General features: G+C 38.8%; 14 protein-coding genes and 1 long non-coding RNA gene across 22 annotated transcripts; 5 read left to right on the forward strand and 10 right to left on the reverse strand.

The window, feature by feature from the left end:
* The first annotated feature begins 439 nt into the window (after positions 1–439).
* Positions 440–15,767, forward strand: znf292a (zinc finger protein 292a). Its single transcript, XM_084742430.1, has 8 exons — positions 440–601; positions 2,992–3,146; positions 4,468–4,546; positions 4,882–5,017; positions 5,862–6,064; positions 7,520–7,656; positions 8,933–9,074; positions 9,201–15,767. Exons 1-8 carry the CDS (start codon positions 452–454, stop codon positions 15,327–15,329), a joined length of 7,131 nt encoding a protein of 2,376 aa, XP_084598556.1. The 5' UTR covers positions 440–451; the 3' UTR covers positions 15,330–15,767.
* A 574-nt stretch (positions 15,768–16,341) lies between these two features.
* On the forward strand, positions 16,342–26,440 carry orc3 (origin recognition complex, subunit 3). Of its 2 annotated transcripts, none has more exons than XM_084743004.1 (20): positions 16,342–16,895; positions 17,045–17,096; positions 17,201–17,298; positions 18,009–18,147; positions 18,392–18,496; positions 18,594–18,760; positions 18,859–18,995; positions 19,230–19,389; positions 21,211–21,324; positions 21,416–21,549; positions 21,672–21,735; positions 21,837–21,953; positions 22,060–22,139; positions 23,258–23,391; positions 23,539–23,630; positions 23,721–23,818; positions 23,914–24,055; positions 25,638–25,754; positions 25,973–26,052; positions 26,196–26,440. In XM_084743004.1, the coding sequence occupies exons 1-20, from the start codon at positions 16,872–16,874 to the stop codon at positions 26,299–26,301; spliced, it is 2,160 nt and encodes a 719-aa protein (XP_084599130.1). In that variant the 5' UTR covers positions 16,342–16,871; the 3' UTR covers positions 26,302–26,440. The 2 variants fall into 2 exon arrangements, with proteins under 2 accessions (XP_084599130.1, XP_084599129.1); XM_084743003.1 differs by having other exon boundaries at positions 16,344–16,895; positions 23,536–23,630.
* A 1,789-nt stretch (positions 26,441–28,229) lies between these two features.
* Positions 28,230–32,431, reverse strand: LOC146310807 (akirin-2-like). Of its 2 annotated transcripts, none has more exons than XM_084742327.1 (6): positions 32,265–32,431; positions 31,741–31,920; positions 31,394–31,537; positions 31,141–31,290; positions 29,043–29,114; positions 28,230–28,880 (listed from the first exon to the last, which is right to left on the reverse strand). In XM_084742327.1, exons 2-6 carry the CDS (start codon positions 31,916–31,918, stop codon positions 28,870–28,872), a joined length of 555 nt encoding a protein of 184 aa, XP_084598453.1. In that variant the 5' UTR covers positions 31,919–31,920; positions 32,265–32,431; the 3' UTR covers positions 28,230–28,869. The 2 variants fall into 2 exon arrangements, with proteins under 2 accessions (XP_084598453.1, XP_084598452.1); XM_084742326.1 differs by having other exon boundaries at positions 32,261–32,428.
* Positions 32,432–35,802: 3,371 nt separating this feature from the next.
* Positions 35,803–40,569, reverse strand: LOC146310808 (cannabinoid receptor type 1B-like). Its single transcript, XM_084743153.1, has 2 exons — positions 40,089–40,569; positions 35,803–37,665 (listed from the first exon to the last, which is right to left on the reverse strand). Exon 2 carries the CDS (start codon positions 37,587–37,589, stop codon positions 36,165–36,167), a length of 1,425 nt encoding a protein of 474 aa, XP_084599279.1. The 5' UTR covers positions 37,590–37,665; positions 40,089–40,569; the 3' UTR covers positions 35,803–36,164.
* Positions 40,570–74,596: 34,027 nt separating this feature from the next.
* Positions 74,597–79,965, forward strand: LOC146310809 (peptidase M20 domain-containing protein 2-like). The gene is made up of 7 exons (XM_084742063.1): positions 74,597–75,085; positions 76,264–76,412; positions 76,509–76,651; positions 77,383–77,537; positions 78,595–78,721; positions 78,864–78,971; positions 79,143–79,965. The coding sequence occupies exons 1-7, from the start codon at positions 74,684–74,686 to the stop codon at positions 79,316–79,318; spliced, it is 1,260 nt and encodes a 419-aa protein (XP_084598189.1). The 5' UTR covers positions 74,597–74,683; the 3' UTR covers positions 79,319–79,965.
* Positions 79,966–81,264: 1,299 nt separating this feature from the next.
* On the reverse strand, positions 81,265–107,314 carry LOC146310810 (gamma-aminobutyric acid receptor subunit rho-1-like). 2 transcript variants are annotated; one of them, XM_084742062.1, is made up of 10 exons: positions 107,174–107,314; positions 96,059–96,109; positions 95,819–95,925; positions 93,350–93,417; positions 91,322–91,545; positions 89,482–89,564; positions 87,405–87,545; positions 86,759–86,911; positions 85,993–86,189; positions 81,265–83,710 (listed from the first exon to the last, which is right to left on the reverse strand). In XM_084742062.1, the coding sequence occupies exons 2-10, from the start codon at positions 96,106–96,108 to the stop codon at positions 83,408–83,410; spliced, it is 1,326 nt and encodes a 441-aa protein (XP_084598188.1). In that variant the 5' UTR covers position 96,109; positions 107,174–107,314; the 3' UTR covers positions 81,265–83,407. The 2 variants fall into 2 exon arrangements, with proteins under 2 accessions (XP_084598188.1, XP_084598187.1); XM_084742061.1 differs by lacking the exon at positions 107,174–107,314 and adding an exon at positions 103,087–103,525.
* A 389-nt stretch (positions 107,315–107,703) lies between these two features.
* Positions 107,704–125,633, forward strand: tonsl (tonsoku-like, DNA repair protein). The gene is made up of 28 exons (XM_084742841.1): positions 107,704–108,061; positions 108,170–108,265; positions 109,489–109,631; positions 109,749–109,932; positions 110,060–110,189; positions 110,986–111,157; positions 111,252–111,366; positions 111,476–111,627; positions 111,724–111,876; positions 112,589–112,714; positions 113,114–113,312; positions 113,397–113,452; positions 113,545–113,634; positions 113,976–114,048; positions 114,151–114,314; positions 115,800–115,923; positions 116,022–116,263; positions 117,486–117,975; positions 118,055–118,257; positions 119,158–119,264; positions 119,769–119,925; positions 120,012–120,090; positions 120,188–120,495; positions 121,832–122,003; positions 122,987–123,162; positions 123,282–123,355; positions 123,646–123,779; positions 125,083–125,633. The coding sequence occupies exons 1-28, from the start codon at positions 108,037–108,039 to the stop codon at positions 125,280–125,282; spliced, it is 4,344 nt and encodes a 1,447-aa protein (XP_084598967.1). The 5' UTR covers positions 107,704–108,036; the 3' UTR covers positions 125,283–125,633.
* A 2,992-nt stretch (positions 125,634–128,625) lies between these two features.
* LOC146310812 (antimicrobial peptide NK-lysin-like) lies at positions 128,626–130,649 on the reverse strand. Its single transcript, XM_084742138.1, has 5 exons — positions 130,496–130,649; positions 130,321–130,406; positions 129,467–129,544; positions 129,235–129,389; positions 128,626–128,977 (listed from the first exon to the last, which is right to left on the reverse strand). The coding sequence occupies exons 1-5, from the start codon at positions 130,542–130,544 to the stop codon at positions 128,902–128,904; spliced, it is 444 nt and encodes a 147-aa protein (XP_084598264.1). The 5' UTR covers positions 130,545–130,649; the 3' UTR covers positions 128,626–128,901.
* A 2,083-nt stretch (positions 130,650–132,732) lies between these two features.
* gnly (granulysin) lies at positions 132,733–134,368 on the reverse strand. The gene is made up of 2 exons (XM_084742139.1): positions 134,166–134,368; positions 132,733–133,023 (listed from the first exon to the last, which is right to left on the reverse strand). The coding sequence occupies exons 1-2, from the start codon at positions 134,328–134,330 to the stop codon at positions 132,835–132,837; spliced, it is 354 nt and encodes a 117-aa protein (XP_084598265.1). The 5' UTR covers positions 134,331–134,368; the 3' UTR covers positions 132,733–132,834.
* Positions 134,369–135,779: 1,411 nt separating this feature from the next.
* LOC146310814 (uncharacterized) lies at positions 135,780–136,937 on the reverse strand. The gene is made up of 3 exons (XR_014772326.1): positions 136,495–136,937; positions 136,242–136,325; positions 135,780–136,076 (listed from the first exon to the last, which is right to left on the reverse strand). It is a non-coding gene; the product is annotated as an uncharacterized LOC146310814 (long non-coding RNA).
* Positions 136,938–144,702: 7,765 nt separating this feature from the next.
* On the reverse strand, positions 144,703–192,236 carry stac (SH3 and cysteine rich domain). Its single transcript, XM_084742876.1, has 12 exons — positions 191,664–192,236; positions 189,776–189,808; positions 185,942–186,275; positions 173,587–173,720; positions 165,506–165,587; positions 164,189–164,295; positions 161,912–161,993; positions 160,868–160,935; positions 156,601–156,698; positions 151,095–151,146; positions 150,249–150,386; positions 144,703–145,421 (listed from the first exon to the last, which is right to left on the reverse strand). Exons 1-12 carry the CDS (start codon positions 191,775–191,777, stop codon positions 145,323–145,325), a joined length of 1,341 nt encoding a protein of 446 aa, XP_084599002.1. The 5' UTR covers positions 191,778–192,236; the 3' UTR covers positions 144,703–145,322.
* Positions 192,237–216,050: 23,814 nt separating this feature from the next.
* Positions 216,051–223,872, reverse strand: mtfr1l (mitochondrial fission regulator 1-like). Of its 2 annotated transcripts, none has more exons than XM_084742697.1 (8): positions 223,715–223,872; positions 222,000–222,162; positions 221,719–221,805; positions 221,507–221,616; positions 220,484–220,695; positions 218,535–218,919; positions 217,170–217,331; positions 216,051–217,033 (listed from the first exon to the last, which is right to left on the reverse strand). In XM_084742697.1, exons 2-7 carry the CDS (start codon positions 222,012–222,014, stop codon positions 217,214–217,216), a joined length of 927 nt encoding a protein of 308 aa, XP_084598823.1. In that variant the 5' UTR covers positions 222,015–222,162; positions 223,715–223,872; the 3' UTR covers positions 216,051–217,033; positions 217,170–217,213. The 2 variants fall into 2 exon arrangements, with proteins under 2 accessions (XP_084598823.1, XP_084598822.1); XM_084742696.1 differs by having other exon boundaries at positions 221,719–221,826.
* A 1,443-nt stretch (positions 223,873–225,315) lies between these two features.
* On the forward strand, positions 225,316–247,013 carry LOC146310817 (nuclear receptor coactivator 7). The gene is made up of 16 exons (XM_084742694.1): positions 225,316–225,465; positions 227,546–227,774; positions 230,252–230,448; positions 230,699–230,778; positions 233,184–233,330; positions 234,264–234,446; positions 236,593–236,724; positions 236,813–236,997; positions 237,096–237,475; positions 237,567–237,726; positions 240,920–241,127; positions 241,242–241,358; positions 243,003–243,155; positions 243,752–243,847; positions 244,123–244,196; positions 245,147–247,013. Exons 2-16 carry the CDS (start codon positions 227,671–227,673, stop codon positions 245,280–245,282), a joined length of 2,352 nt encoding a protein of 783 aa, XP_084598820.1. The 5' UTR covers positions 225,316–225,465; positions 227,546–227,670; the 3' UTR covers positions 245,283–247,013.
* A 142-nt stretch (positions 247,014–247,155) lies between these two features.
* selenon (selenoprotein N) lies at positions 247,156–257,551 on the reverse strand. Its single transcript, XM_084742695.1, has 12 exons — positions 257,061–257,551; positions 254,859–254,976; positions 254,586–254,716; positions 253,481–253,693; positions 253,259–253,383; positions 251,637–251,774; positions 251,469–251,550; positions 250,295–250,483; positions 250,107–250,212; positions 249,379–249,491; positions 249,164–249,265; positions 247,156–248,827 (listed from the first exon to the last, which is right to left on the reverse strand). The coding sequence occupies exons 1-12, from the start codon at positions 257,247–257,249 to the stop codon at positions 248,660–248,662; spliced, it is 1,674 nt and encodes a 557-aa protein (XP_084598821.1). The 5' UTR covers positions 257,250–257,551; the 3' UTR covers positions 247,156–248,659.
* A 2,382-nt stretch (positions 257,552–259,933) lies between these two features.
* Positions 259,934–262,957, reverse strand: znf593 (zinc finger protein 593). 4 transcript variants are annotated; one of them, XM_084741932.1, is made up of 4 exons: positions 262,890–262,957; positions 262,360–262,558; positions 260,773–260,835; positions 259,934–260,342 (listed from the first exon to the last, which is right to left on the reverse strand). In XM_084741932.1, the coding sequence occupies exons 2-4, from the start codon at positions 262,548–262,550 to the stop codon at positions 260,216–260,218; spliced, it is 381 nt and encodes a 126-aa protein (XP_084598058.1). In that variant the 5' UTR covers positions 262,551–262,558; positions 262,890–262,957; the 3' UTR covers positions 259,934–260,215. The 4 variants fall into 4 exon arrangements, with proteins under 4 accessions (XP_084598058.1, XP_084598057.1, XP_084598060.1 ...); XM_084741931.1 differs by having other exon boundaries at positions 262,360–262,582; positions 262,890–262,946; XM_084741934.1 differs by lacking the exon at positions 262,890–262,957 and adding an exon at positions 262,702–262,867.
* Between the last annotated feature and the right edge of the window lie 6,398 nt (positions 262,958–269,355).

Raw genomic sequence — 269,355 nt, forward strand, 5'->3', positions numbered from 1 at the left:
TGGCCTACTGATGCTCACTGCCTGGAGGTCAGGGCTGACCTGCAGTGTCTGTCTGTGCATGGATGGTATGAAGCCATGGTGTGTTCAGGGGACGTCCAGTCATCCTGATATTAGCTCATGAGCACACACTTCACGTCCAGCCTGTGTGTGTGTGTGTGTGTGTGTGTGTGTGTGTGTGTGTGTGTGTGTGTGTGTGTGTGTGTGTGTGTGTGTGTGTGGAGATTGCGATTTTGTGTCACTGTAAGGTCATGGATGCTTTGTTGACATCAGTGTGTGTGTGTGTGTGTGTGTATGTATGTATGTGTGGGGCACACGGTGTGCTGCTGGCTCTCTCTCTCTCCCTCTCTCTCTGTCTCTCTCTCCTCTCCCTTCCCCCCTCCCCAGCGTGCGCGTGCGTGTGCGGCTCTGGCAGCGTAACATCTGTGCGTACGCGGTCGTGATTGTTGTGAAGATGGCGGAGGGGGAGACAGAGAAGGAATATGACACACGGAAAGCCATCGAGGAGCTCCGAGAGCGCTTCCAGGGTCTGACCACAGCTTTGAAGGAGAGCTCGGAGACTCCGCCGGAGGCCTCGCTGCATTTCTGCCAGGAGTTTTGTCAGGTTAGCGCGCTGTGCTGCTGCTCATCCCGGCTGGGCAGCAGCCTGCAGCCCCTCTGGCTTCTTCCTGGCCGAGGATGCGCGTCTACGTCTGCTGCTACAACAATGTAGCTAAGAGGCTAGCTGCCGAGCTAGCTGCCTGCGCTTCAAGATGGGGAAAAAACCTCTTGCGTGGTTTTCAGCCTCTCTCTCATTGATGTTTGCGTGTGGTTTGAACTTATGTGCAAAGTGTGACTCTCCACGCGTTGAGCAGTCAAACAGTGTGTGTGCACTGTGCGTGTATTACTCGTATTTTCCAGGCCAGAGAGCTAACAGCAGATGGATGTTGCTAGCTGGTATGCAGGGTCCCCCTGTCCTGTGCAGTGGTCATGCTGTGCAAAAAATGGGTAGCTACGTTAGCGAGATTTTACGGGGCGATTGCATTGATTTGCACTAAATTATATGCTTATATCCCACACAGAAAACCCTATTCACGCGTTATAACAGTGCATCTCTATGCTTGTTTAAGTTTTAGCTAAAAAAAAGGGGGCTACTTTTGTGAAGCTGCTTTTTTTTTATCGTACGGAGAGATCAATGATTTTTCCAAGGTGCTGCTAGCCCAGGCCTTGTGCACTAATTAATCCAGCTAACCACATCAGCGGAGATGTTTATTACAGTCATATAACCTCGCCATCATAAGATGTTAAACTGATGTTAATGTTACAGCAGCCGATCAGCCTGCAGCTGGCTGTGAGACACACTGATTTAAAAAGGGAAAGTGTGGCAGTGGTCTGGTCACTGACTCCATTACACATCCTCCTCCTCATTAATTTACCCTGACCACGTAAATACCAGGCGAAGGTCTGCGTTTACCTGATATCTCTCTGATATACTGCAAGGATTACAGCTATTGCACCAAAATAATGCGAGATTATTACTTTGTGTTAGTCCCGCATTAACAGGCAGGGAGGAATTCATTCAAAGTAGAAGTTATGTGAGGGAAAAAAAGGGGGCGAGCCTCCGACTGTATGCTGTAACCTTAGTTGTGTGCAGTGAAGTCATGATGGAGATTTATCTCGTAAGAGTACAATAACAAAGTCATTCAGTGTGAAATGGATCTGCATGGATATTGTGTGCCAGAGAAGTGGAGGGACTTTTTAAGAGTTTGAGCTGAGTGAAAGAAAAAAGGGGAGGATAAAAAGAAGAGCCTTTTTTTTTCTCGCAGAGCTAACAAAACTTTGGTGCTTTGTTTAGTGTCCACATTTTGATTTAATTATGCTCTGTATTTAGTAACAGTAAATACTGATTTAATTAATTTTTCACCCTTGATGGTTTGCGAGAGTATGGCTGAGGCTTTTTTTTTTTTTTAAAAAAACAAAGTGATCCATAAAGCTTAAAGTTTTACTATTTAGCTACTTAATCTCTGTATCCAACCCTAGTACAGCTTAGTCCAGAGGAATTACATCTTTTTTAAACTCACTGAACATTAGGAATATTTCATGATAAACCTCTGTAAAATTCCAGATGACTGTTTTATCATATTACTGTTTCAACTTTTAATTACCATTAAAAAAGTGTTCAATTGTCAGGCACAACAGCAACATGGGGGGGTTGCATCAGTGAAAACATTAACATTATCAAGGGCATGATGCCACTTCAGATCATTGAAGTTTTTAATTTATAAGTTGGTGAAATGATTTCAGTGTGTCCATCAGTACTTTTTGAACATTTTAACAATACTTTGGTCACTATACTCATGACACGACATTTTCTTTTTCTTTTTTTTTTCCAGTTTTAAAGGTTTTATTTTGATACTGTCAGCCTCCACGATTATGAGTCCTACATTTTGTCTTTTTCTACTTGCTTGGCTCATTTATATACTGATAAAGGGACATAGTGAATCATAATTTGCCTGTATGTAATTACACCTACACAGCTGTTTTGGTACACTAAGCTAAAGAGAGTGTAAATAAATAGGACAAATGAGCAAAATAGGGCTTGAACCAACTTCTCCGTTCTTGATTAATACGTCAGCTAGTTTTGAGTCTATAGAATATCAAAAATAGTGAAAAACAATTTCCCAGTGTCAAATTAGTGGTTTTACCCAGACAGTTGCACAACACTGAATTTCAATTTACAATGACATAAAAGAGAGAAAAGTAGCAAATCCTTACATCTGAAAAGCGGGAAGTAGAGAATATCCAGCATTTTTGCTGCTGAATTAATGACGTTAGATTAATTGTTGTAGTTGTAAATAAAGGTATTAGAGGTTTATACATGCTGTGTTTGTTTTTTACACTTGTCCACACCAGCCAGTCATTCTTCAGCATCAGCTTTAGTTGAATTTCTACTACTACTTGATAAAGGATGTCTATTCATTCATATTGTAACTTAAGTATTTTTCTGTCTTCCAGGTCCTTGTGGAACATGCTGGCCGTTGGAAAACTGACGAGGATCCACTGCCTTTGTTGGAGGTCTACACTGTGGCCATCCTCAGCTTTGCTAAGGCTGCCTCCTGTCTCTCCTCCGAATGTGAAAACGTGCCACTCCTACTTGAAAAGTTAGCACTGTGAGTAGAAACTCTGACACAGTTGTCACTCCAAAGAAATGTCTCAAACCCCTGCATTATTTTTTTCATTATTCTTTCACAGGCTTAGAAAGTCTGAAATCCAGTAATCTGAATTTTAGGGCTCAAGTTGTCTTGGATAAAATTTTGACAGATTTAAAAAAAAATGCTTACTTCTGAACAAGACTATATCTCCTATGGGCTAATAGCAGCTAAAAAACTTGCACTTTAAATTCTGGAAAAAAGTCCTCCATTGAAGCTGTGCATCGTAGAACTAACTAATACATGATACCTCGAGAGGATGAGGTTTATCTTGCTTTATTCTCTGGTACTGCCTAAAATTATGGTGTTGTTGAGTACACAAGTCTATGCACCAATCCAATACTACGTAATCTATTAAACCTGAAACAGGACCCTGCAACTTCCCAGCAGCATCCACTGCACCTTTTCCCTTATTTTAATGTATCGATATTGGATCAGTACTCAGTTTTAGCAGATATGCAAACTTAAGGTATCGATAACGGTATTAGGAAGGAAAAAAAGGGACATCCCTAGTTTACTTTTTCCTTTCTTTTCCTTTTCTTTCCCTCTTATTTTATGTTGTTTGTGAAATATTGTAAAAAAAAAAAAAGAAGTAGTTTCCTGTTCTGTAGAAACATGAAACTTTTTGCACAAATGCGTCCAATAAAAATATTTGAAACATTAGTTTGCTTTGCAGCTGTGGTTTTGTAATTGGCTGACAGTGATCTCTTTAGATATTACATGAAAGATGCACAATATTTGACAATAAGAATAAAACAAAACACATCCAAATCCCAAAGGAAATTTAAGTATGAAAAGTCTGCAAACAGCATTCAGCTATTCGCACAATGTGCTGTTGAAGTAGTTGTGGAGGCAAAGTCCTTGAGGCTGTAATACAGAATAGAAATGTAGGCTACCTCTTGGGGAGTTTGACATATTTGGGATGAGCTACAGAGTTTACTGTGCACACGGAGGTGCAGTGCATACACAACATGAAGGCAGTCAGAGGCGGCTATTAATAATGTGAAGGATGCAACTGAATTAATTATTGATTGCAATTACTTATCTGGCTACTCTGGGTGTTTTTGTAACATGAAAACAACAGTGTCTGTTCAATAACACTTATACTTATTTTGATCCATGCAACTTAAGTGTCTCACTGCTACTGATTTACACCCCCATATCCTGTTTGTCATCTTTATTATATTTACAAAATGCCAAATCTGACTTTGTGAATAAAGTGTGTGTGTGCACATCCTTGACCTAAATATGATGTTAACAAACAGCTTTGTTGGATTTGCAGGAGCTGTGCGGAGCTGCTGCTCTTACTGCCCCAGCATGTCCCTGGTGCCTTATGGGAGGAGTTTCAGTCCTCCATGAAGGTCAGTATCCTCAGGGCTGTTAGAAGACTTTCTCTGAGGCTTATCTTCATACCGATAAGGAATGAAATGTTGTTTAGTAATTAGAATGCATTTGGTTTGGCTCATCATCGAACAGTTATAAAAACAAATGGGCCGAACGTTTGGATCTGTGGTTTTATTTTGTGAAACGTTCTGCTTGGGGCTGCTTTTGACAAAATGTCAACAGTTGAATGATGACAGAAATTCACTACAGTAACACTGTAATAACAATTGCTTTAGTCTCTAGACTGTCTAACATTTACAGTGTGACTCACTGAGGTTTTATTTACTACATATTTATTTATCTTCTGTTGCAGTTGGCACACAGCCTTTTGCAAGAAAGTGGGAGCACACAGCTCTGCCTGCTCTCAGTCCTGGCGCAGCAGGAGGGCGTCTGGTCAAACACCACACTAAGCAGCATCCTGTCCAATCAAAACCCTCAAACTGAGCAAGGTTAGTTCTGCTAACAATTTTTTTTTTTTTACTTTTTTGATGGCTTTATTTTATTTTTGCAATAAAACAAGCAAACACACAATATACATAAAACACCTTGTACCATAAACAAATTAACAAAAAAAGACAGGAGATTTATATACAGAACTCACCAGAACAATCCAAAACTGCCGGTCATCAACAAAACTGGCAAAACTCGAAAACTCAAAACGTTAGAGAGAGCCTAATCTATTTAAGTTATACGTCTAATGGTTTATATTGGCTTTGCCATGTTATATAGTGTGCTAGGTCTACTTACAGTCAGATGACACACTTTGAAGCACGAAACTTTTTAATTTGTCATCCCTCTGTACAGTTTTATCAGGAAACATCATTTTGTTGTTTATAGTAGAATAATGTCTGATTTAATGTGATGAAGAAGTGAAATGGTTATTTTGTTTGTAATTTATCACAGTTGTAGGGTGTTGAAAAAGCTTGAAAATGCACCTTGACAAAGGTTAGGCGTCTTGTATTCAGGATAGGGCAGAGTTTGCACAGAATAAAGATACAATGAAGCAGCAGCTCTCATAAGTTGTGCAGTTAGGTTTCATCAAGCGATGCCAAAAATGGCTTCCACACCTTCTGGAAATAGTTTTGTGAATTCCATTTGTTAAAACAAATCTGTTCCTTCTCAGTAATAGAAAGCATTTCATTGAGCCACCTCAATAAACCACCGTTGAAACACAGGGACACAAGAAATTATAATTGTTTAATGTGTGCATTATGCTTGTCTCTCATCTGCCGTTTCTTATTGTTTCTCTGTCTTTTCCTTTTTTTTCTTTTTTTTTAACTATTTGTTTCTTAGTTCACGAGTTTCTTGAGATGGAAGGTCCCACGCTTCTGAACATGAGAATAAAGCACCTCATCAAAGTGGACAGTGTTGACAAAGCTGCTATCCTGGCAAAGCTGTGCTCAGAGTATCCGGGATATGAAGGAAAAGGAAACTTTAAACAAACCTACTTGGTTTGCATCTGCATGGGAAAAAGTCAGGAGCAGCTAATGGAAGAGGTAAGAAATGACACACAAAGTCATTACATTTAAGACTTGATCAAGTACTGCATCAAAGTTATATGTCTAAAACAGCAAGCAGAAAATTGAGGAAATAAGTTTGAAGGTTTTTTGTATAAAGCAGATGACTAAAAATGGACTGATATTTTTCAAAAATAAATTGAATTTGAATTTGGTAACAAACAGGGGTGCAATGTAGCCATATGCAAATCATGCACACATCTGGAGCTGTCAAAAATAGAGTGAATTCAGTATTGACTGAGGAATTAGGCTGTATAATCCAAGAAATGCTCCATTTTACACCTGGGCAACATAACAAAAGTGGTGCAGATGGAAGATTATTACCTGATCAAAATTCTACTTCCAGCTGGCAGGAAATAAACAAAAAACTCTAACCCCTTTGACTAGGAAGCAAACATCAAGTCAGCAACACGCTCTCGTGACGACAGTGTCGATGCCACACTGACGCGTCTGTCTATGTAGGCTCTGTATTGTCCGCGCATTTCAAAGCGTCCACCAGTGAATGAGCTGCTAAAGTTTCTGTGCAGTCTGCAGTTTTCCTTCAATTTGTGTGAATATTTCTGATCTATTTTTCCATCATCACGATGCATAAACACTGCAGTGTATCTGAGTGCAGTGGTTGTGGATGAGCAAAGGAGAGAAAGGAAAAAAGAGCACTCAGAGAAGACAGGTGTTGCTGATCAGAGCAGAGGAATTAAAGCTTAGCAGTGAAGTTGTGTAGTTGCAGTAATTGTATAATTTGCCCATGAAAAGTTCAAGAATTTCCTGTGTCCAGCTGCTGGGAATAAACGGGAGCTGCTCTCTGGATGCTCCACCTGGGGTATAATATGTGGATAAAATACGTTTTCAGTGCCTTTTTACTTGGCACCAGCCTCACATTTATGCACATATTGTTGAAAAAAATGGACTTGAAGTCTGAATAAACACTTCAGGTTACATTTACACCCATCACACTCAACTGGGATGAGACATGCACAGGGCTGGTGGAGACAGCTGCAGAGATTAAAATCATAGCGTTTCTGTTGTGTGAAATATACAAGTGAAAAACGTGTTTGACTCACTTGCAATCATGACAGGGGGTAAGAGTGAAAGAGAATTTGTTTAATAGAAAATGGAGAAAATGGATTACATTTAGAATAAAATAAATTGGCACTGTACAACAATAGTGGAAATTACTCTATTAAAACAAACAAATAATATAATAAGCTTTATTACTAGTTGTAAACTGTTGTTGTTGCTGTTGAGAAAAAATGGGCTCTGCTGTTGTATGCGTATTATGTTTTTGGTTTACTTGTTCATGTACAAAGATGATAAAAACTAAAGTGATTAAAAAAGAAATTAAATCTAACAAGCAAAATCCATTAATCACTCAGCACTTGGATTTCATTTAAATTGACTGTTTCTTTGATTATCTCTTTCTCCTCCTCCCATTAGATTGCGTCAATAGACTGTAAAGATGCTCTTGAGATGATCTGCAACTTGGAGTCGGAGGGAGATGAGAAAGGAGCTCTCTGCTTATGTTCTGCCTTTCTCAAGCGACAGCTCCTCCAAGGAGATGTTTATTGTGCCTGGTGAGTGTTGCTGTTTGTTTCAAATAAATACACTTTGAACACTTACGACATTACCCTCAGGAATACAGCGGTCATGGAACAGATTTATTATGCAATTGACTTTTCTCCAACCTGAAGCAATTTCTGTAATAAACATGTGCAGAAAGACTGTTGAGCAGTGTTGCAGATGCTGACTCTGTGTCTTTGAAGGTCCATGTGTCTTAATAGATTAATACTTGAGGGACGATAGGCCAGCTGTGAATGAATGAGGAAGAATATTAACGACTTACTGTCTTTAATCCCTGAGTGCTTGGAAACAGCAACAGTCTTGTTAAAACTGTGCAAGACACTTTCAGATTTGTGGTTATCTGTAATCTTAATATATGTATATGTATGGAACACTAGCAGAACATACAGAAATAACAAAGTGAAAGCACACGGTACAACAAATGTTACAAACGACATTCTTCAAAAAAGCACCTAGTTTATAACTGATTGTAACACCAAAATAATTTATACAATGGATGGGTGGTTTAGATAATATGTTAGCGGACACTTTTCTCTATAATTCATTATGCTTACATTAAAACAAAACATGATATTTATCTTCCACACCAGGGATTTACAAACTGGGGAACGGTGACCAACAGGTGTCTTTCAGAGGGCCTGTAGGGGGTCCCCAGCAAAAGGAGCAACAGAATATTTAAACTTTTATAACAATTTTTCTTGAAAAAACAAGAGAAGAAACAGGTTTGGCTGGTTTTGACTGATCGTGTGATCATAGTTTAATCATTTATTGATTATGAAAGCTTTTTTTCACATTTAAAAATACAAAAAGAACTCCTGGTCTGCATCTGTCATGAGGTTTCTTGACTTGAAAGAATTTAGAAACCCCTGTCCAAGACAAGTTGCAAATCTTGTGGTTTCTATCCAGCCTTTAAAATCCTTCGCTCTAAATTTACAGACAGCCTGTTCAAGCGATTCAAATAAAGCTATAAATCAACAGTCAGTTTTTTGATTTGCCAACTATTATAATAATTTATTTAGGATTGTTTAGGTCATTTTGAAAGCAAAAATAGCAATTTGATGGTTGCAAGTTCTGGGATGTGAGAATTAGGTGCTTCTCCATGTGTCCTATTAGAGTAAGTTGACTAGTTTTGTTGGACCAATAGTCCAAAGACCCCAAAATAGACATATGATGGTGTCACCTTGGGATCTAGGAGATTTTGATGGGTATTTTCATTGTTTTCAAATGTTTTTTTTTTTAACAGTTGTGTTTGTTTGTGATGTTTTCCAGGGAACTCACACTGTTCTGGAGTAAGCTACTCATGCGTTTAGAGTCGTCAGCTGAAGCATTTCTGGGACACAGCAAAGAGATGGCTCTTCTCTGCAGAAGCGTCTGTCATATTCTGTTTCTGATCAAAGTAATCCAAAACGAGGTAAGAAAAATGGTCCACAAATTTGTGGCTGATAGCAGAACCATTACTCATGACCATTCACACCAACATTGACTCAGAGGATACTGCATCTGTTAAAGTGACTTTGTTATTTTTTCATGTCCATAGGTTGGTGAGGTGGGGCTTCCAGTGTGCGTGGAGATGTGCATTCAAGCTCTAAAAATGACCTCCAGTGACCACAAGGACAGCAAGTCTACCATCTGCAAGACAATTTCTTGCCTCTTGCCAACCGATCTAGAGGTCAAACGTGCATGCCAGCTGACCGAGTTCCTCCTCCAGCCTACCATTGACTCGTATTATGCTGTGGAGTCACTGTACAACGAACCTGACCAAAAGCCTGAGGAGGACGGGAGTCTACCAGTGCCCAATTCTTTACGCTGCGAGTTACTGCTGGCCTTGAAGACACAGTGGCCTTTTGATCCAGAGTTCTGGGACTGGAAAACACTGAAACGCAACTGCTTGGCACTGATGGGCGACGAGGCAGCTATTGTGTCATCTATTGACACACTCAACGACACAGACGAGCAGGAGGTGGAAAGTGCACTTGGCAAACACCCTGAATACAGAGACCTGGAGGACTTTCTGTTAACCACTACAAATGAACTCAATGAAATCACAGATGAAAGAGAGAAAAACAGGGAGGCTAAAAAACTTCGGGAGCAGGGTTTCGTGTCCGCTCGGTTCAGAAATTGGCGAGCTTACATGCAGTATTGTGTCTTGTGTGACAAAGAGTTCTTAGGTCACAGAATTGTTCGTCACGCGCAGAAGCATTTCAAAGACGGAGTGTATCTTTGTCCAATTTGTGCTGACAGTTTTGAAAGTAGGGAGATTTTAGAGCCACATGTAGCATCACATGTAAAGCAATCTTGCAAAGAGCGACTAGCTGCAATGAAAGCTGCTAGGAAGGTAACCAAACCACCTCAATCCCCTAAAAGTCCATCAAAAAATTCAAAAGTTGCCACCAAGATGAACATTAGTCCTGTTATGATTGAATCTCAAATTGGTGACCAATTGGCATCTCCTCTTAAGATAGGACAAACTACGTCTGACACACACATAAGTCAGGACTGTTTCTGTCCCGTCAAAAACTGTTCCAAGGCTTTCAAGTTTTTCCGCAATCTTATGGCACATGTCAGATCTCACAAGGATGATGAAGAGGCCATGAGGTTTTTGGAAATACAAAAACAGAAAGTGGTGTGCCAGTATTGCAGACGGCAGTTTGTTAATGTCAGACATCTTAATGATCACTTGCAGATGCACTGTGGCAGCAAACCGTACATCTGCATACAGTTGGATTGCAAGGCAAACTTTAACTCCAACTCAGAGCTTCTCATGCATAGAAAAACACATCCTGAATTCAAGGCCCAGTGCATGTTCCCTAACTGCGGCCAAGTTTTTAGCGAGGCCTACCTGTTGTACGATCACGAGGCTCAGCATTACCTTACGTACACCTGCCAAACAGATAATTGTGGCAAAATATTCTACTCACAGTCACAATTTGTGTCTCACCAAGAGAATCATAGTTCAAATGAGGCAGTAAACAACTTGCCCGTCACAAATCAAAACCCCCCTGTCACTCCAAAAGTACAATCACCACTCGAGAGCACCCCGAGCAAAGAAAACTCTTCAGCCATTAGCTTTGAAGGTATTAATCCAGAGGCATACATGAAGGAGGCGTCTAAGGCAAACACGTCTCCATGCACAGTACCAGAGGCTGCTAAAGAAGTTGCTCCTGTGCGAGTCAAACACTCAATTGAAAGCATGCTGAATTCTGGGGCAGATCATGAATTACAAGAACCAGAGAAATGCTACACTCCTATGACAAACCCCACTCCAGGACCAGCTGATGTGGGACCAGCTCCTGAGGCGGCTCATGCGCCCCCAAATGTGGCAGGGCAAAGTGAGATGCCACCAGTATATCCTGCTGCGCCCAGTGTCACAAATCCTGTGGCAAGTCAACAAGGAGACGGGCTTAATATTGTCCAAGGCAGTGAGGTTCCAAAAGCAGTTCCACAAATAATTAATCCAAGTCAAATTAAGACAGAAATTCCTTATGCTATGCAAGGATATCCTTCTGGCACACCCGCTGCAACTGCTGGCAATGAGGAGAATCTGCATTGCTGCCCATATAGTGACTGTACAAGAGCGTACAGTACAAACAAAAGTCTGTCAAGGCATGTCAAGAAGCAACACCCTGAGATATTTGAAGACTGGAAATTGGCAAAGAAGTATAACAAAGTGGCCAAAATTACAGCAAAAAAGGCACCAAGGGGACCAGCTTCACCTAATCAGTCCCCAAACCTTGGGAACAGACCGCCAAATCGGCCTGGAGTACTATGCAACAAACCTGGGGTGCAGCAAATGGATTACCCAGTGGGATGCTCAACCTCACCTGCCCAGTGTTATCCTGGATCAATGGAGCCCGTGCCTATCACGCCAATGGTGAACCCCACAGTGTACCCGTCATGGGGTAGCCCAAATAATCCTAGCGGAATGATGCAGTCCGATATGTCCCAGTCGTGGTCCTCACCTCCCATGAATAACTGCTATCCAGATGCCTTCAACGTGAATGAGTACCCCTCTCGGAGCTATCCCCAATGGCAAGGAGACCCTTATCAAACCACAGCGTCTCTACCGTCTGATAGAGATAATTCAATGGCAGCTATGCATGGTCCCACTACGTCACATGCTCCTTCAGATTCAAGTCTGATGTCCCAGTACGTGTCCAGTTCTCTGATGCTTGACAATGGAGGGCAAATACATAATGGAGGTCATCAGTATGGACTAATGCCTCCGGAGGGCAGTGGAGATGTGAGAAAAGGCAGCGCAAGTATGACAAGCCAGTTGGATAATGGAAACAGTATCTCAACAATTGACAGCCTCCCTGAAGGAAGTTACCACACTCCATATGCTCAGAGTGAGAACTCGTGTCATACTCACTGCTCGTCAGTTGATATCCCCATGAAATGTCTGACCCCAGAGGCCCAAATTTCATTAAAACCTACAAATGAAACTGTTAAAACAGAGAGTGTGTCTACTCCTGGTTATGAACCGATGGACAACTCCGTGGATGTTATACTCAGTCCACAATCAGATTTCCCATACGAAGACGAGTGTCCTAATGCTGACTGTGAGGCCACCCCCTCAGATGAAAAGGGCAGTGACCCTGACGTGCTGAAAGCAAGACGCAGCAGGTTGAGCAAGCGAACCAAATGGCCAGCCATCATTAAGGATGGCAAGGTCATCTGCAGGAGATGCTTCAGAGAGTTCACAAGCACCAAGTCTCTTGGGGGTCACTTGTCTAAACGCTCACAGTGTAGACCAGTAGATGAAATTGACCTAACGGCTGATCTGCCAACATCTTTTCTTGATTTCCTCAATGACCCTCATGTCCCTGACACCAACGGAGCAATATTCAACATGTCAAATGGTGATTTCTCACAGGAATCTTGTAGCTTGACCACTTTGACCTCACCCATGGTGTTTAAACAAGAGCCCCAGAATACAAACATAATGGACTATTCAAATTCCTTATGTGTTTCCCCCGAAAACCAGCAAGAAAAGGCAGTAGAGTTGGCTAATCCGGCCCTCTCCGTACCCTATCAAGAGGATCATTTGATGGAAATTTCACATGCCTTTCAAAGGCTGGATTTGATTGAGGCAGCACAAGAGAAAATGCGGAGTGCTATGTTGCTAGAGCAAAATGTCAGCCATTGTGATACAGCCCCTGTAACTGAAAAAAGCAAAATGCTGAGCAAAAGTGATAGCGACAGGCCCACTGAAAAGGTACCCAAACCTTTTAAATGTGACCAGGATGACTGTGAGTTCTCATTCATGACAAAAGAGGCGTTGTTCAAACACTTGAGCAGAATGCATGATTACTCTAATGAGATGATAGAAGAGCTAAAAAGAACCCCATCAAAACTGTCTCCTTATCCTTGTCAGATTTGCCCCAAAACATTCACAAGAACGACAGGCTTGAGAATCCACTATGAGAAAGTCCATCGATTGTCAAAGACAGAGATGCAGAAACTAAGGATCAGTGCTCGCAACAGGCGCGCGTTTAGGCTTAACAAAGATAATACGTTAAATAGCCGTGCAACCACTGATGCCAACAGCAGTCACACAACACAGTCTGCAGGAATATTAGCTGCTATAAAACAAGAACCGCTTGACATTGCAATTGTGCCTCAAACAGACAATGAGAACAATCCAGAAGTTACTCATATCTCACCAGGAGATGCAGTTACACAGGGATTCAGTCCTGAGATATCAACTGTTACACAACTACCACCACCTCCTAACTATTTAACTGATAGACCGTTTGGTGAGGTGGCACCAGCAGCTCATGAAAAAACCCCAGAAAGACCTAAAGTGGCTGTTGTAAACAAGAGTCCAGAGGAGAAACGGAAACCCAGTTTAAAAGATAAGCTCAGTCCGGTTGGCAAAGCAAAGGCGCATAAAGGAAGAGCAGATGCATCATTAAGTAAAAAAGTAAAAGAGCCAAAGTCCAGCCCTCCTACTGCATCTCCTTTGTCCTCCCCTGAGAAACCCAGCAGCTCCAAAAACACACCAAACAAGGATGAACCCCAGAGGAAAGAGAAAAATCTGAAAAGGTTGAGCCTCAAAATGTGTGATGCAGACAATGCCTACAGTCCATATAGACCATATCGCTGTGTTCATGAAGGATGCACTGCCGCATTCACCATCCAGCAGAATCTGATTCTTCACTACAGGGCCATGCATCAGGCATCTCTGCCCCCCAGCAAACCTGAAACTGACACTGAAAAGACTAGTGTTAAACCTGCATCAGAGAGCAAACAGAGCATAAGCAAAGACAATGAAGTCAGGTGTCAAGTGAAAGACTGTTCAAGAGTGTTCATGGGAATCACAAGGTTAGTGCAGCATTACCTCTTACTTCACAAATTCACGCGTGATAAGGCCACCTCCATGATGGCCAGCATGACCATAGGGACTTTTAACTGTGACCGGCCAGAGTGTGCGCTCCCCTTCAGCTCTGTGGAAAAGTACATTGAGCACATTAAGAATTTCCATAAGGAAATTGCCATCTCTGAGAGCGGCTCAGTTGATCCAACTTTCAGGTGCGAGTACGAGGGATGCGACCGAGTTTACACTACAAAATCAAACCTCCTCCGTCACCTGATCAAAAAGCATGATTATGTTTATGATCCTAAAAAGAGTGACGGAAGAAGGACTAAATCAGTAGGCCTCTTCCCGGGTGTTAACAACGGGAAAGAGAATGTGGAAAGTAAATTCAAAATGAAGAAGAAAAACACTAAAAAGAAAGATGGCAAGTCCATTGAGCACTGGACAAGTTTTGGAAAACCTACACTAAAATCCCATGAGGAGGCATCCGCCATGTGCACCAAGAAGTCCGCCCTGCAGTACCCATGCATGATCATAGGCTGTGATGCAGTGGAGCGGGCTGAAAGAAGTATATTTAAGCATTACACCACTCATGGCCTCACAGAAAGATATATTGAAGACCAGAGGAGCCAGTTCATTTTCTGCAAAAAGTACTCACGTGCCAGATTTAAGGATTCAAACAAAGCAGAGGGTGCATCAAGCTCATCTGAGGAAACAGAAGCAGAAGACAGCGAAAAACCCAGTGACCAGAAAACAGACGAGTCGGTGGATAGAATAGGCCAAGAAGACAGCAAGCTGTCCAACGACGATAGTGCAGAATCTCAAGCTTCCACTGGGACAGAGGGAGCAATTAAAAGAGGCCGTCCCAGGAAACCTGCACAACCTACACCAGCTTGTCCAGAGAGGATGCAGACCCTTAGAAACCGAACGACTGTTAACAGTTCAAGAGAGAACTCAAATCCTGGTACCCCTACAGCCCAAGAACAACGTGACGACGGGGTTACACCAGGGTCTTTCAAGCCGTTGGGACTTGAGGACTCTTTTCTTAAGTTCTTGGAAACCTCAGAGTCAACAACACAAACTTCCAAACGCAAATTAAATGACAAATCTAGTGCTGAACTGCCGTCCAAAAGACAACAAACTCAAAAACACAAATACACAAGGAAAAGTAGAATAACAGGCTGTCAAAATCTTGTAGACTTCAGAAATCCCCTTAATCTTACATCAGTGAGCAATGTCAAAATTGTCATGGATAAAAGATTTTCAGACGGTGCTGATCTTTTACTAAAGCAGCTACAAGACATGAAGCCCATAGTCATAATAAAAAAATGGATTTATAGCGGATCATAGCCCGACATTTTGTTTTCAACTCGATCTCACTCAGGATTTGAGAAGTTATGCTGCAGAAATGATTTGTTTGTTACGCATCAATTTCCAACTGAAAACAGTCATGGTCACAGTTAACGATGAAATGGCCTATTTTGTACTTAATGAAAAAAATGTCTTGGATGATTTTAAGTATGTATGTTAGTTATAATAACCAGGTAATCTAATAGGGCATAGATTTTAGAAACATGTTTGTATTTATGCTTAGTACTGAAGATGTTTTTTTTTTTTTTTTGCTAAATGGAGACTTTTAAAGAAAAACAATGTTTTTATATATCCCTATGGGATTTCAAGTTCTGTTTGTATTTATTTCATCCTTTTTCAACACTAGTAGACCTATCTGTAATATTTACATGTCTTCCACAAAGTGTTCAATAAAATGTTACTGGTTCCTTTTGTAAAGTGCTGTCTGTATTGCAGTGTTTTTTTCTGATATCTACTAAACACATTACAGAGTTTAGTTTGCAGTAAAGTTGCATACACTGTCCTAGTGTAACATGATGCAGTTACAAATAATGATGCACACATTTTGAAATATGTTTATGACACTTTTATGAAGTATGACCATTGATATTTATATAGGTGATGTAGCTTCATGAACCATTGGAACCTTTCCTGCACAGTGTTCAAACATCCTTTATTTGTATCTGCGAATAAACTAAATATATACAAATAAACATCAGTTACATGCTGACATAAAGGTTCAAAGCTAATACAAATACTTACTTCAGCTATTACTTAAAGTATTACTGATGTATAATCATCACTGTATAATTAGTATTAGAGAGCGTCATTCTTACATACTTGCTGTCTATGAATATTAAACAGTAACAGGAAACAGACTTGGAACCAAGGGGAGGGGTCTTGTCTAGAAGAGAATCCGCGATTTGAGAAACTCTCGTGAGATTTGCACACGTTGTTACTTAACTGTGCATGTAGTACAACTAAATATGTTTGAACATGTGACAGCGCTTCGGTTAAGGGTATGTCAGGATCAAAAACCCTTCGTAAAAGTAAGGGATGGATCATGGTTCGGATTAAAATGATCACTCTCGCGAGATCTTTTGCGGGTCTGGGGTTCCCTTCTTGACACGACGGCGGGGAGGCCACAACAGGGAAAGCAGGAATGCTTTAAACCGGTTGGGGGTGTTCAAGATCAGCAATGTTTTTTTTAAAAAAATCCACCGCAGTGAAAAGCAGGGAGAGGAGTAAACTGACGTTGTAAACTTTAACATGTGGATTTTCTTATTTGATTTTAACAGCGAATGCATTTTATCATACCCAGTAGCTTAAAACTTTTACCGAGAGATAAAAACACCCGCGGAACCGTTTATTGACTGAACACATCCTGTTCCGTAAACGTCACACTGGCGGGAAGTAGTAGCTACTTCGTAAGGCACACCACAGGAAGCATTTTAAACTATTATTTTACCTTTAAACGGTCAGCGGTTCACTGAGTGAACTATCCTGAATATAACACAGGCGTTATATGTAGCTACTGCTGAGATGTCTACTTCATCTGTGTCAAAGGTAACGTGATATTCTGATGTTTTGTTGTATATTTAACGTCACTCCTCATAAACCTCATGAAACAACATGGCCACATCAAAGTTCACTCTCTTTGTTTATGTTTACAGTTCATAAGCACTATTAGTAACGTGTTACCGTTGGTATTTCAGGGCTGCTTTGTTTTCAAGCCAAATGTTAAGAAGAAGAAGACAGTCAGTTTGGGTGAGTTAATGTTCAGAGGAGTATTTTTACTGAGCTGTAAGTGAACTGTCAGGTGACTGGAGACGTCCTCAGTTATATTCACGTTGATCATCATTTCTCCACAGAGGATCATTTCACCCAGGGCTGTGAAGGTGCTGAGAACAGTGAAGTACGATTTAAACTTTGTCAGGATTTATGGGACAACATTAAAACAAACACAGAGGTAAGAACAGATATTTAACACGTTGTCATGGTACAATCTTACACATTAGAAGCATTAAACTGAATATATATTTAAAATGTTTTGTAGCTTTGCATGGCCCATCAGTGGTGTCTCAACAGTAAGTGTATATTACAAAACCAAAGCAGTGTTTTACAATGTCACAAAAACGTGATATCACAGTGCATGATTTTGAACAAAATAGTCTGAAGGACTGTTTGATTTGTGATAAAGTTGGGGATTGTTCATTTTTCATCAGAGGGATCAGAGTGGCTGGGTTGTCATATTGTTTTTTTAATCTTCACCCTCCCCCGAACTACAAATATTTTTCCTTGAGCCTCCCTGAGTGATTGGGGGAAAATGTATGATGCTCCCTCCGCCATAAATAACCATGTTTTGTTCACACCGAAGATGGGTAGTATTGGGGAAAACAAAAAACAAAGAGCAAAGAATTACCTAAAGTTGTTTATCCCTCCCCTATTGCTAATGTAAAAAACACAAGTTGCTCCCCAGTGCTTAAAAAAAAATACCTGATGTACCTCCCTAGTTTTGCACTGCCCCCTCTCACAATTTTGTTATAATCCTTGAAACTGCTGATTAAACTGCTGGTAAACAATAACTTTAAAATATTAGCTGTAAACAGCATCTCATACACAATATTTTGATTTGTTTAATGAGAAAAAGTTTAACAAATGTGTTCTGTTTCCTGTCAGATTTTACAGGATGAACTCAACAGGAAAATCTTGGACAGCTTGCTGGACTTCACAAGGAAGTGCTCTTCCACTCGTCAACACAGCGACTGGGCATCACAGATGAGGGCCAGTGAGATCCCCACAGCAGCTCTCGTGCTCGGTATGTTGATGACAAGGCAGAAACAACTTAACTTGAATGCTGACGTTTGTGTAGTCTGGCAGCAGGGATTTTGTGATATTGTTTATTTGTCCTGTCAGACCGAGTGTATCATCGTTTAGAATTGGAATTGCATAGGTGTATTAATTGAGATCCAGATTATTTTTTTATTTTTTTTTTATGGTCACTTGTGCAGCCCTAATAGAAATGAAGCCTAATCTGACATCGTGTCATACATCCTCCACAGGTGTGAATGTCCCGGACCATGATATGACCTTCCAGAGTCTCTCTGAGTTGCTGCAGCAGTCTGTCACTCCTCATGTGGCGTCTGTACAGGCCAAAGAGTGTGGAGGTAACAGACTCCTTGCATTGCCTTTGATTTCGAACACCTGAAGAATTTTGACTTTTTGTATCTTAGAGTTGTAATGGTGGTGGCTTTATCTTTTCAGTGTTGAAGCATCTGATGAAGAGGGTCCTGGAGAGGCTGATGGGCACTGTTGTGACTGTGGATGATGAGGAAGAGGAGGAGGCTGAGCAGACCAGTTCCACTCAGCTCCATAAGAGTGTGCACTGCTCTCTCAGTACACTCTGTGATTGGTACAATACTAAAACAAAGGTGGGACCATGAAGCTCAGCTAGTGTGCATGATTTTACATCTACAATTATGTGCATAAAAAGTGTTTGAAAAGCAACTGTTTCCCTCTAATATTTCAGAAATCCAGCACCAGTACTCCTGGTAAAAAGCGTAGTTCTCCTGCCAGAGATGAGCCACAGCCTCCCATTGTTGTTATTTTCAAAGACTTGGAGGCTTTCAACCCGAGAGTTCTTCAGGACTTTATACTCATCTGCAGGTAACTGTTTCCATGTTATTTTATTTTATTGCATCAGCCTCCTCCTGTTTATAGAACTACAAAGGAATGATCGTCATTTGTAAAGACCTGAAACAACCTCTTTCCCATACACAGTTCATCCATCACCTTGTTGAGAATATATTTGATCTAAACAGTTAAATTATTGATAAAGTTGTCAGTTTTCAATCATTTTTGTGAGTAGAAATGTTAAAACAGTGTTTCTCTGGTCCACAGCCGGTATATTGAACGTCTCCCGCTGATGTTCATCTTTGGTATCGCCACATCACCCAGCACCATCCAGCACATGCTGCCCCACTCTGTGTCCTCCCTGCTGTGTATAGAGCTCTTCCAGTCTCTGTCCTGCACACAGCACCTGGCCACAGTCATAGACAAGGTAGTTTCACTCTCACATACAGGACAGTGCAGAAGAAGTGCGTCTGAAGTTCAAGGAATATAAAGGACGGTCACATCATGTCTTGGTTAAGCTAATGGCATGTTGTTTCTGAGAGCATGTTTGTCTTTTTAAAAATACTTTATTGCATTTTTATAATTGTGGTTCATATGTACAGTACTTATATATTCTATAGTAAAAAAAGTGATCACATATTTGATCGATTTATTCCACTATTTCATTACAGTTCTTCCCATTTTATAAAATGCCATTTAAATTTGACTTCTAGTTGTTAAATATATGTGGAGTAGGTTTGTAGTTGTTTGTTTTCATAATAGCTTATAATTAGTTTCGGTTTTTAGTAATTGGCAGATAAAGATGAGTGATCACCGTTATTTCCCACCACAGCTTCTCCAGCAGTCTGGTTTTATGGATATTGTGTGTTATGTATCTTTATCTTAATGAACTTATTGGATGCGACATTTTCTTGTTTACCTCCTACACATACGATTCTAGTCATAAACCCGGACATACTGGAGGTACTCATGCAGATTCAGCATTGCAAAATGCTGGGTATGACAAACTGACAATCTGTATTTTAAAATGTCACATTTTAAGTTTTTCTTACTTAGGTGTTTTGAAAACTCTAATTGTTTTCCTGATTTACTTCATGAAGCACAAAATTCACATCTTTGCTGATGTTCTGCATTCTTAAGATTTTATTTGAAGATTTAAAAACTGTTAAGCAGCTAAATTCAAAACAATGCCGTCTTTATGTATAGATGTAGGGCTCTATGTTACACCTGGCGAACAGTGCAGCACAACTGTCACTGCTAGTTTCCGACTGACACGGTTGTGATTAAAGTCAATGTCACCGTATTTTTTTGCTATTTAAAAGGTGCATTATTCAGATACTAGGATGCACCTATGTAGGCGGCTTCTAAATGTCTTAACACTCTGCTTGTTACACACATATGGACACGCAGCACTTATCTGTGCATTAACTTATTGGGAGAAAGTGGAGACAGGAGCTACGCTGGGCAGGGACCACATACCTGTCCCTCAGCAAAGACAAATGCTGCTATAAACTTTGCTTATCCTGCCAGGCTGTTGCAGACATCTGTAATCTCTTGTGGGATGATTTGAAGACTAATGCCAGCTGTCCATATGCACTCCCAGTTGCTGTCATAGTCACTGCAGCGCAGCATTTCTTTGCAAGTGGGTCAGTCCAGCATCCCCTGAGTTTGCACACAAGCCGATCTGTTTCCTCAACAGAAAACCGTTCACTTCTCCCACTCGCCAATTGTGCTATTTAAATAGCAGTGTGCCAGGTGCAGGTGCACCTGGCTTTTAAAGGGAATAGGAGATGAGACTGATTGGATTAATATATGTTATGTTCAAAACACACCTATGATTAATTAAGAGACTAAATACAGCACCTTTGTGCCCTACTTTGCACCCAGATTATTGGCCGTTTATCTTGCACAAATGGAGTTGGACCCGCGCTAAATGCACTTGTGCCATGCACATTGGACCAATCACTATAGGTAGTTTAAATAGGGCCCATAGACATAACAACATAGTCACCTGTAGCATGTACTGTAATCCTTAACAGTAGTCATATTAACTTCAGGCTGTGTTGAGGGGCTTCAACACTATTATATTTTTTGTGACTGAACTTTGAAATTTAATTGGAATTTATTGTGTAATTTAAAAAAATGGAGATAAGAAATGTGTTTTATTTTCTTCACTACACTACTGTGTCGGCTTTAAAATAAAGCCCCATGAAATTAATTAGATTTTTTGTCTTGTGTGTGTTTCCAGCTGATCCTGACGCCTAAGTTCCCTTTTAAGCTGAACGGTAAAGTGATGCAGGTGTTGATCAGCGTCTTCCTCTACCATGATTTCTCAGTGAGAAACTTCATCAAGGGCATTCAGGTACAGAGAAGCTTTTAAACACTTTATCCACTGTGTGTCTCTTTGTCTTCAGATATGTGGTAAACAAACTCTGTGCTTTGTCTGGCTGCAGCTGGCCCTGCTGGAGCACTTTCACTCTCAGCCTCTCAGTGTACTCTGCTGTAAGAAGAAGGAGGCTCTGCTCAACGTGATGCAGCTCAGTCACAGTGACTTGGAGACGATCAGGCATCTGCCGTCCTTCAAGAGGTACACAGACAAACCGTTTCTTTATCACACTGGCAAACAAAACAAGAAACTGTGTGAATAGACCATTAATTTGATTTCTACCAGTAACTTAAATCAAGTCTAACCTGTGTTTTTTTTCTCAGGTATGTAGAGAAGCAAGAATCTCAGGAACAAGTGAAGCTAATGACAGACGACGCTCATTTAAAGGTACATTCTCTGTTTTATTTCTACACCTCAGGCATTAGCCAACAATGAGTGCACATACCTGGACAGAATCTAAGGCTTTAGGGTTTGTTTTCTGATTTTAGGAGGTGTGCCAGAAGCTGATAAAAGACCTTCACAAATACCACAAGAACTATTATCCTGTCCTGAGGTGTCTCCACACCCTGACCTCGTCTTTACCTCGGTACCCCCTCGGAAAACAGGCAAGAAGTGATGCATTTTATTTGTACAAAATAAAAGTTGAGCAAACTTTGAAGTAACAGTCTCTCAACTGGCACAATATAACCCTGAATTATCTGTGTGTTTCAGATCAGAGAGCTTCATTTAATATGTCTGGAGAAGAATGTTTGGGAGAACGAGGATTACCAAACAGCCATGAAGCTTGTCAAGTACGTCTAGATACATACAGACGTTCTTCAGTTTTTATTGTGCTTCTGTCATTTGAAACTCTTCATATGAGAGGCCGTACAAAATAACATTTAGAACTATACATTTGTAATAAGCACAATAATTTGTAATAAAATTTACAGTACACAGAGGAGCATAATGTCTTACCAACGGAGGAACGTAAAACAGCATTAATTTAAAGCAGGACTTTTACATTTAACTGAATGTAAGTCGCATTCAAATAAGTTCACACAATGCTGATTAAGGCTATTATCACCAGGTAAATCTTTCTGTATTTCACAGTATACCAGAAAGTCTGGTGTTTGGGCGACGTCCCCGAGGTGAAGCAGTTAGCAAACCAAGCTATGGAATAAGCATCAACAGTGTTCATGTATTTACTCTCACTGCCAGAAAACAGAGACAAAATTATAAAATTATTAATAAATAAAAAGAAAGGGTCTGTCTGTCTTTATTTATTTATTTTCATTAAAAGGGAAGCCGAAATTACATAGACTGTTTCAGTTAACTGAAAAAGTTTGAGGCTGACTAAACACGTCTGAAGCCAACATGAACATATGATTTCAGGACAAAGACTAAATGTTAAAATGTCAGAGAAAGTTAATGCTGATTTTCTGTTTCTACAATCAAATGCGACTAAAGAGTAAGTGGAAAACTAGTAGTGAAAATGTTTGTATTCATATTTGTTTGTTATTATAGTTTCTGGTCTGGTTGAAGTAAAGTCTGGATATTTAACCTGTATGTCAACAAGAGGTACCAAAAAATGGACGACATCATCGTCTTAAAATATTGAAGTGCTATTCTTTTAAGTATGTACTTCAGCCAACTTTTTTTCTTTTTTTTTTAAACACATTTTACCACCAGATGGTGACATATCCAAGGGTATTTAGAGAATTATTGCCTCCTGGTGGCCATATAGGCATGAATACACAGTGAAATAGTGCTGTGCTTTGTTGTTTGACACCGTTTTGGTTGTTGTGCAGGAGCTCCTCTGAAGAAACCAGACTTCAGTCCAACAACAACTATCCGGTCTAAAGTTACTGCAACCACTTTTTGTCCCACTGTACCATTCAGTTGTAAATCTCCTGTGGTTTCCCTGCAGGATGTTGGCTAAAGATGAGCTGATCACTTTGCTGCAGAGGTGTGTGGAGATTCTGCAGTCTGTCAAGTCAAAGAAGATGAAAAACGCTCGTGTTCAGCTGGAAGAACTGCTTGCCAGATTCAAGCAGTTGGACAGTAAGTTGTTGAAATTCTTTAATAGATTCTTACTTTCCCACATTTCGCCCTGGGATTGTCTTATTTCTCAAATATTAATTGCTGTAGGTGGAATAGGCAGTGGAAAGGAAAAAAAACTTTTGTCTTTTTCATCTTTCTTTGCAGCAGTAGTAGCTGAAGCTCCCCCCTGTGTGGAAGACAGTCTCACTTCTCCAGTGAAGAATCTTCAAAAGAAGACAGATCTGTTCCAGCTGCAGAAGGTTTTTGTGGGTTTATGAATGTTTTATGAAGAGCATTATCGCAGCGTTTCTTCGATTCATAAATTGTCTATTTTTTCTCATGCACTCTAGACGCTGCTGGAGATGAATGAGTCTCGGAGAGCCAAGAAACTGAGTCCGTTTGAGGTTCTGCGAAATGAAGCTCTCGACTTTATCGACAGTTTAGTGAAGTAAGACAAGTTGCCTTCTTGTTCTAATGAAAGCGGAGTGCACATAAATATGGAATTAATTGTTCTCGTACCAACACCTCTCCTCTTCCACCCAGGAGTCACCTGTCCCCCCCTGAGTCTCAGACACTGTATGAAGTTTGTTACTACAGCTCTTCTGCCACTGTGAGACGCCACCTGAACGCAACACCTCGTACCTCCATCCAGGCTGCTCTCAGCAGTCCCTACTATTATCTTAAGGTACATCTGCCTCATATAATCAAGAGTGTAACTGTGTTAACGTGAGGGGAAACTGAAAGCAGTAGCTCTTGTTACACAGAGATCACCTAATACTCCTGCAATGAAGGCTCGTTTCACTGCTGCCTTGGCTCTTTTTTTTTTAACAATGAACCAAAAAACGCCGCCACAAAGCCGCTCCAGTGTGTTTTTAGATAATATGCTGGCGTTTTGGCATGACATAACAAAACAGCGCACCGGTCAACAAGTGATTCTGCTTGTCTTCTCTTTTCTGATCACACATTCGTTCATTCATTCATTCAACCTTTATTTACAAAACGGAAAAAAAAGAAAGGTAGTTAGAAAATAAGACAGACAATAAGAACTCAACAACAATTGGTTAAGATAATTCCTAGTTAAAGCATGTACATGTAAGAACATTAACATTGTTTCTAAAATAACCCAAAGTTATCACAGTCTTAAGGTTTAAAGTGCTTTTGTAAGTTATTCTATAAGAACCTAAAAGCAGTCTCAGCAGTCCTGAGAGCAGGTTTGACGCTTTGTAGATAAGTAAATACCAATGTTGGTCTCGTCTCACAGAGAGACAGTCAGCAAACTGTTTTTAAACAGAATTACAATGATTGGTACTGCAGGAGTCGCCGGTATATTGCATCCAGGGGCTTAAGGGTGGTAACAGCAGCATGTCTATAAATTATATCACCACAATCCAAAAAAGGGAGTAATACAGATTCACTTTTTCTACTGAACATTGGGAAGCAAGATTTGTTTCTGTAGAGAAAGTTTCATCAGCAGTTGTTTAACCAGATTGTTAACATGAACTTTGTACGTGAATTTATCATCAATCCAGATGTTCAGATATTTACTGTGTGGGACTCTTTTGATAGCTGCACCTGATAAAGTGTTGATGTGACATATACTGTAATTGATTTTCTTAGCTCTAGTGAATACCGTGTATTTTGTTTAATCTGCATTTAACATGACTTTGTGATCAATGAGTGCCTCCTGAAGAATATTAAATGAAAATTGCAGATGGAGCTGATAACCTCATGAATTTATATTATAAATATATATTTATTTCCTGTCCCGTTCTGCCAGTCTACCGTCTTTCGCACATGTCAATTTGGCGCTGTTACTACCGCTGCTGGCGGATCAGAGGCAGAACAACAATGCCCCCAACTGCATGTCCATGATTTTTATACATAGTGGTGAGGTGGAATAACGCCTGCTTTGAACAGGCTGTCTAAGAGGGGCTACCAAAAGCATATATAGTGATGTTTTAACAATGCTATCATCTTAAATCCTTAGAAAAGCCTGTGAGACATTGAACAAGGTTGTACAAAGTTTTAAACATTTGGAAGATACTTAAATTTAATCATTATGTTTTGAAGGTGAGGAACACGCTTGAAATTTAATATATTAACTTGCAATTGCATTTATAGTAACAATGATGATAAAGGCTTTGCAAGTGAGGAAGTTTTTATTTTAGGTTCCTTGACATTTGAATTACTCTTAAAAAGCTGCATGAACTTTGGTTGAAAACTCTATAATGTGTGAGATGACCTTTTCCCTCTGACTCTTCCTGTAGAACGAGAGCCTGAAGACGGAGGATGGGACCGTTTCTAACTCCGCTCCTGATATCTGCATCGCGTATAAACTCCACCTGGAGTGCGGCAGGCTGATTAACCTCTACGACTGGCTGGAAGTGAGTTTATGAACCGAATAAATGTGGTATTAGTGATGCATGGCACCTTTCACCTTTTCCCTACAAACCTTGATGGCTGGAGAGTTTGTTTTTCATTCTTCACAGGAGGCTTTATTGATTCTAAGGATCAATGTGTCACATTGTTGATCCGAAAAGTCAAATACTGGCCCAGAGTGGACTGGAAACTGACATGAATGAAAACCCGTGTTTGTTTTCAGGCTTACGCCACTGTGGTTTCTGCTGCTGAGGGGAACAATCCAGACTCTGACAATTTTGGGAAAGTGGATGAAGTCAAACAGTATCCTTCTGAAATGTGTTTCCCATCATGCTTTTCCACAGTTTTAATACTTGCTTTGTGTTGATACTCGTCACATTTAATTGTAGATGAGGTGGTTGGGGTGTTGATTTTTAACCTTTGTGGTTCCTCAACTTGTTCTTCAGTGCCCGTTTCATCCGAGCCGTGTCAGAGCTCGAATTTCTGGGCTTCATCAAGTCCACCAAGCAGAAGACCGACCATGTGGCTCGACTTACCTGGGGAGGCTGCTGACCCAAACAGTCAAAAAAACAAAACAAAACAAAAAAAAGCCTGCACACTTTCTTCATTTGAGCTCTTATCAAATTTCACTTGGATTTATATTTAGTACTGTATTTTTCCCTCTAATAAAATGTGAGTAGTGTCTGTTTAATCCATTTTGTTGCTCAACTGAAGGCACAGCTGAAAGACAGACGCACAGTATACAGTTAATTTTAAGACAAACCAATACAAGATAAACAAAGCAATGCGGGTGCTCTAAAATGTAAATAAAAATAGTAACATATTTAGGTTTCATTACTATTCTTTCTTATAACCAGTACAATACAGTCACATTTTTCTTCATAAAATGCAATGAATAAGATGACAGGTGTGGACAAGCTTTGCAAGAGGCAGTTGTTCACCAAAGTACCATCTTTAAAGAAAACTCTGTGACCTTGACAACTTTTTACATGAAAGGATCAGGATTTCTTGGTGTAATTTACCTCATAGTCAATTATATCAGTTTATTTAAAGGATAGTTCACCCCTAAATCAAAAGCTGTTATTTTTTGTCTTACCTGTAGTGCTATTTATCCATCTTGATAGTTTTGGGGTTACAGAGTTTTGGAAATATCCACCTTATAGATGTCTGCCTTCTCTTTAACATAATAGAACTAGATGACACTCAGCTTGTGGTTCTCAGATTTGAAACATTCAACAACGATGTCTCTTAACAGAAATCATGACTCAGTTACTACAGATCATCCACAGACCTTGCTGTGAACAGTTTCATGTAGGAACTATTTTCTTTCTATCAAATTACACCCACCAACTGTATCACTGTGCAGAAGGAAGCGTACATGTACTGGGTCTTCCATTACCCATACTACCATGCTATTCAGTATGTCAGAAAAAGATTTAGTATGCCCTAGTACTTAGTATGTCAAATGCAGTATGCCAGAAATACCAGGATGTTTTACTGCATCCAGTCACATTTTGCCATATGAAAGCCTGCAGGCTTTTTTTTGGCTATTTTGACCCTCAGTCCTTTGTGATAGGTGTATGAGAAGAGGGTCAAAATTTAAGGTGACGTCTTATGAGGAAGAAGTAGTATGCATACTGCATGCAACAGTAAGGACAACTGCAGTATTTACTAAATGTAAAAGAGAAAATATTAAATTTGGAATGCAGGGTTGCTCATGGAAGGAAGGCCATGAATAGATGCATCCTAGTAAACAGGTGGACGATTTTCCAGTCATGGAATATGAGAGAAAAAGTAAAATGTCCTTGAAAATTATTTACTGTAGCTGAGAATGAAATACCAGGCTATCAACCAACGTTCAAAAGGTAGTTTATTGGGAGTGCTTTGAATAGACTGCTTTTGGTTATGTTGTGGAAATGCTTGTCATTATTTTATGATCAGGTTGTCAGAATTTCTCAGCATGTAAGAGATGATTTCAGAGAGAGGTTACAGCCCGTCTTAAATCAGACTTCCAGAGGAACATACTGGTGTATTGCGCGATCTCTGTCTCACTCCAGCTAGATCGCCACTGTAAAAGTCCTGGAAAATGAGCTTTAGAAAAGAGTGGGAACCCTGCCTTCTGCACAGTGATACGGTAGAAAGGAAACAGTTCCCACATGAAACTACACACAACAAGTTCTGTGGATTATCTTGAGTACCTGGGTCATTACTTATGGAAAGAGTCACTGCTGTTGAGTTTTTTCCAAATGTTTTTTCAGAGCTTTAAATGCCACAAGTACAGTGTTAATTCATTATACTGGAGAGAAGTCATATCTCTACGGCTGATATCTTCAAAACTCTGCGACTCACACCAAAACTATGTTGACGGATAAATAGCTTTACATGTAAGAGGAAAAATATGTATTTTTCATTATGGGATAAACCATCTCTTTGAACACACATCTACCATAAAAATGTCATAACATGCATCAAAGCAAGTCTCAAGTCTTAAAAGAATTTTATTGTTTTGTCCAATAAGTACATTGGTTTCAAATTGATACCAGCAAAACAAAAGTCAAAATAAATAAAACACTGGTAGGGAGAACAAAAAAAAAAAAAAAGAAATAAAAATCAAATTAGCCCACTTAATGCTCAATTTAAAAAGCAATGAACAGAGAACAAACTGCAAACATATTCTCTCTCTGTTCAGCTGTGTTTCTTCCTCTTCTTCTCAGATTGACCAGCAAACCTTTAAGTAAAACTCTGCACTGCTTCATCATATTTACACATAACAAACAAGAAAACAAGTGACAAAGCCTGGAATGCTGGGAATCATTACAAAAGTGAGATAACTGTAGATACACGTACAGCAGGAGGAACATAGGCCACTGGTAGAGATAGGGTCCATTAATTTACATCAGGAAGCACCTAGTTGCTTACAACAGAGTGGTAACAACTGACAACAGCTCCATATAAACCTTTTGCCCAAAGACAGAAATATGGCACAGTAAGAAAAGTTTCATTTGAACTAGCTAAACTGAATCTCTTACAATGATGAGCTCTTTTTTTCTTCTTTCTTCAGATATCGAATGATAGCTTGCAGCAAGAGAAGGCCGTCTTGCAAAGATTTCTGTGCCACACTCAGGAAACATCTGGAGAAGAGGGAGATGAAATAAAATACAGAAACCAGACTTGTTACTTTAAACTTCAAAGGCGGAGCTCAAACCAAAGATCCAAGACTTTCTCACATACAGAATGCCAGAGAAGAAAGAGGAATGTGGACCATGATTTTAGATGAAATGAAAAGTACTCACAGCTTGCAGGTTGCTCCCCGAATCGTCGCATTAACTGATCGTGTGTGAACTTCACAAAGGTGTCGTACTGTTCTGAAATTTACACAACAGGGAAGCAGTGTGAATTAATGTTGAGCCTCAAGGATAATGTGCATTACTGGAACAGGTCTTCTATCTTGTCATTTCTCTGTGGCACAGATCACAAACTTGACAAAATATTATTTACTGTAGTCAGGAATCAGTGTTAGAAGTTTGCATGCACATCCAAACCAAAGAGGGTAGATGGTGAACCGAAAATGATCCAATATTGAAATAAGCTGCTCACACACTGCAAGTCTCCATGTCCTTTTGCACCAAGGTGACGTTTCAAGCACAACCGCTGATGACCGGCTCTGATGAAGAGCATTTGTGGTCGAAACATCACCTTGCTGTAATAAATAAGTGGAGCCCAGCAGTTTCTGAATTGTTTGTTTGAGGAATCAATCTATATTGATTTATTACATGCATACTTGTCTGTAAGCTGTAGCTCCCTTAAATGCAATTTATTGACACATCCACAACTAAGATTTTGAGCTTATGTTGTTCTTCAGTCTTCTATTATTCCAGCACTTGCTTTAAATGGTATTTGGATGTGCATGATTATTATGCATTGTTCAACAAATCAATCTAATCCTATATTCAAAGCCATCTTTGTGAAGTAAATAACAGCATAATTTCAGCACTGCTCAGTGCAAAAAGTTCTGCTGAATTATTTTACCACGACATAGAATCAGACTGATGAATATCAGTGCTGAAAAACTTGGCAATCAATTGGCTTATCAACAATTCCAATAATCATTAAACTCGTTTACGAGAAACATGTCAAACATTTGCCTGTTTGCTTGCAATTAAATGATGAATTTAGTATATGCAGTGTTTCCTCAGTAATGTTTTGTAGAAGCAGTAATGTGTGTGGCTGGGTATTGTTTATAAAGTTATGGTACCAGCACCCTTAAAGTCATCCCAATACAAATATACCCATTTTCCACACACATGTGCTGGCTTGACTTTTATTATAAAGCAGCAAAAATCAGGAAGTGTGTTTTTATCTACAGTAACAGTAATCAGAGACTCAGTTAGAAGCTACAAAAGTACTGAGAGCTGAACACAGACTTTAAAAGAACATCTTTCTCTCTGATCTCCTGCAAACACTTGTTTGAAGGAGAGAGAGAGAAGGAGGTCCTCATGGTTGGCCACGGTGGGTGAGACGTCACTGCAATCTGCTTGGAGGCAGGGGGGCTCACTTTGGCCCTTTTCTGGAGATGTTTTATCTTGGGTGTGACTCTGGCACAGCTCAGCACATTTTAAATGATAATGGAAAGCCAAACAAGTGCTGGACTCAGCGAAGCCAAATGAGCCAGTGGATAACTCCCAATAGAGTATTAACTTGATACCTTTATTTTCTACTTCATCTGATACCCATCATGTGGATGGTAGCATTCTTGAAATAATCCTTTCACATTAATGCATAGTATAGTATTATATCCATACTTTATGAGGTTTTGGTGGCATCTCGCCACACTAAACGACCAATTCCATCAAATACACGGCACCAACTTCACACCACTACAGGCTGTATGTGTTGTAGCTGCTGCAGCTGTGAACCAGTCACACCTTGCATTAAACTGAACAGAGCTCGCAGTGACAAGCAAAACCATACAAATAGTCTTTTTTCCCCTGTATTTGGGTACAAAATTGGTGATTTGCAGGTATTCTTTGACTAGAAAAGTTTGTTTAAAATGTTCAATTTCCCATTTTATCTACCTGTGTTGATAATATTCCTACTGCTGTGGTCCATCACTCCTGAATGTATATGTGGGAAACACTGATATTGCTTTGTTATCTAATCAGAATGAAACAACTATCATAGTGTAATCAATTGACAACATTGATCAGCACACTTGTTAATCATCTACTGGCAAGAAAAACAAACCTTTGCTGGTTCAAATGTGGAGATATGGTGTTTTTCTTCTGTATTATATCATTGTAACTTGAATATCTTGGGGTTGTGAGCTGTTGAGTGATTTGTGTTGTTCTGAGTCATAGCGCCCCATCTTGTCCTTGCTCAATGTGTACCAACCTGCCAGTTTTGAAGTCATGGTCTCCTCATATTCCTCCCGCACCTTCTCTTCCCTTTCTTTCAACAAGCGTTCACAGATCATCCCAACTTGTCTGAGAGTGAATAATGGCTGTTCTTTTCTAGTGGGAGAGACACCTCCGGAGGACGTTCCTACAGAAACCAGACAAAAACCTAAGAATCATGGCATATTACTGATTCTGTCACAGTATTTCTGGAGCAGTCTCTCCTGTAGGCAGCGTGTTACTCAACTAACCTGGCATGCTGGAAACATTCATTGTAGACGACTGGGACGGGGACTCTGGAGAATAGCAGCACTCTGACTGGTGGTAGCCTCCATCTAGATGCTTCCTCTTTTGAATGCGTTTGTACTCCTGCTTGATGCTGTTGAGGATTTGTTCTGTTGGGACAAAAGGAAACCAAAAACAGGATAGAAAGAGGCTGATCAGTGAAGACAAAAACTGCTAACATGTTAGGGACTCCACAATTAAACTTTATCACTGATAAGCATGTTGGTTTTATGGTTCAACGTGTTGCTAATGCTTCTCAAGCCCCATGGCTGTTCACCAACAGGCCAACTTCACCGATATTAGTAACATTTACCTGCACTAAGTGTTGAAGACGACTCTCCAAATGGCGAGGGCTCCATGCTAAGATACTTCCTAGGGGATGAGGAGGAGGACGTGGGGGACACGGGGATGCATCTTCGTCTTTTAGGGGACGTAGGACTCATGAGCGGATCGAAATCCATGGTCCTCTTCAGGGTGGCTCCACACGCCATGACTTCAGTTTGATAAAAGGAGAGGAGGGGGATGCAAAATACCGAAACAAGACAAAAAATGATGCGATAACACCAGTTAGTTAAGATAACAGATAACCATGGCTTTTCTTCAACACGACGTGCTAATTACAGAGTGAATAGTTCCAATAAATCCAGCTTCCTTCGGTGTGGGATACATGCTGAAGATACTGCGCAGCTGAGGCTTTAAATATTTGCTAGCAAGCTAACGTTAGCTGCGCTTGCTAGCTAATAATCAAAAAGAAAACAAAGCTAACGTTAGCTTAGGCTGTCATTGGCAGAACAGTGCGTTCTGGTGAACATTCAAATAAAACTGTTTCTTACCTACTGGGAGAAAAGTTGTTCTGTCCGAATTAAGTTGAACAATTCGTGTTGTTCTAAAAGTTGCTTCCCAAAAGTTGAAGTGACGATCCGCCGGCTGCGGGCCAACTGTCTGCTCTCAGACAGTCAGAGGGGCTAGCTAACAGCTAACGCAACTTAGCTGCTTGTTTTTGATACGAGACTGTCGGCTTCTCCGGCTCCTGACGTCACGTGTGAAACACGATGCGATGCATTCTGGGTCATGTAGTGAAACAGTAAAGGACAACAATTAAAAGGTTGATTTCGTCCTAATTAGAGCTTAAATAGATTGATCAATCATAAATATATTTTTTAAAGTTTAATCTGGTTACATTACGCCCTCAGTGTAGTATTAGAATAACTACAACTCAATTCATCAGTATGATCAGTCTATGAGAAATAAGACAATAGATGGATGATGTGTCTTTTATGTCCACAGGAGGGCGGTGTTACCCAAAAAACAGAGAGTTGACTTCACTTTGCGAAGTAGTGGCTTCCAAACACAGTAGCAATATATTTATTTGTCTGTATTTAAAAACATAAATATGTTTATTCTTTAATGTTTTTCTCAAATTTGTGCTTTTTTGTTGTGAAAATTATTTTCATCTCCTAGAGGCACAGTGTGTAAGATTTTTAGAGGATCCATTGGCAGAATATGGCAGAAACAGAAATAAGAATTACTGTGTTTTCCTTACCCTAAAACAGTGGTTCTCAAAGTGTGGTGTGGACCCCACTGGTGGGCCATCCACAGCAGATGGGACGTGGGTGACCAGAGGAAAAACACTGAGTGAAACTAAGATGAGTGAATACAATTATTATAGGGAAAACAAACAAACAAGAGTTTGCTGATGCTGTTGTGCTGACTTTTACTTTTGTGTTTGTTTTTTAAGTGTTCCCCAAAGCCTAAGATGATGTCCTCAGATGTCTTATTTTGTCAACAACCCTAAGATTTTCAGTGCACTGTCAGAGAGGAGTAGAGAAACCAGGAAATATAATTTCAGAAGCTGGAATAAGAGACTTTTTTTTCTTGATGACTAGATGACTAAATGACTAAAACCAATTAAACAATTCAGAAACAAATCAGAATAGTTGCCAATCAATTTGATAGTTTATAACTAATTGACTATTTGATTAATCATTGCAGCTCTATTAACATTAATGTTAATGTTAGATGTTAGAAATATATATGGGTGTGAACTTTTTTCAGCTTCCGAAGATGGGCATGCCAGAAAAAGTTTTAGAACCACTGCCTTAGAATGAACCATTTATATCTACAGAGGTCACAGGTCCTCCTCTGTCCACCATGTTGTTCCCCCATGCAGCCCAGAACAGACAAACCACTGGATCTGGAGAAGGTGTTTTGCATTTTTTGCAGGTTTCATAGCCACTGTAGATTCTCTGACACTCTTGGAGACTTTGACAGTTGACAAAAGCAGTCAGAAAAACTGCTCTCTGATTAAACTGATCATTATTCATGTCCACATTCAAGCTTTAGCCTGTGGCCAAGGGTCACAGGAAGACTTAGCTTCAGGCTAACAAGCCAAAAACAGTCAGGCTCATGGCTATGAACACACTCACACATATTTTTTAACACTGAAAAGAGTCTGTATCTCATTTGTAAATTAGCCGCAGGTGGTGACGTGATTTGCTTGGATTTCATTCATTTTATTGAAAAAAAAAAAGATACCAGATATATTGACAAAATTATGATAAAAATAGACAAATTTCATATCTTTATTGAACTCATGTCCTTTCTTACACACACTGTTATGGGACACATTGGCACAATGGATGCTTCACAAGTGTAGCTTCTCACCAAATGCTGTAACTGTTTCATAAGCACACGTGTTATAAGCAGCTATGATACATTCCCAAAATCACTACAGACTAAAGTTTTGATTTGATCAAAAAGCTGTCCAGATTTCGAAGTTTGACTCGCCATGTCTTGCTCTGTAAAGTACATGTTGTAAAAAAATACAATAAATAAAGTAGAATAACATTTAAATGCCAAATTTCACCATATCATGGTCTTACAAAAGCATTTCAAATCACTGATGGGATGCTGATTTTACTTACAAGCAGAGTGCTGTCTTTCAAAACTGACAAGTTGCATGAAGGTAGACACAGTTTCACCTTGCAGTACTGCCACAATATTGCTATGATGTCATGTGGAAAAAGAGAAAGAACAAAAAGAAACACCTTATTTTTCTACCTTAAAGGACCAGTATGTAATGAGGATTTATTGACAGAACATGTCAGAAATGGAATGTTTTAATTAATGTATAATCATCTGAAGATCAGTGTCACTGCGTCTTCCTTATGTTAGAACGAGCCCTTTATATCTACAGAGGGCGTAGGTCCTCTTCCATGGAGTTTGCCATGTTGTACCGCCATGTTTCTACAGCAGCCCAGAACAGACAAGCAAACCACTGGCTCTACAGCTAACTTTTTGTGCAAGTTTTACAGCCACTGTAAGTTCTCCTACATGCTTAGAAGGGAAGGGTGAGGGGAGTTGTTTGCAATTTGCAAGCTCACCATGAGATCCCAGTGAGCACCCATCGGGATTTCAACGTGGATTTCTGGTTAAAAACTATATTAGATATTAAATCTGAAGGTCTAAGATTTTTCAACCTGCTAAAATGTGGTTACAACATCAACATGTCACAAACTATGATTTTTAAAATCATTTTCCTAAGTTGTTCAGTTGTAGGTTTAAAGAGATGTTACTGCCTAGAGTGAAGGTATTTCTCTAAAGTCATATTTCACTGGTAGGTGTAATCTGGTGTAAACAAAGGCATTATTTCAACACATTTAATGTGTCATAGAAAATATGAACTATGGAAGCTTCCAGGACATCGTAAAGGGAGAAATTCTTAATGTAAAATAAGAAATTGCACTTACTGCTGTAGAATAATGTGCAATGCAAAGTACTTATTACAGCTTCGACTCCTCTGAAGGTATATGCAACAGGACATGATGCAAATTTTCTTTAACCAGTAATTAAAAATGCCAACAGCCTATTAATCAATTAATTCTTTATAATTCGTAAGATACAAAACATATTTCATATTTCTCATTCTTTCTCATTTTAAGCATAAGTTTAAGTTTTAAGTATTCAACATATGGCTCCACCAGACAAAACAATGTCAAATAAGGCACAATTACTGCCATTTCTAGGCTACTGAATAATTATAAATTAATATTTTTTAAATAATTTAATCAATTAATACTTAATCATTAACATCCGTAAAAAGAGTTATGATGTGGTGGCTCAATGGGTTAAACACAGGGTTTTGATCTGAGAGACTGGTGTCCTGTCTGAGCCCTTTTTTTTTCTGGTTTTCAACCAAGAAATTAGACTTCAAAATGTGACATCATAGTAAGGATCTAAACTGATAAGTGACTATTAAGTTAACAAAAGAAGATTCACTATTATTCTGACCGTCTTCTCCGCAGTGACTGCAGTCGTTTTTTAAACAGAAAAGTGCTCACTGGGATGCCTCTAAATCCTCCGCACTGGTCCTTTAACTGTATGCACATTCAAACTACAGCAAAGATCACAGAGCACAGTGTTGTAATGGTTTTTGCAAGAAAAAAAATGCCCTTGAGCTGAGTGGTTCTTATGAATGCGACTATTATTTACTGAAACCATCTCTCAGCAACAGTCGAGAGAACATGATCGTCATCACACTCCACCATACAGTACAGTTGGATATAATCATATATCAATAGTACAGATTTCAGCTTTAAAGCAACAAAAACTTGTTTTTTAAGTTGTGTATCTCAGTCATTTTTTTGGCACATTTCACAGTAAAACAGAGCAGAGTGCACGAGGAGGGTCGGGGCTATTCTACAATATCTTCACAGTTGTTTCACAGCAGCTCGTCTCTCAGACCGGCTCAGCAGTTGACGACTCAGTCGCTCCAGAAACGGTAACCTGGGCGACTTTCATGCGAGTCTTTCCACAGACAGCTCCATCTTTCCCCGCCCCGCCCGCTGTGCCTCTCACGCTCCTGCTGTTCCAGTCACTCTCAGCGCTGTTGTCCAGAGTCTGCGTTGCTCCCCGGCACATATGGCAGATGTTGACGAAGGCCCGGCGCAGGTCCTTGCTCCTCATGGCGTAGATCACAGGGTTGACGGTGGAGTTGAGCAGGCAGAGCATGCTGCAGAAGGCGAAGATCGTCTTGATGAAGTCGTTCACCTTCCCGAAGAGGTCGTAAACCATGATGGCGAGCAGCGGGCCCCAGCAGATGATGAGGGCCACCAGGATGAGAACCAGGGTTTTAGCCAGACGGAGGTCCATGCGGGCCTGCTCGGGCCTCACCGTCTGCACTTTGGTCCCCTCTGCGGTGTAGACGATCACACTCCGCTGGGAGGTACGGCTCAGCATGCGAACGGCGTGGTTATGGGACTTCCAAAGGATGAACATGTAGGCGTAGATGATGAAGAGGAGCAGGATACTCGTCATGCCAATCCAGAACATCAGGTAGTTCTGGTCGATCAGAGGGAAAATGTCTGAGCAGACGGAGTTGAGACGCTTGCAGTTCCAGCCGAGCAGTGGCAGCAGTGAGAAGACGATGGAGATGGTCCACATCACGCTGAAGGCGATCACCGCTTTAGTTTTCGTGACGATGCGTTTGTACGCCATGGGCCTGTGGATGGAGATGTAGCGGTCGATCGCCGTGAGGAACAGGCTGCCAACAGAGGCGGTGAAGGAGGCGATGACCCCGGCCAGCTTGAAGAGGAAGATGTTGGGGCTGTCCTTCCTGTGGAGGACGTGGAAATCCAGGAAGCTGTAGACGAAAATGATGCTGCCGATCAGATCGGCCACCGCCAGGCTGCCGATGAAGTGGTAGGAGGGGCGTGATCGAAGCGTTTGTGAGTGTAGGATCACACACAGCACTATAAGGTTCTCCAGCACTGTAAACGTCCCCAAGGTGAGTGCCAAGATGGCGACGGCGAGCTGCTGACCCGGAGTAAGGATCATAAAACACTCCATGTTGTCCACGAGGTCCTCGCACTGTGCCGCCCCGCCGCTCTCCACAGAGGTGCCATTCAGCAGAAAGTCCGATACGTTGGTGGGGAAGATTGGCGAGAGGCCGCCATAGATGACCTCCTTGTTTCCAGGGACAAGTCCGTGAAAGGAGTTACTGACGGCGGCAGCATGCGGTTTCTCAAAATGGTATCGGTTTTTGATCAGAGTTGAGTCGACGGAAGGGTCGTCATAGCTGGCGTCGTTGGAGCCGAGATACTGGATACCTGTCGTTAGTGTGCTTATTGTGGTGCCCGCTATCCTGTGCAAAGCCAACTTCATGGCTGGTTTGTAGCAGTGGAGACGCTCAGTGGAGAGGAGTGTGGTGTAGCAGCATTAGACCCACGCAAACAGACATCTATGAAGAAGAAAAAAATAAATAAATAAATCATCTTACGTTTAATTACTGAAATATCTGAATACATGAAGTAGCATCGGCGTGTATTAATAATTAATATCAGAGCATGATCAAAACTGGATTTAAGATAAGATTAATGACCAAGGAAGTTCTTTTGCTAGAGATTTATCCAAAATTACAGTAACATAAGAATAATAACAATGGAATATCAAATAAAGAGGAAATGTAAAATATAAAGTGTGTAAGCTTAAGTACAAAAGTAAATGACAATAGAAAAGTAGTATTGGCAGTGACATTGAAAGTAATTAAAAGTTATATTGCACTTCATAATGAACATAAAATTGCATATAATATTTAATGTAATACTGTACATGATAATAATTATGGAAGTAATTTTACACATGATTATGAACTTAATATTGTTCATGATATTGAGAAGCAATATTGCACCTGACGTTGAAAAAGGAATAATTCGGGGCCAATGCTGATAATTATGTTAAGGAGTAAATATTTCCAAAATTGGTATATCAGCTGATATTGCAGTGATACCTCAAATGTGGTTATCAAACACCTGTGACGACGAAGATGTTTCTGTATAGCAGAAATATATATGTTTTCTGTATAGCTGACCATTGCTATGGACACAGTTCTGATCATAGGGTCGACGAATAAAAGCTTTCTTAAATCAATAAAATGATTTTTAAATCAATAAAAATCATTTTCGGATTAATATGTTGTGTCAAAGTGATGATATTTTGGTAAGTAGCAGTGTAATAAGAATGTGAGCAAGTCATTATTGTGAAATAAACCACTTCAAGATGATTCATGATTCATGTCGGTTTATTTCGCAATTCTGACCTTCTCACTGTACATTATGCCTTACTTATTGCATGGCTTTGTTAAATGTCCATTTCTGATTGGTCCATTACAATTCAATAATTTTAAAAATAATATTTTGTGTACATAATGTACAGTGAGCGGGTCATTATTACAAAATAAACCCTTTCTGGGTGGTTCCACTCCTGTACCACCCTATCAGGATTTATTTTGCAATGATTAATCACTTGATTAGTCATTAATGATTAAATTAATGTCCAGCTATTTTGACAATTGCTTAATCTTTTTAAATATTTCCTTGATAAAAAAGTGTCCAAATCTCTCATTTCAGCTTAGATATAAATGACTATCTTCTTGTTTCTTAAGTCCTCTATGACAGTAAACTGTGAATATATTTAGTTTGTGGACAAAACAAGACATCTGGGGACGTCATCTTGGGCTTTGGGAAACAGTGATCAACATTTTTCACCAATGATCAACAGATTAATTAATAAAGAACATAGTCATTAGTTGCAGCCCTACTGTACATTATCCCTTACGTAATGGATACAGGATATTTTACAATTTAACAATAAACTTTATTGTCCAAACTGACATCTGGGGACTGAAACGGTAAACTTTCACTGGTATATTTTTAATAATTATAAATAACTATGAGTAAAAAAAACCACACAAATAGAACAAAATGCGAATATTAAACTTGATTAAAGAAAAATGATCGAATATACATAAAATATTGCTAATAAAACTTGAAAAATAAAATTAAAAAAACCCCAGAAAAATCTGCATATCTTATCTTCTGCCCAAAAAAAAAAAAGTTGCCATATCGGCAGATATCAGACAACATACACACTGATAGCGATAAAGATAAATAGAACTGTAATAGGTCAATATCAGCCGCCAGTATTACCTGACCGATATATCTGTCTGTCTCTAATTAATATGTGAAATTAATGCTGTTGCTGGGAAATATTTGGGGGTAGCGTGTGTGTGTGTGTGTGTGTGTGTGTGTGTGTGTGTGTGTGTGTGTGTGTGTGTGTGTGTGTGTATCTATCCTCCAGCTGACTCCACAGCAGATGCATCCCAGACAATAGTGGGAAACTGAACAGTTGATGACAAACCTGTGCAGCCTCGGGGGAAATCATTGCATTAAGTATGTAGGACAACCAGGCTTTCTTATTAATTAAAGCAGGTCATTAAGCATTAAGCTGTCTTTTTTTCCTCAATAATCATTGGATTAATTAGGCATCGAGGGAGAAACGAGATAAAGAGTGCACAACATGTCTGTCCAATGAGGCATTTTACACCTTTTTGATGGCAGTAATGATGATATAAATGAGTAACAGTCAGGTTTACATGAAGGTTTTGGAGTAAGACATTTTGTTTTCTGACAATTAAACATGACTTGACCCGTTGCGAATTAGATAACTTTTAATTTGAAAGAACAAAAATTCCCTGGATCAAAGCAATGTCAATATATCGGACACTAACACACAAGAGAACACATTAACAAAAAAAAAGAAACAAAACAGAATTAAAACTATCGCAAAATATTAGAAACAATAATAAAAGCGTACAAGACTTACCTTGATTTTCTGAGCGCAAACATCTTGCCTCGATCCATGCCGGAAAAAAAACCCAACAACAATATTTCACCTGAACTGGGAGTAAACCAGTCTGTTGTTGTTGTTGCTTTCACTCTCTTCACCAACAGTTTAAAGTAACTCCATAAAGCAGAGCTGTGAGCCGGTGTGAAATGATAGTTGTTGTTGTTGTTGTGATGATGATGATGATGGTGATGATGATGATGTTTGCCGGGGGAATGATGGTGTGTTGACTCCCCTGATACACACTGTCAGATACAGTAAAGGCAGACAGACACATGCAGCCGGTGCACACTGTGACTGTTGGAGAGTATTTGTGCGGGCGGGCGGTTATAAGGCTGCTGGGTTTTGTGCGCCTGCTGGTCACGTGGTCTGAGGTGTTTGAGCGCAGTAGGAAGCGCGTCCCTGAGCATCATCCACACCTATTTATACAGGAGCAGACAACAGCTGCTGCTGCTACTGCTGCTGCTGCAGGCAACACAGGAAAAGCCCTAACCCATGTGTTGATTGCTTTTAATTCCTCATTATACAGCGTCCCAGTAATAATAATTATGATTGAAGCAATATTTTTTGTTTTATTTTATTTTTTATTTTTTGAAATGCATAAATAAATAAATAAATAAAAGCAGATCTAAATAATTAAATACATAAATAAATGCTAAATACATCTTAGTAATGGAAAAAGCCATATTTGTGTTTTTACACGTAGTTAGTTAGTTAGTTAGTTAGTTAGTTAGTTAGTTAGTTAGTTAGATTATGTCTTTTTTTTTTATCCCTCGCTGATTTAAGTACAATATGTAGAAACATCAGTTTGGTAACCCTGGTAACTGGGTTTTGTTTGTTTGTTTGTTTCTTTCTTTCTTTCTTTCTATCTTTCATCTTCTTTTTTTCTTTTTTTTCCCCACACCAAATAGGGAAACTGTCCACAATACAGGACCTTGAAACAATAAATAATACCGGAATGTGCTCTGAAATGTAGTTGTAATCCTCTCTACAATACACACATAGTATAATAGAATAAAAACAATGACTTAGAACAAAGTGTGTCTGCATAAAAATAACACTAAAGGAAAGGATCAAGGGAAAAAACTACTTAAAATGAAGATATATAGTAATAGAGATACACATACACACAGAAATACTGTATGTTCAATATGCCTTGTTTTATATGTTGCTGTGTATGAACAAATATCTATAAATTTAATCTGCAGTCAGAGAAATGTCGACTATGTTATCTTACACAGCCATATTATTAATGTTTTGGGTCAAAGAAATTTAGTTTTATTTCAGCAATCAATCAGTTTAATCCAAATGATTTTTATTAGCCAAGTATGTGTACAGATACATGGAATTTGACTCGTTTCTTTTTTTCTTTTTCTTTTTTTTGCATTTCTCGCAGTGTAGTTACACAGGAAGAAACACACTACCGAAGAACAAGGATGAGAAAGACCTGAGGAGGAGAACTCACATTAATCAACATTTCTGTAAAAAAAGTCTTTTGTTGAGATGTTCCAAAACCAGTGAAGTGACAGATTAATAAATACAGTGAAACGCACTGTTAGATCTCTTATAAACTGTTTCATAAGGCGCCATGAAAAGTACTGTCAAAACTAATCACAGAGATTTAAAATTTGTTGTATTTAACAACTTTTCACAGCTGGGTTCTCTGATACCCCAAACAGAACTAATGTGTAATTTTGTATAACAGTTAAAATCATATTCATAAGTGATTTGTACAAAATTAAAAACTAAGTAATTAAATATCATTATGGTAAACTGGTGACTCGTTCATGGTGTGCTCCGCCTCTTACCCAGTGTCAGCTGGAAAACGCTCCAGCACCCCATGACCCCGCAGAAGATAAGCGGCTATAGATAAGTGACAGATGGATGGATATGATAAACAATATTAAGTATATTTTTGAACTGTAAAACTAAAAAATTATTATGATAATCATGCAAAACAACAATCACCTTTTGGAGAGTGATGGAAAGAAGGGCTGCACAGTTAACCGGAATATTATCGAAATCGCAATATGGCCAAGTGCAATATTCAAATCGCAGAGCCGGATCACTATTTTCTGAGGAAAAATGTGTGATGCAGAGATGACCTGAAAAAAAATGACCATTCCGGCAAATGGTATTGCAATCGCAGTTTCAGTCAAAATAATCGCAGTGTGACTTTTTTTACCATGTCATGTGGCCCTGGTGGAAAATAAGTAAATACATTTACTCAAGTACTGTACATGAGTGTAAATTTGAGGTACTTGTAGGCTACTCAAACATCAAACAAACTGCACACTTCAATGTATTTTTGAGCCATAAACTGAATGATAAGACTGTACCGCAACGAAACACATCAATGCTGGTATTAATATTGATATTTCTGACCAAATTTATAAAAATCTGCATTTAATTGGTTTAAAAAGGGGTAAACACGACATCTAACACATCTTCTAAATCATCCTGAAACTTGCAAGGCCAATGATGAAATCACTTTGATCGTTTGGGATTAATCCATGAAATTAATATGAAAAGAAATGGACGTCAACACCCTGTAATCAGAAGCGAGTGGCCCAGTTCACTGAGCAACTCTTCCCTCACACATGCATACAGTAATAATCCACTAATACGAAACATAACTTAACACATAACAACCATTGTCATAAAATGGCATCTTCCATATAACACACTCAAATACAGATCACTCCCACACAGAGGTGGTTGATCCTCCACCCTCTCTCCCACACCACAAAGTAAAGACACAGGCATAAAACATAACATACCTCTCATGTTCTGGGTTATTTTCTCCAAAGCAGCACATGAACTAACCTCATTAATCCACTGAATAATATCAGGGGGATCCTCATGGGTGCACTAAGATGTGATGCATTTTTTGGCAGCTGTAATAGCACAGCTACCAAAACCCTTTACTCTTTCAGAGGGAAGATTCAAATCTCGATCTCAATCCATCACAGGGGCAGGGAGGGGATGAATCCATCATAGAGCAGCTCTGCTCTCAGCTGTAAATTATGCTATAAGTATGTAATTTGTAGATGCAGAGCTCACATCTGTTATTAATGCAAACTCTCTGTGATTGCCCATTAATCTCACTCCAGTGTTCATCTGTGATCTCAGGAGTTTCAGGACAATTTCCCATTTCTTTTTTTAGTGTTATTATATTAGCCTTTCAATATTTAGATAGTAAATTTGTTTGGATTGTCTTGGAGCAACAAAGACTCCAGTGGGGAGTATGTGGGTCTATCCAGCAGAGGTGGGAGGTAACAAAGTACTCTGTTGTACTTAAGCAGTTTCAGCTATCTGTACTTTACTTGAGTATTTACTTTTTTGACAACTATTTACCTTTACTCCCTACATTTTAACACAAACATCTGTACTTCAGTTTTAATGTATTTGAAAGGAATGAATGATTATTTTTTATTTTGTGTCATTGTACACCACCTAAGACTCTCAACAAGACAGCAAGACAAACAACGTAAAAGATGTAACAAGACAAAAACAATGTAAGAAGAAAAGATGTCAAAGTCATGTAATGAGACAACAAAATACATAACAAAACAAAAAAGACGTAACAAAACAAACATGACGTAAAAAAGACATATCAAGACGAAAGAGACACCAAAATGTAACTTAACAAAAAAGACATAACAAAACAAAAATTATGTAAAAGACATAATAAAACAAAAAAGAAGTTAAAACGCATCAAGACAAAAAATGTAACAAGACAAAACAGACAGAGAGGGACTCGTCTGTGGAGAGAAGGTTCAGTTAACTTTGCACAGAAACAAATGGTGGAAATGTCTGTCTGCAACTTTTTATTTTTGTTAGAGTACATCTTAGAACCTGTACTTTTTCACTATTACTTTATCTGCACCTCCACTTGAATAAAGGTGGTGAGTACTTTTTCCACCAGGGAGCCTCCCCACTTGTAACACAGTATTTTTACATTGTGGATATGCTAGTTTTACTTCAGTAAAACATCTGAATACTTCTTCCACCACTGCTTTTGGAATATGAATGCAACAGTAACCTCATGCTGATAGTGAAATAAAAAAAGACACCATATGGTGTAATTTCATTGCAATTTTAAAGTCATAGAGCCACTAAAAGTCCATTCTGAATATCCTCCACTATTTATCTATTTATTTACTGCAGTTGGGGGTCACATGCACACACTATTTAGAGTCCTTTTCCTGTCCTGCGCAGCTGCGCAATTATTTCCACTATGCACTCCCAGCAGAGCTATCTCCCAAATTACATGTATCTTGTTGTGGAAAATACATGACATTTGGCGATGCAACATCATGAGAAAACAATGAAAGGCATTGCACATGCCAGTGCCTCCAGTTTTGGCAGAACAGAAGAGGCTGAGGAGTCATCCAACTAATTACTGAACACTTGTTATGCTGCGCTTGAAGCAGATTCAAGCAGCCATTGATCACTTGTGTGGTAGAGAAGAATATCCAATATGTACGTTTTTATGAAGATAGTGCACACAGATGGACAGTAATGTATAATTAATTCAGATATATGTAAAGTGAACTTCTGTTTCATTCACTCTTTGATGTTTTGCTTTTGATCAGGATGAAGTTTTGCTGTGCTTTTGGGCTTGAAAGCAGCATCTATCATCTCTCAAAGCAAGGGGGGCAGAGCAATCAACAATCCACATCCATCATAATAATTATCATCAATATTTCAGTGTCATTCTCACCAAAGCACCCGCAAGAGAGACAAAGCTGTCTGCAATGACAAAAGGCATCTATACGACTGTAACAGCCACTTGTCAATTTTTCTAAATCCTCTTCCACCATGTGGGCCGTGCAGTTATGGGAGGCTGCTGCTTTTGTTTCACGCCCATCTGTCTTTTGGTGGCTGAATTTTGCAAGTGATTTACAGTGATTGATTTTTCTGTTTTTTGTTTTTTTAACAGGATTCCTCATGAAAAAGCACCATAATGCATCTCATTTAATATCGATCCTTCTCCGTTTACAGTCGGTTGCTATTTGAGTTGCTGCCTACATTATGAAATCATTACTTTCAGTCCACACAGGCTGCAAACCCTCCAAAATAGACACGTTCAATCACATAAAAGTGTGAATTAAAGTATATTTTTATGCCATTCTGAGGAAGAAGTGACTTATTTTGTGAAATCAGAAAGCAAGAAGCATTTTGGCGATCAAAATGTAGTCGTCACACACACAGCACGTTGCAAGACGAGACTCTAAAACGCAGGCTGTCTGTCCCTGATGTGTTTGTGTCGAGAGGTTGGAAGATGGGAGAGAGTGGGAAGGGAGGGAGGGAGGGATGGAGGAAAAGATGCATAAATAGAGAAGGGGAGGAGGTTGTGGCTGAACACTGACAGCTCTTAACAGTTTCCTAATCTGCCACTTCTAAATTCTGTTCCTCCCCAGCTGGAGACACTTCATGTTGTAGCCAAGGTGGCACAGCAGAATGCGACCGAGCTCAATCCAAATCAGTGCAGCAATGAGGAAAAAAAGCCCCAAATATAATGTTCTCATGTGCATCATCACCTATCATCAGTCATCAGCCGCCTGCATCCTCATTAGTCACTTCATCAAACAATTAGATGTGTCAACCTGGCTTCATTAAGCGAATCAAAGGTGTTTGTTGATCCGTTTCCTAAAGATGTTTAATTTAACAAACCGTTCCACACCCAGGAAACATCATCAGAGCGATAAACAGGCAGAGAAGTTAAGTGCGGAAGTTCCCCCCGTCACATTCCTCTCCTGCAATCGGATTCTCAGGACAGATCTTCCTCGCGGGGAGTAACAGCACAGCAGCGAGGATGAAAAAGTTGTGACTTGACACCTTCTGTGACTAAGTTTCCTTCTGGATACAAAAAGAGATTGACTGGCTTGATCAAAAAAAACACCAAAAAAAAAAAGAAAAGAAAAAAATACCAGTATAAAAGGACAGATGATTCATTTTCTCAGCATATTAAATAAATAAGATGAGTAATGTACACTCAGTAATAATATAAATGCAACCCTTTTGTTTTTGCTCCCATTTTTCATGAGTTGAAGTAAAACATTTTGTTCATCAGTTTGTTCAAATGTGAAGATAATCCATTCACCTGACAGATGTGGCCTGCAGAGATGCTGATTAAACAGCATGATTACTGCACAGTTGTGCCTTCGACTGGTCACAATAAAATGTGCAGTTTTATCTTGAAATGAATATGGCTATTTCAGCACCTATCAGTGTATCAAAGTAATTTATTATCCTCATACAACACAGGGTTATGTAACAAAACGAGAGCTGTAGTTCCTTTATGCTACACACACATACAATACAGATAATCAATTAAAATCAGAAAAGAATAGGAAACTAAAACTTTTTTAGCAGCAACAAGATGATGATGACACTGTAGGTGACATTCTTGTCCATCAGCTGTGACTGTTTTTGCATGAAGCATCATTGATGTAAAAACACAGAGTCCTCCTCCCCTCATCCTGCTGGAGTTTTGCATGTTGCATGTGTCCTCCTGAATGTACACTATCATACGCCTGACACCGCAGCATACTGCATGTGTGACTCTCTTTGGCTCAATAAATCCTCTTGAAACAGAACTGGTCTGGGCTGTTGTGGAGCAGGTCTCTGTGAGATGTGAGTGCAACAGTCCTTGGTTTCCCGTTGCTTGTCCAGCCTGAGTCCCATTTTGTCTGTTTCATTTTCATGACTGGACATTGTCCAGGAGCAGCTTTAAGTCCAAGCTGGGTTAGCATGGCTCTTGTCCCAGCTCACCTCCACTCCTTCTGGGGTGGTCAGACGGTGCGTCCAGCCGATCTGGCTGGGTGTTGAAAGAGTCTGTGAGCATTGTTGATCGTCTCAGAGTCTGCTGCTCTTTAATCCAAAGCCCACGCTTTCTTTTCCACTGCCCATGAGTGTATTTCTGTCATAGGCGATATGTGTTTCACCAATAAAGCCAAAATAAAAGTTTAAAGGAGAAAAGTAGTAAGTTGGAAGGAGCTACCAGCTGCAGCATCTACATGTACAGCCATTGCTATAGAAAAGATACAAAAATGTCTTTCTTTCAACATTAAACTGCACGTTTGCAATAATCCTGCTGTTTAATCAGCATCTCTATATGCCACACCTGTCAGGTGGATGGATTAGTTTGGCAAAGGAAAAGTGTTTTTGTGAACAAAATTGAGTGCATAGAAAAAGGCTTAGATTTTTCACTTCAACAAATAAGAGAGAGAGAGAGTGAGTGTAATTCAGTGCATTGCTGTTCTATCTGATAAACAATTTAAATAAGTTGAGTGCATGAATTTCTGTTGCAAAAATAGTGTTTTTTGCTTCAGAACAGACAAACTGAATAACAGCGTAATGGTCAGTGGGTAGAGTCCCCTTCATGCACCATTTAGTCCTATAAAGACCTTTTTTATCTCAGCAGAACACAGTGGTAATCACAAAGACTTAGCGGGTGGTTCAGTGAATGCTCACTTGTGCAAAAGCTATGCAAATGAACGCTACAGGCACAGATGAATTACTCAGGCAGCAGTGCAGAGCTTCAAATCACAGCTCAGTGGAACTGTTTCTCTTGGTGTTATTCCTTGTGGTTCTCAGGTGATACGGTACCTACAGCAGTGGCCCCGTGGCCTCTGAGGAAACTGCAACCCAGTGATAATCTGGAAACACCTTGCAGTGCCAGTCGCTGATTCAGAGCCAGATGCACCCAGCTGCAGAGCTACAGAGACTGACGAGAACCTCAAATGGACCTGACTGCCATGCGACCAACAGTCACCTGTAATCACATGGTCTTTTTCTGACAGGATGAAGGGGAGTTGTGAAAATAAATTTATTTTTAGCTGTTCGCCCCCTTTTACACACGTCTTACTTCGTGCTAACACAGTGTTTGCAGAACTGCAACTTTTGAGTTGTGTAAAAAGTATTCAAACCTGGAATAACTGAGACTTTCATATGGAGCCCAGGAGTGTCCATAGAGAGAAAATAAATCATACTAAAGCCATGTTTTGCTACACTGCTGGAAATGTGTACGCACAAGTTATGATTTGTTTCCGCATTTTGATTAATTGGTGCACACGAGATAAGCCTTGTTTATCAGAGCGTTGAGTAATGGGAAAAGTTAATTCTGAGCAATTATGAGTTAACAGTTTGAGTCAAGCATAGAGGCTGGATTATGTGTTAGTTTTTTTTATGTGATTAGTCTGTAAAACAAAAAGCCAGTGGAGGTACTGATAAAGTGGAGCGTGAGCTGTAGTTTCCATATTAAACGTATCGTCGTCTTCGGCCGTTGCAGTCCCTCCTGCCTGGCTTACTGCTACTCCTCGTCTGCGGCCGCTCTTCACTGCTGGACTGTGTCTGCAGAGAGGGCTGCTGCTTTATCTCGTGTTGTATCTCCTGCACAAAATGAATCAAAATGTGGGACTGAATTGTATCTTATGCACATGCAATAATGATCAATGTAGTAAAACGTGACCTTAATATAGTTGTTTCTCTCTCTGTTTCTCTCAAGTTGTGAACACAGCATTAACATATAAGTTGATATAGCGAACTTGTTTGTCGTTCAGACCCAACAATATGTAAGTTGACTGAACAGTATTTTTTTTTAGCTAGCTACACCTGCAACGCTAAATTCATGCATTCCTTTGTATTTAGTGTGCAGTATATTTCCATTATATACTCTATCATGCATAACAGTGAACAGCTGTATCCAGTTCAGGGGATGAGTCCTTCAAAATCCATATTGATAATCTGAATATGTTGTAATTTTGTTTTCTTTTGTCTGAGGGTAATTTCCTCGTAAAAACTTGCCCTTTTTTTGGCTTGATGGGCTCATTTGAAGCTCCTGAATGCACATTTGATGGTGTTCATGGTTTGAATAAACAACTTGAACATAAAGAGTTTTATAATAAACAGTTTGATCACAATAACAGTGTCAGTTACTCTGACATGGCGGTCTGGTTTGTAAGATTTACATGGATTTATTGGCATAATATAGCAGAAACAGAAGATAACATTCATAGTATGTTTTCATTAGTGTGTAATCACCTGAAAATAAGAATTGTTGTATTTTGTTACCTTTGAATGAGCTGTTTATGTCTACAGAATAGGTCCTTTGTGTTCGAGGCCAATGGCAATATTTCTACCGTAGCCCAGAACAAACATAGCAATTACTTAAAAACATGCATGAAATTGAGAACTTATTTTTTAGGTCAAGTCAGTGCATTCTTTTATAGAGCGTTAGGGTGCACTCTGCAGAATAACAATAAATAACTGTCAGACGTTAGTGGATTTTTACAAGAACTCAAACATTATACTCTCACAACAATAATAAAGAAGAAAGAGAAGAAGAGGAGGAAGAAGAAGAATGACAAATCTAATGAGGAATAAATACAGCACTTGAGTACACGCATGTTGTGACTTTCCACCAGTGTTGCTTGTAAAAGTATCACAGCTTGAGCTCGATTCCTACATAGCTTTTCCATGAAAACATTTCGTACCCAACACAGCACTTACCCATTCTCATTCTGCTCACTGCATCATGTTTATTCTCCCATTACCGACAAATGCATCCTGCAAACAATTTCAAAGTGCTCTCACATCCCGGAAGAATTTCTTTCATCACGGAGATATTTTGTGTCTCAGCTTTTAGTTTTATCACAAGATGAAGTGACTCCACCACAAATGAGCTGACATTACAGAACAAACAGCTTAAAATTGGTTTGAGATGTGTTTTCTCGCTTTTATTGCCCATAGCTGTAATGTCAGTAACAAGTTCGTATATTGTATCTTTCAGTGCAGTGAGAGGAATTTAAATAACACAGAAAGTTAACATAGCAACATATAAAAATTGTCAAAAACTGTTCAAAATATGCTCCTGCACTGGGGCAAATATGCATTTGCTTGTATATCACAGGGAAAATGAACTAATTTGAGTCTAATACACAGTGTCAATCAGTCTAAAATGCATTTGTGGTGAGCAGTTAAGAGCTGTTTGAATCTTTCTTAATGGATGTTGGCAAGTGTTTTGCCATCAATTGCACATGAAGCATTAGTAGTGACTGTTGTGGGATGTGTGTGAACTCATCAGCATTAAAAGAACAAAACCAAAATTGACTAATGAAAAGAAAAAAGGCGCCATCTGATGCTGATAAAAGTTTTTCATTTTTCCTTTTAATATTTGGCATTTTCCCTCGAACGTTCTATTAATTCCTCCCCACTTTCATGCATAAAAATGTGTCTGGCAAATAGATAAATTCGGATTTATTGTGCACTCAATTATGTGGAAACTCTTTAATGTAATAATCTGAGTATTTCATTCAAGCACAGTCCAATGAGTAATACAATAAGCTACAGGGGGTCCAATAAAGTCTGCAGGTCATGATGATAATATCACATTTACAGCATGCCGTGGCCTTGTTAATGAAAGGTTGAGGGCAAAGATGAACATGTGGCAGATGACATTTCAACTCCCCTTGGTTTGTTTAAATGACATTTCAACCACTGTGATCTTCCAAAATCAGGCTACTGTAATTTTGAGCAGGTCAGGAGAGTACCTGCTAGACCATCACAAATCCACCACAACAGGGCTGCACTGATGAATTGTTTTTCTCATTTTGTAGGCAGCGTGTAAATTATGAGCTTTGCTATCTTCAAACCAGAGTAAACATCTGTAAATGTAAAGAAATGGACTGAGAACATAGCATAGATTATAATTTTAGGTAGTGCTTTATTTTACTCATCCTTTATTTCCTAAACATTTCCTAAAATGTCTTGGAAAAGTTTAATGGGAGGAATTATTAAATGTGGTGCTAATTATTTATAAAATTTAGAAACAACTTGGTAGTTGTTATTATAGTTCAGTTACTTGTGTTGATTTGTGGCCTGGGAACAGAAGAACAGGGGTGGTGCAGAAGATCTCAGGCGGTCAGGAAAAATGCTGAGTCACAGTGGAAGAAGGAAAGGAGGACGACCAGACGGCAGAGCAGCTTTGGAGGATGTACAGGAGGCCGACGATGTAGGCGGGACCACTCTGGGAGCTGCTGATGAAGACTGGGTGGGCCAGAGACGTAGGCGGAACCACTCAGGGCTTGAGGCTGCTGAAGCTGCTGGAGGTTAGCATGCTCAAGGCTACCTGACTGCAGGCTACCAGAGTGGATTCTAGCCTGCTCCAGGCCAGCAGACTGGAGTTTTGCTCACTGAAAGCTAGCCGACTGGAGGCTAGCTAACTGGACACTGGTTGACTGGAGACTAGCATGCTCAAGACTAACTGATTGGAGGTTTAACTTGAACCAGGGTGTGTTTGATTTGCTGTATCTTAGTTCATTGCAGTTGCCTGATATCAGACAGTTGTCAACCCATTGTACTCCATTTACATTCTCAGTCAGACATTGCCTCCACTCCAAACAATTTCCATGGCGGAGGGGAATTCAATTTTTTCTTACTCACTCACTAGAGAAAGTATCTGCCCGAATCGTATGTCTGTTTTTTTTGTTGACACTGATGTGTAGCCATTTCCAACATACTGACTTTCATTTATCACTTCATTTATATTTCATTTGTATACATCACATTACAGCAGGTTCCTGTTCTGCAGAACATAAAAGACAAAATCACAAAACAGAGACAGTCATCAGAAAGACATTCAGAGAGGAGAGGATATTATGGATTAAATCATTGGTTGTAAGTGTGTCCTTCCATCAGACAGTGTTTATATGCCTGTTTGAAATGTGTTACAGAAGTTTTTGCTCTAACATAATATGGGATCTCTCTCTCTGACCACAGCTGTTTGTGTACGCTGGTACTGGGATAAGTGCATGTGAGACTGATCTACTGATGCGTCCCCGTCTGATGTTGTGTCTTTGAAGTAGAGCCGTGAGTGTTGGAGACCCGTTATTGTTTTGGATCTGATAATAAAATTTAATAGCTTGATTATTTGTGTAGTTCTGATAAGTCATAGCCTGGTGCGGTGGTGAGTCCAAGGGGGAAGTTTGCTGTGAGCTCTGTTGTACAATCTTGCTATTGGTTTGATAATTTCCTTTGTGGTGAGGGACCAGATTGAGAGACAGAATATTGTTGAAATGATTGTTGTGTGTAGATACTATATGGATGAGATATGGTCTGATTTTATTAAAGCAAAGTAAAAACAAACTACGATATTGAGAAATATTGAAAACCATCTTAAACAGTTTTGATAGCAACATATATGCTGTTTTTAGCATTTGCCATTGTTGCCATTACTCCTCCTTTGGAGTAATAAGGAGCTTGACAATGGTGTTAGTCCCGCCCTTGATGCTGATTAAACCAATCATTTTTCAGCTGTCATCATGCCAGATGACATCATGACCAGGATTAGAAGGGTTGCTTTAAAAATCTATTCTGGTACAGTTACTAATTACCTGTTAAAAATGTAATCCAAGTACCACAGTATTTAAGTACTGTATCTTGAATACTTTCTGTTATGTTTGGATTACTTCAATGTAAAATATGGTGAAACTGTTTAGCCTAATATAATGATTTCAGGGCTGCAACTATGATTATTTTCACCATTGATTAATTGGTCAGTTATTTTCTCAATTAACTGATGAGTTGTTTGGTCCATAAAATGTCAAAAAATGGTGCAAAATGTTGATTAGAGTCCAAGATGATGTCCTCAAATGTCTTGTTTTGTCCACAATTCAAAAATATCAGATTACTGTTAGAGAGGAGTGAAGAAAACCAGAAAATATTCATACAATACGCATTTAAAAAAGCTGAAATAAGGGAATTTTGACTTGTTTTTAATTTAAAAATGAATCAACATGATTAATTGATTATCAGAATAAATGCAGATTCATTTAATAGTTGATTAAGAATAGCTGTGTACTATTTAATGCTGGAAATATCGATTTAAAGACAAAAAAGCATTTTTTCATTGGAGGCCATGATAATGAATTGACAGCTGTGTGTGCACTGCACATGGTACTATATCGTTCTTTTAAAATTGTAATCCAACAAATAATCCCCATTTTTACTAAGTGTATCTGTAATCTGATTACCTTTTTTCATCTGTGACTGTAATGGTGTACATTTACCTTTTGTGCATCCAGATTGCATAATCCCATTACATGTAATCTGTTACTCCCCAAGCCTGATCATGACTCGGTGGAGTGGGCCGATTAAAAAGACTCGACCCAGGCAGTTACTGCTGCATCACAGGTGTAGCTGACACATGCAGAACTTTAATTTTGCTGATTGTTTATTGTGACATTAAAGATAAACATTTTGTCATATTCACACACTCCGGTGTGTTACTTGGACATGAGTTGATAATGTCCAAACTTTGATATCTGTTGTACCATCAGCAAACTGTCAGTAAAGAAGCAGATTCTGAAAAGCCCTTGCACACGAAGACAGATTTGATTATAATCCCTGTCAGGTAGAGCTCATATCTCCTCCTCCTACAGCAATCACAGCCATCTGGGCTGGAAAATAGATTGATGGCTGCTGAGCATAAACAGCCCTGCTGGCAACCAGCCATCAGCCATCATGCTGAACTTGGCGAATACAGAAGATTCCTTCACTTTATACCTATAAACCCCCCGCTTGTTATCACATCACAGCTTGTGGCCTAATTGACTTCAGGCCTACACGTATGTGGACCAAACTTTGAATCATCTGTGGTAATGACGCAGCACTATATTACAGAACAAGTATATGATACAAAGTAAAGAAACTCCTGTAGAAGTTTTAGAAATCATGCTTAACTTTTGCTGTTCAAGTATTCCTCTCTAGTTCTGTGAGATTCAAATGGAATAAATATTTTTCAGGCTGCCTTAAAATCTCATTTTTTCTTTCATTTCGCTGCCTCTATCACTATATGTAATAACAGTGAAGCCCTGCAGACAACTAGCACAATTATCAGTCTCATTTCTGACTTGCTCAAACTGAGAAGATTGCTAAAGCTGCACCATGTCTTTGTTAGCAATTCAGGTGCATCACCATGGAGACTCCTCTGCAACACAACTGCACAAGGTCACCTGGCTTACACCACTGTGCTTCTGTGTGTTTAACTCTGCAGAGACTCTGAGACGGCACAAAAGAAGTAATCCACAGTTGGTTTGACGGTGGTGTGCTCGAAAGGCAGTGGACGAACACGTCGTGTTCAGTTTCTGTTATTATTTGGGCCCATCAACACGTCAGGATTGCTGTCATCCTTCAAGCTGGATTGCTTTTTCTTTGCTTATTGATGCTGCTGTGTGCCAGTTGGTCTGTCATCAACACGCCCTCCCCTACCGTCCCTCGACATTGTGCAGAGACTATTACTGATAAAATCATTCCTAATCTCCATGGTTACCACCAGTAATGATTGATTGTCGTGGGTTTATTGTGCATTTTTATAAGCAGGTTCACCTCCATTGATCTTGAGTTATTTGTTTGCAACATGTTATTGTATTTCTGTCAGTGGCTCCTTTATTGGCTCTCCAGAGCTTGAATTTTTTTTTTAGGGATACATGAGAGTGACAGACTAAATTGTTAAACTCACAGCTCAAGGTCATGTTGACTTGCTGCTTTAAAAACTGGCTTACACAGAAATTTTCCCAGTAAGCTAGTGTGAACATCTTTGATCAACACTAGGTTATGGCGACCAGACATCCCTGATAAATAGTAACAAATATCCTTAAAACTCTATGTTGTCCTTGTTTTCATCACAATTTAAATAATTGTTAGAATATTATACTTGTTTTCAGCACACACATAGATTCTTATCATATGCTGTCCCACTCATTATCACCTAACCCAAAACAAACAATGCCCCACATGCTTGAGTTCAACACTGATTTGTCTGTATACGTGTCAATCATTAATCAGGCTGTTGTTAGCCTGAGTCATATTTAAGTGTCATAGGCGATGATGGTTACAGCTCATCCTGACAGAACCTGTCACGATGCTAACAGTTAGCTGTCATGCAAAAGAGAGAGTCTGTCTTTTCTAAAGAGCTCCAGGAGGCTTAAGGTCATGTACGCCCCCTTAATATATGAAAATAGTTTGTTTAAAACAATATAACTGTCACTGCCCACATACTTTCATGTGTCCTGTACGTCAGCATGGATGTTAATCAATACATCCCCCAGCGGGCGCTGCTCAGAGTCACAAGTTTCAGACAACAACAAACATGGTGACACTGGAGGAGGTTGTAATTATGTACCTCTTGAGAAAGAGTTGAAAGCAGAGTCAGCGTGGTGGCGTGATGGCAGAGGTCTGTGCGTCCATCCAGACATGTAGACTGAGAATTCTTTTCACCAACTAATTAAAGACGAATGTCATCTCCTTTTTTTTTTTTTTAACTTAATTTGATTTTTCAACAGCCCGTAGTTAAACAAAGGAGCATACTGTACACATGTGCATTAAGTTCAAATAGTTGGTCACAGTTAAAGTCATTGTATAATAACGTTTTTCAAAAAAGAAAGTCAAAGAAAGAAGAGTCAACAACAACTGAAATACCGTAACAACAAGAGAAAAAAAGATAAAACTGTAATTAAAAACCTCTTCCTGGTGTCCTGTGGTCGAGTGTCGCTTGAACTATTGGCTTACACTGCTACATTGTCCCCATTTTTACTAGTAATATTGCTCCTTCTCATTGATGTCGGTAAACTTTCAGAAAATAGAAAAAGAGACAAAATAAATATATGCAGAGTTTGGACAGATAGCTCTCTCCGAATCTGTATCCCTATCAACTGTTTAGCATAAATGAGTCTTTGCTCCTTTAATATACATGGCAGAGAAAATGCTGCATTCATGGCATCTTTGGTGTTGAATGGTGTGCTTGATACATGCAATGTAATTAAATAATTGTCCCCCATCCTGGTGAAAACATCCACTGTATGGTGTGTGGATAAATGCATACATGTGCATACGCAGGGTACCAGTTTGGGGGTTTATACAGGGTTGGCCGCTGTTTTACTGCAGTCCAGCTAAACATGGTTATAAATCTGGAGCAGTAAATAAATAAATGGTGACATTCTACATTCTGTTACTGTCAACAAACATCAGCACCTTTCCTGTTTGTGGCTCTCATACTCCTTTGCTTCCTACTCAAGACAAAAATCTTTAAAAATGAACATATACTTTAATATTTAAAGTTGAGTGTTTCCCAAAGCCCAAGACGGCGCCCTAAAATGTCTTGTTTTTTCCACAACCCCAAAATATTCAATTTACTGTCCTAGAGTAGTAAAAACAAAAAATCACATTTAAGAAGCTGAAATCAGTGAATTTTCTACTCTTTCTCACGGTCTACTACAATCTTTGATTTCTTAAACGAGCATTCGATCAAATAATTATGTGCAATGTAAACAGTTGGTCATAGTGACAAATCCACAAAGAATTCAACTCTGTGGTCGTGTTTTAGCATCTTTAAGCTCATTGTTCTGGTTTCTGCACCCCAATTTTACAGTTTTGGTTCACTCTCTCCATTTTAAGCTACAGCAGACAGCTGTTTTCCTCAAAAACCCACTGTACGCTACCTCCTCAGCACCAACAGGCAGATAGACAAAGTAAGACAAAACAAGCGACTAGCTGGTGAATGTACCACAGCAATTATGAGCTAAACAGCCAGATATTTTTCTCATAATGACCAAAACAGAGGATTAAAAACAAACAAAGGCATGGATTCAAATATTGCTCCATGCCTCATTGATAAAATACATTTGCCCATATCAACCTGATATGATGATGATATGTCAACGTTTCTGAGCAAATCAGAAACTCACTTACAAAGACAGACAGGACAAGATGTAAGGTTTAAAAAGGCAAAGGCTTTACTTGTAAAACAGTCAGTCATACACAGGATGTCAATCCAACACAAACAAACAAATCCAGACAGAGAGCAGGCAAAAAACCATGGAGACTAAAACTGCAGCAAATGTTGGAAAGTGATGAACACCCGAGGACAAACAAAGACAATCTGGCGAGGAACAGAGAATATTTATATATGGGGTTGACTAGGGGCAAAATCAGGGGCAGGTGAGGTGGCACAAGTATGGTAAATCAGGACTGGGAAAAAAGGAAACAGGACAGAAGAGAAAAAAATATAGCAGGTCAAAAAAGACTTAAAGACATGTTAATGGCAGCAATTAAGAGAAACAGTGCAAACAGGAGTTAATCGTGTATTTGTTGGGGACCATTTTCAGCTGCAGATTTGGTGCTCTGGTGAGTATTTATGGTGTTAGAAGTTGTTTGTGGAACTCAGCCAAAATAAACTACAGTACCCATGTTCATCATGATGAAGGAACCTGGCACCCAGTGCAGCAGTGTGGCTCATTTTTTGTGTTTTTAATTGTTTTTGGCCAAACATGGAGCTCTATGGCACAGAGGAATAAGCCAAAGCCTGATTTAGCTTATTCCTCAGTGCCACAGAGCTGCACTGTTGGCCAAAACAGACAATACTTGTTAGCAGCATCAATTCATTATTGGTTTAGTTGGTCTTTTCATGGCATCAAGTCACAAAATAACCGCAGGTTCTCTGGTTTGCTTCCATTCTCTTTTCAGAATATGAGCTCTGTTAGGAGACAGATCAGTTTTTGGGTTCATCCAGGTTCAACCCCCAACAGTCTCCCCCAAATAATGTTCATGGATGAGGTCAAAGGTCATGACCAGCAGAGTCAGGAGTTCATTGTTAAGTTGTGATTGATTAATGATGTGTCACGCAGCAACACCTGTTCCTACAAGGAAATCAGCATTTTATCTGTTTTGGTTTTTGAATATCTTCAAATTCAGATTCACTGAGTGTGAGGCTTTCTGTGCATCTCACAGTCTGCTGTGCCAACAGTGTGTGTGTGTGTGTGTGTGTGTGTGTGTGTGTGTTGATGTGCGAGAGAGTGTTAGTGTGAGGAGGTCTGTGGCATCAGAGAAGGTGTCTAAATTATTTCTTTGATGTATGAGCTCAGGGAGCTTGGGACAGACAGTCTAATATTACATTATTAAAGCCGACAGGTTTTGGTAGAAAAAGGAATTCGTGTGAAGTCTTAATGTGAGCTATAAACGTATTAGAAATGATTTGTTTTTCATCTCATCTGTGAGGTGTCATTACTGTCCACAACAGCCATCTGGTTCCGTTTTAGAATGAGAACGTTAACACCGTCCACAAAACAGAGATTAAAGTGTGTCTTTTAATTTTCATAGAACAGAGGCGGAATAATTTTATCTACAACAAAGCTTCGAAGGTTCCCAGCCCTACACTCCAAGAAATAAAGGTGCTAACTACAACCACAAAGGGTTCTTTGGCTTTTATAAAGGTTCCACTTGGAATCCTTTAAGAGAGTTCTACCTGGAATCCAACATCAAGGGTAGAACCATCTGTGAAAGGTTTCATCCACTCTTCTGTCATGTAATGGTTCCACCCAGAACCCTCTGTGGGGGGTTCTATCCAGAACCTTTCCACCTTCAAAGGGTGATAACAAGAACCCACTCAGGGGGTTCTACCAAGAACCTTTCTATTATCCAAGGTTTTTATCTAGGACACACTGGGTTTTATCTAGAACACACATGCAGAGGGTTCTATAGAGAACCTTTTCATATACCAAGGGTTTTTATCTAGAACAAACACAAGGGGTTCTGACAAGAACCCTTTTATATCATAGAGGTTTTATCCAGAACCCAGTCAGGGGGTTCTACCAATATTTTTAATATTCAAAGGGTTTTTTGTGGAGCCCATCAAAGGGGTTCAACCAAAAACCTTTTTATATTTCAAGTGTTTTATCCAGAATCCACTCAAGGGGTCCTACCAAGAACCTTTTCATATTCTAACAGTTTGATGAAGAACCACAAAGGGTGTTGTAACGAGAACCCTTTTATATTATGATACGAAGAACTCTTTCTGCGAAGTCTTACAAAGAACCCTTAACAAATTCTTTCTTCAAAACGGGGTTCTTCAGAGGTAAATGGTTCTGGGAACAACCTCAGCCTTTCAGGAAGAACCCTCTTGGAAGCCTTATTTCTCAGAGTGTAGTCTCATCTTTTCAGTTCTGCGTTTGTGTGTCTTCACATTGTGCTCCTGCTAACATCTACAGTACATCTATTTGTATGAAAATTGAATTTTATTCATTCCCAGAGAGTTTTTTTTTGTGTTTGCAGAATACAAACCTACAGGGATGGTAACAGCATGACCTCCAAAGGAGGACACCTATCCTTCAGTCCTGAAAACAGCCATAGTGATGTTGAAAAGATAGATACAGGGGGTGGGGGGTGGGAACAGAGCAGCAGGCGAGGTTGGAAGTGAATAAAAGCTGAGTTTGAAAGTATCACCATTTTGTTCTGTTTGTGTCTCTTTTGTTTTGAAAGCTGTTTTACCTTGAAGCAGAAAGCAAACAAGAAAAGTGAGGCAGCGCTGTGCTCCTGAAAATGCAAAAATGCAGGTAATTGAACAGAAAAACAAGACAAAACAAGCAACTCAAGGCTGCTCATTCCACATAACAGCACACAGAACATGATTTATCTACGAGTCGTAACAGTCTCAGAGGGAGATGTTCATCCTGAGAGAGGGGCTCGACTGCTGGATCATTAAAATCAAAAAGGTTCATCTCCTCCGGAGCATGAATGTGTTCTGTAAATGGCAATCTGTTATTTTGTGTGAGATGCAACGTAGATGTGTTTACAGAAGGTGGGACAAGAGGAAAGGTAATGCAGTGTCAGCATCAGTAAAGTAAAGGGTTCATACCCTGGAGACCTTGAATGTGTTTGATAAGTCTTATGTTGATATTCCCTCTATAGGTTGATTTCTTGTGTACAAATCTGACCGCTCTCACTCCCAGTGCATCAAAAACAGCAGCTTGATCAGTCCAGCTTTGCACCGTCCGCACCTGCAAAACTGAGTACTGGAGCTGACCCACGACTATCTCCAAGTCAGTCAAATCCACACCTGGTTTCCATTACTATAAATTTTGGCGCAGCACCTGTGATCCCACGGCCGTCGATGTGTTTCCATAGTGTTGACGTGCCGAGCTTGCGGCTATCAAAATCTAATACCTTTTGGCACTTTTTACAGACAGTAAATCCATTGACAATGTCATTCTCACAGTCTTTCCAAACATCCGACGTGGCCTTTGATGATGATGTATTGTCTACAATTTGATGTCCTCCACTCACTATCTTTGCCTTTATGTCATCACCGTCAAATCAAACGGGGACGTGGGGTCAAAGGTTGTGTCGCAGGCTTTCACAATAAAATCCTGGTGGCTGATTAGACTTCTTAGTAGATTTAAATGTCCAAAATACAAGACAGAGTTATTGTACTGTATGTGTCATATTATTGTTGACATCTGCTGTCAGCTCATAATTAGTTCATTTTTACCTGTGCCTGCAGGCAGGAATTGATATGAATATATTTTTTACCTGTTTTTTGCAGGTTACCCAGTGGGAGTGAGAGTAGTTTTATTAAGGACAAATTGAATGTTCGATTTTGAAACCTAATGGTGTCATTTGTGTAAAGTCAAACACCATCATGTCACCAAATACACTATGATTCACCTTCTCAGGATTTTGAATAGCCACACAAATTTGATGGAAATCTGGCTTTAGTTTTTAAGATAGCTGCCACCAACCAAAGTTTTCGTGGGGAAATGTAACCTCGCAGCTGGATCACAGGATTAGAACCAGAATCAGCTTTTTTTGGCCAAGTGCATGTACACACACAAAGAATTTAACTTTAACTAAAGAGTACTGTAAAGGAAATAGATAAAGATGAAGTGTATGTGTAAGCAGTATGTGCCTGTCTTTTTACAGTTTTATATAGATGGCAGGAGTTATACTGACAGTGACAGCGCACGATTTCAGTGCTAAAAACAGGACTATAAAATCTATAATGAAAGTAAGAGGATGTTTTTGTGTTAGAGGGTTATTGTCACTGCATGAGTGATTCAACTCTTCATCATGACGTGACGGCATGTGGGAAGGGACTGTTCTTTTGTCTGACTGTGTTGGCATACAGTGTGAATTGTAATTATTTAGGTTGCTAAAATAATGGCAAGTCATTCTTTCATTCTTTCATATTCACAAATATCCATAACAGGTTTATGTGAATCTGACAAGTAGTAATGCAAGACTTCTGAAAATAGTGTACATATAACAAATACTGATGGTCCAGACTCCGATTGTCTACATGTACACAGAAAAATAAGTTTGGGCGCGTGCTCTACCAGCTGAGCTACAGAGGCCAAGCATAAGTACAAATACTGGTGTAAAAAAAGACTAAAAAAAGAAGAAGTAATGATCCAACTTCTTTATTCAAGGAAAAGTGAAAAGTGCAGGCTCTAAAATGTACTCAAAGCCAAAAAGTAAAAAGTAGTTTTCTGAAGGACATTTCTGTGCAAAGCTAACTGAAGCTCACCTTTTCTCCACAGTCGAGTCTCCCTCTTTGTCTGTTTCGTCTTTCACATAATTTTTATCTTGTTACATCTTGTCACATCTTTTATCCTGTTTTTGTCTTTTTATGTCTTTTACATAATTTTTGTCTTATTATGTATTATTACGTTCTCTTCGTCCTGTTACATTTTTCACGTCATTTTTGTCTGATGATGTATTGTTTTCATCTAATGTCTTTTACGTTGTTTTTGTCTTATTGCTTCTCTTTACATCATTTTCATCTTGTAAGTCTTTTTACATTGTTTTTTGAATTAACACTAAAGTAACAAGCCTGTTTTGAAAATGTAAGGAGCAGAAAGTACAGATATTTGTGTGAAAAATTTACTGAAGTACAGTGACAAAATATTTGTGCTTAGTTACTTCCCATCTCTAGAAAACTACTGAGACAATGCTACAAAATACTACTAGAAAAAAACAGACATAACTTAAATACAACTGAATTTAATAGAAAGGCCCAACATCAAACATCTGTTGATCAAAAAATAGATAGAAAACTGAAGGTCTTCTCTTTTTAAATCAAGCTGTTATTATAACTATTTTTTGGAGGCATAATCAGCAGTTACCCAGAAGCAGGAAACATTTTTCACAATATGCTGCACATCTGACGCTGCTGCTTCCCATTTTAATCAGTCTGCAAGCAGCATCCTGCGGTGAGTGTCCCTGTCTTCACATCCTGTACGATGATTGTCTGATTGTTTAAGGCTGAGTCTATAATCAAACGGCTGTTGAGTGAGTCTCAGTTTAAATTACGGCTGCTGTAACTTGTATTTAAATCATAATTTCATTCAATTTCATTACATTGTCAAACAGTTAATTTGTCACGGCTGTAACAGTACTATTAACAATTTGAAGTTATTGTAATGCTGACATATTATCTGATCTCTTATAATTACACAGCTGTATTGTCCCTGTAATTCTCAAAATCTATGTGTCAATTGTTTTGTCGAATGGGCATCTGATTAAATTACTTATCAGAATGCTTGTAAAGTTAAAAATCAAAACTGGTGTGGAGCCAAATGCAAATTTTGGTCTGTCTGATAAATTTTGACTCATATAGTTTGAATGAACAACAGACTGTGGAATAATAATTAGATCCATTTTTAAGTTGAAAAGCTGGATCCCTCAGACACATCAGGGTGCGTTTAATCTCCATCAAACATACGATCAAAACAAATGGAAATTTCTTGTGAGAAGGACCAGCTTCTTGTGACAGTATCTTTTACAAAATCTAATTAGGCGAAAGCAATTTCATGAGCACACATTATCTCACTTATTTTATGCATGCAAAGATTTCACTTCTCAGCTTCAGAAATACGACCTCTGGGCCTGTAGGCAGCATGCAAAAAGTAGAATATTTTATAAATTAAGTCAAATCAAATCTTTGTAGAGCGGAGTTAATTAAATTTTAGAACATTACACTCACTCAAATACAAATCACGCCACTGTCAGAGAGGATGGAAGACTCCTCATACAGTGAGTTCATTCTCAAATATTAATCCTGTGGCTGTCTGTACAATATTAGCCTATTATCGGGATCAGTTATTACGGTTTGAGCTCATTTAAAGGAGCCACTGAGCTCTATCCTGCTCAGTGGTATGGACTGCATGTCGCTTTCATAATGTGAGGTGACAACAAGTGCCAGTCAATGCATGTACATCTGTAGCAAACATTTCATCACAGGTTAGTTAATGATGTTACTGAGTAGATAATAGATTGAAGTAAATAAGAAACTGACTTCTTCTACAAATCAAACAGGGGTTCCTGGGGTCCGCCTCCATGAGATTTTGAGTGTCAAACATTTCATTTTTTGCATTCTGGTGAATTTTTATGCAGCAATTTGTGTTTTTATGTGTCAGTTTCAAAGTCCTCTGCTACTCTGATCATGAATGTAAAGGAAATAAAGAGTCAGTAAGAGTAAAGGACAGATGCATCAGTTATATTACAGATTCAAACATCAGATCATCAGGCCACAAAGTCAGTCATCAAAATAACTCTTCTCTGGGCCTCTGCCCTTGTACTTGGACGGTCAGACAGTCCATCATAGCAGGTAGAAAATACTCTTCTTGTGGTCTGTCTGCCATTTACATCTGCATTTGTACATCTTCTCTCTTTTTACAGGTGGGCTCAAGCTAAAGGTACTTGTAAGCATTATAGCAAAGATTTTTTTTTTTTTTTTTATGTGTGTCTGAGTCTTTGTAACCAGGGCAACAATGACGTTGAGTGACAGACAACTTGTCTGTTATTCAGATTTATTAATACTTCTCCATTATGTCTCATGAAACTGTTTTGGTTTTATTATTTCTCATGTCATTCCAAGTGTGTGAAAACATAGTGTTATGCATTAGAGTGGGGTGTGCATGAAAATAAGTGACAAATTGCATCTAGTATTGATTCAGTAAGAGACAGTGCATTTATTTTTCAATACAGGAAAATCCTGCATACCCTGGGTATGTAAGGAAAAGCACATAACTTTGAGTCTGTAACTGCAGAACCTGCAGAGCTAGCTGGCTGCTGGCTCAAGCTACATATTTAGTATACAGACATGTTTGTATAGCATAAGGCTACAGCCAGTTAGCTTAGTATAGTTTAGCATAAATGCTGGTAACAGGGGGAAATAGCTTGCTAGTGTTTGTGCTAAACTAACAGGCTGCTGGCTTCCCGTGCAAACATGGGATTTGTATCATGTACCTCACTATTGACAAGAAAGCAAATAAGCATATTTTTCAAAATGTTGAACATTCCTTTAGTCCACAATTTAATATACAAGATCATCTCAAAGGAATTTTTTTGAAAACATTAAAACACTTAAAGTGTCAGAGGAGGGCATCCATCAAAACTCATTTACTTTAACCCTGTAACAGGGAAAAAACACAACATAGCAAGGTGTCTGTTGTCGTACAATAAATCCAGTTGTGTCAGCTGGGGTTTAATTTTTTGAAAGCTTAAGTATTATTCATGCACAACAGGTCACGGGAGTCTGAAAGGAATATTAAGTGTGTTCATTATTCAGGAGTAGCTACGAATCCGAGAGAGCCGTGGCAATCACATTAGCAGATAAACACAGAGGACAAGGAAGACGCCTACGAGTTCCCGTGGGAGAGCTTCCAATTAACACTCAAGCTTTCTCCCTGACATGTTGGCTGGCTCGAGAATGTGAAGAGATGGAAAGACAGGCAGAGACAGAGTGCTCAAGCATACACACAGAGGAAAGCATTATTTCTTAAAGGTGAAATATATGTACTCTGAAAATTATGGTATTTAATGAATGCACTGCAAAAGACCCTGTGAATTTAATCTTTTCTTTTAATCTATTCACATGGTCTGATTAACCTTTTTTATATTAATATTTTAAATGTTTTCTTTTCACTCTCTAGCCTTGCTAGCTGTCTGTCTCTCTGTTCACCACTTTGGTCGAGACCGAACTATTGGACAGATTGCCATAAACATTTTGTACAAACATTCATGGTGCCCAGAGGGTGAATCCAAATTACTTTGGTGGACCCTTACTTTTTTCACTAGCACCCCCATTGCGATTTGTGGTTTTAAGTGACAACTATTGGAAGAATTTCCATGAAATATTGCACACAAACTCATGTTCCCCTCAAGATGATCTGAATTCCTTAACCTTTCCCCTTGCACCATTATATCTAAATTTCAATTTCTCATGTTCTTTGGTTTGAACACCTACAAAACTAATTCAATTCCCATCAGCTGCGTTTAGTGCTAATTAGCAAATGTTAGTATGCTAACACTCTAAACTAAAATGGTGAACATTACCAGCATAACATCAGCATGTTAGCATTATAGTGAGCATATTAGCATGCTGTCCAAACTAAGACAAGGTTGTTCGTAGAGCACATTTCAAATTCAAACAAAACTCACCAAAAAGTCTTGTTTTGTCTGCCTACTGTTCAACAATCAACAGCTCTGGTTGGGTTGAACATAAATCCCTAACCCACAGTGTTAGATGTGAAAATATTCTGGCCTTTCTGGTCCTCTCAGTCCTCTCTGCTTCACGTATATCTTGAGTCCCTGCCTGTTGTCTGCATTGCTTCTGGAGTCGGAGTCCTGATCAGAGTCGTTGTATGTCAGCTAGGTACAGGTCCCTGTTGTCAAGCTGGCCTTCGTCAGTCTTGGAGCTTGTATTTGTTCCCAGTTCAGCTGGTTCACGGATGGTTGGTTTTAGCTTGTGTTTTCAAGCGGTAAAAAATGTCTGTCTGCTCACAAACCGTCTTGTATTACAGTTAAACAGTACACCAATAAATGTCTATGAAAACATCTGAGGCGAGCAATAGGCACTGCAATAACAAAATCTCACTTCGGATTTGATCAGTGCTGCCTAGTTTGACAGTTTGATCTGAGTTTCGTGAGCCTGGTGTGATGCACTGGATGGTCTCATTGGCATAAAGTTGTGGTTGAGTTGTGTTTATGCAAAGACAGATACAGCAAACACTCTGTCAACTTGTGGTGGTGTAACCATCATCATCATCTCTTTCTCTCCATAAAAAATGAAGAGAATCCGTTGACTTGACATGCGTCATCACATCCAGTCTACGAGCTCCTTTACTTTGCCAAGACTGGCAAAGGCAATAACTGTAACATTATTCTATGATAAATATTAGAAATTAAGTATATTTAAAGCCAGAAAAACATTTTTTTAATCATTTTGATCATAGTATGCAAGTAAGGGTAACATTTACCCATATATTTCACAGAAAAAAGGATAATAAATTGTACTTTTAGTCTTGTTTATTCTCATGAAAAACTGCCAAGCAAGCTCCTCTTTATTTACCTAACTCCTTGTGTTTTGCCTCACGAAGACTGTCAAACCTAACTGTGGGCAGGTTTACTACTCTGACACAGCCGTTTCCCTCCTGCCCCTTTGAACGGGAAGAAAAAACTGACATTTCTCTTGTGTTGTCTCTGCCCTTTCCACTATAAGAGAGAAACACTAATCCATGCTTGATCTCTGCGTCATCCCTGCAGATATTTGGCCCCTCAGTCGCCTGGCATAAACAGAGTCTATGTTTTATTTAAACGGTTTCTGCTCGTGGCAATTATCAGAGCTGGGGATCCTCTGAAGAGTAGAGAGAGGGAGGCGTTTCTTCCCTCCTGTGGAGCAGAAAACTGAAATTAATCCTTCCCCTCAGGAACTCACAGAATAAAAATTGAAGACTACAAATTAAGCTTACAGTGTACCAAGGAGAGTATCAACCTCTCAAATGCAATACACGTGGGTCGTATGAAAAACAGGCTAAGCTGTGGTCTGTTTTGCACAATCAATGTGACAACAGGTCTCTGGGTTTAGCAGTGGCTTTCAACAAGTCCTTTTCAACTACAGCCTTCTCTTTCTTATTGATGTAAAAAGAGGCATAACGTACAAGAAATTAAAACTTTTATGTAAATATATCAGCAACATTGACCCTTTGCAAAGCCCCGCCGTCTGCCCCTCCTCCTCAAACTGGCAGTGATTTTTGAAACATAAGTAGTCTGATATCAGACTGAATTGTCAACGCGTTGCACTTTATTCCCATATTAAGTCTGAGATTGCCTCCACTCTAAACAATTTCACTGGGGGAGCAGGGATTCAATGTTCTTGAACCAATCACAAGGGACCAGCGTCATTTTGAGTCGGCACTGGTGTGTTGCCATGACAACATACTTTGTTTTTGCCCCCACAGTTATCATGAGAGAGTGTGTGTGTGTGAGGGGTGGTTGTGTTACTTTAGTCAGTCATAAAGTGTGTAGTTCAGCTGTGTGTTGTGTTTTGCTGCCACAGAACAAAAGAAGTCCCTGTAATGTCACTGCGACGTCTTCATGTACTCCTCACAGGAGAGTTTTTCTGGGCTGTGAAAAGCTAACGTTTGCTAGTTAGCTGCTTTGAGTTAGGCTAAAGGAGCTGCAGAGGCATCTCACTTTATAGTTCACCTCTCTGGAAGTTGCAGGTAGAGAAACAAATGTAATCAAATTATCAGTTGCAATTTCTTCTGGTTGCAGACTGACATGAAGTTAGTTCACGGCTGCCAATTAGCTAATGCTAGCTGTCGCATAAACCTGTTATATAAACTAGACTGAGTGCAACTATTACACTATAAGCTGACCTGATAGCTTAAAGCTTAAAACAGTTATTACTATTCTTTGCTTGCGGCATTACAGCTTGACAATCCTTGACAACAGCACACTGGAATCGAAGGGACTTTATGCAAATACAAGTTTGGCTGCAGGTTACGATACTGCAGGCTAGCAAGCTAGTTTGCTGAACATGCTAACATTTGTAGTTTATGATGGCACAAATAAAGACAAAGTTTAATCCATTCCTTACATGTGTGCTTTTGTGTTTTACCTTTTTGAAAAACTACAAAAAAGGCGCCAACCTCCAAACTCATTAGATACAGAGTATCACTCTTCTTAGAGCTCCATATGCACCACTTTAACAAGTAGAGAAATGCAATTTCTAGTTACGGTTGCTAATCTATGATTGGACAGTTGCTTTTAGTAAGAGGAGCTTAGCAAATGGTCACTTAAATTTTTATATAGATATAACAGCTTAATTGTCATTGGATAACAGTGGGTGTAAAACGTGGGGAATTAAGCATTTCTTACCGACCTTTTGTTTCTACCTTTTGCTAATATTTGTTGTTATTTTAAAAGACCATCCAGAACAACAACTCAGTCGGATAACATTTTCAAATCTGTACTCCAGCTCTACGCTGCACACACCCTGCTGATTGTGACTCCTCTGTGGTTCGAGGGACTACTCATGCTCCCACTGTTCAACACACTGCCCACAAAGGCTGATGTTATTGAGGCAGACAGCAGCCTTTTCAGCGCTGTCAAACAAAGAAAGGGCACCGCTACGGCAGGGCTGCCTCTGAAGCAGCGAGGGCAGCTGTGCGGACAGACGAGAAAATATATGACCCAACCTGGAGACATGGAAAAATGTGTTCTGTGCAAACAGCAATCTCAGTTTTGTATTTCAGTAAGATATTTTCATTTCACACTCGCTGCTGCTGTGATGTTTTTGCACTGTGCAGACAGCCTCTCCTGTTTTGTGTGTGTTATTTTTCTACACAGCAGTAATGGCTTTTCCTGCCTGTGCAGACTATCAAGTTCTTCTTCTATCCATTACAAACACTTAATGTCTGCTGCAACCCGAGATGAGAAAATGTGCCACTATGTGTTTGCCAGTTTTTTTTTTCTTACAAGGGTGTTAGGAGCAGAAAATGTAAAAACTTATTAGCTGTAAATGAGGTGAAGCAGTAATGAACAGTATAATCTCAATTTAAGCAGTGACAGAGGTGTAAAAAAGTTGTTTTTTGAAGGTTCACATTATTTTGACACCAGGATGAAGCAACAATCCATCATAAAAACAAGAACAAATGTTGTACAGTGTAATCCCACCCCCACTCCACCCCCTGAAGATGCAGGATGACTTGGTAAGCCGAGGTGTTAATGTATTCCAGCTTGGAGGACGCCGAGGCACACTGTGTGCACTGATGTGACATTAATGACAGAAACGGGACTGTCAAGTTGCACATTCACCCACACATGCACACTCACATTTCGGAGGCCCGCGGGTGATATTTTCCAACTACCGAACAGCTTGCTGTGCAGTATTGAACGTCGCTGGCTGGATTTCCGGGGGTCTCCTCCAAGGGTGCAGTTTGTTTGATAGTGATGCTGACAGGACGGGGCAAGCACGACTGACACATTGTCAGTTTCCTTCAGTCAGCTGGAACCTCATGTTTAAAAATCAGGCTCATCGACAGCTTGTCAGGGCTCATTTTTGTCTGGTGGAAAGAAAATGAGCGGGTAGCGTAAAGGTTAATGTGGACGCCCATTTATGCTGAGAAAACAAGAAAACAAGAAAAAAAAATAATGAAAAACTGACTGGTTGTAGGTCTATCCCAGTGGTTCCCAAACTTTTTTCTAACATGTCCCCCTTTCAGAAGCCAAAAAAGAGAAAAAATATAATAATCACCCCCAGACCCCACCATTATGACAGCGTCATCAAACTCTCGTTTAATTTCCCTACATAAATCTGATTCATTTAACTTTTTTTCATTCTGTTTCTCTGGTCGCCCCTGCTGCAGTGACTCTTCACCCTCAGGAGGGCCCGCCCCTCAGCTTGGGAACTGCTGGTCAACCTAATTGCATCCAATGACATTTTGGTCTGTACACATTGTTAACTCACTTTGGAAATCAAATCTTGGGAATGAACTGAGAGGTTCAGAATAATTGACATTTTTGAATTAGTCTGGCAACAGTCTGTTCAATAGTCTGCCAGGCAACAAACTTGTGATATAACATGATATATTTTCAAGTCTGCCAATCATATATTGGCAGAATGGAAATTAACAGATGGGAAGTGTAAAAAAAAAAACATAAAATTTTCTAAAACAGCAGCATGGTTTGGACAGTGGTTAGCTGCAACCAAGGCTGTAATTTTTCTCTGCAACACTGGGGGAACACACAGTAAGCAGGGGGTCAACAGGTTGTCCCCCTTCAAACACTTTCCTGTATTCTAGTTAATTTTTCAGCACAAATATGTAATGGAAATGCTTATGCAAAGGAAAACACAAAATTGAGATGCCAGGTGACAACTCACAATGTGATGGAGTATAATGCAAAAAGTCTCTCAGGTGCTCTTTATTGCTTTAAAATATTTATGCTCCTGTAGATCAATGTTATCACTGCTGAGTCAACACACTTGTAGGCATGATTTACTCTTCTGTCTTCTTTTGGGTCTTTTGTTTGGGAAAGTAATCTCTTAAAAGTTGCAATATGTAAGAATTAACCACTACGAATTCACACTCTGAACAAAAGGGGGGCAGCAAATCACCAGAGTAACCACTAACCACTGCTTACTGTAGCTGCCGTTACCCACACAGCTAGTGATCCCGTTAGTCCGCCATAAAACAGGAACAGAAAGAAGAAGTGCACACTCATTGGTAGATCAACCTGCCCCCTTTTTTGATTTAATATATGAACAAAATAAACTCATGAAATTTTCTTAGATGCATTTTCCTTATTAAATAGAAAATTTTCTCAAGTTTCTCTCCTGTTGTTGGCTAAAAAGTCCAAATTATCTGTCTAACATGTACAAAAATCAGTCAGAATATTTTGCCGTTTCATGCATTGTTGAGGAACCTTGAAAGCCACAGTGCCATTACTGCAGTATAGCTTAGTAAGTCAAAACTCTGACTTACCATTAGACCTGTTTTTGTTTTTTTTTAATCATGTCAAACTAACTTGTGGACCACACTCTAGCTGTCTAGCAATCTAGCTATAGACACAAAAACACACACATACATACAAACATACACCCCAGCAGTTATCTGTTATTTGCTTCATCTCCCATTTCAGACACATGCTGTCATCAGGAGCACATCAATTCATTGTAGCTGTCAAGCCAGAGCCCTCCTTTGGGGCATCCTGCTGTTGTGACGCCTGCTTGCATATATCATAAGTCATGCATCACTCCAGCTTGGTGTGATGACTAGTGGCTCAACCTAAAATATCTATGTTGCTTGAAATATTGAGTGCTTGCTAATGCATGTATCATGGGGGCAGACAAGAGGTTTTATTTATTGCATCATTCAGGAGGATGCAATTGTTTTATTATTTGTCTCTAGTGCTTGGTTCTCTTCCTCCTCTGAGCTGATGTGGGCTTCATCACCAGGCTTGGAGACTAATGGATTACTTGTAACAGGATTGTTAAGGATACCTGGTACCTGTATTCCATAACAGTTACAGAAAAATAAGGCATAATCAGATTACAGTTACATTTAGTAAAAATATGGTTTATTTGCTGGATTACAATGTGAAATACATTTAAAATAAAGAACAATATGCTGTGCCATGCACACTCTATTTAGTGACACAGACCGACCGCTAATGTTAGCTACATCGACCAACCACTGTTAGCTACACAGACCAACTGTCAGTGTTAGTTACACAGACACCTGCTAGCATTAGCTACACAGAAGTAAATTTAAATTTGCACAATAACAGCTATTAATCTAAACATGCCTTTGTGCATAACAAAGTATGGATTAGCTGGACGAACAATTAATAAACCTACATGAAAAATTAAACATTTTATACACAAACTCACCATATTTAGCAATGAGGTAGTCCAAAAGTAACAAAAAGCAATCAAGTTACACTGGGATACACTGGGATACTTTTATTAGGTTACTGAATATATTTTTAACAGGTAATTAGTTATTGTATTAAAAGCAACCCTCACTACCCTGTTTATCACCAGGACCTTTATTCTTTTTTAGAGTGTCAGTATAATGCACTAGTTGAAATTATCTGAAACCAACATTCACATTAAAAAAAAATCTCAAGTGTAAGCAATCTGTGAGGCCAAAAACATGTGTAATCATGTGAAATTAAACACATGCTCACAGGGCAAATCCCAGAATAAGACAATGGAGTGACACATGGCTGCCTCCCCTCGATGTCACTTAATTGATGCACAATGGAGAGTGTCAGCGTCACCGGCGGGGCGTAAAGTAAGCTGACTGACAGGCCATGTCAGGAGGCAGCCTTGGTGTCAGCTTGCTGAGTGCTGTTCAACATGTCTCCTCCTGTGACTGACAACCGCCCCCAATTAACCTACAACTCAAGTACAGATGGAAAGAACACATACATGTACACCTGCTCTCAGACACACACACACACACACACACAGTCACTGGGTGTGTGACAGCTGCTGTGGAGCTTCGTATTTATTCATTCAGTGCTAATTGACCTTGTTTTTACGTTGCCACATCCCAGTTTAAGGGGGAAGCATTGTTTGCTTGCTGCGTGTGTACAGCCATCTGAGTAGCTACAGGCAATAAATAAATAAATAAATAAATAAACAGAAATAAATAAAATACCCTCTGGATAGTTGTCATGTTTTTTTTCTCCTAAAGGCCTTTTTTCCTGTTCGTTCTCAGTTCACTGAATTGTTCAAGGTAAAAACACAAAACACAGCAGAATACTGATTTAATTCCACCGCACATTCAGTGAATGTAGAGCCACGTGCAAAAGGAGCCTTTTACCAAAGTGTGTCACTCTGGGTCCCTCTAGTGTGTTAACAGACAGCTGATGGGTAAAGGATTTTAGTCACAGCCTCCATTCACTGTCATTCAAAATGGCACAACACAAAGCCTTCGTAGCTTGTGATATATTTATCTTGATAAAAACACATCACAGTAGAGGATAAGCATCATTTTGATAAAAGCATATGATTGATGTGCAAAAATGTGCATCGGTCCCTCTGGATTAGGTGTCTGGAGCTTTATATTGTTTGAAACTGGCACCCTGTCCAATGTTTCAGATTTGAATTAAATAGCATTTAATATTTAAATGCAGTGTGATGGAAGCTGTGTAATAGACCACTTTCTCAGAGAACAGAAAGTGACAGACTGATGTGATTCTGACCACCAGATGGCAACACAGCTTTAAAGAGACTCATTTGGACTCTGGTGCAGATAAAAGAGGAGGTTTAACATACTTTTCCTCTGTATATCTGGTTTGCATTATTTTCACAATACTGCATTAAAGAGGAGGAAAGCAGTGTTTCATGAACTGAAGATTTACAAAAGCGCGGGCACACATCTTTTCCGTTTCACAGAAGAGGTCAAACATAATCAAAGGAGTAAAGGAGTTGCAAAATAAATAAATAAATAAATGTAAATGGAATTTTTAAGTTACATTATTAACTAAACACTGAAAGTGACCAAACAACAAATATTAAAAAAGCAACAACAAAGACTGATGGGCAAAATTAACAAAAGGAAGATTCTTGCCTCTGCCTTAAACCAACTAAGCATGTTTTATGCCCTTGTTAAACTAAACATAACAAAACAAAACAAAGTAACAAAAAGAGAACAACTGGAGCCATCATAAAACAAAGTAACAACAAAAAAGAAACAAATGCATACAAGTTGCCCCCTCTTTATTGGTTTTCCTTCTATCAGACAAGACCAAAGAAGAGCACATGACATCACGAGTCAACATCTCATGCACATCATAGCCAGCAGGGGGAGCAAGTAACAGCCATAAAATGTAGAGAAAAATATTGCAGCAGCATGCCTTTATTTGGATAGGGACACAGCTGAAGACATGACAGGAAAGGGGGTAGAGAGAGGGAAAATGACATGCAGCAAATGGACCACAGGCAGGAATCGAACCAGCGACTGCTGCAAAGGTCCAACAGCCTCAGTACATGGGGCAAACACTCTACCATCTGAGCTATGGGAGCACCCTCCTTATTCCATTAATTACCTAAAGGAGAGCTGGTATAAAAGCCGAAGTTTGTGAAAGTATTTAATATTTGCTTGTAATTCCTCTTTGAGTTGGAAGCAAAAGCAAGACCACATATTAGGTTATGTTGTCATAAAAAATTAATTTTTTTGATCAATCTTTAATCAATTTTTACAGATTGAACCTTATCCCAGAAAGGTCTGGAAGAATTAACATTTTTATGTGTTTTACATTTCTTTCTTACACTGTAACATTTCACAAGAGCCCAAATGAACTAGTCAAAGCCTACAATGGGTCAAATTCACCAAACATGATATATCAAGGCTGTCTGGCTATGTGCATTCTGCAATATTTCCATTGCTTTACTATTCCTGAGCAAATGTAGGCCTAATGGGCCGATATAGTTTCTATTTTGAATGGTGTTTGGGTGCTTTCTTTAAAAAAAACATCCATTCCAGTTGTGAATGTAATATTTCCCATATAAAACTAAAAGATTCAAAATAATTCATTATCAATGAATACATAATTCAAAATAAAGTGCTGTTTATAAAAAATGTAATGTCTCTTGATCCTAAATGAATTGTTGAACCAATCAACATCTTGAAGAATTATTCTATATCAAAATAATTCTATATATAGGCATTCATTAAATAAATGTAAAGTATTTTCTAGCAGTATTCTCTCCAACTCTTGAAAACTCATTGTTTACAAAATAAATACTGTGTTACCAACTAAACCAGAGAAGTTTCATCTAAGTTGTCTCATGAAAATCCTAAACATTTTAATAAAAAGCAAACTTTCAACTACTTCCTGTTTCAAACCAGAGGCTCCGCCCACTTCCTACTATTCCTGAGTGTTTCAATTTGAGCAGAACAGCAGTTTGTCAGCAGTTGTTTGTAAAACATCTGTACATGGAGGAGCGACAGCAGATGAAAGACGCTGTCCAGCGGTGTATTGACTCACGTAAAGACGAGTTGTACAGTTTGAGTCGGGACATCTGGAGCAGACCCGAACTCGCTGGAAAAGAGACGCATGCGCACGACAGGCTGGTCCGCTTCTTCTCTAATGAGCAGACATGGAAGGTGGACAGTCAGTACAAACTACCGACCGCATTCCGGGCCAGCTGGGGTCCGGTCGGTGGTGGAGGGGAGGGTGAGCCCGGGCTGAACGTGGGCTTCCTGTGCGAGTACGACGCGCTGCCGGATATCGGGCACGCCTGCGGGCACAACCTGATCGCTGAAGTGGGAGCAGCTGCTGCCCTGGGTCTGAAAGCTGCTTTAGAAAACCACACTGAACTTCCTGTACCAGTGAAGGTAACAGCAAGGGACTGTTAATAAAACATAAACAGTCAGAAGTCAAACTTTGAGTTTACAACTCAATAAAATCTCCAGAAATCCTCCAATCAACTCAAACTCATCACTCAGATCGAGAGTTATTATAAGTTTTGTAAGTTTTATTTATTTATTTATTTATTTTTCTTTGCAAAACAGTTTAATTTCTGTGATTTTCCAGAGTGGGGTTGCTCGTTTAAGCATAGTTATTTTTGTTTAAAAATGCTTAGTTTTACTTTAGTTTTTATTCGTTTCAGTACTGATCGGTACTTATCATATGGAGGGTAGTGTGGCCTGTTTATTAGGGGCAAAATAAGTAGAGCTGTAACTATTAATTGATTATTAAATTAATCAGCAACTATTTTGATAATCGATGAATCGGTTTGAGTAATTTTTTCCTTGATTGATTTAAAAATTGATTCACTGTTGCAGCTCCTCAACACTTGAAGGAAGGAAGGAAACTGACTCACAATCATGTAGACATCCCAGTCTCAATTTGTTTGTGTAGATGGAAGCAACTAATGATTCTTTTAATTAATGATTAATCTGTCGTTTATTTTCTTGATTAATTGTGTCAGCATGTTTGGACCTATTCTTCAAGTCTTCCCTGTAACAGTTATTTTCATTATCAATTAATCTGTCAATCATTTTCAAGATGACATCCTCAGAAACAAGAAATATTCAAATTCAAGAAGCTAGGATTAGAGAATTTTGACTTTTTTATCTTTACAGTTTATGCAAATCGATTGATCACTGATCAAAATAGTTGACTGAATAATGGATTAATAACTAATTTCTTTTTTTCTTTTTTTTTTTTAAGATTATTTTTTGGGCTTTTTTTGCCTTTAATCAGAGGGTAGCTGAAGACATGACAGGAAAGGGGGCAGAGAGAGAGGGGATGACATGCAGCAAATGGGCCACAGGCGGGAGTCAAACCAGCGGCCGCTGCAGAGGACCGACAGCCTCAGTACATGGGGCGCACGCCTCACCAACCGAGCCACAGATAATCATTCCAGTTCTAGTTAAAACCAACACTTGAAGAGTCACAAATTAATTTTCACCTTTGAGCCAAAGACAGTTGACTGACTTCACCGGTCAGACTGACAGACATGAGCTGGTAATTCATGTCAAATGACTGACCGCAGCACTTTTCATACTAGATAACTGTTGTGGGAACTCCTGCAGAGGAGGATATAGGAGGAAAGATCGACCTGATCGAGGCGGGGGCCTTCGCTGACATCGACCTCGTCTTCATGGCTCACCCAGCTCAGCAAGACATTCCATTCTTGCCCTGCATCGCAATTGATTCGCAAGTTCCTGCTCACATCATATTAAGATTCACAACTGGTTCTTTCTTAATGAATCCCATAACCTCTTCTTAGCCTGCCGTGTTTGTGTTACACAGGGTGACAGTGAAGTATCATGGGAGGGCGTCTCATGCGTCTGCGTACCCCTGGGAGGGAGTGAACGCCCTGGATGCTGCTGTGTTGGCGTACAACAACCTCTCTGCACTCAGACAGCAGCTCAAACCAGAGTGGAGACTTCACGGTGAGGAAGAGACACAAACTGTGATCAGCTGAGAGCTCAAAGTTAAATCAAAATAATCTCACCTCTGCTGCAACAATTAGTTAATTAACATCAGAGGAAGTAATGAGGTATAAATACTTTGTTCTTGTACTTAAGTAGATTTTTTCAGGTATCTGCACTTTACTTGAGTTTATTTTTCTGACAACTTTTCACTTTAACACACATTTTAACACAGGTATCTGTACTATCTGTTCATTATTTTCATTTTAATGCATTTGAGAGGAATTACTGATTATTTCTGTTTTGCACCATTGCGCACAACCTTCCAGTGAATCAGTATCAAGACTGATTTCAACCCAAATGGAGGCAACAATAACACATGGAACAGACCATTCCCAGGTGCATATCATGCACTGCAGACGTAACAAGATGGAAACTAAAGATGCAGTGAAGCCAGATGATTGAAATAACGACTTTCTCAATGTTATTTTTCAGCGAGACCAAACAACAAATCCATTAATCATGACAGCAATCGTCAGATTAACCAATAAAGAGAATAATCATTAGTTGCAGCCCTAATGTCAGAGAATTTTTGAACGTGTTTGCATTCGCATTTTTAAATGTAGAAGTATGTTTTATGTCACTAACGGGAATCAGAAATTACACACAATCATGGCATCTAAATCCCTTCAAACTGTGTAATTATTCAGTGTTATGGATGCATCCTCCATTGTGCTGTTTCTTCACTACAGGCATCATCAAACATGGAGGATTGAAGCCCAACATTATTCCTGCCTACACTGAGCTAGAGTTTTCTTTGCGTACGCCGCTGTTTAAGGATCTCTGTGACCTGAAGGCCAAAGCGGAGGCTTGCTTCAGGGCAGCTGCTGTTGCCACCGGCTGCCAAGTAAGCTAAACTAAAAAGACTGTTTTCCATTTTCTTCCCTCTAGGCTGGACACACATCCTACCCCTGATGTTGAAGTTGACTCTGGTGTTATGTAACATTGCCCTTTTTAACATATTCCTGTAATTATGCTTTGAGTGCTGTTGTGTCACTGTTACATAATTCACTGTTGTCTTCAGGCTGCTTTTCTCCTACGTCTGCACTTGCTTCAAGGCAGATTTAACTCGCGTTGCAGAGCATGTATGGAGCTTCACACTGCTGATATATGATAGTGATCTCTCTCTGTGTTGTCATCTTGCATTTTTGGGTCACACTTTATTTTAAAGTACAGAAATAAGACGGAAAAAGCCATACTTTGTATCAAAAGAGACAAAAAAACTACAAATAATATGTTCTTTATTAGACTGTACTTATACCCCTTACTAGACTTTATTAGAGGATAATTAGGAACACATTTCAATAAGAATGTACTGTAAACTAAACTGTATTATTTACTGCTTTTATATCCTTATTGGACTTAATTAGGGGATACTTAGGGGAACATTATAACAGTACTGTAAACTAAAGTGCATTATTAGAGGGTAATTAAGGGCACATTACAACAGAACTGTACTGTAATCTAAAGTTTATCATTTTCTACTTTTTGATCTTCATTAGATTTTCTTTGAGTGTAATTAGGGGAACATTGCAACAAAACTGCACTGTAAACTAAAGTGTATTTTTCGATACTTACTAGACTATTAGAGGATAATTAGGGACACATTATAATAGAAGTGTATTTCTGTTGTAATGTGTCCTTAATTACACACAAATAAAGTCTCATAATCATATAACAGTGGGAAATAGTACACTTTAGTTTACAGTACAGTTCTGTTGTTTTGTGTCCCTCATTACTTTTTAATCAAGTCTGATAAGATTCAAAGAAAGGGACTGATACTGTCTAGTTTTTGTCTGTTTTGATACAAAGTAGAGCTGGTTATGCCTTCTCAGTGTGCTCTAAAATAAAGTGTGACTCATTTTTGCACCCTACATGTTATGAATGACTTGTGTCTCTTTTAGGTGGACATAAGCTATCCATCCCACGCCTACTATGACATCCTGCCAAATGCCACACTGGCAAACCTGTACAAAAATAATGGAAAGGCTCTGGGGATTCAGTTTCCAGAGCAGCCAGACAACTTCGCTGGTATGTGAACATTATTATCTCAGTCTCTGGTTTGTGCAAAAGAAAAAAAACCCCACAAAAAGTCTGGTGGGTTTTTTTTTTGTTATTGTTCACCGAATCAACAAAGAATTGTTATCACAGGAATTTTATAATTATCTGGCAGGTTCTACAGACTTTGGCAACGTATCACACATAGTCCCGGGCATCCATCCTTTCTTCTACATCTGCACCGATGCTTTTAACCACACTGTGGAATACACCGAAGCAGCAGGTACGGTGTCTACTGGGAACAGATGTTGTTTCTTTCTTCTGATGAAATTGAATAGCATCAAACGATCAGACGATTTCATCTCTTTCCAGGTCACTCGGTTTGTCTGTTTAGTTTGTTATTTACTTGATGCTTTATTTTCCTCCTCCTCCGCTCTTCTTCTTCCTGTGCCAGGGGCTGAAAAGGCCCAGTTGTTCACCCTGAGGACAGCCAAAGCTCTGGCTATGACAGCTGTGGATGTAGTGTGCTGCCCTGCTCTGCTGAGGCAAGTGAGAGAGGACTTCAGTCTGGCTAAACTGAAACATGAGAAACGACTTGAAGGCAGCAACACAGACTTTGCAGCTCCATAAAAACAATGATTTTAATAACAGTAATGGGGAAAATAATTCATTTTAATGGCTAATTTAACATCTGGCCAGCGGAACAACAGTTGAAAATTTGCTTTTGCGTAACAGTGGCACCTTTACAATGATGTATTGTCTGAATAATAAAAAAAACAAATGTAAAAAAAATATATATGCATTATTACATGGCTTTGTAAAATACTTGATTCTGATTGGTCAGTTATGGTTATGGCATTTTAAGATCTGTTATTTCTGCATAACAGACCGTTGCTGTAAAGAATAGATTATTGCTATGGATGCAACTTATCATAGACTCTGAAGCAGCAATGAAATAATTTTTAAATGATTATTAAATATTATTATTATTATTATTTTTAAGTAAGCATGCAATAAGTAGATTAATGAACAGTGAGAAGGTCATTATTGCGAAGTGACCCTTGACAGGGTGGTGCAGGACCCTGACTCAAATTTGTTAGTAATTAATTTTAATCAGAAATTCTGTTTGGCCATTTATGGTTTTCTAAGGTCTGTTATTTCTGAATATCAAACTGCTGCTATGAATAAATGGCCATTGCAATGGACACAGTTCTGATTATAGACTCTGGAAGAGCAATAAATTTATTTTTGCTTCAATAAAATTATTTTTAAATTGATATTTTGTGTCAAAAGTTACTAGTAACTCTATAATTGTCATGGTTTGGGGTGTCTTTTGTAGTTACTTCCTGTTATATTTTGGTATATCTTTCCTTGTGTGTCATTAATAATCTTGTAATCTTGAAGAAGATGTAGATGTTTTTAATGTTTAAATTTAGCAATATGTTAATGGAGTCTGGCAGACAGTAAGTCAGGCAGCCACTTAACTCAGACTCCAGAATATGTATTTTCAGAGCAGTGGGTTAACTTTTACATTGACAGACAGCTGACAGTTATAAACAGCTGATGAGCTCACATTAGAAGATTTGTCATCGCTCGTCGATTTATGTTGCATGTATCTTGTGCTCCTGCAGAGCTCCTGCAGACTGCAGAGGTTTCCCTGAGTCTGGGTAGAAAGGGCTGTGGAGAAACAACTCACTCAACCATCGACTGTTGCTTCTGTAATACCAAATTGGATGATATCCTCCTCATATCATTAACATATCATTCATAACTTAAAATAGAAAGTTTGTGGAATATGGCCCCTGGACTCTAACATCTTTCCTATCTTTGCATTAAGAACAACAGTTAAAATAAGCCTAAAACTTTCTCTTGATTTGAAGTCCTTTCTCTTGAAATGCCTAAATTAAACTTAACTAAATAATCCTACCAACGGTATTCAAGCAGAATCTAACTTCTGACCTGCTCAAATACTTTGAGTTCCCATTACATATTTCGATTTCTGGGCACGCTTTCACCCGCACACAGGTCGACTATAAACCTTGGCTTCCCTTGAGAGGTCACAGATGTGGTGGAAAAATCAAGCTGTGGACATCTTTTTGATGTTTTGTCCTTTTCATGTGGTGCCTTTGTTCATGTTTTTTGAAAGGTGAAGTTTAAATTGTCACAATACCCTTTGAGATGTTATTTGGATATAAACAAACATTTAAAAATGATAGAGGCATTTGTGAACATAATCCACATTTTGCCTTTAGGGAAGCAGAAAAATAGTTTCAAGAAATAGGCTTAATGTAATATATATACTATATCCCTTTACATCACATGTGAGCAGATAATGGTATTACAGAATATGCAGTTTATATGATTTGGTATGTTGCTCATCAGTAATCAGACCTGTGCCAGAGAGAGAAGAGAGAGCTGGTAGCAATCCAATGCATAATAGCTGTGAAAGCCTATCCTCCAGCACCGTTTAAATATACTGTATTAGAGGGTAGGAAAATGAGATAGAACATTTGGGACCAAAAATTTAGAGGTCATAACAGAAAAATGTCACCAAATGCTTCAACTGACACCAAGTGTCTGTTGTTTGTGTTTTTTGTTGATTTTAATTGACGTCTGCAGAAGCATTATTCAGAAAAAAAAAGCAATATTCAGCCATGCATCTCAGTCCATTTCAGTTTGTACAAACTAAGTGTATTACATGGAGGAAACTTAAAATGGTATTGTAACTGTTTTGTTCAGCACCTGCAAAAATAATGTTCACATTAGCAGAAAACAAAACATTTATTAAACATTTTCCCATATATAACATTTTTCCAGACTTTAATTTAATATCTGTGTGTTTGATCGAAAGATATTTTTAATATATCTTTTTCCAAACGAAGTATAAAGTGTGTTTTAAGCTGAAAAAGACAATAAAACTAGCAACTAACATGTCACGGTGAACCTCAAAGCCTCACAACACCAAACAGAGGAAATGAGCTTCAGTTGTATTTTTTTAAAAAAAGAAGAAATAAGGACATTTAAAAAAGTCAATACCATAATCAGTGTGTGGGATTTACTAAACATATATTTTTTACATTTGTGATTTTCAATAGACTGCGTTATTTTGCCTTTTTACTAAACTTTGTCAAATTACACAAATGCAGTGCAGTAAGTAGCTTGACAGCAAAATAATGGCATTGGTACAAAGATCACAAGAAAATGTAACATACTGAATCATATCAACGTGCTGCAAAAGGAAAACTTAATCCGATTATCAGTTTTTTAAAGGAATAGTTTCATATTTTGGGAAATGACACCTTTCTCGCCAAGGGTTAGATGAGAAGATTGATACCACTCTCATGTACTCTGTACTGTAAATTCGAAGCTACAGCCAAGAGGCGGTTAGCGTAGCTTAGCATAAGGACTGGAAACAAATGGAAGCAGCTAGCCTGACTAGCCAGTCCAAAGGTAATAATGTCTAAAACTCACTAATTTGCATGTTGTGTTTTGTTTGTTTAATCCAAACAAGAACTGTAAAACCAAAAGTTGCCACTTTATGAAGAATTATGTCCCAGAATATTTCTTGCTGAGCAAACAGTAAAAACTCCTGCACAGGGCTGCACCAGCTACATGACCTGAAAAGGGGCATAATTTGCATGCAGGTACATGTCATAGGGACTTACAGCACTACATCTGTTAGTAACTACTAGTTAATTTGTTATTAAATATGCTACTAAAATTGGTTGCACCACGATTACTTTGGGCATAGGCTAACTAGTTTCAAGGCAAGTGGTCAATCAAAAATAAAAGACAGAATTCCATCACCATGTGATACTGTAATATAATTGATAAATTAGGTCTCTACTGGATTACTGGGTTACAAAATGGTTGCAATTAATGAAAACTGTTGGTACAACAGGCTGCAGAAAGTTACTCCTACCAGCAAAGAAATATCCCAGCACTTAACCCCCTATAAATAACAAACTGTTGGTTTCATATGTCAGTTTTTGCACAGACACAAACAAACAAACAATATATAACTAGGCTGTTAGGCTAGGCAAGCTGTTTACCCTTGTTAACAGTGTTTGTGCTAAGCTAAGCTAACTGGCTGCTGAGTGTAGCTTTATATTTAACAGACAGATGTGGGAGTCGGTCCAATCTTCTCATTTAACTTTCCACCAGAAAGCAAATAAATAGAACTATTCCTTAAAAGTTTTTAAAATTTTCACTGATTGTCAAGTCTAGTTCATGAGCAAAGGAGAAGAAATCTGTCCAAATGCTGGCAAAGTCAGAAGTCCATTTTCAGTTTTGAAAATGTGGTCAAAGAGTCACTGCATCAAGAACTGAAATGTAGCTGAGTTAAACTGCACCACTGCAGAGGTCCATGTTTGTGCGTCTCTCTGCGCAATAAGTCCTCAGGCGACGACAACATCTGAATGTCTTTCCATCAACAGCACTACAGTTACAACATGAAACCACAAAGATCTGATGGAGTGACGAAACCAGCGACGGTAACTGTCCTGTTTGTCATTTTTAAACTCTTCAGTTTTAAGTGGCTGGGTCAAGAAGGCAATGGTCACCAATCTGTCAATGGTCCCCATGCATCTTATGAGCAGTTTCTCTGCCTGAAAAGCATCAAATGCAAGCATTTATTTTCCCGCTCGTTCACAAACGAGTCGAGCTCCTGGAGTCAAATCATGGACGACTCCCACGGAGGATCTAATTCTGCATCCCACATTACGAATAGATGGACCAGTAGATGATGTTAAAGAGGATGTACGCTCCGGGAAACACAACCCGTGAGTACTTGTCTATCGCGTGGGTGTCTATCCAAATGTTCACGTATCCTCTGGACGGCTTCACCTGGCCTGTGATCTGCGGGTCATTCAGTGCCACCTGCGCCATCATGCGCTCCTGGCGCCCGCCATTCTCTGGCATCCCATAATTCCCTGTGGTGTTCATATCCATAGACCCGTAGCCAGTGATCTGGGGGTCGATCATCATCTCATCCGGGTTGCCAATGCCACACGTACACGGCAGCTAGAGAAGGAAACAAGAAGACACTTTGAAGTCTGCTTTTTGTAAATGCCACTGTCTTTCTGTAAGTCATAAAACAAACTAAACAAGAACATAAATACATTAGTCTGTTAAATGTTTATTATTTTTCTGCACATTCAGGGCATTTAAATAACTTTGGCATGAAACATTCATAGAAGGATGTTTGTGCTGGAAATGCTCCTCGGGGTACGTGGGCAATTTGGCTCCATATGCTGCAGCATTTGGCAGATGAAGAATAGCAATATAGTACGCAAGCTGTAGTCCCAGAAATAATTTGCCACAGCCCTGAGAGCATAAAATGAGCCAATTTAGAAAATATTTATCTGTTTTTGGGGGGATGCACATAAATTATTAATTCATGTTTCTACCAGTTTAGGCATATTTTAATGTGTAAAATATTTTAATGTAAAATCAGGTCAGCCTTGTCTCGTGTTGACTTAGAGAGTTATTAATGCGTCTGTCTGCTTTTAATGAGAAAGTCTTTTCTTATTTGCAGCTATTACAGATAAATACAATTGAATTTAAATCAGCCTATAAAGAGCTGTAAAATGATAAAAGGTTTATAGTAATCCTGCATTCACGGTGGTGGAATAATCTGAAAAATTAGCTCCCAGCTGGAAAAATTCAGAACCACAACTCAGAAAGTCTGCTAAAAACTTTTGTTCACAATTTGCCAAGTCATTGTCACACACACAGAAACATGGAGGACAAAAGTAAATGTTTGATCAATGAGTAAGAGACTGATATATTGCATATCAATTTTTGCTCACGTAATTTGTAATATGGTAATAGCAGTTGGCGATTTGTTAATTAACAGGGTAGATGGCCACTAGTGACCAGCCATTAGCAAAGTGACTCATGGAAGACTCTTTAGGTTCTGAATTTTTAAATCTCCCCAAGACGAAAATGACAGGAGGGCAAGACAGAGAGAGAAAGGTGCAGTTAAAAATGCTACCTCAGCACCATGGACAGCACCATGGCTTGTCAATACACAGCACTGCTGCCATGGTCAGGGGTCATTTGGGGTCATAGATTTCTGACGCAAACCTCAGTCAGATAAGTCAATAAGCAAAAATTTTAATGTGGATGCCCAGTCTATATTGTGTGATACTGACTGAGAAAACAGTCAGTATCACACTGACTTCTCCTACTGTTCTTCCTGCATCCACAGTTGTCACTGGATGCAGAAAGAACTATTTCAGGTTGAATTTCTCTTCTCCAGTAGCCAGGGGCCATGCTAGATTAGTATTTTTAACATCTACCACTCAACAAGATAGATATAGGTTAGGGTGGTGATAACATGGCAATGTGTGTGTGGAAGTCAAAAGTTCACCTACAATGCATCCTGGTATGTTTAAGTACAGCTGCACTGCTCTATGAGCAGGAAAACTCAGTCTTCTTGGTCAATATAGCAGCACTGAGGAATTCATTGCTTCAAATGACTACATTTACCATCAGCACTGACTGGACATCCATATCAAGAGTGGAGATTTTTGCCTTTAACAGACTGCTAGTGAAAGGAAAATGTATGTAAATGTGAAAGTGTAATATAAGTATTGACCTTGTGTTTTTGGTGATGGTGGGCATACCTAAAAGGAATGCCCTGAAGAAAAAGAAGAGACTGTCTGCACAATACTAGTGCAAGTTTTAATAATGCACCTACAAAAACCAGATGTTATTAGTACCCAAGTGTCATTAGCCAACAATGGATGTAAATAGTGAAGTAGCTGCTGTGGGGCTATTCCCACCCAGGTGCAAATAGACTGTTAATTATTAAAAATTAGCATAGCCCAGTTGCTGTTCTTGCTCTGATAATCCAGGTACAATGCACAACAGAATACAAGATGTGTGGTGGTTGTTACAGGGTTTAAGTATTAAAACTATAAAGAACTTATGTCCCTGCACAGCTCCAGAGCTACAGCATGTGGGGAGTGGAATTTAGGGGGGAAACTGAATCAAACAACAAACATATTTGTTGCAGAGTCAAACTGTTTGAATTAATAATTTATGAGAAACATCAGAGCAACATTTGCCTCTTTAAATTTACTTGCAAAACATAAAAAAGGAATAAAGTCAGTCACACATTCATTATTTACTCTCTGTGTAAATTGAAATGTGATTTCATCACTCCCTTGCAAAGAGGACACCTTGTCTTTAGAACACTTTGGTTAAAAATTAGCTCAAAAAAAAAAAAAAAAAAATCAATGTGGCAATCAAGGGTGTCCACATGTATCATTAACAACCACAGAGAAAAATGTACTTACTCTCTCCCTCAGTTTCCTCTCTTTCCTCTCCTGCACGGTGGAGAGGTAGTTGACTGCCGCATACTCTATCACCGACAGAAAGACAAACACAAAACTGACCCAGAGGTAAATGTCCACTGCCTTGATGTAGGAGACCCGCGGCATGGAGGCATTGACCCCGGTGATGATAGTGGACATGGTCAACACTGTGGTGATGCCTGGAGAAAAACACACAAACCGTTTAGTCACATGAGAACTTTTGTGTCTGAGCTTGGAAGATAATAAACCAATGCTAAATATCAAAGAAGGGACAAATGATTTTTTTAGTTTGTGCTGCCTAATCTTAATGTGTATTATTTAATCTGACATAGTTTTTTCTGTGCTAAGCTAAGCTAAGTGGCTGCTAACTGTAGCTTCGTATTTACATTCAGACATGAGTATATCAATATTTCTCAAAACATATAAATCATAATATTGACCGAAACATCAGAACTTTCTTATATAAATCTATGTAGCGGTGATAAATGTGTATGGGAATTGACTTTTTTCTTTTAAATTGGGGGATGTGAGTCCCTGCACCACAAAAAGAGACCAAGCAAGTTCTGTGTGTGTACTTATCTTGTAGTGATATCAATCTTTTATCTAATGTCTGGCAAGAAAACAAAAAGCATATATCCTTTAATTTTGTTTTACAAAGAGACTGGGTGCCACTGCATGCTACCCTGCTTCCCCACATTTCAATTTCTCAAACATTTTTGTAGAGCTACAGTATATTTCTTTATCCTACCTAGTGGCACCCTGGCAGGGACAGCTCTGCGATCAATCCAGAAGGACACCCAGGATAGCATGACCATCAGAGTAGCAGGGAAGTAGGTCTGCAGCAGGAAGAAGAAGATGTGGCGCCGTAGGGTGAAGTGGATGTACAAACGATTGTACCAGCCTGGGAAGAAGAAATATCACCATTACACACCCACATTGTTACATGTTAGCTGCTGATGCACCGTGCAAACACTTGAAGCAGGGGTTCCCAGCTATTGTGGCAGTAAGAGATAGGACATGAAATCCTTTTTATGCTTCAGGTCGCTCTTCTGAACTGGAATGTGACATGTGGTTATAAGGAGGCCGCACAGCTTTCACAGTGGCTTTCCAGCAACATACAAGTGGTCTGCAGTAGTTTGATTCATTTCATTTCGCAGAAAGGATTAAATATTAGTGCAGACTTTTTGATGTGACATTCACAGGACACCAGTTTCATGAAAGGGAGACTCTATCCTTTAGTTGGAAAAGGCTTATGAAGTAAAATGAGATGCATTGAAGTTGTAATTGAATTGTGATGTAGTTATTACATGTATGATACACACATATGGACAATTTGCATAATCAGCTCAATTTACTGTATGTATTAAAAATGTTCATGTTGGGGATTACAGCACCTGTGCTGCTGTAGAAAGCCAGCTTGGTGGTGGTGTGAAATTTCTGGATGAGGAACTGGGACAGAGATATTCTGTCGTCTGTGTTCAGGGACTCGTTGCCTTTCTTCCAGTACAACATCAGGTCGTCATCTGTGTATGCGTCTGCACAGGAGAGGAGAAGAAGTGAGTTAATCTGTGTGAATTAGTTAGGAGTTAATGTGAACAAAGTGTGTGACACAGGAGATTTAACAAGACAAGACTCGTAAAGCACCTCCAGCAGTCCCTTGAGACTCCAATGTCTATTACACCCTCTGATTTTGAGCCTCACTAATAGAGGAGCTGAGGGGCTGATGCTAGAGGAGAAGGTCTTAACATTAAGGCCATGTGCGTTGGCTCAGAAACTTTCATGGCATGATATATCTGAGATTTCATGAGATATTTGGTGATTAAACTTGACACGTTGGCCTGAGGAGGGCACGAGAGGAAGGGCCCTATAGTGTCTAAAATAGAAAAGAAAATGTGCTTATTAAATTAGAGACGGGTGATCATTTCTGTTTTCATATCATCTAATCATGGTTGCACTGTGGATGTGCCGATCACTAATTTATTTGCACACATGCAGGTTCACAATTCCTCTGAGGCGTGTCCCAAGGTGGTCTGCAATGTTAAAGGGTGAACAACCACATTTCTAATGTTAAAATATTTCTATTGTCTTTATAATAAAAAGTATATAAAGTTTTTTGTGTCTGTGCTTGGTGCGACTGTATCACAGTATCATGTTCTGTGTTACATTAATTATTCTTATGGAGTGTAGAGCAAAGTTTTGGTGAGCAGTTATGGAGAACGAAGATGCCAACTGTCAGATCCATAAAAAAAAGAGAGTAAACTGTTTGTCATTAAGGATTTAAAATTTACTCATACTGATTAACAGGGCTCAGTGGGCGGACATGGCACTCCACCAGAAACATCTTGAAATGAACAGTAGGGCACATATTCTAGAGATTATTTTTATAACATCTTAGTTCTGAAAGCAGATTAGTTGAATAAATAAATAAAGTTAAATAAAGGCACGTTGATGGTGTTAAAAGAAAGGACAGAAAGACTGGAATATATGTAAAGTATGTATCTTCCAAACCTTGGGAACTATGAATATGCACATTTCACGTAAATCCAAGCATTAGTTTTTCTGATGCTTTGTCATTGGCCAGAAGAGGAAACTTAGACCTGATGGTTGTGCTACATGAAAAGTCAGAACTTTATCAAGACACTGCGTGAACCATAAATATCCTTTTGAAATGTTATTGCAATCTGTGCACCATTTATACATGTGTTTATTTCCTCCCGCGTTGATTACCGCAATTATCTTTTCACCTGGCTTAGCAAGACATCCCTAAATGGCTCACGAGTGGTTCAAAATGCTGCTGCCAAGCTTTTGATGAAGTCTTCCAAAAGGCCTCACGTAACACCAGACCTGATGTCTTTACAGTCCAGATTCTTGTAATCACATTTAGACCTGCCTACATTAAAGAGCTACTGCAGGGGCGGCTCCAGTAGCTTATTTGTGCTCGCGCCCCATGTCTCCTGCTGCAGCTGTGGGTGCATGCATTTCCAGCCTGCATGTTGTCGCCCCCTCTCACTCTCCCTGTTTCAAGTCACACCTCCAGCTGTCCTATCCAATAAAGGCATAAAAAAGGCAAAAAAAATGAAAAGAGCTACTGCAGCATATAATACCAGCAGGAATCTAAGATCAGAGTTTGTTGATTGTTTCCCGCTCCAGGCTAAAGACAAAAGGAGGCTGTGCTTTTGAGGCTGCACACTTCGGAAGTCTTTCCCATTGGATTTATGATCTGTAGACACTGTAAACACCTTTAAAAAAAACATCTTAAGACCCATTTGTTCTGTTTATTTTTGTTTTGTCTTTTGTTTTTCACTGGTTGTCAGCTTTTAATGTCTATTGCTCTGTCTCTTCTTTGTTGTCTTGTTTATATTTTGAAGCATTTTGGGACCTGGTGCTCTTGCAAGCTGATATATAAATAAAAGTATGGATGGATGGCAACTTGATGAAGTATTTGTTCCTATTTTCAATAAATCCACTCACAGCTTTCGATCTCCAGCGAGCAGGTTTGTGTGTCCAGAGGGAAGCGGCTGAGATCCATGTTGCACATGGCTGTGACAGTAACTCTGCAGGAGAAAACGGCAAAGAAAAACATACACTGTAATTCAACTTCCTCAACTAACAGCAAGGGTGAAGGCGAAATTCACATTTTTTATACAGGCTGATTTGTGATTTGACCAAAACAAATGGAAGGAAATTGAGTTTCAGGGTCCCGTCCTCTGCCCCTTTCACCCCAATTTCCCCCTTCAAGTGTCCTGATGCCACACTGTCTGGTAAATATGACGCTCATAGAGCAGAACCCAGGACATCAGTGGTAGCCATCTACAGACTGTCAGTGATATCAGTGAGGTCAGGTGCCAGCACAGAATCCAAAGGATATTAAAAGCAACAGCAACAGCCTGTTCACCCAAGAGATACAGAAATATCTGCTGTCATGCTGCCAGACTGCAGAGCAGCTCCCGTCCTCAAACTCAGGTAAGATAAGGGCCTGTCTACAATTAAGGATCTCCACATTAACAAGCTCTTTTCTCCACATTAATGCAGCATGGATTAAGGATACTGGTGTAGATATTTCGGATGAGTTATGGGCAAAAGGGTTGGACAGGATTAAAGCATGTTCTATCAATGCTAGACTTGAACTCACTCAATTTAAGGGCATCCACTGGTTGCACTTTTCCAAGACCACAGAATCTTTCCTTCTCTCTGCTACCTGCCAGACAACAGGACTCTAGGACAACTTTTCTGGCCTTTAGATCCCTCGAAGTCTTTTTGTGATGTTGGGTTGATCTCATTATGTTTAACTTTTCCCTCTGCATTACAACAAGCCCTCATGTTTGGTATGGTCATAGCAAAAATGTTCATCCTCAGAGATTTGAAGTCAGTTTCCTGATCATACTAGGAGGAACAAGTGTCAACCAGGGAACTAATAATACTGGACTGTTTCATCCTATACTGTATTGTATTGTGCTTTGATCTCTCAGATTTTCATTTTTTCTGGCTTTCGTCTTGGGCTTTCCTCGATCTCACTCCGCCTTCATAGCATGGACTCTTCAGTCATCATGCAGACTGACATGCATACACGCACCTTTTTTGCTTTATTTTATTACTTTAGTGGAAATTTTTCATGAATGTGTGAAAAAAAATTTTTTTTTTCTTGTGTAGACTACAACTGTGTTGTCAAATGAGAAATAAATTGTCCCCGAACCTTGAAATGATGTGTCTGATTAAATTATGGTTAGAAAGTCCCTGCAGAGAATTGACAAAAATCACAAGCATTTGGTTTCCTCGTCTGATTAACTCTGACTGTCACATTCATCTGCTACACCGATTATAATTATGAAATTATAGAGAAGTGTTGTTCCACAAAATGCATCACCTGCTGTGAAAATCATCAAAGCAAATCAGCAGTGACCTTTAGCTATTTCTAATGACCAGTGTGTCATCTTGTCATTCAATGTGCTCTGGTGTTGTTTTTGAGTATTTGTCATGTTGTAAAAAGTTTTTCTTTTTTTTTTTTTTTTACAGGAAAATAGACTCTTTTTCAGTGATGAATAAATCTAAGCAAAATAAAATGAATAAATAAAATAAATGTACATTGCCTCTGAGCAGATTCTTCCTTATGCTCAGCTAGAAATCTGAATTATGTGGGTATTTGCTATCCTGTTGGATGGATTGTGGATCTGTTTCAGCAGATAATACACATACTTTTTGGTCTTGTTTGTATGTTTACCTTTTTTGGAAAGTAGTGGGTCATTTATTCTCTAGGATTCTGGGCCTTTGTCTTCGAAGTTAAGACAAAACAGGATCCTGCTGTCGTGTTTACCTGAGACTGTAGAGGACGTTGCCGTCGGGGTAAACCCTCAGCATGACGTTATCTGTTGTAGTGTCGTGGATAAAAGAGCGCTTGGAGTGGACGAAGAACATGTCAGGAACCCAAATCTTCTTCACCAGGCGGCTGTCAAAAGTCATGCTCTGGTTGTTGGTGCTCGGGAACGACAGTCGCTCATCCTTCCAGTAATGACGCAGGTACAGTGTCATGGTGAAGTCCTATAGGAAGAAAAGAGAGAGTTCTACAGTGGCGGAGAAAGGACTTTGATATTTTAGTAGTAAATGCATAAAATACCCCCGAAACCAGATGTCTTTTTTAAAATTCTTGCAAGAAGGTGTACAAGGTCACATACTAAGCCAGCATTTGCCTCATATGTCCAGATACATCTAACACTGCATACATTTGGCTAGAAGATGACAAAATCTGTAGCCAATCATCACTCTGTCATTAAACTACTCAAAATACATCATATCAGAAAAATATCTTTACGCTGATTGTGTCAAAGTGTCTCCAATCCTGAGATAAGATATGCTTCAGATTTGATATCTTAATGTGCAGCTATCATAGATTTCACCATATATGGGTCATAGTGGGGTCTGTGACTGCTATATTATTGTATATAACATTATTAGATTATTCCTTCTGATGCATTCAGGTGTATTTTACTGTTGTAGCTGGTCGAAACTGAGCTAGTTTATGTGCTTTATATAAATAAAGGTTGTTTAGTCCAGTGGTTCCCAAAGTAAAGGCCAGACTTTTCTTTTTTGTGAAATACTGGATCATTTGAACCCCAGAGAGAGGTTTAAAAGGAAAGTTTGTCTTTGATGGAGCTGCAGACTAACACAGAGACATCTTGGCATGATATTGATCCTAAACTTTCTAAAACTTTAACAAACATGTAACAAAAAATGGTTGAAACCACAAAGTCCAACTTGGTAAATATCACACATATAATGTCTCTCTGGATGCAGCCAAGACATTTATGCATGCTTTACTTTCCCATTTGTATAAATGCATTACATGCTGGGAGCAGGCTGGTGAAACACCCATGAGACCTCTTGAATCCTTTTACAAACAAACCCTAAAACCAAATAAATAGTCACTGCATGTTAATTGCTGCAGGGTACTGGAGAAATACAATGTAGTGAGCTTAGAATTTTAGATTACTTGCAAAGTTGTGCTTGATCTATAACATTTCCAATATGTTACTTTTTTAAGATTAACCAGTCTATAAGACTATAACATACCATTTCGCTGCACTGTATTTGGGCAATCAGCTTTTTCTGCAAAAACCACAAATCAGTGGAACATCTTGCCTGATGATGTGAGGAGCTGCATCTCTGTCAGCACTTTCAAAATCAACTTAAAAAGTCTGTTAGAAGCTGCTCAGCTCTCAACTCACTGACCTTGAATTCTATCTTGTGATGTGTTATTGTGCGTAGCTTAGTATTGCATGTCTTGTGTGTTTTTTGGATATCTTTAAACTGTATTATTATGCTGTTTCATTCTTTTCACCTGCCAAGGGACTACAGATGTGAATTGGCTTAAAGCTACAATCTGGTATGATTCATCAAAAGGTAACATTTATGTGCACGGACCCTTTCAAATAAAATAAATAAATAAAATTAATAGACATCTACAATATGACAATGAGCCCAAACTTTTTGGCCAAACTAGCCAAAAATATAGATAATTGAGAACCATTGGTTCAATCTTTAATAATACGCTGTATTTTATATAATTTTATCAGGTTTTTTACTGTAAAATCTTACAAATCTTTGTAATCTTAGCTGTCTGATGAATTAAGGCAATTAAAAAGTAGACTATTTCCCCAGACATGTGGTGAAGTATAAGAGTAAAGTAACAGGAAATTGAAATAATCCAGCACAAGCACCACAAAACTGCACTTAACTTAAGTACAGTTACTCAAGTACCATATTTATTTTCCACCACTGGTATTTTATCTTGTCACCTGTAACACATGATTTTAAAAAGTATACCCAAAAGCTGTTTCATACTTACCATGTCCACCTCTGAGATGGTGTCCAGACTTTCAACCTGAACATCGACTCCAACAGGAATTGGAGGACCTGAAAGAAAAAGGAAATGAAAGCGAATGTAGAAGTGTTATTTTTCAACATAAAAGCGTGTTGAGTGTGCATCATGACAAGCCTTTTTAACATTTAATCAGTAGCAGTAATAGTAATTGCAGAGATCAACAATTGCCCATTCCTAAACCCCGCCTTCCTGTTTCCTGTATTTATGCTACATTTTAGGCTCATCTATGCTGAAAAGAAAACCAAAATTTAAAGATGTTTGAAAGATGTTACGGGAGGACCTGTAAAAGCGACATATATTTTAACATTAGCTTACTTAAGGTGTGGCTATATGTCGTATTTACAGGTCTGCCGACAACAACTTTTAACCATCTTCAAAATATGAAGAATTTTCTTTTAAACATAAACAAATTCAGCACAACTACAGAAAAGGGGCGGGCCTTAGGATGGGGCAATTCTACTTAATGATAGCTACAACTTAATTCTCGCTTGTTAAAATGTAAATTACTGATATTAACAACTAAATTCTCAGTAGTGGAAATGTTCATTGTAGATAGAACTGTATTTCCATTAAAAAAATATCACAAATGGAATTCTACGTTTTAAAAAATTAAATTCTGGCGAGTCAAAATTAAATTATTACAATTAATATGATTATATTTTAGATATCCACAGATATCCTTTTAGAACAGGTCGAATTGAATTTTAGATATCAAAAAAAGAATTTTAACTAGTAAAAATTGTGAATATGTTCAATGACATAGATATCTAAAATGACAATGTTAATTAGGGCAAGATATCAATAGTTAAAGATATCTGTAAATCATTTTTGACTATTCAAAATGTATTTTTTTTACACTGTAACAACAAAAAAAGTTGAGAGAATTCAAAATTTCAAGGCAATTTACTTTAATAGATTTTTGACTTTTGACTCAAGTTCAAACTCTTACATTTTGAAAAAGTTTTACCAATTAATCCTGTTTTGTTGAGATCCTTCACTTTTCTTCTTGAATCTTTTGAATTTTAACCCCCACCAAAAAAAAGTATATATAAAAGCTGTAACTGAAGTGAAGATGAATAATGGTTAATAATTTAATAGTTTAAATGGCAACAATTTAATTTTCAAGCAATAAATGATCACAAATCAGGTTCACAGCTCACTGTGTACAGGTCCTGAAAGACAATTCTGGGTTTTTTCCAAAATTCAAGGATCATGTTTATCCAAAGAAGAAAGGTAAATTGTCTCAACAAAAGATTCTAGGTCAGCAAAAGTTTTTTGTTTAGTTTATTTCAAAACTCAAAAATCTATTGAAGGTAGTTGACTTGAATGAGTTTTCTCAACTTTTTTACAGTTTACATTTTAAAGTATAAGTTGTAATATGTCAAAATTGTTTTACTAATATTCTAAATTAACATTTCACCATGTCAAAATGTCAAAAAATGTTATTTTGACATGTTGAAATTAATTTCCACTAGTAAAAACTAAATTACTAATAGTAATAATTACTGATGAAATGTTAAGAGGTCTTTCCATATTGTTTTCTGCAGCTGGTTTTGGGCGTGACACAGGGTAGAAACGTCAACATGACCTTCACAGAGACTGTTCGAACATTTTTGTGTTGAAAACCACGTTTCCAAAAAGAACAATGAGTCACACAAACACAGAACAAAGTGTTTGTGCCATGACCCTGTCGGTCTGGCTGGGATTCTACTTTTGACCTATTTCAGCCTCTATACTCAGCATCATCATCCTCAAATAGTACACAAATACAATTAGGTCACAATAAGTTGATGCAGCCGTGGATGCGATCCAGCTCTGTTTTCCACTTCCAGCTGCGATGCACTTGATGGTGGGAAAGCAACGGGTCTGTGAGGGTCACTGAGGGTGTGTGTTTTCTGCAGCAGATTGTCATGTGATTTAAAAAAAAAACAACAAAAAAAAACAGCAAGCACGTGTTTCTGTGCTCAACGTGAAAGCCCCTGACTGTTTTTGAGTTAAATGCATCTCTTGTTTGTTTATGTGCCTCAAAAGATGAATAAAAAGATAAAGAGTCCTGAAAAGATTAGGAATATATATTCCATTACTATTTTCTAGTAAAAACAAAAGCTTGTGTTCCTTTATCTCAGTATAATCCCACAGTCCAAAAAGCTGACATCAAATCCCTCTAATATATGCAAAAGACATGTCTCATCATCCTTGTGACGTACAGAACTGAGCTGCAATTGGAAACTGCAGCACAGCTTGCATGGACGTGTCATTAAGACCTCTAAGAGCTTAATGCTTAAAGGACGGTTTGTCCCAAACCAATGACCACACATCTTATCCAACTACACTTAATGACTGAGCAGGCAGCCTCAACAGCGTCCCAATATTATACAAGCAAAACACTTTTATTTAAAATACTTAAATCTAAAGTTGGGCTTATTTTCTGACCTCCAAATGCCGGCCTCATGGTGAAATCGTGGTCGTCTATTCTCAGCAGCTGCTCAGATTTTGTCATTGGAGATTTCGTCATGTCTGGGCTTCGTTTGTAAATTGGGCTGTGAAACAAAAAGGAAAAAAAAGAAAGACATTTGAGCCTTCAGGGATATGTAGTTTTTAATGTCAAAATGGATTAGCAAAAGAATCAATATTACTTTGATAATGTTTTAATTAAAGATTCATAAAACTCACCTTCCGGATTTGTGACCTCCACCCCCATCCATCCTGGTCTCTCTTCGCATTCTGATAGTTAACATTAATAAATAAATAAATAAATAAATAAATAAATAAATAAATAAATGTGAACATCTGTCACATATGGCAGCAGTTCTAAATATACCATATGATCCATTTGAGTAGAGTGAAAATGATCAGTATTTTAATCATTTATGCAGAACATTAAACTATTCTGATAATTGTTCAAGGAATTTTTGAAGCAAAAAAGGCCAAAAACTGACTACAGCTTCCATGCTTGTAAAACTGAATATCTTTATCTTTGGGCTGTTTGTTGGGAAATATTAAAATTTCTTGCTTGGACAAGTTATTTAAATATGTCACCTTGGGCTCAGGGAAATTATGGAGGCCAGCATCATGAAAGTTAGCTGCAGCTTTTATTTTGAAAGAAATAACTGTTTAATTTTCAACCCTAAATCTATTCTACATGGGTTTGGAGAAGGGTTGAACCATTAAGCGAAATTTTATCAAAATCACAGTATGGGCTACTGCCAATTTCAAATCGCAGTAGGTGAAATATTAGTTTCTGGGAAAATGTGTCAAAATATTATTTTAAATTAAACATTGTCTTACTGCAGTGATGTCCTGGGTTACACATCATACTATACAAACTTAAGAAAACATCTGTTTGGTACAGATTTCATCCGTTTGGATGAAAATGAGAATAATGATGTAAAAATTATAATTTCCTCTACTATTGCAACTGCAATAATAATAAAAAATAATTGCAATTAGACATTTTTTCAAAATCGTTCAGCCCGAGTTTAGAATAGAAACAATAATTCTGTCTTTTTGGTTTGTTTTTCTACTTGTCACTTCTCACTAAGAAGATGTAGTACATCCTGTTACATCACACACATTTTATCCACAAATCACACAAAGGGCAAAAGAGCATTTTTCTCATCACATCGCCTACTTTAGAGAAAGCCAGCTATTCTCTGGTGTCACTTTTCAAGGGGCTGTCTCTGGACACTTGTGTTTCAAGCAGCCTTTTCAGGCCACGAGCAGAGAGAGCGGGAGGGAAAAAAAGAATTTGAAAACCCCTAAAATGGATTATTAGAGTAGAGCATGCTGTGACAGACAGCACCAAATCCCTGTGACAACCACAGACATGCATTAAGGAAATACCACAGAGGGGGAGAGCGAGAGCGGGAGGCAGGGTGGATGGAGGGACCGCACAGAAACAGAAAGAACACAACGAGAGCAAAATGAAACAGTAAGAAGAGGGTTTCTCTGGATGCTAGCTGCAGACCTCTGATGGGGAATGGGTGCTACTTGTCTGCATCCATCCAGCAGCTGGTTCCTAATCCTCTTGGCAGAAATGCCTCTCCAATCCCCCTCTCTGCCTGCCTGCGCCACACAGCAGACCACCGCCTGTCTACACACTGCTCTGCTCTGCTCTGCTCTGCGTGGCCCGATGCTGTTTTTGCTCTGCAGCCATGGACCTACATGCATGCGATGCAGCAGGAGCTGCGCTTCATGCATAAGTTGTTCTGGACACATTAATGTATGCTGCTTTACAAAAACAGACATAAGTCATGACAGAAAAAAAAAATGAAAAAGGGTTTTAAAGTTTACAGGCTGACTGGGTCCTGTAATAGATGGATAGGATGTAGTGTCTACATTTTATGTTTTAGACAAAAAGAATTTCAGGGAATATAAAGGCTGAAAACAAAATGTATTTTTCCCACTATCCACTAGCCATTTATTATTACTTTGACAGGAATCATAGACTGTATAGAAGAAGTGGACATAATGGAAAACAAAGCCAATGTACAAGTGCCTTAAATCTGTTTTAGTCTTATTCAATACAGACATTCATTTGGTAAATTATGGTTCAATTTAGATATATATATTTTTAAAAAAGTATGCTTGGGGCATGGCTGCCTTGTAATGGTCCCTACCACCATATAGTGTCAATTTTTCCTTCAAGAACTTTGATTCTTTCAATGAATTTTCAGTTTGCATTCTGGTAACGTTAAGTACATTTTGTTTTAAATGTCCATTGTAGTCTCTAGATACAGCCTTTCCTGTTTTGTGCAGGTTTTACAGCCACCATAGGCTCTCATACACCCTTGGAAGGGAAGAATGAGACAAGGTGTTTGCAATCTACAAGCTTACCCCTAGACGGCACTAATCCTACACACTGGCCCTGTGAGTTTTTCACTTGCCAAATTCGGGATCACAGCTAGTATCACAGTTAACATTAATTACAGATGCACCTTTCAAACCAAGCTGGCTAGCTACCTAGCACTGGTATTGGCTGATAAATTAGGATGCTAACAGTACCTGTCCCACTGGGCTGGTAACCTCTGTTCACCATAGACTGCCCACGCTGACTCCTCCTCCTGGATTTAGCTGCTGCCTTAGGGTTAACAAACCAAACTACCAAGAGTTTAGTTCTTCAAATGTATGCTTTTTAACTACAGGAAATAGTCAGGGTAGACAAGTAAATTAATTCAGCTTTAAGGGTACAGTGGCTGTCTCACCAGCTAGCTTGATTTGGCTCTCTTGTTTTAGCTGTGCAACCTTAGCTGATTGTTTGACCAGTTTGGGTTTTGGCTGCACTATACTGCACTTTTTTTTTTTTTCCATTAATTGAAATTATACATTTCAATTTTACAATTAAAAAAGGACTGAATAACAAAATAAATATAAAAAAGTCAGATTCTGGTCGTAAGTTTTGATTAAACATGTAGCATTAGCATAGCTAGTTTCTGCATTTTGGCAAAGTATGTATTGAACACCAGATGGCACCTATCCAGTCCATGGCACATACACAAAAAAGTTTATTAGCTTCCTGGTTTACTTCCAGGGATATGCGGCCCACTGAATATCAGCAGTTCTGTTTCTCCTGCTCAGTCCAAAGACTTTATGCCTTTGATATTTTTTTCACTGAAATTATATAATCTTTTGTTAAAATAAATATGGCACAATAATATTAACAAGTCAGATTATGGTCTTAGGTTTTGATTAAACATGTAACATTAGCTAGTTTCTGCAGTTTGGCTTGTACAGTTGTGCAGTAAACACAGCAACAGCAAAAAAAGTAGTAACAGTAAGAAAGCAAATGCAAGATTTCCAACCATAATGATAAGCAAATAAACATTTCTTATGCAAAAAAAGCTGAATTTTGCTGGTGGCAGCTTCTCAAATGAGAGGATTTGATGCTTTTCTCTGTCGCACATGATAGTAGACTGAAAATTTTGGTTTGGGGGTTTTGAACTGGTGCTTGGACAGTACAAGACACGTGAAACATCACCACTGACTGTGGAAAATTATAACAGGACTTTTTCACTATTTTCTGAAGTGTCAGTGACAAAATGAATAAGTTAATTGAAAAAATAATTGACAAATTAGCTGATCTCCTGCTTTGCTGTGTAATTGACCACTTGCATTGGGTTTTAGTCGTGTTTTGTTTTAACTGCACATTTGACATATTCTTTTCACTGAAAATAGACATTTAAAAAATATATAAGCCTATGGCAAAAATAAAAAACATGTCAAATGCTGGTCTTAAGTTATACATAGCCGACTAGTTACTGCATTTTAGCATTGAACCCCCACATATTGTGGGGGCCGTTACATTTAGAGGACTTACTTTCACAGTTTTTATGCTTTAGATGTTTTTGTGGAAGTGTGAAAGAAAGCAAAAGTAAGAGGAAAATCTGAAAAAACAAGCTCAATTAAGCAGAAAAGTGTGCTGTGAATCATCCAGCGACCACTCTAAATTATCCTTCAAACCTCATAAAGGTTTTCTCCTCAGATGTTCTCTTGTGTGGGACTCCGCTGTCCCACTCAAATCCCCCCTCTCCCGCTCTTCCTCCTCAAGGCGGCGAGTGGAAAAACATCTAAGTAATATACTGAAAACTCCCACAGCCCACGCCAGCAGCATGCAGCCGCTTTTGCAATTTCACACTCAACAGAGGAGGAGTGGAGTGATGAGAAACATGGGAGAAGAAGAGTTTGACTTCTGCATAAGTAAATTGAGATTTTCCCCCTCCAAAAAGAGGAAGGAGAGATTTACATTTGATTTGTATTCTCAGTCCGTGTGTCAGCCGAGACAAGGCTGATGATGTGAGAAGACTTTTAACTAGTTGGGGGGAAAAACACAAAAAACAAAGCAGTGAAGCGCAGATTTGATAACAAGGCGACACTGGTGTTTAGAGATTACAGTGCAGCTTTCTGTCTTTTGAAGATTTTCTACAGATGATTACGATTGTGCTCCTCTTACTTACATACTTAATGATGATCTTAATCACCTCAGGGCTAAGATGATCACTTTAAACCACTGTAATTTCATGCAGGATTGTTTAGACTGAAAACGACAGCACTGTTTAACACAATTGCCCCTTCAATAAAATCGTACGCACTCTGAGACCAGTCATGTCAAACACATTTATCTCACTTACAGAGATAAGAATTTTAATGGTGAGCAGACTGCTGTTTGACATCTCTGATCTATAAATATCAACAGATATTATACCATGACAAGTGATAGTGTATCTAAAGGCACAGGGATTATGATTTGACAGGGTTTGTTGAATATATTAAGTGGATGCAAATCATTCAACGCTGATAGCATTATGAAGCGCACAGCGTTGTACTTTGCCTGCTTGGGAAAATCTTATCATCTTCACCAGATATTAATGCAGGGACAGTTTGTGACTTGAGGGGCCTCGGGCTAACAGTCGAACTCTGCGGTGATATTTCCACAAGAGAGTAGTTGCAGTTGTAGATATAAATACTGGAGAAGAGTCAGAAAATGACAGAAAATGTGCTTTTTTTCTGTTTATTTTTTAAGTATCAAATACAGGCAAATTTTCCAGCTTTAATTTGGACTTTTCTGAGTGAAGTCTTGGAGATCCGATGTGTTCAGAGCCACCTAGCACTGAAAAGATTACTCGACAAATCAATTAGTCGATCAAGAGAATTAATCAGTAACTATTCTGACAACAGATTAATAATCAATTGGGTCATTTTTTAAGCAAAACATTTGCTGGTTCAATCTTCTCAAATGTCAGGATTTACTGCTTTTCTTTGCCTTTTGTGGTAGTAAATTGAATATCTTTGGGTTTTGAACTTTTGGTTGGATAAAACAAGACATTTGAATTAGACCTGCAATGATTAATTGATTAGTTGTCAGCTATTAAATAAGGTTTTTGATCATTGATTACTCACTATCAATTTTATAAGAAAAAAAGTCAAAACTGTCTGATTCCAGCGTCTTAAATGTGAAAATTTACTGGTTTCTTCACTCCTTTATAATAATAAACTTTGGGTTGAGGACAAAAAAGGACATTTGAGGACATCGTTTTGCACCTTAGGCAACACTGATCAGCATTTTTTTTTTTTTTTACCATTTTATGGACCAAATAACTAATAACTAACTAACACGAAAATAATCAACACATTAATCAACAATGAAAATAACTGTTAGTTGCAGCCCTGATTTGAATACATCAGCTTGGGCTTTTGGAAAATGGAAAATGTGAAAAAAGATAAACTGACTGACCAAGAGAATAATAGGCAGATTGATTGATAATGAAAACAATAATGTTATTTCTCTGCTCACAGGTCTGATGTTGCTCTCGACAGGTGTTCAAAGCCATCCAAAGGCGTTAAATTAATTTTTGACAAATTACAATGATCATGCTCTCTAAAATTTTAATCGTGACTATTTTGCTGTATCTGTAAACATTCACCATTTTAAATAGCTCAACATCAGTGTTTTATGCCTGAATATGCACTACAAATGTCACTGAATCACTGAAATAATGACCATGTTTGCAATTATAATGTGAGACAAAGACATGTATTGCTAATTTTGTAGTAAAAAAACAAAATTTTTCCACTACAAGTAATAAAATATCTAATATTCCTCTTAGAGCTGAAATGATTGGTCGGTAGACAGGAATTTTATCTGAAACTATTTTGAAAATCAAACAAAAAAAATACTGATTCAATCTTCTTAAATGTGCACATTTGCTGGGTTTCTTTGTCTTACATGGTGGTAAACTGAATATATAGATTTGTTTTAGGCTGTTGGTTGGACTACACAAGGCAAGTAAGATATCACCATTGGCTCTGGAAACTTGTGATTATATATTTTGTTGCTTAATAAAGGAAATGATGAGCAGATTAATTGATTGTGTACTTTGTACCCACAGGTATTGAAATAAATGCTTATTTCTTACAGCATATTTGCTGTGCATATTAACATTTAGCTGCACAAATAATTGACATCACTTTGGTAAAAAAAAATATTTAAGTTATCCTACATTCCTTCCTCTTTGTGCCTCATTATGATGTTCAAATTAACTTAATTATTATAAGTAATCAGCATTTCAAACATGAATAAAAAAGACGATGCTAAGTTCTGAATCTAAAAGTTTTGTAGTATAAATGTCACATTTCTTAAAACATAAAACACTGATTATTCTACAAACCAAACAAATCTATTTAAAACTTCTATTCAATCGATACTACGTAGAATTGAGGAAGCTTTAACGATTCTCTGATCTAGTTCAGTCACGACTAAAAAACATTTAATCCAATGGACGCATTAACAAGGCAGCAATTAGCCTAAATAATCACCTGAAAATGACATTGACTACAACTGCTGCCAGTGGGGAAAACAGTCATTAACTGGCCAGCAGCAGTTGTGGGGCAAGAGAACACAGCATTCACCAGTAGTACATAAATAGATGTGGGGATTTAGGTCTCCCTCTCTCTGCCGGCTCTCCAATCTGCTGTCTGAATAAGTCTGTTTTCAGAGGGGGAGGGAGCAGCACAGGTGACACAGGAAACAACTGGACAACATCATGTAAACCCCCCAAAAAACATCAATAGAACATCATGAATTAAGATTAAGAACTGAGGAGCAGATTTTGCATTAGATCTTAATTTGAACCTGTCATACATCCTGTTGAGACAATAAAAAACCTGCCTTCCAGTGTTTGTCTTTGTAACTCCTTTGACATTACCTGCTCTGTTTGTAGGTCTCCAGCTTGTGACCCCTCGACTGGGCCACCTTCCCAGCTGCACCCGCGAGCCAAACACACAAGAGCACAAGAACAGCATCCACCTGCATGGTTCACATTCCCCAGAGGACGGACCTCCTCTCTCCTGTCAGTCAGAATCTGCTCCCCTCCAGGGTTTGGAGCTCTCTGCCTTCCTGAGACATTCCTTTCTCCAGCGCCGGAGCCGATAAGAGGAAGGTGAGGAAAAACAGCAGCAGCAGCAGCAGCAGCTACACTGGGCTATTCTACGGCCTGAGTGGAAAACATCCTACGGTGCTTAATCTCCACAGTGGGAAAAGCAATTTTGACTAAACCCATAAATCCTTGAGCGTCAGATGGTACAGATTTGATCCCTCCAGCGGCGGATGTGCCTGCCTCTCTGTGCTCTGCTGTGCTCAGATATCCTGCACTCTGATGTGCTCTACTCCACTTTGCACCGCCCAGAAACACCATTTCTCACAATGATGCAGCGTGCTCATTTGTAAGGTCAATGGTTTAGAGATACAGACTCACGGAGGCTCAGAGGGAGCTCTGTGTCTGATGCAAAAGGCTTCTCAGCTCCTTCTGATGCTGCAGTCTCATATCTGGCATGTCAAAAAATGTTTTCACGCTCAAATCTGCATTTCTGCTTGCTCATTTTTGCAGGTTTTCTGTTTTCCTTAATGTAAACGTGGTCAGTGAATGTAGGGTTTTATGATTGCAGTGTTATTTTCTTGCTGATTTCCTTGCTGTGGTGTTTTTCTCAGGGGACTCTGATATGGGAATATTTTTGGATGCCCCAAAAAATGATAACTCAGGCTGATGTGTCTGCACATCCAGCAGAAATAAAGACAGCCCAGTTTACCCGAAAAGACCTACAGATCTAGAGCATTTATAAGATGTATATAATATGGAGTATCAAGCAAACAAAGCAACTGACTTCAGTGTTTTTCAACAACGATGTTGTCGTCTTTTTCATCTGTTTTGATGCATTTGGTCCCAAGAGACAGCACACAACACCAGTCTGATCATCAGACTCATCAATCTGCTTCAGAAAACTCAGAAAAATAATGAGTGTTTTTTTTTTTTTACTTGTTTTTTTTAGCAACACACTAGAGGCTGCACCACTATTTGTCTGTCAAGGCGTGCCGTCCATCTGAATAAGCCAATCGAAAAACGTCTCAACACTGACGTCACCGTCATCCAGGCCATGTGTCAGCCCTTTTTTTAGCAGACTGAACAGTTGGATTATAAGATCATGAATTTGGGTTAGCTCCATGGACGTCAATCTGAAAATTGGTGTAAGTAATGTTAGGTATTGTTTGTGTTTCAGATTTGTGGATCCGTCTTTACAGTAGTCCTGCTGAGCGGGCAAATATAACAGCTGACAACAAACAATCAGGCGAATGTCCTCTTTCTTATGATAATATTAATGATTCATGCACCTTTTTTTTAGTTATTGTATTGAATTACAGTAAGACTATTACAGTGGTGTTCAAATATAATTCAAGATTCATATTAGAGCCACACTAGCTAATTTGTTTAGGGTGTTGTATGTATAAGGTCCACTGAGACATATCATTACCATGATATAAAATTTCATAAATCATGATAAAAGACTTTGGCCATATTGTGCAGCCCTACCCTGGAGGCAGTGGTACCAACCACATTATGGTTGCATTATGGTTGCCCTCACAGAGCCGGTTGTAAATCTAAGACTAGGACTACATAAACAAATGGTAGAAAGGTAGAAAATGAAAGCTTTCAGGTTGCTGTTTGGTAGCCTACAAAAAATTATTTAAATTGAAAATGTGTATTTGCTTACAAATGAAATGACTGCATTCTGCTATGCTGCTACTATTAACGTTATTAGCCACAACCTCTGGACTAGAGTAACACTGCTGACACCTTCAGTGCCCAGAAAACAAAAATCAGAATGCAATCTGGGACAATGATTTAGTTTATGGATGCTGTACATCCACAGTTTAGAATGGTATTGTGTAAATTATGCTCTTTGCAAGCCCATGTGGGCCTCATAAAATGAGGAGCTGAGCAGTCTTGGCTGGCGGGCCTTGACTTTGACAGAAGTGACATAGATAAAAAATGTCAAATTAAAATGTATAATTTTAATAACTAGATGTGTGTTGTGGGAGAAAACCTTGCACCAGAAAAAGCTTCAAAGCGTGTGGTGAGACAATATAACCCTGAATACATTAAATTTGGATTTGTAAAGGCAGGAAGTGATGCAGAGCTAAAAGCACAGTGTGTTACATGTGGTGAAATCCTGCACAGCCCAGTTATTTTTCTCCATTTTGTCTTTTTTTCTCATTTGAGGCAGTCCTTGAAAATTCTTTTAACAATCTCGAGTGGACCTCAAGTTACAAAAGGCTGAGAACCCCTGGTTTAAATAATCTCTTTGCCTGCCTCAAGGATGTCAAAGGCTGGACGTCACAAAACTCAAATCAAGATAAATCGGAGATCTTAGTTATCAGTCCAAAAAATTCTACCAGCCTGGTTCACAGCAAGCTCAGCTCCATTAGTCAAAACATGAAGCAGGCTGCTACAAATCCTGGCGCAGTAGTTGTGAAAAATATTGTGCAGTCGTGCTTCTTTCAGCCAAAAAACAATCTCTAAAATCAGATGTTTTCTATGTCCGCCTGATTCAAACAGAGATGCATACTTTGATTCTGTCACACTTTCAATGCTGTAATGCACTGAACGCTGGTATCAGACTGAGCTCCTCTATTCTCCAACTCCAATCAATGCAGGGAGCTGCTGCCCAGATTTTAACCGGGGCAATAAATCTGTACACATAACTCCTGCGTGACTTTATTTTGTATCGATTTGAAAATCTTATTGATCACTCTTAAAGCGTTAAATGGCCTTGCTCCAAGTTATATAAAAGATTTATTGACCCTCTTTTGTACCCAGGCGTTCTCTGTGATCAGCAGATGCAGCTCACACATCACTGGATTTTTTCTTCCCAATCCAGCAATTTTACTATTTTAACCACCCCCCAGTGTTTTTTTTTCTGCTTCCATCTTTTCCCGGTAAAGCAATTTGTAACCTTGTTAAGAAAAATGCTATACAAATAAAATTTATTATTATTATTACAACTAATATTACAATACATCTCCAGATGTGTCTTGTGTGACCATTTAAGATCAGAGATCACTTCCCTGCTCTATAGGCAAATAAATACTCAGGCTATTTTGTCAGTTGTAGGCCCATTACTGCCCACTTGGCCATTCAATGCAAAGACTTTATTTGCTTCTTTTTTCCAGTTCAGCGGCACACACAACTCTTATATCAGCCTACACAAGCCTCATGTTTTATCTGTGGTGGCCTCACACTTTTACTTCCTCTGACTGTGTGGAAGTGTTATGTTGTGTCACAGATATCACAAATGACAAAGAAAGAAATTAATGCCAGAGTCAAAGACAGTAAAAGTCTGCGTCCTGCTTATAGCTCAGTTACAAAATACAGCGCAGCAGTGACCACGCAAACTTTGTAGTATCACAGCTTCAGAGGGCATGGAAAGGAAAGCATGCTGTCACCACAACTTGGCCAGGAAAACCAAATTATTAGACTAGATGCAGTTACTGTTTGGCTGATATCAATATTTAAGTGTGGAAATATCTGAGAAAGACATATCGTACAATATCTAAGTTATCTAACATAATATACTTAGTATATACTAAGTATAAGTATAATAAGTATACTATACTTAGTACTTATATATACTTAGTACTATAACTTACTATCCAACAGACAAATATGTCAGTAATAAGTTCACAAACATTGGCCCTGATAATATATTGGTTGGTTTTTAATAATAATAAAAGATACTACAGTATTATTTTGACAATGGTATATTTAAATGTTTTTTTCTATTTTTATTTATTATTTCCCTCCCAGCTATTACCTTTCAGTGTTTGTAAAATGACTTTAAAAACAAACAAAAAATGTTATTTCCTTTGCTAAAGCAAAAGTTACATTTTCTTCAACACTGCATCAATGATGTGATCATTTCCTTCAGATGTCTTAGTTTAGTGATTAGAGGGAGTCTTACCTCGTTCTACCTTTTTACCTGGGTTGACCTGACATGGCCCACATACAGGCGACAGGAACAAGTTACTATTTGTAACTTCTGTGTTGTTTCAGCTACAAGACATTAATCTGCTCTCTTATTTTTTGTTTTAGCTGTCTGTGAGGGATTTAAGTGCATAAATAATCGCTAGTTGTCAAACTATGACAAAAATGGACGAGCGTCTCTTACATTGCCGCTGATCCTTCCACTTGTTTCTATGTGTAACTACGTCACGCTTTAACGTTAACCAATGAACTCCCGGCTATGATTGTGATCTCTATGCCCTAAGTTTAGTCTGTCAGACTCACAGGCGTACTCTCTTCACATGCCGTACCCCGTCCGCAGAAACGTCAACAAATCAAATGCGTTATTTTTAAGCGCTAGGTTACAGCAGATGATGAGTGTTGCGGGCAGGGTTGGACATCCGACCTTTTAATCCCAATGATTGAGGCGGGGGTTAGTGCCTGAGAGGCTTACTCAGGGGAAAATTACCCGCTGAGCCATGCAGTGAAGTCATTGGTTTACGCAGTACTGGCGGGGCAATGTGAAGCGTACAGAGGACTGGTAGCTACAGGAAAAAGATGTTTACTGAAATGTTTATTATGTAGCGCTATTTCATGATACGTTTAACCCGATCGGATACATAATTGACAGCGATGACAGTAATGGAAAAACGAAGACAAGTATCGGTGAACACGAAATGAAACATTGGTCCGTTTCGCTCTTTTAAAGTTTGTCAGTTGAGTTTCTTTCAGCTAGCGTTAAGCTAAAGTGAAGCGCGCTGCGGTGTCATTTACTATCAGCTGTAAGTTATAGCTAACGTTAGCTGTTTGCTAGCAGGCAAGATGAGTTCTTCGCGGGAGATAAAACGTAAGTATTGCTTTATTTATACGGCGTCCTCGAAGTGAAATGCGTTTGTTAACGTTTCGACTGTTTGCAGTGTTAATATGTTTAATGTTTAATGCGATTCTTCTGCAGAGCTTCAGAAAGCAAAGAGCAAAGCGCAGAACAGCAACAACCTGAGAGAGGAAGCCAACATCTGTAACCAGCTAGGAGAATTGCTGTCAAAAAATGGTAAGTGGTTCATATGACACAACATCACAGTATTGAATTTACAGTTGCATGCATTTGTCATATCTAATATAGGATGATAGGACATGACAGATACATACATAACGAGTTACATAATGAGTTATTAAACCACGATAGATAGCAGTGAAATGTCCAGATCATACAGAACATACTGAGTCACTCATCATTTTGTAAAATATACAGATGGAGGCAGCAAAATGTCCACCAGCAATTATACCAGCATCTCAACAGCTACTTGCATTACTCTACCAGCATTTGGCTTTTGGATGGTGCTAATTGTGCTAATTGTGTGTCCTGGATGGAGGTGATGCAAGTCAAACTCAGCTTGTGTGCATTTACAAACTGCATGCACTTCAGATAATGAGGGCCCTGCTCCTGAGTTTTAGGTAGTTTTTAATCAGCAGGTCTTCTTTCTTTTTCTTCTTCTTGTGATTTTTCTTTTTCTCCCTCCTTATGGATTATATGGATGAATTTGGAGTTACTGCAGTTGTTAAATCAGTCCAGTTGATATTGAAAGCACTACACAGCTACTTTCTTTCCCCACCTCCTCTACTCTCTAGTATCTTTTCTTTACAACAGCCCTTGACAGTCCTAATCCCTGCAAGTAAGAGCTGTTATAAATATCAATATATTGATGCATATGAATTCTGAATATTTGAAATGCCTTTAATACATTTTTTCATTTCTTCTGTCTGTCTGAGAGATGACACACACACACACACACGCGCGTACACACCAGTCCGCAGCAGTGCCCACACAGCCACGCCTCCTCTCACTTATAGAGCACAATCTTATTCACATTACATTTGCTCCAAGTGGATGTCCATTGGCATGTTGTAGTCTTGTTATATTTATCTTCTAAAAATATCAATGTTGTGTCAAGTTTTCCCCGTGGTATTGAAAAACAAGTTGGTATCAAATAGCGATATTGAAGTTAGAAATTACAGTACCGTGACAACACTACTGCAGTCTGCAATAATTTTTTCTCTCTCTCTGTTGCTTGTTTTGTGCATTTTACAACAATGCTGCCTATTGGCACTTGTCACAACAATAACAGTACTGACAAGTGTGGTTTTTAAGATTACTGTGTCCTGTCCTGCATCGATTAGATTTGATTCTTTCTTCTCATTCTGAAAATTTGATATTGATTAACTTAATGAATTCCTTTACAGCCAGTTTATCTGTCTGGGTGTTGTGTATTTCAGGTGATTATGAGGCTGCCATCAGGGAGCACCAGCAGGAGTTGTCCCTCTCTGAGGTGCTTAACGATGTGATTGGACGAGCTGTGGCCAATCGTAAGATAGGAGAGTGCTATGCTGAAATGGGAAGCATTGAGGCTGCTTTGAAAGTGAGTAGATTCATTTGCTTTATTCAAAACGCTTTTGTGGCCATTAAACCAACTCTGGCCCTACAAGATGTTAAGAAAGTATTAAAGGGTTTGTCTGTATGTATTTTTCCTCCGCAGCACCAGCGGTGTCACCTGGACTTGGCTCGCTCTGTCAGAGATCACGCTGAGGAGCAAAGGGCACTCGCCACTATTGGTCGGACTTACCTCTTCCGTTATGAATCAGACCAATCAAAAAACAGTTTAGTGCAGGCGGAGGATGCCTTCAGGAAGAGCTTGAGCATCGTGGATGAACGTCTAGAAGGTCTGAAGTGTTTGTCTGTGTGCTTGTTCGCATCATCAGGGTTTTAATTCAGCATATAAATTATCTAGTGTCTATATTTTTTGTATTACTTGATTTTAAAAATATTTTAAATTTTTCTCACCTCCAGGGACCGTGTCAGAGCGAGAGGTTAGTGAGATGAAGGCGCGTCTCTTCCTCAATCTCGGTCTGGTCTGTGATCATATGGGGGATCCCAAACGCTGCAGCGAGTTTATCCGACGAAGTGTCTTCATCGCAGAGTAAGAACATCATAAACTTTACTTTATCTAGGGAAATTGTCTAGAATGTTTACTTTTCACAACAGGGACATGTAGTTAGTGTTGAGGCTGTACTGAATGTAATTTGTTTCCATTCGATGCTTCTATTGAAGTTTTCAAATGAAACACTGAACACTCTTTGGGCTCTTGGGAATGTTTGGATCACACAAGTTCTAATATAAGAATGACCTTTCAGTTTCAATAACCAAAGTCAAAAGAAAGACTTGTGGATTCTCCCACTATTTTTTTCCTCTCCATTTACATGTGGCATTCAGCACGAGTCTGAGGAAGAAAACAACAGTTAAAAGATGACACAGCTTACCCACCATTTTATCACACCTGATACCATATAGACTTTGGAGTAAAACTAATGATCAGGTGAACTTTACAAAACAGGACTTGATAGTCTAACAATGGCATAACCATGCAAAAAATGTTTAAACCGAAAAATTTAATCAAATCATGACCTTAAAAATTGAAAGTGAAAACGAATCGTTGATATGGAGAATCATGACACCCCTATATACTACTAACAATATTAGTGTAGCCTAGTCTTTATCTGGAACTGTGCAGAAATACCTTATTTATGCGGAATGAATAGACATGCAAAGAAAAGTAAACGCTGCACCCAGTTTGAATGTTAATTCAGAATTTGAATATTAACGTTATGAACAAAGTTTCCAACTATTCGATACAGCCCTAATAAATCTACTTTATCTTTAAATGGCTTACCCTAATGTATTGCTAATTGTATTTTCTTTGTTGTTATCCTGTGCAGGAGGAGTCAGCTGCTGGAGGATCTCTACCGTGCAAACTTTAACCTCGGCAACATCTACTTCCGCAACGGTCAGAAGTCTAACGCTGTGCGCTGCCTCGAACAGGCCAAAGAGTGTGCAAGGAAGATTAAAGACAAGTTCAGTGAGAGCGAATGCTTTCACTGCATTGGAAAGGTCTGAGCTTATTCCAGCCAACTACCAACCAATATGTTTTCTTTAATTGTTGTACATGTAGTAACATATGTGTCTCCTTGACATTTGCCCACAGGTGCAACTGTCTCTGGGTGATTTCGTAGCGGCTAGACGATCTCTGAAGAAAGCTCTCTTGCTGGGATCTCAGCAGCCTCTGGACCGGCAGGCAGTGAAGAAATCTTTCAAATACGGTGACATAGCTTTTATATTCATCCATTTAGTCTTGATTATTTGTGTTCAGTTTTTTTTTCCCCACTGAGATTTCTGAGTTGATGACATGTCTTTGTTTGAATTTGACAGCGGACCAGGGCTGCAAATTAGAGGAAGAGTTGGGGGAGGATCAGGGCAAAAGACTTAGCTCCCATGAGGCCGTGGGGCTGGCAGAGCAGCTGGGCGACCTTTATTGTAAGGTTGGCTGCTACAGCAAAGCTCTGGATGCATATCAAGCTCAGGTAAAGAATACTTTACCACCCACTGCTTTTTAACTCCTCTCTAATTTGAGTTCACCGCAATTAATTATGTAAAGCTTTGTTATCTGTGTGGTGTAGCTAAAGGGTGCTGAGGCGTTGGGAAAGCCTGTCAGGGAGCTGGCCGTCATCCACGTGTCCCTGGCTGCGACCTACACAGACCTGAGGCAGCACAGCAAGGCGGTGGAGCACTACAAACAGGAGCTGGCTTTACGGCAGGGAAGCTCTAATGAGGTACACATGAACTGCCTGTATCTTCATCCAGCATCACTCTCTTTAGAAGGTGCCATTCTATGATGAAATATTATCTGGGTTCTGTGGAAACTAGTAAATCATGCATGTAATATACAGTATATTGAATCAAGTATAAAAAAAACACCTGCTGAATCACCTTTTATGATTGAGGAAGAAGACCTAAAAGTTGCAAGTAAACTCCTGCACACTGTATAACTTGCAATATAACAGTTATTTGTGACATTTTGATATGAGACCTTCATCAGGCAAATGGTTTGTGACAATGAGAAGCTATCTTAAAAAGGGAGTCGTGCAAAATAAAGTACTCTCTATGATAACAACTGTAAATTTATCCCAAAATGCTTGTATTAGATGGTTAAATGAATGCAGAATAAAAATCTGAGCCAAAACACAAGCAAAAAACTGCAAAAAAAAAAAGCACTTAGCTTGACAGTACACAGTTTCCCATAAGGATTAGATTGCAGCCTGTTTTGCTGGCTGCAACATTCTCACCCAATACTAGACCAATTAAAAAAATTGTTTCCCCTTTAGTCACTTAAACACAAAAACATCAGAAAATATGGTCTTGTTTGAAATCCACCAAAGTTACCCTTTAATAAATGAAACAAATGTAATTTACAGTATTAGCTAAATACAATATACTGTCCTTACTTCCAAATGTAAACTAATGTCTAATGTATGTGTCTATCAGGAGTGTAACACATGGCTGAACATCGCAGCAGCTCAGGAGGAGAGCGGCTGTGCCTTTGAGGACATAAACAGCAGCTACAGTAAAGCTTCACACTGTGCTGAGAAGTCGCGGCAGGCACGACTGCAGGTGAGCTAAAGGTTTTCATATATAACCGATTACTGCACATTTTTCACAGAAGATAAGTGGTTCATGAACTTGAAGCTGAAACTGGTTTGTCCTGTAAATCTGTAAATCAGCTCTGGTATGTTTGTTGATAGACTTGCGCTTGGCGTTTTGGCCACATATTGTGAAAAAACTTTGTCATTTTATTTGATTCATGTTAAGTGTTTGTGAGGGAAGAAAAGCCATGTGAGACAAAAAGGAACCACTTTCACTATGGACATTTTAAGAGTCATTTTAATTTGTGAGTCGTTGAGGAAATTCACAAATCTGGAGATAAACCAATATACTGTGTTTAAAAAAAGTTTAAGAGTTGTCTGGGAATCAGATGGCGTGTATGTATGACGGCCACTTTCCCTCCTACAGAAACGGGCGTTGCGGCTCTGGCTAGCGTCCCAGAGACGATGTGACTCATCGCAGGCTGATGACACCGAGGCGAGGCTGCAGGAGCTGTGTGCTGCCGAGGGCTGGAATCCAGACGGCAGCGATGGAGAGGAGGACGAGGAGGAGGAGATGGACAACAGTGAACCTCTGGATGACAGTGATGTCGTTCTCTCAGATTCAGGTAGACCTGACGCCTCAGGACAAAATGAATTCTTATATTCAAGTTAGTTTATGTTTGTCTTATTTAACTTCATATGTTTTCTAGATGATGATTTGGAGGGTTATGACAAGATGGTATCAGGGAGGAGGAAGACAGGAAGGGTGAGTCATGTGTATATATAATGCATTTGTATTCATTTGTATTCAAAATTCCCAGTGTTTCACCTTTTTTTGCATCCATTTTCCTGCCTTAGTGGAACAAGAGGAATGAAAAAGGCGAGACGTCTCTGCACAGAGCGTGTATCGATGGAAACCTGAACCAGGTCCAGTATCTGGTAGAACAGGTGAGAAAAACAAGATTTATCAGTTTTGTTTTTAAAAAGTACTGTTTTTCCCCACTAGAAATCTGCAAAATCAAGACACAAAACACAATAAAAGTCTGACAGATGGGAGTAAAATCCTCAGTGAACTGTAAAATACCTGCACTGTCCTCAGCAGAAGTCTGCGAACACACTTCTTGGAGTTGAGCTTCTTGGCTAGTCCTGTTAAATACTACAAAAATTAACTAACTTTCTGCTTGAATCATTTATGAGGAGCGAGATTAAAGATTAAAATGGATTAAAGATTAAAACGACAAACTGTAACATCAGAATGTCTGGATAATTAATGATTTTCTGTCTGTCAGGGTCATCCAGTGAACCCCAGAGACTATTGTGGCTGGACTCCCCTTCATGAAGCCAGCAACCACGGTCACTATGGTAACTGATTCTATTTACACCTCTATTTAACCTTATTTTAGAAGCTGTTTTTTCTTTTTTATGAAAATGAAAAACACTCTTATCCTTTTGTCTCTCATCCAGACATTGTTGCACTGCTGCTGGAGCGTGGCGCTAACATCAATGATCCCGGCGGTCCCTTATGTGAGGGTGTGACTCCTCTCCATGACGCTCTCGCCTGTGGCAATTTAAAAGTCGCAAGAATCTTAGTGGAACGAGGGGCTTCTGTCACCCTACGCAACTCCAAGGTGTGTGTTTGTGTGTGTGTGTGGAATTTGAGCCTCAGGTTAAATTACAGGACCTGGTTCTGTGATAGAAAATTATGCTGCAAGGGCTTAGTATTACCACAATTAATATTAGTATTGGTGAATGAGCATATTTGCTCCCTGAAGTTTGCAAACTCTGTGCAGTCCGTTTCTCAGTGAACCTGGAGGCCATCAGAAAGCAGCTGTTGTGAACCAATGAGGAGCTTCGTTTGGAGCTATTTTACAGCTGTGAATGAAACCGTGTCGTAGGAAAACTGTTGGCGACAGCTTTGCTCAAACACAGAACAAAACATCATGACAGAGAGAACTTGGAGCTGCAACATTAAATAGGGGAGGAGGAGGAAGATGAGGGAGATGTCACGGCATCTGGACTCTTGACACAGAGACAGAGACCTTGTCAGAGAGGCTCTGGCAGGAATATCCAGGTATATAGTGGTGAAATAATATTTTAGTCAAATGGATCTTAAGCATTGATTAATGTTGCTGTTTCAAATTGTAATTGCCGATCAACAGCTGTTACTTTTGAGGACTTGTTAAATATATATTCAGGCATTAGAACAGTATATTCGCCCCAATGAAACTTATTATCCAAAGTAATTAGATTCCTTATTTGTAATGGATGTGAAAAAATACTTCAAAGCTGAAATATAAAAATGGCTGAATATAAGAACCTTTTAGAGAATATTTGGGCAGATTTAGTCTTTTGATGATGCATTCACCTCATAAATCATGACGCACTGCTCCCCCCTACATGAAATGATGTTTTTAATAATAATAATAAGTATCAGTATCTCCCTGAATTACTTGCTATTGGATCATAATCAAATTTGATGATATCGCCCAGATACTATACTATTGATACTATAACATTCAAGTATTGAAAGTACAGAAGCTATAAAAATGAATTGATGTGGTCATTCAAGACCTTCGTTCAGTCTGTTGTCCTGCTTGCAGCATCAAAACCAGACAGAGTTCACTGAGTTTTTCTGTATCATATTTTTACTGTGATATTTTTAAGGTATTGAGTATCCTTTTGCATACTTGTATTGTATAGGTTTAAAATTCGGGTATCGTGTAATAGATTAAATTATGACTTAAGTTCAAGTTGTTTTTGATAATGAAACCACTTCTTCCAGCTTCCATCTAATTCAGAGTTCCTTCTTATCTTAAATGCTTAAATGTAATTTACTCCATAGTTTGAATTTCTTCTATTATTTTCTCTTCAGTAATGGATGCAGGGACATGATTTCCATAACCATATTTTGGTTCTAAGTGCTTAAATCCTTAAATTTTCAACTAAGTACAGATCATCCTTATATATAATTTCTAACATATTCACTCTGGATGGGCTTAAAATCACTGATGGGTGAAACTGAAATCACCCCACCTCCCACAGTAAGTTGAATGCTGAAGGTCTGAATGGGGCTTGTCAGTGCGTCTGTCTCATGCCTCCACCGTCTCTTTCAGGGTGATACGCCTATGGACACCCTGCGTCACTGGCAGAGGACATACAGAAAAGAGCTGGACCAGGAAACCAAGCAGGAGTGTGTCGCCACAGAGAGACTGCTGAGGAAGGCGCTCGCAGGGGGAGGTGAGGTCTTCGCACCGTCTTAGCAGTTTATCCTCGGTTCGCCTTTTAAATATCATTTTCAAACGCCGGTTTCACCCACTTATCTCGGTCTCACACAGTGCCGGCTGCTCCAGCCCCAGCCAAGCCTTTCGATGCCCTGCAGGACAGCCAGCTGTTTGATGCCGAGAACTCGGAGCCGCTGTCGGCCTCTGGAGGGGGCTGTTCCTCCAGCCAAGACTGGCCCCGCTCCAGCAGGAACTCAGAGGTGAAGGCGGCACCTGCCAGCCCCAAACGGTGGCAGAGCAACGGCTCCACACAGCGCCACAGAGCCCGAGGAACAGAGGCCGCTGTCCTTTATGGGGTAAACTCTGAAAAATGATTATTTATATGTAGATAAAAATACTTTATACTACATGATGGGCCTCATGCAGCAACACTGTCTGACATTTCACCTATATTTCTATTATTTTTCTGTTGAGAGAAAAAATAAGAGAAGTCAATTTAGGTGTACTGAATAATGAATCCTACTTGATAGTTTGTTATTACCATAGGCAACGCAGCTTAAACACTATACTCTGACACAAACCCAAGAACTGGAGTGATACACAGAAAAAAGGCTGTAAGAAGAAGAATTTCAGTATTAGTGAAATCTCCATAATGTTTAATAAATTTAAGTAAAAAAAAAAACGTGATTTTCCAGCGCATCGGTGCTGGTGTTACAGGAGTTAAATAAATAACTCAAAAATAAATAAATTAAGTTCTAATTTGTAAATTTTGTGTATTTTCCTTAATCAGTATTTGAAAACTCTAACAGTTGGTTAATTGACAAGCCATTTATCATTAATGAGATTCCAAAAGTACAGTCTTTTCTCATTTTAAGTTTCCTTGTTTGCTAAATAGCTCTGCCAGATAAAACAACATCACACAATACTGTAATTTCTAGACTATTAATTAATTATCAATTAATACATTTTTAATCTGTCCAGTTCTTAACAGCTATTAATCGATTGATTGTTCATTAACATCCCTTGTGTTAAAGAAAAAGAAATTAAAAGCTTTTTTTTAACTGACTCATTGGAGCTTAAAGTGAAAGATTTCTTTTTAAACTTTTATTTTAAATATTTATAAAACAGTATTATTTATTAATGTATTTAGTTATATACTTGACTTGTCTGATAAGCTTTTGTCTTCAAGTTACTTGTTACAGTCTAAAACTCCTAAAATATTGATTTTGAGATGATAATTTGTGAAGCAGGAAATGGATGTGGGACGACTTAAAAAATATGAATGAATATATGAATATTTAATAATAATTCAAAATATTTAAAGATTAATTGCTTATCATGGTAAGAGTCCTCTAAACGACTCTTACCCAAGAGAAGAGCAAAAATAAGAAAATCAATCAAATCAATCACAGAAATCAATGGGTATTAACAAGATAAGAGGAAATTGTGGATATAAAGAAAAATAAGACAAAATTTGTATATAGTTTCCTGCATGATGCCCAGTATCTTCTTACACATCCTTTGGAACCATTATTATAACTCTTTATTCTCTGTGTGTATACTGTATATATTCCTCAGAATAACAGCAGCTCTTCAGGCGACAGTGATTCTGACTCTCCGGTCAGTCCTCTCCGCCCCGTCCGCCCCAGACAAACTTTCCCAGCGGCCCCGAGTCAAACAGAAGTCCCCCCAAGCAAGGACGCGAACTCAATTCCCAGCTCAGGTCGGGAAAATGTCAGGGAGACTCCTGCGCCGTCTGTCTTCGCACGGGAGGAGTACCAGAGCGCCATCCGAGGCTTAGGCAGCGCCAAGTCTCGTCTCCAGGGTCTGTCGCAGCCTCAGTTCTCCAGCACACCTGCTGTTTCATCCAGCAACAAATCGGCTCTGGTTCCTGAGGAGGAGTATCTGGCTGATGACTGGCTGGAGGACGATTTGGAGGAGATCCAGCCAAAGAAGAAGAGGAGGGTTCGAGTGGAAGAGAATGGGATCAGTAGAGGGGAGGACACTGCCTCTTCTTCAGCAGCAAGAGGTCAAAACAGGCACTTAAACTCTGACACAGCCTCTAGAGGTACTGATTTCACTATTTTCTTATATTTTACTCCACATTTCTTTGTTTATTTTCCCCTCATTATGCTCTTCTTCTTCAGGTTCTGCAGTTCCTCACTCCTCCAGCAGGGGTCTGTCTCTGAAAAAGAACGGCTCCCTGAAGCCTCAGCAGGTCAAAATGACTCAGATGCCAGGGATGGTCAGGCTGGGCCGACGAGAGGTCAGCAGGTCACACAGCCCCACAGTTACAGACGATGACGACATGAGGCCAGAGACGCCACCGCCTCCACAGATACACATGCAGGTGAGGACAAATCTCTGTATCCTACCCTCTGGTTGGATGGAGTCCAGAAAAATTCACACAGCACTCTATTATTGGCCTCGGATAACGTTAATACAACAATACCTATGAAAGTACTCATTTCAACTTTGCAGAAAGAGATTTCACATCACTTATTCAGGACAGCATTGACGTCGGCAGAACAATTATTAATGTTTCGGCATCATCAGGAGCCGTAACTGGAACGTCATTTGTCAGGAATCTGTCTCCTGTCGTGGTTATCTTCAGACAGTGATGGATGTGGTGCTAAATGAGAGAGATGACCAAGAAGGTGGTGCCATTTTAAGACACTGCTGCAGCTTGATCACCATCATTTAAACTGCCTTTTGTGTATTTTACATCATATCTTTGTGTGAGTCACATCACACAGATTCGGTTTCAGCATTTGCACATTTTAGACAAGGTTTAATTTCAGCATTTTGGTTTAGTGATATATGGTGGAAGATTGTTGCTTCTGGAAAAAAAAATAGTAACATGATTATGATATTTAATAGTCAGATTAAGTCTGAAATTCGTCTTGCATCACAGCAGCTATTTTGTAACATCACAGAAAAGACGAAGAAACAAAGATACTTCACTGGAGATGATATTTAAGACCCTTTGATTTGGGGCTAAAATCCAGATTTTGAGAGAGAGATTTTGAGATTTTTTTTATTTTCAAACTTGTAGACCTCAGATCTAACAGACGCTGACTCAAATGACATCTTTTGAGGCAATTTATCAGTTTTTTGGCAGCTCCCTCAGGAGCCAATAAAGACTTTTACACAGCTTTGTACCCTTAGAACTATAAACAGACTCTGATGTCTAAAGAAGGCCCTCTGTTTTGCTTGTATTTATGGTTTTTAATATGTCGACTTATTTCAGCCTCCAGCTCAAACTTTAGCTGCTCCCATGCCCACATCACTGCCTCCACCAATCAGAATGAGGGTCAGAGTTCAGGAAGATGTTTTCCTCATCCCAGTTCCACAAAGGTTGGTATACTGTATATGTTATTTTATTTACATGAACGAATGACAATGGTATTTATCTTCTTCTGCAGTATATGGCTGTAAAATCATTTGGCTTTATGTATTAATCTATTACGCTCTAGTTCTCAAACTGAGGGTCCTGACCTCCACCCCCTTTTATTGAATTTAGGGGGAAAACACTGAATTTTACACAAAAGAAGCTATTAAGTTTGTATAGTTGTTGTAAAAAAAAAAAAAAAAACTTAACACATAATTGTTTAAAAACTTCCTAAAAATATCAGTAAAACTCTGATGCAGTATTCACAGGAAATATTCTACTCAAAATTTATCCAAATCACTCGCTTTACACAAACTTCCCTACAATTATTGTGCTCACTATTTGGGTTAATTGTGAAGTTTATCAGTTGTTCTCTTCTGCTATTGATATACATTAAATATAATATGAAATACTGGTGTTTTTGCAAGTTTTTATTCATATACTCTCACCCTTATTGCGCTTTGCTCCAGTGAGGCCGACTCCTGCACTGTGTCGTGGCTGTGTGAGCAGGCCGGCCAGCGTTACTACCAGAAATGTGGCCTCCTGCCCCGCCTCTCACTGCAGAAGGAAGGCGCTCTGCTCTCCCCGCAGGACCTGCTGCTGGCTGTCCTGCACACCAATGAAGAGGTGAAGATGAACACTAAGAAAAGTGCATTTTATAAAGATTTCTTATTTTCGTCAGGATGGAAGTGTAACTGTGTTTTGTGTTGCAGGTTCTGGCTGAAGTTTGCTCCTGGGATCTCCCTCCTCTCCCTGAGCGCTATAAGAAGGCCTGTAACAGCCTGGCAGTTGGTGAGCAACCCACAGGTTTACACTCAGACACACACACACACACACACACATCTTGACAACCCATCCTGAAGCGTGGGCTCTTTTTGTCTCCCGGCAGATGAGAACAAGCGTGTCACCCGGCTGTGTGAGGTGCAGGATGGGAGCTCTTCTGTGTCGGTTTGTGGCCTCAGCTTGGCCCCTTCTTCCCTCAGCCCGCTCCTTCGTGCCCTAAAACTTCAGGCCAGCCTCACCGAGCTGCGCATTTCTGGCAACCGTCTCCATGATGACCTTCTTCCCGAACTGGTTGCCACAACGATCACCATGCCTCGGCTCCGGCTGCTGGACATTTCTGCCTGTCACATTACAGGGGAAGGCCTGGGGAAGGCTGTGAATGCTTTAAATGGACAGAGCCATCCGGCGTTTCCGGTAAAGAGTCCAGCTGGACGAGTTTTTATTCCACCTGCTGTCATCATTGTTTCCTCTGTGATTTCATGCAGCTGGGTTACATAACTGTCACTGTCTGCATCCAGATTGTGTTTGAAAATTGACATTTTAGTTAATTTTCGTTATATACAAATACAAATTTGTTTGCTTTGGCAATATGAGCACTTTCTTTTCCTGCCAATAAAGCACATTAAATTGAAAATTAAATTACAAACCTGATTCAGAAACGTTGGATGCTGTGTAAAACCTAATTAAAAACAGAATTCAGTGATGTGCAAATTATTATCAACCTATATTGAATTGAATGCAGTACAAAGACAAGATATTTAATGTTCAAACTGACCTCAGACCTGTCTCCCATTGAAAATATGTGATACATTATGAAGCACAAAGCACAGCAGCGACAGACACCGGACTGTTGAGCACCTGAAGTTATATATCAAGCAAGAATGAGAATTTCACTTCCAAAACTTCAACAATTAGTTTCTACAGTTCCCAAATGTTTCCTCAGTCTTGTTAAAAGAAACGGTGATGTAACACCCCGTCCCAACTTTTCTGGTACATGTTGCAGGCATCAAATTCAGACTGAATGTGTATTTACAAAAGACAATCAAGTTAATGAGTTTGAACACTAAATATTTTGTCTTTGTACTGAATTTAATTGAATATAGGTCGAAAAGGATTTGCAAATGATTGCATATGTTTTAAGTTTACATTTTACACAGAAACACAACTACACAACTGGTATCAGGGTTGTGTATTGTAAGAACTTTAAAGGGTTAATTCAGCCTATATCACACTAAAACATTTTCTCAGGCTTTTTATTCTTAGCTGGGCAGGTAGTGTCCAGATATTTTGCCTCTGCCACCACCAAAAATACTTTATTCTCATTCTTAAAATTAGATATCTTCAGAATCTCAAAAGATTAATCTATAACCATATTTTTTTTATGTTTGTTTTTTTGTAGTTGTTATTTTTGTGAACTGACCTCAACATTAGAAGATGTACTACATGCAAAAGCGGTTATGTTAAAGCTGCTGTGTTTCGGTTATGACGGATGCAAAAGTTACTCTTCAGCAATTCACAAAGTTTTGTTTTTGTTGCACAGTTGCTAAAGGAAAATGCTTTTTTTTGTCTACGTCATATATTGATTTCATTCATGAGTGTTGAGACTGAAATCACCCACTCCTAGTATTATATTGTCACAGACAAAATGTGTCACAAACCACAGTGTAGGAAAAGTAACATGTATAACATGTTTGCCTCACAACTGAACCTGATGGATGACAATATGAATGTTTGTGGTTTCCTGTCACAGTGCTTGGAGGAGCTCGATCTCAGCATGAACCCACTGGGTGATAGTGTGTCTGAGTCCTTGTCCTGTCTGCTGTCCTGCTGTCCTCTGTTAGCCAAGTTGTCTCTGCAGGCCTGTGGCCTCACTGCTCGCTTCCTGCAGCAGCATCGACTGCTGCTCGCCAGCTCTCTGACAGGTGACACTCTAACAGAGTTAACATTCAGCTGAAAGGGTAACGTTGGCACATCTCAACTTGAATTCTATTTTCTGATGTTTTTCTGTCAAAGTGATTATTGGGGACAACAGTTTTTAAAATTGGTCCTGTATTAAGTGAAATATCTGCAGCTGTTAGCTGGCAAAATTGGCTGTAATGTATTTTTTATGGGCAATAGCACCAGACAAAATGCCTCCATTAAGAGTGCTTGTATTTGCCGCTGACAGGCTCATACAGAGACTGTTTTGTTAAAGGGTCCAATCCTTTTGTTTAACCAGAAACGGCTGTTAAATTGCTCGTGCCAAATGGAGTCTGGTGGGTTTGGCAAGAACAATACAGCCACTGTTTCTGGTTTGATAAAATGTCCATGATGTTGTCAAACATGTAGAGAAACAATCTGAGCCTGTCGGTGGCAAAAACAAGCACTTTTATGGGACGTACTTTGACAGTGCAAAATTATCCATAAGGATTACATTTCAGCTTGTTTTGCAGCTGATAGCAGCAGCACTCTGCGCCCATTTCAGAAATTGTTGTCCACGTTGGTCATGAGATAAAAACACTTGAAAAAAAGTGTCCAGGCTGAAAAACACCAGTTACCCTTTAACTGGACATTTAGATAAGAGATGAGTTAATGGGATGGATAAAGTGTGTTTGCTTTGATTTTAAATTAGAGCTTGTACTAAGTGGCTAACGTTGTGATAAGCAGGATCAATAAAGCTCCCAGCATCAGTGTCCTCTGTTGATTAAATCCCTGTATTATTGATAAAGCTGTTTTGAGAAATTTAACTTGGTACCAAGAAGTGTTGTATTTCTTAACTGGATAAAAAGAAGACAAAGGAGACAAATAGTGTATACAGTATTATTCATGCACAAGCCAATTCTTTGTTAATAGAATCTATTTCAACTTAAAAAAATGTTTTCTGGGGGTTTAAAATGAGTTAACTAATATTTTTTTTATCTTTCAGGCACAGGCCACCTAAAATCAGTGTGTCTATCCCACAATGCACTGGGCTCCACCGGCTTTGAGCTGGTGTTGAAGACTCTGCCTCTCCACTGTCTCACACACCTGGACCTGTCTGCCGTCCGCAGGGGTCCCTCTGATTACCTGCCGCTGGAACACCTCACCAAAGTCCTGTCACAGGTACACACACGTGAATCATGTTCTGTACTCTGCACAAACAGTTTAATATTGATTGATTGAGAGGTTAAAGTGTACCTGCAGCACATTGCGAGGAAATTAAAGCATGTGTCTTCTCACAGGACGAGTGTTCGCTGACCCACCTGAGCCTGGCAGCAAACGGGCTGACGGACAGCAGTGTGGCCACTTTGGCCAGGTGGGTGTGTGTGCATGCATATTGTATACATGCACGGTTCATAATTATTGTATAATGATGTGCTCTGAGCGTGCTGCCAGAGGTCTGTAAACATGTGTTCAGAATCATGGTGTTAGTGATGACATTTTAACTTGCCTTATTTGCGGTGATTGGATTAATTTCACTCTCGTGACCGAACCAAGAGCTCTTTGTCACAGTGAAAAGTCTTTAATTAGTGAGTGGTTTGATCTGTCACCCTTTATTTGCCTCTGCAGTTATCAGTTTCTCTATTTAATGTTGTGGGTTTCCAGGTGCCTGCCTTCATGTCCGACTCTGGTGAGTCTGAACGTATCGGGAAATCCGTCTGTCACCTCAGCAGGACTTCATAGCATCCTGAACAACCTCAGAGAGGCTTATCGACCTTTGACTCTTCTAAACCTTCAAGGTACACTACAGTACCTGTGTGTGTATGTGTGTGTTTGTATATGGATGTGTGTGTTTGGGTCGTAAGTTACAGGCAGCCCATGGAGAGGTTTTTTGTAAGCAAAGTAAGATGTGCATTCACTGCTTCTCACATCTTATGTTTCCACGACACCAATTGTTCTGGAAGAATTTTTCACCTACATTCTTTACATCCATGTTAGCTTCCTAGCAGCTTTGTTCGTCTTTGCCGTTTATTTCCCATTATATATTGCAAATAATAAAAGAAATAATAAAGCTGCAGTAGGCGACTAACATACACAATGCAAAATCTTCTGTCTCTGCTGCCTCACATTACTCCACTAAGCCCCTCCCACCAAATGATGTGCAATGCAACCAACATGCAAACACATTTTGTCGTGCGGAAAGTCAAGGTTGTTGTAATTAATTAACAAAATAAATGTTTTACTCTGCTGGTTATGTCTGACTCACAGTTAAGAAACAGAGACACGAAGAACCCAGATGAACCTTGGTTGTCCAGAGCTGCTGTGATTGGGTAGTTATGTACCAGCTAACCCTGATTGGTTGTTTGATTCAGATTGGGTCGGGTTTTTAAAAAGTTAAATACAAAAGGACAGGCACTCGCAGACATGCATTATTTTAAGGGAACTCTTCAATTAAACATTGTTAGTGACATGCACTGGTCAAAATGAGTTATTTCAGTCAGAATTATAAAGAATTAATAGTGCCTGCTGCAGCTTTAAAAAGTAAAGGGGTTGTTAATAGAATGAAGTGGAGAAGAAAATTCATGTCGTTCTAAACATTGTTTTAAAAAGTTTGTGTTACAGATTTGTTCGAGTCAAGTTTGTTTAAATTTGTGAGGCTGTACGTTGTAACATTTATATCCTGGGACATTACATATGTAGGCTGTAGTCAGTATATTGTGCTGTTAAATGAGTTTGTGCACTCACTCATATGCATACGTACTCATACTCACATACTCATAAAGCATTTTTAGTTTGATGTTGATTAATGTGTCTGAATAATTTCATGACAGCTGGTTCATTTAAATGGCAATAAACATGAATGTAAAATTATCCAATCATGCACTACTTTTCTGAAGTGGTGCATCCTTGTGTGTGCGCATGATACACAAACAAAATGTGTGCTGCCTGTAAAAACATGGCTCCACAGTGCTACTCGTGGTCACAAATTTGACAGGGTAAAACGTGGGCCGAAATAATCACATGCTGGGCTTTTTTGTGCGAAAAAGAGGAGTGGAAGAATCAAGTAACTACTCTGGATTTCTGCTTGTTGCTTCCCCACAGGTTGTCAGGTGTCCGGCCCCTGGGACAGCGCAGGTCTGGATGGTTTATCAGAGCTGGTCCAGGATCTCCGTCTTTGCTCTCAGGGACTCAACAAGCTGGACCGGCAGGCCTTAAAGCAGAGCTGGGGCGGCAGTCAGTCACATGGATCCTTTATTGACAGAAACAGCAAGTGCCTGCTCTCTGCTGCAGCCTCCTCGTGAAGTTGACCTCAGATCTTCATCACTGACACTGAATTTAGAACCATGTGAAATCAGAAGCAAACTTATTTTATTAAATCACACCTTTTATATAAGGGTGCCATTCTTTTAAGTTTTTTTTTTCAGTCAGCTGTGCCAACTTGTGCTGCACACTTCAAAAGCAAACCACAGTGAAAAGTGACATCACATCCCCCAACTTTCTGTGTAAATAACTTATATGTTTCATGTATTTTGTGCATCTTATTTATGTGTGTCTGTGAAAGTCTTCTGTGCATAAAGGCAGTTTGTTTGTGTCATGATACACATTTTGTTCTCAATCCATTGAATTATTAAAAAAACAATTAAAGTGAAGAATGCTTTTGTCTTTCAGTGGCCCATTTTTATCTTGAACAGCAAAAACTCTCCACCCATCCGTTTGACAGCCTATTCTGAACACAGATTCTGCTTAGAAACGCAGCTGTACCTTTGCATGCATCACTACTAAGTGTCAGCTTGTGGTTACTGCAAAGTTTCAAGATTGACCACAGTGATAGGTTTGGGTGAACTGTCAACTACTCAGAAGTACTTGCTGCCATTGGAAAGTACTTGCGGTCATCCACTTCTGTCTTCATGAAATTTGCATTGTCAATAGGGGGGGTCTTAGATTCAAGTTTTGTTCAGCTACCAACATTAAACCTAAATCATTTAACACTGGAACAGCCAAGGTGGTCATTTTGAAAGTTTGTTTTTTAATTCTTGCTTTGTTGGAAATTGCCATTGTTATATTGTTGCACAGCTGGAGACGCATCTTGTTTGCTTGGCAATGATCACTGTCAATAAAACTTAACAAATGGTCTCAATTTACACTTTCCCAACAATAAAATACAAATAATTAAATAGACTCAATTAAAAATTAAGTAGGGTGGACTAGGGATGGTTGTAACCTTTTTTTCTAAGCACCTATAACTCATTGAACCCTTACTTATTACAAAAAGAAATGTTTTATTTTTGTACTCATTTCCAGCCTTTAACCATTATTATGATTATTATGATGGTTCTTGGTGGAAATTTGTTATTATTCATGTAAAAATAACGTCTTTCTAATCTTATAAAATACATTTAACTGTTTCTCGAATTCTAGATTGGATCAGATCGGTGATGTTATTCTACAAGAAAATACTGCTGTGAATATATGCAGTCATGAGGGTTTACTACATGCAACAGCATATGTATTGATTAATATATAAATAAAGTTGACAAAATTTACATTTTGTTGTTATTTCATTCTTACAAAGATAAATTAAGTGAATAAAAGCATTCATTTCTTAGTCTGGTATTAACCATGAGAGTTAATAGAGTTTCGGAGGTCAAAATGATGCTTATGGCCGTTCTAGTGTTCAGGGTCCAGAGTGTAACAAGACATCTTCTATGGAGGCCACCATGTTGCGCCGCCGTGTTTCAACAGTAGCCCAGAATGGACAAACCAAACACTGGCTATTGACAAGACCTTTTGCATTTGGTAGGTTCTTCTACACTGGTGGTCAGCAACCATTACAATCAAAACAGCCATTCTAGGCCAAAAGAAGAAGAAAAGAATGCAAATAATGGTCTTGTTTTTAACATTTCTTTTGTGAGAACAGGATATTAAGAGTACCTAACAACATCCTGTCAGAGGAAGATAAGTGGGTAACAATGGCTGAGCTGTTTTTTTTTTTTTGTTTTGTTTTTTTTTTTAGCTTGAGCATGAAAGCGCCCCCCTTTCTCTTTCTCTCTCAACCCAACCAGTTGCGGCACCCTGAGCCTGATTCTGCTCTTCTTTTCTGCCCGTTTAAAGGGAGTGTTTCCTCACCACTGTTACCAAGTGTTTGGTCTCTGTAAATAATATCATGGTCCCGACCTGCTCTGTATGAAAAGTGCCCTGAGAGAACATCTGTTATAATTTGGCACTGTATAAAGAAAACTGAACATGACTTGACTTTTCACCACCAATCTTAATCTTATTTTTGTTGCCTTTGATACTTTGAGCCTATTATCTTTTAGTTGCAGGTTCGGTTTGATGCATCTGTCCATCTTTGAAAGCTACTCTCTCAAACTGGTTTCAGCAAGGAGCAGTTTAAATTTACAACTGTTTTTAAAAATCTGCTAATATATTAAAATAAAATAAAACAAAATGCTGTGTATTTCTAAAGTGACGAATGTGTTTTGCTGTTACTACAACTGCAAAACAAGTGTGGTACATAATGTCTCCTGAGACACTTCACCACAAAATAACAAGTGCTTCTAATGTGTGATTTGGCTCAGCAGCAGCTTTGTTGTGTCAGCTTTGTGTAGTCATGGCATCAATATTGTTCTGTTCATTGTGAACTTGAAATGACACATGCATACTGTCACTGTCTGACTTTTAAAACATGTTTTCAGCAACTTTTTTGCTTTTTTCTGTAACTTTCTGTAACCATCTAACATGTTTGCTCTGTGATGAGTACATGCAGGTTCCGATCCAGTATGTATCACGTACATGTCAGGCCTGTTCAGCTCGCAGTCTGTGGGCAGAATTTATTTGAATAACCTGCAAACACTATTAGAAGATCATCATTTGATCAGTATATTGGCCCATTCATTGGTAAAGTCCCTTGTTAAGCAGAGAAACTCTTATTTTATTCAAAAGTTTTAACTCAGGCAGTTTAAGCAGAGGGAATTTAGGAGAGTCAAACTAAATTAAAAAAAGGAGTTAAATGCAACATTGTGTTTATTAAAACAAGCTCCTAGTAATATAGGATTACAAAGGTGCATTGTCTTTGTGTACTGTTGTACATCATGTTTCTTTTACGATCAAAAAGATTAATAAAGACTAATAAAGTGATAGGAAATGTAATCGTTCAGCCTCTGAGCACTTTTTTTTATTTGCCCTTAAATTAATTAAATAGGCCTCATGTATGAACTGTGATATTAGAAATTTCTCTCTCTGAATCTCTGTATTTATAAAAGAAAAGTAAAGGCCTATCTTTTGACTCTGGTTATTCATTTTCAGTAAGGAGTAATGTTATAAACTTTGTTTTGTCATTGATTCTTACACAATTTTTATCATTTTCTCTTGCTTCATTCTGCTGACTTTAACTTATTGATTTTTTAAAAGAATTATTGTTTTAAATCTTTTTTCTAAACTTGTATCTATTGTTTTCATTTGTTCCTTGTCTGTGTCGTTTTCATTTTGCTATGTGAAGCACTTTGGGCCGTATGTGAGTGGTACTATTAAAAAAAAAAAAGTTGAGTTAATCACTGAAATTAGAGATATGAGATTTCAAGAGTGGGGTGCAGATGCAATTTTAAACTGACACTGTGTCCAGTTTAACCAAAAAATACTCATGAATTTGAAATGCAAACATTTATTGATATCATCTATGCACAGATACAGAAATAGAGATGAGGATTACAGGATTTTCAAAGTAAATAAAGGTACAAGACAGAAGCGCAGCACAAAGTAGAGCTTAGAGCTCAGGTAAGGTAAGGTTTATGTAAAGGTATAGGGTAAGGCAAGTGCTTGTTATGGGCAGGGTTGGGGTTAGTCTCCAGGAAATCAATGCATGTCAACGTAATGTGCTCTCTGAAGTGAAGCGAAGCTAAGGTATTATTCATGCATAGATCTTCAGAGATAATCATCAAGATCAATCTCTGAGTTGTCGCCACTTTGGTTGAAGAGAAGGTCCAACAGCTCCTTTGGCCTAAAGAGATCACATCAGAAAAACAGAGAAAGATCAAAAATAATTCAAATGTGATGGAGCATCAGTGTTGGAAGAGAAATTAACTTAGGTACAGAATGGATGTAATGTATGAGAAGTAAAATTTCTTGCTATGCAGAATGGCTCCTCCTGGTGTGACATTAAAAGGATAGTTCAGATTATTTGAAGGAGGGCCACATGACATACTTATGTATATCTGTAGGTAATACTTGTATACGTGTATTACTCTTGTGACTCACTTGCAGGCTCCAGTGTTGACACAGATCGTCCTCACGTCATCGGTGGTCGTGAGCTCCTCGATTAACACTGCGAGGTGTTTCTTTATAAACTTGTGGCACAAAGACTTCAAGAGGCCCATTTGGTTGCAGACGGGCGTCAACTTTGATGACACGGTCTGTAAGAGGAAAAATTGCATTAATGCTCCTTCCACAAATCCTCTCACAAAACAGTCTTTGGGACATTTTATTTTACCTCTGCAGTGACATTTGGTCCAATCATCTTCTTCACCTTGTTTAAAGCCCACTTGCAGGTCCAGCATAAACCTGGAAGCTGCAGGTGAAAGTGACACATGCTTTCAACACTGAGCAAAGGGATGAGTCCTAAAAATAACACTTTATATGATGGAAAAATGTTAAAGAAGCATCATATGAACAGCTTGTAAGTAAGGGATAATGTACCGATAATGAGTTATTATTACAAAATAAACCTCAATAGGGTAACACTGGACATTATATCACAATAATAACCTCTTTCTGCTTCTTGTAAGAACATATTTCTGTGCTTTCATATCTTCAGTCTTCACCGCTACATTTCAGAGGGAAATATTGGACTTTTTTACTCCATCTGATACATGTGGCTACTTGTTCCTTTTAGAATTTATACAAAGAAAAGATGAAACCTAACACATCAGAACTGCTGCATCACAATTAACAATCTAACAATAAAATATATAATATATAAGTCACAGGGGCCATTTTTCCTGCAGAATAAGTACTTTTCCCTTTGATTCTATTTCTATATGGATCTTGCCTGCAGGACTTTTGCTCATAACAGTGCATGTGTACTTAGTTAAGGCTGAGGTCACAAACAAAGTCAGGGTTAAAGTTTAGGTTACATCATCTACAAAGTACAGGTGACACTTTGTTTATCATCTAACATTTTTTCTTCTGGACTATCAGAGATTTTCTACTTTGACTGAGGTAAATCAGTTCTCATCATCACTTCCAAATATTCATTCATTTTCAGGGTTTTAACCCTTTAAATCTCAGCTTATTTACATAATGCCCTTTTTCTTTTTTGTGTAAAAAAAACCCAACATTTTTTACCTTGCCGGCCTTCACAGAGATTTCCACGTCCACCTCCTCCTGATCATCACTGTTGACCTTTATGTTTCTCCCATGGACTGTCCAGACTGTGAAGAGACAAAACAAACATTGTTGAAGTATAATAATTTACATGATAAAGATGATGTTAATGGATCAAAAATATTCTGAAGCCCACCAGAACATGTTGCCAGGATGCACACAAGGAGGACTGAAGAGGTCTTCATTGTTTAGTACTGAGCCGTGATCTCAGAGTGTGTGTAAGTGGTGATAACACACCTTTATATATAGCAGTGGCTACACAACGCCCCCCTCCCACAAGCCTCCATAGACAGGAACTCAAACCACCGCTGGCCACAGTGCAGAAACTTTCAGGTTGTTTTGCGGGGGACCACTGTCACGAACACACAAAATGTTCTTCACAAGTCCCACCCATCACTCCTCATCCCACACCCTTCTATTCCAGTCACGGCACAGGAAAGTGTGTGTCGGAGCCGTAGTGTTTGTGCCACCAAGCTCCACCATCTGCATATCACAGACCGGCATCTAATCTGTCTGTAGATCAAACTCTTTAAACTGACTAAATATCACAATATAGTTCATGTATGTTGCTCTCATACAGCCGTTTCCCCTCGTTAGTTTGTGCATGTGTGATGTGTGATCAGTGGCTCTGACGCTTGTCTGCAGCTAATGTCAAAAATATCTGGACAGATCAGCCTAATAATGTTCGTGCAGATTCATGATTATATGTTGAAGGACGTCTGTGATTTACATTAAAAAACAAAACAAAATCAAGTCCAAACCTTGATACAAAGTCCACCTGGATGGAAGGACAGATTGCTTAAATATCGGTGGTCAAAAGCCAAGGTCACTGTAACCTGACAAAACGTATGTTTGACCATAATTCAAGATTTCATACTAGAAGAGTGAGCAGTCAGCTGTCAATGCTTGTATGAAACAGAGCGGTTAAAAAATAAAATCACTGCCGCACGGTTGTTTATCTCCATCAACCAGTCAAGTTACACGTAGAAAGGGTTGTCATAGGCAACTGGACTTGATAGAGTTCTTGATGACGTTTCGCCTCTCATCCAAGAAGCTTCTTCAGTTCTGAATGACTGGTTGGGAGTTCAGGTATTAAACCTATGTGGGGTCGTTAACACCTAGAGGGGCATGTGATTCATGAGCCCGCCCTTCCATTGTGCGAACCGTTAGGGTCACCTGGGGGGAAGTGTGAATGAGAGTCGTTCTTCAAGAACTCTATCAAGCCCAGTTGCCTATGACAACCCTGGCTATGAATACCATGACCTGGATGACTGAGAGTCTTAACAGACAGTCAAGTTACAGTTTACATCCAAGTCTGTCCAGACTCATGTAATGTGTAGTGCAGACTTTGAAGGAATTTAATATGGAGCTTTGAACTTTATTGACCTGTAACTTTGAAGGAAGTTAATAAAAGGTGTTGTGTGTATTTTCTGGTGAAATGGAGGGTATCACTCTACGTGTCTGATTCCAGTGAATAATTTCCAGTGAGAAACTTGTTGTCGTAGAGTAGAGACTGTTTTTCACAGAAGAGGACAGATGACTGATAGAGAGCTGAATATTATGATGTCACAGTGAAGTTGACCTTTGACCTTCTGGATATAAAATGTCAATACACCATCATTTTATCTTATTAGATACTTGTGTGTGATATTGTCATAATTAGCATGCAAAATTTTTAATCATGGTCAAAAACATGTTTTGAGAGGTCACTATGATCTTGACCTTTGACCTTTGACCACCCTGAAAGCACAATGCCTCTGGCCATAAACACAAAAAGGCATAAGTCCTTCAAAAAAATGTTTAAGGTTTTTAACAAATACTGGATCACAGTGGTTCTGATCGGTCCAGTGGTATGTGAGATTAGCTCCAGACAAGATGTAGGTCTGCTCATCATGCATACACACACACACACACACACACACACACACACACACACACACACACACACACACACACACACACACACACACACACACACACACATACACATGCTCATACACGGAAGCAATCACATGATCCCCTGGTGGGGATGATAATAATTATGATAAAATTTCACATAAATGTGTAATACAATAAAATGATAAGGTGATGACATTTTGTATCCAAACAGTCAAAGGTCAGCTTCGCTGTGACATCATAATGTTCTGTCAGTCCTCTGTAAAACAGCCTCTAAGTGCACATTTATGTTGGAAGACCTCTCATGACTTCTGAACACTAGCCTGTGATTTCCACTCAGCTCCAATAACTTCACCTTATGGTATCACTTTTACCCATTAAACCCAGTTTTAGCCAACAGTCTAAACTTACCATGAAGTAAATGTATGCATGATAAAATGAAAATAATCACATCACTGCATGTGAAAATACAACCAATTCAGAAAAGCTTTATTGCAGAAGTAAAAACGAGCACACAGGAACAGTTGAAACATGACTGTACACGTCAGTGTGTTGCGCAGCAGGGACACATGATGTGCACTATCTATAGACAGGCTTGTTCCTCTTGCAGAGTTTCATTTTAACACATACACTCCTGGGAGTCCCAACATTTGTGATGGCGTTAATCAGTTTGTTTTTGAACTTTTTGACGAGATATCTGCAGGCAGATCTGATTAGTTTTGTTTTGACTTGATTGCAGGTGTTGTTCAGCAGCCGTCTGATTTTTTCCTTAAAGAAAAAACAAATGAAACATTTCATTTCATTCATTAACGTGGGTATGGGTCTGATTCAGCATACAAACATCAGCAAATCACAGGAATAAACCTTTCTAAAGCGGAATATATACATACTGTCTGATGTTTTCGATACGGGTTGTTTCCTGCGTAAGACCTGCTCAGATTGTCCTCTTACTAAGAAATAAATGCAGATCCATCTCTGAGGTCATGCAGTAACCCCTCACCGCTGTGAGTAATTCAGTTTTTAAACTGATTTTTACAAACCCTGAAGCAGTGAAAATTTTCAGAATTTCATAAAGCGGTTGAAATAAAAATGATTGGTATATTCTGATTTTGTTTCAGCCAAAAGTCCAATGCGGTGCCCCCAATATTTGTTATTTGTCATCATGCCGAACTGTTTCTGCAAAAAACACAAATGTATTTTTTGGACAAAATCAAAGTCAATATCATAATTAAATCATACATCATGCAATACAGTTTAAAATATTTATGTAGGGATTTCACACTATATCATACAAATTTACAAATGCACTGTAGACTTTCCATTAAAAAGCTCAAACACTTTACATATGAACTGTATTATAGTTTAATTTTTTACATTTTTCTGCTGCAGTTGTTAGCATAAATAAAAGTTGTTGTTTTTTTATCACTAAATAATATTATATTTTCACAGGCACCTGTGTCATTTGTCCTGTATTTTGGGTTCCTGGCAACTTTCTGCATTGTCAAATTGGCAAAATGAAAAGTCAGACTTGTAGCAGAATCTGTATCAAGCATAAGAGATCAGGAGAGTTTAAAGGTTTCTGAACAAAAACAAAAACAAACGCATAGTCAGGTGAAATGCCAACAGTCAACATCGGCTGTTACTTGGTTATTATATAAACTATAACACAATGTATTATTTCATTTATTTTATTACACTTCTTCTTCTTCGTCTTCTTCTTCTTCTTCTTCTTCTTCTTATTATTATTATTATTATTATTATTATTTCCTTGTTTTGCCTCTTGTGTGTTGATCTTCTGCCTCTGACATATAACTTATTTGCCTTTCCTTTAGATTTTTGAAATTGTGTGTATGACGTGTGTGACGGGGAATAAATTTAATTATTTAAAAAACATATTTTGTATTGATTACCTTTGAATGATCACTGCCCAGCTTCTTCTTTACCGTGGACACAATGTACTTACAGGCAGAACAGGACCCTGGCAAAGCTTCTTCCTGCAACATCTGATTTATAACAATACAGATAAAAATGTTTAATTTCACACAAAATATGAAGTGATGAAAATTGCAGCTCATACTTTGATAGCGTTCAAACTCATGTGTCACAGTTTTTTACCTGGTCATGCTTTAAGTTGGGGGGAAAATCCTCCTCCTCGTCAGTTTGGGCCTCCAGAGACCTAACAAAAGCTGAAAGAAAAATATGTCTCAGAAAATACTTGAATTATAAGCAAAATGGGGGTAAATGATGTAGTTTTCTTACTTGCTGAGAGCAGGAGTAGAGCGATGGTGATGGCAGGAGTCATGGTCGCTCCCGTTGTCTTCAGCTGCTCCCTCTGAGGCTTCAACTATATGCTTCTCAAACACACGTATCAGCATCTTATTTGCCACAAGGTAGTGGCACTTGCAAAAGTCAAACGCTGCATTTTTTAAAAAAATGCTTTAGAAAACATTTAGCAGTCAGCTTTGCGTGAGCTAAGAAAAACAGGCATTGTTTTAGCTTTGCAGTAATGCATTTTTCAGATGATTTAGTGGCTTTGTAAATTATTCGTGCCTGAAGAAATAAGAGAGTTGTCACCACTCAAATAGGATCAGTCCCTCCTTCAGGTCTATCTAAGTGGTTTTCACTCATCAGCACTGAAATGCAGTTTTCATTTTATACCCCAATAAACCTTACCTTACCTTACAGAAAAGGCAAATATACTGCATATGTTACTCAACTCAAATCAGTTTGTGCAGTATTTGGAGTAATGGAGATTTGTAAAGTTAAACATGTCATTACTCTTTTTCATTCAATAAGAGATGTGAAATGTATAATAAGCAGCTTGTAAGTTTGCAATGGCCAGATTAAGAGAAGAGCCGATGGAATATAAAATTGTGCCGTCGTCGTAAAAACTTATGTTAACTGGGGTGGCAAAAATGATATTGTTTATATGATTGGTATTACATTAGATTAGATTAATGCTAAGAGAACTAAGCTTGGAACCACTGGAGAGTAATGCCTGAGTTCTACCTGAGAGATTGTTATGGAGCCACTTTTTGTTTGCTCCAATCGAGCAGAGATTGTCCAGTACGATACTACGATCAACTGAATCAAAAGCCTTAGAGAGGTCTGTGAAAAGTGCTGAAGATTGTCCAAGGCTTTAATAATATCAAGTACACTTATTGCAGGTGTTGTGCATTGATGTGATCTAAACCCTGACTGCAATATGTTATTTGACTCTCTTTGACTTTATTTGACTTTATTATACACCAGGACAAAACAAATTCCTCTTTTATCACCATTTTTTTTAAAGTAACTACTGTACTGTGAGTTCATTGAAAATATGTCATTGCAGATTTACCAAGTTATATTTGCTTTAAACATATGTTTTGTTTTTAATTTTACCCTTTAAAGTAACAAGTAAATTAGAAAAAACATTGTTTTATTTTTGGTTAAGCCATAGCTTTAGCCTGAAGATTAATAGACTTTAAATTATTTGTGATGTGTATATAATAAAATGAGAGGAATTTTTAAAAAACAGTCTTTATTACAAAGGCAAGAGCAGGACAGCATGCACACAGTAATGTAGTCAAAATTAAACATTTGAAACAGTAAATACGCACATCAGTCCTTTAACACTTCATCTGTACCATCTACAGGCGGGGAGGTGGTTTCTTCTTACAGAGTTTCACTTTTTTACACACAGATTCGGGATCGCCACCGTCGGCTACGGCCTCACTCAGTTTGTCTTTGATCTCTGCGGTGATCTTCTTGCAGGCTGCTGCCACCTCTTTATTCTTCTCTTGACTGCAGACTTTGTCCACCAGCTTTGCAATTTTAGCCTTAAAATTCAATCATATAAAACATATAAAAATCAGGAGTGAAAATCAAATGTTTGGGGCCTTTTGAAGTGGCTGAAGAGGTTCAGTCAGATATTTAGTTCACTTACACTGTGATCAGACTCTGAATGTTTTATGTTTTATGACACTATATCTTATATTTGTTACCTTAGAGGTGTCTTTGCTCGTCTTCTTCTTCACTTCAGTGACCAGTGACTTACAGCTGCCACACACATCTTCATTTAGCAATTTCTGTGACAAAACAAGTTTGGTAAAAGTTTGTCACCACACAAATATTTATGCATGAATGTATTGTCATCAGGTGTGTGTGTGTGTGTGTGTGTGTGTGTGTGTGTGTGTGTGTGTGTGTGTGTGTGTGTGTGTGTGTGTGTGTGTGTGCTTGTGTGTCATTGTATTTCACCTCCTCTGCATGATGACCAGCTCTCTTCTGTCTCTGGGATGGAAAATCCTCCCCCTCAGTTTGACCAACCAGAGACGTAACAACAGCTGAAAATACAAAATAGTCCAGTTCTTAGAAAAAGACAGTTTTATTTTTAGAGATTATGGGGGAAATAATGCGACTGTCTTACTTGCAGAGAGCAGGAGGAGAAAAGCGATGCTGAAGGCAGGACTCATGGTCTTTATCACAGTTTCATCAGAGCTGTTCTCAGCTGCTCCCTCTGTGGCTTTTTATACCGTTTAAAAGCTTCTGCTATTTGCTTCTCAACCACATCTATCAACACTTAGCTTACCACAAGAATGGTGCTTGCAAAAGTCACTGCATTTTTAATATTGTACCAAACATACAACATAAAGTATTTAAAAAATGCTTTTTTAAAGGGGTGTCTTATATTCATGTATTGTACAGGATAAGAGCCATCTTACACAATACACACCCAGTAATAAGTGTGTTTACATGCACGCGAGTACATCAGGTTTTTGGAGTGTCCATGATAAACATCATGCTTCCTTGAAATCTTTATATACTACCAAGATACTGTGATATGTAAATCTATCCCAGTTTCTGAACACTCTTTGACCTGGATACTATTAGAATCATGTATACAGGAATATGAATAGATTTTTCATGGTCAACATAAACATTTTATCCTGAATAAGATTAAAAAAAAAAAAAAAAAGTCTTATTATTTACTCAGGAACTTTCTCCCAGTAGCTTCTAAATCTGGTAATTTACCACAAAGTACACTTGATCTCATATATGTAGAGCTGGGTACTGAAACTTCAGCAGAGCTCCTGCTGAGCTCCTGCAGCCTGCAGAGCTTCCCTGAGTCGACGAATGACGAGGTGGCGGGGAAACAACTCGCTTCAACTATAGACTCTATATTAATCAGGGTTTCAACCAATATATACTTAATTTACAGTCTATGGCTCCAACTTGTTATTTCAATCATCATTTTTACACGTGTCATTGCTACATATTGCTCCTTTAAAATGTCTGCACCATTTTTAAAGACCTGTTTTAGCACTGATATCAAAAAACCTTATGATACTCTACATGCAGGGACACTCTTGTGAAAGAAAACTCAACACAAATTCTAATCAGTGTAAAGTAATGTGACATTTCTCATGCATGCAAGGTTGTGAAACACAAATAGATATTCAGCGGGGATCCTCATGAAGACTGAGGTATGAGGTTAAATTCAAATAAAAACTAAGTTAGTGTAATCTTTTAAGGTCTTCTTAAGTGCAGTCAATACAAAGCATCAGATGATTTTACATCAATTTTTTGGCAGAAGCATATGAGGCACTTCGGGCATCAGATTTTTTGTTCTTGTGGTTGACTGACGTTGGTCATGATCACTCATATCACTTTTTATCTTTTACTTTTTTGTGTGTGTGTTTGAGTCATTTTCCTACAACATATGACGACTTAACAGCCCAGCCAGCGATTTCCAAAATGAAACCGTAATGTCTCAAGCAGCCCCCTGTGATCTATATGCATTATATGAAACCACCTCTCAGTGACTTAAAGCATGACTCAGAGAGAAAATGCCAAAATATCTTTGTCAGTGTCTTATATAATTTATTTGTGGTTGTGTGATCATTTCCTTCTGGGAAGCTCAATAGAAAATTGCACTGCAGCTGCTTTTGCTTATTACTGAAAGACCCAAAGTCAAGACTAGTACGTTGAAGAACTGTGCACCGTGCAGAGATACGGTTACGTGAAACTCTGTGAGTTTATCATCCAGGAAAACAGTAAAGATCCTTTTAAAATATAACTAAAACATCTCCTGACTAAACAGCTCTCCTCACCTACTGATTTATAGCTGACAAACAGACATGTTAAAGGGTATTTTGGTTTTGTGTCACTATAATGAAATGATGCTGTAGAACGATAGAAGCACTATAAAACCTTTTTTTTTATAGATCCTTGGAGCACCTGGAGGCTTTTCTCTAAGCCCATTTTGATGTTGTTGTTAACTTTGATTATAATTGGCCAAAGTGTATTAGCTTACATATGAGCCATTGGTAGCCTGTATCTATGTAGAAATCCTTTGTTTCTTGATTTTGATGAGTAGAGCTCGGTCCTGTTTTGTGTTGTTTTTGTTGTTTTTTTGGTGTTGTTGCTGTGGTGGTGGTGGGGGGATGTTTTTTTTGTTTCTTTTTTTGTGAGTATGTGCTGCATGTAATGTATACAGTATTATGTTTGGTGTGGACCCCAGAAGATTAACTGTTAGTACGGCTGCAGCTAATGGAGTGTCAATGTGTCGATATACTCTACTGTTTCCACAAACACCCATGAAGCATAAATTCAGCTTTACTGCAACTAAAACTAGTGCTTATTTTGCAACACCTCGCTGACTGTAGACTTACCACAATTGTGGAACCAGTTTGTAGGTGTTACTTCGCCCTGATGTGCTGAACTATCCTGGTTCCACAGAGCAAGAAAAATGACAGCAGTGCAAAGCAATCCCATGGCCCTGCTGTAATTCAGTTGGCTTTAACTGGTGTCTCTCCACTCATTCCAAATCCACAACCTGATAATCAAAGTGCACAGAGATAAAGGAACTCTTTGAATGCTAAAACGTTTGTGACTTGGTTTGTGCACAGGCATTCAGGCATCAGCTATCCTTAGTTAGCCAGTCACTGAGGGGTATTCACTGAATCATTCACACAGAAGCATTTTCAGAATTGTGATGGTTTTGTCTAGAATTTACAGTTTCTCTATTGGTTTCGTATTGAGAGTGAAACACATATCACCAAAAACTAAGACGTCTGCTATGCCCTTCCTGCTTCACACATTTATGCACATATATACACAGAAACCTCAAGCACTCACAATTCACAAGCACGTAGTTTTCTACTGAATGCATTACTTGGAATTGTAATTTGAGTTCTTTAAACAGCTCAGATGTGCACTGCCAGTCTAACACATAATATTACGAATGTGAAACAACAGAAAGTAAAGAACGGCTACAGACTTTATTTAATTATATTGTTTTAATTTGTAGGTGGATTTGTGGCCCTATTGTGGGTCACTTTTTGGCTGGATTGCAGAAAAGTTAGAGCTAGGAAGAGCACAATAAACAAGAAAGTCTGTGGCTGAGTGATGCAGTTACACCATTGTTAGGTCAAGTTTCCACTTTAGCTGTGACGATTTCACAATGAATAGGTATGAATGTCATGTACTGTAACTCCAGCTTCTCAGTATATCCTTCTCTTCCAGTCGACCCATTGGATCTCATTTTCAGAAAAAAATATGTAGGGTCTATGATAGTTAACAGGGAGAGACAAATAAGATATTTAATCCCATTAAAACTGTGCCAAGAATTTAACACATGTTGGTCAATTTAAAACTTTTGCAGTGTAAGAAAAGTATGTGGAAAATGCGTAATTAGAAAGACTACACACCCAAAAGCTGCGTGAGAGACGTTATACATTTAACATTCACCAAAACATTAAGTGACGTAATGTTTTTCTGGAAGTTATAGCAACTAGCATCTAACAACAGCCAGCAAGAAATGCACAATTAACCTGAATAACGTACAGATTTCTTTGTGTTTGAACGGTGTTGGAAACATTTGGGATAATGTAAGTACACCACTCACCAAATCTTTATCATGTCAAGCATTTTTAGACATTTTAATGCAGAAATCTTACATACTATAGTGACATGAGCAGACTTGTAGTGATTTTCATCTCTTTTAATTCTTTTTCACTTGTTCTGGAGGAAAGTGGTGAAATGTGCCGAGGTGGCAGCCACGTTGGTGTTGCTGATGTACGTTGTGCGAGATGAGAGATGTAGTTCACTGAGTCGCACAAAACTAAACAGTGTTTTACTGTATTTATGACAAATGGCGACTTTCTTGACCTGCAAAATGATCTTTTAAATCAACAAATATCGTATGTAATTCATGGCACCTGGTATAATGCATTCTGGTGAATTTTTATGCTCCAATTTGGGCTTTTTATACATCAGTTTCAAAGTCCTCTGCTACTTTGATCATGAATGTAAAGAAAGTGAAGAGACAAAAGAGTACAGTATAGTTGCATCAATTATATTAAGGATTTGAGCATCAACATTGTGCAAAATGTTTTGTCTGTCAAAATAACTGCACTCTGGACCACAGACAGTCTGCCATAGGCAACAGACTGCACAGTTCACTTTGAACTCATTCCCACCCGCAGGTCTGATCTACTTGTGGTCTGTCTGCCATTTAGATCTGTATTGTAACTTCTCTCTTTTTACAGGTGAACTTTAGCTAAAGGTATCTGTTGCATGACCCTTGCTGAGCTTTTACACAGGGTAATAAATTCTACTGACCTTCGATTGGAGGAAGGAATCAAACTTAATTTGAATGGTAGACCAAGACAAACATTCTGTTGCTGTAAGTTTGTTCTGTGAGTAAAACGGAAAGACGTCATCCCACTGCTCATGTAGTGGGTTAGGTGTAAAAGTGTGAAAATGTGTGTGAAGTTGATATCCAAAGTCAAAGGTCTCTCCAGTCTCGCATGCTTTTCTCACACATTATTCCTCTAGCTCATTCCAACCATTGTTCATTTATTTGTTCCACACTACTTCAGAGGTTGTAGCTCAGGACTATTGCAGATTTGTGCCCAACAGGATGTTGTTGTTGCTCAAAAAAACCAGCAGATGTTGCCAGAGTCAAGTCTCTGAGCCCTGCACTGATGGCCGGGTGTGTCTCATTAGACACAGAACAGGAAAATGAGCTGTTACTGAAATAGCTCTGATAGTGTTTGTAATTGTCTAAACCTCTATAGATAGCCTCTGCCTCCGGCAACAATTTAAACATGTGTGCACTTGCTAAATGGAGCTGCAGAATCATCTCAGTCTGCAGTGAAACAGTCTCTCTCATGGTGGACTGCAGGGTCTGCACATCGTCTGCTCAGACGGTCAGGTGGATCAGAGGGGGGTCAATCAGCGAGGCTTACTGAACTGTAAGATGGAGAGATGAGCAAGTGGCCTGGACACAACAGGTCACAGTTTTTTAGACTTTGGTCTGTAGCAGGCCAATTCAATTACCAAGTGGCTGAATGCTTACATTTCCTATGTCTGACCTGTAAAGTTTAGAATTTAAATGTGTAAAACAAAACACCTTTGTAATCCTTGATTAAAAGTAGCTTGTTGTTTTAATGAGCACAATATTGCATTTAACACTTTTTTTTTTTCACTCAGTCCCCTAAGTTCCCTCTGCTTAAAGGGAGGGTACACCCCCGATTTTTTTGTCGTGAGTTGCAGAGTTTTAGAGATATCGGCCATAGAGATGTCTGAATAAAAGTGATTAAATATGTGCCATGTGTCCTATGTCTCTACATACACTTTCAGTGATTCAGATTTTGAACATAAAAAAATTGTCTTAATCTGCACCTTGAAGTCTTGAAATATCCCAAAACAACATTTAATCTGGATTCTGGGTAGGAATGGATTATCAAATCTTTATCCCAGTTCTGTAGGATCAGGATCACATTCGCTGGTTTTGAAATACCAAATAATAATAATAATTTCTGATCTAGATTAAAGATTTTGAAATAGTAGCGCCTGGTAAACTGGGCTCCAGGAGCCAGGAGAGTGAGTGGCAAAGGGGGAACAAATGCATAGGGTGCTTTTTCATTACATTAACTTATGCTTCCTTGTGTCCTCGCTCTTCTCTTGTTCTTATTTTTTATCACGCTGTCTTCTCTCAACTCTCAATTTTGCTTTTTATTTTAATTTTACCTTAACTTTATCTTAATTATGTCTTCTTTTTGTTGTTATTTTGCCTTCTGGTTATGATTCTCTTGTTTTGTCTATCATAAATAAATAGTTATTATTAATACTGAAGCAGGACCATGACTATAATAAAAATGTTACGTTTCTTCTCCTCAACTTCTTCTCTTTCTTTGCTGTGAAAATGGATTACTCACTCTAAATAATTGAGTCACAATCCACTTGTTTTCGCTGGCAACTAAATAGCATAATTGCATGGTGCATAATGTTTTTGTGGGCCCATTTGAGCGAATGATGAGCTTATTATCGTTGGATAATTAATGAGCAGGAGAGGAAACGGTAGAAAAGGTAGAAATGCAGGATTCACTTTAAAAGATGGAAGAATTATTTAGGATGAGATGGATGAAAATATTAGGTTTTTGTTTTTATATAATTAATTGTGAGAAAGAAGAGAAAAGAAATGAAAAAAAACACAAAAATCATTGTAACACCCTTTTTTCTGTTGTGATAAAGAAGAATTTTAATCTTGTATGTACAGTATGTACAATATAGAATTCTTGGACATTCAATAAAGCCAAGTTTCAGTGCAGAACAACCTTTAAAAGATATACTATATCTACTATTATGATGCAACACCTGTCCATAAATGCACCTGACAAGAGTCTGAACGAGAAGTGCTGTTCAGGACCGTCTGTGCTGAGAAAGAGGAAAACCACACGAAGACTGATCACATTTAAAGTTAACATGCTAACCAGAAATGTATCATGTTCGTACACAGGTGCCATCATCTTCTCATGATCATTAAAACATTAATGTCTTGATTACATCGTAGCTGTACCGTTCTGAAATCGTTTACTGAAAACAAACAAAAAGAGAGAAAATGAAACTGATTAATCATTCAACCAAAAAAGAAACAGATGTTTAAGTCTTAAAAGATAAATCTAACAGATTCTGCAACATGGGGACAAGGCAAAAATTGTCAGATTCCAAGATTTATGTCCACCGAAACAGATTTTAATAGTTTCTTTTTGAGTGATGATAAAGTATATATCACCATCATCATTAAGTAAAATCCTGGGGCCTCATTATTTCCTAAGCCTGATATATGATATCTATCTTATCTATGTTTGGGATGACATTTATGATTTTTTGTACTATATAAACATGTTTCCTAACTGCATTTGGGAAGAAATTCTGTCTTGTCTAACATATCCATGTGTTGTTTTTCATGTGTTCTTCCTTTGAAAACACAGTGAGAAAGAGCAGTCTCAAAAAATGGATTCAGACAGGCTGGGTATATGATGTCATAAACCTCAGGAACCAATCCCGTTAACCGAGGGTGTGTTGATATACATATCATTTGTTGAGATGCCGAGCCCACAGGCGATGCTGGATGTAGCTAGTTACCGTGACCAGCGAGCAAACCAGAGGAGAAGCCAGGTGAAGCTCCTTGCAGGTAGGGGTGAGGGTGGGGGCAATTTGCATATTCATGAATTCTTGAATACTAAATGAAGGCAAGGTGTAGAGCTATGTGTAAGCCATTTTAATGAGGTATTTGAACTTATTTTGCAAAAAAAAAAAACATCAGACACAATTTATCACTTCTTGCAGAGCATTTTATATTGTTTAAAACATGACTGGAGGTGGACTTCGAATCTTTACTGAAGAATTCCCTAAGTTAGGATGACACAGATCCTGACCTAAACTCAAAAGAACTGCAGAAAATGGCAGCACCACTGTTGTTAGTTTTGTATGGAAATGATAATGAAGATGGGGAACAACATGAAAGCCAAAATATTATGATCGGAAGAAGACTACTCAAACCGAATGATGATGCTTTAAATGTCCTGGAGCACAAATTAATGGCTAACATGATTATTTTTTAATTTAATCTATGCACTGTATCCAGTTGGTGGGTTTTCTCTTCACCAACACGACCAATGCCTCTGAAGCCTAAATTCATGTCTTTTCTTGTCCATTAGCAAGTTAGCTAGCCAGTGACAGGTGAAGTGAGGCGGCCATTGTCGAGGATACAGGCAGTCCTGTGTACATCCTAACACAGATACAGACATGACGGGACGAGTGCTGATTTAAGAATCAGGTTAGAGCATTAGTTAGGATTTTTTAAGTTAAGATAAGATACAAATTGGGTTTTCTTTTCTTTGAAACTTAAGTTTAGAGAAGCACTTAGGAAATTCTTTAATGAGGCCCCTGGATTGCAATGAGTAAGACACTATAAAGCTGGGGAGTGTGAGGGCGACATCTCTGGAGGACCACTGAAAATTCCTCAAGTCCTCTGAAAATACTCGCCCACATCGCTTTGTTGCATCTGATGTGCGCCGTTGTTTCTCACCTGTTTCTTGTAGTTCTGTCGTAGAATGTAACCACACGCTAGAGGTTATACAAGAAATGTATTTCAAAAGATCTTGAGGCTTCAAAGAAAGTGAACGCTCATATTTTATTGTATTTGTTGTTTTTGCATTAACAGATTTTGTTATCCAAAATAGTCTGACATTTCAGAGCCTGTTGCTGACTACTCTGCATTAAAAGCTTGCCTTTTGTTTGTAATATAAAGTAAAAGCATGAGAAACTAAACTATTTGTAGGAGGAATTCCATTGCATGTGCTGAAACCTTGAAAAATAATCCTTTTATTAAGTGTTTCATGTTTCATTTTCTTTGGCTTAAACAGCCAGCCGGCAGTTCAACTTATAAAAACAAACAGCTCATAGCAGAATAAAACTAAGAGGAAGAGAAAAAAAAAAAAAAACACCCATCGGCTCTAAAAATTAAATCCAGTGAAACAGAGATCTCCTGTCTCCCAGTCTGTCGTCTCAGCATCTCTCTGAGTGGACAGGGGCTGAGGAAGGTATAGAGACTCTGACCTGCAACAAAGTGGAGTCCTCACTGACAAAACCAGCATCGCCGTTCTGATGAGGCGAACTCCCTCACTGGTTTCTCACGGCCATTTTGTAGGTTCAGTTTCCTCCTCCTCTGACCTCCAGGCGGCTGATCCTCCCTTCCCTCTGTCCCTCTCTTTTCATGTCTCTGAGTGTTTGTCTCAGATGATTTCCAGAACGTCGCAGGGCACAAAGCCTCTCTTCTTCCCACTCACAACTCTGATGAAGCCACTGCGTTCGCCCTCGCTGCTCACACAAATCTGAGGAAAAAGAGAAATGTTACTTTAATGTGAAAACAATTAAGAATAGACAGTACAGCTGATGAGCACATTCAAACGTAGTAAAACAACATTTGGCCAAATATTCCAATATATGTAATAGGGAAGCACTAGAATCTGAATACATCATTCTGCACAAAGCACAAATAACTTCTACTATCGAATTTATTCTCTTCAATTGAAGGATATCTTTATATACTTGTATATATTTACTATAGCGTTCCTTTGTCCTATGCTAAAGCAAGCTTTTGATTGATAAAACTTATTTTTCCCAGTCTCAGATTTTTCATTATCTACCAGTTAAATGGGATGTAGTGGTGGTGGTGGTGGGCTTCAGACAGTTCATAAAACTTAGTTGAGCTAAAAGTAAAAAGAGAGATAGGTGGAAAGTACAGCATGAGGATGTGGAGATACATTTCATAATTAATTATATGCCAATATTAATTCATTGTAATGTTTTGCAGGCATAAAAATTACATTGCCAATTAATATTAGATTATAAAATACAACATTTGCCCGTGACTTCCAGTATAAACCACACCCACTTCTGGTCTTCTATCCAAATACAGATACAGATAATTTAGCTGGTTAAACAGATAATGGACCTTTTATATTGTATATACAGTATGAAAATGACTGTATAGATAGCTTTATTTTGTTTTGTTAACATACTTTTGGCCACACAATTTTGATCTGGGTTTGTTTTTTTATGATTTAGGTTAGTTCCAGTTAAGGAAAATCTGAAGTATACAGTGATGTTTTCAGCGTTGCCCTCAGGGAGCTGGTTGTAAATGTCAGACTACAAAAATGCATCTGCTTGTTATCATGTTACATAACTGCCCCTATATTCAATGATTATTAGGTCTAGGAAAAACAATGGCCAGCCATTCAAGTGCACAACTATTATGAAAAATACAAAGTAGTATAAGTGATCAAAATAACAATAAAGGTTGATTCAGTGTGTGTAGCGTATGAGCAAGGATACAAACCCAAAATGTATATTTGGTTAAAAACAAAATGACAGCTGGTACTATTAATGTTACTAGCTACAACCACTTGGCTAGAGGGCTACAGCCACTGGAAACAGCTATATGATATTGACATGATGTACTGACATCTAGTGGCTATATGCCATCAGTGCACAGATAACAAAATAGGGATGCATTCTGGGACATGTAGTTTATGGACACAGTGCTTCTGCAGTGCAGAATAGAACTGTATTGCGCAAAATTCAAAAATTATTCAGCATTATTTGCAAGCTCTCATGGGCCACATAAAATGAGGCGCCAGGCCTTAGGTTTGACACGTGTTTTAGACATGTTTTGTGGCAACAGTTCGGAGAAGGCTCTTTTCCGTTTCAACATGAAGTGAGGTCGGAGCGGAAATGGAACTTGACCGGACTGAGCAGTGTCCTGACCTCAATCCCATCCAACACCTCTGGGATGAACTGGAACACTGACTGTGAAACAAACTCAGTCACCCAACGTCAGTGTCGGACCTCACTACTCTGATCAGACCCACTGCTCGTAACTGATGAGAGCAAATCTCTGCAGCCAGGGTCAGAATTTGTGTGGAAAGCTTCCTCAGAAGCTTGCTCAGGGCCATGGTCTTGAATGGGTTTTATTTATCATTACAATGTACAAAGTATATTTTAGGTGCATATTGTGCATCGTTGGCTCATTTAAATTATTCCTTGGATATTTCTGGCATTATTTGAGAGTGTACAGCAGAAAGGAACAATGTGGAAATCTATAGGGGGATTACATGCAATAAAGGTGCACAACATAAGCCTCGGATAATACAGTTGTATGGCACGTATTGCAAAACATATTGTAGCCACCTAATAAAATCAATATCATTTTAAGTGTACAATACATTTAGAATATTTTCACTGATTTACCTTGCCGTCAGACAGCCTTTCCTGATGATAAACTGCTGTTATATAAGCGAAATATCACTTTCTCCAAGAAAGATAAAGGCTGTTTGGTAGCAACATAAAGTGGTGTAAATATAGGAACTGATATTGATTTTTTTTTAGGTTGGCCTTTTTTAAGTGGCCAAAATATGTTTTGTTGCTGATCCTGTCCACAGCAGTGCATTGCTTAGCTTCTGTACTGGTGCTCCTCTCAGCCTTTCCAAACTGGGAGCCTGCCAACCTGCATCACCTGTAGGTAATACACTGACTATCACTAAGTAACTCATACAACCCCACTTCAAATGATCCAAACTATCCCTTTAATAATATTGCTATGATTATGAGATGAGTACTGAGATCCTCAACTGATTATTGTGATAAAAATTTACCTTGAAAGAGAGAAAATGGTGGGTATTTTGAGGAATCAATTCTTTATTTTCTCATCAAACTTTGTCTTATTTCCAGCTAATTTCACCCATTGACCCTCATAATGGAGCAGAACACGTTGTGCTCGCTCTTAAGTACTCTACAATATCTTCCCCTGGGTTTGTGCGACTGGAAAAGAAAGGCAGCGGGTCATAGACTCATCATGTTTTCGGTGGTTTCATCTCCACTGGGGGTTGCTTGCTTTAAGCCTCCTCTGTGTCCCAACATGCCCTGGAAAGCATTGTGGGAAAAAAGGGGCCTGATCCAAGTAGAGCCATTATGCCAAAATGCTAATTTAATGGTAACTCTTGAGAGGGATCCTCTGTCAGCCAACTGCGGTCGAGCCTTTCAGCGCCTAAGTGCATGTGAGGGAAGAGTCGCTGGAGGTAAGAGGCAGCGTGGGAGCTGCAGGAGGGTAATAAGATGGCTAAAGAGCTGCTGGATAATGTGAATCGGATGTGCTCTAATGGCCGGGGTGTGATCATGAATTAGACACAGGTGTAATGTGGAAATTTTTATGTCCATGATAAAGGTCACTGCTTACCCAACTCATGATGACGATGATGACGATCATGAGATCAACACTGCTTAAGGTCTAGATAGTATTACTGTATCATGTGTTCAGTCTTTGTGACTCCAAGGGCAAGCAGTTAACTAGAATAACAAATACAGAACTGCTGTCTATCTGATTTTTCTCCAAAAAGTCAATAAACAAAGAAAACTTGTCTTCTTATTATTACCAAGCATTTTCAGATTTATCTGGCTGGTTTCAAAAGGCTTTTATCCACAAAGGGGAGCAGAGTTTTCTTGCAAGCACTCTTTTAAAGCTACTGTGTGTAAAATAAGGGAGAATGGGACAATGTCTGTGTCAGATGTGATTTCACATGCGGAAAATACTCTGCATGGTTTAGGTGAGGCACCTGCAGAGTTGGCAGGAGGAGGAGGACTCATCCGTAACGATGGCTCTTTTTGTGTTGATATCAATACTGCATCATGGCTGCCCCCTGAAAGTCAATGATTTGAGTCATCAGTCGAGAAGACTGCGAGTCGACTCACATTTTGTCAGTCTCATCAATACACTTCTGTTTTTAGCTCACAACTTCATTTGCGTAATTGTGAACAGAGTGATACAATAGCAACAGCGTGGCAGGCCGTAAACTTTAAGAGTCTCAGCCCGGCAGGAGAGATGCTTCGTGGTAATCAACTAAGTCTTAATTGACCAAGTTTTAATTTATTTGTTAGTCGCAGAAAGAAAAACACCTGACACTCCATTCGGGAGCTGTACCTCACCGCTAGGCCAGGGCAGGTGTGGGCAATTATTTTTCATGTGGGGCCACATGAGAAATTGACCAAGCTGCTATGAGTCAGACACAAATGATATTGGGACCTAATAATGTTCAAATCTCTAATAATGGAATAGTCAGAAGTGTTCTATATAGGGCACTTCTACTGTTTTGACCCTTTTTGAATTACTATACAATAAATTATGGGCTAATATTTTTATTGGCAATGAGCAAACCTTTTTTTTTTTTTTAGTATACCATGCATGCCACACACAGGTTGAAACAATAGTAGCAGCAAAAGTAGAAGAAGAACAGGGAATAGGACTGAACTAAATACAAATTAGGGATAAAACAATTAACCATTAAACACTAAAATTTTAATTATTGTTAAAACTGCATGCAGTTATTGCACTTTGAAAAACCTAAAGTATTAATACAGTAATACCGTCCAACATCAACCCATGTTAGCAAAAGTTTTCAAGACCCAGGCACAGCATACAATGTGGGTTTATTTTACGTCAATGAAAACTCTGACATCGTACAGGACATGGTGACATTTTAAAGGAGGTTTTCAATATAAAATGTGGTGAAATGATAATTTTGGTCACTATAATAATGATACGCAATTTTAATACCATTTTATATACAGTATAAATAAATGATGATTTCCCTTACACGTCAACATCCCACATAAAAAAAACACATTCTTCTGCCCTGATGTTTACGATACACTATGAGAGCCAAAAGGCCAGGGCCTAAATGCGAATTGGACCTGGTCCCTCACTCAGGTTGGAGTGGACCTCTGCGATGCACACCTTGGCATGAATGGGCTGTGAGCAACGAAAGACTGCGCTAACTTGCATCAGGAATTCTGTACAAACAAATGACATTACAGTAATTTTAAAGACGGTTTAATCACTTACATTCTACACATATTGATTTCAATTTGAATGTTTACTGGAGAGCATTCTGCTTCTTGCATCATGCATTGTGTTGAGCGTCTCCATAGCTGAAGAAGATGCTCACACACCTAATGCTTAAAAAGGTCGATACCTGGAAATGTCCTGAACCGTATGACAATAATAACAAGGGGAAATACCAGCAGAGGACAGAGTTGTTGCAGATGCAGATGCTGACACAAGCGCATAGTAAATATCCATCATCATCATCAGGTTAGTGCAGTACCTGTCCCTCCTTAAGGGTGATCTGGCCTTGTTCCTTACAGCCGATGAATGTCCTGTTACACCTGAACACTTGGTCGCCAGTCCGCACCTGATGAGCAAAGGCTGCTGGGAAGAATCCGATCCTGTCCTCGATTACCCCCTGGGCAAAAAAAAAATCATCAAACATGAAAACAGCTGACACGTGGAGGGCCTGCAGAGTACATAAGAGGATTACAAACACGGTGTTTTCAGAAATGACTCGATAAAATCCTTGAAAAAAACAACAGAGCTTCTGTTGGTTACAGTACAGAATACCTGTATTAAGTTTTGTTTTAGATCACGGTAACTTCTATGTACCTGTTCCATATGTATGAAGATGCACTGCACCTATACATTGTAAGCAGGTGTTACGTCAGATGCTAATGTTTGTCTCTTGACTTGTCAAAGTATCTATTGTTCAGAGACCAAACAGGCCAGATGTCTGTGTTTATCTACAGCCTGTAGAGAACAACAACAGTGTTAAAATGCATGATGAGTTTCTTCATGGTCTGGTGGCAGCCGGCTGCCTGCATACAGTCACGTTTTGGCCCTTTTGTCTCCCTAATTTATCTGTCATGCATTTGTGTCCTGAGGCGGCCTGTTGCCTTGCTACTATAATTTACAGCTCCACTTCCTGTAATTTATCAATCCATTCCTTACACAGGCATGTTATGGGCTTTTTGTGGCAAAACAGACATTATATAGAAATTAGACAACAACAAAAATGCGCACATTATCTCTGAGTTTAGCACCTTAGAAGGTTAATTACACTTCTAAAAATGTTTTAAATGAGCCATAATAAGGTGTGATATGTTGGTTTCATACCTACCTTCCACCAGTCATCGTTGGAGTCATCAGCCAATAAGATTCTGTCTCCCGCTCTGCAACATAGAGCAAAACAAACAAGAATCACTCAGTCTTTTCCCTTTTTTATCAACATGGTGGGGTAAAACCAGTAGGGGGCCCTGTGGAAAAGATTATGACCCTCTGTTTGTGGTGATTTGGTTAAACACATTATTGAGGACGACCAGCCTTAGCCCTGGGCTTTAATGGCAAATATTACAAACAAATTTGTAATAAATCATCTTGTACACAAGTAATCTGGGGCTTTCGGGGGCCATGAAGGTCTGGATTATTGGCTGTATAAATACAGGGGTAAATCTTCCACTGCTATTGTTATAAACTGCATATGTGCCATTTGTTGCAACAGTAACCAGAGAGGGTAAGGCATAGCAAAGGGTGAATTAAGCAACACGGTAAAGTTGACAAGGAGGGGAGCTTCACCTCTCCACTTGATCTCTTTAGAAGGCCTTCTTACGTGCGTATGCTTTGTAATCAAGCACAAAAGGATGCGTTTTTCCTCTGTTCTGAATGACATTAATCCTGTTTGCTGTAAGTAATCCTTCCTTATCCAGGAAACGCATGAATCATTTTATCCCATCACTGCATGTGCAATAATTGCTAGCATCTGTTCAAAGCCGTTGGCTAAATTTGACCAATAAAAATCAAAAGGACCAGCACAGTTGAGCCAAATGTTGGTTTACGTAATTTCCCCTTTTTCTTCCTCTTGTGGTTCGCTGGCTGTCCTTTGCGTGGTTAATACTCACCATGACTCAGAAAACACTGTTTATTGTAGGTGAGAAACGGCACAGCACCCAACGTTGTAAAATCTTTTAAGGTGACGACAACAAAGTCGATACACGTTGTTCCACAGTTTCCGTTAAACGACAAAAAAAGAACAGAGGTATTTCTGAAACTGTATTTTAAAATGCAAAACTCATCATCATTACAATCACCACATGGCTGAAGGTAATCAGAGCATGTGGCAGCAACTAAAACTAATCACAAACCTGATTTTCTCACTTAAAATGAAAATGGAAATTCAACCTTTGATTAAAAATTCCATTTCCCCCCCATTTGCGCTTTATGTGTTAGTGTTAGATGTATTGATGAGTGTCTGGAGTGAAACCCGGAGGAGAAAAATATTGATGTAGGCTTTCATAAGAGAAGAAATACGAAACAAAGCTTGGTGAACTTTGCACTGTATAACGGTGGACAGGGAGCTTTAGAGAAGAAGTCAATGAATTTTAAATCAAGCCAGGCGATTGAAGTTTTTCTCAACCAAAGAGAGAGGAAGGACCCTTGAGTGTGTGTTGTGTGTGTGTGCAGGGGAAAGAGGGAGAGAACAAGTGCACCCTCATATCCTTAAATCCTCACAGGATTTCTGTGAGAACCAGGAGCAAATGGGTACTTGGGCTGAAGGACTGCTCATGATGAATACTCTCTTTCCTGAGGACCTATTTAAAAGTATGTTGAAGATGGCGCCCTATCAATCATGATTAAGGCACTGCATGAAATCTCTAGACTAAGTTTGAGGTTGCATTGAAGGTAATAAGACAGACCAGACATATACAGCTGTGTCTACTTTGGACACTTCTGTTTCTGGCCTCCTGCTGAATCATAGTGAAATATTCACTCTCTTTTAGCTTTGTTTTTGGTCTCTACCATTTCCTGAGGGAAATATCTGGCTCTGTTGCTGTTAAATGCTTCACTGTCTGTGTGCTGTTTGCAATTGAGAGGGTACAAGAGCTTTTTCACTGACAGCAGCTGCCTGCTGCGGGCGAAAACAACGCTATTAGAGTAAACCGAAAACAATTAAGTTACAGCCAGCTCGGTAAAGCTGCAGATTCAGCTGATTATTCTGCGTTGGCTCATCACATCCTGTAACCCCTTTAACATCATAATATTATCACATTGTGATCGACAAGGTCGACATGGTCAAATACTAGAATGAAATAAAATAAATCTAAAATGATAAAATAAATATTTTGTTTGAAGGAGTAAATGAAGCCTGATTCACAGCAGAGAGAAAACTGCATTCACACAACTTTCAACAGCATAAAACACTTAAGTGATTTGGCCACAACAGGTGTTTTCAATTTACTGCCAAAGCCAAAACACAGGGTGTGACATCATTAACTAGGGTGTGTTCAGAGCTGCAACATGCTCAGATGTGTTGAATGTGTGTATTAACAACTCAGCCGCATTGTTTCACAACTTCATACTACATACTGAGTGTAGACAATATGTACTTTATGATAATTCTATGATGATGCAGGCTCAGTGGACAGAACAGGAAAACCCATTATCCTGACCTGGGCATGTCCTCCATGATGGTTACCCTTACAGCTGGGCCACACTGCCTGTGTTGGCATATTTATCTTTCTCTCTTCCTGCCTCCCTCTCTCTCTCTCTTTGAACAAAAGGGTAAAAATCACACCGCTTTCTGGTTACAGCTGTTTTCTTCTCTTGACGACTCTTCTGCAAACTCAATGTAAAATGATACGGCTGGCGGTAGCAGTGCCACAGTAGCAACGCTGTCGCAGTATTTGTGCTAATTTTGGGTTTTATTTAGATGTGATTGCCAGTGAAGCTGGATTTTCAGCCATTTTGTCGTTAGACTGTTGACATGTTTGTAGTTATTGCTATGGATGTGTGCAAAGTGGTCTAGTATATTAAATGTTAAAACCCTCTCTAGTCTGCACGAAACCCCTGAGTGTTTTCTTACTTTTAGACTAGTCGACACGTCTGAATTATAATTTCATCTTAATCGAAAGGAGAATTAGTCATTAGGAACTTCCCTAAGTTATTTTCTTTCATTTATTTGTTTGAAGTACATCTTGTTGTTTTCTGTCCATATATTTTTCTGTCATTATTTTTAAATCAAAGATCCGCTCATTTTAACAAAATAAAATGATTTCTTTGACTAACAATCAAAAATAATGTATCTCATCTTAGCCCCTGGCACACGGTCTATCTGGAAGCTATAAATGAACCTCTAAATGGACTTTCCAAAGATTGTGTGTTTCTCTCAGGATAAATCCAAGAAGAGGTGAGACTGACTGATATTAATAGACCACAGCCTCTCTCACACACACACACACACACAGGTACCACGGTATTAATGAGGCCACTCCAGAGAAATAAATCTTCGAGGACCATTACCTAAAATGAGGAAGCTAATTAGTTCCTTTTGTAAGTCTATTCTTGTGTACTTTGACGTCGAGTGCTCTCAATGCAGTGATTATATAAGTTATAAGAAAGAAACACAGACACTCTAATTAACAGGCATGAAAAAGCTGATGAATATTGACAAGTAGCAGGCAGCACACACTGACATCTTATTTCAAACATAAATTCAACACCTGGGTTACATTGTGTGTTTGTGATCATGTGCCTTGCTCTTTATGTATTGTATAACTGCATATGAATGTGCAGTACAATCACAATGTGACTGCATTTTAGTCTTTGTTTTTTTGGCTTGTTTTTGTTTTTGCAGACTCAAATGGCAATAAGTGTGCTGCAACAGACATGAAGGCTATTATTGTTAATACTGCCAAACAGAATGAATGTTTGTGTTCTGTGTGTGCATGGGAGGCCTACATTATGCAATCAATCAACACGATGATTGATGGTGGTTAATAGTGTTTATTAAAAATAACACAGTATACCTCATTTAATAATGGTCATTAAAAACTGTAATTGCAGTTATTAAGAACTGGAGCAAATTGTTTGCTAAAAAGTGAAATGAGCAGTGTAACCCCTTTGTGTTTTACATCTTGCCTGGCAGGTGACCTTCAGGGAAATAAGTGCGTGTGTGTGTGTTTACTATGAATTAATCAGCACTGGATTCAATCTGTCTTGTTCAGGGGGTTTACATCTAATTTCACAGTGATGCAGAATCATGCTTATAGGAAAATTAAAACAGCAGTCCACAAGTCTTGGTTTTCCTTTTATTTCCTTTCTCACGCCAATTACAACTGGTATTAAAATGTAATTTGTATATGGACACACTGTACAGATAAAGATAAATACATGTTGATGCAAGGTGTAAATGTGTCATGATCGGAACGTGATCGGATCAGCCTGACCACATCTGGAGGTAGTTTGCTTTGCATTGTCTTAGGGAGGTATAAACACAACCTGTAAAATGTGCTGAAACAAATATTTCTTTTCAGGTTTTCTTAACATAAAATATAAGTTGCTGTACAAATTTAGAGAGCAAGCAAACGATAAGTGTGAAAGAGACACACCACTAATTACTGATTTTACACTGATTCCGTGCCATGAAAGTGCCAAAAGACGAATTACGCTTCCTAAGATAAGAAATTTACTCTTGGCTCACTGCAGGGGCAAAGTGCAGCACTATACATCATGTCTGCCTGGCATACATAAACAGCTAAGCTAACTTTAGTATTGGATTTAGCTATTTAAATAAATACATATTCACAAATCTGGTAGCTCAAGCTGACTGCAGACATTTTGTCATGCATTACTTTTCCTGGTGAGATTGTGTAATGTTTTTAATGTTGTAATATAGAGTCTGGGCAACTCTGAAAAACTGTTCTTCCATCGCTCTCTACCTCCCCTGCTTGCATGTGTCACCTCTGACTACATTGTCACATACAGCTTTTATCTCATTGGTTGCACTTTGAAGGTCAGTTGAAATAGTTGAAAGTTGAAATAAGTTGAAATAATCTGAACTTTGAGCATAGCGCTCTGTGGAAATTTCTAGCAGTGCGCCACACCAATGGTAGAACAGACAATGGAAAACAATGGCACAGCAAGTGCAAAGCAGATTTACCACTGATCACAAGTCGAAGAAATAACTGTGTGTATGACGGTCTGTGCTGTATCTGTGCAACTATCTGCTGTTTGTCTAGTCACAGAGGATCCTACACACGTTACTGCAACAAATTGGGACAAACTAACACTATATTTCTAGTAAGGGATAACTTAACGTATTACATTTGTTGAATTTTGTTGAGTAAAGGAGGGAACAAATAACTACTGTAGACAGCATTTCACAAAGTTGATAAAGTTCCCCATTTCTCAAAAACTCCCAACTCTGGAGCTGATTTGTTGCCACCTCAAATTACAAATAAAAGGACAAATACACACACTAGTGTGCTCACATGAACTTTTATTAATATGCATGTGACATTTCAGGCACAAGCCTTTCTTCAGCGCTAGAGACGTCACAGTAGTATATCAATTAAGTTCCATAAGAGGATTATCCAGTGTGGGATTTCTGCCCAGCACTTAATATTTATTGTGTTTGTTTGCGCATGCTTTTGTAAACTTCCTGGCACCTCAAATTCCTCATACGCAGGTACATATAAATGTATCAAAAGAAATCACTGTAAGCATGTCAGAGTCAATCAGTCAGCTGCAGTGTCCCTGGACAGCTGCTGCACTGAGTAATGACAGTAACTGTTGTTGTGGGATTTCTTGATTGGAGTGACATGAGTGTGTGCAAGTGTGTGTAAGCTAACCTCATCTCCAGGTCATGGCTGTCTTGGGGGGAGAAGCTGTGCAAGGCCACATAGGTGTTGAGCTTGAGGACGTCTTTCTGTAGCTGGCTCTGTTCCAACTAGACACCAAACACACACGTGGAAAAACATGAATACACGTGTTTGATTCCAGGAAAAAAAAGGAAAACGTGAATGACAAGTTAAACAAAGCTAGTAGACACACAAATACAATACCACACCATATTCTCTATTGTCAATTTTTCTCGCCGTCGTGTCTGAAAATAGTCTTTTGGCATTCGCATAGGCAGGAGAAGCCCTTGTTTACAGTACACTGATAGACCGCGGAGATGCTTAAGTTGTTCTGCAATCTGTTCCCTCTAATCCACCGTCAACATGAGTGGGAGAAGCAGGATCAGGCTTTCATGAGCGCGCAGGAAGTTAAAACAGGACAGGGATGTGGGTGGAGAGGAAGTTGTTGGAGGAGTGTTAGCACAATTAGCAGGGAGATGCGCCGCCATCCTGGCGCTGTTCACACCTGCTGAGAAAACAGGTGGGCGTTTTCTTGTTGCATCACCTTGAATCTGAATCCTGCCTGCTGTGTCCCCAAAATCACTCCAAATGATAATGTGTCCTGTCCCTGTGTAATGCCTGACGGGGAATTTTGCTGAAAGATATCAAAACAGCTTTTTAAGACACACTAATGGCTCTTTTTTTGTAAGCCAGCAGGAGAATTTGCCATCTTTGTGGCACTGTGCGATAATGAAGAGCAGTGTTTCTGATCCTTTGTGGCTCCCTGAGCGTCACCCATGTGGACTGGCAATGCGGCTGATGGATGAGTTGAGTTAACTGCGGCCACGAGGCAAACTGCCTCTGTGGCCTCAGGGTGAAAACAACAACAACATCAAACAGTGGCAATCCATTAAAGCTAACTAAGAGCTGCTCACTGGCCTTGAGAGGCTCTTGATACTGTGGGACCCTGAAACACTAAATGGCCAAGGCCAAGACAACAGCCTCCTTTGCAACTGAGTTACCGGAAAAGAAGGAAATATTTAAGGTGAGGGACAATGTGGTGACTTAAAAAAAAAAAAAAAAAACAGATTTAGCATTTCTTTAAATCTGCAATCTTTTCAGCCACTTGAGGGTAGTGAAACAAGCAGTAAACACTTTGACATAATGTATTCACACCTTATTAACTTCTTACGGTGAATGTGTTAGCAAACAGCTGCCTATTTACATATCAAGCAGACACAGAGAAATACTAGCTTTAATTTGCAGGTGTGTTTCTGGCCACCTGGCTGTGGTAAGTCCAGTATTCACTCCTTCTAGTTCTGTTTTGCCCATCACTCCCGAGAAAAAAATACCTGGCTTTTTTGCAGCTGAATACTAAATACTAAAATCCACTGTGTTCACTAACTAGTCACCAACTTTGTCTGTCTGTCTTTTAGTGTTGTTTAGCAAACATTGTTTTTTAAAGAAATTTCTCCTACAAATCAAACCAAAACTGCAAAGTTGCTGGCCCTAAAACCAAAATGATAAAATGTTCCATAGAGATGAGAGGAACTGCAGAGTCAGGTCATAATTCTCTGGTTTGTCACGATGAGCAGCGCCTTTCACGTTACAAACAGTCATTAGATGCATTGCTTTATATAAATATTGATTAGTGCAGCTTTAGAGGATCAGTGAGGAGGATTTAGTGGAACTGAGCAGTGAGCATCCAGATTGCAAATACCTTGTCTTACCCTTCCTCCTCACAGCGTGTAGGAGAACCTGTGGTCAGGGTTTTATTTTTCTTGCCCAGTCAAGTAAATGATAAGAAATCTACCTGCCTGATGTCGACATGTACTTGTACATTTGCACTAGTAACTGGTCACTCTTCTGAAACATGATATGCTATAGTAATCAGTTTTGTGATTACCTGACTTGCTTCAGCATTCATGTTTCATAAAAAAATAATTTAAATAACATTTTTGTTCCACTTACAGTCGTTTGGCTGTTACAAGTAACACATTTTATACTTACAGCAACAAAAAAAGCACCAGAAGCATCTTTGGATAAAATATGAGCAGACAAACAAAAAAGCGCCACCTACAATAAAATCAATCCTCTCAAACAGAGAATCTAACCAGAAAGAAATTCCAGAATGAGCCAGACGATTTTACTGTCAATTGATCTCGGGTAGTTTAACACTAAACCTGTAAAGTGCGAACAGATGGGGATTCTGCGTGTGACTGCGTGTGTTCCCATTTGTGCATGTGAACCTCTCATCTCGAATTGGAGGCTCCGTCTCTTGTGAAGGAGCAGTTTTCGAGCGTTTTTCTCTGCTCATTACCCCGCAGAGCCTCCATCTGTCTGTCCGCCAGCCCGAGCTAATGGACCTGTCTGCTGACAGACAAACGGCCCCGCTGCCAGCTGTGCTCGGTCCAGCCTGATAACACCACACAATGCACTTCAAGTCTCTTCCCAGAAATAGATGACTGGAGAGCTAGATTGTATTGCAGATGATAGGTGTGCGCGTGTGTGTGTGTGCATGTGTATGTTTTTTTGCCTTGTATGGTTATTTGTTCATTTTTGTGTTTGTCCAAGTATCTGTGGTCTTTTTCCACTGTTGACAACAGAGATAAACATGTTAAACTATAAAAGTAAACAGGATAGATGGCAGCACATAGAAAATATGCACAAAGAACATTGATACTGAAAGCACAGATCCCACCATGGGAGCTAAAAAGATAGAAAGGAAAAGAACAGTTTTGAAATCTGCCCATGAAATATTCATCATTACACTGCAGGGGGTGGCAAGATATTCACAAAAGGTTTAACCTTTTTCTTTCCCGAACATGAATTCTGCACCATCAGCACTGCATCTCCACTGTAGGGAATAAAAACAGCAGCACAGATAGACACTGAGCTGCACATCCAAACATTACTGTGAGGTCAAGCCTTCTCTCTATCAGTGCAGGCCAGTGGTCGTGTCAGCTTGGGTATGATTTGTTACAGCAGGAAGAGAAGTTTTCCATCACAGTCCTGGGAAATTCAGCAGAGACGATGGAGGCGGGGGAGGGGGAGGGGGGCTGAGTGCAGCATGCTTAATGGACGCAGGACGGACTGGCTGGGTATCGGTTCTCAGAGCGACCACACAGAGTTCAGGCATTGGTCAATTCTCAGAGGTACTCAGACTGCTGCACCAATGACACATGTTACCGTAAGAGTCTGAGATGCAGAATAACAATCACTGTTAAAACTGAGGAGAAAAGTAACACTGAATAATTGGCTACCAGAGTTGCTGACAAGGCAGTTTGAGCTTTCTATTCCACTAAAATAGTACATTCAGTTTACTTTTTCTTAACCAGCAGTAACAAAAATATTGACCTAAAATGGGACAAATTGTATTGTACAACCTTTACTACAGCTGGACAAGTTTAAGACATTGAAAAAAACAATAGATTTAGATTTAGAATTAGATTAGATTTTTATCTAATACTTGTCAGTTAATGTGTATCCATTCTTGTCAAAAGAGGCCCACCAATGAAGACGGCCCTCACTAAAAATGGATACCCATTATAGAGCTTTTGGCTTTTGGCTGCGCTGACTCAAACCATGCCATGTTGATTTGCAGTTTTATTACTAGTTATAATGCGTCGAGCTGTGCCAAGTCGTGCTGAGATGGACCATCTCTGCACTAGAACCAAAGCGTGCCCTGCCCATGTCCAAACGGGCTGCAGTAATGTCTCGCTGACCACAGCCAACCCATGGTGAAACTTCTTCCTCTCAAACAATCATGTGTTATGAGACTCAGCTCAGGTCCCTGCAGGAGACCAGAGAGAATGATGTTTTTAAAGGTCTGTGTGTGTTCAGCTGTCTTAGCTTCTAAATAAATATCTGTGGTGTTGCTGTTAGTACTTTCTGTTTTATGTTACTGCTTCATGTTCACTTTCAGCTGTATAGGAGTTGTGTTAAGTGACTGCTGATGAAAAAACATTTCCTGATTTTGTTGCTTTTGGGGTGGCGGTAGCTCAGTCCTTAAGGACCTAGCTTAGGAACTGGAGGGTGGCTGGCTCTCAGTGTCCTTGTGTCCTTGAGCAAGGAACCTAACCCCTACAACCGGACTACATCTCCACTGTGTCTCATTCAATGCATGTCTAGGTCATGTTTGTGCATGTGTGTGTATTTTGGGCCTGGTTATGCAAATAAAAACAGTACAGTTCAGGCATGCACACATGTGCTCATGCACACACTCTTGTCAGCGTTAGATCTTCAATATGCAAAACTATTAAGTGGATTTGTTTCTTACCGGCAAATCATCCGTTTTTCTTTCTGGCTGGTGGTAATGCTCCGTCCCATTCTCAATGACTGTGAAAACTGAAAAAAAAATTCATAAATTAAAAAAGAAATACTAAATGAAATCAACAACCATTTCACTAAAAGTCTAAATCCCTGGTTGCATCACCTGAAAGCTGTTGGAAACATAAAAAACATAACATTTTTGCTATTTTTAGAACCTTCACATGAAAGTGACAAAAATTATAAATGTTGCCCCGTGAGTTACACCAGTGGAAAGATCACGGGGTAATATCAAATGGGTCTCCTTAAAGCTGACTCGCACTGCAGGAGTTTTAAAATCCCGACTCATTTTGAGATCAGGTTGCATCACACACACATCTCAAATATGACACACTGCAAGATTTGAAAACAACGGCATGTTACACACTACAAAGGGAGTATGATCTCACGTGATCTTACAGGGAGGCAGATGTAAACAAAGTGTAGACTGGCGTATTGCAACAACTTGCATAAGGTGTCACCAGAAACAATTTGTCATCTGTGCTTAATAAATATCTGTACCAAAGAGGCTTTAGCACAACATGTCTTTTGTTGGTCACATGCTATTATTCTCAACCTGTACTGTAGCCATGCTTCAAATAACATTTTTAAACACCAAGGACTACCTTTGTAACTTGGCCTTCACTGCTCCGAGTGAATGCTTCAGTAAAGTAGTAAAGGGTCGGTGCCTTGCCCTTCACTGCATAGACTATTGTGCAGCTGAAAACAACCCACCCACCACTAAATCAAGAGCTGCACATGATACAGATTAAAAAGAGAGGTCAAAATGTTTCTTTAGCGTTTTTTTCTACAAAGTAGTCAATAGCAGGGTCAAAGCAAAAAGAATGAGTTCAGTTCAGTGGAAAATAGCGATGAACCTCATTTGATGGTTCATAGGAGGAGAATTCGATGTTGCAACCTTGTCTTGTGGGAAGAGCAACAGCAGTGAGTTTTTCCCTGTGTCACTGCGTGGCTTTGATCCAGATGCAGACGGCATCCCGCAATGGATACTCACCATCATCGCTGTGTTTTCTTGACAGCTCCTGTCTGCTGCTGTGAGCCACCACTTCCTCTGGAACTTTATCCAAGTCACTGGTCTACAAAGATCAGGCAGACGAGAGAAATAGATAATGATGGATCGAGACAGATGAAGAGAGACAGTTTCTTTACTGTTCAAGGCAAAAAAAATAAAAAAATAAATAGCTAAAGTTCGCCCACTTTCACAGACTAATCCATTATTTTGGAGAAAACTGTAGTGTAACAAGGTTGGGGAGTAATGGAACACAAGTAATGGTGCATTTATGTGTATTTAAAGGTACTACAAGGAGTTTTTAACTGGTCACGAAACAGACTCAGTACGCTCTGTATGACTCACACAAACAAATAAGTCTATCAGAGAGATAATTGCCTGTTAATATATAGTTATTCTGAACGGCTGCTATCAGGTTGGATTCTCTGTGAAATCAGATGAAACAAGCCTGTTTACATTTTCACAGCAGTTAAAATACAGTTTAAATTGGTGGTATTCTGAATACAGTCACTGTCTTTAAAAATAAATTATTGAAAGGAATTACTTTAAGTGTTGGTCTTTTATTTTTTTTCTAAAATTCACACATAAGCAGACAGCGGTAGTGCACCTGCCACTGTCAGGAATGTGTATTTGGAAATAAAAAAGAACATTTTGCCTACAGGACAAGCATCTAATTTGAAAAAGCACCTTGAGGTAACTTATAATTGGACTGTGCTGCGTCATGCTAACGAGGGTCAGATGTTAAGGACAGGGATGGTGTATGCTGTACAGATCTTGGTATGTGCTTGTGCACACTGCTTGCGTGTGGAAAGCCTTGTATCCATTATCTACATGTTGCAGACATTATTTGTCCAAGACAAATGAGAAGATTGGTTACTAGTGAAAGTTCTCTCCTCATCCTGGGCTTGTTTTTTTTAAGAGCCCTGGGTCTGTTAACAGTGGGAAAAATCAGTAATACAATGCAGACCAGAGATGGTAGTGTGCACAACGTTTGTTTGTTACTGCATGCCGTTTCGGCTCCTTTCAGCTGTTTCGTTTACATTCATCAAGCAGCCATTGTAGCTGTCTGCTGTTATTCAAAACATTTTGCTGCATTGGTTTGGTCCATCTTGTAGCTAACGGTAGAAAACCAAGTCCTAAAAAGTTCATAAACTCAAAGTCAAATTTCACAGTTTGAAATTTCAACTGAAGGAAGGTAAAGAAAGGTTCATTTATAGGCTCTTTGTGCAGTTTTCAGTTTTTCTTATGGCACTAGCTTGATGAGCAGAAACTGCCAAAGTTTACTTCAAAAAGTATTTTTATTAAATAGTATAGCAACGATGCTGCTGAAGTAAAACTAAAAGACTGACTGACATCATTGTTCTCAGAAATATGACTCCTGATACACAGTCTAGTGTATGGTCAGGTGTTAAAATAGTAAACAAAAATTGCAATAAATCATAATTTTAAATTGCAATACACAGAATCACAATCCAGACTGAATCAGCACTCAAGCTGTGTGACAGTATCGAACCGGGAGAAAAGCGTATCGTCCCGTCCCTAATGCATTCAGTAAAAGTAACCCTCCCAACACTGTGTAACCAACGTGCTGTTTCTAAGTCTGCATTTGGAAACTATTATCATAACCCCCGTTGGGATCACATTGTCTCTGTGAGCCTCCACCAACACACACAGACACACACCCATTCACTAACAGCTGCACAGGACAGGGCAGGATGGCTCAAACCCAACAGCTTTCAGATGTCATCATGGGGAGGCATGTATCCAGACTGCACATACAGCTTAGCTTACATTAGAAGTGATAAGCTACGAGAGACAGATTTCCTTGTGTAGTACACAGAGATGGAAATGAGGCCGGTGAGTGGGGCTCTACAATCAGTCCAGTCCATCTTCAGAGCTGTAACATGACTGCTTGCACCGACATTTCCCTTCATCAGTGCCTGGACCAGACTGCCTTTATTGGTAGTGTTTACAGCCCGGCAGTAGCAGTATCTATTTAAACCATCAGCTACACTATGTCTGCTGTAATAGGCCAAAATATAACAAATATAATACTGAACTGTGATGAACTTCAAGTCTTTATGTGTCTCTATGCACAGTACGGCTTAACAAAGAGATATGAGGTGAGAAAAATAAGGTGAAAACAACTTTCTATGTGTACAATTTATCTGTGATTGGGTTTAAACAAAGACGGTGACAGTATTTAGTGTTAACATGGTAAAAACAAACACTACCCGACATGACAGATGATTCGTTTCTTACCGAGTTTCTGTGTGGAGACTCAGAGCCGCTGGCCCTCTTGGCCTTCTGTGCCAGCGATGTCCCAAACCTCAAGGCCTCATACACAGGGTCCACCTTGTTGCCACAGGCTTTAGAGAAGAATTAAGACATGATAAAAGCTGATGGTAAACAAATGTTAAGCTTTCGGGACGGCCATAATGTGATTTACAGTACTATAAAACCAGGTAGGTACATCTTATAAAACAACTCAAGTGGAAAAGTGGTTCTGCAGGAGTGGGGATTTTAGAGCGTGACATCCCACACAGAAAGGAACAGTGTTAATTTTGTCAACAGAAAATTTTGACGATAAGTATTCATCGACGTCCTTTTATTTCATGACTAAATTGTGTCAACAACGTGAGTTAAAAAAAAAAATAAAACAATATGACGAACAATAATTACGATGAAATTTCTGTTCTTTGTGCCCGAACGAATAAAGACGAGACAAAATGGTTGGCTCTGTTTGGGCAGACAGCATAGGTTAAATCAAAGCATTAATAAATCTAGCAAAGTGTGCAACTTCCTAATAAAGACCACGAGCCTTTAAAGATGTGTGGAAAAAGCACAGCCAATTTGAAACGACATCTGACAACAAACCGTCCTGCAGTGCCTGCTATGGTAAATATCATGTAAGTTGATTGATTCCATAATGTGTGTTACTTTCCTTTTATGGACTAAATATATAGAAAAAAGTTCTCTGTGGATTCAGGGCTCATTTCAACGCTCTGTTAACATATTATTATATTTTAAGGAGAAAAATGTAGTTAATTTACAATTGTAACATATTGCTCCTTCTAAAACATAATTTCTGATTTCTTATAACTTATAAACAGGTACAGGTAATAATTTTATCTCAAAGTGAAAATTTAGCATAAGACCTTAGTAATATATAAAACACCTGTTTTATCAGGTAATAAACATAATCAGTGTCTAAAAACCAATAATGATGCATTCATTTTTACACTACATGAAAGAATGTGTCATACAGTAACATATTCTCTGCCTAGATGACAAAACACAGTTTGAGATGTGCTCACTGCTCATTGGACTTTTACAGCCAGTAGAAATATATTTCAGCAAAATCTGTTAAGAGTATCATGAAACTGAGACAATTATGAGTAAAACATTGACAGTAATTCTGACTAAAATAAAACTTTGCGGCACTGACTAAATCTTGACTACATATGACTTTAACTATGTGACTTTAACTAAAAAAAAGAAAAGAGAAAAACTAAATTAAAAATTCTCCTCAAAATAAACCCTGCAGCTGAAATTATTGTGGAGATCTGAGCTGCTCACCGATGGGCATGACTTCTTTGATGCAGCCATACTGCTCCTGGATTAGTAATGGAGAGCTGTAGTACCGCCGAAAGCCTTTTGGCTGAGGAGAGACAGAAAGGGACAAAAGAGAGAGGGGACAGATGTTAGAGACGAATCAACATGCGGCACTGCAGGCAGCAACAGCAGCCTGACTCTGAAACACTGCACATAACTCTGTTCAGTCAAGATAAAGTCCTGCCACACTGGATGTCGGACATCGCTGTTTGGAAAAATCACAACAACTATATTTCACACTGCAGACTCAGTAGACTCAACAGTGTCAGATACAAAAAGTGAATATACACAATGGTGGTCAAACAGTCTCATGTGCAATACTGTGGTTTATGAAGGTGCATTTTCATAATCAAATGATCACTACGAATGCAAAATCAAGTATTCAGTTTGAATTGACCAAGGAAATTTAATGTGAGGAACACAGAGGCAACTGTGAATGTTAAGATAAACAAAGACTGAAATGTTGTACTACTGTATACTGCCAGTCACAGTTTATACTGTTTATACCACTTGTACTGTATTGTTTATTACATTTTACTTTATCTATTTCATTCTAGCACTGTTTTATTCTTGGCCTAGTTATTATTTTCATAGCATAAAAGCAAAGTTGCAGACAGACTCTCATTGTACGGGCGCAATGGCAATAAAGTATTCCATTCTTCTATTATAATCTATTGATAATTAATATTGTTAAAATTGCCAGCAGAATTTGATGCAAGAAAAGTAAAAAACATTCACATGTATATGTCATTGATTCTTAACCAATCAGAAACTAATCATATAACTTTAAAATGACCAATTAATTCATGTATAACAAACCTGTTGTGGATCAACTAGTATGTAACTGAAAAATCATTTACTTCCATTTGTAATTTTTTGTTTTGCTGGTCAATCATTAATCTGTTGTATATTAACTATTAGAGACAAATATAGAATGGATACTAAAATAACCATGTATTGACAGAATGAAATATTTTGTTTAAAAATGGGAATTGTAAATTAATTTTAAGAAACTATTATTAGCAGAGATAAAATGCGTTTTTAGGAATACATAAAAATAGGTAGAGAAACAGTATTATGAACCTTTATGAACCAATTACATCAACAGTCTGCCAGTTATGTAAACGTTTAGCATTGTGCCAATTGCAGCCTGTGAATACAACTTGCAAATGACATCCGTCTGTCCTAATTCAACGAGATGTGAAGAGCACAAACACTGAATTTTTACCAGAACACAGCAGCTTCACTAGGTGCATTATTCAGAACATACATCATTTTCCTGAAACATGCACATTTAGCGTATGAGTTGCAATGTTTTATGAAATCTGTTGAAGTAAGTGACAGCAAAACAAACAAAAACTACAAGCCAATGAATTAATAATCCACATGTATTTTTCTACAATGAACAAAATGATTCCACTCAGGGAGGAAAAGAACAAAACTGGCAACGTGCATCATGTCAGCGTCTTGCACCACCCTGTTGGGGCTTATTTTGCAGTAATGACTCATTCACTGTACATTATCTTAATAAATGCTTGCTTATTTTAAATAAAATATATAAATAAATTGACACAAAATACTAATCTAAAAATGATGTTTCTTATATAAAAAATATTGTATTGCTCCTTCACATTCTATGATCAGAACTGCTTCTGTAGCAACAGTCTGTTATTCATAGCAATGGTCAGCTGTTCAGAAATAATGGACCTCAGAACTGACCAATCAGAATAGAGTATTTAACAAAGCCGCGTAATAAGCAATGTTAGTGAAAGAGACACTAAATAGTAGCCACAAAAGGTGACCGCATGACAAAGACTGGTACACATCTTGAGAGTCAGACCGCGAGACAGAGGGTGGGAGTGGGACACAGATGCTGGGGGCTGTTAATGTTTACAAAATGACGTCAGACCCAGTTACCTCACACGACACTGCACCACCCCGCAGCTGAGGGGCAACATTAGTTCCACTAAATTCAACTTTCAGCACATTATTATTTTAATGAAAACATATTAATTGCAGCAGTTTTAAATCATGCATGATCATCATAAATGAGGGGCTGATTAGTTACATATACCTGACAAGAAAAACTGGTCTTAAAGTCACTGTCTCAATTCATCTCCCTGTCATGTCTGCCTCCCATCTCACTCAAACATTCGTCATTCATATTCATTACATTTGTCCTATCCAATCAATATGTCCACATCACTTCTGAATCCTTCTTAAGTAAAGAAGTAAGACAGAAGATTGAAATTCTCCTTGATCCCTGCAGACATTATGTCATCTGCAGCATGCTGGGTAAATGATTAATGTATATCCTTAGTTTTTTTTTTTTTGGTATTTTCTCTCTGTTTTTGCCTTCTGGAAGAAATCCTGGATAAACATTCACCCATTTAATGATAGCAAACTATCATTATATTATCTTTATGACACGATGAATGTTTCTTGATTACAACAACATACATTTTCTACTGAGGATTAGGCCTACTGTACATCTCATAGGACTGCCTTTTTTCTGTCTGTTTACATGTCATGTATTCAAGTGGCAGGTGGTGAAATCTGCATCGCAAATCAATCCTGATTTATTCTTCATTTGACACTTCTCATGGTGAGACGGCTAAAATAAGCAACCCTTGAGCTCTTCAGGCCCTTCTCAGTGACTAAGATATCAGACTTTTTCAGGGGGCAAGTTCATTAAGGAAAAGGTTAAATGGGAACATTTTACTGAAGCTAAATTTGTTTCATTCACCTACAAAAGACATGATTCAGTATCACCGTAAATTTACTACACTGATGTTGTGTCAGATGTACAAAAAAATCTAAAATTTGTAAGGACTATATACATAAAAATAGTGTCAGCATTTTAGATTATGATAGTTAGGAAATATTTTTCCTATTCAAGAATCATTAAGAGGACAGCTCATTGTAACTAAATTATTTATTCATTCATACATACAACCAAGTACAGGTTTAAAACAAAACCCACTGATCCCACAGTCTGAAACAGCTGTAAATTAAGAAATAATTGAATTATTGTGTCCTCCTTGTGATTTCTGATTTTTTTTAGCGCCCGTCCGCACATAAAGGAGTTGAGGATGTTCATTTATTCATACTTTTCAATTAATCTGCTATGGTTATTGTCACATAACTCTTTTTTAACTGGGAAATTAGCACCTATTAAAGGTCCAGTTTGTAAGATTTATGAGGATTTATTGGCAGAATATGGCAGGAATGGAGGACAGGGCTCCAGACTGTCTTTTCCCCTAGTAGCACTCCAACTGAAAATTTTTAGAGCGCCAACACAAAATTTAGAAGTACCCCTAAAACTCCCAAGGCCCTAAGCAAAATTCTGCTAAGGGCCTCCTAACTGACCTGTGAGTCTTGTAAATCATTTGTCATTACCACACAGTCACACCTGACATCCAGTGCACCCACAAGGATCCTCTCTCCTTTAAAACATTTTACTCAAACTGTCGGTATATGAATAAGTAGACCTGTATACAAAAGCAACCCAGAGCAGGGTCACGTGCAACACTGATATCTTTTCCAAGCTGCAGTTTATAAAGACCATTGCCATTTATCAAACTTAATAGTTTTTTTTCTTTCTTTTTTTCCAGGCAGAAAATCACAGAACACAAAGAGCAAGACACAGACACACCGACAGCTATGGTTCGCATAACACCTGAAAATACAAATCTTTGTGTTTTCGTTAGCTTGGAATGAGCCGTTTATATCTACAGTGGGTGCGGGTCCTCTTCCGTAGAGTCTGCCATGTGGAACTGCCATGTTTCTATAGCAGCCCAGAATAAACAAACCAAACACTACCTCTAGAAAGGGTTTTTTGTATTTTTTGCAAGTTTTGGTTTCACCGTAGTTTCTTTAACACGCCTGCAAGGAGAGGGTGAGGCACGTGGCATTCAGTCGGTTAAAATCTACAATCTAGCTGCTAGATACCACTTAATCCTACACACTGGTCCAATTTTTGTACATATTCACATGTTTATGATTCATATTTTCAGGGATTTTGGGTCTAAAAATCAGTCCTGCAGTGCTAAAATGGTTCTTTCAGACCACTGACAGATTCAGTAGAGACCTTTTCTCTGCAGCCTTTCTCTGAGTCCCCCTCTGTCTGTCTGTTTCGTCCCATTTACGTAGGAATTCTCAAGTGTTATTGTCACTCCATCGTAATTGGTTTTGATGTAGAGAAGGCAGTGTGCAAAGATGCAAAATAAAAATGATCTATTATTCCCCTCAAATGAATTAAAACTAAACTAATGAGCACGTTCTGATGTAATGTAGGGAATGTAAAATCAGATATTCGTGTTAAAACGTTGGGAGTAAAAATAAGAAGTTGTCAGAAAAATAAATACTTGAACAACCTACATGAAAAGCCTACTTAACTAATAGTTACATTCCACCTCTGGTCTATTGACCTGGACAAGTTGTAGTTTTTCAGTATTATGCAGGACAAACACTACTGTTTGTGTGTGCATGATAAGCATTATTCATTAAGAACTGAGAAGTGAATCATTTAATTTATCACAAGTGACGTTGTGAATGAATAAAACTATGTTCTGAATTGTGTCACTGGAGCTGGTTTAGTGCATTATGTCGTATGTGCACTGTAGTAGAGCTTCCAACTGTGACTCAGACTTTAACTGACACATATTGATTATTAATCATGTTTGGTACAGCTTCTCTTACAAACTCCAACTTAACAAAAACTCTGGAAAGCTCAAATCAACTCTTATCCAGTCAGTGGCCAACCTTTGTTAGCTTAGTGACTAAAATACTAAAATAATCTCTAAAGTTAAAATGCAGCCATGAAAAAGGAGAACATTGTCTGAGTGAGTAACTGAAAACCCAACTCTTCCTTTACTGTCTCTGAGAAACATAAAAACAGTGTTATCAGCTGATCATTGTTGATAATCACTGATTTAAGTGTCTTGAAGTGCAGCTTTCCTCTGAAGTGATGTAATATTATGTAACCAAACAGATGAATCACGAGTGTGTTAAATGCCACAAATGTTTTAAACTGCATTATTTATGAATTCATTGCCACTGTTTCAGTGAGTTCAGGAACCCAATGAAAAGACGGTGACACACCGGTTTCATGGTTTATAAAGATCCAGAGCATGATGTAACTTGATTTCTTTGCTGAAAGGTTCTCAAGCCAAGAGAAACAAGCATGGCTGCAGAAGTGTCCAAGTTTAGAGTAAGTTGAATTTAGAGCTGTACTCCACTGGGGAAACTTCACTTTTTTATGCTTGACCTCTCAACCTCATTTTCCACTCCTGAGAGCCGATCATATCTTCAAGCTTTGTCCCTCAGGCCTCTCGTGGAAAGACGTCACAACGGGAAAGGAGAAAGGCTGCCTGTCCTGTCAGTATTTTTTTCATATCATCTCCACATGACATACAGTATATTAAATTTATTCATGCTGATTAACAACTCAACTTATTCCAGATTTCCTCAACCAATTCCAGCCAAATTTTCTCAAGGGAGGTGTAGTCAAATTCTGTGGAGGAACAAGGTAGGAAATCACACATAATATGACCGGACAGTGCTACAGCCGCTCTCTGTTCAGTGTGGGATGTGTGCGAATGACTAAAAAGTCCCAGCTCAGTCCTGACTGCCAGTTTGCTTGACTGCTGAGGAAGTGAAAGCAATGGTGCTGGCTTTCACTGTTGTAACTGAACCTTCCCCAGTAAAAACACTCAGCTCATCCCGGCTCCACAACCAAATGGTGTCACTGTCATGCAGCTCCACAGATGATATGAGGGGCCATGATGATTGTGACTCATATTATTCCCCTGATCTCAACTATCATCACCCAATAATGAGCACAGGGCCCCCAGAATGCATGCTGCCAAGAGGGAAACGATGTACAATCATGATAACACAGCTTGATCTCTCGGTCTATGATTTTTAAGTTTGGGGGTTTATTACAGCGCAGAGTCATTACCTCTGACTTGTGAGGTAATAAGACTGGAAATCTGACTTATCTGACTGTACTGACTATTAAATAAATTACCTTGATTTTCAGGCCAACAGAATCTTTGAAATCTACCAATCAGCTCTGGCTTCTTCAATTGTGGTTCCCATTTAAAGTTCATTAGCAGATAAAACAACATAGGGAAGTAAATTGCTGAAATTAGATAATCTCCTGGGTTCACTGACGAACAAAACCTCACAGATGCATTTCACAGCCTTCACACAGTTTTATATTTTATATCTCAACAAAAGAAAATCAGCTAATTTTGAAGGGATAGTTTGGATTATTTAATGTAGGATTGTATAAAGTACTTATCAACAGTCAGTGTATTAACTACAGTAGATGTGTGTCAGCACGCCTCCAGATTGAAGAAGCAGAGAGGAGTACCAGTACGAAAGAACACTTCACCGCTTTACTTTGCCATCAAACAGTCTCTTCTGACAGGAAGCCCCCTTAATATAATCTAAATATCGCTCTCTCCAAAGTAACCAAACTCCACTGGTGGAATCAGTAATTTTATTTTGCAGAACACAGGAGTTGCTGGTCTACCACTGCCTTTAGTTTTTCTGTGTTCTTGTGTGACTTTGGTCTTTTAAAAGGCGAGTTCACATTCAGTCAAACAAGAACACAAACAAACTAACAGATCGAGGCAGGGGTAGATCAGCATCATACTACACCCCATCGATTTTGGATGCTTTTGCGGAGAGTGATATTTGGCTTTTCTGGCAGTGTCTCATGAGAAAAGGCTGTCTGACAGCAAGGTAAAGTGGTGACAAAATTCTGTATATAATGTGCACTGATGCAGATTGTTTTTTAGTTTTGCCTTGTTTAAGTGGCTAAAATATGGTTTGTAAAGGGTTAATAAGCCTGGAGGTTGAAGAATTTTTAAGAAGTTTTTAAGTGTTATTATGCTTCATACAAATTAGTTAATCCAAATTCAAAATGCTGTGCCGTGTTTTTAGCTGCTTTATAGGACCAGTGTGCAGGATTTAGCACATCTAGCTGTGAGCTCGCAGACTGCAAACACCTCATCCTACCTTTTCAACTGCATAGACCTACAGTGGCCACGAAACTTGTAAAATACGCAAAAGAAATTTCTAGAGCTAGTGTTTGGTCTGTTCATTCTGGGCCCCTGTAGAAACATGACTGCATCTGTGGAAGAGGACTGCGCCCTCTGTAGATATAAACAGCTCATTTTACGTAAGGTAAACACAATGATTGTTATTTTCAGTTGACTACACACTAATGAAAGCATGTCTAACATTTTCTACCCACAGATCCCTGTAAATCTTACACAATGGACCTTTGAACCACATAATCTAAAGTTATGTGAAAATATAAACATGCTGTTAACAACAGCAGCAAATTGAGGGCCAGAGTTCCATTTATTCAGTATAATTATCATCAATTAAGTCTGCAAACTATCGAACCTTTTATGATACTGAAAATTTTCTCAACATCATTGCCTCTGCTAGCGATGTAAAAGCTGAATATTTAATCATTAATGATGTGATAATTATTCGAAATATTATTTTACACCCTCCAATTTGACAAGCAGCCAGAGATTGACTTGTGTATTAAAAAAGAGACATCAGGGAGGAGACTGAAATGTCAAGCACATCATGAAACTGTTACGTGTGACATCTTCAATAGTGGTTAGGGAGCTGTACCGGGTAATTGTATTGATTCTGAGTTAATGGTTTATGCTGACGGCAGCTTGACAGAGATGAGCAGGGGTCAGTATTTTTGCATTACTATTATTTAACACGCAGACAGACAGACAGAGTGATGATATAACGATGATGAGGACGATGACGAGGATGGATGGTGGTCACAGATGTACCAGCACACTCACTCACACATAGAGTGTGATTTCTGAATAAGCACATTCTGGTGGGAAACGGTCAGACTGCCAATTCTAATGTGTCTGTTTTGGTTGCTAATGACATCAGTAATTATATTCCTAAAGCCCAGAATCCCCCAAACTGTGGACGGCAAAAAGACAAATGTACTGTCCGTATCGTGTCTCCATGTCCTATGACATGCATCTCACCAGTTTGCCCATGCAGCGCTGCTGTCCCACTCCGTTCTCACATTTGTGGTGGAGGCTCATCTTGCAGGCTTTGCAACGCAGGCCGTGCTTTGCCGTGTTTCCAGCCAGGAACACCACATGTTTGGCTGTTGTACCTGATAGACACACACAGAAAAGAGGCAACAGGTTCAGATCTGTCATGACTGGAGCATAATGGTCTTCCTAAGTGAACAGCAAATTACTCACAAAAGGCAGAGGTAATGGAAAATACTGTCCAGAACGACATCTCATTCATTTATTCATTGTCTTTACACGCTTATTCCTAGCCAGAGTTTCTGGAGTCTTTCCCAGCATGCACTGGGCGAAACCTGTGAAGTGACATGTGGAACATTTTAACAGGGACAGAATTTAGCAAAAAGCAACACATGAGATGCACTTCTGCAAAACCATTTTAACCAGACTGACTGTAATAAAGCCATGTCTGTGTGCAGCTCATCCACACGTATTAATATGTGACTCACAATTGCTGGAATAAATTAAGATTAATCTGATTTATTTGTGAACCAAAGTTACGCAACATTGCAACTGCTAACACTCAGCATGTACTGTACGTGTGCATTTGTGCATAGAGGTGTGTGAAAGAGCAACTAATGAATATGGACAGGGAGATAGATGAGGGAACAATAATAGGAAAGACAGCGTTGTTCAGGGTGGAGATGTGAGATTATTAAGAGAACGGTGCTGGCAGAGAATAAAGCTCACATGGCCACAACAACAACAGATTGTATCATTGCAGCTCAGTCTTTAATGAAGATCAGTGAGTTGGGGCCCTGTCACTGTGTGTCTGTAAGACGGAATAAAATACTACAACAGGGCAAGAGATGAATAAGCATTAATGTGGTAATGCTGGGAAACACCGGTCAGCATTTTTCATCATTTTCTGACACTCTACAGGGAAATAAATATTAACTGATTAATCCAGAACATCATCGACCAATCAACCAACTATGAAAATAATTGTTCATAATTGTTGCAGCCCTAATAAAATGAACAAAATAATAACATTTAAAAATTATATAATGAATATCATAAACAGGCTGATTAATAATGTATTTTTAAAATTCTTTATTTTCAAAATAAAAGATTTATTAATTACATTAACTAAATCAGCTTGGTGCAGAGATGCTGATAAATTAGATACTTTACTGAATTTAATAACTGCAACAGTATTTTATTTGTAAATGCCTTGGTAACATTTGTAAGTGTGAAATGTTGGAATGATTCATAAACATAAACCATAAACATAAGCTGCTCTTATCAGGGACAGAATGAAGTGCATACTTAAGCTCTTTCAGTATGAAATGCACATTTCTGTGTAACTTTTGCTCCTCTTCAACGATTTGTTGTATAGCTGCACAGCTCACTGTCTGATCCTATTGCGCTTTGTGTCACTAACAGGCAGATTTATCCCATCATACAAAACTAACATATCTGTACTTCCTTCTTGGAAAAAAACAGTGTCCATTTATTGTCATTGTGAATAAGGAAATGGTCAGAGCACCAACTGGCGCCCTATCTGGGGCCAGATTTGGCCTGTGGGCTGCAAGTTGAGTATCAGTGATCTAGAGTTGGTGTGAGTTGCTGAGTTTGCATGCACCTACTCATGGATCAGAGGCTCGTGCTAGTAACAGGGCAGGATTTAAGCATTAATGGCGTTCTCATCAGCTGAGCTCTAACCTTTTGTCCATGAGTAGATACACACTTCTTTCTGCACTGTGATGCACTTGCATATAATAGTTCCTACATTAAACTGCTGACAGCATCGTCTGTAGCTTATGTTAAGTAACCAGGTCATCATTTCTGAGTGAGACATTGGTATTGAGTTTTTCAAATGTAAATTTTTGGTGTTTTCAGCATCACAAGCTGAGTCCCATCTAGTTCCATTATATTCAAGAGAAAGCAGAAATCTCTACATTTCTATATCTCTCTATCAAAATTCAAAAACTAAAACCAAAACAATCTAGAAGGATAAAAATCATCAAAGGTAAGAGGTAATATATGTAGCATACCTTTGATTCTGGGTTTAACTGTTCCTTTAACTTTAGCCTTAAAGATTTAAAAGATCCTGAAATTACTGTCTAGACCCCGAAGCATCAGAGACTATATTCCTTCTCAGGGCAGAAAAAAATCCTGACAATTGGGTTTGGCTTTAAAAAAAAAGTTCATATAGCATTTCATAAGGCCTGGCATCAACCTGTAGGGTTACCCCGAGGAAGAAGCTATCATCACTCTGCTCTGCTGAGGCTGTGCATGTTTGGAGGGAGTGACATGTCCAGAGCTTAAACATCAAATATTAACTCCGTAAGTATTCTGCTGTATAATAATAATACATTTGGCTGACTGAGCCTAAGTTCCCTTCCAGAAACATTTTAAAGTGTGTAAAAATACTCTGATATTACTGATACTATGATTAATATTTTGTTTAGGCTTGGCTTTCAAATTTGTTACTTAGCACATCTAGCATGTCCGGGGCACGTTTGAAACTCACATTTTAGGGGAGTGCACAGACATCTCCACCTTCAGTAAAGAAATATGAAAACACCTCTCTTGTGAGAAACACAGATTCAAATCAGTGTATCAATGTCAGGCATTTTGGTGGACATAACTTAAGAAAAACAGTTTGAATGGAGCAAATCTTTAAACTAAGAGACAGCTCAGACTGGACAAATACATGACAATGTGATTTTCTATTTTTTTTTGGTGGTAAGTGAAGATTCTGTCAAATGATGTAAGTCTAATCCTCACTTAAGATGACAGGAGAAAGGGCTTCCTGAGAAGACAAATTATCTTTATGAGTTATATATAGCATGACAAAAAAACACCACTTACAGTGATGTATCATTTGACAGCTGTTCTACATTAACAAGAGAGGACAGTATTAAATCCCAGAACTGTTATTAGTTGTAGTCTGGCAGCTATGCACCTCTGGCTCTTTATTGATTAATCAATAAGCACGTGCCCCGCTCTGGTCCCGACTCTACATGTGAAAATATGGACATGCAACAGATTCATCGATCTACTTCAGTGGGCGTCGAGAGCACAGGGAGAATATAATGTAAGATCTGATCAATCCAAGTTTCATCACCAAGTTTGTTCACGGTTGTCAAGTTGTGTAAAGTTTTTATAGGCACGGTGGTGAGCAAATAAAGTCTGTGTTTCATTCCAAATTATCCTCAAAAATGCAGCATATTCAGTTTGATGAGCAGGGTGAAAAAGGTTCAATGAGCAGAGGTAACACTGCACTGTAAATGTGAAACCAAGCAGAATACCTGATCCCCGAACAAGACAGCAAACGCAGGATACAAAGCTCCTCATGTGCAGTTAACTTAGCCAGCATGGGGGGAAAAATCTCTGCTTGCTCTTCACGTGCTGTAATGTGAACTGGTGTCACGGCTATCTGGCAATTGAAACTCAGTAATGGGTGGAAAACTGGATCTGTATTCCCCATTTAAAGCTCTTGTGTTGCTTGGCTGAGTGCACTGACACAGAGTTGGAGTGGAGTTAGTTAACCTGAGATGGAAACCGAGAGAAATGTGATCCCGGCCTGAACCCTCATCGGTCAGCCACAGATCACCACGACAACAACAGCAGCAGCGGCACAACCTGCACCGATTTTTAGGTCACTCTAAATCAGGTCAGCTGATGATGATGTCTAATGAGCACTTTCTTTCTCCTTCAGGTCAGCAAACATTTTCTCTAAACAGGCTGACCCGAGCTCTCGTTCGTCTTTCTGAATGCACAGGGGCAGGAAGCAAATGAAGCCCTTGTCAGGCTGTTGTTGACTGTCTTGTCTGAGCGGACGCAATCCAACGGGGCAGAATAACGAGATGCCTCCATGTTAACTTGTAACTGGGGCTCATATGATTCCTTGAGAAACTTGAGTATCTTGATTACTGAAACTCATCATTTAACCAATATAACTATTTACAACATACAGTATATGGATGATTATTACTGTCACACAACGCACTCACAATGTGAGCATGTGGCATGAAGAGGATGTGATTTGATAGCGTGGTTTTCAAAGTGGAGGAAGACAGTAATTAGAGAGGGACAAAAAGATTAGACAGCCAGAGAAAACAACAGGAAGTGTATACTAGCCTGCTACAATAGCACAACGTGAATGCTTCAGCATCTGAGCACAAAACATCCAGTCCAAAGAGCAAAAGTAGCATTAACATTAGCATTTAATGTTTGCTCGTTGAGTCTAGTAAAGAATTTTGCTAATTATAGCTATATTGAATGGCTAGTTAGGGATATAATATGGTGGCTAGTATCTCTGTAACTGACTCAGAATTTTTTAATTCCAATCAGATTTGGATATTCAATACAAATATTCTATGACTTGTTCCTTTTTTCAGTTCAGTGTCCTCACTTAACTCCCATATTAACTTACATTTGTCTGTTTAACCAGTAAGGCTTTAATGCCTTTCTTCATCATCTGAGTTGTGAAAACATCAGAGAAAATAAAAGCGTGTGCTCTTCTTTAGTCACAGGTTTAAAATCAGCGCATCGACAAACCTTCTCTCTCCAGGCTGTCTAGCATTATCTGCCCTGCACATTCTGCAGTGCACTGGACTGAAGTGGCTGACAGCACATCACCTGCGCCCTGTTTCTATCACTCCTCTCCACTTCCATCACAGTTAGTCTTGTGGTTTGTTGTGGTTTTGAGACTCGGTTTGTAAAGTTCACAGCCCACTGTTGTCTTGCTCTGTTTGCAATGACGCAGCTTAAAAACAAGAGTGAAAACTTGTTTACCAACTGCTTGTTTCACTTCCTCTCATCAGTTCACCACCAATGTTGTCACCAGGATTGTTTTTTGCGGCGCCAGCTAAATACATTTATGATTCCCTTCATTTATAATTCTTTATGTTCTGCCGGTGTATTTTTGTAAACTTCTATCTGTTTTATCATGTTATTATAATACATACTGACTGACAAGAAAAAAAAGATGCTCAACTGGAATAATCTCCGCTGACTGAGGGGTCTCCGAGTGATGATTCAAGGCTTTGACTTTCAGGGTGCAGCTCTAGCGGCTCGTTATGATGTCCCTAAGTTAGCAAATTTTGCAGAATAATATAACCGCAAAAAATAAAATGCTGCAGTCAATTTGTGAAAGCTTGAGCATGATGACGCACACTCCTCTCACATTGATGCATGAACTACTCCAGAAAGCAATTTTCAGGTGATGAAAGTCACACTTGGAGCCTAAATGCACCAATCTAACACAGCAGGGATATTCAGAGGGTTTGTTTTGGTTTTGACAGATAATATTATTGTCTTCTAAAAAGGAAACCGATTAATTATTCATTTCAAGAGAGTCTTTGATAAAGCCAAAGTAATTCTTATTCGATTAATTGATTGCTATAGTAATTGATAGCTGCAGCCCTACTTGTAATGGTTAAGAAGAGAACAAACCACTGTGTTTCAGCAGGCTGATACAAGAAACTGACATTGTCGTCTTCCTTCAGTAATGGCTGGGTAATGACGTTAGTGTGAGTTTAGGTGCTTTTTGCTCCAGGCTCAGAGGAAAGTCCAGCTGGCCTGAAGGCATCACAGCTGTGGGGAATGTGAGTGACAGTGCTGCTCTCTTCGGCATTTGCTCTTTCTTGGCTACTCTGCCTTTAAAGCCCATTATTCATTTACACTACACTTAAGGACAAGTCTCCTGCCAGATTTCCCATACCTTCTTCATCTTGCCTCTTTTTCCCACAGTCTTTCCCCCTCAGTTCCCCACAGTTGATCTCTTAGGCTGCACACTATCCTCACAATAGCCACACATTGATCCATTAAGCCGGTGTTCTTACTTCACGCCTCCTGATTTCCTGTGCAAATAACCTTCATTGTGACAATAACTCCTCCACCTTCTCTTCTTCTTAAGCTCCTTCAAAACACTGACCTGAACAGCATTCTTTGGTTTGCAGACTTTAATTAGTTCCTCCCATGGCCATTTGATTTTTTCTTACCACTGAAAGGCCATTTCCCCATCTAACGAAATAAGGAAATAAGGCCAAGAATGTTTAAGACATTGTTATAGGGGGAATGTCGTTTTTTTATGCATCCATCTGTAATCAGGGGTCTTCAGAAATGAACTGTATAGGGAACAGATGTAACATTAACTGCTTTTAGAAATTAAATTCACTCAGGGCAATGAGCGTTGGCTATGTTTTTCTGTCGTTGTGATTTAAAGAAAAAAGAAAACAATTTTTACAACTGACAAAAACAACCTAGGATGGTTTGTACCAACTTGTCTTTACTAAGCCTGGTCCTAACTGCTAAGTCGGTCTGTGTTAAGACCAGCCTTGATTTATGTCAGATGCACCAACAAAACTTGCAGAGATGCCAACATTACAAATGGGTGGACATGCTAATTTTCATGGAACTCCATCCACCTTTTGTTGAAACATTTAAGTCTTGACCAAAACGGACTGACAGACAGAGCAGCTCTGCCATCACTTTAATGTCACTGGCATGGGTTTAAATGCCTTTCACTAATTTGAGTCAAGGTTTAAACTCGAATAGGTCAGCGCCTCCAAAAATATCACTTTCTTTAAACTTTTCTCACTAACTGCTTTTATTTTTAGCTGACATTTTCCCTGCCAGCACCCATGCAGTTTGACATTTCACAATACTTCTTTTTTTTTTTGATGGAGTACTGGTGCGAGAAACATTTTCAAGACATGCCGGACAATGTCAGCTGTTAATTGTAAAACTATGATGGATACATGCAGTACCAGTGGAAGTGCAAGGTTGTCACAAAACGTAGCTGCTGTGTCTTGTATCTAAGAAAGAAAACACTACTGACACCCGCTAGTATACACAGTGAGAGTGTGTGTCTGACACTTGTGTGCATCATGTGTATGCATTAATGCAGGGGGGAATCGTAAAGCCTCAGTTAGCAACATAGCAATATCTGTCAACTTCCCAAACTTGACCTCTGACCCTCAGATTAATTGCTCTCTGGGGCAGCCAAACCTGTCATGTGTATCTCAGGGATTTCATAGCGTAGATTAGTGCGTGTTAATCAAGGGAGATTACTGTCTCATTCGTGGTGAATATAAAGTTGTCTTGTTAATTAATCCAGGAATTTGGATGCCTTGATTTGAGGCGTTTAAAGGATTTTGAAAGTAAATTACTGTCTAACCCCTGAGAGTTGTTGCAGGATATCAGTGATTACTGACTGGCAGTTATATTTTGTAATAGAAGCTTAAATGTCTGCATTTACCATCTACATATATCCTTCATACAGTATGTCGGTATAGTTTTTTACTTTACAAAGTATGATCCTTCAAGCTGTTTGTGCCTGTCTTGTGCTCAACCTGAGCGCTCTCTCTCTCCCTCTCTCTGCTGGGAGTCATCACACAAAACAGCTGGTGGTTTTCCAGCAGTTCACCAGGCTGGAAATCTAACCAAACACTGGTTATGTGCGCAGCATTTCACTTGATGTTGCCGAATCAGAATCTCAATTAAGATTCTAGTGTCTAAAACCTGCCGTTGTCAGTTACGTCATTACGTTGATGAATCCCATCCCCCACTGCTGCAGAGCAGACGTTCACCTGTTTATTAGACATTTTTTAATATTAACCATATCGCTTGTCCAATTTGCACCAAATTCAACACTACACTTACTTGGGTCCCCAGTGACAAACCTTCCAAATCTGAAGTAGATCAGATGAGCAGTTCTTGAGATATGTAAGACACAGCCAGCTGGAAGGACGGACAGAGATTCCTTGCATTTATAGAGAGATGAGTTCACAACCTAAAGCTGTGATTTTTTTTTTCAAGCCTGCCCTGTAAATTATATTTCACCCTCTGCCAGCCACAAATAACCCTCCCATTCACTCATGTTGGCATTTATTTAATAAGCCATTTGCAGCAAGGACCTGCAATCAATATCTCAGCATTAGCGATCAGAGCATGTTTATGTACCAGTGAAGCTAATTCATTGTGAGTTTCACAACAAGGACACTGGCTTTAAAAACAAAAGCTGTACTAGCCCTTATCCCGGTTGCGGTCCGGCTGGTCTGCCTGGGTGACCCATCTCAAGGCTAGCTGTACTAATTGACTTCCTGTGCTTCCTTTTCCCATTTTTGAGTGTATTTCTGTCATCTATCATGTAGATATACCTGCAGTATTTCACCATCCAACTAATGTTTGCTGAATAAGCATGTACTATGTAAGCTGGCTTTACCCTCAGTCTTTTAGCATTAATGTTACATCATGTATGCAGCTGCTAAGTAACTTTACATTTACATTTTCACAGGGTTCTTGTTTTAAAACGTGTCCGATAGAAACATTAACAGAATGGAAAGTTTGGCAGGTGTAGCAACAGTAACTAAGGAGGGCGGTGCTTAAGGTTCTCCAACTGCAAACGAGCCAATAAAAGCCATAGCAGACTGACAAGAAAAAACAGACACTGCAGCAGGCACAGGTTTGCAGAAGTGACCATGACCTGCTATTGATTATTCATTAAGCATCACTGGTTAAAAAGTGACTAGTACTCTAAGTAGTTTTTGAGAGAAATGTTTGGTACTTTTACTTTTGTATTTTTAACACTTTTTTTTTAGTTTTACTCTTAAATGAGTAATATTTCAGTAATATAACATTATTTCTACTGGAATACAAATTCTCAGTACTACTTCCTCCACTGGCAGTAATAACTCACAGAAAATTTAACTGAGAAACATTTCAATCTAACAAAGATCTCCGTCAGGCATTTTCAAATCACCATCACAAAGCAGAACGGGAAATATAAAAACAACACATTAATCACTCAGGTGATTGTGATCTGTTTCAATGAGAGTCAGTCTCCTCACAAAGCCTTTGTGTAAGTGGCTATAGTGAGAAAAAACAAAACATTTTTCTAAGTATGATTGACAGACTTTTTACTTTTACAGATTTATATGTCTCTCTCAAAAGTCTGTATCTGTTGATGCTACCTCTCTCTTAATTCTCAGTCTTTTTGCTTACATGCATACTTTTCTGAACATGCCTGTATTGAAAAAAAAAAATTTGGGTGAGAAATATAATACTATTTTTTCATGTAATTTTCTATATAGTAGTTCTTAATGACAAATGTTTTCCCTGGATGATGTATGATGCATATTTGACTGAGTGTGCAGATCTTTTGTCTGTTGCTTTCCAATATTTAACATTAGCAAAAGAAGGCAGCAAATATGTGTTGAACTTCATACAACACTATCGAAAAACCTCTATCCTCTATCCATGTTGACGTTGATCTTCATCGTTTAGTAGCTTGAAATGCAAGGACAGTTTTTACTACACTTATGTTGAATTACAACTGGACATGTAAATATTCTCTTATATACAGGTTTTTTTTTTTTTAAAAAAAGGAACACCTACAGAAGAATGGTAATATGTTGATTGCCCTGTTCAATATTTACTAATCTAGTTTTCCCTCCCTTCATCTAGTAAACCTGATGAATGAGTCAGTGAGCACTATAATATAATTAAACCTTTTTTATTATGGATGATGCAAATAATTGGTACAGGCTGTTATATAATAAAGGATCCTCCTTTGGGAAGAATGTGGGTGTTTTGCCTGCAACATATTGGTATTAATCTATACATTAGTGTATGGATTGGAAATACATGTGGATTTAAATACCTTTTTACTAAAACAGTAACAATGATTATGAGATTGATTCTAGGGGCAAAATGAATCTTTATTTAATTTAATCCACTTAAACAAACCAACATGTATTTTTCTGTATATCTAATTATATAATACGTTAGTTCGTAATTTAATTATCAAGTCGTGTTATATGAAAAATATTGTTGCATATGAAATGTTATATTGAAAATGTTACATGGCCTAAACCTGCTTCCCAAGGAAAAATGCAAAGAACATGTGTGTGCCTGTTTGGGTTTGTATCTACAGGGGGAGAACTACTTGTACTACTTGAGAACCAGTGTGATTTTTTGTACATTTATTTTTTCTGTGCACTCCTTTCATTCAAGTATTTTCCACTTCACAGAACAATGTCCACTTTTATAAATCTTACAAAACAATTATAAGTAATTACTGCTCTGTTTTAACCCTATAAACCATCTAATGAGTGGCTATAAGGATTTAATAATCACAGTATGCTTGTACTATCAGTTTAAGTCCCCTCTGCTACCACTACATCTCTCTCTTTCCTGTGTGCTGCTCTTTGACTCTGAGTCGGTCTTTGACAGCACCATCTCAGCTTATCGCGCACACACACACACACACACATTCTCTGTCTCTGCTGCTGACTACACTGTGTTCTCATTAAAGCAGGACAAATGAAGAAGAGGGCAACATCTTTTTTCATGAGTGGACCAGAGGGCTCAGCACCTATCACAGGGCCAGGCAGGCCTGACATCACACTCTCATTACTAACAGACCACCAGAGGCCCATTCCAGGCTTCGGCCACTGGACATGCCTCACTGGCCATGCCACAAAAAACAGACCCAAATTACATGTATAAATATGTTTTATGGTGAAATTAACTTCCTACATACAAAGCCAGACTGGATTTTTGATGACCAGTAATGATCAAGATGACCAATGGGACATTAATTCTCTGTTTCTTGTAGTTAGGAGCAGGGAGGTCAAATGTAGTAAACAACCTGCATAGATCCGATCTACATGTTTGTTTGGTTGTTATAAACTTGTAACCTTGTAAGCTGATAGGGCTTAGTCACACACCCAGCAGACACGGAGTAACATTATTATTCATTTAGAGTCGTGACCGTAGTGATGCAGTAATACTTCCAAGTCATCTAAACAAACACCAAAAAAGTAGTATTCATGGCTGCTGTTCATAGCTGTCCATGTACAGTTCTAGTTCTAGTCTAGTTCTGCTTTGCTCTCTTCCAACTGGGAAATATCAGGCCCTTTAGCTGCTCCACTGGGTTCAACAGCAAGTCACCATCTTTGTCTCTCTGTTGTTTGATGCTTGGCACATTAATAAGAGCAATGAAAGTGAGCCAAAATAGTACAGTCGTCGGCCGTAAAACTGGCTGAAAATCAACATTAACAGGTGTTCAAAACTAGAGATGTACACCATAAGTCAACTGGTCAATTAAATGTTATTGCCCTTGCTAGTCTGTACCAGAAACACTCAATTAAACTATTTATTATTAACTATTTATTAATGTCTTATTAATGTACAATGCACAGATGGAAATCATCAAGGTGGAAAGTTTGAAAGACCACATCTTGTTAAACCAGCGCAGTTTGTAAGGTGTTGTAGTTATTACCACTCAAGTGGAGCAATAAATAACCACATTCAGCACAGGCGTGTGGACATTAACCTGCACAGAGAGCAGGTTGCTGGTGCTAGTAATGCTAATATTAGCCACACTCAGCAAACTAATATGACACTGTTTTCACTGAGTCTTTTCTTACTTTTAACTTTCCATCTGGAAAATTGGGAACATTCCTATTCAAATCTTATTTAACAGTTGAAAGTTAAAAGAGGGAAATCTGAGCTCTGCTTTATTATTTCACACAGAAAAAAAATCTTTCAATTATGCAAAGAAAATCAATGACTGTTATTAGTGTTATTATTGTATTTGTGTTACTCCCATATGTAAGTGCACATTCACATGTGAATTCATGAAGCCACCTACACTCCCACCAGTCTGAGGTCTTTTTATCTTTTATCGTGATATCAGGGGCTTGTTGAGCAGATGGTACGGGCAGCCCTTGTCATTATCATGCGGCAGAGGCCCTGAGATATAAAGGCTTAGTGGTCCCTCAGTACTGATGGTTAACAAGGAGGAGAAACGGGAACATCTGGTGAGGGGAGAACAGGTAGAGGAGCTGGCACGGCTGCTGTTGGCTATCTGACACCCTCGCAAACAGATGGAGGGAGCTGGCTCAGTGTGCGAGAAAAGAGGATGGAGGTACTTTGGTCACATGTCAACAGGTCAAGTTGGATGCTCAGGCAGTTAGATATATCAGGTGCCTAACTGTGTGTGTTTGTTTCCATATAAATGGCTTGTGTGTTGATAAAAACAAAGTATTTAGCATATGAAAACAAAATTAGGTGCTTCAGGAGATTATAACCTCTTACGTCCTGTTGTCTCTATACCTTATGTGCAAATTATTGCATATTTATTGCTCTCTAACTTGATTCTGATGACAGAAAAGTTTTACTTATAACTTCATGGGGGCTATCTTGAAAGATAAGCTGATGAAGGTCTCATTACGAAAAGGTTATTCCCACTGCTGTGATTGCAAAGTTCATTAAATTATGTGTCACCGTGTTTTGTTTGATATTCTGATCACACTGATGAAGGAGGGAGGGACTGTAACCATACCTACGATCATGTGGTTGCAGACGTCGCAGAACGTGGGCTTCTTGAAGATGTGCTCCATGAAGCAGTGTCCTGCGGAGTCCACCTGCAGCGGGTTGCGTGCCTGGGAGCGTGACGTGGGAGGAGGAGCGCAGGGAATGGCTGGGGGGACAGGAGGGATGGGGAGGTTGGTGGTGTGCGGCGGGGCCATCCCGATGTTGCAGAGATGGCCCGTGCTGCTGCTCACGTCCGAGAGGAGCTCCGTCTTGTTGTCGCTGCTGGTTCGGAAGAAGTTGTCTGCGCTCTTACTGCGGATGCTCTTGGTCTTGAAGGACAAAGAGCGCTTGAGTCTCTGCAGCTGAAAAGAGAGAGACAGAGGTGAAGAGAAGTGCAGCGAGGGAGAGAAAAGTAAGAGAATAAATGAGGGAGAGAATGAAAGAGGAGAAAGCAACTGAGTGAGATGTGGAGTAAATCAGTTCCTGTTATAACCTAAATAAATAAGCTTAGACTGTGTTGCACCAACAAAGATTAATTTAATCCATCTAAGACAGCCTCTCATTGACACAAACTGTTTGCCTGATGAAGGTCTAGTACAGAAATGTCGCAAATAAATATAATATTGCAAGTTAGACAGTGTGCCGGAGTCTTTTCGCACCTTTTGGGTTTACCTCTCTCCTATGCACCTGCCTCATCCAATAGATGTGTGAAATGCTCCTTTGTTCTAAGCAAAACTATGTTTAAAATGAGTAAATCCACATTTATAATTAAGCAGAGCTCTGTTGCACAAATAAAAACTGACCCCAGTTTATTGATTTAAGTTTAGTGATTTAAACCTATACGGAATACAGTTAAATCAATATGGAGATGCTTTCTTACCCAAATTAAAATAACTAAATTAATTAATTAATTAATTAATTAATAATGTGAATGCAGTCAGGACCTAGTAAGTACAAAAGAGGGAGAGAAATGTTAACTCTCAGATGCTCTGTATCAACATTCCTTAATATATTGCATTGTTTGCTAGCTAGATAAAAATTTTTGTTGCTGTGCTGTTTTTTGTTTTGTTTCTTTTTACGTCTGGAGCCGCTGCTATAAATAATTATTTTTATGGGATTTGGCATCCACACCTAGCCACTTAGCCTAAACAGACTCAATACTAGCTACCAGCAAAATTTGGAAGCAGAGACGCTGAACTGTAGATGAAGGCTATGATGCACAATTAAAACTTTTTTTTTTGCATATTTTGTTTTTTTAACAACTGAAGAATGATACAAACAATTCCATGTAATTATTTGTCAAAGAAATTGAATCTGTCTTCATCTTTAGCTAGTTTAAAAGCTTGGTGCAGCAGAATTTAAATTTAAACCATGATTTAATTGGGTTAAAAAATGAATCCTTGTTGGAGTAACCCAGCCTCATTCTCTAAAACCTTCAGGCAAATGTCTCAGCGTCCCACGGCCGATACAAAGAGAACTGCGAGGGACAACTTATCACTGCTCAGCAGAAAACCTTCGAGGTTCCCCACCTGGAAGGTAATGTGATTTCCTGGTTAGGGTGATGCATCACGTCAACACTATTTCTCACACGCTGTGCTGCCGTTTCTGGCCGCAGCTTCGATCAATCTCATTAGTCTCCTCCTTTACAGTAACGCTATTCATAACACTCCACGCTGACAGCTCCTTATTTAACCTCTCAGTGTGTACTTCCTCCTCCGTGAAACCCACTTAATTCTGGGCTCAAACACGCAATAAAGAATCTCTCAGCTACTGTAATGTGATTTTATGGTTCTGGTTTCTGGCTGATATGTGGCTGCAGGTCTGTGATTTGAGAAATGGATTATGTTTTGCGTAATTGATGTGTAGAGAAAGACTCCTAATGATCAATTAAATCCTAGCACACAGTACAGACCTGAATGTACAAATGTACTGTAAACAGGTAAACACCTGTGGGAAGCTTTTCTGCTGGGTGCTCAAGGTTGAGATGTCCTCTTCTAAATTTATTACATATGCACACACAGATAGTGTGAGTTTGCTTCCTCAGATTCTGGGCTGGGACATTCTTATGAAATCTCAAGCTGCAACAATTAGTCCATTAATCAATTAGGTGTTAACTATTAAATTAATCACCAACTATTTTAATGAACACTGAATTGTTTTGACTCGTTTTTCTTTTTTTTTTTGGTTAAACTTCCAAAATCTCTGATTTCAGCCTCCTGCTTGTGAAGGTTTTCTGGTTTCTTTAGTCCTCTAGGACAGTTAACTTAATGTTTTTTTATTCTAAGACATTTTTGAACATCATCTTCATCTTTATAGAAACACTGAACAACCTTTTTTTTTTTTTTTTTACCATTTTGTGACATTTTATGGACCAAACACCTGGTCAATTAATTGAGAAAATTATTGACAGAAAGTAACTGAGAACATTCACTCAAGTACTCTATTTAAGTACGATACTGATGTACTTGTACTTTACTTAAGTATTTCCATTCTATGCCACGTTACACTTCTACTTATTCTTGGAAGCCAACCACCTGACAAATTCAGAGAAACACCTCGATGTTGTCTCATGTCTGAAGAAGGGCTTGTGCCCAAAATGTTGCATGGTGGTATAGTAATAAATGTTTAAGGGTTCATGTGTGCAGACTTTATTTTTCTTTCTTGTACTTGTAACAGGGCTTTTTACCTGCCTGTAAAAGTAGCCGCTATCCTAAATCTTTCATTCCCTCTGCAATCCATCTACTGAATGCATCATTTTCTTTATTTTTTGCTTTAGAAGGTTCATTTAGTACTACTAATATATTATATTCCTCATTATCTCCCTTGCATCATGATTTGTCTGTTTGTATGTCACTGCGCGTTTTTTATGTATAACAAGCTGTTCCACCAAATTGCTCCTAGTGAGAGTATTTTTACACTGTGGTATTGCTTTTTTATTTGAGTGAAGATCTGAGTACTTCTTCAAGGTCTGAATACATTGAGGTGAATAAGCATACATGTATTGTTAACTGCTGGTGTTTTTGTCCAACATGCCTGAGCAAATTGTTTAGAGGGCTTATCACTGCAGCTTTGGTATGGTGAGGATCAATCAATTCTACGGGTCACTCTGGAAACAATCAATTTAGATCCTTTCTCTGCCATTACCACCCACACACAGGAACACACACACACGTTCACACACACGCACATGAACATATAGCGCACATGTTCTACTGCAACCTCATGTAGTTCTTCACTTGCACAGCTCTTACACACCCTGAAAAGAAAAAATGGTGTTAAAACACAACAATAATGTTAATGCGGTCTGTTCTGGATAACTGCATTAGGTAGATAATTTTCCTGTAAATTCTACATGTAGTGAACTCTATTTTACAAAGGCTGTGAGATAATAAAGGATACTACACTTCTTTCACTGTAAGGTAGTTTTATATATTTCAAATAAAAGACAACCAAGAATAAATAAAGATAACTCTGAATCAGCAAAGTGGGGGGATGTGTGCATGCATCAAGGAGCTCATGCTGTGTTTGATGGCACCAAATTTATAGGAGCTGTGTTCTACCATAAAGCAGGGAGAGATAATGGAGGCTGGACTTGGTAATGCAAAACAAATGCATAATATTGTATATCAAATCATTGTAATACATTTACAGATGCAGCCTCGGGACAAAGAGTGTGCTCCAGAAGTATGGGTGATGATGGATTAAACCTTGTGTGACTTCGCTAAAGGTGATTGATCTTAAAAAGCAGTAAAAGTTGTGATATGAAACAACTTTTATTTTAATGTACATGCAAGTATGCTGTCGTGTTATGATGGACTAAAATCAGCAGTACACTACAGTTTGCACAAGAGTGGAGGCTCACCTTGCGCTTGTGATGTTCAGGCCTCACAGTATTCTTAAAGAAGGAATAAAAACACAAACACAGCTTTACTTAATGATAGTAAAACTTATACTACTTATCCTCTCTGTTATGGCTGCATGATATATTAAAAATATTGAAATTATTTTGACAGATTGACAAACTGTGATATGATTCACTATTAATGGGGAAAAGTTTTCTTACATCTGGAGAACAAGATTTACAGGCCAGGGCATCTCTGCAGCACACAGTACTTTATTATAATACTGTTTTGTCACATATTTCTCCTTTCACAGGAAATTGCAGCTTCTGCAAATTTGGACATTGTACTTGACCATATTGCAATTTCAGAAGTATTTATATTAACTGTGCAGCCCTACTGTCTGTAAGAATGATTAAACACTTTCTTAAATCACTTTTTCTTGTCTTTCTGAGGTGTTTGACAACTAATCATCTGAGATACTGGAAGTGAGTGAGGTTGTTTGGCAGAAGCTTAAAAAATTATGTGAGAAGTCAGCCAGGAGTCTCTTAAAATACTCAGTCATCAAATGTGCCAAAGTAAGAGCTTACATGCCTTAAAAAACACAATGCCACAGAGGAGACCATTTCTGAAAACTGACCGAGGACTGACCGTGCAAACGCAAAAGCCTTATCTAAACTAAATATAATAAGAGAACATATGAGTCTCAACTGTCCTGTGGGCTTTGGGGACAGGACAGGATAGCTGCTGTAGCCATCCACTGCCATGATGACTAGTCCAATATTTTACTGCTAATAGTAGTAGTCTGGGCAACATGTGGCCCACATAGACGGCAAAATGCCCGAGGCAGCTGTGGATCTCTGTCACACAGCCTACTTTCCTGCATCAGCCACAAGTAGAAAGTACAAACCTATATGGCACTTAGTTATTACATAATATAAACAGAGTATTAACACGATGTTACTACCTTCACCACTACAGCACATCATGACACTGTTTTCAGACAAATCAAGAGCTTTAAATAGCATTTCCAACCTCATTTATCTGGCAACAATTAACTTAAACCCACAATTCCTGTTAGTTGTTTAGGTTATAGACTCTTGCATAAATAAAAGTAATATAATAACCTATAAAAGCCCAGAATAGAAAGTTTTAAACTGATCTCATCTTTATCTAAAGGTTGCTTTCTTATATGGTACAACATCATGATGTTATTCTAATGGTATTCCAACACACTGAGGTGGTCTGTTGTACTAAAACGAGTCTGCAGTGACTCTTTGTCGCACTTTAAACATGTTATGTTTGTGTTTTCTAACCTGTTTGTACAGCTAATCGTATTTTTGAACATATAGAAGTAGCAAATATAGTGTCTTACCTAAAGAAAAAAAGACTATATTTCTTCAAATGTCATGCAAGGACATCTAAAGAGTGTGTGTGGTGCTCATAGTGAGTTTAAACTGATCTCATCTTTATCTTAAGGTTGTTTTCATATGGCACAAGATCATGATGTTAGTCTTGTGGAATTTCAACACATTGTGGAGGTCTGTTGTACTAAAAATGAGTCTGTAGTGACTTTTTGAGGCACTTTAAACGTGTTATCTGAGTGTTTTATGTCCTGTTTGTACAGCTGATGATATTTCTTAAGTATATCAGTGTAACAGGTATGATATTCTCCTTAAATTGAATCAGAATAATGCTGTTGAAGCTGTTTTAAAAGCCAGATTAGTGACAGTTTAAATACGCTGTTCTTTTCGGGAGCTGCTCCCTGTTCAGTCGATTTTATGGTCATGTTGATAGAAGTTTGTTTACCCTGCTCTATTAATAAGAGTTGTACCGATGCACAGAGCGATCGCACAGTAAATCAGTCTATCCGGGGTGATGGTAAATAATATATAATAAGGACAGTCCTACCTTGGTTTCCTGCTGGCTGGCGTTCGCCGTCGGGGATTTGGGTGTCTCATTCTGGTCCCGTTCGTCCTCTTTGCCCCCACTTTCGTCCTGAATCATGTTGGCTGGAGGGATCATCCTCTCTTATAGAGATCTCTCTAAAAAAAAAAACTGTTGCTCTGCGGAGTTTGTTCTCTTTCCAAGCTGTTTAAACCGTTCCCATTCCTCTATAGTCACCGTGACCCGAGGATAAAAGGAGGAGAAGTCATCCAGACCCACCGAGGCTGCTGCTGCTGCTGCTGCTGCGGTGGAGGGGAGGTCTGAATCTCATCCGCCGACAGGAAAAGATAAGAAAAACGTCTTGAGGAGGCAGCGAAAGAAGTGCTGTCTAAACCAGAAGTTGCAAGTCGGTCCAGTTCAGTTTCGAAGTGTCCTGTTCTTGTAAAGGAGGCTCTCGCGTTTATCGTGTCGTCGTGCGTAACGCTGCCAAGACATCTCCAAGTCCACGCTGCGCGCCGTGCGCCACACACTGCCAATACTCTCTAATGGGCGGAGAGCTGCGAACGACCAAGGGAGGGAAGAGAAGGATGGAGAAGGAGGAGAAATATGACACAACAAGGACTCTGTCCTGCCAAAACCCAGATGGAGGACACACTCACAGAAAAAAAAAAATACCCATATGGTCAACTTGAATCACTGCTAAAGACAGTACAAAAGTGTTTAACAGGTGTGTGTCAAAGAGCAAATCCACTTATTATTAGATATGCTTTTTTTGTTTTTTCTAGAACCAGATCTTTTACTATAAGTAGCCTAACTACATAGCTCAGCAGGAAACACTATAAGGCGAATCATTTTATTTTTCACTTTTTCTATGTATTAAACAATCCAGATTAAAATTAACATGTCGATTAATGACCTTTAGAGGTACTGATAGGTGGATTTTGCCTTTAGAAAGAGCCAGGCCCTGTGTTTCAGTCTTTGTGCTAAGCTAAGCTAGTCAGTTGCTTGTGGTAATGTAAAGTCATTAGAGTATGATTTGAAGACTAAATAATTACATTTACAATTGGAGAAAAGCCTTTTTTTGCCAAAGTAATACTGAACTGTTAAAAAGAGTAATACCACATTTAATGCTCTTTCTCAGTCAGCTTAGTTTAGCATAAATATCCAGGGAAACAGCTAGCCTGGCCATGTCCAAAAGTTAAATTTAAAAAACCTGCATACTATTACCCATAAAGACTACTAAGAAATAAATTATAATGAATTTGTTTAATCCATACAACACATGTTAAAAAAATGTATAAACTAAAAATTCACCTTTGGGTTGACCTTCAGGATGGAGCTACCAGGCAATATTCACTGTTCCTATTCAATGTTCCCGTTCTACCTTTCACTTTTCCACCTGTAGCAGAAGTTATCTTACTTTACTAACTAGCTAATGGTAGCGTTCGCTAGTTGCGTACAGTAGTGTTTCCTACTGTGTTTAATCTGTTTGGTTTCTCTTTTATTGCTTTTACACAGCAGATGCTGGATACAGCAGAGACTATCTCAGCCCACTCTCCTTCTTTTATCATTGTTGTAAATTTACTAATTTGTCTGGTTACTCGACTTGTACGAAAATGTGATTAAGTGCCATCCAGGGTGTCCATTCACTGGAGAAAACGTGATGAAATGCCCTAGTGTGCCCTTCAAGTGGAGAAAACTTGTTGACAAGAAAGTGTACGTTTTAGTTTGTGTCACCTGGGGTGCCGTTCCAGTGACGAAAACATGCTGAGTTAACAGTTTCTTGTGTGTTTTAATTGCAGAGATGTAGTAGTTGTGCTTAATACTAGTCACAAAATAATTTTTTTTAGTCTTAAACAGTTTGGAACAGTTTAACCATAAAAGCATCACGACTCGCTGTGCACTGGTGCCCATGTTATTGTTTTCACTTCTGCCCTGCAGACAGCCTCAGTCCACCAGTGCAGTCTATTATTTAATTAATAAATAAACTGTAAGGTCTATCTATGTTGAAATTCATTTTTCTGATAAAATAGTAAGAATAATACTCAAGAGTCAGACGAGAAAACAATGACACTATCATATACTACAGCCTATTTACCATCGATAAGCCATTATTTAGGAAATAAACAGCATTATGACACTTTAGCTTTTGTGATGAAATATGAGGCGTCTCACCCGTCTCAGATGGGATAGGCGTGATGCCCGGTGTAGTGATACATCACGCTGCCTCCCTCCAGGCTCCCCTATGATGTGATGTCCTTGAAGTTATATCAAGGGACGAAGGAAGCAGGCGCCAGACTACAGCCTCCTCACTCTGACAGGAATGCAAACAGAAGCACAGTCCCAAGCAGTGAGTCTACATGCAGCTCAGTTTCTGCCGGAGATCTGAAGGGATTCCCTCCCCCCAAAAAACTACACCCTCTAATAAAAGACTCGTATCAAAGAAGGGTTCAGAAAGAGCTGGTGTAATGTTAAGAATTATCACTTTAGCTTTTTTGTTGTGCAAGGCTGCAATGATTTCATCAGACTATAGTTTTCCAAAAAACCTGTGGATGTGTTATTTTGACACCCCTCAGCCACTTGTGATAAACAAGCTCTCCTCAATTTACAGCATCATCAAAAAAGCATCATCTGAATGACGGGTATTCAGGGGCTGATGATGCATCCAGTGTTAAAGAGCCATACAGAGAAAACACTGCAGAATGACTGAGGCACAGAAATGTATGTCAGCCTCTATGATGGCATACATATTTATATACTGAACGTAAATCTACAGTAAACCTGTGATGGAGTTCAAGTGACAGTTTGTTAACCCTGTGCTTACTTTTTTTAGTTTAGAGGGTGTGAATATGGTGTTATTAATCAACAGTCGTCAGGTTTCTCGTATCACTGTCAAAAAAGCAGAGAAAGAAAAAAATCTATGTATTTTGAGAGACATCAGTCAGTCAGAAGAGTTGCTCCTGTCCTTGTGCCCATTTAACTTCTAAACTAGGCTTAGTTAACATCCTCTGAATCAGCTAAAATTGGGATAAATTCTATAAGAAAATGGCAACAAAACTACATCAGGGTGACCTCAAAAACTGGGGTGACTTTGACTTAGAAAATAATGTCACTGTTATCTATAGACAAGACTGTTTGACTATCCCAACTCAAGGTCAATTTCCTAGATCCACAGCTCTTGCTGTAACCACATCATACAGTCTCCATGAGCAAATGGAGATGCATTTGTTGACATATGAGCTCAGCTGTTGTTGGGAATCGCTTTTCCAACTATTGTTTAAATCATTGGTTCCCAGTCTTGCTGATGCCATCATGTTGACCTTTATTTCACTAAAATTTAACTTGAATCCCTTTTTCGTGGGCGTGGGGGCGTGAATCATGCCCTGTGTGACCCCTGTCATGCTACCCATTGAAATTTTGGTCCAAATTACTCTATTTATCACCAGTTTCTAGGGTAAATGGCTCAATTTGTGACCATAAATGAGCTGAAATTGTACGCTTTCACACGACAGGCCGCCACCTGGAAAGTGCACAAGACAATCCCTTAGTCAGACAGCCAGACAACCAGAGCATGAGTCAATGTTGCATTTGTACATGTATGCCAAAGTGGTGTGATTGTGTGTGGTTACTGTGAATCATGTCAGCAGAAAAAGCCAAATGCATGACCAGAAGCCAGGAGAGAGAGCTGAGTGTGAAAGAGGGAACGAGAGACAGAAAGAGAACATTATAATTTCCTCTCTCTCAGCTGCTGGACCGTCGCAGAGGAAGGAGGGCGTGAAAAGACGAGAGAGGAAGAAGACTGAGCGATGGAGGAGGATAGGACAGAGGACTGGAGAGATAGGGGTTAATTATTCCAAATGAAAGGTTTTACCGAGGCTATGTGAGGAGCCAAGTTGTGCAATTTCATGCCTCACAGTCACTGGTTCTCTTTCTTTTCCTTTTCATTATTTCCTTCTTTTTTCCCTACAATTATTATTCCTGTTTATGAGCAATATTGTCATCTTTAGTAATCTGGGACCATATTAATGCTAACCACGTTAATAAGGGTTAGGATCTGAATTTGTAAAAGACGTTACAGATGAATAGTTCTTAAGTCAATGTTCTTATTCTAATTCAAAGATAGGAAAAGTGTATTAAACAAGCATCCAGCTTTCCAAAATCCTAAATAAAAAGGATAACTGTTAACTTTCACTTTCCCACCTGTAGTAGCAGCTAACTCACTAACTAGCACTAGCTACTGGTAGTGTACTCTAACAGTAATAAGTGATGCTGGATTAAGTAGGCCTATTTCCTAAAATAAGATAGGATGAAGGACAAAAAGATGTGTTTGTAATATCAAACTGGGAAAAATCCTGTGTTAGACCCTTCCTATCCTAACACTTAAGATAGGAAGTTTCTATAATACGGCTCCTGTTATATGACTATTAAAGACCTCCTCTGTTTGTTCTACCCTTGAAGTATTTCCTCTTGTTTACCTGCCAACAGATGAGACATCCTGAAAAAGTATATCTGAATTATTTAACAGATTGTATCAGAAAGTACATTCCATCCATGCAGACATTTCCGTTTTGGAGGCCTGTGGTCAAACTTTCCAGAAATTTCTTTTCAGTTCTGTTTTTATAACCTGGCCTGGTCATTTTCACTCATTCCTTTGAAATCTATTCACTGTCATGGGGATTATAATTCAACATGTTAATACCAGAGGATCTGTTTTAACATTACACGATATGAAAACTATGTGATCTGATTGCCACAGAAATGTCACACCAAATAGATTATTACGACTAGATGTCTTTATTAGTGAATTGAATGCAGGCCGTGGAGAAGCAGTGTCAAGATTTATTCACATTAAACTTCATGTTTCCATATTTATGCAGAAACTGAACTTGATGGTCAATAATGAGTAATAATAATCACAGTACAAATATGAAATTAAATCACAATGTCTATTTTCTGCAGTAAAGCACTTCTTTGTCAGGATGACACTGTGATTTACGTGATTTACACGTGTGGCAGACTTGTTAAAGAGGGTGTATATTTTAGGATGTGCTGAAATGTGTGAATAATGCTCTGGAGTTACTGTGGCTCACTCACTGTTTGCAGGTCTCTGCCACAGAGTTGTAAATGGTTGTTATACTGTTTGAATACCTCACTGCATATCTGATTATTTCACACATTAACGTGTTGTATTGAAACGCGTCACTGCAGCTAATTTCTGCCAGTCGAAGATTAGAAAATCTTAAGTTGTTTGAACTGTTGCTGGTTAGACTTAAACATCAAAGTACATCTAACACCTAAGTCTGACTTAATTTGCACTAAGTCTAGCCTTTGTTTTTAGGGTTTTAGCATTTACACTACACAGAACTAAAGCCAGGGTCTAAGAAATAATGTCATGGATCATATACTGGTGAATCTGGTTATTTTTTCAAAGAAATGACAAACCTATGTTTACAGTAAAACTCTGATAATTTACAGACACATTTCCTAACAAGAGTCTACAGCCACACTAGCAGCTCTGTGGAGCTGTACCTTGGTACGCTTTCATCTAAATGCTAACACAAGCATGCTAATATACTAACATGCTCACAGTGAGAAGGGAGCAATATGGAAGACCGTAGCATTCAAACATGAGTGCTGCATGAGTATGAGTCATGTTGTATTAAATTGGTTCAAGCAAATTGTTACTTGCTCGCCCCCAGAGTGCCTGAAGTTAAGGCAGGTTGCCTGCAGGGAAACTGAAGTTACATGAGTACAGGAGAAGCACCACATTATATATGTTGCTCAGCCCGTTATCCTGAAAACAAAAGCCTACTGCTCTGAAAACACACACTCTGGAGTTGGAGTTCAGTGACTGTCTGCCTTACTGCCTGCCAAACATCTTGCTAAATTTAAATGTTAGAAATATCTAGTCCTTATAAAAGATTATTAATGATTTTTTTACAAGTCATAAATGGACACTAAGTCATTCAGTCAACATTAATCCTAACTCTAATAAACATGAAACAAGCAAACAAAAACAGATGTTGTGGTGTAAAAATGGAAATTTCAAAGGAATTGTCAGAGAAGCAAGTATTTAAACTCTTTAAATGTTTCCTTAATCTCTTTGGACATCTAACTAGCTAACATCCTAATGTTTTGCAGGTGTGTTACCATATCCAGATCTCCTCCATATGTGTATTAAGACATAAATACAAATAGTCTGCTCAGAGATGTGTGTCTGATATGTTGTTTATTCAAAAACAGTATAATTTCCACACTGAAAAAAAATGTTTCCTGCTGGACAACAGACGTTTCCTACTTCAAAAGTCCGTTCTCAGAGTATGGGCACTGGCGGCTTCAAGTTTCTGCATCACTTAAGTTGCCCATTCAACCAGGACTGACTTCCAAACTAGTGGTGATGTCACTAATTCATGTAGATCCACATGAGATTTCCATTGAGTAAACTTACCACTTTCAGCAGATGAAAACTGTGAGAACTCTGCATGTACATCATCATACACGGTGATGCTCAAATATCCAACTGCAGGAACAAGAAAAAAAAAATATTGAGGGGGACTTCAGTGTTTTAGCATGTAAACATTAGCTAATTAGCCCCGAACAGAGTTAAAGTTGATACGAATGCAGCTTTTAAAGTATATCATCATAAACCAAGGCATCTTATATATTTCAGTCTGGACCGAAGTGGTGAACCAACCAACCAAAAAGACAACAGGCCCCTTAAAACAAAGGTGATAATGAAATAATATGATGTATTAGTTACATCAACAACCATTTCCTTTATACATTTTTATTATCATTATTCTGGCAAAGATTTACAGCTGAAAATTGCATAACCAGTTATAAAAACTCTTATGTCACCCAACTTACAAAGGGCATGACTTCAGGCTACACTGCCCTGACTATGACGTTGTTTTGGTGAATGGGATAATAGCTTCTGTGAATGTAATTTCAAGCCATAATTCCATTAGGTTGCACTTTGATTTGTGCATCATTACACAAATTACAACATGTGGGTTATAGATGATTGCTTATTCTCGTAAACACTCCATAGCCTGATTCACGGATGCCATTTACGCTCATTGTGTCTCGATTACCATGAGGTTATGAAATCTCCTCGCAAGCTTTGTCGCACTCGGATGTGCCAAACTCCACATTTGGCCTCTTTCTGGTGGGTTCTCAGCCACTCTAGCAGACTCAACATGTCAGCCAGCTATTCTTGGAGTGTAGTTTCCTGTTCACACACATGGTGTTGGCATCAGTTTCTGGTGCCAAGAAGAAATGATCAGTGTTAAATCCTGTTGTTATCACATTCAGGGTAGAAGTAAAGGGCTGATGGAGTCAACTTATGTTTGTACATTTATTACTTTTTTGCAACACCTTGGAAAATGGATGGGAAGGTGACATTTTAGTTTAGGAGGAGGATGGGTTATTATTATTATCATTGCATCAGTGGAGCTTCTGGGCCATGAATGCTTTGTAATTTACCACTGCAGCAGTTCTATAATTTATATGGATCATAAGGCATAGCATTGCTGTAGATAAATTGAATAATTTCAGAGCGAATCGCGAATATATGAAGCATAATAATAAAAAATCTGATTTGATCTTATATGCTGCAAATGAATGGAAACATATAGCGAATAAAATCACATTAAATGGTTGAAATTGCCCTTTAATACCTGTCATCTGAAAAGTGTTCACCATCAATTTATTCAGTGTCCTACTCAGCTCAAAGCAAATCTGAAAATGTTAGCAATTACCAATGACCCAGCCTGACATTATACACACGCACACACACACACACACACACACACACACACACACACACACACACACACACACACACACGCACACACACACACACACACATACACATATGTCTCAGCATGTGTTACAGTAATGGGCAAATGGATTCCCTTAGAACCAAGGCTAATTAGCTCATCTTATTATGGGCCATCCTAGGAATAGTCTCTGCAGGGTACACGACAGAGTAATGAGAGATCGGAGTGTGAGGAGGAGGAGGAGATAGATTTCACTTTAGAGAAATACAACTTTCTGAATTAATAAACGTATAACAATGTTTAAAGGTTTAAGAATTACAAATTATGGTCAAAATGTCAAATTACGGGGCATCCAGTGGCTTTTGGTTCAAGTATGGGACCTTGTTGTTGTGTGATATATTCATCCCTATGTTTGTTGTCCTCATTTTTTAAAGTTAAATCACTCATGACTCAGACTGTCTATTTTTACCGAGGACTGACAGAGAGCTGAACATTGTGATGTCACTGTTAATTTGACCTTTGACCTTTTGGACATTAAATGTAATCACCTCATCATTTTGTCCTTTGAGACATTTTTGTTGGAGTTTTGTCAAAACCAGTGCATGAATTCTTGAGTTATTGGCAAAAACATGTTTAGTGAGGTCACAGTGACCCTTGACCCCCAAAGCAGTTTTGTAATGAAATGTAATGAAACTCCCTCCAGGTGTTCCAGAGATATCTGTTCATGTGAATGGGATGGACGTGAGGTCATATGAGGTTCTCTTGAACTTTTACCTTTGACCACCAAAATCTAATTAGTTCATCAATCAGTTCAGTTTTTAACTATTTATAAAAAGGTGTACTGCAGATATAAATCTAACATTTGCAGAATTTCCTCCACAGTGTTTTGTTTTTGGGGTGACCGAAATAAAATATCCTGTAAAATACCCAGTCTCTGGAAATGACTGTTACTGAGTTTTAAATTAGACTTCAAGGTCCAAAAATTATTTGTATCTTATATGCACAAGTATGCAACAAGATTAAAAATCATTTATTCAGGACTTCAGTGACTCTCTTGTTAGTTTTGCCAAAAGGCAGATGATATTGCTATTGTTCTTATAGGTACACAGATATGTGAATCATAGCATAACTTTGCATAAATCTAATCTGAGCCAATCTTATTATCAATTTAATTGTCTATCCAATAAGTGGATCACATGTTTTATATGTAAAATCAAGCAACAATAGCAGTTATAAATGTAATAAAGTAAAAACCACTAAGTTTCCCTCTAAAATATAGTGGACTATAGGTATTAAATAGCATAAATTGGATATACAAGTTCCACCACTTATGACACCAACATGTCAGCTGAACCTAAAAGACTTCCTGGAGACTCTGCTGGTTGCCTGGCAACCCCACAGTGATGACAGGACTCCTCTAACGAGAGTGGTATCAATCTTCTCATCAAACACTCGAAAGGAAAATGTCAAATTATTCCTTTCATCACCATCGCTGAAACGCTTCTGTCTGTGGTGTGTATGCGTTTGCAAGCACGCACACATATATATTGGTTGATATTAACGCTCTAAAGGTTTTAAAATCCTGACTTCGTCTCAGCATGTACCTAATGATTCATGAATGTTCTGCAGCTCTCAGGATGTCACACTTTAAAGGTGTAAAGCTGAGATGTTCTGTCTGTTTTTCTGCATTGGACACTGCTTGAAGCGAGACGACTGATGTTCAGATTGAAGCATCTTTCTTTCATCACTATATTTGACCCAGTGACGCACTGCTGACCCCCGATGACCATGTAACTGGTCTCCAGCTGGTCATTTCTAAGTCTTGGTGTGTGCCAGTTAAAGCAAACGAGACAGCAGAGGCTAAAAACAGCTCAGAGCAGCAGCTGATCCTCGCTGACAGCATCACATCAAGAGCGAGGCAGGATGACCTACTGTCAGAGCAACACAGGGTTTGGTTTTAATAGTTTTATTTTTGAACATACTGTATATTTTAAATTTATTGGGTTTTTCATTTCAAAATAAGTGTTCATAGGGATGTTTGGCAACTGTGGAGGATCATAATATATTTTGCAACAAATTAACGTTGCTGAATAATGCATAGTGTAATATCCACGTTACTTTTAACAAGCAACCGTCCATTAATCAGTTAGTCACTTAAACAAATAATTGAGGCTGGGAATCGAAGTTCCAGTTGAGAACCGGCTCCAAATTGTCTGATCCATCTGAGCCATATGTCTCCAAGCTTTTAAATTCCTTTTACCGATGCTGGCATGTTTTTCCTGACAGTTGCACATTGTAACTGTCTGGGAACTGGAATGTTGCAACAAAGAGTCATGACTGCGAGGAAGAAACGGCCCAAAGTGTGACTTCATTTCACAAAGACTAGATAACAACGGTGCTTGTTGTAAATGATCATTTCAAATAAGGGTGGAAACACCAGCAATATGCAGAATGCGCATATAGTTTTTTTATGCACTGTTTCTACACTTTGTTCACACTCAAAGATAATAAAACAACTACATTTTTTTCCCACATAGAAAATTGTTCAGGAATCAATAAAGAATCGGACAGATAAGAAGAATCGATAACGCTATAAAAATAAAATAATAATAATGACCAACAAATAAGAAAGAAGACAAATAAAGAATATATGTATGGTTTAATTATTTATGCCCGTACTTAACCTAAGTTCAAAATACATTGCCAAAGTTTTAAAGGAGTTTTAAAATAATTCTAAATTTTTCTTATTGTTTAGCAATCTCATAAAAGGTCTAAGACAGGCTATATCATTTTTTATGGGATTTGTTCGCAGAGTAAAAAAAAGAGAGGATCATCATCGAACTCCACCGTAGACTGCATATTAAATAGTGGGCAGAGGCTGTGGGTCTAGAAAGTGAAGCCAATACGGAAATGTCTTAAACATGCATTCTTTCTAATGGCCAGCAGAGGGCGACTTCTCTGGTTGCAAAAAAAAGACAGTGTGAATATATCAGTTTGTATATAAATGGCCATATTCGCACTTGAATTATGTCCTCAGTTAACAGTTCCCTTATGAGTTTATGAGCTCAGTTGCTAGTTTCTGGTCTCCTTCTTGATCCCATTTAGAGTAAAACAGACGATAAAGCAACAGAAGCAGTAAACCAGACGATAAAGGACGAGGCTACCTTTTGATTGTGAAGTCTATGGATCAAGTCAAATATGGATCAGGATCCTGTTGTGTGCATTTATTATTTCTCCCTTAAAATGTTTTCAGAAACATATTTTAGTATGGCCGACACCTTATGGTTGTTATAAACTCACTGGTCGGACAATCGCTGGTGTCTTCTTGAGCGCTGTCCACACCAAGAACCTTATCTATAACTATTAAAATATTGTTGAATCTATTTACTGAAGATTTACTGGGTCCACACAGAAGAAGAGCTCAGTTTTTAAGTTTATTTTTGATCACAGCATGTGTGTGCCTTTTACTCCATCTGACTGCTTTTTTAACGAGCACCTGGTAACGCTTCAAGCTTAATGGTGGATAAATACCAGCTGCCTGTGACCAGACTTCAAACTTTTAAAAAGCTTTAAGTTTTACCATCTTTTATGTGGTTTTAGCGTTTACTCCGTAGGTTAACTTGTTGAATTTGGCACTAGCATGTTTCTAATTTATGAAAAAGAAATGGTAAAATTGCGGGAATTCATTTGCTTTTGCAGTGCTGTGTAACTTTGATTCACACCCATTTAGGCTAGTAGATAGCGTTACTCAGAGCACTGTGACTGATTTAGTTAAAGTCCATGTAGACGACAAGGGAGTTTTTCTTCTAAACACATCATAGATAGGTAGATTTAGATAGGTAGTTATGAACATACCCCAACAACTCTCTCAGTCCAAATCAGAAGAAAAAAATACCATCCTGTCACCGTCCTCTGGCTCTGGTGACTCAGACTCCTATAGGGAGCATCCACGTTTCAGGTTATTTTCAGGTCGTACTTGTGTTTGTCACTGAGACAGCGGGGCAGACACACACCCAGCATTTCAGAAGGGAGGAAACTGCTCAATTTTTCATGATTTTGATATATAATTTTATATACTTAGTAATTTTTTAATCATTCAAATTTGGCTACATGGTTAATACATGTTTTTGTGGTGTGACAAACCCAGAACTCACATTTGTTGCTGCTTTACAAGATCTTTAATCTGGAGATAATGGGCAGATTGTTTTTCCCCTCAACCAATTAATTGGTTGAAGAGTAGATAGAATTTCAGTTGACCAGACCCTCAGCCATATATTTTAGTGTATTGTTTGGCTGTAATACAAGAAAGATTGTGACCAGGTGGCTGCCATTGTGTTTCTTTTTTCCAAATGAGCTTCATGAAACTCTGATCAAACTGTCAAACTAGACAGCAGTGATCAAATACGGATCAATATTCTGTTACTACATTGCCCTTTTCTCGCCTAAAATGTTTTCAGAAACATGTTTTAGTGTACTGTTTAGTTGCAATACAAGAAATGTTGCGGCCAACCATACCGCCAGTATTTCCTGCTGAACCGACCACCCAAGTGGCAGAAAGTCACCCACCAGCTCCGCACTCTCACAGGTACTGTGCACGCTCTGCTTGGAAAAGAAACCCAAGATGGTGATCCCCCTAATGCCCCATAATGTGCAACAGTTGGTTCACATTTGGCCTCCCAACCACTTGCTGTGGTTGACACACTTGAAAAAGTAAAGAATAAATATCACAGTCCAGCACTCAAATGTTACTGATGTCCTGCAGCTTTTACTTTAAACAGAACAACTGGACATTTTTCATTTTCCATTATCACGACAGCTGCAAAGAGGAACATATAAATTACTCCACATGAAAAAATACAGAACCACAGGCCATCATCTGACTGTTGTATTTTAACAAACATTGATCTCTTGGTGCACACTCCATCAAACATGCAATAAATGTAGAATCTCCAGTCTTTTATTCACACAGTTGGCCTGAAGTGAGATGTTTTATTTATACCATGGGTCGGTTCAGCCAAACAATCTGATTTATTAAAGATGGGTTCCAACCGTGCTGTTAATCCCCATGAAACATGACTAGCTAGGTTTTGTTGGTTGCTATGCCAATTCCTGTGACAGCTATGAGCTAGTTAGCAGTCTCTCTGTTCCTCTTCTGTCTTTGTTCATACGTATTTACACTACTCTGAAGCTACTTCTCATACACTTGAGGACATGCTTCACTGTATTTATGAGCACTTCAGTGCTGCCAGTTGGATGCAATAGCGATGCAATACCCATAGCAACAGTCTTTAAAGAGAAATGTGCAAACAAAGATGACGTACTAGATGCTTTTTCCACAATCTGATCTTACCTTTTATTATTTGTTTCCTATCATTTGTTCACCAGTTGTTTCATCTCTGTGATTGTAGCCACATTCCAGTTCACACTCCAGATTTACTTATAGCGCTAAACGTGAGGTGCTGAGGTTTGATGTACCTTGTGGTGAACAACAAACATGAATTACCTTACATCTTAGAAAGACAATTTTGTGTTTTCTGAATTGGGTTTGGATGAGCTAGGCTACTTATCCATAACAGCAGTTGGTGTAGGAAGCTGTGCAATGAACTGCTGCAGACAGGGGCAACAGTAAAACCTGTTTTAGCCACTTTAAAAAAGACCCATCTGAAAAAACAGTATCAGTTTAAGTGTACACTACATTTAGAATATTTAACTTAACTACTTAAATGCATGATTATATATTTTTTAAAACAGAAAAAAAAACGTTTTAAAGTGTTTTAGTTTGGCATCATATTAATCAGAGTTCAATCAGAGTTTGCGTGTGAAGACTGAGCCTTCCTCTTTCATCACCTTATTAAAAAGTATTGTGATATTTATGCATATCCAAAAACATGTTGACATCAAATGTTTAAAATGATGGCTGAAAGTTTCTCTGCAAACTGTTGGCTATTTGATTTGTTTTCAGCACAGAGCAGAAGAGGTTGTGTGTCACAAACTCCTGTAAAAACCCAAACTCGGACACTTTTGCTGTTTACATGTCCAACGAATGCTCCTACAACCAGAATAATACCAGCATATCCCACATGTCCAATTCAGAATATCCAACCAGAATATGCTGTTTACATGAACTTTTTGTATCTGTATCTGTAACATGTTTACCATAATGAATCATAATATGACCATATTGTTTTTATCAAATGAGTCTGGTTGCTTTAGAGAGCAAAATTTGGCTTTCTAAATATAGTGTACACTTAAACTGATATTGTTGTGTTTTAGGGGGTGGGTCTGTTTTAGGTGGCTAAAATACCACTGTCCCTGTCCAAAGTAGTACATTGCTTAGCTTCCTACACCAGGACTCGTGCTACTTCTCCAAACTGGGGGCGTGCCAACCACCAAACTGTAGGTAATACACTGAATGTGGTTAAGTATCACATACTACCCCATGTCGAGAAACTGATCTGTCTCTTTAAAATGGTTCATTTGAGTTAAGACATTCAGGGCTGGGTTGCCAACCAGGCAAAGTCAGCATCTGACTTGGGGTCCCAGACTCTGAGGGGCCAATGTCCTTCCACTGTGGCCCAACAGCAGATTAATCAGATTGGAGACATCAATTCTCATGGCTCCATAGATTGTTGGTCATATTTGGGTAAATTGGTCAAAATGAGACAGCTAAAGATGTTTGAATAAATGAAATAAATAGAAAGCTCATCAGCAAAAGTTATCAGGCATAGCATCTGTACAACAAAAATGACCATAATTTCCCCAAGAGGGATTAATAAAATACATCTTCTCTCCTTCCCTACCTGCTCTGGCAGTGAAGGAAAAACAGTTCTTTTGAGGCCCTGTGTAAGTCAACTACAATAAATACATATATAGTGTATCACAAATGTATGTATTGTACTGTACTTGGAGAGCCTATTGGCTTTTGTGATTCTTTTATCTGAAGAAACTGCATCATTTATGACGGGCTGCCACATAGGCTGTGATACTGGGGTACCATCTGGGACTCACAAACCGGCTCTTATCAATTTCTTATCAAAACGTGACTGAGCTGAGGAACAAGAGACTGAGGAGGAAAAAAACATGGCTTTTTTCTGTGCCTTCCTCTCCTTGGGTTGATTTCTTTAAACTTTTAACGTCATCCAGGAAACATATTCCTTTCTTCAAGTTACAGAATTTTCTTTAAAAGACGTGATTCAAGACATTATCTTGAGCCGAACAATTAAAAGAAAAAAGCAGACCATTTCCTGAAGACATTTTTGAGACATTTTCTTACTGAGTTAGCTGATGAAAGCCAGTTGTCACCCATGAGGAGCTGGCAGGCTGAAATAAGGCCATGATGATGACTTGCTCCAATTAACAGAGTAAAATGATGGATATGATGAACACACCACAGATATCTGGGTGCTGTGCTGTCCTAATACAGATCCCATCAGCCTCATATGTTCCATCCTCATTATGCCTTCACCTCATTTTCTTCATTTATCACTCCCTTTATCCTACTTGCGCTTTTTGGAGGCCACAGTTAAAGTGATATTTTTGACATGTTTAGAAATATGCTTACTTATTTTTTTGCTGAGGGAAAAACTGGGCATACACTGCATAACTTCAGGCCGTTTCTGATTTTTGAGCTGCATGACTCCTTTTAGAATTGGGCCAAATTTCAGCTTCATCTGGCATCATTTGCTGTGTGGTGTACTGGGAGGAGCAAGGGCCGCTCAACTGTTCTGATTTGAATCTCTGACATATCAGAAGTTTTGCCTGTCAGGCTCATGCATAGTTGAAGCAGAGCCACAAGTCCATTCCCTAGTGTGAGCGCCTTTTTTCCTCACCGAACCTGCACTCTGGCAAACTGAACGTCTGAAATTGTAATCAACATGTCACGCCATGTAGATGGAAATACTGACAGTAAAAAGTAGCTGGTTTGCCTCCGATTCTCTCTGCAAAATGGACAAGCAGTACTGGCCACAAGTATTCTTGCAACCTGCGAGTCCATACATCCCACCAAACACATTGTGACCCATCATTTGTGGTGTTGTAACAACAATACTGCAATTTTACAGTTACGTCATCATTAGTTAAGTTGCTGTTACGCTGTTACATTACAATGTAGAAGGTATTCTATGGTATAATCATGCAGTGTATGCCCAGGATTAGACGTGTCACAGCCGTGACTCTGGTTTCTCCCGGCGTTTCTCCCCAGGTGTCCACTGTGTCTCCTGTGTGTGTGTCTGTATAAGGTGGGTGTGATGGTCCTCTCACTCTCCTGGCTCCCTGATTGCCGTTCATTACACACACCTGCTCCCAGCTGCACACCTGCTATCCATCAAGCTCATAACCTCACAGTATATTAACCAGTATATCTTCAGCCATTCATCACCAGATGGTTTAGTCAGCTACTGTTCTGCGCTCAGGCCTCCCCTGTGATATTTTTGAGATTAAGTATTTTCCCTGTGCAGCTTTTCCCCTATCCAGTCGAGGTTTGTCATATTCATCAGCCTGCCTTCCTGCTCTCATACAGCTCCCCACCAGCCATCTCCAGCAAGCCTCGGCATTCCCAGCTCCCGTCTCCCGTGCCATCACTCACCTGCCACTTCTGCTCCCCCCATCTCCACTCCCTGTTTCCCCTCACAATATATACTTTTCTTAAATTCATCTTCCTTCTGAGTCTGAATCTGCTGTAAACCACAACAAGATGAGAAAACTGACACCGCTGTCATTTCTGTCTGTTAAATATAAAGCTACAGACAGCAGTTTATTAGATCAGCATAAAGGCTGAAAACAGGAGTACACAGCTAGGAAGTCATCGCTCCTCACCAAGAAATAGGCTGTGTTCCATTTACCTCAGAAGTCAGAGCTGCCAATGACGTCACACTCAAATTGACTGCATTCAAGTCTTTTGGGGATACAAGCACCATAGCAACATGATGCACATTGGACAGGACTGCGTGCACAGCTGATTTAAATGTGACACAAACATGTAACAGTTTATTACTACAGCTTTCACTACTGTTGATGAATGGAGTAGCCATCTTTGACTCTGAGGTCAGAGTTGTTGAGGTTTCTCTGACCTTCTGAATTGGAAATCAAACTTCAGGGGGCATTCCAGCTGAACTTTACAACTGGAAACTTGGAAATTCCAATTTCCCTGTCCAGTCTTTATGCTAGGCTACATATTTTCACATCAAATTATATGCAGAACAGGTTTTACTACATGATAGTGTATACTATTGTAGGCATCTATGGGTGCTGCTGTTGTTGTGTGACGTCAGACAAGTAGGAGAGATGTAAGTTCGGGCGCGATCTTCTCATCTAACTCTGGGCCATAAAAATCCCAAAATGTCAAAGTACGGCATTTCCTTAAGGCACAGTGTGATTAGCACAAAATCAGAGGCCGATTAAGCAAGATTCAAGAGATCACTTCTTCTCTGATAAATGTTAGATATTTAGTCAGCTCAACAGGGAACATGTTGAGCCTTAACACAACACTGAAAAAAGCAGCAACAGGTTCATCACAGTGTTACAGTGAGAGGCAACACAACACTTAAGTGCTGTCAACAGTTCCACTTATGGACGCAATTTACTTTGCATCACAAAGCAATCATGTTTAGAGGGCAAACCCACTAATAAGACAGAAACACTACAAAGGTCCAAAAATAGAAACAACAGAGTGAATTCAATGGAGCTGCAGCCGCTCTTGTGGCGCTGTTCCTGTTGTGACTCATAAGTGTTAGTTTTGTGTCTTGATGACGCGGGCGGATGCGTGGGTGACAGTGGGGGAGGTTGGGTGGGCGGGTGGCAGCAGCAGATGCATCGCTTGTGCTCCCCCAGACCCTTGTCATCCACTCAGTCTCGGCTTCATTCAGCTGGTTGTTGCTACGATACAACATGGGAGATGACAATCGAACTGAACACGCAGACGAACACACAAAAAGCTGTTACGTTCTCTTACACATTCTTGGAGATCTTTTCTATCTCTGAAACAACTGAAATGTCTTGCCCACATGAAGTTGGTGCAGAGTCAAACAGGATCATCTAGCTGTTAACATACTGTTTAACATAAATCACACATTAACAACCTTTGACATGCTTGTTTGTGGCTTTTCTTTCTGTCAAATGAAAAGAATGAGGCTCTCAGGTTTATTTGCTGGATAACGAGGAGGACAGAGCTGTTTTGATCATCATGAAGCTTAGTGCTCTCTGCCTCTGGTATTTCCTCTGGTATTTCCAAAGATGAGGCCAATTCAGTCTAGAAAGGTACAAATGCATAACCACACTGAGAAAGTATTTTCTAAACCCACTTGAGTTAAATGTACCTAGATAGAAAAATCTGTTAATTCAGCATTGAGTTGTGGTTGCTTCTGTATGTTGATGAGGATGAAAATAATACTTTGGAGAAAACATGTCTTAATGCACAATACAGCCAACTTTACCACCAAAACCCAACAATTTTAGGTCTGTGTGGACATTTATTTTGCATAAAACACTTCTTCACCATGAGAAACCATGATCTGCAACTTGTTTATATGTACACACAGATCAGCTACAATATTAAAACCACCTAACTAATATTGGAAAATTGTGTAGGTTCCCCTGCTGCCTAACAGCTCTGACCTGTTGAGGCATGGACTCAAAAGACCTCTGAAGATGTCCTGCAGTATCTGTGTCAAGATGTTAGCGGCAGATACTTAAAGTCTTTAAGATCAGACTTCTTCTTCCCACACATCACATAGTTGCTCTGGATCATTTAGAGGCTGAGTCAACACCTTGTCAACATCAGGCGACCTTCTTCCATTACTCCATTGCTCCCATTGTTAGTGCTTTTGGCAGTGGACGAAGGTCAGCACTGGCGTTCTCACCGATCTATGCAGCAAGTTATCATGCACTGTGTGTTTTTATACCTTTTCTAATTTGTGCTTCAGTCGTTCCTCTGTAGGATCAGACCAGATGGGCTAGCCAGCAATGTATGCTGCTTTAGAGGTGATCTGACCCAGTTGTCTAGCCATCGCAACTTGGCCCTTGTTAGAATCAATGAGATCCTTACACTTGTCCATTTCTCCTGCTTCCAGCACATCAACTTGAAGAACTGACTGTTCACTTGCTGTCTAACATATCCCACCCCTTGTCACTGTGATGAGATGATCAATGTTGTTCACTTAAGCTGTGAGTGGTTTTAATGTTGTGGCTGATCTCTGTTTAATTCCAATGTAATGAGGAGAACAACTTACTTTGTACAGTAGCTTCTGTTTGATGGCAAAACCACATCCTTGCACTTTTAGTACCATTATTATTTTGAATGGGGAGTGCTAATACAGCATTTTAAAATATGAATCAAGAATGAAGGCATTTCCCTTCACTCCCAGAAGGATGCGAATATGGCAATAAATAATACCTACTGTGACATGTTTGATGTAACACCTGCTCTATAAGAGCGATGGCTCCGGATTGATCTATGCTCCCTGGTTTCGCTTCAGCTCAACTCAGCTCAGAATTTCCCTCCCTGCTGCAGCGGTGCTCGAAACATTTGTCAGGCCGATTCATCAAAACCAAAAACCCTGACAATGTTTCTGTTCAAAGTGAAACTTCATCTCTTTAGATGACACAAGACAATTCTCCCTCCATGAAGGGAAACCAAAAACCAATTCATTTGATAATATTGCTCATGAAAGTAACAAATGGGCTTGAAACCTGACAGCCTGTGGGCAGCAGTAGAAAACATGAGGGACGTTGGAGGGAAGTTGTGTCCACTGACAGATCTCTTTATGAGGAGCTTCCAGCAACATAAAGAGACAGTGATAAAAAGCTCTGGGGCTCAGGGAGATAGAGGAACTACACTGACCAGTCAGTATGACTCATTCTCTACCTGTTGGTGTGTTTGCTGCTTCACTGCCACTAATCACAGAGCGGGAACTTGGCTGGAGCTGCTGCCCCGTGTGGTGGTATTGGAGTTGGACAAACTACAGGGGCACTGCTGCATTGAGGCATCACCAGATGGAACAAAGTCATTGCCTTGCAAGACAAAGTCAAGACCAACCCAAGTTAAATGAAAGTCCTAAAGTTCAGTCCTAAACAAGTCACCACATGCATCCTTCAAAAACACAGCAAGACTTAAATTTACAGAAATAACGACCTCTCTAGCCATGCTACCAGCATGGCTCTATGAATGGCAATGATATTCTCTCAGACTAAAATATCTCTGCAACCACTGGATGGATTGCCAAGGAATTTTTCCCCAGAGGATGAATCCTGACTTTGGTGATCCCCTGGGCTTTCTTCTAAGCATAATTGTGAGCGTCTCATTCAGGGTTGCCAGGTCGGCAGTTTTCCCACGGAATTGGGCTGCATTTGATGTGTTACCACAGGTTGATTTTTTTGTCTGCTGGTTGACCTATTTTGGATGCAAATTACACTAACAATATCTACAAATAAAAATACACATTGTAAATGAAGTCATTTATTTATGGCCAGATCCTACCAAACTGAGTTCAGATTGCAAACACCGACATGGGACCAGTCACTCACTCGTCTCTCTTATTGGCTGTCAAGCTGGTTTTGTTACACAGATTTGGCAACCCTGATCAAATTTTTGGCTTTAAATGAAATGTCCCAACAGTTACTGAATGGATTAACATGAACTTTGGTATTACCATTTAATGTCTTCCTTGGGCACTGTAATCCATTTGGCGATTAACTCAAATAATCTACAACTATTAAAAATCAACAAATACCTGAAAAATCAATGATATCATCATTTCTAGTGGTGTGCAAATGTTATAATGTTTACTTTCAAATAAACTTTGTTTAAGAAACATTTGATAAATCGTTGTTTATGCCTTGGTACGTCATTCCTGTGATTTATTTTTGTTTTCCGAGCCCAATAATTTTCATGTTAATTGCCTTCTATGAATTGGACACAGATAAAGTTTTTATTGATGAAAGTGATCATCTGAGTTGTCACCTGTTGTTTGTTTAATTTAATATTAATATTTTAATCTTGGTCTTGAGTTATTTCAAGTTGAAAGGCTAAAGTATGACTGAGTCTGAATCCATGAAACTGATGAATCTAGTCCAACTTTATTTCACACCTATGCACAGTTTTTTTTTTTAAATTTCATTTTCAACTGCTCATTCAAGTGTGTATTAACCCGCTTTGAAATTCTTTTCAGGAGACTTAGTAGTGATGAAAATGTGTCAATGTCACTTTGAACTAAAGGCCTGTATTTATAGGTTTAACAGAGCCTAATTTTGACACTGAGCCCTATTAATTGAGCTCTCCACAGACATCTCCCTGTATCTAAAATAGGTAGGAGTCCATCGTCGAGGTGAAGAGGGACAAAGTAGGCCAAGGACTCTCACAGAAAATAGACTGTGACTCACTGAGGGGGATGGATCATCTTGGGAAAGAACAGGAAATGGGAAAGAATGTGGGTTAACAATAATCCTCGAAATTGCGTATGAGTACAGGCCCCCCGTGGTGTGAGGAAGTGAAGAGGTACTACATGTTACGACTGTCTGTCAGCCTTCATACAGCTGAGAAAGTGGTGCTCTGATGTGATGTGATATCTAGAAAAATCTGTATGAGAGCTTAATGGTCAACTGTTAAATGTTTGTATCAGTGGTAGAATCTAAGTACATTTAGGCCTACTTAAGTACTTTACTTGAATATTTTTATTTTATGGTACTTCCTCTTGCCTATTATTTCCGAGTAGAATAATGCTGTTTTTTACTCTCTTACTGTTGTATGGATTTTAGATCTGAAACATATTTTATAAAGTAATACAAGATTGTTATAACCACTGGTATATAAGTAAAACTGGCTCCATTTTGACAGCATTGATGCTTACACATTAATGCATCAATAATAAGATTAGAGCCCGACCCATACTGGATTTTTGTGGCCGATGCCAAAACTGAGAAGTTAAAAAAATGCTGATATTGACAAATATTCTTCATGTAATTTATGTGTATGCAGAATATGATACATGTATATACATAAACACAATGACCCTTCAAATGTGGTTATGAATATTTTACATTTTAGCACTAAATTGTTTGAATTAATTGTCAAAAATGACATCAGGGCATGGAAACAGCACATTTTCATTGATACATTTAAAATGTTTAACATTTAAAAATATCTATAAATGGGGAAAAAAGTAATAGAACACATTAAGCTTAAATGTTAAACTTTAATTAACAGAAATGATCAAATGTACATAAAGTATTACCTTTAAAAGTAAAAAAAAATAATAAAAACAATCATTTTACTATCTTAATCTATATCTCTCTATATATCTATATAACTTCATACAGTGTTATTGTCACTTACTTGAGTAAAGATGTCAGTACTTCAGTTCTTCTTACACCACTACTTCATATTACACTGAGAAATGCTCTACCCTTTTCCCACTTTCGCTTTAACTCCAGTAGTCACTTATAGTATATAAGTATAATATACCCAACTTTTGTTTGATTGGTGAAATCAAATGTATCTACATGGTAATTTGTGAGTGGTTGAGGTGGAAATTATGGTCCATAGTACCATCACTGATACTGTACAGTCACTGATTTTGTTCACCTGCACTGCCTCTGTGTGGTGATCACTGGCACTGCATGAAGACACAAAAGACAAATTAACGTCCCACAGACAAAATACACATAAATACTGGTAGAGAAACAATGACATTCATTTTATGACTGCATTTATGTTCAATTCTTGTGGATTAATGTCAAATTATGTGGGACTAAGATTAATTTACAGAAAAGTGGTATAATTCTTCATTATCGGATACATGAGAGGGACAGAAGTCATGTCTTTATTTTAAATCTTCTGATTTCATATGGTAAACTGATACAAAGACCTTTTCTGCATCTGGATCTTTTAAAAAAAAAGCAAACAGTCGATTTCAAAACATCAGCCAATCTTTATTTACAAGTCCTCACATGACAAAAAACAAACACAGAGATGGTGGTGGGCTCAATCCTACACAGAGGTACAATGGTGAGAAACCTTAAAACCAGACAAGAGAAACAACAGAAAATTCAAAACAAAGTCTGTGGAAAATCCTTCAACTAAATTTTCCTCTTGACGTATTATCAGGAGTAGTGATGCAGTTGGCAGAATACCTCAAGTACATTAATATGATTAATGTATTTAAATTAGCATATAGTAGTTTTCTCAGCTAGTCGGTTGTTGTATGTCATGACTTTGACCAATGCAGAAATTGAGAAGATTGCCAAAGACAAAGTCATGGCCACCTCTAGCAAAACATACTTTAAACTTCACTGCATACACCAACACAGATGGGCACATTCTTGTTCAGTCCTAACGTAACATTTTCACACTGCAAAACTACACTAAAGGATTCCCATTCATGTAGGCATAAATATGACAGATGATAAACAGAGTAGGAGTGACGTTTGGAGGTAAAAGTGACAAAACAGCTTTTCTTGTGACAAGTTATTTTTAACAAACACCCAGAAATACCACACACACCAACTGGTCCTTAACATCTTCACTCTATGTATGCTTGTGAGATGAAAACATGGGAGTATTAGTAAAGATGAGGATGAGGGGGGCACATTCAGGGGAAGGCAGGCAGGCAATGAGGGGTGGGCTGATGAAAACAAACCCGTGGCACTAAAATCAGGCAAAACATCTGTGGTAAGGCGTCAACGAGAATATTGATTGTTTTCATGACTCAACTATTTTATGCATTTACCCAAACTCTGCATACAGAATAATGTAAAAACAGTTACACAGCTCAGTCGTGTCGGCCCAAACTGAAATCACCTCTTTTATGTCATTAAAGGGATAGTTTGGCTTTTTTGAAGCAGGTTGTATGAGGTAAAGTAATTGGTGATTGGCACGTCCCCAGTTCGAAGAGGCAGCAGGAGTATCGAGGCTAAGCAATGTACTACTGTGGACATGTTCAGCAGCAAAATGGATTTAAGCCAGCTAAAAAAAATTAATCAGTTTAAGTGTACGCTATATTTGCAATATTTTAAACACTTAACCTTGCCGTCAGACAGCCTTTTCTAATCAGAAACTGCAGTTATATAAGATAAATATTGCTCTCTCTAACTCCACCTAACTTCATTAGCAAAGTCTGTAATTTTACCTCGCAGGACACAGGAGTTGCTCTTCTACCACTGCCTTGATCCGTTATTTTATCTGTGTTGTTGTGTGACTTCGGTTAATCCAGACCAACTCGCAGACCAAGGCAGAGTTAAACCTGTGATCTGAGAGATAAAATTACAGTTTCGCCACATGAGTCTGGGGGATATGGAGAGCATGATATTTGGTTTATATAATGGTGATTTCTCACATGAAAATGCTTTCTGGTGGTAGGGTGAAAGAGTGAAAATATTCTAAATAAAGCATACACTTAACCTGACATTGATTTTCTTTGTTAGATGGGCCTTTGTTTAAGTGGCTAAAATACCTTTTGTTGCTGAGCCTGTCCACAGCAAGTCATTGCTTAGCTTTCATGCTGGCGCTCCTCTCTGCTTCCCCAGTCTTCTCAAGTGGGGGTGTGCCGACCACCATCTACTGTAGGTAATACACTGACCGTGGATAAGTACCTCACACAACCCCACTTCAAAAACCCTTAACTATTCCTTAAAAAACATAAAGGTGATTTCAGCTATCATTTATCACATTCTACACACCGGGACGTTTGTGTCTAAATAGACCTGCACATGCTTGTTCCTGTTGCTTTTATGGCTGCAAACAAACAATTGTGTTCACATTTCACCCACACACTTCAATAAGGATTCTTAGATTTATACACCTCAAACTTCAAACTATATCACCAGCATATTCTTTCTCCTGTCAGTTTGGGTTTCAAAGTCAGCGTCCTGTGGTTCAGTGACTATCAATCTATATGTTAATCACAAACAAGAGGACAGGCAGAAGAGGTGCAGTGGAGCAAGCAACATATAGTATATGAAGCTGTGCAGTGCTGTAATGCAAATATGAAACAGCAAAGGTCTGAAGTTATTTTTCGTCTCACACACACACCATAAGCTACAGTACATCTCTCTGCATGTACGCTAGATCTGTTTCATTTGTACATAAAATATTTTCAAGTATGTTAGAAGACTTCTTTACAGAGAAAAAAAAGATTTATTTGCATCTCTTCTGTGGGAAGATTCAAACAGAAAAAAATGACTGATAGCAGGATGGATAAAGGCTTATTAAAGGGACATTCTTCAATTTAAGTCCAAAAACTCTGCCATAATAGTTTGGATGTCAGCCGCTCCACAGGGTGCGATAATATAATCAAAAAATGCATCTAAAGTCAAACCAGCCTGGACACAGAGCAAGTTGAACCAGTCTGCCGAGTCCTCAATCAAAATAAAATTCAACATAAAAGCCTTTTTTTTCCAGAGAGAAATAAACTGGATGCAATATGCAATGCAGTGCCGAAACTGATTATTGTTTTGGAGACTTGGCTGTTCCCCCTCACACCGCACCAGTGCTGTAAGTTCACATTTGGTTTTACATGTCTGGGACAAAGTGTTTGTTTTGTTCTAACTCTGGCAGGCAGCTATTGCCTCAGGTCTGAGGAGCAAGGTTGTGGATCCATGGGTACATATTCCACAGGCAAAGGCCTAAAAATAATGAGGGAGAGAAAAAAAAACAACAACTAAGAACAACCGCATGCATTCAAAGGTTCATTATACAAAATATAAAAAAACAACAAAAAAAAACAAACAACTACTATCTGCTATCCTTGTCCCGACTTACATGGAGCAGCAGGATCGGGTATTGATGACAAACACGTGATCAGGCTACTTCCGTTTCACAGAGGCAGTATCTTCTTCCTTCAGGACAAACTTTTTCCTCAGAGCTTCTGAAATCAGTGTGGCGGAGTCCTCCTCTCTGAGGGACGTACAGCCTCTGTTGTACCTGCAGTGACATAAACCAAACAAAAAATAATTAAACAATAGTTCAGGGCCACTAAAGTAGGAAGACTATGTCAAGTAAAACCATGTTAATTTAAATGTTTAAACTATCTTAAACTTTAAACTAATTAAGCATTTTTTTTGAAATTTTTTATTTGCTTTATTTACAGAGAGTTAGATGAGAAGATCGATACTACTCTCACATCTGTACGACAAATATGACACTACAGCCACCAGCTAGTTAGCTTAGCTTAGCATAAAGACTAGAAAAAGGAAGGCAGAGATAGCCTGGCTCTGTCTAAAGGTTTAAAAAAATCACTTCCAGCACCTGTAAAACTATCTAATTAACATGTTATATATAATTTATTTATAGGCCTGCAAACTCATTAGCTCCAGCTTCTGTCTTTTTTAATGTGCTTGGCATTTCTCTTCTTCACAAGTGACATTATTAGGCTATTGTACACTGTTGTGTTGTTTATTAGTCTCATGTTACAAAACAAATCCAACAGCTAATTGTTTAATTGCATCATGGTTATCACAGTTTTAGGCTTACCAATAAAAGATAAAAAAAAATGTTGTGCTGGCACTTTGAGAAGCTTTACTTGTAATAATCAGCAAAATGTTGGCAAAACGTTAAATGTATGAGCCCCTCATGTCAGTAACGTACGCTAGCTTGATTCCATGGAAGTAACATGAATGTTTCATCCAAACAGGCTCGCGTTTTCTAAATCAAAAGGACTCAGACTAATGAACAGTCTCAACCTTAACATATCACCACGTAAGCCAATTAAGGTTACCATCATGATACTGTAAGAGATTCTTAACTTAAGGCAGCGGCATGCTCCCCTCCAAATAATGATAGTGCAACTACGATTAGCATAATAACATCAGCAAACTCTTGTTTATTTCATCTACATGAATCATATTCATTTAACTTTGTTTATATATACATATATAGACTGTATATGCCCCCCAGTTTGGGAACCACTGACAAATGACAAGGGGGCTCAGAGGAAATGGTTCTCATTTCATTCCCTGTGGTTCTATCCTTGCAAACCTGTCATTTTGGATTGATTGTATTGATTGAAAGGAACAGATTAACTAGCATCTCTACATCTCACTAATGAATATATTGTATCACCTATTTTCCAGACTACCATATAACAACTAAGCAAACTCATAATGATCTTTATAGTGTAACTCTAACCTGTCTTTGCTCATCTTCATGCGGTTCATGTCTTTCAGGATGTCCATCACATCAGCAAAGCTGGTGGACTTTGATAGTGACACAGTGTCCTCCTCTGCCTCCCGGAAGTCCATGCTGGGCCTGTCCAAGTCAAAGGTCGCTGACGCCGTCATGGAAACAGGCGGGAGAGGGTCCGGGACGAGCTCTGACACCACAGAGACAACATCTTTCTCATCTTCCTCTTCCTCCTCCTCCTCCTCCTCTTCCTCCTCTGTGACGTCACTGATGACAAAGGAAGCGCCAGCTGTGGCAGCCGGCTGGTAGGGTGCTGCCTCGAAAGGAGCCATGGAGAAGCTCATGCTTGTGTCATCAGGGGAGAGCAGGTCAGGGGTCAACGGGTTGGAGCCTGAAATAAAGAAGAGGAGCAGGTGGAGTTTGAGTTTGTGCTGAAAGAAACAGACAGAGTGACTGAAATATCTAAAGCATGGAGCTCCGACACCAGTTCAATTTTTATTTGTCATTTCTAATGTGAATTGTCATTTCTAATGTGTGTGTATCGGTAAGCTATTGTCGGCACTATGTTGAAGTGATATGGTCGCATAGTAAAACCTGTGAACTTGTCATAGGATTTGTGCTTGGTCTCATAATGCTGTTTAACATTGAATTTGAGTTGATCTATTTCTATTTATTCTTTTCTTCTCAACCACACAGTGTTTTCTATCTCAATTCCACATTAAACTGCCAAAATTGGCAGTCAGTCATTAAAACTTTAAGAACCACTGTCTTAAATAGAGCGCTGTGGGAGAGAGTATACTCTCCAATCACTCACAATTAAAGTGAGGTCCTCATATCAGTATGCAACTTCTTCATGAGACAAGCATTTATTACTGTATAACTCGCCTGAAAGCCCAAATGCTTCTAGGATCATATTACCATGCTTGCAGCTCAACTGCATCACTGTATAAAGAATACGGCTGAGCATTTGGATGAATATATTGGCAATTTTTATCATATTATTTTGGTAATTTAATGGTCTGCCTAACAAGAAAGAACAAGTCCCCTGCTCCAGGACAGACTCTAACTGAGTGGCTCATTGCATTCCCACTGAGCCCAAGAACGAATCAGAGGAAAAGAGCCAGACAAATTTCACATGCAACTCTGTAAATTAAGGATTTATTTTGACCAAACCAGAGTTGTTGATTGTTGGAACAGTGGAAAGATGAGCCAAGACAGTTTTGGCGAGTTTTATTTTGTTTTTCTATCAAGTTTGAAAGAAGTGTTCCTTGTGAGGATAATGCAAATAAGCTTGTCTTAGTTTGGTAAAAGAGAAACCTTGGATACAAAAGATGTGTGACCGTGTTCTTTCATTTAATAAGGAAAATAGGTGCAAGAATATTTTCTTAAGTGACATTTTGTGAGTTTATTTTGTTTATTTATTGGGTGTAGGGGGTGTATGTGTTGTAATTAAGTTAGTAAAGTTGCTGCTTGTACACATCTCCCGGCTGAACCTCATGGGGCACAAAGTTTACAGAATTTAGGTGCCAGTTTATTATAGTGTGAGAATTGATAGCTGAAGTTCCCTGGAGTATACTAGATGAATATAACATGACACTTTCTCATGACATCTCTTTTGAAATGTTCAATGAGTGACACCTAACCGCCACTGAACTGCAGAGATTATGTTTTGTCGCTGACCTAGAAACTGTTGCCAAGACATCTTAGTACCAAAGGGCTTTAGGAGAATCAGGGCAGCTGACTTGGCAACTACAGGATCACATGAGGACAGTAACTCAGCAGTGAAACATTGGCCCAATACAGCAATTTTAAAACTACACTAAACATGTTCATGAATATAGTAGTCAGTGAAAAGAATGTTATAGTAGATGTGTTACCAGTTCTAAAATTCTTTAATCACTGTTCAAATCTACAGTAGACATGTATACATCACAATTGTTGCTTTGGTTACCTACCAGAATCACTTGCTACAATCTTGGCGATCTGTGCGCGAAGTCTGCTGAGCTCATCCTGCAGGGCGGTGGTGCGGTTCAGCGCTGTCACTCCAGGCTTCCTAAGCCCCTCCATCCTTTTGCCCTCACGGCGAAAGTTGGGCACAGATGAGTTCCTGTGGAGCACCAGGAGAGGCGTGGGCCGCCACTCGTGTTTCAGAGGACGAGTGTCACTCCTGAAAACGGAAGAGTGGGTGATCATTATCGCAGAACAGTAACCTTTATTATTATCCACAAAGTTCCTACACCTTTCCCAAAGTCAAATTCAAGCACCTTTCAAGTACTTTCAAGCTTTTCCAGCAAGTTACAGCTGTGGTAAATTATATATTTTATACATATACTCAAAATGAGTACTTCACTTTTTCATCACATTAAATAAGATTGTGACTGTGCTATAAACAGCCAAAATTATGTTTTTTGACAGAAATCTACAGAAGGGTAACAAATGTGTCATCCACAGTTTCAAGCACCTACTCCAAAATCCAAGCACTCTGGAGACTTTAAAAATATTAAATACTACATTAAAATTCAAATGTTTTCAAGGATTTCCACAAATATGAACTCTGTATCACACCTCACAGAGTTAAGTCCGGCCTTTGACGTACGCTGTGTGTCATCTGATGCCTCTCTTTCCCTTGACCTGCTCCTCAGAGAAAGCCCTATTCAATACTTTATGAGCATTTTACTACATGTATAGCCCAAGCCAATAAAACTGCAATAAATTATATCTTTTTTAAGTTTATAATCCATTTTCACCACTACCTACAGCTGCAGAAATCAGCATACAAGCTGAGTCAGCTCTCTTCTCCTACAGTATCAACAAAAACAGGACATTATAACCTTGTGCTGCATTTCTTCAGGCTGCACATGTGCACCTAATAAGCTGGAAGCTCAGACAGTCTGGGATAACGGTGTTATGGAGTAGTGACTTGGCATTAGTCCATAACCTTAGTGGTTGTCTCTGCCAGAGATTGACTGGATACTTACCGCACTCTGGCATATGTCTCTTCCTCATCTGCGACAATCCAGGCTATGTCTGCCAATGTAGGAACCATAGGACCATCCATGTGCCGGAGAGGGGGCAGGCCTGGTAGTTCCTAATGCGAAAGGACACAAGTTAAAGCACAAGCATTTCTATGAGGGAATATAATTAACAGATAAAAAGGTAATGTGCAGCATTTATGGTTTTCGTTGTTTACCTGGAAACATGCTCTCTGTGGAGGTCTGAGTGGGAGAGTGGAACCTATTCTTCTCACAACACTACGGGTGGATCCATGAGGCTTATTCTGCCAGATAGGAATAACTTCCTGAAAAGTGTATTTTAAAAGAAAGAACACACAGTCTCTACACAAGATATAATACTTAAATAATTTTTGTTAGTCTATAATTTACATGCCTGCAAAATGATGTGGGAGAGAGGCTGTGCTAAGTTAAACAGTGTTAGGTAAAGACATCACTGTCAGCTAGAAATCAAACTTACTGTTTCTGTTTCCATGGTGATGGTGGGTCAGTCTCATTCGCTGGGAAGTTGCACACCAATGCTTGGTGCTAGCAGTGGCCTCAGTCTGAGCTTTTCAGTAAACAGATGCCATGTCAGTACACTGCCAACTCTTGGGATATAAATTAGTGAGTAGTTAAAGCATCTGTTGAGAGAAACAAGCAGGAGGAGAACACTATTATTTCATAGTAACATGGGGTGCATACAGCTAGGGCTGCAACTAATTATTATTTTCATGATCAATTAACTATTATATTCCCAATTTGATTAATCTTTAATCTATAAAATGACAAGAAAAAAAAAAACTAAGAAAAATACTCATCACAATTTCCCCAAAACAAACTGACAATTGCCAGCTAACTTTCCTTTGATAGCTTTATCAATTAATCGACTAATAGCTTCTGAATTTGCAAAAGAATCTTGCTTTTAGCTATTTTGTTTGTCTAAGATTGCCAGACTAATTTGAAAATGTGAATTCAAGTCATCAGCCAAAATCATCATCAGCAAATAAAAACAAGAGCTTGGCAGATTCATTGGGATCTTAAACCACTAGTGAATTATTTGAATAACATTAGAGCTTTACTGCTAGCAATTTATAATTAGGGGTTTAAGAAAATACCAATACACTTGAGTCTTACAATATTCTTTTTCGTGATACTGTATCAATTCTGAGAAACACTCTGTATCCTTGACACATGCAAAGATTCATTGAGGTAGTTCATTTTGCTTAGAAAGATAGCAGTGTTGTTATTGATCTTCACTGTTCTGGTCGCATAAAAAGTAGGTTTCTCAAACTCAGATTTTATGCATCTTTGGGCTGTACGACTAAGTTGAAAAGTCATATTGCATCACACATTTTTCCTTTTTCAAAAAATTGCAATCTTGTGCATTACTAATGTATATAGCTGTGTGTTGTTTGTACTATTACAGTTTTCTTAAAATTAGATTTTAAAAATATCAATACATCACCTTGCTAGGTCCGCAATATATTAAACTGTAACCCCTGAATCATGATACGTATCGTATCGCCAAACTGTTGCCAATACACAAGACGTACATTTATTAGATAATGTCACTGAAGTAATTTTCATACAAGAAATAATTAAACAAACAAACAAAACAATCCAAGTTCTCAACTTAAAATACCACGTTATCAGCATTCAGCATTTTGGACTATGAAACGTTACGGTCGAAAAAATACAATGATGAATTAATGAATATTAACAACTGCAGCCCTAAAAGGTTTGATAAGCTATCTAATGGTGGTATAACTGAACCATCTGACCGTGATAAGCATGAGGGAACAGGGCAGTAAAATCATTTAACGTACCTACTGCTAACATTGCTCATCTAGCTAGCTAAGTAGCTAACGTTACGTCTTTAAATTTAAAACAGTCAGTCTTATGTACCGCATGTACATTATCATTTATGGACCGACACGATGAAACGCCATAAATCTAGCTTTAGGTTTAGTGCAGTGATGTATGAGCAGCTTATCTCAGCTCATCATTAGCCGGTAGCTAACGTTACGGCTATTCAAAACACACCGTCAGTTAACGCTAGCTTTAGCAACTCAAACAACGACCCCCTGGCTGACCCTCAGCTGCTCACCACCCTGTTCACCACCAGCCACCATTTCTCACTGTGATTCGTCTATCTTCACAAAATGCAATCAACGCTGCAGGAGCGACACTTACGGTAGATTAATGGCGTATCTGTGAAAGCTGCACCGTTAAATTGTTAGCATCAGGCAGCTTCTCCTCTTCGTCTTTCAGGCTGGAGTTCTGTTGTCGTTCATTAAGGCCGGAAACCTGTGCCTCCCTTTCCTGCGCTCTGATTGGCTGGAGCTCCATGAGCTTCCTCTATCACAACCAGTACAAGAGCGCCCCCCAGAGGTGGAGGTGAGCAGCTGATGACAGGAATTTTGGCTGTCACTCCTTTTTTTTTTGGTCTAATTTTCTATACATAAATTAAAATTTAGAAATATAAAGCTAGACATTTCTTAGCTTATCAGTTCCATAGAACTATAGGGTATATTTCACTTGTAGCTGAAATATACCTACAACAAAAATGATAAAACATATAACACTTACAATATATTCAAGATTGCATGTCTATTTGCAACCACTATCTATTCAATCATCAAAATGATACTGTTATATTATGATTATTATGACATCTTAAAACATTTAAACTTTGCTATAAGTCTGCAAAGAAGGAATGTTTGTTTTGATAAATATGTTTTCCCATGTTGCATTTAAGTAAAACAAAAGAAATATCCATTTGACCCCTCAGCAACAACTATAACCCGCCTCTGTAAAAACATCTCTATTTCTTTATTTCATGCAGAAGAAAGTTTTTTTCTTTTTTAACTGCAAAAATATAGATTCAGAAACAATATGGGATTAAACACCCAATAAGACAAGACAAGACAAAGCAAGATAAGATAAGATATTTATTTTATTGATCCCACATCCTGGAAGTGATGAATAAAAATGCAAATAAAATAGAAATAGAAATACAAAGCAATGCCCACTATATACACCTTTCACTTGCACAGATATATGGATAATTGTACAGGATAATCTTACACATATTGTAATACACACTGTGTGTCACATTATACTAGAGAAAAAGAGTATTAAAAAATATAATCTTGCCTTGAGACTGGGTTGCACACTATACAAGCAGGACATTCACAGGATAGTTTAACATAGATATATAATGGCACAAGATGATTGCACAGTAAACAGTCAGTAAACTGCACGAGTAGAAGGGGCATACTGTATGTGACATAAATATATGATGTAAATATAAAAATTATATGTATAATAATATATACAGTACAGATATAAATAATATAATAGTATGATTGATATAAGATAAAGATAAAAATATACATGTAACATGTATAGTGATATTGTATAATTTTGCAATACCAATATAATATATGATGCACATGTATAATGTGCATGTGTATATATAATAATATAATAAGTTTAAATGTGAATAAAATATTAATATAAGATGTAAGAATGTAAGATAATAAGTAACTTAAGTAAACGACATACAAAATATAAAAACTCAAGAATGAATGAATGAATTTGAAAGGGGTCCTGAGTTAAAAAAAAAAATAGATGATGATGATGATTATTATTATTATCATTAGTAGTAGTAGTAGTAGTAGTATTAACTGAGGAGAGACCGAAGATGTCTGAAGAGACGAGATGAATCCCTCCTTCCTACTTCCTTCCTCGCTGTCGTCTGCCGGTCGGTGAGGGGTGAACTATCTTGACACCTTGACGTCGCGGCGGCGCTTTAAGCTTTGGGCGGAGCCTGAATATTGAACTTGTTACTGTTGTCTGCAGTGATATCATAACACTGCAATATGAAGAGGCGCTCATATGACCGCCACCCGTCTCTATCCCTGCCGGGCTACAGGACACAGGTTAGTGCAGACACTGCTCACTTTACCTGATGCTCCCTCTTCATCTCTGCCGGGATGCTGATGTAATATTTTTTTTTTCCTGCCATAGCAGCAGTCTCGATCATTCTGTAATGTCGTCTAAAATGCTTACTTCCTCTACGGTGATGATTACACCTCCTGCATTTACAGGAAGCAAACTGTGGTCAATATTAACCATATGACTGAGTGATGTTGGGAGCTCGTGAAGGATGCAGGGCGAAGCTAAGCTAACCCTGACGTTGCTGTTTATTCATTCAGAGATGTCAGACACACCACCACCCATAGGGATGTGTCACGAGGTGCCGAAATTAGGCTTTTTGCAGGATGTGGTGAGATACATTCCTTTAGCATGATATGAACACAGTCTTATGTCATGTGTAAATACAGCTGTGCAGTGCTGAGAGCCAGGAAATATAGCATCTGATGCATTTTAAAAGCATCTTATCATAATATTATACTGAACATTATTATAGAAATATTAAATATTAAACTATTCAGCAGTGCAAACTGTACCTCACTTCTCAGCAATCTTGACCTCAAGACACACTGATTGCATCCACACTCCTACACACTAATTATATGGAGTGATTGACAGTTTAATTGAATTGGAAACCTGGCTCCATTACTGTGTCCTAGAGCTCGACCAATATAACAATAAACTGATATTATTAGCCTAATATCGGTAATGGCAGGATTCTTAATTCAGGTTTAAAATATACATATATTCCTCTCTATTTATGGAAATCTCTAATTGCATATAATTATTAGAAATGATGGTGAAAGTTCACAGTTTCATCGTCCTGATATCATCTTGGACAATAGTGTTTACTGTTAAACTGTAAAATATCTTGCCTCCATTACACGTCATTACATTCTCTTTCTTTTATATATCTTATTAATCTTTTGTTATGCTTTTTCAGGAATGATTGCAAAAATCAACAAGTAATATTCTGGTGTTTGCGATAATAGTGTTTTTTTAAAATTGAAATATTGTTATCATGTCAATAATACACATGTCATGTAAATAACCAAGATGTTCTTAAACATATTGTATAGTCCTAAATCTTGTCATTAATATGACGCGATAACTGTGTTGTAGGGATGAAAAGGTAATTGTTTCCTTCATATCAATTCATCGATCAATACCGATCCAATACCACATAATCAATTAACCTGAAACCTTGACTCTGCTGCTTAAGTAGCCATGTAATATATATCATCACAGCCTGGTTTAGTATTGACAATTTTTATTATTGTGATATTCGATATATTATTACATTTGTTCCATCTTGTCAGCAACCTTAAACCAAAAACTCAGAAACATTGATTACAACCACACTCATACACTAACTGTATGGATTTAATGACAGTTTAATTGAATTTGAAAATGTCTCAGTTTCTGTATTAAAGGGATAGTTCATCTAAAAAGGAAAATTAGTCATTATCTACTCAGCCTCATGCTGAATAAAGGTCAGGTTTAGTTTTTGTGGTGCACAAAACACTGCTGGAGTTTCACAGGAAAACTGTTACAGCATCTCTTAGACAGTTTAACAACAAGAAAATAACATAAAATGCCTCCATACTGCTCGTCTTTTGTAATCCAAGTCTCCTAAAGCCCAGATATGAGAAGCTGACTAAAAAAATGTTATTTACATCATGTTTTTAGCCTGAATCTTCGCTGTGGATCCTTAGCTTGGAGTCATGTTCACATGCATGTCTGAACTGGGTGTGTGTGGGGTAATGGTGTGTAAACGGCATGTTGGGGCTTTAGGAGACTTGGATTACGCTAGATGAGCAATATGGTGCCATTTTATTTATTTATTTTTGCATTTGAACACTTGTCACCCTTCACTTAAATTGTTTGGGAGATTCTGCAACACTGTCTTCCTGTGAAACTCATGACTGAATTAGTATTTTTTGGCGAACTCTACCTTTAAGTCTGTAGCTCACTTCTTTATGGGGTCATCATCATCATCATGTGGCTGCAGGTACAACTTTTACCCTCCCTCTGCCTGCACGTTTGTAAAATCAGCCACATTTTATGACTCGCTGTCTGGTGTAGGTGCTGTAACTGGGGCAAAGGGAAGAAGGCATGGGGAATAAAAGAAGGAGGAAGGATGCCAGCTGAGCCCCTCATCCGCCTGCAACTGCCACCGCTGCCAGCGTCAAACTAAAGAAACACAGAAAATGGCTCAGTCTGTGAGGAGGCCCGAGACTTCTCGAGGAGCCATGGACCACGAGCCGCAGAGGGACAAGACCAGGACCAGCTACTTCGGCAACGTCAAGACCAGGTCAGGCCTCTGAAATATGAGGATTACTGGAGAGCAAACAAAGGGGAAAGCTCTGAGCCGACATGTGACAAGTTTGGCTGGCAGATTTAAGCACGCTACAATTAGGTCTTTCATTATTCGATTGATTTTTATTTCAGAATGCTCATTTCCATCCGCTGTTTTCATCCGCTGTCACTGAAGGACTCAATCACAGATCATCATGTGGGTGAGAGCTGCTGCAGCGTGCTGCCAGGAACTCACTTCCATCCCTGTCCATCGCAGACGACTCCCACTCCCCTATAAATAACTCTGATCAGACTGGGAACGAACGCTGCTCTGTACATTCACACGTCAAACACTCCAAACAGTGATCACTTGAAGTCCTGCAATTAAAGGAAAAATACACCCTAAAATAGAAATCATTCATTTAATGAAATAAATCTGAAAGACCATGAGATATGGTCGAAAGCTACAAAAGCCAGTGCGTTAACCTTTGAACTTAGATTATTTTGTTATTGCTTTGTTATCTGGAATAATTAGTCGACTGACAGAAAATTAATTCGCTACAATTTTGATAATTAAGAAGTTGTTTCTCATGTCAATGCCAAAAAATACTGTGTTTTTTAATTGCGTGCATTATGCATAATGTGATAGTAAATTGAAAATCTTTGGTGTAACACTTTTATTTAAAGGGATGTGCATAAGTCTGTCATCACACTCTCATAACCACGCCATAACACCTGACATGAGCATGAAAGAGTCTTTATGAATTTTTATGACTGTCATTTGGCCAATTATGTTATTTTTAATGCAAAGTTGACATTGTTTGACAATTTGTCAAGCCAATAATGTCTCTGTTATGACAACTTGCCATTATCAAACATAAAGAAACCATTTCGCCTTAGTTTTGACACCGGCTGTCATGAGACCACAACATGACAACTGTCATAAACATTCATAAAGGCTCCGTCATGCTCATGACAGGGTTCCTGACATGGTTATGACAGTGAAATGCACGCCCTTTCAAATAAAGTGTTACCTTTTGACTTTTTGATAGACAAAATAAACCATAACAAAATAAGCATTTTGGGTGACCTGGTCAGTTCAGTTAGTAGAGCGTTCGTCCCATGTACTTAGACTGTGAGTCCTCTGCAGCGGCTGTGGGTTTGATGGTCCCATGGTCCTTTGCTGCATGTCATTTCCCTACTCTCTCTCCCTCTGCCCTCTGTCATTTCTTCAGCTGCCCTAAAAATTAAAGGCATAAAAGTCCTGAAAGTATATACAAAAAAATAAGCATTTTGAAGATTTGTGATGGCCATTTTCAGTATTTTCTGACTATTTGAATCAATAATCAATGAATTTAGAAAATAATCAGCATGTTAATAGATAACTAAAATAACTGGTAATACAAATTAGATGTAATCTCTTTTGTATTTGAATCCATTTGTGAGTTTGAACCTGCAGCAGAGATTGTGGAGATCATGTCATCAATAAAAAAAATCTCATATAGACAGTGAATAAAGCCAAAAATCCAATCATATAATCATCATGTGATTCCAGTGAAAATATGTTGTATATAATGATCATAATGGAATAAAGTGATATTTTATGATTTCCAGCTGTGAAATAAAAATCTATAAAATTCTTTGATTAGGTCACACACTCAGGTGGTTCAGTGTGTCAGTGAGCTAAAACTATAAACTGTGACCTGGTGACATCATTAACTTTCTTTAAGTGAGATTGTAAAGTTTATTTGTTTTGAACCTGTTGCAGCAGCGTTGTGAACAATCCAGGGATGTCTTGCTCATAGGGATGCACGATATTGGATTTTTGACAATATTTTCCAATTCATTTCTGCAGATTGCTGATATATGCACGTGTATTTTTCCTACCTAATTGTAGAGAACATCAATTTTCTCTTGTATTAGACTTAACATGTTATTCTGCCTACTCTTATCGCGATGGCCCTCTGTTTTGCTGGTGCCTATTTCTCTTTGTTCTTCACACAGTTGTGGCAATGATCGAGATGACAGCTCTTAATATGGGCAATTAAATTTGTAATGTTGAAGGAATGTGTTTTGGCTCCTCCTCGCTGGACGCTGAGAAATCATTGCAAATAGACAAAGTGAGAACGGAAAGAAAAAGAGCATGCAGTATGTTTGAAGGCAGAGTCAGTAGTATTTGTCCAAGCTGTTCTAAATGCATCAGTATATTAAATGCCAAGGTTTTGGGTCGGTGAAACATTTCAAGTGCAGCAAAACAATGAGACATTAAAAGGAAATGCAGGGCAGGGTCTCATATTCACACTTCTAATTTAAGTGCTGATTGAAATATGATGTGCAGATTGTTAAGATGATTTAATATTACAGTTATTGTCAGTGCATATATATTGTGATACTTCTTGTGCAGATGTGACTAAAATATAGCATAATGGTAAAGAAATCTGCATTTCTCTCTAATTTCTCATTTTATGCTACTTTTCTCTGCATTGCTCTCAGGCTCGGTTCGAAGCTCCCCCCCGGCGTCTCTCAGCCTCCACATTTCGCCAAGCGGCCCTGGGAGACTCAACCTCAGACCAGAGTGATGCTGGAGCCCACGGCCAGCGGCCAGCGTCAGAACCAGCCCATCGCGGGCCGGCCGCTCAACCACATCCCCCACATCAGAAACCCCAAGCTGCGGCAGTACTACCTGCAAGGTGCTCCTGTAGTTTGCATCAGCCGGCTGTTGGATAATTTACATTTTATACTCCTCACACCGAGCCTGTTGACAATCTCGCATCTTTGCATGAAGTCATTTTCATACAGAGAGAAATGGCAGCCTTATGAACTGTGGTGTATTAATCCTGTTAGGAAGCGGTGATGAGGCTCTGCTTCCTCACACTGCTGCTGTGCTCAGGATGTTTTGTCATCAGGCGAGACATAAGCTGATTTTTCTGTTGCTCACAGGGACTTCATGGGATCTGAACAATGCTGCAGTGAAGCAAGAGCATATGGGTGGACCGTCAGATGACAGCACAGGCAGCAGGGTGAGTCACATGTTTTTGTTTTTGACGTTTCAGGCATTATCGTACTTCTCGTGTGCATTGAGGAACTCGGCTGTGGGAACAGGTAAGAGAAGAAATGGGAAGTTGAACTGACTGATAAACGGTTTATTGCTGCATCTGTATATCATCTGGTTAGGTATGCTAGAGTAAGCACTCTGTGGCTGGTTACTGGTTATGCAATTTATGGTCTGAGAAGGGTTTGATAAAGAGTGTCCAACGTTCAGGGCGTCAGACCTGTTCTCTGTCACCATGGGAAAACAAAGACTGTTTCAGAGCCTCTACAACAAGTACAGCCGGAGGAATGCATACTCAGAAGTTTGTTCTAAGGTATTTATCAGCTGGGTTTTTGATTTTTCTTGCTGCCTGTGATAATTATCATGAATGTGCTAGTAATCATTAGTCAGAGCTCTACTCTGATTTGTTTGCCCTTTGCTTGGAAATTTGCCACATCATCCTCCTTCATCATCATCTTTTCTCCCCTTCTTCCTTTTTTTTTATTTTTCTGCTCATTTAAGTCATCACACATCTGCAGCTTCAGTTAGAAATTGATGCATTTCGACCATTTTAGTAACATTATATTACACATTTTTGAGCTAAATATATGACATATATGCACTTGCCAGTTTATTAGGTACAGCTGAGCTAAAACTAATGTGCTTTAACATGGCAGTGCTACAATTAATCGTCAGTTTTTGCTGAAAATGTTTTTCTTTTACCTTCTTGTATTTTGTGGTGCTGTTAAATTGTTAAAAACAATATATTGTTTGTTTGCTGACTTGCTGAAAACTTAGTTGGGCCTCGTGTGGAAGATGAACGATGTTGATGAATATTCATTGTACTGATTATGGGATTCTTTGTCTCAAAGTTGTGAGGATAACTGTAAGTTTGAGTGTAAAATCAATGGGACATTGTACTCAGAAACTGAACCGTCATCGAATTGTCATGGAATCAGCGACTGTTGTTTTTGTATAAAAGGCAAGACACAGTGAAAGACCTTCAGAGAAGACTGTGCTTGAGTCTTCTCTCCACGCTGCATGAAGTTAAGAGATTTGATTCATCACAGCGGCTTGGTAATTCTTCAGAGAACAAGCAACTCTCACTATTTGGACGAAGAATTTTTACAACACTAGTTAGCCTCCTCACGATGGCTCAGCAGAGGAGCTCTCATTTTGCTGTCTTTGTGAAAAGCTTGTTTGCTGAATTAATACTGCAATATGGACAAATAATTAACTATAAAGCAACAAATTTCTGTCTGTCTGTCTGTCTGTAAGTCGCCTGGCTTGTCTGTCGAGCTGAAGTGGAAGCACAGTTGGCAGTTTATTAGGTCCACCCAGCTAAAATGAACGCACTCTAACACATTAGGTCTGCAATCAAGAGTTATAGTCTAGTATAGAGGTGTTAAATCAACTTTATGTATTTTGTGGTGCTGTTAAATGGTATTGTGTTATTCTGAGAGGCAAAACATTACATTGTTTGCTAGCCAGCTAAAAAGTTAGTTAGGCTAGTTAGCCTACTCATGATGGGTCAGCAGAGAAACTCTAATTTTTCAGTCTGTGAGAAAAACTTGCTGGCCAAATTAATGGAACAACACGTACAAATAATGGAAGATTTTAAAAAGGACAGCAAGGAAATAAAAGACTGTTTTAATAGATCTGCTGGACAGAAAGAAAGAAGAGATGAATCATAAAATTTGATTGGTTTCAGTCTGTCTCAACATGATTTAAAGTTAAAGCATGATTTAATCAGGTTAAAAATGAATCCTTGTTGGTGCAAGTAGAGATTTTAGCTACACATCCTCATTTTTTCCTCTCAAGCAGCCTGTGTTCGTAGTGTCAGGAGTGCATGTTTAAAATTCAAAAGATGATGTTCATCCATATATATAGAAAATACACAAACACGCATAGTTTATCTGCATCCACAAGCTCGCTCCCACACAACAGCACACAGCTTTTCTGCGACCACATAATCTGTCAGGCAGCAGTAATCTAATTTAGGTCAGTGGATCCATCTGTCAGTGGATGACAGTTGTGGAACCGATGCTTCGCTCCCACTGTTTCTATTCTTCAGGCAATAATGTATATTATTAACAGATTTACATCCAATCTGGTTTGATTCACACATTTAGAGCTGATTTAGAGTGGAAGCACGCATTGGGTATTTAAGGGTGTAATTATACTAAACTAGAGGTTAGCAGAGCTCTTCAATATTGCATTTATTGTCCTGCACTTAAAAAAAAAGTTCTTTCACTGCAGCACAGCAAAAACATTTCTTAGAACAAATCTAAGATCTGAAGATGGTTACAAAATAAATTGAGTCATCTTACGCATGAATAAAGAATAACCCCTTGGGTGATCAGATCTGAGCTTCTTCTGCTTTTTGTGTTTTAGGGTCTCCCTGGGGACACAGTGTTCAGCGTCTCATCTCAGTTCAACAGTGTTGGTGCCTCCTCAGCAGAAGAGGGCAAAATGGGTCATCCTCCCTCCCGCTCCTCTTTGAATTTACAGTCCTCGTCTGCTGCCTTCATCCCCAGAGAAGTAAGGGTCAACTGTAAGCACACGATGGTGCCTGGCGCTTATTAAGTGTGTACATTATATGTGCTAAAGGGATAGTTTGGATTATTTCAAATGATGTTGTCTATACAGCCCTTTCTGATGAGAAACTGACGTTATATAAGTCAAATACCACTTCAACCAAACTCCATCAGCAAAATTAGTAATTTTACCTCGCAGAACACAGGAGTTGCTGGTCTACTGCTGTCTCAATTGGTTAGTTAGTTTGTGTTATTGTGTGACTTTGGTGAATCCAAACTAACCATTTAAAACACAGAAAGTCAGACAACAATACAAACAAACTAACAGATTGAGGCAGCAGTAGAACACCAACTCCTGTGTCCTGTGGGGTAAAAATACTGTTTTTGTCAATGCAGTTTGGTGGTTTTGGAGAAAGTTTCTCATTGAAAAAAACCTGTCTGATGGCAAGGTAAGCGAGGAAAATATTCTAAATATAGCTTAGGCTTAAACTGATATTGATTTTTTTATAGATGGATATTGTTTTAGGTGGCTTAAATGCATTTTGCTGCTGACAATGTCCACTGCAGTATATTGCTTAGCTTCCTACACCGGTACTCCTGCTGCTGTTCCAAACTGGGGATGTACCTCATACAGATCTACTCAAAAAAAATCTGAACTATCCCTTTAAAAGATGGAAATGACACTGGTTGCTTTGCCTGCTATTACTGAGTGAATTTGAAATGCAAAATAAGATCTTTCCCCTTTCCCCGCATTTACTGTGGCTGTAACACTCATCCACCACCCTCATATCTGTGTCACATGGAGCAGAGATGTGACTACAAACAACAAGAACAGGGGGAAATGCAGGCGTGTGGAAAGAGGAAGTAGTAACTGGTGTCACTAGTTTAGATCTATTTCAATGTCAGAGCTATTCTTATCATGGCTTCCATTCTGAAGCAGCTGGTCGTCCCGAAGGGGAAAAACACTCCCACCGGTCAGGGGTCGTCTCAGCCAGGACCGGACTCTAAAGACTCCAATCTAAACCTGAAGAGAGAGGTGGAGGCCGATCCAGACTCTTTGGATACTCTTGCTGTTCATCCACAGTCCCCCTCACCAGAGGCCGAATATGACAAACTACTGGTGAGTAGGAAAAATAACAACCTTTACTGCGTGCTATCCAATTTGGGAAACACTTATTCTGCATTATTTTTAAAGAAGTGAACAGCAGACTAACTTAAGTACCGTTTTGAGGTACTTTAATTGAGTATTTCCATTTTATGCTACTTAAAAATCACTACATTTGTCTCACAGCTCTACTGTTCCACGTCAGAGAAGTAAAAAAGGAGAAGGCTTTTTCCTGGCTCAGTGCAAACCCTCATGAACCTGGTCAGGAAGCCACCTAGTGGAATGAAGCTGAAGGTTCGCGTCAGGAGATTACAGAAATATGAGGGCAGTTTTCTAGCATGGCTTTGTACACGGAAAAATACAAATGCAGTCGAGTACATCAACTTAGTGAGGGCCAGTTTACCAAAATCATAAAGTGTACAATGATGAGTGTGGGAGCCACAGTTGATTATAATTTTACTTTGATACTTTTGGTACATTTTGCTGATGATACTTTTGTACTTTTACTCAAACAAGATTTTAAATGTAGGATTTCTACCTGAAAAACAGTATTTTGAAAGTGTGATATTAGAACTTCTACTTCAGTAAAGGATCTGTGTATTTCTTCCACCACTGGTGAAGAAGGATAAAGAATAAGTCCTGGGTTAAATAATATTTTGACCCTTTGACACAACAGGTCAAAGTATAACTTTGAGCTAAGTGTTTGCCAAACAGCAATTTTAAGACCTCATGCAACATTTAAGCATTTTATTACCTGCAGGCACCAAGATTAAACCCTGTGCTGAGTTAAATGAAATAAGTATCATAAAAAGACAGATTGTATACAGTATTGACAGTGCCTGGTGTTTGCTGTAGTGCATTCAGATGTGGGTAGAGGTGGTGCAGGTGCTCTACAGCCGATAAAATAATGAACTATACAAAAAGAAAGAAATAGAAAAAGATAGAAACATCTTTGTATTTAAACAGATTGTGTGACATCAGTGTCTGTTCATCTTAATGTGCTCATCGTGCATTTTTTTTTCCCAGTTATTAGACAGATATGAGCTGTGATAAAGAAAAATGAGTCAGGAACATTTTATAATGGATCAAATGAACAGGACATGTTGCTGTGGAAACGAGCACCAAAACAAGACATGGTCTTCAAAACATGACAGCGCTGAGTGAGGAGACAACAAAACATTATTATGTGGTATTTGGAGAAGAAGTCTTTGTGTTTGCAAAATTACGTCAACGAGCAAGAATCTGACAATTGAAAATGCTACGTTAAGGACTATGTGTTCAAAAATATGATGAACTTCACATAGATTTAGATTTTGGCATGAAATAGTGGAGCTCTTTATGAATGGAGACAAATGTGAAAATTATATAGACGCAGAAAATTTATTCTTTTTATCAGCTATAGTTGCTTTGTTTGTGTTTTCCGCTTTTACTAACAGCTGCAGCGATCAATTATTGTCATTGTTGATTAATCTGCCAGTCATTATTGTCATATGGAGTATTTTATTCCATTGTATTTTTGTTTTATTTTAAACAACTAATTTTTATTTCCCTCATTTCAGTCCTGAAATGTTTCCTGGTTCGACGATGTTTTAAATTGCTTGTTTTGTTTGCCTGACAGTCCCAAACCAAAATCTATTCTGTTTACTACAAAAAAAATCAGTAAATTTGAATTTTTGCTTTTAAAATGGCTTTTAAAATTGTTATTCAGTTGTGTAGATCCTTAAAAAGATCTGAAATCCAATAGTTTGAATTTTATACATGCATTTTTTATAATATGTGTGCCTATATATTGTCTTGCTTAATGTGGTTTTGGTAAAAATCTGTATTGATCATGCTGTAAGAGCTACAACATGAGACCAGCATGGAACCAATAACCACTAATGACCTTCAAGTGGAGAAGACAAGATGTCTAACATGTTTGGATTGGCAGTTTCATTAAGAGATTAAATAATATTATTTAAGTAATATGAGATGAATTAACTGAATTAACATGCAACTATGAACCTTAAATAGTTCTTAAATTGCATTCATAATGGTTTTTAGTCATTAATTTAACTTGTTGAAACCTGTGGAAACTCTGATTTTGTTGTGGACCAATCATTTCAGTTCTTATTTTATCACATGTGGTTGTGGACACTGATACACTATGTGATGCTGACAGGATGTGGAGGCGGTGCCGATGCCTGACGGACAGCTCTGCTTATTGGCTCTGCCTCCAGAGTGCTGTCAGGGGGAGGGACCAGAGGCCATGCAGTACCTCAAACTCTTCTGTCGCTATATCACAGACCGCAAGGTGGGTGTCAACAGCACTTAGCTCTCAGCTTTCTACACCTATGGACATCTGTAGACTGACACGAACATGTCCCGTCCCTCTCTGTCAGGGTGTGGTTTCAGGCATCCTGCTGGTGACGTCTAATAAGATCTTCTTTGACCCGTGTAAGACACATCCGCTGGTGAAGGAACATGGCTGCGAGGAATACCTGCTGTCCTGCTCCGTGGACAATCTGGCGTCTGTCTCCTTCTTCTCCGACATCTCACACGTTCACTTCAGTACATCCCAGCAGAGGTCAGCAATGATTCACTGCTCCAAAACACACAAACAGACAGACACACACACAGATTGCATGAAAAGTAAATACATGTTTTTTGTTAATCTCTTTTTAGGAAAAAAGGAAAGACATTTTTCCAGAAGCTGAAAAGCGCCAAAAAGCGACCAGGCAGCGTCCCCCACCAGAGGAAGGAGCCGGCCCCAGCGGTTCTGGAGTCTGTGGCTCCGTCAGAGCTGTCCAATCTGGCTGTGAGCCTCACCAAGGAGGTTTCTGGGGAGGAAGAAGAGGAGGAGACAGAGAGCAGAGATATGGCAGAGGCTGAGGGGGAACTCGACAGCAGCCCGATAGAGGTGCTGTCAGAGGCGCCTGTCGGTGTCCTGGGCGTAGGCGTCCTGAGCAGTGCTGCCACCTTCTGCTGTGGAGGCCAAGAAGCTGCGAGTAAGCTGCTGCACGCTGATGAGACAGAGAGGACGTCTGTGAAGAATCAGGCTGCAGGTATAAATGTGAAGTTATGATCTGTCTGAGAAATGGTTTGTTTTCTTGCTTTTATTTTCTTCACCACACTTCAACTCTCGTTTCCTCTCAGTGCCTCGGAGGTCGTCAGGTGGCAGTCCCGGGAGTCTGATGTTTGTGCGGCTGCGGGTTCAGCCCTCTGCAGGAAAGAAGAAGGGTGTGGGAGGCCTTCAGCTGGGCTCAGCCAAAACTTTACCCAGAAGGGACGCCTGGCTCGCCCTGTCACAAGACAGGTACAGTAACTAATGGCAGAGACAGAGACAAGAGACAGAATTTAGAAAATAAATCCTCTCAACCTTGTCAGAGGAGCCACATATTGTGAATCTCAATTTCTCAAGTTTGAGATGCTGTATAACATCGCTCAGCCTCTGATTCCAGCTCAGTGGATGAGAAATCTTCTACTGGAGGAGGATCAATCTTTGTGATAACAAAGTGACACATTTAATTATTTTGAGATTAGCTCCACAGGGCACAGAGATCATTAATGTTCTCTCCTGGTATGCCAAAAATAGCTATCATAGGATCTGGATGAATTACCTTTTTGAAAATTTCTGACAGTGTTTTAAAGGTTGAACTCCAGAGACTGTGCAGATTAAGACAGCCAACAAATACATATCTTGTGAATGTGTAAACATCTCCGTGAGACTTTCAGACAACCAGACATGTACCATAACGGCATGTCTGCTCCTGTCTGCACATCCATCTGTCTCACCTCCTGTCTTCCTCCCCCTCTCTGTATGTCACTGATCTTCACACACACATACACACACACACACACACACACACACACACACATATATATATATATGCAGTATATGAACAGCAGTTAAACAAACTGACTCTATGACAGCTGTCATAAAAACATCAGGCTATAGACTCTACATCATTATCAGCACCCAGTACTGAGACTGGATCTGATTGGTTCCAACTATAATACTAAAGTAATGGTAATTGTTATTTTTAATTCATTGTATGTTCATCTTATTTGTTAAACTACTGGCTGATCCAAAAGTTGAAAGAGAGCCCCAGCCACACTGATCACTGATACACATGTAAAACACAGTCTGTTTATATTGCAGTATCACTGGTGCACGATGTTGGATATAAACCAGTGCGTTTCTGTTCTTGTTGACACATCTGGACTGGTGTTTTTCAGTGGAACAGGCTGCAGGATGCGCTCATGTTTTCTCTGTCATTTGCTTTTTGATTTGATACTAAGTTGTGTTCACTGTAATGACCAGGGAATCAATGTGTTGTTGGTCAAAACATCATCTGTGGTGCATGAGTCCTTACGCTGCCCTCATTTCACACATCAACAACCCTGATCATCAGTGCTTTATTTTAATTTGTGTTATATATTTACCTTGATGAAAGAACATAGTGATACATTTAATTTTGGTTCTGGTTGACAGAGGCACACACAACTCAGAACAAAACATCTTTCAGTGGACATTATTGAGTTTAGCCTCTTTTCACTTTGCTCTATAGTTAACTTCTGTTGTACAAATTCAAATTCGGAGAGGCTTCATTGGCATGAAAAACAGATCTTTACATTGCAGAAGCAAGTGTGCAATAAAAACAAAAGAAAAATGTACATAAACTGAAGAATTGTGATATTTTAAGCAATATATGAGCCTTCATATAAAGATTAATATCTTATAATAGAAGAAAACTATAGTTTCAAAGATCTATACAACTTTTAAGGCTTGTAATGCAGTCTATTAGAAACAGATGATGAATAATACTTGCGTTTCATCTGCTGTCTTGGGTCTGAGAGAGGTGTAGTGCACTTTCAGTCAAGGACCTGATTAATTATTTGCATCCTCTGACACTGCATAAAAATCTTTGGTGCTTTTTTATCTTCCAGCCTGGTAAAATATTACACACAGATTCTGAGTTTAAAGTTTCTCTGTTGGAGCAAAAACAGCGCCTGTCCTCTGGAATTCTGTGGTCAAAGGAAATTGTACAAATTTCCTCTGGCTACACAGAACATTTTGCTCTGTCGTGTCAGGGGGGAATGTTGAGTTTTCAGTTTTTGCTGCTCACTGTGGAGAACATTAGCATTACTGGGCACGATACATTTTATTGTACTATGGTTGTTCCTTCATTGCACAGGTATCTGTCTATAAGCTAAGAAAAGTGTGTCCTGACACCTACATTCAGCTAAACATATTTATTTTTATATGTGCAAAACATATAACTTTAAATTCAGATATTTTTAATTCACAAGTATGAATGAAAAAACACAATTTTACTCATTTTCCAAAAATGCCCTTGTTCTGTCTCTGTGTCTTTCAGCCTGTCCCCCCTTTATTCAGATATTTTCTAGACCTGCTCCTGGCTGAGATGTCCTCACTTTTAGTCCATTTGTCAAGTTCCAAAATCGGGATTCTACTTTTCCCATAATGCAACTGAGGGGCATCTTTTATGGGACTTTCTCTGCCCCCTAAACACCAACGTTATTCAAACACAGCCACTTTGGAAAGACATACGACTGTTTTCATGGGCTGTGTGGTACTCAACTGAACTGTCTCCTCTTCAGCCTCATTTTAACATATTCCATCTACCTGCGATGCTCAAACTGGTTAATTCGGTTAAATATTGATTTTCCCTGTTTACTCTCATCACTCAGTGAACATTATCAAAACATTATCATCTTCACCACAGTGAAGTACAAAGGTAGCTCTCCATCCAAACATTAACAGTGTTGGTTGGAAGTATTCGTCAGTCACGGCATTCTAACCTCTCAGCAGCAGACCATTGCTATTGGACACAGTCGTACTTGACCAATCAGAATCAAGTATTTAACAAACCTGTATGGTAAGGGATAATGAATGAGCAGGTCATTATTGCAAATTATTGCATGACTTTGTAAAATATTTGAGTCTGATTGATCAATTACAGCAGATTTTGATTACTTTATTTTTGATGTTATATTTTGTTGTTTTGGTCACGTTTTTTTCCACAGGGGCCACAAAAATCAACACATTATGAAAGTTCCTTTGCAGCTTTAAATAAAAGATCTGAATACTTCTTCCAGCACTGATATATAAATATTACAGCCTATCAACCAATTCCTCACTAACTGTGTGATCCTGTTTAAAGTTTTTAAGAAGAAAATATTCTTGTAAAGCTTTACGAGGTTGGTGAGGTGAAGGAAACTTAATTAGAACATCCCACTAACTGCGGGATAACTGAACGTGTTTCTGCAAGTCTTAACTTTCCTTTACAAAAGCTGCTGATTCCAACTTTTCATCCTCAGTTAAAGCAGAATGACTGATTTGATTTATTCTTAAAGGCTTGAGTTACATTCAGAAGTCTCCTCCTGGTAAAGTCTCTTCTTGCCATGTTTATGCAGCTGTCGGGTTTGTTTGTCATTTCAACACTGAGTGACTGCTTTTCTTTTCTTTCCTTTTCCCCCCTCAGCTCAGACGAGCTGTATGCCTACCTGACACACTGCCGACCAGACCTGTGCATACTTGAGGGAGGGGAGGAGGAGGGGGAGGCGGAGCGAGACGAAGAGGAGTTTGTGCTCATCGAAGACAAAGAGGAAGGGGAGGAGGAAGATGAAGAGGAGGATGAAGAAGAGGAAGAGGTGTTCCAGAGGCACCGCAGCTCAGGAGACGACTGGGAGGTGAGAGCGTGGAGGGTAAACAACAAGAACAACAAGAAAAAATGGGTTATCACGCCTGTTGATGTTCTGGAATAAATGGATTTAATGTGTTTTGTTTTGACTGTTTTTGGTCAGATGGTGTTGATGGAAGAGAGCGGGGACAAACCGACCCTGGTCGTCGACAGGGACCCTGAAGGACTCAGTAATATTGTAGAGAGCAGCCAAATTTTAGAAGCTTCCCATGTCAGAGAGGTGAGTGACACACAGAGTACACAGAGAACATTTATGATATTTCTGCTTTTTTTTTTTACATCTGCTTATTGATTTTGAAGAGTACTGTAGAAATACAGCAGAAAAAAGCAGCAAATGCACCAGAAAAAGCACAGATTGAAAGGAAAAAAGGCCTTCATGGTGACACAAAAGAAATGTTTTTGACCTACGACACTATTAAAAAATTCACCTTTTAGACTAGTAACCATTCCCTTTAATCAGACTGATGACAGGTTCCATCTCTTTTTAATGTGTAAGGGATAATGTACAGTGAACAAGTCATTATTGCAAAATAAACCCTGACGGGGTGATGCAGGATCTTGAATCACCCTCACGGGGTTTATTTCACAATAATGACCTGCCCATTATCCTGCTTGTTACATTATGTACCAAAAAAAATAACATACATAACAACAGTCTGTTATACAGAAATAACAGACTTTAGAATACTGCAACTGACCGATCAGAACTGAATGATTAATGAAGCCATGTAATAAAGATAATCTAATTTTCTCTAGATATAATGAACACATTTTCTAAATCCTTCAGCCATATATGTATCAAATATTGGTGGCTTCTCAGATTTCCAGTGTTGTTGCAGCATTTTTCTGGCTCGCAGGTTTAAAAAAAAAAACTGTTAATAATAAATTCTAAAATAATGTCACCAAGAACTGTGTCTGTAAAAAGGGCTAATTGTTATTTCATTTGGACTTTGAGACTTTAGTAATGTGTAAATCGGTTGCTTGGATACTGCTGTATTGCTGCCTAATCAAAAGCAATAAATTTTGTAAACAGAAGCCTTCAACTGTTTGCATCCTTATTAAAATATCAGTCAGATATGTAGCAGTTTTCTGTTTTTTTCCAATTTAAAATATATATATGATGTATATATTTGAAAGGGGACTTTGTGATATGTGAGTTTGGGTTATATAAATAAAGTTGACTTTACTTGACCATAATTGATATTATCTGTTAGCTGTTGCTTTGAGTGCATTCATATGCACTCTAGTATTCTGGTTATGATTGGGTCTTTGGAATATTGTGGACATGTTTTTTTTGCATATTTTTGAGAAACCCAAATATACTACCACTCCAACAGGAACTAGGACACTGGGGCATGTAGTTTTCTGAACTGTCTGATAGTGGCTGAGATGGTGAGAAATCAAAAGACACCTGCAGGCAGACGTATAGAAACATGGATGATGTTCTTCATGTTCCATGTAAGAGCCATATCCCGAATTAGATCAAAACCAGGAAACTAATGCACATGTGAACTCTCTCTTTGACTTTATACAGTTTAAATATTAGCAAGCTAGTTTTGTTTTGTCAGTTGGTTCAGTAAGCCATTCAACACTAAGCTACACCTGGCAGTTAGGAGGTGTAAATATTTAACAAGTTTGTTTAAATTAGAAGATAAGTTAATCTCCGTTTAGTAAAAACTGCACTCAGTTAAATTCAGAGGAGCTGGTGCGACCGGCTCGTTCAGTATTCCTCAGAGCGCTCAGATGGTACCTGTGCCCTGCGTGCCTCGCATTCAGATGTCACCATCTGGTTCTGGTCATACTCATGCCCCTTACCTTCTTACCTTTCTTAACTGTTTCTTCCCTCTCTTTAATCTCCTCTCAGCTGTGTAAGGAGCTTCCCCCCAGGACAGTCGCCCACAGCTGGCAGCTCACTTATAGCACGTCCCGTCACGGTGCCAGCCTCAAGTCCCTCTACAGGAAACTCAGTGCCACAGACTCTCCTGTGCTTATTGTCATCAAGGACGCACTTGATGAGGTACAACACACTGGCAGCACTTCAATACAGGTCCTAAATTTCATGATAAACAGGCGGTAATCAGCAAGTACTGTTTTCATATAGTGGATGGTAATTACCAACCAACACATTTGAAATTTCCTAGAAATTACCCAAAGATAACCCACAAATTCCTTGGGTAAGTATGCAATAAAAGCAACATATTTTAATTTCTCAGAATTTACCCGGCAAATTACCCCCAAATTCTATGGCAAGTATGTGATGATTAGCAAGTGGTAATTACCATTTCACATACATGAACTTTGTTTGAAACTGACTGCAAATTTAACCCAAATTTCATCTTAAGTATATAATAATTTGTAAGTATCATAGCTGAAATTTGGGGATAATTATCACATACTTAACCATGACATTCAGGGGTAATTTGGAGGTAATTTATGGGTAATTTCTAAGAAATATCAAATATTTTCAATATATTACCACCTATTTGCCATGAACTTGAAAACTGAACTTTCTAAATTGAAGCAATACCAACACACTGCATATTATCCCTAATATTAGTTATATATGTTGTAATGTCTTTTATTTTTGTCTCTCTTGTGACTTTCCTTCGTCAGATATTCGGGGCCTTCCTCTCTCACCCTCTGAAGCTCAGTGAAACGTTTTACGGCACAGGAGAAACTTTCCTCTTCATGTTGCATCCTCGCTTCAAGGTACATCCGTCCCCAGAGCGATGCTGGCGTTCTGTTGGTTCAGCCAATTTGTAACATATCTGCATAAAGTGATGTGCAAATTGATGAGGTGCACTGAACATCACAAATTTTCCATTTTGTGGAAGGTCAACACGTCGGGAAGACTTTAATTAATTCCCTTAATTTGCTTTAATTAAGTCGCTGGGATGTGGGTATTGATTGCTGAATTGATGGTACTAAAAACTGAGCAAGTCCCGTGTTTCAGAGGTGTGGTGACTTTTTAATTTTCTCTGCAGTGCTTCAGATGGACTGGAGAGAACTCCTTTTTTATTAAAGGAGACTTGGACTCCTTTGCCATTGGTGGTGGCAGGTAATGCTTTTTTCTTTTCTTTTTTTTTACCACTTTCTCTTTTGAAGTCAATTTTATGTTCCCTCCAGTGAGCACTGACTGGGATTTCAACACTGATTTCTAGTTAAGAAGTGTCTGTTATTGGTCTTTTCTTCCTCTTTTAATCGGTTGTAACAGTTTTTAATCATTTTGATCATTTCCTCAGAAGTAGGTCGAAATCACAAATCACAGGAGTTGTTAAAGATGAAATGTGTGTTGAAATTCCATTTTAAATTAAGTATTGTTGTGCTGAAGAGATGTCCTGGCCTACACATCATATTCTAAAAACTAAAAAAAAATGTCTTAATTTGGTAAAGTTCCCTGAAAAAATCAAACCATAATCAATTTAATATGGTTTTCAATTACATTAGAATAATGATGTAAGAACCATCATTGCCTCTAATATAAGATAAGTTAAACATTTATTCATCCCCGGAGGGAAATTCATGTGTCATAGCAGCAACAGCAATGAGAATGAAACACAGGTAAGGAACCATTAAAGAGAGAAGTATAAGAACAATACAATAAGTAGAACAGAATAATAGTAATAATACGAATAAGAATATAAATCACATTGCAATTGCAATATCAGTCAAAATAATTGACAAGACAAGCTTGGACTACTCTGAAGGTATGTGCATCAGGACTTGCAGTATTGGGAGAAGTTAGTCTTCAGGCCAAGATGGTTTGAAATGACAATAGTTATTGTTGTTTCTATCTATCTATCTATTATTTGCACATTGTTGAGGATGAAACATTGCAACACAACTGCAAAGCCTAGTGACATATGGTCTAAATGTGAACTTTTACTTTTGAAAAAAGTATTTTCAATGGAAAAATGCTCACTGGGCTGTTCTGTCTGAAATCTATTCAGCTATGTCAAAAAACACATTTCTTATTCTTTACTACTCTTTGTGTCCTTGTCCTTGCAGTGGTCACTTTGGTCTGTGGGTGGATGAGAACTTGTACCTGGGTCGCAGCAGCCCCTGCTACACCTTCAATAACTGCTGCCTCTCAGAAACCGACGACTTCCGAGTGATGGAGCTGGAGGTGTGGACGTTCAGCTGAAGAGGCCAAGTGACCGCAGATGAAGTTTCTCTTTGTCTCACCTCGTCCCTGCTGATCAGCTTTATCAAGACGGCATTTATCACTGAGCAAAAACAAACACAGTCGCTCTTTCATTTCATGGTAACATCCATGTAAAAAAAAAAATCAACCACAAACTGCTGGATCTGTCCGTGTGATTAAGTGCTGTGGAATCCAGTGAACTGAATGAACCAAACAAGGCTGATCTGGAGCAGCTCGGTGTCTCAGAGTGGAGGACTGTGTCATGGTTGACTCATTCCTTTGGGTTTGGCAACCAGAAACTGAACCCAGTAGAGCTGAACTGTTATGAAACTGGATTCTCTGAGTCCTTATTTTTCAATGGAGTGGGTTACAAGTATCAGAAACAGCACTTTGCTCTCTATGTGAATCAATAACTTAATGATATCTCATCATTTATCATGTGAACATGATGGTACAACTGTCTTCAGAGGTAATGCATGTCCCCCTTTTATATAACTGTGTTCAGTTGAAAGGGTAATTTGGATTATTTGAGGTGGGGTTGTATGAGGTATTTATCCATAGTCAGTATATTACCGACAGTAGATGGAGTTTGGAGAAGCTGCAAGAATACCAGACTAGGAAGCTAATCAGTGTCCTGCTGTGGGCAGGGTCAGCAGCAAAATGTGTTAGCCACCTAAAAATCAGTTCAAGTGTATGCTATATTTAGAATTTTTCACCACTTTACTTTGCTGTCAGACAGCAATTTTGACAGTGAAACCATTGTTACATAAGCTAAGTATTGCTCTCACTCACTCAACCAGACTCCACTGGTAAAAACAGTCATTTTACCGTGCAGAAAAAATGGGAGTTGCTGGTTTACCGCTGCCTTGATCGGTTAGTTCGTTTGTGTTATTGTGTAACTTTGGTGTTTTAAAAGGTTAGTTCAAGTTCACCACAATGACCAGCACAAACCAACAGACATCAGTAGACCAGCAACTCACAGGTTCTGTGTGGTAAAATGACTGATTTTACCAATGGAGTTTGGTTGAGCGAGAAAGAGTGCTATTTGGCTTATATAATGGCAGTTTCCCATCAACGTAAAATAGTTAAGAAATTCTAAAAATAGCAGATAGTATACTTAAACTCATATTAATTATTTTAGGTGGGCCTTTTAAAGGTGGCTAAAATATTTTAAAATATTTTTCACAGCTGACCCAATTTGCAGTCTTACATTGCTTAGCTCCTGTGCTGGTACTCCTCTCTGCCTCCTCATACTGGTCACGTGTCAACCACCATCTACTATGATGATTATCAATAAGTACATCATACAACCCCACTTCAAATAATTCAAACTCTTCCTTTAACACTGGACATTTGAAACACTCTTATTATGAAAAGATTTCTTGACTGAAAACTGCACGTGCACAACCCGCAGTCGCACAAATACAAGCTCTGTTTATCAGACACCAATCATATTTATGGGTTTTCATCAATTAATGTCAAAGGAGCAGAAATGAATCGTGAAAATAATCCTGTAAGAACACGTGAAGCTCTAAAAGTGTCTCAACTGAAGAACATCTGTACTTGCAATGGATCTCATTCATGACTGTTCTTTTCATCTCAAGTGCTGACGCGCACACCACTGTGGCTTCTGATCATGAAAGGAAAAGCTCAAGAAGTACTTCAGATTAATGCAGTTTTGTCATTCAATTGTATCTGTTACATGCTCACACTTAAACAGCCCCAATCTACTTTGCTTACATTGTACAGTATTGTAGATTAGTTAATAAAAATCAGCACAAAGGTAAAATGAAAAAAAAAAACTTTTGTGGTTGATTGTTACTGTGTACTGTGAGTAATGCTGCCAAAAAAAAAGAACACAAGTCAATTTGTAAAAAAAAAAAAGGATTTTATTTCACCTTTGTGGAAAAAAATGGCACTCGTAGGTGACAGAATAACAGTGTTTTTCCCCTAAAGGCTCCAAGCAGTCAGATGTTTCACATTGAGTGGACCTCGTATGACCTTCACATGTTTACAAAAGTCACATTCCAACTTAATGTCATTCTCATTTAGCAAATTTCACCATTACTTGTTAAAAATGAGTGTTCTTCATCCCTGTGTTCTTCCATTTCACACTAAAAATAAGAGATCTGGGGCCGTATTACAGAAACTTCCTAACTTGCTGTGATCCTATCCTAACTGTTTGGTAACCGTGGTAACCAGATCTTAAACTCTTCCGGTCTCAAATTAAGACTGAAGATAGGAAGTTTCTATAATATGGCTCAGGAGCTGAAGAGGAAACTTTTCCTTTCCTATGACTGGAAAAGGTTAAATTGAGATATACTGTGGAAAAAACAGCTATTGGTCGGTCCAGATTGTCACCTTTGTTCCCCTCTCGTCTGTCTAAAGACACGAACAAACACATCATTTTGGCTGGAGCCTAAAAGAAGATAACAACAGTATGTAGTATCTTGTGCCTCTTAGTTCAACAATCAAATGATTTTGCAAACTTACAACCATTTGGTTACATAATAAAACATAATTCATAAACATGAACCAAGTGGCAAGCAAACTTTTGGGTTCATTTTTCAACTGTTCTAGCTGCACACCAGCTCCTTTACATATTTAAAAAAAACAATGTTCTTTGGTGTGGTCACGTAGTCCTCAAAACAGAAAGATCTGCAAAATATTCAACATTTGGTTTCAAACTCATAATGCAAGAGAAAAAAAAAGATTAATCCTTTTATGTGCCACTAAGTCCAGTTTAGTTTTTCCTGCTGCTTTAGTCCCCTGAGACGGAGCAGGGTGTTCCCTCAAAGCAGCCTCAGCAATAACATCAGGCGTCGCCCAGCCCACAGAGAGCTTTCAGGCGACGTCTTCACAAACTGCTGAAACACAACTGAAAGGCAACAACTGCACCAGCTCCGTCTCTGGGGACACTTGTCAGCACGAAAACTCACTCAGGCAGTAAATATTGCACATGCAACACCAGGATATAAAAGAAGAAATATAGCGTGTTATGATGCCTTCATGATTTGTCTCAGTCTACATTTGATAACATTATTCAGCAGCTACAAGCAGAGTTTACATGTCTACTCAGTGTGCAAAGCATTTGTATCTCAGTAAAATATACTACACTGACAGTAACAGTAGGTTTGAGAGGCAATAATTCCCTGTAGTTCATTTCTCTTGACTGTTTGTCACGATACAAATACTGTATATAAAACTTTCTGACCGAGAGAGACGCCCAAATAAATAGTAACGAAGAGAATAGAAGAAGGCAAAAACGTTTTCAGCTGCCAACACTGATGAGAAAGCGTCTCTACATAATTGTTGGAGGGTTTTCCTTATCTCAGATCCCAGAGGAGCGACCATCATTTCCTCCACACACACACAAATTACTGTGCCAGGTACTCCTTGGCTTTCTCCAGCCCTTCCTTCAGGAAGCTGATGTAAGTGGATGTGGAAGGGTCCTCAAAGCCTCCAGAGAAGCTGAAAGTTGCTCCCTCCTCCTCCGGCTTCATGGCCGTCTGGTCCAGGAAGAAGTTGGCGTTGATGTGGTGGACCTAAAGCCAAACATAGGAGGTGGATAAAATACTTTTTTTTCCCATAAAAATGAAACAAAGGAAGCTTATGAGCATGAATAAATATGTCTTGTTGTAACAGTGGGAGTGCAACCTCATGAAATACTTTAAGTACCACTGAGATAAAATATTTCACCCCCAGACTTTGCTCAAGTCAAGTTTAGAAAGTGATATTAACCAAATCCAATTTAAGCCTTGTACTACCTTAAATTGACTGAGGTAATACTAATATGTCAGCAGGAGAGCTCATACACGTCAATTGTGGACTCTTGTGGATGTTTCATAAATTGTAGGCTGATAAAAGAGTGAAATATTTACAATAGTTCCATTGGGCAGTGCCACCATCATCTCCACAGGGAAGCTGTACTTCTCCAGGTGTAACCGGGCCTTTTCACTCAACGCACGGTTCTGCTCATCAGCCTGTTTCAGAGAAGAAGTATTAAGATTCGGACATGAAGGGGCGTGTAAAGTATTTTACTTTTTGGTCACCTGATAACTGACTGAATTAACTGGGGTGTTGTTGGGGTGACTACCTGCATGTTCTCCAGCTCTCTGACCAGAGACCAGCTGCTGATGAAGCTCTGGTTGAGCAGGGCCAAAACGGGCGAACTTTCCAGGACGGTCTCCCGGAGAGTTCGCCCCGAACCTGCAGAGGTGTGACAATGGGATGTTAAAAAAATACACCAAAATATAGAATTAAAAATGGTAAGGATACGCAGATTCACCACTATCTATATCTGTCTTTGTTTAACCAACTAAATGATCTGTATCTGTATCTGCACTTGGAACGGGGTTTAAACAGGAAGTGGGTTGAACTAACCGGAGGCTGTTAATTAAGCCTGGATCTGATATGGATTGATCAGAAGTTACAGAAGTTGTCTCTTTTTTATGTTTTTATGAGAGTATAGAACAGACTCTGAATTGAGCTTCAGATCAGATAACGATTACAGAACAAGTCTTAAATAAACTTTAACGAACAAATTCTTGATTTGGTAACATCAGACAAGTCTGTCTGACATTAGCCAAGATTTCAGGTGCTTCTTAATTGTTTCTATTGACTGAAGACTGAAGTAACTCACACATTTTTCCCCAACAGGCTCCCAGATTATGGAAAACCCTGCTTGCAGCATATCTTATGTAAACCTGTTTTTATCTCATTGTTTGGATGTAACCCATTTTTAGCCTTGTGATTTAAACCTTTTCTCAGCTCTCAATAACAGTTTGCAATTCTGTGGCATCAAGTACATGTTACTGATCTCACCTCAGCAGGACTGGTCGTCTAATGCTCCCCAAAGCAGAATGGAATGCACCAGTTTGTGCTCTGCTTCAGCTCGCTCGAAGGCCTCTGAGAAAGGCAGGTAGGACACCTGGGAAGGAGCAAAGTGAGAACAACGAAACCGCCGTGTTAAAGCCAACAGTGTGTTGAACAAACGCTTCGTGGATGTTTACCTTCTTGAAGGGGTAGAAGGTGACATCCATGCGTCGTGCAGCTTCTTCCCGGCTGAGCTCTGAGGTCCAGCTGATGTCCTCGAAGACAAACTGGATCGGCTCGCTGCTGCCGTCTCGACTGTCGATGATGTTGCCCTGCTCGTCCATGATGATGGAGGGAGTGGATGGGCCCGTGGACTGCAGCTCCAACTGTAGACACATCGATAATCAGTTATACAAGGCAATTTGTTGTTAAAAATATGACATACTTTGGGCTGTGACCTTTTATCTCAGAAGAAATAATTTATACAACCCCTAAGAACACTTAATTCCTGAAACTCAAGCATATTTTAAATATACCAAAAATGTTAAAAGGGAATGGGACCAAAGCGTAATGTTTAATAACTGAGAACAAAAAAGGCTGATCTTATAATAGTCACACTCCAGCATTAGGACACACTGCGCATTGACAGAAACCATTTAGAAAAAGACAAAAATCCCGAAACAAGACACCCAGTTGGAGAATAATTTTGCTGGATGAGTTTTATTTGGCTTAAACTGCCTTAATGGCCGGAGAACTAAAATCAGTGTAAATTAAAAATAAAGACCTAAGGCACTCCAGCATGTGGCGACACAAAGATGAGATCAAATATCACATAATGATCATCACATAATTATAATCACCAACTGATACAGTACAAAATGATTCACAGATGCCATCTGTCAAGTATGAAATGCTGCCAGCATCCCAAAGCTTTCGGTCTAACCAAAAGACTATTGGTACATTTATACACCTGTTTAAGTGGGGCTCAGATACCATGCCTCTCAGATACTGTCCTGCTGAGCAATGATTCTTCTCCTAATCTACTATTCCATCAGAAAAGGGTTGCTCTACATGCTCTCTCTATTAATCAGTGGATATCTTCCTTCCATAATGTACTACTCTTAGAAGTGTCAGTTGCATCAATAAACAAAGCTAAAGCAGAAACATTAGAACCCAAGAAACATTATTTTTAATGAAAAAGAGTGGAGGAGCACAGGTATGGCTCATTGCCTCCCTGTATTTTCTGAACATGTGTCTAATTTGTACGCTTATGCTACCATGTGAGGATGGTGTGGACAATTAATTAGTAGAATATCACATCAATGAAGTAACAGAGACACTCATCCATTCAGTGCATCACTGCAGTCGTACCTGTGGCAGGTATCCGATGTCCACCTCCATGTTGCTGCTCTCACTGGCCCCGTACAGCCACTCCATGTCCACGTTCAGAGACCTGGGACACAACAGAAAGATGTCTCACACTAGAACTGACAACAACACACTGAGCGGTGTGTTCGGGAGTGTTTGTACGGGGCGTACCTGTCGCTGGGGACATAGAGGTGAAATTGGCGGACATGAGATGCATCTTTAGACAGAATAATGTTGCCGGTGAACTGGCCCGGGGTGAACCAGAAGGGGAAGTCTGGAACATCGTTGAGCTGGAATTCTGCATGAATCCTGCAGAGGTGAAAAGAAAGACTAGTCTGTAGCGCAACATGTGTTCAAAATGTCTGGAGGTGACAGGAAAAGCTTTTTGTTACCTTTTAAAAGTGTGTTTCTTTATAACAAATTATGTATCCTTAACATTAGTGCTGACAGTTTCCAAAGCAAACCTTCAAGGCAGTCATGGGCTTTAATTCATGTTGACATTCATCATAATTTACAAATAAACAGCCCCATATTTGCTAATGTTACATCAGTGTTACATGCATTTGCAGCTGACAGTTGTGTAGAAAAATCTTCAAAGTCTGACATCTGATATTTGAGGCTGCTACTAAAAAGTACTACGAGCAGTGCTGCGAGATCTCGTGAGAGAAACAAGAAATCAATGCAAACAAGTCCAAAAACAGTGACATGGTTTGTGAGACAGAAATTTATTTTGCATTTCATAAGCAGCCATTTCAAAATCACTGTAGTGTGTAATGTTATCTTTTTCTTTTTGACTCTAAAGAAGTTGAACAAAACCAGGTGGCCAACAAAAAAATGAGGAATGAATAAATGACTGAATGAAAATGAAGTACAGTAATAAAATGCAAAAAGTAGAAGTGAAAGTAGAAGCAAAAACATAGATATCTTGACTATCAAGGCTCACTGACGAGAACAGTGCTGCATTTCTTTTATGTTTATCAGTGCTGTATTTAGAGTAAATCTGCATGATGTGCACATATTTCACAAAATCTGAACACTGCCTTTAAATTGTCCCCCACCTGAGGTTGAATCCAGTCTATTACTGTCACTCTCTGTCTCCCCCTCTTTGTTGTATTTGTTGCCATGTTTCGTTCAATTAGTCGCTGGCGTTGTTAACAAAGTAGCTAAAGAGGCTTTATCAACTACACGATTTTGATTTGAAATGTTTCACTCACTGACTGTCACCTGTGTGTTTGGGAACAGTGTTGTGGACTGGTCCTGCAACAACACAAAGTGTCATGTGTTTAAATGATTTATTAGACATCTGTAGAGAGAAACAGGGGGGGGTCGACCCCAAATAAGAACCTACACTTTAGGAATAAGCCCAACAAAATGCATCCTCAAAAAATTAACGGGTGAACTTGGCATCTGTGACTGCTCGATGTCAGAACAAGATGTCTGAAAGTCAAAGCTGAGGGCAAAAAATGTGAAATGCAAAGTAAGGCTTTGGCAGTTTGCACTAGAGCAGCCGACTCTGAAATCTCACATTTGTTTGAAGTACTTATAAATGCATTAGCACATAATGATAATGTAACTTTGACAAAAAAGAGTTCAGTGGACTCAGTGGGGTGGATCAGTGTCTGCATGCTGATTTAAAACTGAAACAATGGCTGCCTGCCAGGCAGGACATTAAAATTCATACGGTAGTATCTTCTGGATATTAGTCAGCACTAATGTTAAGTATACAGACTTTCATAGTTAAGAGGCTTAAAGAAGCAAAAGCAACACGATGGTCTTTTATTTCTCCTCCTTACCTGAAGACGATGTCATAATAAAAGTCGTTGCTGGCACGAATGCAGGCGACAGTGCCCTGAGGAGCGAAACGTGATTTGATGAAGGGCCGAGGGTGGAACATACTCAGTAAAGAGTGGATGAGAACCTGCAGCGAGATAAGAACAGCCGTTAATATCCAATATGATTATCACAGGTCTCAACTCCATCTGACAGTGGACGGTGATGATGAGTCTTCAGGGTACCTCTTTGCCCTTTGGTGAGGGAGGGTGGTAACGATTGTTGGGCAGGTAGCCAGTGAAGATGTTGAGCTCGCTGGGAATCACCCACCACGTGTCTCCAACCTCCACCTTGTTCTTTGGGGGCAAGAAGGCCCTGAACTGGCTGGCGGAGAAGGTAGAAGAAGGCACTGCTGGGCTCTTCCATGAGCGAAGCCCAGCCAGAGAGCTGTGAGACACCTGCAAGAGCCGAATAAAATCCACTTACTATCAGTCAATTCTTTTTTTCTTAAAAGAGGAAAAGTGTATTTTAAGGCTGACGGGAGTTGCTGGTCTGCTGCTGCCTTGATCAGTCAGTTTGTTTGAGTTTTTGTGTGACTTCAGTACAATTCGAGTTAGTTCAGATTCACCAAAGTCACACAAAAACTAAATAAAACTAACAAGTTCAACAGTGGTAGACCAGCAACTCCTGTGTTCTGCAAAATAAAGTTACTGTTTTTGCTAAAGGAGTCTAATGGCTTTAGAGAAGGCAACATTTGGCTTATTTAACAGTGGCTTTCCATTGGAAAAGGCTGTCTGACAGCAAGCTGAAACAGTGAAAATATTCTGAATTTAACATACATTTTAATTTATACTAATTTTTTTAGGTGGCTAAAATATGTTTTTGCTGCTGATCCTGTCCACAGCTGTACATTGTTTAGCTTCCTACACTGGTACTGCCATCTACTGTAGGTAGTACACCCACTGTGGATAAGTACTTCATAAAACCCCACTACAAATATTTAAAACTATCCCTTTAATTCTCTGCCATTTCGTTGTTCATTCATTTATTGGTTGCTTATACATTTTGAATGAACTGAATTCACAAAGAGCTGACTCAGACAGAGACAAATGAATTGCAATATTTATTTATACTTATTGCATTAATTCCATTAATCTCAAGTATTTTGCTGTGGCGATTCTTTAAAAAAGTGTGTGCAAGCTTTTGGAAATCACAGTGAATATGTGACCACATTTAAAAGTCTTGATGCAGGCTTTTCTGTGATTTTTTTTTTTGTTGCTAAGCATAGGTCTTTTATCAAAGCAGCTTTTAGACTAGTCAAGCGAAAGAGAACAATAAACCTCGTCTTACCCCGAGGAAACCATCCTTGCTTTTCGTCATGGAGTCCAGCAGCAGTGGTTGCATTTTGGCCTCCAAGGTTAACGTCTCTCCATTGGGGTCATGGGTCACTTCCTCCTCAAAATCCACCGGGGGTGTAATTCCTGCAAGGAAGCCGCAGGGATCCCACTCGTTCAATGTGGAGTTTTACAGTACGTGGCAGTGTGAATGAGGGTGTTGTTAGTGAGAGGGATGAGAGGGTATTGATTAAATGAGACATTCTGGAAGAAAGATAAAGTGATGTACCTGTTAGTTTTTCAGCAATAGGTTTAAACTCCTCCGGACTGAGATAAAGGTCATGGTCAGTGTCTAAGGAGGAGAAGAGAAAAAGCCCCTCGGCACCCAGAGTTCGGACGCTCTCTTCCTATTGGAGGAACACATGAGCATTAACAATGGTCCTTATTGTCATTTTCATATGCTTCAAAGATTTTCAATGCAGCAAAAAAAAGTAGGACAGTGAGGCATCTGATCAGGAAAATACACTATACATATACATTTTTCTGTCCTGAACCTTTACAGAAATATTACACTTGAAAAACACTCATTCTGAATTTGATGCCTGTAACATGTTCCAAAAAAAGGTGGGACAGAGACATGTTTCCATCTATGTTACATCATCTTGTCTTTTAACAACACTCAGTAAGTGTTTGGGAACTGAGGACATATTCAGCTGTTCAACAGTCTGAGGTCTTTTTTGTCATATTTTGTGCCTCCTAATGCACCACGCATTTTCAATGGGGGACAGGTCTGGACTGCAGCCAGGCCAGTCTAGTAAGCCGCCCTCTTTTACTATGAAGCCATATGCAGAATTGTGTGTTGGCATTTTCTTGCTGAAAGAAGGAGGGACATCACTGAAAAAGCTCCAAAGCCTGCATTAATGGGGTGTCACAGATGTGCAAGTTACCTATGACGGACGATCCTTTTCCTCTTAAGCCCAGAGCATACAATGGCCACGATTTCCAAAAACAATCGAAAATGTGGACTCATCGGCCAACAGCACACTTTTCAACTTTGTGTCTGTCCATCTCAGGTGAGCTTGGGCCCAGAGAAGTCAGCAGTGTGTGTGGATGTTGATATATGGTTCTCTCTTTGCATGGTTAAGTCTTACCTTGAAATTGTAAACTGCATTTATCGACCGTTTTCCAAAGTCTTTCCGAGCTCATGTAGTAATATCCTTTATATATTTATGTAGGTTTTTAATGTGGGTGGATCAAAGGTCACAGGCATTCAGTGCTGGTTTTCAGCCTTGCCCCTGATGTGCAAAGATTTCTCCTGATTCTCTTAATCTTTTAATGATATTATGGATTGCATATGGCGAAATCATATCCTTTTCCAACCTATTTGCCCACATGTTTTCTACATGGTGATGAACCTCGTCCCATCCGTGCTTGTTAATGACTGAGCCTTTCGAGGAGGCCCCTTTAATACCCTATCATAATACTTTCACCAATTAATCTGCTTACCTGTCAAATGCTCCAAGCAGGTGTTTTTTGAGCATCCCACCATTCCCAGCCTTTTGTTGCCCCTGTTCCAACTATTTTTGTAATGTGTTGCAGGCATCAAATTCAGAAAATAATAAAGTCAATCCATTTGAACATTAAAAAAAGACAGTACATACGGCCATTAAATAAATGCACAAAAATGACAGAAAATCATTAAGCTGTATATTCATGTGTATTCATACAGTCAATAACTGATGCAATAACATGATCTAAGTTTAAATATTAGAAAAGGTTTTAGATTGAGGACATCTTTCCATTCTAACAGAAGACGGTTCTGCAGTGTGACCACAAAACACTGCTGCAGATCCACGAACTTCTATAATATTCTCATAAAACATCATTATGTTGCTTTAGTGTTTTGTCCCTGGTGTCAGAGCAGTCGTTTAACCTCAGCAGTCCTGTCTGGATAGAAATCAGCCCAGAGGCCACAGATTCCTCACATGTGTCTGAGTCAGACCACCCTTTCTCTCTCAGACAGATGCGTGCCTACCAGCGCCTGTACAATGGAGGGAGAGGGGGAGAGGGAGGCGCAAAGAACAACTTGGAGACCCTCTGTAACCAAACAAGCGTGGATTAAAACAGGAGGCTGAGTTTTAGCAGCTGTGGCACAGATCCAGCCCCCTAATAAAACACCATGGGGTCGGAAAACTGCAGATGTGGGGTTTTGTGACCAATGGTGTCTGACAACTCATTACTTTTTGAGAGAATAGTGTTGCATATATATTAATATTACAATAAAATGTCCCTACGGTGTTATTGCAGTAATTATAGGTCATAAAATGTACCATAAGGTCATTGCAAACTTTATTTGCAATGCAGACGTGCATCATGCAGTAAACTGGCATGTTCTGAGTGCGATTTGACCTAGAAGTTGTTTTTAATATAAAAAACATCACTAAGTTAAATGATGAGACACGTATGACATTGTTCCAGATGTGGATCTTACATGACGTTTGAGTAGCTGAGCATCTTGGTAATACTTGATGCCAAAGCCGAGAAGAGGGACAGCACCGACTATCAGCAGAGTCCACAGACCCTTGAAGATCCAAGATCCAGAGCCCGGTCTCTGCTGCCCACTCTGCGGCGGATTTTTGCTCCCATCCCCGGTGGTTGTTTTATCCACGTCTGCGGCCATCCTCGAAACTCCACGACGGCTATTTAGACGAGAGCATTGTGGTTAAATAAGGTCCACAAAAGGCTCCCGACAGCGGCGATCGTCCAGTGCAAACTTTGTCCTTAAAGTGTTGAAAATCTCCCGGCAGTTCGGTTATCTCGTAAGCCGGGGACCGCGCGTCTATTCCGGCCGTTACACTCGCTGGCAGCAGCTGGGAAATGTTAGCTAGCAACACGGATTTCTTATTTCCCACATCTGATCGAGAACCATATGGATGTGTGTCACAGGAGTCAAGCGAGCGAGTAAAAGCCGGTAAGAAACCGGATATGTGGCGCTTGTGGGCTCAAAATAAAAGAGCCCATATGCGAATGCTCATGTCTAGAAGAGAACCCCAGATCCATGAAAGATCACGCGAGAGTGATCATTTTAACCCAAACCATGATCTTTCCCGAAGTGGTTTCTCTCACTAAACACACACAGAGTTAAGCCACATTGCAAATGCTAACTAATTTGTATAAAGTGCACAGTGAAGAATACCATGTGCAGGTCTCGCGAGAGTTTCACGAATCAAGAGTTCCCTTCTAAACAGGATTCGATCTGATTAGGCGTTCTCTGTCAAAATGGGGCGGAGTCCGATGAGGGCGGGACTGAACGTCTGATTGGCGGAATGAATTAAATAGCACCATCTGCTGAACGACTGCAAGAAGCACAAGATACAAATGTGTACTCAACTAATATAATGAAAACTTGTATTTTTTAACAACTTTCCACTAACTAAATGTTTAAATATATTTCAAACATACCTTTTTAAGAGTATATGTACAAGATGTATAAGATGCAAATCTGCACTCAACCAAATATAATGGCTCTGTGCTCAAATAACATAATGGAAACGTATATTTAAATCCCCCTTGGAGTTATATTTACTTTTTATCATACTTATTTTTCTTTGTGCATTTTGTTTTAGTGACTTCGTTTATACTGCTTTGATTTATTGTTAAATGTGTTTAAAATGACACTGCATTTATGTTAGTTGGAGATGTTGAATAAAGGTTGCACAGTCATTAAATATTAAGTAGGTGCTTTAGCGCCACCCAGTGGTTAAACACGTGAGTTAGAGTTTTCGGCGCACTTCCGGTCCTCCAGTCGACAAACCAGCGCCACGGAATATGTTACAGACGTTACAGACCGCTGACCCACCCTTGTAATCCGACCTCGCCCTGTGACATATTCCGTAGCGAAGACCCTCTCGCCAGTTCACCGTCGAGGATTTTATTTTGAAAATGTTGCCCGGAAGTTAGTTTACATACTCCGTAGCTTAGCAGAAGTTATTTGCTGGCACAGTAGTCACATTTAAAGGGGCACGGTTGTTGTGTTCATCCCAGGAATGTCTGTTAACAGGCGTCAATTATATGTTTCTCTGCCAAGAGAGTCTATCATTATATATTTTTGTAACTTCACGTCTGCCAGTAGAAGTAAGGGGTTTGTTTCTGCTTCACTAACCTTTTTTTTAGAGTTTCCACAACGGGACTGAAGTGTGAGCAAGTCACACATCTGCAAATCTTGACATTCAAGTCTCAAGCAAGTCAAAACAAAAAACAACACATTTGATGACATCATCCTGGGCTTTGGGAAAAACTGATCGATATTTTTCATCACTTTCTGACATTTTATGGACCAAACAACTAATTAATCGACAATAAAAAATAATCATCAGCTGCAGCCCTAAAAGAGAATGGGCATGAAATACTGAGTTTTAATAAATCTTATTGATATTTGCTATTCTATGGTAATGAATCTAAATGTTATCATTTTTGGAATGGCCCGCTCTATGATAGCTGCCTCCTGTTTTGGTCTCTACCGGTCTGCCTAGAAAATGCAAATATTAAAAAGATGTCTTTTCGAGTCTTCTGATCATCTGTCTCAAGTCTTAGTCAAGTCTCATGTCATGAACAGCGAGTCTCAAGTCTCCAAATTTGTGACTCTGGGACAGTTAACCCAAAGTGAAAATTCAGTCAGTATCTACTCACCCTCATGCTGATTGAAGGTCGGGTTTAGTTTTTTAGTCTGTGAAAATTAACATGTCAGGCCTTTAGGAGACTTGGATTTTACCACATGAGCAGTATGGAGGCATTTTATGGGTGTTTTTTGTTTTTCTGGTCATTTTCTTTGGTTGTGTTACACTGTTTTTCTGTGAAACAGCAGTGTTTTGCGGACTAAAAAACTAAACCCAACTTTCAATAGGCATGGTGAGCAGATAATTTTAAAAAAATATATTTTTGGCTGAAATATCCCTTTAAAGTCAAATCATATGACTTAAATCCCCCATCTCTGCTGATATGTAATAAAGATGTGCAGCTGGATTCAGACTGAGAGACTGTCATCCTTTGGTGTGCATTAAGACCATTACAATACCAGAGAAATCACTTGATCAATATCTCCACTAATTTGATGCTGCCTTCAGTGAGAAATGGACCAAATACCTTCAACTAATGCACTTCCTTCAACCCTGTCGTTGGCAACTTTTTTTTTTGGCTTGTGTCCCCTAAAAATTAATCCAAGTCTACTGCATGTGTGACCGCGTCATTTGCCTGGTTACAAATAACCACTTAGATGTCCAGTTCCTGACCTCAAATAAAAAATGAAGTGGAAAAAGTAAATACAATCTCAGCTTAATCATAACACAAACTCATATTGATGCAATCTGAGTAAATCCACCGTATGTTACAGTTTATTTGCGTTCCACACAGTTCTCCACATATTCAATATTTACACAGGCACGTTGCATGGCGTTACCTAATAAAAGCTACGACTTCCTGGTGACAGCCAGAAGTTTAACAGCCAGACCTGAAGCGTGTCACAAAAAGAGCATTTAACAATGCACTCAACATTTGTGACCGCTAGTGATAACAGAAGCATTGTCCAGTTTGTTGATGCTCCTGTTCTTGAGTTTTATCAGTCCACTGGTTGAAGTGTGCAGCTCTCAGTCATTCCATGTCCTCTTCCAAGGGCTGCGTCTTCACTTCAACTATTTTTGGAGGGATGTAGGAGCCCATACCTGCTGCTCTCTCTGCCTCTGCCTGGGTGTAGGGCTCCTCTCTGAGCTGCTTCAACCTGGACGGTGTAGAAAGAAGAGGAGGTAGGCTCTGAAAATCGCTTATATACTTGACCATGGTGCAGTTAAAGGGACAGGTATGTCATTTGGGGTTTAATTTCCGGTCAAGAAATGTGACTGTAGAATAGGGTTGTTCTGTTACCAGCAGTGGAAATGTCTTTGATGCAGCCTAAAATTGGCAAGTATGCCAGTCTATACTCCAATCTAATATCATGCAAATTTATCCGCCTCAAAATGGCAACAACGCTACTTCCTCTCAGCGTCCGGTATGCCAAATAGTTTCAGCCTGAGCCAGGCCATATAACAAAGACAGCAATCATACCACATCTATACAGGGTTCAGTGGAATACAGCAGTTACAAAAAAGGAGGAAATGGTATTGGAACAACTCTAGTGTCTAACACAGACTACATGTGTGGAACAGCCTTACCTTTTTTTGTGCACCTTAGTTTTGAAGTGTTCTTTCAAGGCTTTCATATCCACAAAATATCTCCTGCAAGACATGAAGCGCCACGGTGTTAAAAGACAACTGCAACATCAAGATCAAGACTTCTTTTGCAAGAAAAGACTTGAATACAGCAGAGAACAAATGATAAAGTTATAGAGCGTGCACTTGACATTAAGATTACTTTCAAGTTGGATGCATTATACTGATACTAATAACCTGAAAACATGACTTTAGACAGGCCAAAGTATTTATTTAAAATAATTTTGGTTGCTGATATGAAAACTGTAACAAGAAAGTGGTTACAGTTTGAACCACCTTTTCTTTAAAGCTGCAAGTCAGCAGATTCCAGTCATATTGGGTCAAATGGATACAATACTTTAGTGCCATTGAACTGGGCCTGCACGATATGGTAAAAAAGTCATATTGTGATTATTTGACTGAAATTGTGATTGCAATATGTAATACAGTGGGAATGATAATTTTTGTATTATAATTTTAATGTTGAACAAAAAACAACTATTAAAATCGTGAAGATGTCTGTTCCAGCCAAATATGTGGTGATATTGTGATTAATTGTGCAGCCCTGCATTGGACCTGGTTATTTTATTTAATAACTTAGGGTGTGAATAATGGACTGAATAACTTCCTCACCATATAGCATTTTTTTTTGCTATAAACAGTTGGCTTTATTCCAGTCAGTTCCCCAAATCCTCCTGTTTACTGTTGTTTCTTTTATTGTTGTTTCCTTTGTATCGTTTATTTCATCTGTTAGATGTAGTTTGCTTATATATTTGCAAAACACAAGTATTTATGAGAAAGGTCTACATATGTGTAGCCTAAAAATGGACTGATTTATCAAATACTGGAGAATAACAATTCGTATAAAAAGAAACACAACAAAAAACACAGCCAGTTTTTAGTGCAATTGTTGCATTTGCCAAAAAACAATAGAAAAATTAATTTTCAGTTAGGTCCATTGTATTGTAGGCATTTTTCAGCATGACCACACATCTAGTCTTATAAATATGTAATTTCAAATCAGTGATGCCACAATTTCCCATTTTTAAAAAACGACAAGTCGTCTCATTTGATCATTTGATTGATTAAATGCATAAGTGGGTCAAAATGGCCAAGTGTAAAAATACAATATTGGTGCCAGTTTATGTTGCCTTCATGTACGCTAGTATAGAGACGTTCATTTCAATTATTTAATTTTCTGGTATTATTTTTTAAAGGAAAAACGTGGTATCAGGTTATGGATAAAAAAGGAAACACATTTCAACTACTACTTGGATCTTTTAGGATTTTTTACATACAGGAGACTTTCATGAGTAAGATTTAATGTTGTAATTTCTAAGAGGTTCAACTCTTTCGTCCCACAAAATCAATGTAACAAATAGGCATTTTGGTAGGATCATTATTTAGGCGAATTTCAACTTTCCCTTCACACTTTTTTCACTCATTGAGGACATAAAATCTGAGTTTGTTTATGTTGTAATTTGTGTGAGGTTAACTCACAGGTTTGGGTAAAATGTCTGGACCAAATCGGATAAACTGAGGTAAACTTACGCGCAGTGTAAACAGTAGTGTTGCGCACATCCTGTCACATCGTAGTCCACCTCTTGATGCAGCAGCTTGGCTGCTGTCTCAGGCTTCATGTCCGAGTGGATCTGGTCCAGGTCTTTGGTCCTGCGCTTTGTTTTCCATTTCTTTGCAGGATTCTTCTTCTTGTGGTTTCCTGTTTGTTTAGATTTGCCCATGATAGATCCTACAGGACGGGATCAAACAAGACCTGTCAAAGGATCAAACACAATATAAACAGTATTAACCCGACTGTTTTACCTGTCTGGTTAATAAGTACACCACATTTTGGCGATGTGTACCGATAACATCTGCTGAAACCTTTCTTACTTGACTGTCGAGAAAACAGAAAATCCAGACGTAAAGGTTTTTAAACCGAACTTGCTATTTTGTGCCACTAAATTAGGTCTTGTACAGTCACATCTGTGCTGAACTGAAAGTCACAGCTCAAGACAACCAGTTTTAGAGAAGATTTAGTCCGAGAAATCCCTTCACATAATAGTTTTTGCTTTGCTTACCTTTCACACGTGTGGCCGAGAAGGATGAATTGTACTTCCGGGTCAAGAAGAGTTACATCTGCTTCCGAGAGAGGGCGCCAAACACCACCGTTAGTTAAAAAACAAATCCCCAAACCTTTATTAAACATCTTCAAATGTAATAATGATAATGATAGTAATGATAATAACAAACCCGATTTTATTGCATGAAAACACCAAACTTAACAATGCATATTCAAAAACAGATTTTGCATATTTTTTATTTTGAAAAAAAAAAAAGATAAGATAATGTTATACTGCAATAATGATAATAAAAGTAGTAAACATTAATGATTAAACCAAAAGGCAGCATGTGCATGTGCCTTTAGTCTTTATGTTTCTCAACTGAACCAAAGGCTCACTCATATATAATTAAGTACATATTACATATTAAAAAGAAATTGAAAAAGCAATAGCCTAAATGCTTGACATGGTTTTACAGTTCAATTGTGTTCGCTAAAAATTAACTGCATAAGTTTGCTCAGTGTAATGTTATTTTTATGCTCATTGTGGAGCTATCAGGTAGTTGTGCTCAAGCTCGTCCCACTTTCCCATGTCAATGTCACCTTGATGGTGCTGTGTTTTTTTTTTTTTTTACCAAAAATACTAATAATCTGTGTGGAAATCAGAATGAAAGCTGGAACAGATGCATATTTATTGTTGTTGTTATATAAGGTGTATACACTTTATGATGACACAGCAGGCAGTGGTGGAATTTATTTGGCTCCCCAAATAAATAAAAGGCTGTGGAGGAAATTCTGTAAATATACATTTATTTTTGCAGAAGACCCTTGAGAAAACATGCTGAGAGGAAAAAGCAAGAGCCTGTTAAATTATTCTAAATGCACTTACTTTGTCTCATTTAGGCACCACTGACTATTGGCCTGAAGATGTGTTCAGGCCTGGACTGTTGGTGAACATGTGAAGTTTCAGGTGGATTTGTGAAAGTACACTGAAGTTAAAGCAATGTGTTATGGCAAAACATTGAAATTCGCTGTGCTGTCATGGCAGTGCTGTTTGACAAAACCTCACAGTTTTCACCATACAGCATTACGAAGGGTTTAAGGCCTTTCTCATTGGATTTTAGTGGGATATGTTCAACCTGCTAGGCGCAGCATGTCAAAGTGTAAAACATGCCATTTCCTGTTGCCAGCAGGTGGTGCTATGACTATCACAAAATATTCTAATGTAGATGTATTCAGGCCAGGACACTTAAGAAAGAAGTTTGGTGCAAATTGAACCATTTTACTGAAGTTATAGCAATTTCGTGTTTCATGGCAAGACATCAAAATTGTACGCCATGGCATGGCCACACCCTTTAACGAGCACTAAATCTTTAATAACTTAATTTAATAGCGAGACATCAAAATTACATGGCAGGCCACACCCCTGCCCGTCAGATGCCAGCTGGACACAGGAGGCGCCGGCTGATCCACAACCGTCCTGTCCTGTCTTGTCACTTACCTCACTCCTTCAATGAAAGCCAAAAAAATCAAAGTTTGTTGCTCACACAGGAGCTTCACATTGCATTACAGTTTATATCCACAAATTTCACCACATAACATCTGATCAACATTTAATACTTTCCTATTAGAATCCACTTTACATAGATATGTAGTTTTTCTTGTTCTGACTAACATTAGTTACAATTATGTAAGACAACATATTACAAATATACCATTAATAGTCTGTCTACAATCAACATTACATGATAATCTGTAAATAATCTGCATGTTTATCTTTGCTGGAATGTACATTACATGTTGTTAATAAATTCAATTACAAAATTTACATTGCTTGTATTACAATACCATAACTTTTGGAATGTCTGACTTGTTTTCTCTCACTGTTTTGTTTTCCTGCTTACCTGGTTCACTTGACACCGGTGAATGTTCACCTAACAAAAATGTCAGCACTCTAACAGGAACCAACAACTCAATATATATCTGCTTCCTTTAATCAAAGTACGTTACTATTGTGAGGACAATGACATGTGACTTTTTACAAGTTCTTTATTTGTGAGAAAGTTTGACCGACAATATACAATAACAAGACAGAAATAATGGACATAGACCCAATGATACAAAGCAGTTAGTGACGTAATGATGTGATAAAAGTCATCAGGCTCTACTCTCAGGGCATCTCTGCCGTCAAGACAAGAAACAAACACGTTACACTTCAAAACTTAATCTCTTGAAATGCAAATAAATACCTGATTAATCTACATGATGTACAGTGTAATTCCCAAAGACATTAATGTGCAGATTATCATTTAATATGTTGATTATTTACAGCCTATTATATATTTATATTTAGTTGTCCTTGATAATTATGACTGGAAACATTTGTTACAATGACAGATAAAGACAGAATGTTAAGTTGTCACCAAAGCACTTTATTATTAATTACTGACTTTGATTAACATGAAGAACTGAGAACAAAGTTAGTGTATATTAAGAGGAACTTTTAATTGACCCCCACTGCCCCAAGGGCAAATGTTCAGCTACAATAAAGGATAGTTCACTGAAAAATTAAAATTCAGTCATTATCTATTCACCCTTGTGCTGATTTATTTTGTTAGTCCACAAAATACTGCTGGAGTTTCACAGGAAAACAGTGTTGTAGAACATCCCAAACTATCTAAGTGAATGGCAACCAGTTTTCAAGTGGGGGAAAAAAAACAAAAGGCATCCATGTTGCTCATCAGGTGTAATCCAAGTTTCCTAAAGTCCCAACATGCTGTTTGCACATCATCACACAACACACACCCAGTGCAGAAGGTGTGCACATGAACTGTTTGAGAGATTCTGCAACACTGTTTTCCTGTGAAACTACAACAGTGTTTTGTGGACTAAAAAATCTGCCCTTCAAGGACAAGTAGAAAATGACTGAATTTGAGAGTTACAACTAAACATGAAGTCAGTGGTGGTTAAGAACTGAAAATAAAATTACATAAGGGAAGCTAAAATGTATAACTATTCAAGTAAAATTCCAAAATCAAACAAAATACATAAATTCAAGCCGATAGTGCAGTACAGTATAAAAGTTCAATGATAATGAGTAAAATTGCAGCAAATACATATACAGCATTGTGCAAAAGTTTTAGGCAGGTGCGAAGAAATGCTGTAAAGTAAGAATGCTTTCAAAATATAAAATTGTTTTATTTTTTTTTTTATCGATTTACAAATTGCAAAGTGAGTGAACACAAGAAAAATCTCAATCAAATCAATATTTGGTTTGACCATCCATTTCCTTCAAAACACCATCAGTTCTTCTACATACACTTTCAAAGTGAGGGACTTTGTAGAATTGTAGTCAGGCGTATGATTAATCAATTATACCAAACAGGCGCTAATGATCAATTTCATATGTGGAGTGAAACACAGTGAAACAGCTGTGTAGGAGGCTTAAAACTGGGTGAGGAACAGCCAAACTCTGCTACCAAGGTGAGGTTGTGGAAGATAGTTTCATGTCACAGGTCAGACACCATGACAAGACTGAGCACAACAACAAGACACAAGGTGGTTATACTGCATCAACAAGGTCTCTCCCAGGCAAAGATTTCAAAGCAGACTGGGGTTTCAAGATGTATCGTTCAAGCTCTTTTGGAGAAGCACAAAGAAATGGGCAGCACTGAGGAGCACAGACGCAGAGGTCAGCCAAGGAAACTTAGTGCAGCAGATGAAAGACACATTATGCTTACTTCCCTTCCAAATCAGAAGATGTCCAGCAGTGCCATCAGCTCAGAACTAGCAGAAACCAGTGGGATGCAGGTACACCCATCTACTCTCTGCAGAAGTCTGGCCAGAAGTGGTCTTCATGGAAGAATTGCAGTCAAAAAGCCACACCTCCGACATGGAAACAAGGCCAAGTGACTCAACTATGCATGAAAACAGAGGAACTGGGGTGCAGAAAAATGGCAGCAGGTGCTCTGGACTGATAAGTCAAAATTTGAAATATCTGACTGTAGCAGAAGGCAGTTTGTTTACCGAAGTGCTGGAGAGTGGTGCAATAGAGAGTGTCAGCAGGAAACAGTGAAGCATGGTGGAGGTTCCTTGCATGTTTGGGGCTGCATTTCTGTAAATGGAGTTTGGGATTTGGTCAGGATTAACGTGTCCTCAGTGCTGAGAAATACAGGCAGATACTTATCACGCCATACCATCAGGGAGGCGTCTGATTGGCCCCAATTTATTCTGCAGCAGGACATCGACCCCAAACATACAGCCAAAGTTATTAGGAACCATCTTCAGTGTAAAGAAGAACAAGGGTGGTCTCATTAAATATTGATTTGATTTAGATTTTCCTTCTGTTGCTCACTTTGCATTCTGCAAATTGAATCGAAAAATAAACTATTACATTTTATATTTTTGAAAGCATTCTTACTTTACAGCATTTCTTCACACATGCCTAAAACTTTTGCACAATACTGCGTGTGTGTATGTACACACACACTTTTGCGATAATTCCTCAAAAGAAGTTAACATTTGTGACAACTAAAGATTTTACTTTAGATTTTACTTTATTGTCTCAAATGAAAATAAACCATAAACTTTAACGAGTGTTTTTAATAACTATGCATTAAAAAAATTAAAATAGAGCCAAACATGTATATCCAGAAACCTGGATTAAGAAATAAGGATAGACTACTCACAGAATGCACATAAGGGTTTGAAAATAATGCCAACCACAATCACATTAATTATTTCCAGAAATGTCTCATAACCTTGTGTTTCATTGTATTAAAAATAGCCTACCTGTGACAGCTGCTGAAAGAGTCAAGAGGCCCAAAAGATTCTGGAGTGAGTCGTTCAATTCCATGTTAGTGACGACAGTCTGCAGCACAGATCATCTGAAAGAACAGAAAATGTAGGTCAGTAGACTGAAATGATGAGAAGACATGTCTAAAAAGATGGATGTGGGTAACTACATTTAAAACTGTGAGGGAAAACTCTGTTGAATGAGGCCTAATCTATGAAAAGAGGTTTAGATGAAGGTAGTTTGAGTAGTTGTCATTCATTACTTCCCCTTGCTCAACATTTTGCAAAAATCACTATGATGCACTGATTGTCAGCAAAATATTTCATCACTGTTTTTATGGTTTCAGCCAGAGTTCATTTCACAATTTCCTGTTTGAAATTTTAAAAGGTCATTCCCCAACATGGATGCATAAATACATACCCATTTTTCATAAAAAATGAACCACCAGAACAACAGCACACAAATAATCAGAAATAGAAAACCATAAACATGTCCTCATTTTACACTAATCATACTGTGAAAATTACAGAAATTTGCTGCTGTGCATGACGTGAAAAATTTGGGAACCCCTGATATAAAGTCAATAAAATGATCTCCACATTTACCAGCTGCAGCATTAAAGTGATGAACACATGAATACACCAATAATTATAACCCAATTAAACATTTTTTCTGTAGTTTCCTGATACTTGTAGTTTTGCTTAAGTAAGATTTTGAATGCAAGACTTACTTGTAACTTATAACTAAGTATTTTTAAATGGTGGTATGCTACTTTTACTCGAGTAAAAGTTCTGAGTAATCTTCCACCACTAACAGCAGGACTGGAAGACAGGATGACAAAGGAAAAAAGGCATATAATTCATTGACATTATGAAGTCTAAATGAATTGATGTTCATGGTGATTTATGGACCAAGGGCTACATTAAATAAAAATAAAAATAGTTTTATTAACACCAAGATTAGTGACTAAAAAATAAAACTGGGTATAAAAAAAACAAGAAAAAAAAAATAACAAGACTTTAGAATAAAATGAAAACTAATTGAAACAATATTGTATGTTACAAAACTAACTGCCATAAAATAAAAATATACAGGAAATTTGTCACCACAAGAAAAATGAGGACACATGTCAACACGTTCACAGAAACTTGGATGTTTATGTCTCCATAAAGTGTTGAGTTTGATTTTTAATACCTATCAGAGCTGATGTATTGGTCGCCTGGTATTATCAGCCAGATATTGGCTATCACAGCTCCACTGGTGCATATCAGCATCAGCATATGTTTTTCAGCCTATATGAAAACTTTTTACTGTGTACAGTCATTGTATTTGTCATTTTATGTTGCTTCTGTTTGTGTTGTTATTTGTTTGTTTGTTTTTTCTTCATTTTGGGCAATAACGTTTATTGTTAAACTGTAAAATATCTTACCTCCATTATATATCTTTATAACAAGTGTTAATCACTTTTGAGGGAACAATGTATATAATGTGTGTTTATGTATATTATCTACTTTCTCTATACTAGATTCTGTGTTAAGAATATTGGGTTATGTCGATATTAGAATATTTTTACTCCCTAGTTTTGGTACAAATCCAGTATCTGTCGGGCCCTAATACCTATCCTGAACTTAAATCTTGCCCCTGAAAAGAAACCAAAAACAATATTGTGCTAAGAAATAAGTAAAAAATA

This window comes from Lutjanus erythropterus, chromosome 18 (genome assembly GCF_056507025.1).
Source record: "Lutjanus erythropterus isolate fLutEry1 chromosome 18, fLutEry1.hap2, whole genome shotgun sequence".
Classification (NCBI taxonomy): Eukaryota; Metazoa; Chordata; class Actinopteri; order Lutjaniformes; family Lutjanidae; genus Lutjanus; species Lutjanus erythropterus.

Excerpts from the sequence above, each read along its gene's own strand:
- LOC146310817 (XM_084742694.1), top strand. The coding sequence starts at position 227,671 with ATGGCTCAGTCTGTGAGGAGGCCCGAGACTTCTCGAGGAGCCATGGAC. Across the intron at positions 230,449-230,698 it reads GCGGCAGTACTACCTGCAAG|GGACTTCATGGGATCTGAAC; the intron begins GTGCTCCTGTAG and ends TGTTGCTCACAG. Across the intron at positions 241,359-243,002 it reads AAGCTTCCCATGTCAGAGAG|CTGTGTAAGGAGCTTCCCCC; the intron begins GTGAGTGACACA and ends ATCTCCTCTCAG.
- LOC146310807 (XM_084742327.1), bottom strand. The coding sequence starts at position 31,918 with ATGGCGTGTGGAGCCACCCTGAAGAGGACCATGGATTTCGATCCGCTC. Across the intron at positions 31,291-31,393 it reads GAATGTTTCCAGCATGCCAG|GAACGTCCTCCGGAGGTGTC; the intron begins GTTAGTTGAGTA and ends TGGTTTCTGTAG. Across the intron at positions 29,115-31,140 it reads CATGACTTCAAAACTGGCAG|AACAGTACGACACCTTTGTG; the intron begins GTTGGTACACAT and ends TGTAAATTTCAG.
- LOC146310812 (XM_084742138.1), bottom strand. The coding sequence starts at position 130,544 with ATGAAGACCTCTTCAGTCCTCCTTGTGTGCATCCTGGCAACATGTTCT. Across the intron at positions 129,545-130,320 it reads TCTCTGTGAAGGCCGGCAAG|CTTCCAGGTTTATGCTGGAC; the intron begins GTAAAAAATGTT and ends TTTCACCTGCAG. Across the intron at positions 129,390-129,466 it reads GACCAAATGTCACTGCAGAG|ACCGTGTCATCAAAGTTGAC; the intron begins GTAAAATAAAAT and ends TTCCTCTTACAG.
- tonsl (XM_084742841.1), top strand. The coding sequence starts at position 108,037 with ATGAGTTCTTCGCGGGAGATAAAAC. Across the intron at positions 113,313-113,396 it reads TGTCGTTCTCTCAGATTCAG|ATGATGATTTGGAGGGTTAT; the intron begins GTAGACCTGACG and ends TATGTTTTCTAG. Across the intron at positions 118,258-119,157 it reads CTCCACAGATACACATGCAG|CCTCCAGCTCAAACTTTAGC; the intron begins GTGAGGACAAAT and ends GACTTATTTCAG.
- znf593 (XM_084741932.1), bottom strand. The coding sequence starts at position 262,550 with ATGGGCAAATCTAAACAAACAGGAAACCACAAGAAGAAGAATCCTGCA. Across the intron at positions 260,836-262,359 it reads CACTACTGTTTACACTGCGC|GAGATATTTTGTGGATATGA; the intron begins GTAAGTTTACCT and ends CATGTCTTGCAG. Across the intron at positions 260,343-260,772 it reads ACTAAGGTGCACAAAAAAAG|GTTGAAGCAGCTCAGAGAGG; the intron begins GTAAGGCTGTTC and ends TACACCGTCCAG.
- gnly (XM_084742139.1), bottom strand. The coding sequence starts at position 134,330 with ATGAGCTGCAATTTTCATCACTTCATATTTTGTGTGAAATTAAACATT. Across the intron at positions 133,024-134,165 it reads TGGGCAGTGATCATTCAAAG|GAAAAAATCAGACGGCTGCT; the intron begins GTAATCAATACA and ends TTTTTCTTTAAG.
- LOC146310810 (XM_084742061.1), bottom strand. The coding sequence starts at position 103,193 with ATGCAGGTGGATGCTGTTCTTGTGCTCTTGTGTGTTTGGCTCGCGGGT. Across the intron at positions 89,565-91,321 it reads AACGTCCTCTACAGTCTCAG|AGTTACTGTCACAGCCATGT; the intron begins GTAAACACGACA and ends TTTCTCCTGCAG. Across the intron at positions 87,546-89,481 it reads CTCGCTGGAGATCGAAAGCT|ACGCATACACAGATGACGAC; the intron begins GTGAGTGGATTT and ends TCTCCTGTGCAG.
- LOC146310808 (XM_084743153.1), bottom strand. The coding sequence starts at position 37,589 with ATGAAGTTGGCTTTGCACAGGATAGCGGGCACCACAATAAGCACACTA.
- mtfr1l (XM_084742696.1), bottom strand. Across the intron at positions 221,617-221,718 it reads CACAGAGAGCATGTTTCCAG|GAACTACCAGGCCTGCCCCC; the intron begins GTAAACAACGAA and ends CTTTCGCATTAG. Across the intron at positions 217,332-218,534 it reads ATGAAGATGAGCAAAGACAG|GTACAACAGAGGCTGTACGT; the intron begins GTTAGAGTTACA and ends ATGTCACTGCAG.
- stac (XM_084742876.1), bottom strand. The coding sequence starts at position 191,777 with ATGATCCCTCCAGCCAACATGATTCAGGACGAAAGTGGGGGCAAAGAG. Across the intron at positions 186,276-189,775 it reads CTGAACATCACAAGCGCAAG|CTGCAGAGACTCAAGCGCTC; the intron begins GTGAGCCTCCAC and ends CTCTCTTTTCAG. Across the intron at positions 173,721-185,941 it reads CTGCAACCACATGATCGTAG|GTACAACAGCCAAACATGTG; the intron begins GTATGGTTACAG and ends TGTGTCTATCAG.
- LOC146310809 (XM_084742063.1), top strand. The coding sequence starts at position 74,684 with ATGGAGGAGCGACAGCAGATGAAAGACGCTGTCCAGCGGTGTATTGAC. Across the intron at positions 75,086-76,263 it reads AACTTCCTGTACCAGTGAAG|ATAACTGTTGTGGGAACTCC; the intron begins GTAACAGCAAGG and ends TTTTCATACTAG. Across the intron at positions 76,652-77,382 it reads ACCAGAGTGGAGACTTCACG|GCATCATCAAACATGGAGGA; the intron begins GTGAGGAAGAGA and ends TCTTCACTACAG.
- znf292a (XM_084742430.1), top strand. The coding sequence starts at position 452 with ATGGCGGAGGGGGAGACAGAGAAGGAATATGACACACGGAAAGCCATC. Across the intron at positions 602-2,991 it reads TCTGCCAGGAGTTTTGTCAG|GTCCTTGTGGAACATGCTGG; the intron begins GTTAGCGCGCTG and ends TCTGTCTTCCAG. Across the intron at positions 7,657-8,932 it reads GGAGATGTTTATTGTGCCTG|GGAACTCACACTGTTCTGGA; the intron begins GTGAGTGTTGCT and ends GATGTTTTCCAG.
- orc3 (XM_084743003.1), top strand. The coding sequence starts at position 16,872 with ATGTCTACTTCATCTGTGTCAAAG. Across the intron at positions 23,819-23,913 it reads TTTATCGACAGTTTAGTGAA|GAGTCACCTGTCCCCCCCTG; the intron begins GTAAGACAAGTT and ends TCTTCCACCCAG. Across the intron at positions 24,056-25,637 it reads GTCCCTACTATTATCTTAAG|AACGAGAGCCTGAAGACGGA; the intron begins GTACATCTGCCT and ends CTCTTCCTGTAG.